The sequence below is a fragment of the Camelus dromedarius genome, chromosome 17 (assembly GCF_036321535.1).
Source record: "Camelus dromedarius isolate mCamDro1 chromosome 17, mCamDro1.pat, whole genome shotgun sequence".
NCBI lineage: Eukaryota > Metazoa > Chordata > Mammalia > Artiodactyla > Camelidae > Camelus > Camelus dromedarius.
The window spans coordinates 27,358,336-27,623,495 of record NC_087452.1 but is presented as its reverse complement, the minus strand read 5'-3'; the positions used below and the strand labels follow the sequence as shown (position 1 = coordinate 27,623,495).

The following is a 265,160-nucleotide window of genomic DNA, read 5'->3' as shown; positions in this document are numbered from 1 at the left end:
TTTGGCAAATGTCTAACTTTGAGAAACTACAGACTTTTTTTTTTTTTTTTTTTTGATGGAGGTACTGGGGATTGAACCCAGGACCTCATGCATGCTAAGCAACCATTCTACCAATTCAGCCATACCCCACCCCCAAGGAACTACAGACTATTATCCGAGGCAGTTGCACTATTTTGCATTCTCAAAAAGCAATGTATGGTGGTTCCAATTTCTCTACATCATCACCAACAGTTTATCTTTTTTATTACAGCTATCCTAGTGTGAAGTGGCATCTCACTGTGGTTTTGATCTGCATTTCCCTGATGGCTAATGATGCTGTGCATCTTTGTGCTTACTATCTGTATATCTTTGGAACCCAAATTAAGTTTAAAATTGAGTTTTCTATTGTTGAGCACCCTTTTTTTTTAAAAAAAAAACCATCATACCTCACCTCTTTAAAGCTATCCAGAAAGGCAGACCTTGCTCAGTCTGTGCTTAATACATCCCTATTAGTTGAATGACACTCAACCCAGCCTAAAAAGAGAACTCCTGCCATCAAAGTACTGGTCATTTGCTGAGAGCCAGCTCCCTGCCTGCAGATGGCAGTGTTAAGCCCCACAACACCAGGTGTGTACTTACATGCCCATTAAAGTTGAAAACATACCATGAGAACAGTGCAGAAATCCTCAACAAGGTCAAGAGACTCCACTGCCCTCTAAAACACAGGACCTTGCAGGCATCTACTACTTCATACAGCTGCCTTAATTATTCCTTACCTGAGTCCAGATGATTACTTTTGCTATTGATTTCTCATTATCTTTTTCACTAGAATATAAACCACTTAAACATTTTACATAGTTTGTGGAAATAACTGTTAAGATAAAGGGCAATTTGTCCAAAAGTAACACACAGTAAGAAACAAAAGCAGCCAAGTAACTGAACAGTAGTGGTAACTTCAAGTTAGGCACCTGAATACAGTATCACAATGTATATGCTAAAAGAAATTTATCAAGTATATGCTTGAGTTTAAATAATTCTCAGGAGTAAATTTTACAGCCAAGTCCTAATCAATTCCATGTTTATATTAATGTAGTCTTTAAAGTAAAATATTTAGATTACCTTAAAAAGATTAAGAATGTAAAGCTAGTATTTCACTCCTAACATTTTTCTTAAAATTAAACTAATATGGGGGCAGGGGTAATACCTCAGTGGAGAGCACATGCATGTTACATACACAAGGTCCTGGGTTCAATCCCCAGCACCTCCAATAAAAAAAAATTAAGCTAATATAAGCAAATGTCCTTTAGGAAGAGTTGTTGACGTACCAAAAGTATCCTAACACTAAGTCTGCATCTTTGGGAAAGGTAAACTGTTGAGAGTAAGTTATTTCTGATCACTTTCTCAGAATGCAATCTTATATACAGATAGTCAGACTCTAATAAAACTGATTAATTTTTCCCTATACCAGATCTTCAGATAATGTACTTGGGGAATATACTTAGCATTTGCTCTTTATTACTCAAATCTACATTTTCATATTAATTCTACCGAAGCTGGTAACTAATACATTACTGAAACATCCAACATGCCACCAGGAAGCATAAGCACATTTCCAGTTAAGTCAGAGGTCACTTTCATCTCCATGACCGAGAACCAGAAAATCCACATTTCAGGTTGATCCAAGACTTCTGGTTTCTGGTCCGGCATGTAAGATGCTTGGAAGTTGCCATTTTATCCTAACAAGAAGTAAAAAACGGAACAAAATGGAAAAAAAAATCAACTATTCTTATATCCTTAAAAGATGTCACAGGGCAAATTGGTGCCCTCACTGGTGAGGACAGAGAATCACAACTTACAGGAGCAGAAACCTCTGCAGAACAAGTGCCAGGGTAAGGAAACCTGAACTGTAACAGAAATTCCCAGAGAGGCTCAGTGTGGACAACTGAGTTTAAAATTCTAGGGAACCCAGTAATTAGTAGGCCCCCACACTTGTGAATTTTATCTCCTAGATATGTATCAGCTTCTCACAGTGAATAATGGAGGAAAATCCCTTCATGCTTCTGGTAGGGGGAGAGGAAAAGGAACCATTTTCAAATATGCCAGGGCATCCTGTTCTTAAAAAAAAGTTCTGCCCTTAGGAGAAACTAACCTAATTTACAGGGGCCTTACCAACCAGTGAGAAAGGAAATATCCAACTCCAGCCCACTCCAGCCATCCTGTCCCACTTTAGGCGAAGGAAAAAAAAAAAAAAAAAAAGAAGCATTTGTAAAATTCAGTCTAGAGGCACAGGCTCACTAAGACTGAGGCCTAATCAGACTATAGGATGCTTCCCATAACCCCACAACTTGTGACATTACTAAAGCCCTAGTTATACAGTTTCTTTTACCTAATACATTATGTCCAGTGATCAAGAAAAAATTACAAGACATACTAAAAATCAAAAAAGCCAGTTTGATGAGAGAGGAAGCATCAAAACAAGACTCAGATATGGCAGGGATGATAGAGATTATCAGATCAGGAATTTAAAACAACTATAATTAGTATCTTAAGGGCTCTAATGGATAAAGTAGACAATATACAAGAATAGATAAGCAATGTTGGCAGAGACGGAAATTCTACCAAAAATTCAAAAAGAAATGCTAGAGATCAAAAACACTGTAATAAACACTGCCTTCAGTGGGCTTATTAATAAACTGGACATGGCTAAGGAAAGAATCTCTAGTTTAAGGATATCTCAACAGAAACCTCTAAAACTGAAATGCAAAGAGAAAAAGACAAGGGTGGGGGTGGGCAGAAATCTAAGAACTATAAGACAACTACAAACAGAATAACACACATATAATAGGAATATCAGAAGACGTACAGGAAAAACATGTGAAACAGTAATGACTGACAATTTCTTCAAGTTAATGTCAGACACCAGGAAAAGCAGGTGACACCAAGCAGGATAAATGCCAAAAACTTACACCGAGGCATGTCATTTTCAAACTATAGAAAATCAAAGATTAAAAAATCCTGAAAGAAGTCAGAGGGAAAAAACACCTTACCTATAGAGGAACAGAGAGGTAAGAATTACATCCGACTTCCCAGAAACCATACAAGCAAGAGAGTGGAGTGAAATATTTACGATGTTGAGAGAAAGCACACCCACTGACCTAGAAGTCTATACCCTGCAAAATTATCTTTCAAAAGTGAAAGAGAAACAGACTCAAACAAAAGTTGAGGGAATTTGTTGCCAGCAGAACTGTCCTTGCAAGAAATGGTAAAACAAGTTCTTTAGAGAGAAGGAAAATGATACAAGTCAGAAACTGGGATCTACACATAGTAAGGAACAGCAAAGAAGAAAATTTTAATTGATCTAACAGACAACAGTTTGCTTAAAAGATAACAGCAACACTGTAACTATGCATGCTTCTGTATTTACATGCTTCTGAATAAGTAAAATGAATGACTGCAATGATATAAGGAACTGGAGGGAAGAATTAGTATTATTTTGTTATTATAAAGTACTCAATACTACAATGAAGGGTATATTGTCATTTGAAAGTGAACTTGGATTAGTTGTAAATGTATATCACAAACTTTAGGGCAACCACTAAAAAGTTTTTTTTTAAATTCTAACAAATGCTAAGAAAGAGAGAAAAAAAGAAAACACAATCATATATAAAGCTCAGTTAAAACCAAAAAGGCAGGAAAAAAGTGGAAGACAAAAACAGGAAGAACAGGGGCAAGCTTAATTTAAAAAATAGGAAAATAAACTAACAAAAAAAGAAAGTTTAAAAAAAAAAAAAGAACAAGGGCAACAATTACAAAAGATAGAAACATGGTAAATATAAATCCAGCTATGTCAATGATCACTTCAAACATCAACGGTCTAAATGCAACACGTGTAAGACAGATTGTCAGATGGATCATAAAACAAGACCTGTATGTTGTCTAATTTTAAGTGTAAATATAAAGACATATAGTGATTAAAAATAAATGGATAACAAGAGAATGAGAAGCCAAACCCCATACCTGAAGAAAATATTTCTAAAAGACACATCTGATAAAGGACTGTTATTCAAAATATACAAAAAACTTTCCAAACTCAACAGCAGGGGGGCGGGTATAGCTCAGTGGTAGACTGTGAGCTTAGCATGCATACGAGGCCCTGGGTTCAATCCCCAGTACCTCCATCAAAAAAATTTTTTTAAATAATAAATAAACCTGATTACCTCCCCTCTCAAAAAAGCCTTAGTAAGAAAATCCAAGTTAAAAATTGGGCCAAAGAACTAAATCTCACGAAGAAGTTATCAGGAAGGGCATTCCATAAAGATAAAGAGGTCAATTCTCCAAGAACACATAACAATTGTAAACAATAGAGCATCAAACTACATGAGGTGAGGCAAAACTGACATAATCACAGAGAAGTAAGTAATCTACTATAGTTGGAGACTTCAACTCTCCATGAGAATGGACTGATCCAACATACAGAAAATCAGTAAGGGCATAGTTGACATCAGCACCACCACCAATCAACTGGATATAATTAACATCTGTAGACTACTTCACCCAAAAGCAACAGAATACGCATTCTTTTCAAGCTCACACAGAACACTGACCAGGATGGACCATGTTCTGGGCCATAAAACACACCTTAACAAATTAAAAAAAAAAAAAAAAAAAAAAAGAACCATACAGTATCTACTCTCAGACCACAATAAAATTATACAAGAAATTAGTAATAGAAAGATAGCTGGAAAATCCCCCAATACTTAGAGATTAAACAACATACTTCTAAATAATACATGGGGCAAAGAAATCTTAGAGAAACTTTAAAACATTTCAAACTAAATGAAAATTAAAATAAAACCTATTAAAATTTGTGAAATGCAGTGAAAGAAGTGCTTGTTAAGTAAATTTAAAGCACTGAATTCATATATTATAAAAGATCTAAAATCAATCATCTTAGCTTCCACATTAGGAAACCAGAAAAATAATCAACTTGAATCCAAAGCAATCAGAAGAAAAAAATAAGAACAGAAATCAATAAAATTAAAAACAAGAAATCAAGAGAAAGTCAACTAAACCAAAACCTAGTTCTGTGAAAAGATTAATAAAATTGGTAAATCTCTAGCCAGATTAAGGATACAAATTACCAATATCAGAAATGAAAATGGGGACATCACTACAGATCCCATTGCCTTTAAGAGATGGTTTGATCCCAGTGAATGATCTGGAAGTAATTCTGCACATTTGCTAATGAAAACTAGAAGCCTTAGTGAATGAGACACTGATACCCTGGAAAGTTAAACATTTCACCTAAGTTTTATTTTCAGTAAAGAATGTAAACGGTGGGGGGAACCTAAGAAACATAAATATGTAACAAAACATCAAGATTATCACAGAAAGCCAACTGAATAAAGACAAAAGATAATGAGGAATATTATAGACAAAAAAAAAAACAACAAGCCACAAAACGCTTATTGGACAGAGAACAGATAATGGTTCTATCAACTCTGATGCTGCTAGTCAGCCTTTACGGGAACCACAATTCCTCTTCAGTTTCTGTTAACATACTTAACAATCGACAGAATACTTTTTCATCCAGGGGTATAATCAACTGTTCTGCACAACAAGGGAGGTCACAGAGACCTCTTACTGATCGATCAACACTAAGCTTAACATTTGTGTAAACGGTAAGCAATGAATCTACACTGCCAAGAATTTCAGAAAATACTGATCATGTCAGTATCTTAGGACAGTGATAGTGATAAAAGTTTGCATTGTTTGCAAAGAATGTTACAACACAGGGAACACCACTATCTCTTAATTCAGACTTTTTCTCAAAGCATTTATACTCACTTATACTTGAAAAAAAAATGTAACTTCTCAATTAAAAACAAACAAAAATAACCTACCACCACGAGGACTGAAGAAAGACTAATTTCTTGATGGAAAAAGCATGCCAAGTTGCCAATACAATTTTCCTTTAAGAAAAAAAAAGCAATCTTACAAATCTTTTAAGTCATTTTTAGTGAAAATTAGGCAATTTCAGCTTCTTAATGCAATCATTTCCAATAATGGTAGTATGAGGTGCTATATGTTGAAAATAAGATAACATGGACTCTTTATTCCTTCTTCAGAGTTCATGAAAGCATCTTTGACTTACTTGGTTTAGTTTTTTAAATTAATACAACAGTGGTAAATTTAACTATGATCCTAACACTGAACCTACTGAAGTTTTACATCCCCTAGTTGAACCCTATAAAACCACACATACTATATATCCTTAGTTTTATCCAACAAGAAATAAGACCTTTCTTATTTGAAGAATTCATCCAGTGGGCTAGAAAAGTTGCACTTACATCAATTGGCACAAGTTAAGAACACACTTTACCCCAATTACCTGTTTGACAATCACCAACCACTTATTCTAATTTCCTTTCACTTGCTCCAGTATTTTTTTTTACAATTCAAAAATGTACATTATTTTACAAGCATGTATTTGGTTTTCAAAATAAGACTGCAATCCATAAATTTATCTGAATCTATACAAACCATTAATAATCATAAAAACGCCAGGTTTATAAAATACACAAAACATTATAGATAAAAACTAAGTTATTCATAACATCACCAAATTGAGTTAATAACTTAATAGATGTAATTCATGAGGTATATACCTTTACTGCCTATAACAAAGAATTAGTTACATGCAGCATCCTGCAGAAGCTAGAAAGAAAAGTGAAGCAAAAAAGTGCTTGTGAACTTCGTTCTCTTACATAGGGGAGCTGCATCACTAACAGCCTATGTACTCTGCCATGTAAACGGTATGAATTTGTTTTTAAACTCATGTTAGCTGTGAAACAAACACCTGCATACATGCTTTGGGGGCAGTTTATTTTATTACAGCTTTTTACTCTAGGTCTGACTTTAGAAATGTACAGCATCAAAATAGTATTTTATCAAAGAAAACTAAATTTTTGAAGTGGCTCCACACTCTGTTATACATGATAGCAACCTGTATTTTATTTTATATTCAAACAATTACGAATCTCTCTGGGGTCTGTATGATTGTTCACAGTATGTAACATATGCAAATCAATTCTGCCAAATAAGAAAATCCATCTCAAACATCTTCAAGATTCAAGAAAAACACACACAATTACATTTTATCATTTTATTAGGAATAATTCCAAATGGGTTATGAAGAAAACTTATTCATTGAGTTTGATGAGTTTTCCAAAAACTCTTAATGAAGATATGTTCACCAATAAACAATAAAACATCAGCAGAACTATCATATATTGGGCAAAGAGTTAGGCTGATACCAAAAGCAACATGCAACATAAAAAAGATACAATATAAAGGAAGACAATCTGCTGGATATTAAAAATCATCTCAATATGAACTCTCTGCATCTAGCACAGAACTAACTGGCTATCAAATCCAAACCACACCAAGGTAAGCTTGACTGATGGAAGCTAGGAGTCAATAACGGGGGAAAATAAAAAGTTCCTCAGTGCAAGAGATCTGAATAGTGTTTTGGAGCATTTCCCTGGCTGGTACAAGCAGTATTAGAAAATCTTTTTGGCAAGGGAGAAAAATAAATACAAATGGAATGCTACATTTTTTAAATCAGCAGACTGTCCCAGGAATGATAAAGGTATCAGTAAAGTAGCAAGGGGATAACTTTAAAACATTATTTGTTGTGGGCTCAAAAAACATTCAGAATGGATTTATTTAAAGGTGTCAGAATAGCTATGTCCAGGCATTTAGGCTTAAGGGAAGTAAAATGAAAAGAGGATACTTTTTTCCCAAGTTAAGGAGAATTTCTTTAAAACCAAGCATATTGCTAAATAGCAACATTATACTTGGTAGATAATAATTGGCAACAAAATAAGTTTAAACGCTGTAATATTCCGCCCAAACCAGTCCCAGATACTGTTTAATAACCAAGATGCAAACTAATTTTGTTGTAACAAGCCTAGACCAATTCTATCAAACATGTCCTTGGTTAGATATCCAGTTTCATTTAACGTTTTGAAAGCTCATTTGACAGCCAATCAAGTCCCTCATACAGACCGGTTCCTTGTGTAGCACAAGTGGCTTGAACATACCACTGTAAAGAAAGGACAAGAAAACACTTGATTAACACAGGACTATGTATAACCAGTGTTTAAAATTTCTTACTCAGAAAATTATTTTCCAGGGCTATTATTTAGTCAGCAGGTACCATAAATGCATAGGGAAAAAAGGAAACCAAAAATTAAGACATAAAACCAACAAAAGTTCTACATGTGTTCAAGTATTATATCTCACAAATGATTAATTTTATATTTAATGATCTCAGTATAGACTGGAACTGTTCTCTTACCTCTTGCTTCTCACAAAACTCCTCTCACATTTAAAGCTACTGCTACCCATTCATTATATTTAATCAACCATCTACTGATTCATCTGAAAAGAACATCCATGGGAAGATTAGTAACTATTAAACTACCCACCTGATCCTTACAACCCTCTCGTTTCCCATAAAATTAAGTTCAGAGTAGAAGAGGCAAAATTTTGAAAGAACAGGGATTGTTGATATTTTAGAGGCAAGCTTTTCAGGGAATTTCACTATCTTTAGTCATATGCACCCCCAAAAGTTCCACTCTTTAAAATGTTTATGAATCTTAACTTCAGTAATTGTGTGAAATGCCATGAAAAGTTACAAGTACCGAGAAAAAGACCTAGAAAGCAATTCAATTGCCTTAAAGGGATAGTTCATTAATTTTCTTTATTGACCAGTTTTATCTTGCCTTAGAATAAAGACCTTGCTTTAATGTTGCAAGGCCACTTCAAGTATACCATGCTGCCAATTATCATTTGAATACCAAAGACCCCAGTAACCTAGAAGGCTGAGAAAATGCACGAATTCGTATCTTCACAGCATGGATAACTGGCATTATTTACAATTTATCTTATTTAAATTGGCCTGGGTCATCTTGAACAGTCTATACAGTTATTGCCATACCACATTATTTGCCTTGTTGACCAGCTAATGAAAACTACTGTAAAGCACAAACCACAATAATAGTCTGTGTTATCTCTATATATAAAACAGTACACTGTGTTTTTCCAATATTTAAATCACTGATCTAAAATGATAAGCTACTGGAGAGTTTATAATTTTAAATTCCAAACTTGTAATATCATAATTAAAGGTTCCTCCACAACCTTTTGGTGTTAAAATGCAACTAACAGTTCAAAATACTATCTAAAATATAGCTGCTAAATTATTGGAGTTTTAATAAAACCAAATTACAAAGTATTTGCTGCAGAGCTATTTAAAAGACATAAAATTTAAATTAAGAGTATCAATAATCTTTAGATATTACAATTTGCATACAGTACAGTTTTCCACATCTTTATTAATACTAACCATTTTGAGGATAAAGTTAAGAAAAGTCAAATGAAACAGATTTAAAACCTTTGGCTCCTTAGAGGATATATAATAAAAAGTTACTAAAGGGAGACGATATCAACATGATTTAAAGTAAAAGTGAACACAGTATTTAAAATGGTTTGAAATAAAGCCTAAAAGAGCTCGTTTGTATCTGTTTCAAAAGAGACAATTAGCTAATAATGTTTAAACTAAATACTAGCTTAAACATTTATCCTAATAATTTTAATAGTCAGGAAGTTAATATGAATATGAATCTCCAAATACTTACTGTTCTGTTACGGAGAGACTGAAGACCTAATTTATCTGTCATTTCACTAATGGCCATAGCATTTGGCAAATCCTGTTTGTTTGCAAAAAGCAGCAACACCGCATCTCGCAACTCATCTTCCTGAAGCTGAAAATAAAAGCTAAGACATTAACAACCACCAAACTGGAATCTAATTATTGTAACAAACTAGGTAAAACACTGTGTTTGTGTGTATAAAAAACATTTATTCAACATTAACACATCAAACATTAAACCAATTTCTCTAAGCCAAGTTCAGGTACACTTAAAACTTAAATCATATCCTAAAGTTTTGAAGTCCCAGGCAAATAATCATATGCCTTTAAGTAAAGCAAAACTGTTTTCCAAGCCAATCATCCCACATTCCATTGAAGTAAACCATTCATTCAGCCATCATGAACATCCATGGAGGGTCAGGATTGGCAAGGACAAGAAATGCATATGGGAATAAAACATTTATGGCAGGCTCTTATGGTACTCAGTAGTAAAAGTATTTAGATGATGACTCTTTTTAGACTTTTATCCTTTCCAGCCAGGTGGACTGAACAACAATGGGAAAACAATATAGTGATTAAGGCATTAGCAGTACCATGAAAAACACAAAAATAATACCAAGAGCAGGAACTGGTAGGAATAAAATACTGATACATGACACAACATGGCTGAACTTTGGAAACTTATGCTAAGTGAAAAGTGACAAAAAGTAAAAAAGGTAACAGAAGACTACAGAGTGCATGATTCCAATTAAACGAATGTACAGAACAGGCAAGTGCAGAGACAGAAAGCAGATTAGTGGCTGTCAGGACTGGGGGTGGCATGGTAGTGGAGTAAGGGGAAAGAATGGTGACTAAATGCCAATAGTTAGAGGATTTCTTTTTGGAGGTGATGAAAATGTTCTAAAATTCGATTGTGGTAACGAGTGTACAATTCTGTCTACTAAAAACCATTGACCTGTACATTTCAAATGAATGAGAAGTTATGGTATGTGAATTATATCTCAATAAGGCTGCTGACAAAAAATAAAAGGGACAAAAAATCCAATTGCATATATACTGGCACAATGGTTTTACAAACTACACTCTGTCTTAGAAGCAATGAATAAGAATATTTCACTTCAGTAAATATTTTGCAGCTACAAATCTGAAACCATAACAAGGTTCCTCTAGCAAGTTCCTCAACAACTCCACCTCCTCAGGATTTTTCACAATATAAATGTATGGTAACATTAATCCAATACATGACAATGCCAATATGCCACGATCAACCAAAATGCAACAACCCTTAGGAGTAACTTTTTATCATGGTTGCTATTACAAAACATTTTGAAGTATGTATTATAGGTACAGTATAGAGAAAACTGAATTCAATAAACTTTGGACCAAGGGATTTGAACCAGAATTCCTAGGTCACAAAATCTTCAAAACTACAGATTTTATATCTAAAAAATAAAGGACTGGGCTAAAGTAGATATCCTCAATGAGAGAGATGCATCAAAATCACCCATGGAGCATTCTACAGACAAACTGGGCCTCCCCCTCAACTTACTAAAGTAGCTACTCTACCATGAATTTTTTTAAAAAAGTTCTATAGGAGACTTTTATGTGCAGTCTTAAGAACCTATGATGACAGTTCAGGGTTCTTTCTAGCTCTAAAAATCTCATTTCTATAATCAAATTACAGCTAAAATGTACCAACCACTAATACCATCCCACTGTCACCCAGAAAAACACATCTTGGAATTGACAAATTTTAAAAACATTCTCACCATTTTCTGCAGCTCTTCTGCTCCTTCCTGAATTCTTTCACGATCATTGCTATCTACCACAAAAATAAGACCCTGGAGAAAAATTGTTTAAATAAATTTTAACAGTTAAATTTAAAGCACACACTAAATATGAAACCTAAGTATAGGCAGCAGAACCATATCAAGAATTAAAGGTTAGGAAGAAAAAGTCTTATTTAAAAAAGAAAAGAAAAAAACAATGCTCTAAAAACTAAAAATGGATTTTAGCACTATTTGTGATTTTAACTTATCAATGTATTTCAAAAGAAAAAAATCTTACTCTTAACAACTGGTCACTTTTCTCTACACAAAGAAGAATAAATTTTATCTCTTTTCCGTATCCTCACACTTACGTACAAGTAATCAGAAGTAACAAAATGGCCACAAAAGGAAAAAGAACAACCCAAAGATCACAAAGATTCATGAATTTACCAGCTGAATTAGTTTATTCAAAGGTACGCACAAAACGTAAATTAAAAGAGGAGGAAGAGGCAGTGTTTTCATATGCTTCATCAGGAAGAGGGCCTTGCTCCAGAATGTTGCCTGCCAACTGCAGAATCAGGGGAAGGAAGACTTTTGCAAAGTATACCAAGAAAAATTCAAGGTTGACTTGATCAAATAAAAAATTTTCAACCAAAAGGAAACTAAATAACCATTTTTAAAGATACTCAAATATTAGAAATCTATACTACAAAAGAAATGGAATTGGAAAGCAATTACTTGAATTAAGACTTTTCAAAAAAATTTCAGAAGGAAAAGTGTAAACTGTCAACTGGAGAGAGAGGTGAGGTTAATTTTATAGATTTGTTAAAATCTATTTTTATTATACTGAAGTGATTACTTTAATATCCTTCTCCCCACAACCCTGACCCCTAAAGTATTTTTAATCATTTGTCACTTTATCACAGACTGTCTTGAGCTACTACTTATTTAAGTAACCAGATCAAATCCACTAGGGGATTTAATCCCTCAGTATTACCATAATATTGAGCTTGCCAGGGCACATAAGAATTATTTTAAGTTGTAGTCATTAAACGACAATTTCTTTTGGTCTAGCAAATTTCAAACCCATTTCCTTTATCTCTGCTGCAATCATTTTAAACATCCTATCCTTTGAAAAACATTCTGGTGCTTTGAGAGCCAATATGGCATAGTGGATATATACCGAATTCAAATCTCAGTACTACTTAACAGTCATATAAACTACCTAATCCTTGACCATTCCTCCTCTTCTGTAAAATACCACCAACTCTATAAGCCTATTAAAGATTCAATGTAATCATAGAGGTATAAAAGAATCTAGCATTGTACTTGGCATATCACAGGTATTTAGTAAATGTCTCCTCTTTTCCCTTCTATCCAAAAAGTTACTCCTTTTTACAACTTATTTCTCTAGAAGAGGTTAACACCTCTAAAAGGGATCTAATTTTATCTGACCACTAACAATCCATTTTTATTCTGTCATAAAATGTAAATAACACTCTCAGTCCCAAAGTAACATTATTGAGAGGGAAGATTATTTCAGGAATAAATTCTAAGTTATTCACTTCCTGGGACAGCACAGAATCAAGAGTAGGAAAGCTAGGACTCTAAAGATAAGCCTGGTTTCTTTAAGAAAAGATTACTTAAAAGGCCAAATACTGATTTATTTAGAACAGGAAAATTACCTTAATTACATGAGTGAAGAGGAATTTACTACAATAAACACTGCACCCTGGATTGTTAATAAAAGTTAGAAGCATGGTTAAATGGCAATAATTAAGTTTCCTTTAAATTTTATAGCTAAAAAACTGATCAGGAATGCTGGAAAAGAGAGCTTTAAAAGCTTGGCTATGATTACATCAGGTAACAATGTTTTCTTCAGCAGCTTTAAAGTCCTACGAGAAGAACTTGGACCTTTGATTTTAAAGTAATCCAAAAAGGCCAGGAATAGGTCTAACCACAAATTAAGAACTGAAAGTAAATGACTAAACAAGTCTAATGATAAGACCAGGGTTACTCTTGGTTAAGAAGGCTTGGGATTAGCAAAGTTTTACTGCATGCCTAAATTTATTTCAAAAGCATGTTCCCTAAATGAAATGCCTACTTACTCTAAAATAATCCAAAAGGTGAAGTATATTAAAAAAAGAGTACCAATTAAACAATACTGACCATATCCTAATAACTGAAGTTGGGTAATAGATACATGGGAGTTTGTTGTGATATTCTCTCTACTTTTGCATAATTTGAAATTTTCCATAATAAACTTTTTAAAAGCATATAACTCAATCAAAACATTTTTTCTAACCACAGCTATGTTCATGCACAGAAACATTTTAATTTTTAAATTAAAAAGTATGCCATTACTTAACACAACATGCTATTTAAACCTGGTAGTTCCAGCCACTCATGTAGGGTATTCACCGCTGCCTGGTGACAATAAACTCACTTGTATACAATATTATAAGAGCACGACACCATGAATGGCATCTGCACATCTTAAACCTAAGAAGTGCTTGTAATATCATACATTACGTAAAAAAATTTTATCAATGCCAGTAATAAACAAAAACTGATGAGGAACATTTTATGTAGTACAAAACACCACAGTTTGGACCAGGTTAAATAGAAATGCAGAACAGGAACCAGCTCTCCAGTCTTAAGTAGTCATTCCAAGCTTCAGTTTCCACATATATAAGAGTCAGACTAGAGCAGTGATTCTCAAGGAGCAATTTTGTCCCCCAGAATATATTCTGCAATACATGGAGACATTTTTGGTTGTTGCAACTAGTTGGGTCGGGAGGATTGTTACTGCCAACTAATGGGTAGAGGTCAAGGCTGCTGCTAAGCATCCTGCAATGCAAAGGAAAGCCCTCCCCTCACCCAACAACAAAGATTTAACCAGCCTGAAATGTCAACACTAGAGCCTTGCTATTCAGTCAGGTCCCAAATGAGCAGCATCAGCTCCTCCACCTAAGGACTTTCTAGAAATTCAGAATCTCAGGCCTTACTCAGCCAGGACCTACTGAATTGATCCATATTTTAATACACACCCAGGTGATTCATATGCACATTAAAGTTTAAGAAACACTACTGATGGCTAGTTTTATCCCCAGAGACTCTGAATCAAGTGGTCTGGGGTTATGATCAGAGCTTTGGGATTTTTAAAGCTCCCCAGGTGATTCTAAAGTGCAGCCAAATTTAAAAATTCCTGCTCCACAGATCACTAAGGTCTCTACCATGCTAGTATTACATATACATTATATGATAATATAAAAATGCCTTACAAATCATCAGAGCAAATCTACCTTAATATATTTTTTCCTAATGTATTTAAATAAACACTTAACTGAGCTAAATGAAGGACTATTAATTGTACTACATTTATTAAAAACTACAATAGAAAGTTATACAGATCTTACTTTCTAAACTAAAAATGAAACCAACAGAACTACTGATGAGACATCTAATTCAATCTTGAAAAACACCCAATCTTCCAAAATATTACTATGATAACTATGTAACTCTTCCACCCCAGGTAATTTTGTCTATAAAGACATGAGTGAGAGAGAGTTCACTGAAGAATATGGAAGCAGTGATAAGAAGAATGCCAACTCATATAGTAAACATCAATATCCAAGTAAACAGTAGATATTAACATAAACTTTAGGGCATGAAATATGTAAGGAAAAGTTACAAAAACATATAGCATTCCTTACTTACCTGGGTGTTCTGGAAGTAATGCCTCCAGAGAGGCCTAATTTTATCTTGACCACCAACATCCCATACTGTGAAACAAATGTTCTTATATTCTACTGTTTCCACATTAAAACCTACAGAGGGAGAAGAAAAAAAAGACCATCGTGTCATTCAGAAAATAAACCTCTTTATTGTGGAATTCTCCCAGAATTGCTTTTTTAAAGCCCTAACAGTAACAAATTTAAAAACTTAAAGACGATTACAATAATGGATATATGTGATTTTATATTTGTCCAAACCCATTTAGGATATACAATACCAAGAGTGAGCCCTAAGGTATACGGACTTTAGGTGATTATGAAGTGTAAATGTAGGTTCATCAACTGAGTGATGTTGATCATGGAGGAGGCTATACATGTGTGGGGTGAAAGGGTATATCTGAAATCTCTGTAGTTTCCATTTTTCTGTGAACCAAAAACTACTCTAAAGAAATTAAGTTGTAAAGAAAAAAACATTTTAAAAATTAAACTGTATTCTATTTCACCATGTAATACATTATTATGATATAAAGTCATCGGGAAACTTTCTTACCAATAGTAGGAATGGTGGTGACTATTTCCCCTAACTTCAGTTTATACAGAATGGTCGTCTTGCCAGCAGCATCCAATCCAACTAGAAAAAGATATTACAAATTTTAAATCTAGACCAAAAGCACATACTAAGAAACAATTTTAAAAGAGGTTTTTAGTTTGAAAGCAAAAGTTGACTGGTAAAGGCACAAATGAGTTAGAAATGAAATCACCTCATTTATGATTCCCAAAGGCAACACTTTCTACTGAAAGCCTTTCCATTTTTCTTTGTAGACCTAGAGACACAGCATGGAGTATCTGGCTCACTCAGGTTCTAATCTCTAAATCTGCTCTGCCACAAAATAGCTGACTGCCTTTAGGCAAATCACTTTAGGAAACTGAGGCCAGAGAAATTAGCTATAAAATAAGGGGACCAGATCTAAGATCTCTTCCAATTCAAGTCCTTATTAATTCTATGAACTACTATCATTTCTGAAAACACAAATTAGAAGTTGAATCAGAGAAAACATATTAAGAATAAAGAATTATCTTTAAGATTCATAAACTCAATCTCCTTTTATATAACAAGTAAATTGCAGGTAATATACTTGATGTTAGGGGAAAAAAATATATAACTATGCCTTTCTCTCCTTAAATTATAATAAAGGAAGATGAGACCAATTTTACCCCTACCTAAATCCATTTCAACATCAAATGTACAGAAATGAGAATAAAAGACTGGTTAATTTAGGCTGTAAAAATGGTCCTATCATATTCATAACCAACATAAGTAATGCCTAAATTCTTAAAATAATTCCTTTGAGGCAGGCAGATATAAGTAAGGAGGTATGTGCTTGCTTCTGAAAAACATCCATACTAGAACAAGAAGGTATACCTCCTTTATTATAGTGATAGTGAAAAGCCAATTAAATTGTTTGGGCGGGGGGGGGTTAATTTATTTGTTTGTTTGTTTGATAGAGGTACTGGGGACTGAACCCAGGACCTCATGCATGCTAGGCATGCACTCTACGATTGAGCTACATTCTCCCCTCCAAATGCTTATTTTAAGTACGAATCTCTCAAAACCTATATATTCCACATTGTTTGCTAAAGCCTTCATAAATGGAAAGTCACTATCTAATTATCTACTGAATGTATTATTGTTCTAAGGATATCACATTTGGTCACCTAGATTTATGCTGTCACAGATTTTGAAATCAATTCAACTGAGTATTTAAACAAGGAGTTTTTAAAAAAAAATTTAAATCAAAGCATGACTTAGCACATGAGACCCACGCTATAAAGTTGGGGGAAAAAAAACATAAGCACCTCACTTATCTAACTTACATTTCTGAGCAAGCAAGTTTAAGTTTTATCAGTTAGTCCAAAACAGAACCAAAGTCTACAGTAGGCTATTCAGACTCCTACCCATATAACAATCCTTTCTGCTCTGTACCCTACAAAGGGTAGCTTTAAGATCTCTCTGGAGACCCAGGTATTTTATGCCTTATTCCTGAATCCTCTAATCAAACTCTACTCCTCACTTCTTCATACTGCAACTGTTTATTCTGTCCCAAATACTATGACACTTACTAGTCAGACTGAGCAGACCACTCTAAGCCCTGACTCATGGGCATAAGAAAACCCAACTGTTAAAAGGAACTGTTTTTTTAAGTATAGAACAGTATCAAAAAGATTAGAAAACATAATTCTAAAAAATACACAAAGAAACAAAAGCAGCTATCTAAGAGTTTGGTGTCTTCAATAAAAATACAGAGAATGAGGGGGAGAACAATACGATCTTTTCATTGTTTGAAATAGGTAAGTCTCTTGAGAGCCTAAGTTCTCTTCAGGTGATTTTGATCAAATTTTTGAAATTCACAAAATTCACCTTAAACTAAGTCTAAATACAATTATGCCCCAGTCAGAACTGAAACTGAAACGCTACTTAGAAAAAGCACTTGGGTTAAGTTTTGAGAACTATGGCATACACCAGTCCTCACCAGTGGTCCAACTGGACCTCACGCTGCAATTTAAAGACAATGGAAATTCAAAAATATTGATAAGGAATGGAAGAAATCCAGGAAAAATCATGATTATATAACTATCTTAAGTTATATAAAAGCATGCAGGTAATCCCACTTTAATTCAAAGTTTTAGACCTGCTTGTATGCATAATTTTCTTCTACTCTATTCTATTAGAATTTTTATACACAATAAACATGTGTTGCTGCCATTAAGAAGAAAAAATTTCCCAAGTAACATTTCCTTTATTTAAAAATGTTAGACTGGTGGAGACCCATTAAGAAGATAACTGCTTAAGAGCCTTGATATTTTAAATACTTAATTTCACTGGAGAAAAAGGAAGTATTTACAAAAATAATATAACCATAAAGTTTTTTAAGCATCCATAAGTTACTTTTAAAAATTTAAAACAACGGTTAAATGGCTTACAGCCACATACAAGTTTCTAAAGTCACAAAGGTATTTTTTAAGTTGCACCCAAAATACTGCTGTATAAATACAAATCATAAGTTTTTCTTTAAAAAAGTATTTCTATTGTGAGATTTAAGATACACAAATTAATGCATACCATCACTTAAAACTCCTTATATAGTTCTTTACTCAAAAACATGTTAGTCTAACAATTTTGTGCCACTTTAGCGATTTCTTAAGTATGTATTTCCTTAATGTTGCAATATTTGGTAATGAGATTTCTCCACAAAATGAAACTACAGCCAACTCTCAACTAGCCAAGATAAGACTCTAATCTGTACAGTCCAGTTATGTCCTCCCTCCCTTCCACCCCATAAACAAGTCACTGTTTTGAAAGATATACTGGAATTACTTGTTCTCCTTAACTGGACCTGCACTTTGACCAAAGTGTTAAAAGCAGTAAAACTTCTCCAAAAATCTTTGCCAACCCTTAAAAAGTATGCCTCCCAAATTATGGCAGCAAGAAATTCTTGTATTTTAAGTTTAAAAAGCTAGATTGCAATTATCTAAACTTGGAAAAAAACAACAAATGCAGAAAAGAAAAAGACTGACTGAAAAAAAGTATATTTTCAGGGGATAAAGTTTCAGATAGGATATTTTTCTTCATGTTTTCATTTATCTTTCAAATTTTCTACAAGGAAGCTTGAAATACAAGTTCATAATAATTTTTAAATAATTTAAAATTGAGTGCTTACTGTGTTCCACACACAATATCAGATGATTCCTTACATTTTGTAATTTAATCCTCACAATAATTCTCCATTTCTCAGATGCAAAAATCTGAGGTTCAGAAATATCCCCAGAATCACAGGAGTAGCAGAACAGGTATTAAAATCCTAGTTCTTTTAGAGAAATTAAATCCTTCATACAAAGCTGTGGGAATGTAAAATGGTATATCTGCTTTGAAAAAGTCTGTCAGTTCTTCAATGTTAAACATAGTTAACAATGAGCCAACAATGTCATTCCTAGGTTATTTATCCAAGAGAATTACATACAGCCACACAAAACCTTATTCATGAATGTTCACAGCAGCATAATGCATAAAAGTCAAAAAGTGGAAACAACCACATTTCCATCAACTGATGAATAACAAATAAAAGTGGTATATCCATACAATGGAATTACTATTCAGCCATAAAAAGGAATAAAGTACTGATACAAGCTATAAATAATATGGATGAACCTTGAAATCACTAAGTGAAAGAAGCTAGACATTAAAGGTCACATATTGCACAACTCCATCATATGAAATATCATGAATAGAAGCCCAAAGAAACAGAAAGCAGAAAAGCGGTTGCAAGATGGAGAGGTGAGAAGCAGAGTGACTGATAATGTATGTGGGGTTTCTTTCTAGGCTGACGAAAATACTCTAGAATTAAGACAGTGGTAATAACACAACTTTGTGAATATACTAAAAACGACTGAATTGTACACTTTAAAGGAATGAATCTTAAGTGAATTACATCTCAATTTTTTTTAATTTAAAAAAAAAGAACTCTAGGTCTGATACCAGAGCTCTCTAACAGTATTTATATACTGCCATCCTGCCCTTAGGTTTTTCTTGTTGGACACACAGTATCTTAATATCTAATTCCTCAGAGATTGACCATCAGAACTGAAACTGAGGCTACCAGGTATACAGAAAATTCTAATGAGCTGGGGTTTTGCTTCTATCCAGCAGATTAGCAGCAAATTATCAATCTGGTAATCATATTTTGTAATAAATAATGCAAGAGGGTGCACCTAAGGATGGCTGTATCAACATCTAGTGGCATGAAGCTAAGGATTTTTCCCTTTTCTATTGTTTCCCCAAATCACAAAACTAATTAGAAGAAACCTCCCCCCCCCAAAAAAAAAAATTAAAGGCTGGCAATTATGTTTTTAATTAACGACCAGAGAAAATGCTCATAATAAAATAAATTAAATACAACACAAAGCCATAGATCACAACTACAATTTCAGGGGAACTAAACCTCCTCTTAAAGTTTGAGAGTAAACATAACAAATACTAATAACAGTGTAATGGTGGAATTGTGATTATCACTTAATTCTTTTTCATGTTCTCTAACTTTAACAAAAATGACATTATTTTTAGATCAGAACCAAAAATTTTAAATTACATAATAAATATATTTATAAAAAATGCTCGGGAAAAGTATGAAACACCACTCACTTAAAATGTTGCTAATATTTCTCAAATTGGCAAACAAAGGATCTTTCTTCCTGAACCTCTCTGGTCCCCAAAAGCCACAGTCACATGTAAGACAACACAAAACTATACTAGCATTAGCAATCTTCCAGAAAGCAACATTTTTTCAGCTTTTCAACACAAAGATCTTGCAACGAGCAGAATTAATAATCCTTCTAGAGAACATATTAATGTTTTCAAATATAAACAAAATTTGGGGAGTCATTCACCAAATTACATCTTATAATAGATCAAAATATGGAGGTCAGACTTAAACAGGATAATGAAGGGCTACATGAGAAATCTAGGGTGGAAACTGGTTGTCTTTGAATTTAAGCTCAAAAATATCAGTCACAAGAATGATTTCTCCTTTAAAAAAAAGCTACACAATTTTCTGCCAATCTACAGTTTAAATGTTAAATTTGATACATTTTTATGACATTTAATTTTCAAATTAGTTAACCACAAGCTGTAACTTCAAACACCTTTTGAAATTACTTGAACTTTTGGGAGAGTGTGTGTAGTAATAAAATTTAAAACTTCTCTACAGTAATGTGGCAAACCAGATTCATTAGCTTATTGCTATCTTTCAATGATGCTTTAAAATGATAAAAGTCTGAAAAAGTCACTGATTCAAGAAGGCATGAATTTTATCGAAGCCATATTTTAAAAAAGGAAGAACACAGGTCTGAAAACATTAATATGGAAAAAACAATCATTAACTGGTAATTCTAATACTTGGATAGGGGCAGACACATTAAGAGTGACCTAATATGATAAATAACAAGGATCTACTGTACAGCACAGGAAACTATATTCAATATCTTGCAATAACATATAATAGAAAAGAATCTGAAACAGAGTACATGTTTTTATATATATGTATGTATAACTGAATCCCTATGCTGTACACCTGAAACACTGTAAATCAACTATACTTCAATAAAAAAATAAAAATTAAAAAGAGTAATTATGCCATCACTCATAAAGCCAGACACAAAAATCTAAGAATTATCAAACTTCCAAAATCACCTATTTCACTATCCACATACATACCATGTTTATACTTCTTTTGATGACTTACCATAAAAGTTGGCCTTGTGACTTAAGTGTTTTTAATCAAGGAAACCTAAGCATCTCAAATTAAAATGCAAAACAAGAACAGCAAATCTGAGTAATGAAACATTTAACATGAAAGAATAATTTCAAATCATGACTTCTATTCCCTGCACAAATGCACGAAGTTAAATACTTTTCTTTTTCCATTTTCTTTCAATCATTTTTGTTTAGGGAAGAGAGGAAAGAAATGCTCCCCTAATAAATAGTAAATACAGGAAAGTGCTTATAGCATAATTCTACCTTTCTTCTCCCTCTGAAACTTAGCCATCACAAAAGACCAAGGAAATGAAAAACAGCAATAAATTTACAATAAATCTTAAGTAAAATACAGCCCATTACATTTCAAATACAACACACTACATTTCCAGGAACAGAACCACGTACTAATCAATCTTTTTAAGGAACAGGCTGGATATTCTTATTACAGTCCAAAGTTCTCCCACTGACTTCAGATCCTTTTTCAGACTGTCAATTTTCAGCCACTTTTAAAGCTTAAATAATATGCCTACCCTCCTAAAATAATTTTTTCATAAATAAATCTGATAAGCTATGAAAGAGAAAACACTTTTATCTATCTTTGTGAATGAGTCATTAACAATTGTTCCATGAACAATGAAGAAGCTGGAATAAGAAAAAAGAATCAGATGTACACAACCTTAATTTTCATACACCTTGAAATATTATTGAACCTTGCTAGGGAAAACTTTCAAACAAAACCTCCCCCACCCCCTTCAATGGAAAACAAGCTAATGAACTAAGTTTCAATGTTTAAAGTTAGAGGGGCTCCTTTTAGCATTATTCGGGTCCACGGAGCTGTGATGTAGAGACTACTCACAGTACTAAGGGGGAGGGGCTGCTTACATCACTCAAGTGACAAGCTCCTTCTTCAGCAGAGCTAAAAACCGACCCTAAAAAGTAATTTTTAAAAAGCCCATTTTCCATAAGAACTTCTTTTTAAAAATACCTTTGTAATTACTATTTAACAAGGCTACCCTACAATTTAGCGTCATGCTGTTCACTTACTGAAAATCTGTTACCGGCTTAAAAAAAATTAGTTTCTAAGGTTGGTTGTTGTTGGGTTTTTTTCCCACTAAACCTTAGCCAGCTGGATAAAAATTACGTAGTTTGAAAACCAAAGAGAGTAAATCTAGTATATTCAGTCCTTAAGAGTGACCAAAAGAAACATGCATGAAAAACTCAATTTTAAGGGATATTAATAGTGAAGAGAAAAAAATACGAAGCGGCACCCAAAGCGAAGTAAGTTTAGCGAAGTGAGCGCAGAGGACTCCGGACTCCACGGAAACCTTGGGTGCTCCCTTGCCACTGTACTGGGCCTGGTCACTTCCTGCCCCGGCCGGCTCCGGGATCTCGGCGACCGCTCGTACACGTACCATTGGAGTGTGCAGTGTGTGTACACAGGGCGGAAAGGAGGAGGAGGAAGGCTGGAGTCGCTCTGCCTCGCTCCCGACCGCTGCCCACACCCGGGGAAGAGGGAAGCCGGACTGCACGCTCAGAATGGGCCTCGCCAGTGTCTTCCGGGCTTTGAGAGATCCCAGAATTCGCCACCTTCACATCTCCGCCCAATTTTGTGGGGCTTTCAATAAGCTCGTGCAGAAAAAGCCAAACCGAGGAGGAAACCTTGCCCGCGGCCCGGTTCCAGCCTCTTCGACAGATCTGGGGCGACCGCCCACCCTTCGCCCCATTGTTCCCCCTTAAGAATTCCTCCCGACCCCCAGCCTGCAGCCCCTCCCCCACCACAGCGGAATGGGGAAAAAACAGGCCCCGAGGCCGCCGCAAGCGTGGAGACCCGACCGCTCCAGCGAGGCCTGGCCTCGTCTCTCGGTCCTTCACTCACCCATCAAAATGCGCATCTGCTTCTTGCCGAACAAGCGGGAGAAGAGGGAGGAGATAGTGAGGCCCATGGCGGTAGTGGCACTTGCGATGGGCAGGAACAGAAGGGGTTTGGGGCGGTCCCGGGCCTTCTCCTTTCACGCTCCCGGCAAACTCGGCGACGGAAAAGGAGATGAAGAAGAAAGAGGGCGGTAGGGGCGGCTCGCTATCTGGAGTGTCGGACGAAGCTCCGAGACAGGAATTAGCGGGGCGAGGACCTGCTCCACGACTGGCAGGGTAGCTCCAGCTCTGGCGTTAAGTCTTCGCCTGTGCCACGTCACGCGGCAGCCGCGGCGACTCTGGCAGCGGCCCGGCCCCTCCAACGCGGACAGAATCGCGTCACCGCCGCCCCATCCCCCTGCGCTTCCGGTGCTGTCCGAACCACTGCGCCTGCGCACGAAAGGGATTGGCCACTTTAGCTGACGTGCGCCTCTGGCTAGCGTCACCCCCCAACCCCGGACGTGGCTCCTGGAGCTGGGCGAGGCCAGTTAGGCCTTGTGTACGGACACAGCCCCACAATGCCTCGCTTCGTCACCTCCAATCAGATTCAAGGAGAGACGCTTCCGCCCAAAGAAATGCATACTGGAGGTTGCAGTCCTTGCTCTCTCAAAAGCGGGCTGTGCATTATGGGTGAGGTAGTGAACCTCCGTTCGTTCCGCCCTTTGGGCGTCCTCTCCCACTCAACGCGCTTTGGGGATTTCCTGGTCCCAACAAGGTACACGTTTCACCTACAGGCCCTAATGGAGGGGTGAAGACGGGCCCTGGTTTCACAGGAGATAAGTTGTTGAAAGCCGATACGCAGACGAAGAGGCTGTTAGCAACCCATTATGAAGCTAGACCAAAACGCTTCAACCCCTTTCTGCCACCCTTCCAACGCCAGGCCATCCTGAAGATCCCTAATCTTCTGTCAAGACGAGAAAGCTCAGAGACATTTTCATCGACTATTGCAGTTTTTAAAGAGAGGCCAACGAGGAAGGCTTGCTTTTCTTTTCTCTTCAGAAGCTTGGAAGATTTAGTCCCTGTGTTGAGAAAGTGGAAAGCCTCCTCACTTCAAAAATATTTATGATATTCATGTTCCTTATTACAAAATAAGGTATACATCTTGTTTTTTAAAAATGTATAAAAAATTAAGTTCCCCACAAGCTTCCCCACCTCCCACGTATTTCCTCCATATTGTTGTAGTTTAGGATTAGAATGTAACTCCCTTGGAAAATACATTCTTGACCATCTGACAATAAATTACTCAGGCTCAAAAAGTCATAACTGGTCTTCATAGTTATAATTTCCCATGTAATATTAACTGTTTACAACCCTGTTCCCCTGTCCCACTTGTCTGAGAAAGCTAAAAGGGCCAGACTACTCCGTTTTCACATTAGTTGTATTCACTGGACTTGGCAAACCATGATACTCAAATATGGTGGAATGATAGAGGGATAGCCGAATAGCATATGGTATATGCATTCTATGGAATACTCTCAGGAGTTAGAATGATGTAGAACTATAAATTCTAATGAAAAGATACCCAATATACAGTTACTGGAAAAAGCCAAATAATGACTAAGTATTGTAAAGTAATATAAAAATGTAGATTTCCCCTGGGTAGTGTGTGTGTGTGTGTGTGTGTGTGTGTATAAAGGTGAACAAGAACTTTGAAGTACAATCTGCAGTAGTGATAGTGGTCACCTGGCTTACCTGTGTAGAGAGAGAGCACCTTCCCAGAGAGGGAGGGAACCTCTGGGGTGGTAGTCAAAAGAGAGCTTTATCTATACTTTTAAAAATCTGCTTTATTGAGATATGCATGCAATAAAATTCACCAATTTTAAGTGTACAATTTTATGAATTTTAACATGTATACTTAGTGAATACCATAACCATGATATTTATCATTTCTATTAACCCAAAAAGTTCTGTCATACTCCTTTGTAATCCTCTTCCCTCACTTTAAGATCCTGGCCAGTCATTGATGTGCTGTCACTATAGATTTGCCTTTCCAAAATTTCATGTAAATGGAATCATACAGTGTGTAGTCAGTTTTTTGTGTGTGTCCTCTTTCTCCTAGTGTAATGATTTTGAGATTCATCCATTTATAGCATGTATGAATACTTTGTTCTTTTTCATTGCTGAGTAATATTCCATTGTATGGCTATACCACAGTTTCTTTATCCATTCACCAATTGATGGCTCATTTGGGTTGTTTAAAGTTTGGGGATTTTATGAATAAAACTGTTTGAACATTTGAGTACAAGTGTTTATGGATGTATATGAATTTATGTTTATAAGATGAATTTATTCATGTACTACTTAAGTAATTTTAAAAATAATCTTAATTTGATGAATAAATTCACCACTGTTGAACACTTAATCTTCCAGATTTTCCTCTCTGAAATACTAACAACTCTATATAAATGTTAATGGGATTTCATACTGCTAAGCAACTCCTTTTTTAATTTAATAATATACTGTGGCAATTTTTAAATATCATTACTTATAGATTTAATTCATTCTTTTTTAAGGGCTGCATTTCATTGTATACATGTAAGATAACTTATTTAACTGATCTATCAAATTGTAAAACATGCATTTCTTTGATCAAAACTCCACTTTCAGTCATTTCTGGTAAAAAAATTTCCCTCAAGTTTCCTATGTTACACTTGTAACGTGTTCAGTGTTCATTACAGCATCATAATGGATAAAACTGGAAACATCAGTTTCTTAAAAAAAATATTTAAATCCCCCTTTGTGTCTTTTCCTCATGATTACTAGCCCAGATATTCCAGTTTTCGTTTTGCTTTGCTACAGTTTGGTAAATTAAGACAGTTATTAGGCCCGTTGCCAGGATAAATATTTAATCTCTTTTCCTAATAGTGTGGTCCTAGGCGGTTCTGTAGTTTTTTATTCCAGCTGGTGCATTCTGCAGGATGGAGTTGAAAAAGATAAGAAAAACCTGCAATGTTTCAGAAAGAGTAAGCTTTGTATTGCTGAAGGCCTACTGAGTAAAACTCCACTTGGTAGAACTGCTCTTCAAAAACTGATTTTCTCAGAAGTGACCCTGGGCGATCGAGGCCAAATCCTTCTTTACTCAGGTGAGTAAGGTAAAAACCACTTCATAGACTACAGTGGTTTATTCTGCCCTGTCCCCCTTTTTTTTTTAATTTCCAAATGTGCCAGTAATAATAGTTTTAAGCAAAGTGAAATCAAATGTAATTAAATATACAGCATTTGAAGAATACCGGGGAAATGCAAAGGGAAAGCAATTGGTTTTCTCCACTCAAGATTTTAAACTCTTTAAAAGCAATTTAATAGAAATGCTTATTAATTTCTGGTGTGCCACCAAATACTATTTAATTTTGTAATAACTGAAGGTCTATGCAATTACCTGAGAGATCCACACATTTTCCTAGAATTTAACTTAAATGGAATTAAAGACTGTATCTCCCTTGAGAAGAAAACTTCCTTTTCAGTAGAAATACATGTAAAGAGTTGCTTAACAGTTGAATAACTTAAAATTGCATTTTGAATGTTTGCTAGATTAAAAAAAGAAAATTCTTGTATCCTTTAAGTAACCTTTATGTCTGTTTTGAGTTTTTATATAGAATTCCTTAAAATAAGTTTCCTCTGGTTCTAAAGGTCCACCTGGTTCTGAGGGTGAATCAGATTTTAAGATTCTAAGGGTGAGTTATAAATTGACTTTCTAAATTTCCCAAGACAAATGAAATGGGTCCCCTTCCTCATAACTTCTTCCAAAACTTAATCCATATTTGCTGTTTAGTAAGCAAAACAGATCGTAGAATTCTGATCTCCATCACTAGCCTCTAAAACCTTAACCAAAAAAACAAATGAAGAGGTCACAATAGATTTTTCATATTTCCATTTAAGATATGCTACACATCAAGAAGCTAGTGGAGGTTACAAAATAGGATATTAATGACCCACTGAAATGTCTCCATTGTAAAGATAAGGATAATCAGTGTCAGAGAGGTTAAGTAACCTGCCCAAGTTATAATAAGCCGCAGAACTGGGATAAGAATACATTTTTTCTCATGTCAACACCCTGAACCATTATACAAACTGCCTTCTCATTTTTAAAAGTGAGAAAATTTAGCCCCAGAGAGAAATTTGCTGTCATTTATTGATCACTTACCACATACCAAGTCCTGTACTTCATTGAATCCTAACAACTTTGAGGAAGATATTATAAGGTTGCTCCAACTCTAAAGCTTGTGCTCCTAAACAACACACTACAGTAGGTATCGTTTTCTTCATCTTTGATTTTTTAAATGAGATCTTTATAGTCTCATATGTGTATATCTCATATAGTCTCATATGTTCCAGTACCCTAGGTTTAATAATGTAGTTATTTTGCTGATTGCTTATGTCCAGTTAGACTGCAGACTTCTTAAGTAAACCACATCACTTCCTTTGAAATTTTCAGAGTATGAATTCTATAAATAGCGCTAATATTTAATAACATCAACAAATGTTACTGAGTACTTACTATAGCCAAGCATTGTGAATAACATGCATTATCCCATTTAATCCTCTCAACAATTTAATCCGTGTCACTCTGTTCTCTTCAAGAATGACTCAGCTGTTTCTAGTCCACTTGTTAGTTGTACAGGAGTATAATTTTTGCCCTCATTTCCCCCCAACCTCTATAAAATCCATTTTTATCTCATTCTTTGTCTCTAGTTCATCACTTGTTTAAAGTTTGCATTCTCTGAACACTGTTATTTGTCTGCTATAGTGGACGAGTATCTATGTTTCTGCTAAGAATCTCATCCACCACCTACTTCCTCTTCCAGGAGGGGAATGGTATGTGACTTCCCAGAGTCTTTGGATAGTTTGGCCAAACTTGTTACCTCAGTGTCTTTTATTAAGTCTTCTTTAAAAAAATTTTTTTTTAGTTTATTCCATTTGATTTTGTGAGAGCGTCTGTATACCTGCATCTACACCCTTATCCTACTTAGGAGTCAGGGTTTTGTTTGGTTTTTAATAATTTTGGTAAACACTGCTAACTTAGAGTATTAAGTCTGCCTGCCTTTATTAAGTCAATATTCACCTACTTCTCCAATATAAAATACATCCGCTGATTTATTAGCTTCATAAAGGTGGCATAAATTGTATACGTAAGTCTTAAACTGTTACGGAAATGACAGGCCAGCCAAGAAACAAGCACCACTCGGAGGGTTAGAGTACTCAGATTTATTACACCGGCGGGCTCAGAGGGGTTTCTGCTCCGAAGCTCTGAGCACCTCCAAGACGTGCACATAAGGTTTTATAGGGTTAATTACAAGTATGGGGCTATTAGCCAATAAGGCTCAAACAACAAAAAGCAAGGAATCAGTACACTGGAGCTTATCAATTTGAAACAGATCACGTTACTGACGCTTGTTGAGCTTGGATTTACGAGTTAGCTTGTTAGCCCAGTAAACTGACATTAAACTTCAGATTTATGAGTTAGCCCAGCAGAACTTAGATCAGTAAACCGACACTTATCACACTTAGATTTGTGACTTAGCTCGTTAGCCCAGCTGGGCTTTTCCTTCACAAAACTACTTTAAAGTTTCTTGCAGGAAACTTTTTAAAAATAGAGAATGCAATTATTTGACTAGCTTCCTTCAAAGTATTTATAACAGTTACATTTCTGACTTCCAGAAGAACTAGTAGTACTATAGTTTTCTGGAAACTTTAAAGAAGAATGATTTTATGGCAGGCACATATCTTAAGACCACTAATTCCACTAAGATTTGTATTTATCACCTAACATTTATAAAAGTTTCACATGTTAAAACAAGCAGCAGGCTCAAAATGGAATTATTTGTGTATCACTCCAGGCTCCCATCCTACCACAGCAAACTAAGATTTAACTGCAGTTCCAACCCCTCCCAGAAATGTGACCTTTAAGACAGTCAATCTGAAATTTACTGATCAACAATAGTGAGGTAATCTACATGATAAAGACTCCTACCACTCCTTTTCTCCCCCAAAAGAAGACAGCCTAGCTTGAAACTATCCTTTCTTTTCTTTTGCTAATTTCTCTTGTCCCCCACTCCTTCTGCCTATAAAATCTTCCATCTTGTATAGCCCCTCAGAGAGCCCTTCTATTTACCTGTTTAGAATGCTACCAGATTCATGAATCGTTGAATAAAAGCTAGTTAGATCTTCAAATTAATTCAACTGAATTTTTGTTTTTTAATAGATTGGTAACAGGACAGGATCCAAAGCAAACTTCTGAAGACATTCAGGGACAATGAAAAACAGATGTGGTGGCCTCAAATCCTTTGAGTTCACTGTCTTTCTTGCCTTTTCCCATGGCTATCAGTGAGTTCCTCCCCACTGAGGTCTTGCTCTTTTTTGTGTTTTAGCTGGGCAGGTCAGCTTGAGCTGGTAGGGGGTTCTGCCCTGAGCCACGCTCGTAGACTTTCAGACCAAAATTCCCCATATGGAAAACCCCAGCCCTCAGCTCTGTCACTGGATTCCACGTTGGGAACTGCTGACAGTTTAGTCTGCAACTCCCCATTTGTTTGGAATCTTTCCCCGAATTTCATGTTGGGAACTTTTGGTGGCAGTGAAGTTCTCCATTTGTTGGAATCAATTTGTAGTTCCTATTCGCAGAGGTTTGCTGGTTCATTTCTTTCCCCAGTCCAAACTTCAGTGGGAACTGTTGGTGGTTATCAGCCAGAGTTGGACTGGGTCCAGTGGGAGGCCTTAGGTGTACATTAAATAAAGGCTAGTGCTAATGGGAATCTTGGAAGTACCCAGAAGCTGATTAGTTTGACTCAGGGAAACCCAAAGGATCAGCTAAAAGAAATGGGATCCGTTATATACAAAGAGTTGAGCAAATACACCTGCTCATTTTATGATTAAGAATTATGGTCCTGGAAGCAGCAGTTATTTACCAAAATGGTAAAGTCTTACTAAAATTAACCTAGAATTGCAATGACCATTATGAGGAATGTTCCAAATTCATTTAAAAAGTACACTTAAAGGCAAGAGTTCCCATATCAAACAAACAGAATGATATACCTATTTTAATTAGTATGCAGAAGCCTCTAAAAGATTTCAAAATTGCACACTAGCTTCATTGAAATATTTGTTGCAAAGGCTAATAAAAAATTAGACACTAAAGTTATCTAAAACAACACCTAGGCCTCACCCATTATACCCTCTGAGGAGTTCCTCATCAAAACATTGGCCCCCAAAACGATGTCTCAATTGTAATCAACAGGGACACTGGAGAAAACTGTCCTCAGAAGCCCTATGTAAGTTCTTCAACATCAACTTAAATGCCTCCATATGGGTCCCTCCGAGAGTTGATGAAACTCCAAGAGATTTTCTGGCAAACTGCCATGTATTTCCTTAAACAGCCAAGGGGAAACAAAAATTTAATTTGATGATGTTATTTAATACTATCAGAAATATTTACTGTTTGTCCCAGATGAAACCTGGCAAGATACTCGAAAGGATTCGATAATTTTAGTATTAGAAATGTGGCCAAATGAGAGAAGCTGATATTCAAGGCCTGCTAGGCATTTTTTAAGACCTTCTCTCCTAAGCTAAATGTACCCAAAGGGAAAGAGGCATTCTAACAACAGGTGGATGAGTGTGTCAGTCTTTTTTTGTCAATCCTAAAACCTCCCCTCTTCATCTTAAAATACTTGTAGACATTGTGACATTAGAAACAGAATTGTCCTGCAAATATGCCCGCAAGACTTCATCTTGTAGAAAACTTGGATACTTTGTGCCTTTGTGATGTAGATTTTATACTCCCATTTTCTCTAGGACCTAGAAGCCATTCTTTGAGATGTGAATGTCAAGGAGATAATTCTTATCCAAAGGGGCAAAGATCGTTAAAAAAAAAAAAAAAACAACTTATGACTTTTACAGAAATATTAGTAACTATAAGGTCTGTGTGTATCTATATTTACATATGTTGTAAATGTGTGATATTCTCTACCTCTGGGTGGTATTATCAAAATTAATTTATAAAGTGCTGTATTTGATTGGCTTAAAAACAAACAACTGCAAATATATATAAAAATATATATATAAAAAAATATATATAAAAATGAAGGATTAGGTATTCTGAAATCAGAAATACAGATACTAACCGAACTGTTTCAAGTTTGTGTGATCTAGGATAAATAAAAGCTAGTTTAAGTTTATTGGTTTAATTAAAACAGGCATTTTTCTAGAGTTATCGGCATCAAGTATAAAAATTTTTATTTTACTTGGCTTTACTGGTCACCACCTGTTCTACCTGGATTTAACACTTCTTGGGGAGTTGAAAGTCAGTTCCATACATTAAGCAATCCACTTGGCTGAAGCAGATGACTCTGAATGGGGTCTGTCTTTGTTAGGTTTGGGTCTTGGGGACCATATCTTCAAAGTGCATTCCAAACATTGGGAATTATCCTGCTTATTATAATCATAATAATTCTCCCCGTGCTTTTAAATGCATGCCACTAACCACCATACAAATGATCTCCCCAAGACTGGAACAACAGAAAAGAAGCGAAGAGAGTAATCAATTTAAGGATTATGAACCATAACCTTTGCATGCCATACCAAAAATTGACAGAGCTGCAGAGCAGTAGCTGAGAGTGGCACTAGTGCCTTAATTTCTGATCACATTTCTCAGTTAGACTGAGATTATGATCAAGAGGGTGGGAATGGTTAAAGAAGCAGGCCCAAATGGAGTCATTTGCTTCTCCTCCCCCAACTAGAGCAAACCTAGATTTTATTATGGTTTCAACTACTCCCAGAAATGTGATCTTTTGTTTAATCACAATTAAAGAAATTATTAGGTAGCTTAAAGCTAAATGTCTGCTTTATACCATAAGACCAGTATATACCATAACAACATCAGTGAAATAAGATTATTACTCAAGACCTTCTTCCCCTTATCCAAATCTCCTTCTGTCCTGGCTGTATAACTATTACAAGTGTCTCACAATTACTCACATACCGTCCATGCTACAAAACAGAAATGAATTTACTCACAAAGATTTTTCCTCCAAAAATTAGGTTTACTGACTCATGTAATTCTGTCTTCATGGTAAATAATGGTTGATAGTGAAATAATCATCTAACATTAAATTCAGATATCTCTATGGTTCTCAAATTCTAACATGCATCAGGATTCCTTGGAGGGATTCTTAAAACCAGAATGCTGGGACTCTCACTTCTAGTCAAGATCAAAACTCAACCATTAGAAATTTAAAAACTCAGTATTAAAAAAGAGCAGATTTCAACAGACACTTAACCAAAGAACATATACAGATGACTTGTAAGAATATGGAAAGATGTTCAACATCACAAGTCACGAGGGAAATGCAAATTACAATCCCAATGAGACAGCAGTATCAGCCTATTAGAATGGCTGAATTTAAAAAGGCTGAGTTTACCAAGTGTTGACTAGGATGTGTAAAAACTGGAACTCTCATACACAGTTGGTGGAAATAAATTAGTACAATCACTTGGGAAAACAGTTTGGCAACTTCTTAAAAAGTTAAACACTCACCTACCATATGATTCAACTATCCTGTGCATATCGCTCCTAGGCATTGGCCCACAAGGAAAGGATATATATGTCCATACAATGACTTGTATACGACTGTCCATAGCAGCTTTATTTATAATAAACAAAAACTAGAAATGACCCAAATATCCATCAACAGGTGAGTAGATAAGAAATTTGTGTTATAGCCATATAATGGAATACTACTGAGCAATAAAAAGAATCAACTATTGAAACATGATGTGAAATGAATCTCAAAAGCATTATGCTGAGTGAAAGAAGTCAGAATGCTCTCTGCACTGAGGGCAGTTTTCCTACCATAGCCTCTCATTCCCTTCCCTGGTCAGGAGCACCCCTGAGCTGCCAAGCCGACCAGTGTCTGCAGTAGTGATGAAACAACTAAAGATGCTGACAAGTGAGAACCTTAGCAACTTGCCAGCCTTAGCGCCCTTGACCTCACTTATCCTTAGACATAACTTCCAACCCAGTGCCATTTCAGAGACATTGATAGAGCAGCCAAGTTCACTGGGGCTGTGCCTGCCACAGTTGGGATGGCTAGCTCTGGGCTGGGTTTGGGAGCCATTATTGGCTATGCCAGAAACTCTTCTCTGAAGCAACAGCTCTTCTCCTGTGCCGTTCTGGGCTTTGCCCTCTTTGAGGCTATGGGGCTCTTTCCCCTGATAGTGGTCTTTTCTATTCTCTTTGCCATGTTAAGGAGCCCTCTCCACCTCCCATAGTTCTTTCTTCCATGCCTAATCTGCCCTGTATGTTTCTTTTCCTGTACATCCCAGGCAGCCTAGGGAAAATGGTTGGCTTAGGGTTTGACAAATGGGAGCCAAATAAATACCATATTAAGGTGTTAAAAAAAGAAAAAAAAAGGCAGATCAAAAAAAAAAAAAGTACATACTGTATATAAAACTCCAGAAAATACAAACAATTCTATAGTTACAACACAGATCAGTGGTTGTTTGGGAAGGGAAGGCAGGATGGAGTGCAAAGGAGCATAAGAAATTCTGGGGGAGAGACAGGTATGTTCCTGTCTTGAGTGTGTGATGGTTTTAGATGTGTATTCAAATGTCAGAACTTACCAAATTATACACTTTGTGTTTATTGTATGTCAATTATACTTCAATAAAACTGTTTTTTAAAAAACACAAATTACTGCATTTTATCACGAGCCTCTGGCTATAAAAATATTTACCCATTTCATTAGATCAAAATCAATCATTTCAATAGCTTCCTACTGAAGTCTAAATATCCATTCACTTAACAGCAAGTATAATAACTCTGGAATATTAAGTTACTATTTTTCAAAAGTATTTCAACATAGAAGCAATTTATACTACAAAGTATTCATCCTGGTTGATAGAGAAAAACATGAGGGACAATAAGAAAGATGAAGTATTCATGAAGTTTAGCTTTCTAATGGCTAAGCAGAAATGGTATTATGACAAAGAGAACAGGGAGGCAAAAGTAAACAGAAGAACTCAAGCCTAATGGTGACACTAGTAAAATGGAATGAGACCTATGATAATTAGACAACACTAATCTTAATTTGAAGAAAGGCATAGCATGGCATTGATGTAATAGGTAGCAGAGGAAGGCTGGTGTTCAAAAGTCCAAAAATAACACTGGAGACTAAGATGTAGCAGAATTCTACGGCCATCTTTTTTTCTCTCAACAGTTGTGCATCATGAGATAGGCAATGTTATAACTGCTAAATCAATGTCATAAACCTTTTTCATTAACTAACCATCAACTTAAAATGGGATTTTCTAAAAATTGGTTAGATGTAGGATATCATGATTCTGTATCTTGTACCAAATTGCTTTATCTATTCCAACCACCAAGGAAATACAAATAGAAAAAAATTATAGGAGCTCTATTAACAAGCACTAATTTCTATTGATATAATAATAAGTACCACAATTCAACCAAGTTCTGGATGGCATATATAGTGTTGTATCTTCAATATATGAAGGGATATCAAATTACTAGTTATAATTTAGTCATTGTTAAGAGTTAACATATTTTGTTATTTAAATGATAGTTATGCATAATTGGAGAAGCTTTCTGTCTTCTTCAACTATCAGTTTTTAAAGGATTAATATTAGAAAGTCAGTAGTTAAAATTTTTGCCCCTAGTTATGCTAAAAGGAGAAAGTTAGTAAAATTTAGGTGTACAAAAACAAGTGAATGAGGTTATGAGCAAGTGAAAACAAAAGGACAAATTTTAATGGCATCTCTTTTAAATGTAACATATAATTTATAGTCTACTTTGAAAGATACTACTCAGTAACTTCAAAAAGGAGTACTACCCAATATATTTTATTATTAACAAACAAATTAAAATTAAAAGAATGGTATCATATACTTGCTACTTTTAAAAAAGAAGAGGAAGAAATAAAAGTAATTTGAGATTTAAGGTTAAAAAAGAAAAGGTAGCAAATGAAGGTAAATCTAACAGTACCCAGATTAAGCTAAAAAATTTTCATCAGAACACTTCACAAAAATTAATATACTGGTAGGAAGGATATGAAATCACTTAATTGGTCTGTTAATAAACTGGACTATTCATCTGTTCATAATAAAGTAAATAGAAGAAGGTTTTCATTTGAATTAAAAAAATAAGTTAGGACCTAAAAGGAATCCCATAATGCAAGTTTCATTTGCTCTGCATTTTTTCAAGCATTCCAGCCTTACTCAGAAATAATACAAGATATCCAAGGGCTTTAAAATCCAAGGCCTTTAATTCAGTTTTCAGTAATGACCATAAATGCCTTCACAAAACCTCTTTCTCACTGAAAACAGAAGGCACTAGGCATTACAAAACACCCTGAAAGCAGTGATTCCTTTTGATGCTGGTGAAGATAAACATTAAATGGCAGGTTTTAGATCTTAACAATGTCTCTTAAAAAAAAAAAAAAAAAAAAAAAGACAACTCTGAAAATCACACAAAAAATTAAGTTACCAGTCCTTTTCAGGTTCCCAATGAAACTTTAAGTTATTTTTACAACTGCATAATTTGAAATTAATAGATAAACCAGGCTATGATATGGTTTTCAACATGTGTTAGATTTTAGTTAAATACAGTAAATATGAAGATACTATTGTTATGCTAACTGGCATCCTTTGCTACTCTTTAGCTGTGCAAAATAAACTTGAAATGATACATCCTGCAGTGGTATAACTGAAAAGATCCTTGATATGACACCAACAACTTTCAAACTCTGGTCACAACTGCATATAAATTGTAAGATTATTAAAATACACCTTTTTGAAAAATAATAAGATGACCATTTATACCTAAACAAAGTTTCCCAGGAAGATATGAAATACTTTAGCATATAAAAGCAGTTGCCCATTTTCCGTGGGGACAACTGTTGTTTCACAAAATAACTCATGATCCAAGGCATATGATTTACTTCAAATGCCATATTCTCTCTATGACTTTGAGGTATGCTTCAAGAGACTATATCCATAAGGAAAGGGCACATGTGGGTAGAAGACCACAGTTACAAACACCAAGGACCCTTTCTTATGTCTGGAGTGCCCTTAGGAATTATATTAACAAAGAGTAAGAGATAGCTCCTGAAGCCATTTCTTTTACAAACACATACAACTAAATTTGGTTATGTAGAGGGTAATTCAAGACACAGCTATTTACATATGTGCTATGTCATGTGTGCCTATTTAAATAGTGGCTTCTTCAGGACACTCCTATTCAAACACCAAGGAAACAACCTTATTCTACCAAACCACAATCTTCTAGTTTTGGCAAGGTAGTATAGTGTAAACAAAATAAAACAGAAACAAAAACAACAAAAATAGCTATAACAGTGATTCAGTCAAAAGTTCCCATGTCAAACAACCACAGGGAAAGTGTTCTGAGAAATATTAATTTGGGGGGAAAAACCCTACCAAACAAATAATGCTAGATGAATCAATCTTATAATCATTCAAAGGACTATCTATCACATAAAAGGTTTATGAATGCCTTTTAAATAAGGATAGTTCAGTTTAAAAAATAGCTTATGAGTTTACAATTAGAATGTCTTTGAAAAACAGCCAAGCCAATTAATGTAAACAGGCCTAATTAGTAAAAGGTAAGAGGAAATAAACTCTTCCATAATTAATACTAGATGCCCTCTTCCCTTTGGAGAAACTGATAAGATTACATCTGAAAATGGCATAGAAAAGAATGAAATGAAACCTACATGACAATTGGAAAAAAAACACCAATGCCACTAGCAGTAAACATAATGGGAAGCAAAAAAACATATGTTTAAGCAATGATTATTCAAAAGAATGCCTTATAAAAACTTACATATCATAATCACGTTAAGGAAAAGCTTTAAGACTAGCAGCTGGGCTTTGTGAAACATGTAGGACAACAGAAGGCACTACAAAAGCATTAATTACTTCTAACTACAGTCTGACAGTTCAGTCTTTTCCTTCTTCTTAAGAAGACAGCCAGTGTGAATGTTATTTTTATATCCCCCTGAGTTTCAACATGATTGGGCAAAGCAGCACCAATTTAAAAAAATATCTGCAATGCCAGCACTGCAGTTTGGAATCACTTATACTGATGGCCCCACAGGTCTCTCATAAGAGCACTTTAGAACATGATTAAAAATATAGAAATGTCTTTCGGTGTTTTAGTATTAAAGTGGAACCACCACAGATACCCATTTTTAAAAATAATGCACTAAAAGGTCTGTTTATACAGTATAGTCTTTTCCGCCTTGTAGCTAGCATTCACAGCTATTTTCCACTCTGAGAGATCTTGTGCGTCTGGTTGAAATGTCAGTATGCTTCATGGTGCACCACCATCCTTTTTGACTGGAAAATCCTGGCAAATATCATGTCGTGCCCGTTTTGAGCAGTATGCCTTGTAGATCCTCTGGCAACGCTAAGATAATTGCATCTATGTGTGTCCGTAACTTTTCCATAGTGTCAGGTTTCACGGGTAAACGCTCTCGATCAGCCTGCAACTACATAAGGAACATTTGGAAGCATTTAAATTATCCTTTGAACCTGTATTAATACATTATATTCTCTAAATAAACAGTTTTAATGGTCTAATGGTTTGGAAACTTGAGACTTAGACCAGAATTTACAAAAACTGTTAAAAAGCAAAGAACATGCCATTTTAACAATACAGTTGCTGAACTCAATAAAAGACTTCTATGTAAATTAATAGATAATACCTACATAGGCCATGTGGTATTAAATATAAGTCACAATGTTTTTTGTAGAGCTCATCAGACTCCATGTAAATAATTTAAAAACATATGCATCATTATGATCTGCTTGAATGACCAAGCATTTTCAGTCAGATCTACTATCAACTGACCAATCATTAGTCCTCTCATTTAAAGTTACTTCTATGATACATGATGGATTGTCACTCCAGATGAGAGGAAAATAACTTCACAGGTTTTGGCTGTTTTGGCTACATACCAGCTTATTTTTCAGCTTCAATACAAGGTCTACTGTTTCCACTTCTGTGTGTTTCTGGGTCCAGAGAAGTAAGTCCTGGAAGAATAAACAAATCTCAGATCAGAAAATACTCAAAATAATACCCAAACCATCCTATTTCAATAGGCAAGGCTACCAAGAAAGAAGGACAGGAAGGAAAAGGAGAACTGGGTATGTAACCCAGATACAGCATCACAGTACAAGAATAATTCTGTACACGATATTCTGACGGTGTTAATTAGATACTTCTTGACATTAGCCAGATTGACTGTCTTAATATTTGGAAGTAAAACACAATGTAAGACATTCCTTTCTGAGGTGGCCCTTTTAGATCAATCAAGAAAAACAAAATTGGAATTTAAAGTACAACATTAACCCTCACCTCACTAAATAGGGAATAATTTTTAAGGAACACCAACTAACAAATTAAGAAATTATGAACATGAATATATTATTAAACGTAAACTCTGCACCTTCAAATAAGCCCTTCCTGGGCTTCTTTGTGGTTGCCTTCATCGTATTCCTTCTCTGAAAACTACAGTCAGTGGGAGTTTATGATTAGAAATCATAAACTCAAGCTAAGTACAAATGAAATGAGACTATCCTTTATATTTTTACAAATAGCTTAACTTAAAATAGTCTGCTGACAAATTATAGAATGTGGAAAAGTCCAAATACAGGAAAAAAAGAATCATAGTAACTGGGAAAGGGGAATAAAGCATGTGGGAAAAGATCTAGAGATAAGACTGCTTGGATTTGAATCCTGACTCCATTCAGTGGTATGCTAGCAAATATTTAATAACCAGTTCTCCAGGAAAAGTCTCTGGTTTGTAGCATTTGCCAGGTTCTGCGGTGTAATCCTCCCACTGTAGCCAACTTCAAGTCACCAACCTCAGATTACTGAATGCAGAGTTGGGAAGAGATGCACACAGTCGGCTCTTGTGAGCCAGTGCAATTGGGCTCTAGCACACTACCAACTCCACTACTAAGCAGTGATGTGATATGAAGCAAATCACTTAACTTATAATCCTCAAGTGTCCCATAATGCAGAGCGTTAACACACCTACTTTAATGAACTGTGAAGATTAAAAGACATCATCCATTTAGAGCACCTACACAGTCCTTGGCACACTGCACACTACTTTATTACTATTTATAAAGTAGTGGCTATTGATATAACCTTCCAGCCTCTATGGATAACTTTATCTTTATTTTCAATAGTTGTTAATCATCACATAAACACACTGTTTTCTAACCTCTTCACAAAGAGCTTCAAGATGGAGTGCCTCCAATTTCTGGGTCATTTCCTTCCGCCGGGTCTTGAACCAACCATCAAAATTTGGAGATTTTAGAAAATGCCTGTAAAAATAAATTTTAAAAAGAAAAATCTGATTATGACTTTAATTTCTTCTCCTCAATACCTTTCCTACCTATAGCTAGGAGAACCGTGTGAAACAATGGCATTTTTTTAAAAAGAGTATGTTTAGTCCAGTTTTTTGTTTTGTTTTGTTTTTAAATAAAGCTGTGTAGATGGGTGAAATAGAAAAAGAGGACTAACCGGTAAAGTCCAATCCAATCGCCTTTTATTCTAGACGTCAGTTGAGGTCCTGTTTTCTCCAGTGTTTTCATGAATTCTTCTGGAAGGAACTGTCTTAATTGGGGTGGACTCTAGAAAACAGGACATACTGTATTTAAAAATTAAAAATGGATATATTACAGAAGTTAATTGCAGTTAGAGAACGCAAACAGGAATTTAATTTATAATTTAATATTTATACCTTCCATGGAGAAATACTTTTCTGCAAAGGCATCAAGCTTGCCACATATCTTTCCTAAGTCCAAGAAAAAAAGTTAATCAAAGTTAGGTGTTCTTACCCAGTCTTCAAAAATGTTTAAAAAGACCTACTTAAAGAAAGTGAGTTTCCAAGTTTTTCATCCATATGCTCTTTAAATGGATAATACCATCACTCCCCTCAAAAGAAATTGCTGAATTTAGATTAAATTGAGAACTGGCTTTCAATAAAAATTTAACTAAATCTTAGATAATCCAAGGAACTACATATTTTTAATAATAATTAACCTTATTGAGTAACTATGTGCCAGAAAATGTACTCACCATTTTACATGCATGATCTCTTTTAATCCTTGCAACCATCCTTTGTGGCAGGAATTACTGGGAAACCGGGGCCTCAAAAGGCTAAGTAACCTGCCCGAGTTCACATGGCCTGAACATGAATTCAGATCTACTTGACTTCAGTCCATGCTCTTAAGCACTACAGTAAAGTTCACTTACTTAAACAGATTTAAATGGAACAAAATAAACTGATAGCCATAGACCAAGAAAGTATTTCTTCCCAAAATATAGTAGCAAAGATCTATAGGTTACCCTTATGTAATATTCTAGATAGATTATATTAATAACTACACAGGTCTCTCTCTGATGCAGTCTCCAGCCTAGGACCGCATCACGGTACTGCCTTATATCATGAGGCATCTTCTAGTATTTCAATGTAATGTTTCACTGAATTTCAGAGAATAACCATATCATTTATTCCATAAACATTTATTGTGTCCTAGCTACTATATGACAGACAGAGGAAAGATAATGAACAGGACAGGTAAGTTCCCTGTCATCTAGTTTAGTTTGTAACTGCAGCCCCATATTTCAAGTCCATAACTGCTACCTTCTTACGGATATCATCAAATTATGCTCAGGAAAATAATGTCAGAAAAAGAAGCTACAGTATAAATTTTTAAGGTGCAAAATGCAGTAATTGTATAATATTTCATAACAATTATCTCATTTAAGATTCATAACAACCCTGAAAGATATTTAGGAAAAGTGTAACTAGCCACATTTTACAGATAAAGAAAGAAACTGAGGGTCAAAGAAGACGAAGTGACTTACCAAAATTATACAGTTAACACTAGAACAAAGAGTCTAGGTCTCTTGCAAAGGGCTCTATTTTAATCACTAAACACATGAGCAGGCAAAACAATTTATGGTAAGGTTTTGGAAGCTGGAAAAAAAAAATTCATATCCACTTCAACAAATCATTAAATTAAGCAAATACGTATGCTAACTTACTAATGGAATGATGAAGCTTTGGGTCAGTTCCAAAAAATAGCGGCGGAGAATAACACTTTGAGCCTCAGAAGGACGTTTCTGTTGTACACCCTTAAAACAGGAAAAAATTGAGACCCTATACTCTAGTGACAGGGAATACAAAACAATGAATGTTTATAGAAGATCAGCTGATATGTAAATACATATTTTTACTTGATATGAAAAACAACCAAGAACTTCATTTGAAGTAATTTATTGTGAAGTTCACTGTGCAATATCCCGTGAAAAAAATCCTCAGAGCAAAACATGGGACATTCATCCCATACTTTAAAATATCAGCTCACAATGAAGACTATCTTTTTTCCACACTTGCTGTATTACTACTATTTACATGTTCCAAACAAAGCTAACTATTTCAACTGTTAGATGCTAAGCTACCTCATAGTACAGTCCACGACTTTTTCACTATTAACTTTTCACTCGTAAGTTTTCAGGAAGACTGGTACTAGTTTGTAACTGCAGCCCCATATTTCAAGTCATAATTGCTGCGACATTAGTCTCCTGATTTTTTATGATGCTTTGGTTCAAAAGAGAGACCTCATCACACATTGTTATACATAAAGCTCACATTGCCTAACTGGATATTGTATACCTGAGTAAGGAAATTTAAAATTAATAATATGAGCAAGTAATTACCTTCTGTAATTGTTTTATGATCTCTTCATCTCTATTTAGATATGGCTTATAAGAAGTATAAACTCCTACAAAGTAAAGAAAATAAGGTAAACACTAAGATCCAAGTACCCATATAGTATGTATTTAAAAATTAATAAAAAGTCAATACCAGGTTTGGAATCCAGAGTCTTCAGGTTCTTCAATTTTTTCACTTTAACCTGCTTAGGAATTTCACCTGAAGGAAGTATCATACAGATTCTTATAATTACTTGAATTTCACATATCACAAAACTGGAATTTTCTAAGACTGACAGTCCACTGACTGTTATTTACTTAGTCAGGGATGTTGTAGCTAAGGTATTCTTCATCACACCAATGAATATTTAAGAGTTTATTCCTACTACTTTAAAATTGGATAAAGGGAAGACTGAATTATAACAGCACTACAGAAATAACTTGTATAAATTATATAAAATGGATATTTGACCTTTCATTAATATCTATCATTACTTTAAAATTTCCCTTTTTGTCATTCAACTTATAATTTAAAATCTTTATGCTAAATACATGAAATATGAATAAAATACCATTCTGAATACAGTGTCAAATATAATACCATTTAAGAGTAAACAGAACTGAAAGCAACTCCTAAGTTAGTATGGATATATAGTATTCCAAGGTTTTTTTCTCGTACTTCCCCAAATTCTGCTTTTGCAGTATAGAAACACTGCCACCAGGTGGTGACAGTGGAAGCCACAATCACAGATCTGAGCCACAGGTGGACTGGACTCCTAAGCAGGGGTGCTGTGTTGCACAAAGGAGTATGAAGTGAAAGAGAGAAAAGACCAGAGGATAAAATGTATGCATTGCTGAGTACTGCTCCTGAGTAGAAGAATCTGAAGGCATGTGTGGCCAGGAAAGAGAAGAAGAGGAGCTACAAAGCTCTGTGAAAGAGAGAACACAAAGGGCTTTGGGGACAGACTGAGAAAGAATAGGAAGGAGTCCAGAAACACTCAGGTTTCTGGAATGTTTTGGATTCATTAGCTCACAGTTTTTACTTTGTCAATTTATTCTATATATTCCCACATACTAATTCTTATGAGAATTATCATCTGGAATCTTGTCTTGCAGTCTTGCTTCCCAGACTACAGAGTAGCTTTTAATCAGAAGATTTGTGTAACTTTTTTTCCCGTAAAGCGCAGAAATTAATACATATTTAACAATACAGATAACTAAATTCAAGTCATTTATCTGCCTCTGACTGTGAGAACCCAAAGAATATCACATGTCAAAACCACAATGGTTTGAATAAGTCTAAATATTTCTGTGCCTATTTTCTGTTTCCTGCTGTTCCAAGTCACAAAGGACTTGCAACTCCTCCATCCACCAGTGCTGTTTATTAACATATTATTTCCTGAAACTCACTGTGCAGAAGGAACCAAACATCAGGGAGAATAATTCAGCAGTAGGTTTCACATACTCTCCACATTCAGTAAGTTCTAGGTAATAATGAAGATATGTAGTGATCCATATCTGTTTTTTCAAAAAGGCAAAGACAAGAATACAACCTGTGTAGCAATCTGCACTCACACAATTTCCCTCTGACTCAGGGGACCTCATCAGGTATAAGATGCATACTGAACTCTAACCCTAGTCACCATAATTCTTTCACCGTAGCTTGTAACAGATATAAAGAAAATTAGTCATAAAGGTATATTATCTATTGCCAAAAAAAGTTAAATGGTATTTGTCCGATGGGTCTAGGAAAAAAAAGAAATGGAATACCAGAAAATGAATTAAAATCCTACAATTACAGACATTTATTTTAATTAAAAAATACTTATTCAGTGTCTCTTATGTACAACATACACAAGAGAGGAGTTTCACATAATTAACAGTCATAGCTATTGCACCTCTGCATATCTGCATAACAATCTCTACATTTAGGCCAAATGTTTTACCCTTGATGAGATCATCAAACTCAATTTCTGGTCACAAATTATCAGTTTATAATTTGATCCAATATACACTAGTAGAATTACTTTCTCCTTGAGGAATACTTACTAAGTACCATTATCCTAGCATTACATTCTTTGTTTAATAGGATTTGGGTAAACTAAAACGAGGTACAATCCGGAAGACGTAATCTCTTTATATCAGGAGGAATGATCCCCCTGCAGGGTTAAAACTGTATGTATGTTTCTGGTACAACTATGAACTTCTGGGTCTGGGAGAGCAAAATCTCAATTCTGCTGTGCCTTCCCTACTGGTCACAAAGAGGATACTTTTTCTGTAGTTTTACTGACTCTCTCAGATAGCCCTCAATTTTCAAAGCCAGGGTCCTAAACAGGGCTGTTGTATTTTATAACTTGTGCAGCAGATGCAGTGATCTTGGTCTTGAAATCAATGGGCAGAAAAGAAAAATATCCCCAGATATATATCCAATACTCATAAATTAAAAGATAAACAGAATTTCAAGAATGTGATACCAAAAAGAGATAATAAAATACTGATAAATTAGACTTTGTGAAAATTAAAAACTTTTGTATATCAAAGGATACTATCAAATATTTTCTCCCAGTCTGTAGGCTGTCTTTTTGTTTTGTTTATGGTTTTCTTTGCTGTGCTAAAGTTTGTAAGTTTGATTAGGTCCCATTTGCTTATTTTTGCTTTTATTTCTATTGCCTTGGGAAACTGACCTGAGAAAACATTGCTACAATTTGTGGCAGAGAATGTTTTGCCTATGATTTCTTCCAGTTTTATGGTGTCATGTCTTATATTTACGTCTTTAAGCCATTTTGAGTTTATATCTGTGTAAGGTGTGAGGGAAGTGTCTGACTTCACTGATTTACATGCTGCTGTCCAGATTTCTCAACACCGCTTGTTGAAGAGACAGGACCATCTTTTCTCCACTGTATATTCTTGCCTCCACTGTATATTCTTGCCTCCTTTGTCGAAGATTAACTGACTGTAGGTGTGTGGGTTTATTTCTGGGCTCTCTATTCTGTTCCATTGATCCACGTCTGTTTTTGTGCCAATACCACACTGTTTCAATTAGTGCAGCTTTGTAGTACTGTCTGAAGTCTGGGAGGGCTATGCCTCCAGCTTCATTCTTTTTCTTCAGTATTGCCTTAGCAATCTGGATCTTTTATGGTTCCATACAAATTTTAGGATTATTTGTTCTAGTTTGAAAAAAGTCCTGGGTAATTTGATAGGGATGCATTAAATCTGTACATTGCTTTGGGTAGTACGGCAAAAATTTACAATTTTTTTCTAATCCAAGAACATGAGATATCTTCCATTTCTTTAAATCATCTTCAGTTTTCTTTATCAATGTCTTATAATTATCAGCATATAAGTCTTTCACCTCTTTGGTCAGGTTTATTCTTAAGTATTTTATTTATTTATTTTTGATGCAACTTTAGAAAAGATTGTTTTTTTACTTTCCCTTTCTGTTACTTCATTGTTAGTGTAAAGAAATGCAAGCGATTTCTGTATGTTGATTGTTGATCTTGTATATCCTGCTACCTTTCTGAACTCGTTTATCAGTTCTAGTAGTTTTTGTGTGGAGTCTTTAGGGTTTTCTATATATAGTATGTGATCTGCATATAATGACAATTTTACCTCTTCCCTTCCAATATGGATACCTTTTATTTCTTTTTCTTGTCTGATCACCGTGATTAGGACTTCCAATATACTATGTTTAATAGAAATGGTAAGAGTGGGCATCTTTGTCTTATTCCAGATTTTAGGTGAGAAGGCTTTCAGCTTTTCACAGTTGAGTATCATGGTGACCCTGGGATGAATCCAACTTGATTGTAGTATATGATCTTCTTTATGTGTTGTTGGATTTGGTTTGCTAAGTTTGCTGAGAATTTTTGCAACTACATTCATCAAAGATATGGCCTGTAATTTTCTTTCTTGGTAGTGCCTCTGTCTGGTTTTGGTATCAAGGTGATGGTGGCTTCATAGAATGACTTTGGGAGTGTTCCCTCCTCTTCAATCTTTAGGAAGAGTCTGAGAAGGACTGGTATAAGTTCTTCTTTGTATGTTTCATAGAATTCTCCAGTGAAGGCGTCTGGTCCTGGAATTTTGCTTGGAGGGAGTTTGTTGGGTTTTTTTTTTTAAGATTCTATTTGTCCTCCAGTGAAAATGAAGACAGTCCACAGACTGGGAGAAAATATTTGCAAACAATGCAATTGACAAGGGATTAATTTCCAAAATATACAAATAGCTCCTATAACTCAGTAACAAAAAAAAACAGCCCAATCAAAAAAATGAGCAGAAGATCTAAAGAGACACTTCTCCAAAGAAGACACGCAGATGGCCAATTAGCACATGAAAAGATGCTCAACACTGGTAATAATCAGGGAAATGCAAATCAAAACTAGAGTGAGGTATCACCTCACACCAGTCACAACGGCCATCATTAAAAAGTCTACAAATAATAAATGTTGGAGAGAATGTGGAGAAAAGGGAACCCTCCCACTGTTGGTGGGACTGTAAATTGGTGTGGCCACTATGGAGAACAACATGAAAGTTCCTTAAAAACTAAAAATAGAACTTCCATATGGTTCAGCAATCCCTCTCCTGGGTATGTATCTGGAGAAAACTCTAATTCGAAAAGATACATGCACCCCAACGTTCATAACAGCACCATTTACAATAGCCAAGACATAGAAGCAGTACCTTTGTGCACCAATAGTGGGAATATAAAAGGAAAGCAGTATGGCAGTTTCTCAAAAAATTAAACATAATGACTATATGGTCCAGCAATTCACTTTTAGGTATATAGTTGACCTTTGAACAACATGGGTTTGAACTGTCCAGGTCCAGTCATACACATATTTTTTTCAATAAATATATATAGTACTACAACTTCTGTGGCTGACTTAACACACAGATGTGGAACTGTGGATACAGAAGGTCCACTATGGGACTTAAGCATGTACAGATTTTGGTATCTGTGGCAGGTCCTGGAACTAAGCCTCTGTGAATACCAAGGAATGACCATATATGAAAAGAAGTGAAAGCAGGAACTGGAGATATTTGTACACCCATGTTCACAGTATTATTCACAATAGCTAAAAGGTGGAAGCAAGCCAAGTATCCATCAACAGATGAATGGATAAGCAAAATGTGGTATATACATATGATGAAATACTATTCAGCCTAAAAAGGAAGGAAATTCTGACACCTGCTACAACATGGACGAATGCTGAAGACACCCATGCTGAGTGAAACAAGCAAGTCACAAAAGGACAAGTAAAGTAGAATTCCACTTAGATAAAATACCAAGAGTAGTCAAATTTATAGAGACAGAGAACAGAACGGTAGTTGCCAAGGGCTGGGTGTGGGGAGTGAATGGGAAGCTACTGTTGAATAGATACAAAGTTTCAGTTTTACAAGATGGAAAGAGTCCTGTGAGTAGATGATGGTGATGGCAGCCCAACAACATACCACTTAATGGTACTTAATGCCACTGAATTTTACACTTAAAAAATGATTAAGATGGTAAATTTTATCTTATGTGTATTTTACCACAGATTTTTTAAAAAAGAATGTAATTTTGATAATGCTACAATGTGAACCTTGAAAACGTTATGCTAAGTGAAATAAGACAGAAACAAATGTTGTATGATTTCACATGTATAAAAGCACATAGAAGAGTCAAATTCATAGAAACAAATTAGAATAGAGGTCACTGGGGGATTCAAGGAATGAGAAGTTACTGTTTAATGGCTACAGAGCTTCTGTTTGAGATGATGAAAAGTTCTGGAAATGGATGGGGTGATGGTTGCACAACACTGTGAATGCATTTAATGCCACTGAATTGCACACTTAAAAATAGCTAAAATGGTAAAATTCTAATATATATTTAGCCATAATAAAATTTTTTTAAGGTATTAGTGGGGAAAAGTACCATACACACATTAAACTTAATGAAATCTTGCACTTCTGTTAAGACCTGTGCTCACAAAAGACCTGTCAGTCCCAGAAAGTCAGGTACTGTAGTCTTAACCAAAATTATTTAAGCAACCCTGGTGTCATTGCTCACAATGAATCACCTCTACTAACTGGCCAAGGACCAAACTGAGGACACTGACACTATCTACTATCCACTCCTTGGTGACCATTAAGGATCTATCTATAAAGCATAATGTTTCCATGCAACACAAGCACTCTTCTATAGAATAAGTGATATCTGATCATATGGTACAAATAATCTGGTGACAGAAATAATCAGAGAGAACACAGCACCTCTCCCATAAAGTAGGCGGCTTAAAACAAACTGTTGATATTCCATTTGTGCCATTATCCTCATTTTTGAAAAATAAACTCAAGAACTGTCCCCTCCTCTCCCTTGGTCCTAGGTTCTACTTCTAAATGATAACTTCACCTGCCTGAAGAGGGTTCTCAGAGCAGCAAGCATACTAACTGGCAAGACATCACAAGAAAAGAAACTGTAGACTGATATCTCTCATGGATAAAGATGTAAAAATCCTCAAGAAGTATTAGCAAACCAATAATAATAATGATAATAATAATGATGATGATGATGATAATAATAATAATAAAACTACACACCATAACCAAATGGGATTGATATAAGGAATATCCAGATAGTTTAACATAAAAAATCAATATAATATACTGTGTTAATAAAGGACAAAAACCATATAATGATCTTCACAGATACAGAAAAAGCATTTAATAAAGTTCAACACAAATTCATTATCTTTCTCAACAAACCAGGAATAGATGGGCACTTCCTCAACCTGATAAAAGATATCTATGAAAAACCTACACCTAACATTGTAATTGGACCTGCATATTGAAAACTATAAAATACTGCTGAGAAAAATTAAAGAAGATCTAAATAATGGAGAGACATTCCAAGTTCCTGGATTGGAAGACTCAAGTGTTTTTAAGATGGCAATTCTCCTCCAACTGATTACATATTTAACACAATCCCTATCAAAATCCCAGATGGATTTTTTGCTTTCCGCCCACTTGGCAGATATTGACAAAGTAATCCTAAAATTTATATGGAAATGCAAAAGGCCTAGAATATCTGAAACAATATTAAAATTAAGAACAAAGCTGGAAGAGTTATATTTTCTGATTTCAAAACTTACTGTAACATTACAGTAATCAAGATGTTATACTAGTGTAAAGATAACACATATAGATCAGTATAACAGAAACAAGAGTCCAGAAATAAACCCTTATGTTTATGGTCAACCGATTTTCCAAAAGGTATCAACGCAATTCAATGGAGTAAGGATAGTCTTTTCAACAAGTGGTGCTAAGACAACTGGGTAACCAAATGCAAAAAAAAAAAAAAAAGATTTTAGACCCTGACTCCACATTATACACAAAAATTAACTGAGTGGTTCCTAAATGTAAATGCTAACACAATAAAATTTATAGACAAAAACATAGAAGAAAATCTGTGACCCTGGGTTAGGCTTCAAGTTCTAGATAAATGTCCAAAGGCCAATCCATAAAAGAAAAAAACTGATAAACTAGGCTTCATCAAAATAAAGTACTTTTGCATTTCAAAAGACACCATTAAGAAAGCAAAAAAAGAGAAGTCAAATACTGTGAGAAAATATCTGCAAATCATGTCTGAAAACAAACTTGTGTCGAAAATAAAGACCTCTTATAACTGAATAATAAGACAAATAACCTAATTTAAAAATGGGCAAAAGTTTTAAATCAACATTTCATTAAAGAAGATACATAAATGACTAAAAAGCAGATGAAAAGAAGCTCAACATCATTAGTCACTAAGGAAAAGTAAATTAAAACCACCATTTCAAACCCACTGGGATGGCTATATTTAAAAAACAGGCAATATCAAATGTTGGCAAAGATGTGAAGAAATAGGAACCTTCATACACTGCTTGTAAGAATGTAAAATAGTGGGCCACTTTGGAAAGCAGTCTGGCAGTTTCTTAAAAAGTTAAACAGACTTATCAATTCATGCTACTTATCAATGATCTTAGCAAAAGTTCCTCTACTTACATTCCCAACAGAGAGCCTTTTCTCATTGGGAAAAGACAATAAACAGTAGCCTACTATATCATAATTAATCAAACAGTTTAGATTAATAGGACAAAACCAAGAAAGTAATTGTCAAGATTAAATTAAGATTTAAAAAAAACCCACCTTTTTGTACCTTCTCATAGTGATTTATCATTAAGACAGGATACTAATGAAATGACAGGGGACCATGACATTTAAAGAGTGCCATGAGTCAGACACTATGTTTAATCCTCCCAGTGGACAAAGAATTCAAGGCTTAAAGAGGATGTTCTGCCTAAGATTACACAGATGTGACTACCAAGCTAAGGCCTTTTGCTCTTTCCTCTATTTCATAAGACTTCTAAGGATTTCAGTGTAATATTGAGTCTAATATTTGTAAATAATATAAAATGTTATTCTCTGAATCTAATATGTCTATGTAGATTTATTCCAGAAGGGAACTCTTATAAAATAATCATATTTTAAAGTAATGTTTTAAATATAATAGCTGTGTATACCAAAATAAAAGTCTTTAAAAGTAACACATCATAAAGTTATTAAAAAATATTCTGGATAGCTCACATCTCAACTATTTCCATAGGAAATTCAGGAATGTTCTCTGAGGAAATGTCAGCGGTACAGTTAAATTGTCATCTAGATTAACAAAATCGCCAAGTTCAGAATTCATTTACTCATTTAATAAATACTGATTAAACAGCTACCATGAGCAAGGTATTATCCGTCTTTTTTTAAGGAAAGCATAACTTTTTGACCACTTCCTTAATCAATACCAGTGCCACAGAAATGCATAATACTTCTTTGAGTCCTAGCTGAGAATTTTGGGTCAAAATGAGTAATTTTAACTTTCTGTAAGGTTTTACTCAAGCAAGGGTGGAAAATTCAGTTTAACTGGGCTTATACATACACAAAAAGTAGCTCAAATTTTTGAGGTTTTATTTTGTTATAATTAATTCAGTGTTTGCAACACTGTAGGTGCATTTTTTGGTAGGAGGACATGATGGATTACACATACAAGAACCTGTGTAGTTGGAAGTTATGCTCTTCTCCAAAGGCTTTTTTATTCAAGCTGCCTCAAAGAAGATTGCCATCAACATAATTAAAAAATAACCAAGAGATGAAAACAAAGGGGAAAAAATAAACCTGCTCATACACATTACACACTAAAACCAGAACACCAAGTTTATACTTTACCTGCAGGTTTAAGGTCTCCTATTCGAATAATGTGTGGCCAGTGCTGAAGTGTTTTCGCAAAAAAAGGGTTGGTTACTCCTAATATGACTGAGGGCCTACATAAAAACAAAACAAAACAAAAGTGAGAAAAAAAAATGAATGTTTCATCAGGTTACAATTTCTTCTGAGTGGACAATAGATAAGCTTTTCCTTTACTCTGTAAACTACGTATCAACTACATGCCAGGCACCATGTTTAGCACTGGGCATATAAAGATGAAAAGACACGGTCTTCTAAAAGCACACAGGAAAAAAGGTATACATACCCAATTATGAAGCCAGAAATTAGAGGACAGTGAAGGTGGTATAAAATGTACAATAATTACAAAACCAAAACTATGTCTACCAGGGGACTAAGGATAGCCTCACCAAAGAGATGACATTTGCACAAAAACATGAAAGATGAATAGGAGCGTTCTGCCAAGTGGGTAAGGGAAGAAAAGGTGATGCAGGAGAATGAACAGTACGTGCAAAGTAATGAAGTGAGCTCACAGTCTGTTTGTAAAACTACATACAGTTCAGCATTCCTAAAGCACAAAGCAGGAAGAAGGAAGACTCAGAAATGAAAGTAGATGGGAAGATGCTGGCCAGATCATTAAGTACTAACTTAACATGCTAAGAAATTTAGATATTATCTTGTAGGCAAACAGAAACTACTAGAGAACCAAGTGGAGGAATGCCATATCAATAAAAATGTACTTAGAAAGATCACTCTGGGGGAAATTTCGAAGGTGCTCTACAAAAAGGGTAAGGCGTTTGGGGAAAAGCAACAGCAGAAATGAGAAAGAATAGAGACAGTAAGACTAGGAAGAGAGCTTTTGAAAGAAGGTAACAAATGTTATGAGAGATATTTTAGGATGTTGAATTCACAAAATTTGGTAAAAATTCATGTGGGGCATATTAAGAAGGAGAAATTTATGACAATTTAGGTTTTTGGTAACTAAGTGAAAAGAAGTACCATTGATGAAAATAGGAAGAAGCATGGAACTAGTGCAAAAAAGGGGACAAAAAGAATTCAGTTTGAACATGCTAAGTTTTGGGTGACATTAAGATGTCCAAGTGGTAATATGGTAAAATAAACAAACAAACAACAACAAAAACCTGGATATATAGGTCTAGACCTTGCACAGATCTGAGCTAGGAAGATAAATTTCAGTCATCAGTATATAGGTGTTAACAGAGGTTGGGGGTACAGATAAGATTGTACAGAAGGAACTATCAGTCTGAAATCAGAACCCAGAACACAATACTGAAAAACACCCACACTTCAAGGGTTGGCAGAGGAAGAGAAGTCTGCACGGGAGACTAAGATGCACCACCAGACAGCCAGGTAAGAGGGTATCAAGGCTTAAAATGTTTTCAAGGTCAACAGATTAAATGTTGCAAGAAAGAGAAGGCAGGAAAAATATGGAAATAATGTGCCCACTGGGTCACGCAGTGAGAAGGGTCTTGATGACTTTGGCAAGAACAACTTCAGTGGAGATGAAGAAATCAACCTGTTATAAACTGGAAAGCAACTAGAAAACCAACAAGTGGAGAAGGTAAATGGAAACTTTTGTTGTTATTCTAGAAACTTAGCTATGAAAAGAAGGTGAGTGATAGAGCAGGAGCTAAAGGGGAAAGGTAACATTTTTCCCCCTTTTTACTGACTGGGAAGAATTTTTATATGTTTATATGCTGATTCAATGAAGAGAGAAGGAAAAAGAAGTTATGCAGCAAGAAGAGATGCTGTAAGATGTCCTGAAGTAAAGAAAGAAGACAGACCAGAAAGTACAGTCAGACAGCTTTAATGACAATACAGTTTCCACTAATAAATAAAATCATCCAAAGAAAATAAGATACTGACTCTTGAAATGTTAAGTTATTACCAGCAGCTCCTCAATATTTCCTTTATAAAATCAATCTGCCAATAAGTTCAAAATTTAAACTTTTAAATTATTACCAAAAATAATTATACATAAGTTGATTATAAAGGTAATACTTGGTCAATGAATGTCATTTTGTTTACTCACGGGGCTTGAGTACGGGTGGTATATTCTTTGAATTCACTATCATGAATAGTGAAATAAGGTCGGAAGTCACTGAAGTACTTTAATGGAGAAATACAGCTGTGGAGCAAGAAGAACATGTAAAACAAAGGACAGAAATTAAAGGCTCTGCTCAATAATTACAAAATATCTATACAGAGTTTACCCCAATGGGATCATTTATCTATTTCAATACATGGTAAACTCATTTCAGGAAACCAGAAAGACAAATGGAAATACGTAATGAGGAATGGCTCACTAAAAAAACACTGGACTCGAGGCAGAAGATGGGGTGAAATTCTGGCTCTATTATTCAGTAACTATATATGCCTTTTACTAGCCACTGACCATTCACGAAACTGGTACTTATCAAGTGCCAACTTAAGTGTATGTGAATGAAAGTGCATACTGCTCAGAAAAACAAAAACACTGTTCCAGCCCTCATGGAGCCTGAACTGATTTTCTCATCAATAAATGGTGCTGTAACGATGCAAACATCACAGGTGGAAAACTGCCGCAACTGTCACCACCAGGAACCAAACACACTCACTTAACAAGTGCCAATACAGTCTCTGAGGACTCCGACGGTGACGGTGCCATGACCACGAGGGGCTCACCCAGCAGCACCAGCTCCCAAAGCATCTGACTGTGGAGAAAGACGGGGCAGAAGCACCTGAAAGTTTTACACAGTAGAAGCAGTTACTTATCCAGCCTTGTTCTTTTAAGTTCTTATGTAATCATTCTAAAAACTTCACATTGATATACATTCTTCCAGCTATGATGTATACCTTGATCTATACACAAATTCTTTTAAATTGTGGTGATACATATACATCTATTCTTATTCACATAAAAATACACAGCAATTTTACTCATTCTCATTTTTACAAAATTAAATGCAATATACTGACACAGAATGGCTAACACATAATAAAAGCATATAAGATAATTATTAAATTATTTTACCATATAGTTGATCTATTTGATAGAATATTGCTTTGCTACTTCTAAATTTCAAATGTTTCAAAGGAAATAAGAAAAATTAATTTTCCAAAGGATGTTTACTGGATGTACTTAATTTCAAAGCCAATGCTTTTTAATACTAAAGAATGATGAGAACAAATCACAAGGGGGAGTTCTAATGCCAAACAACAGAATTCTAGGCAGATCCTTTCCCTGAAGAAATGCTGCATGTTACTGTAAGTAGCTCTGCAATTAGGCAGGAGCCTATAGGACAAAACCCTGGTACATTACATAGCCTAAGTTACATTTGGTAATTTTTACTTATTTAGTAATTTTCCCCTAGTACAGTCACAATTAGAGAAAAAAAACTACTTATCTATTTATAAAAATCATAACCAATCTACCCAGTTGCAAACATACACACATAAGAAAGAGGAAGGAGGGAAGGGGAAGGGAAGGAAAAAATACAAGTAACTTTTAAGTATAAAAATATGAAACAAATTTGTGAGATGGAAATTAGAGAAAGTTAATTTTAACTGTTAAAAGGCAAGAAGACAAATGTGAGGGAAGGGCAAAAAAACAAAAACAATAAACAGTTCAAGGATAATGCAAAGGAGCTCTTCCTCCTTCCTTCCTAAACAATTCAGTCCTACAGCCCAACACAATGCAGGGTAGGCATCTCTGCCAGGAGGGAAAGATTTTGGCCCAGAGAGGGTGTCAGGGCTTGTGTGAAATAAGGTATAAATCCATATGCAGGGCGTGGCTTGTTGTTGGGGCTGTTGGAACCCAAATGTAGTGAGAAAGCTGTGTATGTGTGAAGATGATCGGATTTGGGGTGACAAGAGCCCAGGAAGCTTGAGGGGCACTGAGGGGCAGCAGGTACTGAGGGTCAGAGTCACATCGGGTTAAGGAGGTTGTCCATGGTAGGATGTGGGTATATGCATGGAGGAGTGGCCTGCAGTGAGGTGTAGGAGCACAAGTAGGGAAAGGAGGGCAGCCACATGGGGGCTGGCCAGGCATCAAGAGTCAGAGCACAACAGGGTGAAGATGGCATCCACATGGAAAGGTGGCCTAATGCGGGATATAGAAGCCTGAGTGGGATAGTAGGTAACCATGTGGGGTCAATCAGGCATGGAGCAGAGCCTGAGCAGGGTAAGGAGGGCATCCATGAAGAAGAGCATTGCCATTTTTATTTCATTTATTTCTGAAGTATATTTAAATAAAGCACAAAGCTCATGACATTTCACCTCAAAATAATTTAAAATGCATCTCTAAAACATAAGTGCACTTTCTTACATCATCACAATACCATTCTTACACCCAAACAAAAAATAATTTGTTTTTACCATGTAATATCCAATCCATATCCAAATTTCCCTAGTAGTCAAAGCAAATGACATGTAGTCAGGGATGAACCATTGATTTATAAAACATTTTTTCCCCATTTCATATAAGAACATTCATTTTCTAAAGAAATTAACAGTATCACAAAGCAAAAGAGAAAAGGCAGTTAACAAAATTTTCTATTCTTTACCTGAAAAGATCCACCTCATGAACAGTAGGTAAAATAACAGATATAAGTGTGTCTCCCTAAGAGATAAAAAAGAAAAAATAAATAGATAAAATGTCACTAGAATTTACAGAAATTGATTTCTAAAATGTACCTATCTATCTCATGATCAATAAGCCATGTTGCTCTATTTATCTTTTAAGATTCTCTTCCTCCAGGAGCAGCCACAAAGAGAATGGGTCTTACCAGTCTCCCCTAACAAAGCAGAAGGTCAAGGATAACACAGATTCCACAGATAAAGCATTAATCCAGTAGTCAGATGTTAAGAGTAATTCTCAACTGTATGAAATACCACCATAATACTATATATATGTAACAGGCAAAATTAGTTTTCCTATTGCTCTCCATTTTTATTTAGTTCAAAGAAGAAAGGGAGTGCAAATACACCAGTTAAATCATTTCAAATGAAAAATTCATCCCCACCCACGAACAACTGTAGCTTTGGGAAAATGAAAGGCAATCGTAACTACAGAATCCTTTTGACTAAGCTTCCTAAAAACAGGGATCTGCTGACCATTATTCTAAGATAAGAGGTTTTGTTAGAATTAAACCTCGCTGAAAAAGATAGTTTTCTCCTTGCCCTCATAATTACAGTATAAATTCTGAGTTCTCCAGTGCCTACTAGAGAAAGAATAAAGAAAAACAAAAGTCTGAGAAACAGAAGGACATTTATTATCAATTCATTAAAAATTATTTAATGGGATATTTCAGTAATATTCAGAAATATAAACCCAAGAAACACTGCATTTGCTAGTTTAAAATTTCTGTTAAAGACAATATATATGCTGGATTATTCTACCACAGTGCCACACTACCTGCTGAGTTAACTGCACTATTTGAGTTGTCCCAGGCTTGTCATGACATGTGGGAATCCGCACCTGAAAGAGAAGAAATTAACTCTGGCTACAAAAGAATGCCCTTTCTATAACCGGTGAGTCCTGCGACAATGAGGGATCGAGGCACTCTATCCTGACGCTAAAAGAGTTAGCAATGCCTAAAAAGCCATAAAAACAAAAATACTTATCTGAGATTAAAAACTAAAGTCATCCTTATTTATTTTATTTTTTAAATTTATATTTATTTTTAATGTAATTTTTTTTTTTTAATTTTGGAGGGAAGTAATTAGGTTTATTTATTTATTTTAATGGAAGTACCGGGGATTGAACCCAGGACATTGTGCATGCTAGGCATGCACCCTACCCCTGAGCTATACCCTCCCTGCTAAGTCATATTTATTTTTAATCACAGCACAAAGTAAATGAACCAAGATCTCCATACTCCCATACACAAAGAAATCACTAACCCACTGAGAAGCAAATGTGCTGAAAAACAGAAAAAGGACATCCGCTACATACCGCTTCTTGTTTATTATTCCAATCTTTGCTTCATTAATATACACACACCCAAACACACCCTGTTAAGCTTGCCAAACTATGGGATAAATCTCACAGGGGACCATGAGAACTCTCAACCCTGAGCTACTTCTGATAATTTCCAGGGAAAAAACAGAACACAGATCCTACAGAAATGAGCAAATCTAAAGAGAGAACATTGCCAAAAATAAGTCCAACTTGAAAATGAATTGCAAAAGCACTTAGAGCACATTCATACAAAGCCCGAGAGCAAAATGCTAATTCATTATATATTAAAAAAAAACTTAACAGAGAACAATACCCTGGGATGGACATGTTGGTCTGAAATTACACATTAAAAAGATCATTTAAGACTAAGAACCAATGGCTTTCCTAATTTCTTTTAAATTTTACTAACTCATATTCGATTCTAAGAGTGTTCTGCAATACCATCCATCTCTGGAGGGCCATACAGGTACACAATTCTAGGAGGTGGCATTCACATTCACATGTATTATATAAGAACGACACCATCATGCAAACTCTACAGGATGAAAATGGGACCAGTGACCCTTGGAGTTGTGTGACTAATGGTTCTGTACAATATGATGAATTGTGGTTTCTTTATAACTCATCACATCAGTGACAAACAGTGAAAGCAATACAGGGTTGAAGATTATTAGGAAGTTAAAAAGCAAAACTCATGGGTTGGGGAGGGTATAGCTCAGTGGTAGAATGTGTGCTTGGCATGCATAAGGTCCTAGGTTCATTCCCCAGAACTTCCATTAAAAAAAATAGATAGATAAATAAATAAATAAATAAAACTAATTACACCTCCCCATCAAAAAAATTTAAAACCAAACAAACAAACAAACTCATGTGTGAACTTCCCAGAGTTCTTTACAAAAGGAGACAAATGAAATATAAGCTATTACCTTCATTACTACCCCCATAATAGGCAGGTGTAATGTTTTCCCTGGCACTGGGGCAGGCCATCGATCAACATCATTACAAGCTGAAAAATACAGTAAAATATTTCTTTGTATAAGTGGAAATAATAAAATATTTAAAATGGAACACTAAAAATAATAATTCTGCTTTTGCTTTCTATAGAGAAGAAAAAAATACACTGGAGACACAACATTGTAAAATGATTATAAATCAATAAAAAATGTTTAAAAAAAACACATGAATAAATTTTAAAATAAAAAAAAATACACTGGAAAGGATGAAAGATAAAAAGTACAATTATTTAAAATAACATTTTACCAGATACACACACATGTTCTAGGATATAAACTGGTTAACACATTTTTTTGAAAACAACAAAATAATAGGTTTAAAGGGAGCTTTCCTATTCATTTATTATCACTGAAGTTAGCTACAAAAGCACACCACCTGGCAGAGGTCTTCTGTCTGGATCAGGTGACATAAGGATTTCTGTTTAATAGTACCCTGAGTATCAAAACTGGCAACTCAATATTTGTTTATTATTATCCTAAAAAATAGGCACCATCTATGTTGCAAAAGGAGATAATAAAAGATAGTCTTTGATGACTAATAGGTGAAGATGCCAGAAGATGTAGTAGTTCTACATCTTACACCTACCACATAGCCCTTAAAATTCTTTTTTTTTTAATGTTCTTTTTTATTTGTCATTTAAAAACAAACTTGGAAGAAGCAAAATCCAAAACTCGCTCTTTGCCTCTTGCAACGTAAGCCTTTAAAATTCTTAATTTTTTTTTTTACTCATTTCCAATAAAAATTTTAAAACTGCTTCATAAAGGTACCTGACTCACACAATGTTTAACTTACCTGCTTCCAGATAGGGTTCATTCTTTTCAAAATACTCTGGTGCTATCTGTTTGAGCACAGTGTGAAAAAAATGAATATAAGGTAGTTTGCTGATCAAAACCAAAGACTGGAGGGAAAAAAGAAATAATGTTTAAAATTTCCTTATGATTATAATTTGTTTGCCATTTCTTATATAATCAATTACTAACAAGCCAAATTCAGCAAAAAGGATGGATTTTAAAACAAAAAGGCTCTTACAGTGGATGGTTAAAAGGAACATAAAACTACCAGTGCAGAATACAAAAAAGGTTAACCTTATTACTATATTTTAAGAGCATAAACACATTATCACAGATTTGCCTGCTCTCCAGGAAAAAGAATTTCCTTTAAACAGACTAATGTCATGGATAATTTCCAAAGCCTAGCTACTATTATTGTCAGCAAAGCAATATTAGGAATTAGCCAGATGAATTCTTCCTAATAAGGAAAGTACACATTGTGATGCTTTTTCAAACTAAGATCTATGACTGTTACATTTCAGAGTTCAATGATCATAGCCACTTTCTCAGAAACTGTGACTTTACAGCTTGTGATCACTTCAGATACAGATTATGCTGTTTCTTTTAAAAATCTATTTTTCTTGAAAACTACTTTTTACCTTTCCACCAAGCATCAATTAGTGGTGAGGGCATGTCCTGGTTACAAAAGGTAACCTATTAGCTGGGATTAAACTGGAACTAACACACACACACACACACACACACACACACAAATATATTTAGAAACAGAAAGATTGTACATTTAGAGTGGGAACAGTAATGACTAAGACGTTGACCAAGTATATTTACTGGCTCTTCAAAAAAAGACACTGTAGGCTTTAAATAGTTGTGACTATATTACAATCTATTCTTTCCCTTACTCTAAAATATGAAAATTAAGCAAATTCTTCTGAGTTTTAACAGTTTCATAACAATAACTGTAACTTACTGTCAGGAATCTAGCACAGAGAAAGGAAAGGCAAAATTCAACAGGAGTTAAAAATCTAAGGGCAGATGTCTCTAATCTAAAAAAAAAAATTTTTTTATCTTTAAACATACTAGAATTTATATATCAAAGACTTTAAAGCCTGTTCATTCTAACAATTTCTATTCTTCTAACCACAATGTAAAAATATTTGTATTAGTGCATATGAAAATTACCTTCTGAAAGTAGCCTCTTTTTAGAGTTTTATCTCGAACTTGTCGGAAATACACATATCCATAAAAATAAGCAGGATCCTTCTATGAAAGAAGGGACAAATTAAAAATATATATATATATATAGCCATCCTTTATTAACAGCAGGTTCCTTTATAAACCCAAACTGAGATATGAGGAATATGTGAAGAGCTAATTATTGTTTTCCACCAATGGAAACAATATTGACAAAATTACCAGATTAAAAAACTGCCAACTTGCCCAAAGATGAAATAATCATAACTAAACTACTAAGGTCAGATTTTAGCCCCTATAACTTACTCTGTTTATGTTCTTTATTCATATCTGTGCTAGTTAATGGAATTTAGGAAACAATCAAATTCTATTTTGAGTTAGAGTCAGTCTTGAAATGAGATATCCTAATACAAAATTTCCAGAGAGAAAACAAAAGGAATTAAATGCCAAACTGAATCTTACATGGGCAGTTATATTTTTACCCAATAATAATGAAACACTGGAATGTTTATCAACATACACTTTGAAAGCTAATTACATTCCAAAAAACTTAAAAATTTTTATATCCTAGAGGAATAAGCTCTGATCCAGTTCCTTATTTCATTGTTACTCTTTAAACAAATAGTTATTGGCCACCTGCTTTAAACAAGTCATTGTGTTAGAGAAAATACAAAGATACAGTTCCTTAAGGAGATCACAACCTAAGAAGGATAAGAAAAGTACAAAAATGACTATCATGTAAAAGAAGGGCAGGTACCATGAAAAAAGCACGAAGTGTTACAAAGAGATCAAGGGGGAAGAGATTACCTCTGTCTATGGGGATCAGTAAAGAGTTCCTGGAGGCAGCTGTTTTTGAATTGGGCATTGAAGGATGGATATGATTTAAACAAAGACAAAGACATTTCAGGTTTAGAGATCCAAGAGTTTGAGCAAAATCACACAAAGAAAGAAGAATACAAGCTACCTCAAGAAAAAGTATATAGTTCAGCTTAGTTCAAATATGGCACATGTACAGAAAGGAGATTAAGCTGGAAATTAGAGAGGTGTAAAGGCTCTATTTTGGAGGGCCTAAGAAGTGAGAACAAGGAAACAGTACTATCATCAGTTCTTTATTCATTAAGCAACAGGTAATCATTTTATATTTTATTTATTGTATGTAATAGATATATACACTTTAGCTGGGAACACTGTGTAAGATATATTACCCTGAAAAAGATAGGAGATGGATGTCTTTGGGCAAATTTCTTATCCTCAATAGCCCTCAATTCCTTCATTTGCAAAAGGAACTCTCTCAGAACACTAAAAGGAGGATTAGTAAGATAATACATGCTTACTGATACAATGTATGCGTATTGCTAAGAACATAAAAAGCTCTGATAAATTGTAACTATCATTATCAACAGTTGAAAGAATATGTTAATAGTGATAGCTAAAGGCCATGGAAAGGAGGGGATGGCTAAAGAGACATTTCAAAGGTATATCTTTGCTAACTGGGAGAGGGTCCTGACATTACTGGAACCAGGAAGGTCAGCTATAAATGCTTATTTTAGGCAAGAGATGTCAAGTTCTTCTTGGATGTACTAATAGGACATTGAGATGGAAATGTTCTTCATGCTGATGGAGATGTAAGTGTGAAGTACCAAACAGAAACCTACACTCTGGAATCATCTGAATTATTAACATTGTTTTAAATAAACATAACTATAAACCAAAGCTCATTTAAAAATCAAAAAGAGACAACTATAATTCTATCATAAAGTAGGTAGGAATTACCACAGGGAATCTTCAACTCTGGATGATATTTACTCATATACTATCACCCCACCTCCACATCTAAACAAAGAGTTATTAACAAGTGAGAAAATTACCTCAACATTCTAATTTCACAATTCACATTGGTATTATAATATATTTTTAAGAAAAGCAACTTTATAAAGTCTCTTTCATTCACATACTAAATCCTTATAAATTAGACTCGGGAAATCTAGCAGTATAATACAGTAAGTAATAAGACAAAAGTACTATAATTATGAATACTACAAGAGGTAACTGAGTAACTGAGTTCTAAAGTTTCCTCTCACGTGGACATTCTCCTTTTACTACTTTTCAAACCTTTAAGTAAACTGGTAAATCTTTGTCAAATTGATCCAGGAGACAATGCAGTGACACCCTCCTCCCAGAAGACTGTCGAAATCTAAAACAAAACTGGGTATCTCCAAGACAACCTAATGAAAACAAAGATAAAAGAAATTAAGAATAGCACAGTATAACACTGATTTATCCAGTTTCATCAAATGTTAAAGCTGAAGGGGTCTTATAAATCATTTAAACCCATTGTATCACGTTTTAGAGAAGAAAAAGGAGATCCTGAGAGTTCAAGTGACTTGCTCAAAGCCATCTTTGTTGGCTGGAGGCCAAGCCATTAGTAAAACATGCATCTTAACTCCTATGTCCCTTTACTATTTTTCCTATTGCATTTTCTCTATATAATTAAAATTTTTTTGAAAACTGTATATAACGTTCATTCACAAACATAATAATGAGCAAAAGAAGCAAAATACAAAAGAACACAAATTGCTCAAATCCATTTATATTTATATATATATACACACACACACATTTTTTTTTAAAGCAGGCAAACAGTAGTGTTTAGGAATGCATGGTTGGGTGATAAACCACAAAGAAAAGCAAGAAACATTACTATAAGAATCAGGATAGTAGTTACCTTTGGTGAGACAGAGGGAAATAGTGTTTAGGAGGGGACATGAGGCAGATTTTGAGGTATTGGCAAAGTTCTATTTCTTGACCTTGTATGTGTTTTATATTTTATAATGAGAATTTTAAAACAAACAAACAAACAAACAATATAGCAAACTCTTTAAAAAAATAATCATTTTATCAAATCTCTTAAAACATTACCCAAACTTCCAGGCAATAATTACAAAAACTTCTTAATACTCTAAAAAGTAAAAGACACATGAAGTAGCTTATCACTCAAATTCTTCCCAGTTACTATATTTAGAATAAGATTACATAAAATATGAAATGTGCTCAAGATTTTATTACTTATTACTACACACAGAAGTATTTTTTTTTAGCACATGAAGTTCTCAAGAAAGGAAGCAGAAACTTGATAAAGTTTTTTAAAAAGCAACTCAGTATGTACACCTAAATGCAAATATAGAAACTAATATTTCTTTGGTGGAGAAGGGAAGAAACAAAGCAGACTGGAAAGTGAGTCAATTCAATTTCTTTACTTTTTATAGCAGATAGTTCAAAATAAGGAAAATACAAGAGACCTGAGAGAATGGAAAATACTCCTAGCTTTTAGTTCAGGAAATTTATATAGAGATGTTCAGTTTTTCTCTTTAGAAGGCATTTAAAAGGAAGGGAGAGAGGAAGGGAGGAAGGGAGGGAGGAAGGGAGGGAAGGATGAAGGAAAGAAGGAAGGAAGGAAGGAAGGAAAGAAGGAAGGAATCCACTGAAAAGTACACACTAATTTCTATGAGACACTTAGTAACAAATAGCAGAAAAATGCAAACGATTTTAAGGAAGAGATGTTTAGCCTCTGGAAAATGTAAGGAATGCTGAGCTTTGGAAAGAAAATAATGACGCTCTCACAGCCTTAAATCCCTACCCACCAGGCTCCATTCCCATAATACCAACTCCTTATCTGGGTAAACCTTTGTTCTCCATCCTGACCTCACCATTATTGGGACAGGAAAAGAGGCATTATCGATTGGCAAGCAGGTTATTCACATTAGCCTTGCAGAAGACAATACCTAGGAAGGACAAGGCAATCCTGACACCCTACAATCTCATCAAAAATAAATCTACATTGGTAGTATGACCATTCAGTTTGCCTATTTAACAAGACAGTGAATCTCTACTTAAGCAATATAATGACTACATAAGAAAGAAGGTAAAATGACTGGGACATGAGGGCAGAGTTATTTTCTGAGGAAAAAGGAGCCACACTCAATAGGATGTAGTCACAGGTCTGTCAGTAATCAGCCTCCAAGAAGTCATGTAAACTAAGGTTCTCAATTTCCTTGTCAAAAAAAGTAAGGGGTATTGTGAGATAATCTCTAAAGTCACTTCCAGCAGTCATATTCAATAATTCTAAAATAAAACTCCACAACTGACCTACCATTGTACTGAATTCCAAGTACCTTACCCAATATATTCACCAAGAAAACTAAAGATCTATAAAGATCAAAAAAGATCTGAAAGTTATGCTATATGCACTATAGCTATCTGATTGTTAACACTAACATGGGGAAAAGTTCTAATGGAAATGATTTTTTTTCTTGATATAAGTCAAAGAATAAAGATGAATTTACACAAATTTTAAGGTTAAATGACGGTTCTCCAAGGAAAATACACCTTAACATGGGTTCTTGATTAAGAGCAACATAAATGCTTCCTTTAAAAGTAGCAGTTACTAAGAAAACAGCAAGTTTGCTCAGCAAATCCCTGCAGCTTGAGGGAAAGTTCCAGTTTAATTAACCTAACATAATCTTCACTAGCCTAGAAAACAGAACTAATAATCGCACTCTTTAAACCAAGAAAATTCCTGTAACCTTCCCCCACCATCCTTTTCCAAACAACTAAGTTTTTTACAACAGAAGTCAAACAGAATCATAGGTCAAAATTATTTTCATTATTTTCTCTGCCTCAGAAGTGATTTTCCTCCCCCTTTCAATGTATGATCTGAGCACCAATTTCACTGAGTGCTTACTCTGTGGAAGGCACTGTCCTAATACTGTAGATATATTAACTCATTTGGTCTTCATGCTTCTCAGGTAGGTCTCATTATTATTCCTGTTTATGAGGAGGAAACCAAGGCACAGAAAGGTTATGTAATCATCCAAAGAAATCAATCTGCTAAGTAACAAGAACAAGAAGTTAGACCCAAGAAGTCTGCCTCTGGGGCTGGTGCTCTTAACCATTACATCATAATGGCTCTTTCAAGTCAAAATGGACTTCAAAGACACCACTTCTACTTATACGAAATATCCAGAATAGGTAAATCCACAGAGACAGAAAGTAGACAGGTGGCTGCCCAGGGATAGGGGTGCTGGCTGGGGTGAGGGTAGAGGTAAGTAGGAGAAATACAGAGTATGAAGTTTCTTTTTGGGTGATGAAAATTTTCTAAAACTGATTGAGGTGATAGTTGCACAACTGTGAATATAATAAAAAAATCACTGAATTGTACACTTTACATGGGTAAATTGTATCTCAATAAAACTTTTTTTTTTTTTTTAATGCTACTTCACTGCCAATTGGAGCAGATCAAAGCTTCTCTACTTTACTCAAAAAACAAAGGTCCTTCTGAAAAGCACCCAACTGAAGAGTTGCTGAACTCACTGGTTTCTGGGCCAATCCTGCCAGTCACAGCTCCTCCTATGTGACTGTCCTGTGGTATGCCACAAAGAGCTCTCCTCTCATTTTAAAATTATTAAGGGTACAGATGATTTTATCTTTTATATCTGCCAACCAAACCAAGACTGCAAAGCTATAGATAAACAGAAGACACCGTCCTATATCAAAAATATTACTTGAGATTTGAGGAAAAAAGCTTAAATATTTTTCCTAAAGGGAGCAGGCAACTTGAAACAGTATTTTTATATTAGCACAAAACAGCAATAGAGCAGATCAGAAAAAGACTAAGATAAAACATGAGACTTTAATAACTGGCCCCATCCCTCGGCCTTCAGCTCTATGTAGTCATCTTCTCTGTGATTAGAGTTGGAATTGATGAAAAGCAGGATTTTAAACCAGAGCTTCTCTACGTGTAGGCTATAGACTGATATGAGTCCACAAATTCCTGTTATGATCCATGATGAAATAAATACCCAAAGTGAGGATAAACATTTAGAAACTTACAGCAATCTGACACTGTCATGACAAATTTGGACTTTAATTTTTTATTTCTTTGGTATTTTTCCCTTTCATGTTTCTAATAATTCATGCATACATACTATATTTTATAAAAGCATTGTCCCACAACAGATTGGAAATTTTTAAAAAATCCAAATAACCCTTCAACACAGATAAGTATGAGAAATACTGCTTTCACCACTGGGAAGGGTAAAGTACATGATGATGTCCCAACTGTTTTCAGAGAAGAAATCTGCTGAGACAGATATTGTCTGCACATCTAATCCTTCCAGAACAAGGACTAATCTTTCCCTCAGATTCATCATTACTTAAAAGTCTCTCTATTAATGCTGAGTTTTTAATCTGGCCAAGTTTAGAATATAGAGATTACAATCCTTGGGTAACCATCACAGCCTAAGTCTCAGGAACACATATATCCAGATGATATTAATGGTAAGGAATAAGAAAAAAAAACCTGACAAATATTTATCAGAGAGAAAATATACTTTAAACTTAGTCTCCTAAAGATAAAAGCCATTCAAATGGAACAAGAAACTGAAACCTAAAAACAAACTAAATAAAACTTTTTTTTCCCCTAAAGTCATGGTATCTAAGGTGTGTGTGGGTAGAGGGTGGAGGAGGTGGAGGGCTGGCAAACCCTTTCACTGGGAATCCCAAAAGTATTCTTCTTTATCTGTATAGTTTACCATAGAGTCTAAGTGCTGTTTTAATTTTTTTAAGTGTGCACCATGGAAACAAAAGCTAGATTATGATTCTTTCCTAAAGACTGCTGTACTGTGCTTTCTATAACAATAATGCAATCTTGGGAAAAAACTAAATACATTTCAAAGTTGGCCGAGTACTAGTTCCAACTTCCATTCAATAAACACATAAGTGAGACAAACTACTTAGATAATTACAACTGAGAACAGTGATCTCAAATATATAAATAATGCATAGTCTCTTGCTGTCTAGATGAACACTCATCTGTGAGGATGGCTAGGTGTCTATTCTAAGATCATTTGTTGATTTTACTTCTAAATACCAACCATACTTCAAAATAAAATGACCCATACTTCATTTGATGTGCAGTTTATAAAAAAGGCATTACAAAACATGTGTAGGTCACTCAAATGCCTGAAATACTGAAAAAATTCTGGTTTACAAAGTTTACACTTGAGTTTAACTTTCAATAAGAAAATGACTGATACAGAGACTAACTATAAACTAGAAATAAAAAAGACTATCCAAACACCACATAATTAACTTCTTGGTCTTGATGCTCATGTAGGGAGATGAAAAAGAGAAAGAGCCATGAAAACCAGGCAAGATCTGAAAGAGAAGTGTATGCAGCATAATCCACTGGGACTCCAATCACATAAAGTCAGTTCATCCTGTAATCCACACAACTCAGCTTACCCTGAGCCACGGAAGTCCAGTCCAAGACTCAAACTACATTCAGAACTACAAGTATGGACTTTGTAAGGAAAATGTAATCTGAAGTGAGAGGAGATTCTATAAGACCTCTCTATCATTATTTAATCAACAGGCAAAACATACTACAAGAATCCAATAATTTCAGGTCAAAACAAAAGGCTTCCTGGGATCTCTCAAAGAAGTCTTTTTTTTTTTTTCAACCAAGAAATCACTTTTTTTTTTTAAAAAAAAAAAACATATTTCATGAAAGCTGAGTTCCAAATGTATAGGAAAAAACTCTGGAAGCATTTATAAGGAAAAGAGAAAATGCTTTTAAAAACTAAAATGTTAAGTCTTCCCAAATCAGAGTAACTATAGTAAATTAACAGGATATTAGAAGTAACCACAAAAGGAAAGGGAACTGGAATGCCTTGCTTCACAGGATTCTGTGTGTGGTCTAAGAAGTTGAATGTTCTGGTCACGATAAGCCTGAAAAACTATTTTGAGAGTGAAACACAAGAGGTGATCTGAAAGATTTCAATAATTAGGACCACACAAAGGGAGAGTTTAAAAGAGAACAGTCAAACCAAGCTTAATTATAGTAGCAAACATTTATAAAGTATATTCTATAGCCAAGCACTATTCCAAATACTTTATATACACTAACATAAACTACTGGAAATACTTGATGGCCATGCTTTATAACCATATTCGCCCTGTTGTGTTTTTTTTTTTCCCCCTGCTTTTACAGAGTTCTTGGCAAGCTCCCAAATCCTGAACTGAAAGAAAACTGTTTTACTATAAATCCTCAAACACACCAATGTCACTGATTTTCAATCTCTTTATGACTTCAACAGTGTATTGCTCCACGATGTTTTACCTCATTACAACGTAACATTTAAAAAGTTGAACCAACTAAAAATAAGACATTACTAGGCATCATAAAACTAAGAATCAAAATCACTGCCCTGTTAGGCTGAAATTCAGTTTGCATTCTACTATGTTATTTCAATCAATGTTCAAATATGAAGAATATAATCAGTATTCTTATTACAAAATTCAACAGAAACACCACATGAAAAATAGTTACCTGAATTTGAATCTGGAAAAGACAAATAGCAAATATTGGTTTTCTGAAAAAGAAAACAAAAACTATATATGCTGACACATACACATCAATAAAAACAAACAAATACAGCAGTAAACTATACAGAGCAGTATTTTTACTTACTTCTTTATCAGTAAGTTTGGAATGCTGAGGATAAATTACCTAGAAGAAAAAGAGTTAGATTCGGTTACACAAATATATTGAATATATATTATAAACATTCATAGGTACTTTTGAAATAGTAATTGGCTATGATCAAATCATTTAAAGAAACAGTTCACAAATTTTAATTTAATGAAATATGGGAGAAGCTGTGAGAATTGAATAGGATTTATATTATGCAAAAAAAAAATTTTTTTTGAGTCAAAGTCATCTCTGAAAATTGTGAAATCTTGAGTTATCAAGAATAATTTACCAACTGAATTGCTACTAATTCAGTTTATTGAGTCTTTTCTTTGGAAGTCTAAGTCTAAAGAATATTTGATCAGCTGGTAGCAACTTGAAGAAATAATGATTTTAAATTGATTCCAAGAAGTAATACAAATCACTAACTACTTATTAAAAGAAAGATGAAAAGCAAAAAAAAAGTTTAACTATCTACAGTTCAAGAAATCTCAAGGGCCACCTTCCCCACCACAAAGCCTATCCTAATTCCCTTCAATTCCTTCAAATAATCTCAGCATTTTCCTCGACAGGTTGGTTTAGTGCCTGCAGTGACCACAGCCACCTTCTGAGGAAAACTGCCCCATAGCACCTACAGAGGAAATAAGACTAGGCCAGCACAGCTCCTGTCAGAACCAGCACCAGCAAACACCAGAACCAAGGGCACCCACCCTACAGGCCTACTGCCTAGATGTGGCTGGGAGTGCAAATTCTGCCCCAAAGAATACCAGTGCTCAAGTGGACAAGTCTAGATTCTCTCAGGAATGTGAAGAAGAGATGAGATTAGGAGCAGGAGATTAGATAGTGGCCGATAATAAAAAGGAGAGAAAAAACGACACAAAGCAGCTAAATTACATTAATACTGGGTTGCTAACGTGGAGATCCATGACTTCCCACTTCTGAAAGAATCCATGCATTCTTCCACTCCCTAGAGCTGCCCAAGAGCCTGAAAATCTTCCATTTCCTGAAATAACATATAGTAATATCATATTATAAACTGCATTAAAGTGGTTTCATATATTTATTTCATTTATTTAGTTCTCACAATAACAGATAAGGCTAGCAGTGCTATCCCTAATTTACATATAAGAAAACTAAGGAAAGAAAAAAGATGGAGAAAACTAATATTTACTGAGCATCTTCTGGAGTTTTTAATTTTCACAACAACTCTATTGTTCTCATCTTTACAGAAGAGTGTACAAGTTCACAGTAGTTAATGCTCCCAAAATTTATTTACCTAGGAAGTGAAAGAGCTAGGACTTTGATTTAGGTCTATCTGGTTCCAAAGTATACAAGCCACCATTCCTCACTCCACCCTTACTAGCAATCATTAACCTGTAATCGCAGCCCTCTTTCCCAGGATGTGGCATATAATTCTTTTCAACTCAGGGACATGGGGAGGGTCAACAGAGTTGGTATGTTACATGAACACCACCCACCATTCCTGGAATAGAGAAAGACAATAAAGTCAATATTCTCTCCACTTACTCTGCTTTGTATCCCATGTTCAGACCAACCTGACCTAACTTCTGACTCCACAATTTATGAAGGCATAAACCTGGTCTGTTTTGTTCACCACTCTGTCTTTAGCCCAAGAACAGTTTCTGGTACATAGTAGTAAGAAAATAATTTCTTCAATCAGTGGATATACCCTCAAATTAGTTGAACAACTCAATATTTAATAATTCTTCAAGTGTATGCAATCTTCCTTGCTTCATCTTGAGACCATTTTACCTTGTTACCTTTAAAGCAGAGATGGCAAACTTATAAGCTATTTAACCATATTTTATGAAAATTCCATTACATCTAAGTTACCCTGGAGTTTGCTGGCCTAAAACACATTGGCAAGTTTAGTGGCCTATAATAGCTTAATCTTAGACTCTAAAGCCAGTTTTATGTGAATGTCCTTCAGATTTTTATTTTCTCAAGTTAAAATATCAACTCAAAAGCAAATATACAAAGTTTCATTTTCTGTTATATAAACACATCATAGTGGTTCCTTTGGACTTTGGCTTCCTAAGGTTTAAAATACTAGCATGACAATATAGGAAAAAATATCAGTATATTTTACCCATATAGATGAGTACCTTAAATATATATATAACATGTGCATGTGTATATATGGGGGTGTGCGTGTATATTTAAGGGGTTTAAATATGCTACACATGTTTAAGTAAGCTAAAAGAACTTAAAAACTATATAACCTATCAAGTCTACCTTTTAGAAACTCACTGAACTAGGCTGTCAAACATGAATAGCAGAATTTCATTTTAATGTACTGTTAGAACTGCTCAGTGTTCTATTTTGGAATAGATATGATATTCAAAAAGAAATAATGCGCATTTATATGCTACAGCTACTGAAATGGTCATACTGTACTTAAGATCAGAAAAATCAGAAAAATTCATACTTAATTTTAAAACTTCAACTAAGCTCCCTATTCAAAAAAAAAGAAGAAAGAAAAGTTAACCATTGCCAAGTATTTCAAACTGCACAAATTGCCAGTTACTAGAATTATTATCTATGTACATTCTTTACCCTGTTATAAGTTTGGGCAATCACTGTTAGTTTTGTTTGGTCAGTTAGCTCCTGATACCTATACAGGAATTAATCAACTGTGGATTGGCTCTAGTACCTGGAGACGCCTCTCGCTTGAGGTTTCCTCTCTCCATAGCTCAAGTCCAGGCATCTCTGTCCCCCAGGCCACTGGCATTCCTGGGAGGCATCAAAGGGGGACAGAGAGTATCAACTAATGTCACTCTGGTTCTGTTACCTATGTTAAGATCTCCCATATTACAAACAAATAGGGGAGAGGGGGCCAGATAATATGCCAAGAGAAAACTAAGTTTTATTTGAAATAATTATTAAGGCCTAAAAATGATGACACAGCATAAATATTTCCCATCATGATATGATGGGGAAAAAATGTGCCTCAGAAAAATACTAACATATATACTGGAAAATAGTATTACAAAATGTTTTAAATGGGGCTCTTCTCTTCAAAGGTGTGTCTCTCTGCCACTTTCTTGCCCTTGCATAACCTCACATTGTCACTTTAGTGTGAAAATAATCACAGTCCCAGGAGGAGGAAAATTAGGAATATGAACTAATTTACTGCTGGTATCACCTGAAGAAGGGGAAAATGCATGCTTGCCATGCACCCTGGCTGCGTGTGCCTACCTGGTGCCATGTAATTTGATGTCTGTCCCCACGCACGACCCTGCCTAGTGAACCAGGCTTGACAGAGACTACATTTCCTCAGAAAACACCTGCCCTGATCACCTACATAAACATTAACTCACATACAAACAACATCATATCCTTAAAGGGAGGGTGAATTCTAAACACAAAGAGAATTAAGCCTTCAGTGACTAGACAATAATGTATACTGCAAACTGAACATGGAAATTGTTTACAGGCAAAAAACAAATATACATTTTCAACCGATAATATCTCCTGTAATTTTTTTCCATTGGCTGAAAAGTATTTTAGGATATACTAAATACAATATAATATCTCTTTCAAAAGGTTTTTTAATATGAAAATTAAAACAATGACACTCCAGTAGCAATAAGTACACCTAACACCCAGATGTTGATTGCTAAACACCATTCTTCAATAAAAATAATCAGGGCTCCTTGGAGAGGTGGCTGTTTACAGGGTTGGGGTAGGAAAAATATAAGATGAGGCTGGACCATCTTGGGACACCATAAAGAAAGGAAGTGCTAAAAAAAAAAAAAAAAAGAAAAGAAAAAAGGTAAGCGCATGTCTAAAGGACACAGGAATACTCAAAACTGGAACAATGTGATCAACAAAATAAACAACAATAATGCTAGATTATAATCCAAAGAATGAAATGAGTATTTGTGAGTCCATACTGATACAGACAGATAGATAGATAGATAGATAGACAGATAGACAGATAGATAGATAGAAAGAAGAGAAGGGGCAATTTTTCTTTACATAAGAATTCCAGCTAATAAATGTAGAAGAATAAGGAAAACAAAATCACTACTAGAATACCAGAGTAATAATAAATTCTGTAGGAAAGATCCACTTTTGGATGCTGAAATTAGCAAGCAAAGTTTCAGAAACAAGATACTTCATAGTCTGAGTATCTCCAACAAAGTAAATATTTACCATTAAAAGAGAAAAAGAGTAAATTTACACAGATAAACCTGGCAGCAATCATATTAACCAAGTGATCAAAATTAAAATTGCCAATAATATTATCATGTATCAAGAAGAGCACATCTTGTCTGGAGTAGTCTTCCCAATAATGCATAAACTCAGACTAATCATAAGAACACAACAGAAAAACTCAAACTGAGAGATTATTTCAAAATATCTGACCAGTATTCTTCCGAAGTGTCATGGTCATGAAACATAAGAAAAGATTGAGGAACTTCCACAGACTGGAGAGGGCTATGGCAATATAACACCTGCCTGCACTGTAGGAATGTAAGTTAGATCCTGAAACAAAGGACATAAGTAGAAAAACTAGTGAAATTGAATAAATCCTGTTGTCTAGTAAATAGTATCATATCAATGTTATATTCTTACTTTTGATAATTGTACTATATTTGTATAAAATGTTAACTTTAGAGGAAACTGACTTACTTTTTTAACTCTATATAAGTCTAAAATTATCTCAGGATAAGGTTTTTAAAAAAGTAACACCTATACTTCATATCAAACAAAAAGAAATCCAAAGTGGATCAAAGACCCAAGTGTAAAAGCTAGAACTATAAAACTCTTGGAAGAAAACACAGGAATAAATCTTTATGACTGCAGTTTAGGCAATGGTTTCTTAGCAATTACCAAGCACAAGCAACTATAAATAAATTGAACTTCACCAAAATTTAAAACTTCTGTGCTTCAAAGAACACTACCAAGAAAGTGAAGACAAACCACAGAATAGAAAAATTTTTTTGCAAATCATATGTCTGATAAGGGTCTAGAGAACAAGATATATAAAGAACTCTTGTAATTCAACAATAAAAAGTCAATTAACCCAATTTTTAAATGAGAAAAGAACGTGATTAGACATTTCTCAAAAAAAGATACAAAAAAGACCAATAAGTACATGAAAAGACACCCAACATTAGTCATTAGAGAAATAATTAAATTGGGGAAATGCAAATAAAATCACAATAAGATACTACCTCATACCACTAGGACGGCTGTAATCAAAAAGACAGATGATGTGCTGGCAAGAATATGGAGAAATTAGAAACCTCATACATTACTGATGAAAACGTGAAAATATAGTCACACGGGAAATCCATTTAGTAGTTTCTCAAAAAATTAAACATAGAGTTTCCACATGACCCAGCAATTTCACTTTCAGGTATATATCCAAAGGTGAAAACATACATTCACACAGAAACCTATACATGAACATTCACAGAAGCATTACTCATCAAAGCCAAAAAGTGTAAACAATCCAAATTTCCATCAAATGATGAATGGATAAACACAATGTGATGTATCCACACAGTGATATAAAATTCAATCATAAAAAGGAATGAAGTACTGATACATACTACAACACAGATGAACCTTAAAAGCATTCTACTAAATGAAAAAAAGCCAAACACAGAAGGGCACATGCTGTATGATTCCATTCATGTGAGATATACAGAAAAGGATAATCCATAGAGACAAAGTAGATTAGTGGTTGCCAGGGACTGGAGGGGAAAGGGAAATGGGTCATGACTGAAAAGAGGATATAAGGGAAATTTGGGGGTAGTAATAATATTGTTTCTTGATCTCCATGGTTGTGACATGGTATATTCACTTTATGAAAATTCACCAAAAATATAGACTTAACGATTTGTGCACTTCCCTGTATGTATGTTACATTTCAATAAAAATGTTTAGATATTTTAAAAGGTGGAAAAATGACCTAAAATCCCAGTATCAGTATCCTCAAGTCCAGCCTGCTCAAGATCTAAGTTAAATTATGCTACTAGAAAACTTAATCAGTTTGAACATGGAGTGGACAGTAAACCATATCTCTCAAAAAAAAAAAAAAGAGTAAAGTTTAGACACAGTTTTCCATGTTTCACACCATTTATCATAGAAAATACAAAAACATAAAGTACTTGCGGAATGACTAACTGGACAGAAGAATGTCCCAGATTATCTCCAGATTGCAATTATATAATTTCACAACCGAATCAGAGATTAGTAACACCAAAGAAGCCTTTGTAGAATCTGGGAGCTGAAGAAGCTCAAGAGGTCACTGAGGTTTTAAATCTCAAATCACAGAACTATTTCAAACTACTATGAGGTGCTACTATCTCTCAAGGAAATTTATTAGCACCCTACAAATCCTCCTATTATAATATTCACTGTTTAATGGCCTACTTTCCATGCTAGATTGTAAACTCATTGAAGGAAGGGATGACCAAGGCTTTATCTCCAGAACATACTGTCTGGATATGGTAGTTGCCCAACAATTATTTGCTGAATAGATGCTTCAATGAGACAGTATAGCAACCTACAATTACATATAATACCTGTTTCAGTTCAAACAATCAACTTGCTGAAGATCAAACACTGAGGCCATAGGTCATGCAAAAAAGGGAAAGAAACAAAGAAAACCTGTCATAAAGTTGCCTTTTTCTTTCTTCAGAAAAAATAAACAGAAACTTTGTTAAGATAAAGAAAACTGTGGGGACTACTCCAGGCTCCACGCTGCTAGGGGATAAGGGGGAATAAATAGGCAGTGACTCAAATAAAACAAAAGTGGGAAAGAAAGGCAAGTCAGTTCTGCTAACTGCTCTTTGAAAAATGGTGCAAGAGTTTGCTTTCAACCAAGAACAGAGCTTTATCTTCAATGTGCTGAGAAGAGAAAAAAAAAATTGGGAGTGGGTGAGCAGTAATCAAATGATTATAAATTGTCCTGCTTTTTATAGATAATTTAACTGGACTGAAATTCTTTTCAGCAAAGAGGTAGAATACAAACTGTATGTACATACAAATAGACTATGTCATAGACTATCAGCGAAATGAAATCTAATAAACTTGATTTCCAGGAAATGCTTTAAATTTAAAACCTGTTTATACAGGTTTAGCTTGAATGATTCACATCTAAAGCTGTGCATTTTTAAAAATCAATTTAAGGCAAAATAATAGGAGTGAAGGAATAGCCAAAATAGTCCCACATTGATTACTGAATATGTGAGGACACTAATTATAAAAAGGGAATAACATATTGGGCATGCATCAAATGACAGACACTAAACATTTGCTTTACCTCGCTTAATACCTCAATAATACTCTCAGGGTATTATGTGCCCATTTTATAGTTGAGGAAAATGAGACTCAGAATTTAAGAAACTGGCCAAAAATCAGATAATCAGCAGATGTTCAAAACCCCAAAGCCTGTGTTCTTTTCACTAAACAGAAATTCTGTCCAGAAAGTTGTAAGGTCATAGCCTTCAAAAGGAGGAAAGCCACGAATGATTCCTCAATTCTTATAAAACTGGGGGCTACAGAGTTTCATGAGAAGACCTCAAATTATAGAAACGTCCCCTCCTATGATGTTCTAAAAGTTCTATGAGTTCACAGGTTTTAAAGGCCCTCAAAAAATCAGAACACCTCTAAGGATATGTGTACAGGTAGCAAATAACTCTGCACATTGCAGAAAAAAGAAAGGAAACTGCAAAGTATCCAAATTAAGGAAAATGAATAAATGAATCATGGTCCATTATATTCATGAAGAGTCTTTAATGATTTGGCAAATTGTTTATGAGAATGCTTATCAATAAAAGCAGACTCTTAACAGTAGACCTGTTGGGGAACTGCTGCCCAGCCTATGCTTTGGAAATGTCCCCTCCTTCCTTTGCAGGGGTGAACCTAAGTGGCCACTACTGTTATTGAAACACTGTTTCCTGATCACAGCTGACTGAACAAAAGTGAGCATCTGACCCATGTGAAACCATTCAGATACTCCAGTATTTGAATAAAGTTTATACCTGGTTCCAGAACACAAAAGCAGAGTTTGGCTGAAATCAGTACCACGGTGACCCAAAGTCAAGCAAAATGGGGGAGCAGAAACTAAGACCCTTACAGAGGAAACAAGCCTCAGCATGGAGAATGGAATAGACATGCAAAGAGAAGCAGAGACAAAAGACCACACAGCTCTACGGAGACAAAGACAAAAGCCTGGGGCTTTCCAAATCCCATGAGGTTCAACCCTGCTTCCTGCAGCTGGGTTCCAAAAGACTCCTTACAATCAGTCTCTCTTAATCTATTTGAGTGGATTTCTGTTCCTAACAAATTAATCTTTGACAGATATGAAATGATATAAAGAAAAAATTAACAAAAATGCCAAATATTAATCTCTTTAGTATAATTATGAGTGATGTTTTCTAGTGTTTCTAATTTTGTTTCTTGCCAAGTTTTCAACAATGAGCATATTATTACTCAATCAGGAAAAAAAAAAGCTTGAATAAATGAGGCAATTCGGGACTCAGGTAATTAAGTCTTTACCATATAATCAGGTAATTTCAGAGCTGGAAGTAACATAGAGTATATAACATCCAGGGGATTTCAAACCTTGTTCCAGAGGACAGTTGGTGTCACTGTCTTGATGCTAGGACACTTCAGGGGAAAAGAAAAGCTGAGCACACCTCCTGTAGTGAACATCTTTTGAGATCTCTTCCCAGCTCAAAAGACTCCCTTCCTTGTCCCCTTCTTTTAGGACAGGGTCCCCAAGGGAAATTTTATGCAACACTGACCACTCCTCCAACCACCCAGGTCTTCGGCTGACTGCAGAAGAGTAAGAATGTGCCCCACACCAGGCCTGAGTAATCTCCTCTAGTATTTGGAATGAAAGTGACATTCACTTTCTTCCTTGAAGTGGTTGAAAAGGGCAACTTCACCATAAGGATCACAAAGAGGAAATTCGTTTGAAGGGAAGTGTGAAGCATGAACAAATCCATAATACAAGAGCATAAACAAGAGGCTTCCCTGGTTCTGGGTTCCAGTCATTTTCTGAAGTCCCTCTATGTCTGTACCTTGGCTATCTTGAAATACATCTGTGGCCTTACAGCAAGTTCACCTCTTCTGTGAGCTATAGCTTAGTTTCTGTTGTCTTGCAATCAAATATATCCACACAGGTCCCGTTTCAACCAGATCAGCCACTGAGGTACCACATGTGATTTTCATTTATACAGGAAAAAAGTTCCCCTACTTAAAAAAAGTACTGATTCTAGTACTTCAACTTCGTTTTACTAGTAAGAAAACTTAGGTCCAAAGGCCTCATCTTCACAAAAGTTAGGGGTTCTCTCCACTGAAAATGAGAAAGATAATTTTAATGCTTCCCAAATACAGACTTCAATAGGTCTTAATGAGTCTCAGGCACTGTTTCAAATGCTTCATCAACATTAACTTACCTCTCACAACAATGCCATGATACAGATACTGTTATCCTGTCACAGAGGAGTGTGAGGCTCAGATGAGCTAAGTAGCAAAGATTCAAGCCAGGGCAGGCAGTCCAGCTCTGGAGTTCGAGCTCTTCATCAATATTTATTCTATCTCTTTAGTGGGGATTTAAGCTTAAATAAGTGGCATTGTTTATGCATTTGTTTAAAATTTGCAAATACTACTTTGTCATGGCAGAACAGACTTCTTTAAGTCTTTCTCAAGCCTAAGACTCAAGGATTGCCTTTCTATTAACACAGGTTGGTTGTAAGATATACTGTCCAAACTTACTTTTTACCTATTCCTTAATTAATTTCCCTTCTGAATCCCTATGGTTGTGTATTATAGGAAGTAGGTCTACAGCTACTATGTCATTTCTCCAACACAATTCTACACTCACCTTCTTGTCCCATTAAAACTCCTCCTGTCCATTTTTGGCCTAAATATGGCCATAATATAAAAGTGAAATGTATTTTCAACTATTTTGTTATATTAGTTATTAATATGCATTCCTTTTTCTTCATTTTAAAAGTGGCAAGGTCCAATATTCTACATTTCTCAGGAAAACAAAACAAAATTAAGTTGTTTGCCTTTTATTTAATGTGCTTATCTTTCTCTGGATCTTTTACTAGGAAATCTTCCCCACCCTCAACCTATACCTTCTAAAATCAGCAATTCTTAGTCTGAGGACAATGGAACAGAAGGTCCATAAATGACCCCTAGATAGTCCACAGAAGTATATTTATGAGTTTGTATTAGCATTTTCTTAATGGAGAAAGTTCATGGAGTTTATCACATTTTTAAAAGGTCCAGAATGTAAAAAAGTTAAGAACTACAGACCTAAAGAAAACTCTGTGCAGTAGCATATACTATGGTAAATGAAGTTCAAATTAAGTCCTTTGGTGATTTACACTTTTATAGCACCTTAATTAAGCTAAGCATTGTTTATTTGGTCAGAAAAATATACTCACATTATAAAGAATGCCCAAATGGTAAGAGTCCAAAAGGATCCCCCTTAGCTATTTAAAAATGCAATCAACTACAATAACCCAACCATACATATTCTGGTTAAATTGTATTTTGCTACACATGTAACTTCAGGCTAATATGTCAATGTAAACGATTGATGGCTTAAAAATCTCTTCCTCATACGTCTTTGGGAACTGCTGTTTCTACCTCAAGATAAAGTACTGTTCATGTATCCACTCATTCTATCAAGTATTTACTGAACATCACTAAGTGACAGGCACTGCATTTGGCCCTATCTGCTAGTGTGATTAATTCTTGGTTCTCCTCTAAATTGTAGTCTCAATCTACAAATATAAGATAGAGCATCTTTTTCATATCTTTATGCGCAGCAATCAGCATAATGCCTAGATCTTAATGGAAACTCAATGTGTATTATCTGTGTAATGATAAAACACAGAGAAGACAGACTGAATACACACTTAGCATTAAGAAACTCCCCCTGGCCAATTTTTGTAGTTAACCTATGCCGCAAAAGTCAGAATGAGATGGTTCATTAAAATCTATCACCACTATCAGAACAAAACAATCTTCTAAACATACATCCTTCTGATGTTTTTCTTGGACACACAAAGACAAGCAATCTCTTACGCTACAAAAGGGGCCCTAAATAATGTCAAGAATAGTTAAAGTTACAAGGCCTTTCAATAAGGCGTTATAAAATGGAAAACTTGACAGATTCACAAGCAAACGATTTTCTTTATGTTCATCTTGACATTAGCTTTCAGGCCGTTTCAGTTGCAGCATCAAGAAATAACAGAAATGAGGAACAAAAGGACAAGAAGAAAACCTCTGCTGACATAAGCATATCTGCTCAGGCTGAGTGGAATGCTCTGAGTTACTGCAAATGACCAAAACAATCTTAAAAAGTTGGTTGTGTGACGTTTGGCTATTATAGTTCACCATATGTCAGGGGCATTGTTTGCTTCTTGAAAATGTCCCAAGCACACTGCCTGCAGTCTTCTCCGCGTGCCGCTAACCATTCTAGTTATTCCCGTGACACCCAGTTAAAAAAAAAAAAGAAAGAAAGAAAAAGAAAGAAAGAAATTAAGAAAGGAAAAAAAAGAAAACACGACCATTAACAAGTATTTAGGAGGGGCCTAGAGAGAACTTTTCACCCCTAGCCACAGCCCACGATCCTCCCACAGGAACTGCCTCTGGACCGCAGCCTCGCGGCGAACGGGTGGTCGGCCACGCCCGGATGCGCAGAGGCCGGGGTCCAGGCCGGCCGGCCCGCGGGCCGCACGCTGTGCTGGGGCCGCGTTGGCGCGGGGACTGGGACGGGGCGCGGGGACAAGGTGTGGCCGGGCCTCACCTCCACGGCTTGGCCCAGCTCCAGATCGAAGCCCACCACACACACGCAGTGCAGCCAGGCTGAAAAGCCGTCCCAGCGCAGCAGGCCCCGGCCGCGGCCGTCGTCCTCTTCATCGTCCTCCGGGGTGGCTCCCGCCGCCACCACGGCCGGCGCCTCGCTCTTTTCGTCCGCTGCCACCGCCTGGTCCAACGGCCCGCGGGAGCCGGGCCCCGAGCCTGCCAGGCCCCGCAAAGCCATCCGCCTCCCCCCTGCTGTTCGCGCCGCCTCCACCGCGGACCGCGCCGCAGAGCGCGCTCGGCTCCGCGCAGGCGCAGCCGCCGCTGCCGCAGCCGCGGGAGAAGGACTCGGCCGGGGCGGGGCCGCAGCCCACGTGACCCTGGGAGCCCGGCTCAGCGCGGGGCCCGGGTACTACTGCGCAGACGTGAGGATGTCGCGAGGGCACGTGACTGGGATTGTGAAGCCGGCCCTGGCCGCCTGTCTTAAATCTCTTCAGGATTGAAACAGTGGATCCTGGAACTCTCCTTCGCAGTCCAACGACCAAGGAATGAATTATTCTTGGAATGACACTTCGTAAATATAAGGTATTATTAAATTGTTAAAACATAATGTAACAGTGGTTAATATTTATTGAACACTCACTCTGTGCCATATTATGTGCCAAGCAAGTACTTTAGAAATATTACTTCACTGACTCTTAATATCATGGCTAGTAAGACATCATTATTTATTTATTTTTAGATAAGCTGGGGTTCTGAGAAGTTACATGACGAGTCAAACAAGTATTAAAACTCTGATGTCAGCTTACAGGTCTCCCGGGCAGTCGACTGACTGAGAGATCTGTGCCTTCATTCAGTTGTTCCCTCTCCAACAAGCTCCCTCCTACCTTTCTTGGCTTCGTTGCCTGTGATTGACTCAACACTTACCCAACATATCCAGACCTTCCTGGATCACCAGTGTAGCCTCCTCAACAACCTGTGGCTCACTTCCTCTTAAAGTCTCAGGGAGCTTTCTGTTCTCGGAGATCAGCATTGGCTAGGCACCCAGGAAGCACCGGGTCTATTGAATTGTTACTGATTATTAGTCCAGCATGATACTGCTGACTAGGATTTATTCAGCAGCTACTATGCTGAATGTAAACTGCACAGTGAAAGTAAATGAGAAACACACAATAATATCCCAGTAGAAAAGTGGGTAAAAGAGCGGATAATAATTCACAGTAAATGTATTTTTTTAAACAGAATAGTATTCATGCTTTTACACATATTATCTTAGCTAATTCTCCCAACAACCCAAAAGATAGGTCCTATTATTATTCTGATTTTACAGGTAAGGACCAGAGGCTCCATAGGTGACAATGATGTCACAGCCAGTAGGTGGCAAAACAAAGATTTAACCCAGCTCTCTCTCACTGAACCCGAGCTCCTAAGCATTTTTCTGCACTGCTCAGTCAGATCTCCATTTGACAAGCATTGTTCTGTCCACAGCCATAAGATTTGTATTTGGAGTAAGTGTTAGCATCTGTTTTCAAGGGGAGGGTCAAATATTCTCAGACATCAGTAGTGATGTTTGCTAGAGACTTTTTTTTGGATATAAGATGAACTTAAGACAGTGTCAAAGTTAAAGGGTAACTCTTTGGCCAAAGCCAATCTGCCCTCCTTCTTCAGAGAATCAACTGTAGTTAAGGGAGAAAAACTATATTCTGTATTTAAGTAAGTCTAAACCGTCAGTTAGGAAAGAACAGTTACCTTTAGTATTAAAGCCACAATGAGAAAGAGCACTAGAACTAGAAGTCAGAAGTTTTGGACTCTAGCACCAGCTCCACCCATGATCATGGTAGACAAGCTGTTTCAAGTCTGTTTCTGCATTGGCAAGACCAGAATGATCATTCTTGGCCTACTTACATCACTTGTTGTCCGAAAGAGCCAAGCTGTCACAATACACGTATTTTACTAGATGCTACCTCATAACTAATGATTAATGATTTTAAACACCAGTTGTTCCACAGGGCTGCCTCTTTGGCATGTGGACAGACTGCCATTCCCTGAAATGCTCCTTTATAATTTTGGATTAAGAGTATTCTTGTCAAAATGCAGTATCCTGAAAAGTATTAAGAGGACCGTAAGTTTGATGAAGAAGAAAGCAGACCAAGGCTTTAAAGAATCTTAAAAGTGAAAAGAAAAAGATCATTCAATCTGCTTTGGAAAAAAAAACACACACACACTACTATTCAAATCTTTATACACAAAATCCACAACCACCAGGGAAAATAGAAGGTTCCTATGATTTTTTCCTTCCACCTTCATCACTTTTTTTTACTTCTTTTTAAATTTTTAAATTTTTCTCCAACTTTTTATTATTTTTAAATTATAGTCAGTTCACAGTGTTGTGCTAGTTTCTAATGTATAGCATAGTGATTCAGTTATACATATATATATTCCTTTTCATATTCCTTTTCATTATAGGTTATTACATGATATTGAATATAGTTCCCTGTGCTGTACAGTAGGACCTTGTTGTTTATCCACCCTCATAATTTGATATTTGATGTTAATGTCAATTTTCACATAGTTTCTGTGGGTAATACTTGTATGGGATCTGACAGAAAAGGTGCTAGGACTTCATTCCTTCTTAAAATTCTGTCATTTAGAGCCTTTGAATCTGAAAGGAGATCTTGGATCAGTTTGGCTTTACAAACCTTCAATCCTATTCATGAATCTTTTGATGCTCGGTTAGCCAGTCACCATTCCATCATCCCTTATTAAGGTAAAGTCACTAACTTACAAAGCTGCTATTTTCTGGGTGTTCGTAAGGGCTAGAAAATTCTTCCTTTTATGGAGACAAGAGCAGCTACTCTGTAATGTACACTCTAACTTGGACTAAGTTGTGCTTGCTGAGATTACATAGAAGAGTCCAACTCTTCTACATGATAGCCCTGTGAATGTTTGAAAGTGATTATCCCACATCCTTATGCGTCTAGTTTCCAGGGTAAACTACCCCAGTTTCTTCCAACTGTTCCTCAAAGGCTGTAGTTTCTAGGCTATTCATGATCCTGTTGCCCAACTTGGGTATACTCCAGCTTGTCAACATCACTCTTAAAATGCAGTGTGCAAGAGGAAACACCATCCTCCAGGTGTGATCTGACCACTGCAGAATGTACTCTGGGACTATTACCTTACTTGTCCCAACTCCCAGCCTTCTATTAATGCTGGTTCAGATCACATTTGCTAGTTTTGGCAGCCAGGTCACATCACTGGCTCAGGTTGCATTTACTGTCAACTAAAGCCCTGGGTCTTTTTTCATGTGAAGAGCCCTTAAGTCAGAGTAGGCTGCTATAGCCAAGAGCATGACTGGATTCATGGCTCTGCTGCTCTTCTAATATTACTGACAACACTGAAAGCAGAATTAAAAACATTCCAAACTTCCCTCTTCACCCCTAACCAAACTCCTGGCATTTTAGCAATTTTCATCGTTTAAAAAAAGAAGAAGAAGAAGGAGAATGAAAGAAAGAAAGAAAGAAAAAAAAAGGGTGAGCTTTAGATAATGGTATGAATTGCAATGCCAAGTTCTCTGAACTTAGTTTTATCAAAAGGACCTGAAGGGAATCCAAATGCCCTCAATATCCACCTACTTGGACAGCCAGAGGACTTCCATCTTGCTCCTGAGATAATGCTGCTGCCGCTGCTGTGGCATAAGTACACTTGTGGTATCAAGGAAATAGAGAAAAATGCAGAGACTCAAGTGCCAATGTGTTATCAATAGAGAGCTGGGTTTACTGCCACATGTCTCTGAGACAAAATGCTCAAATGCAGATTTTGAAGGGAGAATCCAGGCAAAGAATGCAAAATATACTGTTAGATGCTTCCTAAATAGTACTTGTGAAAGCTTAAAAAAAAATTAAAGGTGAAGAACTTTGGTTGTTAGATTTGGATTCCTAATAGCTATACAGTGCCTGGCATGTGACAGCCACTCAGTAAATATTTACTGAATGAATGGAAACACTAAAAAAAAATCTTTAATTACTCTTCTATTTTACAAAAATTTCCTTTCATGGTCAGTTGTATGAATACATGAGAAGTTAACATAAAAATGTTTCTTAAATGTAGTTCACTCTTAGCTGATGAAAAGTAAACACAGAAACACCTCACTTTATTTGAAGGTTACTTTGCCAACTGTCCGACCCAGTTAGTACCAGGAAGCAGGTTTAAAAGGCCCACTACCAATCAAAATGCAAAACAGAAAAGGTAACCAATGAAATTCATGCTCTTTAATCAGACAGACGTGACGCCTTCATTCATAAATTATTTTGTCTAAATTTATACATAATTCTAATAGGTGTGCTTGTCTGGTTTCCTAGACTAAGCAGTGAATAAGAATGAAGAAGTTGCTTGAGGCTGGGCATGAAGAGAGCAGAAAACAAAAGCCTACAGAATGGAAAAGGAAAAAAAAAAAGAAATCACAAAACAAAAAAGTTCAGAAAGATACACTATTAACAGTGGTTGCCCCATCGGGAATAGAAACGCTGGGAAGGAGAAGTGCTGGTGAACAGAAATAAGGAGCTTTGCTTTTTATTTTACACAATTCTTTAATGTTCTAGTTATTTAGAGAGGGCATGTATTGCTTTCATGACTAAACATTAAGAGATAATAAGAGTATAATAGGGTTGCTTACGATAGTGAAAAACTGGAAACTACCTGAATGTCCAACAAGAGGGGAGTGACTGAAAAATGTCATATACCCATTCAATAGACTATTATGCAGTCATTAAAAAATCAATAGAAGAATATATTATAGCAGAAAGTATGTAAGAGAAGTGTGTAAGTAGAAAAAGGTAAGTCACAAAACAAAATGTAATGAATGATCCTGCTTATATAGACTATATACAAAAAAAAAAAGACACTGGGGTTGATTAAAAACACCTTGACACAGGAGAAATTTTTTTGCTTGGAATTAAACATTTGTTTTATTTCATCTGTGTAGTATCTATGTAATAAAAAGCTTTCTTTCTTTATATATACATATACATATGTATGTATATATGAGCTAAGAAAATAGCTGAAACAGAAGGGAAAGGAATTAAATTACAATTTTTTCACTAATATCTTTGTGGCAGCAATTACTATGCCATTCTTTATTGTGGCCCACTGTATGCCATCACATTCATATATGATGGTTAATTTTGTGTATCAACTTCACTGGGCCATGTAGTGTCCAGATATTTGGTTAAATATTATTCTGAGTGTGTTTATGAGGATGATTCTAGATGAGGTTAACATTTGAATTGGTAGACTTGAGTAAAGCAGATTGCTCTCCCCAATGTAGGTGGGCCTCATCCAGTCCACTGGAGGCCTGAATAGAACAAGAAAGGCTGAAGAAAGGAGAATTCACTCCCTGCCTGACTGTCTGCCAGCTGGGACATCAGTCTTCTCTTGCCTTAGGTAGGACTCAGACACCAACTAGAACTTATACCATCACTTCTTCTCATTCTCAGGCCTTTGGACTCAGACAGAAGCTACACCTAAGCCAGAAAGAGAAAGAAAAATACCATATGAGATCGCTCATATGTGGAATCTAAAAAACAAAAACAAAAACAAACAAACAAACAAAAACAAAGCGTAAATAAAGGACAGAAATAGACTCACAGACAGAGAATACAGACTTGTGGTTACCAGGGGGGTGGAGGGTGGGAAGGGATAGACTGGGATTTCAAAATTGTAGAATAGACTACACTGTATAGCACAGGGAAATATACACAAAATGTTACGATAACTCACAGAGAAAAAAATGTGACAATGAGTGTGTATATGTCCATGAATAACTGAAAAATTGTGCTGAACACTGGAATTTGACACAACATTGTAAAATGATTATAAATCAATAAAAAATGTTAAAAAAAAAAAAAAAAGAAGCTATACCATTGGCTCTCCTGGGTCTCCAGCTTGCTGCTGCAGATTATGGGATTTCCCAGCCTACATAACCACATAAGCCAATTCCATGTAATAAGTATCTCTCTTCTCTCTCTCTTACTCTCTCTCCTTCTCCCTCTGTATATGTATCTCCATCCTATTGGTTCTTTTTCTCTGGAGGCTAATTCATACAGATTTTAGTACTGAGAGTAGGGTGCTACTGTAACAAATACCTAAAAATACTGAAGTGGCTTTGAATTGAACAGTGAGTTGAGGCTGGAAGAGTCTTGAGGTGCATACTAGAAATATGGCCATTAAGGGCAATGATTCTGGTGAGGACTCACGAAGAGAAGGGGAGAGCTGGAGGAAAAGCATCCATTTTTTTTAGAGAATATGTAAATAATCATCAAAAGAATGTTGGTAGAAATATAGGTAATTAAGTCTATTCTGGTGAGATCTCAGACAGAAATGAGGAACATGTTATTGGACAGTGGAGAAAAACTGATCCTTGTCATAAAGTAGAAAAAGAACCTGACTGAACTATATATTCTAGTGTTTTGTGAAAGGTAAAACTTGCAAGCTATGAAGCTAGAGAGTTAACTGAGGTGACTTCTGAACAAAGTGATGAAGGAGCAGTTCGGTTCCTCCTGACAGCTTACCATTAGATACAAAAGAGAGAAGTGAATCAAAGAAGGAATTGTTAAGCAAAATGAACTAGAACTTTAAAATCTGGAAAATTCTCACCCTATTCATACTGCAAAAAAATGAGAAAGATTTTTCTTAAGGGAACACTAAGGGTGTGGCCAAACAACAATTTGATTAGGAGATTAGTATGGGTGTGAACCACAGACCTAATCAGCCACCCCAGCACAAAAGGAAGGGAGGCTGTCAGACTTCTTAGACCTTACAGAACTGGATCATGGAGCTAGACAGCTGCAAATGTGTGCTATTCTTCAAGACAAAGGAAGAATGACCACAAAGGTCATTCGGAGATCATCAGGGCTGCCTCCTCATTTTCACGGGTTGGAGTGGCTGTCACTTCCAATTCAGCAGCAGTCACCTGGAACCTTGGAAGTGGGACCCCTCAGAACTTGACCCCCACCTGGCATAGCTGCAGAGGTAGGACCACCACCCCAGTGGGTCCGGAAAGTAGAGCTTCGAACCAAAGAGGATTGTTCTCAATCCTCAAGATCTAACATTGTTTACCTTATGAGGTTTTGGAATTACCTGGGATCTGATACCCTTTTCTTCCTTCCAGTCTGTCCCTTTTGTAATGGTAAAGTCTGTACTGTGCCTGTCCCACCATTGTATTCTGGAGGCACATAACTTCTATGGTTTCATAGGTTCACAGCTGGAGAGGAATTTTGCCTCAGGATGAATCATACCTTGTGTTTCACCCATATCTGATTTAGATGAAGTTTAGATGAGATTTTGAACTTTAGACTTTACAGTGGCTGCTAGAATTAGTTAAGACTTTTGTGGCCATTAGGATTCTTTTTTAATCTTGCTTTTTTTAGAATTTTATTGAATTATAGTCAGTTTACAGTGTTGTGTCAAGGGGCCATTAGGATTGAATGAATGTATTTTGCATGCAAGAGGGACATAAAATTTGGGGGTCTGGGGGTGGAATATTATGGACTGAATGTTTGTGTCCTCTCAAAATTCATATGCTGAAGCTCTGACCCCCAATGTGATGGTATTTGGAACTGCGAGATAATTAGGTTTAATGAGGTCATGAGGGTGGGGCCCCATGATATGATTAGTGTCCTTATAAGAAGAGACGAGAGCTCTGTCTCTCTCTGTCATGAAGACACAAGAAGAAGGGGGCCATCTTCAAGCCAGGAATTTGGTTCTTCTGGAACCCAATAAGCCAGCACCAAAACTAGGAAGTTTATCTATCTATTGTTTAAGCCAACCAGTCTACAGTATTTTGTTAGAGCAGGCCCAACTGACTAAGACAGCCCCCCAGTATCCATTATCCCTCTTTTCCTTAGTAATGCAGCCTGGTTTAATTTGGGGTGGCACTGAGTCCAATTAAAAGACTATGTGTTTCTCAGTCTCCATAGATGATATATGTGACCATGTGATGAATAAGATGTATGCAAAAGTGTTGATTAGAGCATCTGGTTATACTCTTTAAAAAGCACACGGAAAAAAAAAATATAGCAAGCAGTTCTTGCCCCTTTGTACTCCTCTGCTTCCTCCTACTGCCAGCCTGGACGTGAAGCCCCAAATTCCAGCAGCCATTTTGGGACCATGAGGAAAATATCACGAGGCTTCACATCCATAAGGCACCAAACCAATGCCAGCAACAACTTGCCTCTGAACTTCTTAAAAATGAACCCTTATCTGTTTAAGCCACTGTAGTTAGATCTGTCACTTGCAGCCAAATGTAATGCATAACTGACATGAGTCAGCTTTTGCATTAAAGCTTTTGCAATGTATAGAGCTACATCAGAAAGGTTTAGAAGTTAGATGCTAGAAACAAGTTTGTATTTAGAGTTGACTTCTCAGTTAATTAGTTTTATATAAAAACAGTATTAAAAATAGTTTGTTTTACAGAACTAAGATTGGTTTTTTGTTGTGAATTCCCACTGCTCTTACTTGCCCATCACCCATTGTACCTTATTCTGCTTAAGAGTCCCCAGTTTCCCAAAAGGGAGCAACTTCATATCATCCTCAGTCCATGAGGCTCAGGAGGAGGTAAATACTACCCCTGGACTCCAGTGTGGGCGCATAACCCAATCCTAGCCAATCAGTGTATTCCATATACCTAGAGCAATGATGAACACAGGCGCATCCCTCTGCCTAACTCAATCAGACAATGCAACTCAACTCTGCGAGTCATTAGAACTATTCTGAAAGAGGCACTATCCTAACACTAGGATGACTGAGAGTATATCATGTAAGCTTGGAGCTGTTAGCAGCCTTATCACTATAAATGAAGAGCTGGTCCCAGAATGGAGTCAACAGAAAAAAAATCAAGTAGTGGAAAGAAAAAGACTAAAGTCTTAATGAGATCACTTGGCTCTGGATTCACCCAAGCCTGTACTTTTCAGATGCATGAGTCAAATAAATTTCCCTTTTTGGTTGGACTAGTTTGAGCTAGATCTTCAGACATTTACAACTATGGGAGTCATGACTAACATAGTTACACATGATAAATAATCCTGATTCATTACGTTAGCCTTTTGTCACATCAGGTGCTCGTAGGAAATCTTCCCTGGGAGTTTATTTACCAAAAAAGCAGTATAATAGAATACTGACTAACATAGTGCATTGCTTCTGGGTTTTTATATTATATAATAATACACAAATTATTTTTAATTGGACAAAATAGGGGGAAATGTCATTACTATAGTATAACCATTATCACCTAGCTAAAGGATATTTATCTTAGCAAAAAATGAAACATTTGTCATTGAAAAATAATCTTCAAAACAAACAAACAAAAAAAGATGGTTCAACACATTCTCCCTTCTTTCAAATATATAACTTCTAAAAGTTACAGTGTTAAACTGTGAGGGATAGCAAACTGAATATGATATGTTTTCTAGGATCATACAATTTAGTAGAGCAGACAAAACATGAATGAATGCTAATAACAGTTATGCACCGTTTTTAAAAAATAAATTAGAGAATAATAAGAAAAATATCTAAGGGAAGTTAAAAAAAAAAAGCTATTGTGTCATATTACTAGAGCTGTTAGTTCTTAGAGATCCAGGAATTTTTTCAACACATGGTTCAGGAAATTGTAGCTGAGAGAGCCAGTGACTTAGCTCCCATAGCAAGGCAGTGGCAAAATTCTGCTGGAAGCCAGACCTCCTTAGGCACAGTCCAACATTCTTTCTTACTACCCCACCCTACCTCTGTTAGGAGGAAAGCAAAATACCAGGAAGTTTCTCAAACTATAATTTTTCTTCTGCACAACGTGAACTGGAGAGAAAACCTAAAGACCATGCTAAAATAAACTTGAAGAGGGTAGGTGTAGCTCAGTGGTAGGGTGCATGCTTAGCGGGTACAAGGTCCCAGGTTCAATCCCCAGTACCTCCATTTAAAAAAAAATCTTAATTAAACTCATAGGCTCAATTCTCTTTTATCGTTTACAGAGACAGTGCAGCAAGGCTCTGCCTCAGTCTGAGAGTTTGCCTTCGATTTTCTGTCATGATGTTTCTCATTGACTTTTCTTTTTTTAATAGTCTAACCTTGAATGTATAGCAGCCCTGCCTGACAAAATCCCAAACAGCTTGTTTTGAACATGTTTGTTCTCTTCTGTGTTCTGGGCAAGCTAATGGAGTCTGATAGCCCAAACTGAAAGAGTTACCTAAGTTAAATTTAATCCAGGAAGTCTTCTTTGGCTAATTTCCCAGCTAGGCTGTGCCAGCCTGCACAAAAGACTAGGACACTGCAAATTCCAATTCCAGTATGTGTAAAAGTTTTGTCTAAGGAAAATAAAAGAAATATAATGACTCCAAACTAAGACCACTGTTACTACATACCTTATTTTGAAGAATTTGCAAAGACCAGTTCTTATTTAAAATAATTGCTCTGAAATATGTCTTTTTGCAATGTTGCTAAGATGACAGCCACTGCAAATAATTTGAGTAAGTGAATATAAAATTTGGTTTCAAAGAAGTCAGAGGACTCACACACCCTGATTGCAAACCTTACCTCAAAGCTATAGTTGTCAAAATCATGTAATACTAGTATAAAGACAATCATATACACCAATGGAGTGGAATAGAGAGCTCAGAAATAACCCATTGTATATAGAATCAAATGATTTTCAACAAGGGTCCCAAAGCCATTCAATGGGAAAGGACAGTCTTTTCAACAAATGGTGCTGGAAAAACTGGATATCCATATGCCAAAGAATGAAGTTGGACCCTTACCTTACACCATATACAAAAATAACTCAAAATGGATCAAAGACCTAAACCTAAGAACTAAACCTATAAAGCTCTTAGAAGAAAACATAGGCAAAACTTCATGACATTGGAGTTGGCAATGATGTCTTCAATATAACAGCAAAAGCACAGGCAACAAAAGAAAAAACAGGTAAATTGGGCTTCATCAAAATTTAAAAATTTGTGTCAAAGGATACCATCAACAGAGTGAAAAAGCAGCCTATGAAATGGGAGAAAAGATTTGCAAATCATTAATCTGATAAGGGATTAATATCCAGAATATACAAAGAACTCCTACAACTTGAACAGGAAAAAACAACCCAATTAATAAATGGGCAAAGGACTTAAATAGACATTACTGCAAAGAAGATACACAGGGAGGAAGGGAGATAGCTCAGTGGTAGAGTGCATGGTCTTGGGTTCAATCCCCATACCTCCATTAAAAAAAAAAAAGAAGATATATGGATGGCCAATAAACACAATTTCACTAATCATTAAGGAAAAACAAATTCACAGTGAGAAACCACTTCACACCCATTAGTGTGGCTATTACCAAAAACAAACAAACAAAACCCAGAAAACATGGAGAAATTAGGATCCTTGTACATTGCCAGTGGAGTGTAAAATGATGCAGTCACTCACAGTGAAAACAATATAGAAATTCCTCAAGAAAATTAAACATAGAATTACCACATAACACAGTAGTTAGACTCATAGAGACAGAGAGTAGACTCGTGGTTGCCAGCAGTTGGGAGGAAAGAATAGGAAGTTATTTTTTTATGGATAGAGTCTCAATCTGAGATGATGAAAAAAATTCTAGAGATGGATAGCAGTGATGATTGAACAACAACGTGGTTGGACTTAATGATGCTGAACTGTATAAATAACATGGTTAAAAGTGGTGAATTTTATGTTATGTATGTTTTACCACAATGAAAGAAATTCTGACTTCAGGCACATACCTGCATTCCAAATAATTTTCAGGAGTCAGGGTTGCTGATTTTTAGGTTTGTTTATTGTCAAACATTAATATGTACTTTAGAATTTCATTCATTCATTTTTGAATGTGTGCTTTGAAGTTCCATCCATAAATATTCATTGATAACTTGCTGAAGTTATAAATATGAGCAAAACGGACATTGCTGTAGCCATTAGCAGAGTTTACATTTTATTGGGGGAAACAGGTAAAAAGAAAGTATACAAGCAGATAACTAAAATAATGATGAATTATGTGTGAAGAAGTAAACACTGTGATAAGCTAGAGATTAATGGGAATGGGGAAGACCTACTTTAGATGGATCTGATAGATCGTGCATTAGTCTGGTTTTTGTCCCAAGTTACTGGTATACAGCCCCTAAAATCCTTGGAATCTCTGGAGTGATAAGAGGGTCTTTTGTATGCTAATGAGATGACTAGTGGCTGGGGGCTCCTAGATGGCTTCAGGACGGGGACTGACTGCCAGAAAGACCAAGGCATAATTAGAGGCTTGGAATTTTCAACCCCCCTGGGAGGGGTGAGAGGCTGGGGACTGAGTTAATCACCAGTGGTTTAATCCGTCATGTCTACATAGTGAAACCTCCATAAAAATCCCTGAATGATGGGATTTGGAAAGCTTCTGGGTTGGTTAACGCAGGTAGGCGCTGGGAGAGACGATGGAAACTCTGCAGTCCTTCTCCCATACCTCGCCTGTGCATCTCTTCCATTTGGCTGTTCCTGAGTTGTATCTTTAAAACTAGTAGTGGTAAGTAAAGTGTTTCCCTGAGTTCTGTGAGCTGTTCTAGCAAATTATCAAATCTGAGGAGGGACTTGTGGGAATTCCTGATTGGTCAGTTGGTCACAAGTACCTGGGACTTGTGACTGGTATCTGAAGTGGGGGCAGTTTTGTGCAACTGCACCCTTTAACTTGTGGGGTCTGAGGCTAACTCCAGGTATACAGTGTTAGAATTGAATTGTTGAAAACACACTTGGTATCTGGAGAGCTGGAGGATTGGTTAGTGTGAGGAGAAAATCCACATATTCAGTGTTAGAAGTATCATGAGTAAAAACAGTTCAGAGGCTGCCATAACAAAATACCACAGACCAGGTGGCTTAAACAACAGAAATGTATTTTCTAACAGCTCTGGAGGCCAGATGTCCATGATCAAGGTGCCATCAGGGTTTGTTTCTGGTGAGACCTCTCTTCCTGGCTTGCAGATGGCTGCCTTTTTGCTGTGTCTTCACATGGCCTTACCTTAGTGTGTACAAGAAGAGAGAGAGGGATGTCTGGTGTCTCCTCCTCCTCTTATAAGTACACAAGTCCTACCAGATTAGGGCCCCACACTTATACCTCATTCAACTTCCCTAAAGGCCCTGTCTCCAAATACAGTCATATTAGAGTTAGGGCTTCAACTATGAATTTGAGGAGGGACACAATTCAGTCTATAGCCCGTGGGTGATCAGAGAAGGCCTTGCAGAGGAGGTGACATTTCCACTGAGACCTAAAGGCTATAGAGGAGCTTGTTATGGGATGAGCCAGAGGATTCTCACTATACAAAGAAAACACATGTGCAGAGGTACAGTGTACGTTAATTATACTATTTGATAATATTGAGTTATGATGCAGAAGAAAAGAAAAAACATGGGATAAATGAAACTCATAAGATGTGTTAAGCGTAGATAAGTAGTTAGTGGATAGAGCATGAGTGTGTTAAATGTAAACAGAAAGGAATTAAAGGACAAAGAGTAATTTTCGAGAGGCACTAAATATACATATGGCACTTAGGCACTAAATAAATATTCATGACAAATTAAATATACACGAGATATTTAATTTCTAGGGTACACTAAATATACATGAGCACTTAATATTTATGAGGTCTTAATCCAGCCACTCATTAGTAATAACTCTTCTGGTCCATCTGTCCTCTGCCCAAAACATGAAAACTCATAGCTGTTCAGCAGGGTAACTGGCAAGCTACAGCTATTGTCCCAATGTACTCGTCCCTGTGCCTTTCTGGTAGAGCCAGTGGGTATCATTGGCCCAGGGCACCTTCTCTCTGTGGACCCACTTGCTGGAACCTCAGCTCTGTCCATCAGTAGAGAAGGCTGATGCAGCAGACAAATGTAGGACATACGGCATTACATGAGCTAGGATTTAAGTAGTGTGACCCTTCCACCTTTCTTGCACCCTTTCCTAACAGTGTGTTAACTTGCCCTGTCCCTTTCCCCTGGCTTTGCACTGTGTGTTTTAAGTTAATTTAATAAACTATGTGATTCAAGCATTTTATTTATTTTTTTTAAACTTTTTTTATTGAGTTATAGTCATTTTACAATGTTGTGTCAAATTCCAGTGTAGAGCACAATTTTTCAGTTTTACATGAACAAACATATATTCATTGTCACATTTTTTTTTTTGCTGTGAGTTACCACAAGATCTTGTATATATTTCCCTGTGCTATACACTATAATCTTGTTTATCTATTCTACATATGCCTGTCAGTATCTACAAATTTTCAACTCTCAGTCTATTCCTTCCCACCCCCACCCCCAAGCATTTTAATTCGATCTGTAATTTCCCATACAATAAAAAGCCTTAAAATGAGAGGAGTTCAATGTGTTCTGGAGCTACACTGTCTAAAATGGCAACTCCTAGCTACATGTGGCTATTTACATTTAAATTAATTAAAACTGAATAAAATTTAAAAATTCATTTTCTCAGTTGCACTAGCCATACTTCAGGTGCTCAATAGCTGAGTTTGGTTGATGGACACCAACAGATGACTGGACAGTGCAGAAGAACATTTCCATTATCAGGGGAAGTTCTATTGGGCAGTGATATTTTAGAAACTTAGAGGAGGCCAGTGTGGCTGGAGAGTGAGGCTGAGGAGAGTGGCAAGAGATGAGTTTGGAGGGAAGGAGTTGATGATATCATACAGGGACTTATAGGGTGGAGGGTACAGCTCAGTGATAGAGCACATGCCTAGAATGCATGAGGTCCTGGGTTCAGTCCCCAGTACCTCCATTAAATAAATAAACCAATTACCTCCCCTCAACATCATGCAGGGACTTATAGACTATGGTAAAGAGTTTGGATTTTAGTCCAGGTACAATACACATAATTTAGCTTATATTTTTAAGAAGATTCCTTCTGGTTATTGACAGGAGAATGGGTTAGAAATGTGCGGAAATGAGTTAACATAGCAGCCCTGACTACTATCCTTTGAAAGTCTGGCTTACAAGATTGGTCCTTGGTGAGTGTCTGGATTTTGGACGGATTTCTACCACTCAATTGGTAAGAGTGACTCACTTTGTCTAAACTGTTTGTATAAGCAATGTGCTTTATGCTCAACACCTGCTTTCCTTTGAGGAAATTGAAATTTTGATACCTCCTAGGTAGAATATGTCTATGTGATTTGTAGCCCCCCACCGAAAAAAAAAGAAAAAAGAAAAATCCGTAGGTGCTGAGTTTTAAATAAGCTTCCACGGGTGGCAACATTTTACATGTGTTGTCACAATTTATTGCCAGGGTAATGAAGCACATTCTGTGCAACTCCAGTTGGAAAAGACACTTTGAAGCTTGGGTCTGGTTCCCCGCTGGACTTTGCCTCATGTATCTTTTCCTTTTGCTGATTTTTCTTTGAATCTTTTTTCTATAATAAATCATAGCCATGAGTATAACTATATGTATTCTGAATCCTGTTAAGTCTTACTAGCAAATCATTGAACAGGGGTCTTGGGGACTCCTGACACAGAGGAGGAGATAACAATGAAGTGGAAAAACCACTATAAGAAGCAATTTCAGTCATTCATCAAGGTGAGAGATAATAATGACTTGGACTAGAATATTGGCAATGAAGATGGAAAGAAACAGACAAATAAAAAATTTCAAAATATTATCTTCATTGCAGAAATACAGCCTTAGAAAGGGAATCCTTACCTGATGTGGTGATGGGAAATTTGGCTCTTTCTTCCCAAATCTCCTCAATTCCCCACTCCTTTTTGTGTTTAACTTTGGTTCAAGTTAGTACGTATGTGCTGCCTGTAGTGTTCAAAGGCTGAAACCAGCTATATGTAATACATCCATCTTCTTATTGTTCATATCTAACAAAACCTGTATGTATTTCCCCTAAAATAGCTTTCATTCCTTTTTTTCTTAAAATAATATTTTAATGCAAATTACCAAAACCATGTGATTTTCATATTCCTGGCATCTGGGCTGGAACATCTCTGGGGAAGCTTTTGCTATTTGTTTCTTCTGAGTAGTCGATGGTGTATATGACAGATGTTCTGGTAGCAAGTCAGCATAAGGGTTTATTTCCACTCACTTCTGGTGCCTTGATATTATTTAAAAAAACCTGTTTACTTAGCTCTTGCTGTGTTTTGTTTGTTTTACTTTTTAATTGAACTATAGTTGATTTATAATGCTGTGTTAGTTTCTGGTGTACAGCATAGTGATTCAATTAAACACACATATATTTTTTCATATTCTTTCTCATTATAGGTTATTACAATTAACTTTCATTTCTGTCTCTTCTATCTCTTCTTCACCATTGCTGGTCCCAATATTGTACCTCTTGAATTTTATATTAATGCATCAATTTAGGAAGTCAGTCTTCCTGATATCAGGTTCTTCCACCTATAACCATGCTCAACATGATCTAATCTTTCTTAATTACCAGTACCTTCCTATTCCCATTACATTAAATCCCCTTACCTCACTTTTGTGGCTCACCCATAACCTAGCCCCACCCTAGCCTCACCCTAGCCCCATCCAGATCCACCCTAACATTTGTCCTCTTCTTCCCTGGGCTCCACTCATCCAGTGTCCTCATTCTTACTCCAAGGCTTTTAGTCATGCACTTTCTCCCTTTTCTGTCTTCTTATCTTTTTCTTATATATACACATATATATACACACACATATATACATATATATTTTAATTGAAGTATAGTCAGTTTACAATGTTGTGTCAATTTCTGGTGTACAGCACAATACTTCAGTCATGTAGGAACATACATATATTCATTTTCATATTCTTTTTAACCATAAGTTACTACAAGATATTGAATGTAGTTCTCAGTGCTATACAGTATATACTTGTTGCTTATCAGATTTTTTGACAATCCTCCTGTATTTCAAAACAAGAGACCCTCTGCCAGAGTTCAGTAGGTGTTCTGTGCCATTCAGTGGGTTTGTAGATGTAATTCTTGGTGTATTTGTGGGAGAAGGTGAGCTGTGAGTCTCTATACTCCGCCATCTTGGCTCTCACCTTCTCATCTCTTTTTGACTTATTCAAGCTCCATTTTATTCATAAAGCCTTCCCTAACTGGCTCTGCCCTGACTGTACTCCTTAGTCCCTCCTAACCAAAACATAAGTACCATATAATTTAGAATGTATGTATATATCATTTAGAACTCTTTTGGTTGCAAGTGACAGAAAATTCACACAAGTGAGTTTACTACACAATAAAGCGAAATTTTGTGATTGATTAACTTAAAACGTCAGTGTATATCTTCCCTTATTGGGGCTGTATCCAAAGCCTCCAACAGTGTCACCAGGATTTGGTTGCTCTCCATTTCTGGCTTCTGCCTTCCATTCAGTTGATTTTATTCTTGAGCTCTTATCTATATGATTCTCCCCTCCTTTCCCAAAACACCTCAAATCTTCAATGTCACATCCTCCCAGGTTCAAGTCCAATGGAAAAATAGAGAGCATTTCTTCCTGGAAATTTTTAAGCAACTCTTGAAATTCACTCCTATCTTGAATTGGTCATACCCATAACTAGAACCAACACTGTGATAAGTAGAATTCTGTGTGCTGGTTGGTTAGATATGAGTCACATGCTCTACTCTCAGAACTGGGAGCAGAGCCCTGTCTGAATCTAGTGGACTCTGAATGCAGTAAGGAGAATTCCTAGAGGAAAACTGAGTTAGGGCTGATGAAGGGACATTGGGAGGCAAAAAACAACCTGTGACCCACCATAATCCATGTAACTTTATCAGCTGCTTCATAGCATTCAGGAATTTCAACCATCTTTATTTTTCTAATTCAAATTAAATTTGGCACTGGCTTCACCTGCCTGGCTAATGTTAATGACCAATTTCAGGTGCCCCTCACCCCTTGAAGCATAAATAAATCCCGGAAATTATGGAATCCAGAAAAACTGAACCGAGTGCTTGCTGTAATAGCTTGGAGAAGTTCACTGCCCTGTTTTCCATTTGAATCTGAGCAGCTCTACTCTCAGAGGACAGCTACTCTCTAGACCACGGAGATTTTTACTGTAGATCCTGAGACTAAATTTGCTTAGTGGTGAGAGCCCAGGCATCCATTCTCACCTTCTTCAGTGGTTTTGCATCTCCCAGGACAGAACTGTACGGGATCAAGTCTCCTGTTACTATTAGTCATATACTTACACACTCTTTTACAGTAATTGCTGCAGTTTTACATGGGTAAGATTTTTCTCCCAAGCTAAACTATTGGTTTTATAATTTATACTTTTGTAGGTCTTGCCTCACTTTGCTGGCCGTTAAGAATACAATAAATACTGTTGATAGGTACAAAAAGGAGAATACACAGTTTCTGCCTAAGGGAATTTACAACTGGCCAAGGACGTACCACAAATCAAGGAAGAGTAATAGGACTGGAAATGATGAAAGGAAGTACTATAGAGGCTCTAAAAGGATAAGATTAGATCTTACTGAGGGTTCAGAAGAAGGATACATAAAGATAGACTCACTAAAGAATGCCCTTGAAGTTTTGAACCCCTTTGAGAGAGAAAAAAGACTTTTGTTTTGATTTCCTAATTGTTTGAAAGAAGGATTTTAAAAGCTAAAACAGTACTGTTGGGAATGGATGCAAAAGTCTGGAATACATTGTATTCTCTCTCTTGATCCCTCTTCATTAAGATTCAGACTTTGTTTCAATTTTATTTGCCAGAGGTATCATTTTATTACTTTAACATTTAATATCTGTTAATGTGGATTCAAACTGTGTAATTTAATTTCATAATAGTTACACAACTAGTGCTGCCATTCTTTTACCCATTCTGCTCAAGTTTCAAGTCAGTGGTAAAAGCCCTTTGACGTAGGCTGGAGCAGTAAAGAAGTAGACCAGCAAGCTACAGGCACCAAGTGTCTGTTTCAGCGCTCGTCCTGGACCCCCAACTCTCAGACTATAGAGAATGGTATAATAAAGTCATGTTTAGCTATATAATATCAAAAACTGGTGAACAATGTATCTATCATTCCCCCCTTCCTCTTCCCAGATACATTTCCAATAGGATTGACAATGAAACTAGCTGTCCTGATGTAAGACATTGGTGAAAAGAAACACACTGACTTAAAAAAAGCATCAGACATAGGAAAAACATTCTCTTCTATTACATAAGAAAATACTAAGAAGCAGAGAAAGAAACATTAAAGTATTTGATAGAAACACTTATTTTTCATTTTTATATTAGCAGCTGATAAAGAATAAAAAAATGAAATTCTAGAATGCTATTTACATTGTTTTGAAAAAGAGGTACCAGAACAGCATTTGTATGAGATTCTTGCAGAAACAGGATCATAACTCAATTACTTTATTTCAAATAATCCAGTGCAGGACTAGATGAGGGAGTGGGGTCAAGGCTGGAAAGAGGATTTTAATATTAAGAAGGGGGAGCTGTTAAAGTCAGAAGCTGCCTTTGTTTCTGCAGCCAGCAGTTCTCCAAAGGTTCTTTAATTGTTAGTAGGTATCAGATGTTAATTTAAAAACTGGCTTGCAGTGCCTTTCCCCTTAAGAGTCAATTTTAGTAGATGTAAGATGGAGAATCTGCCTTTTGAACAAACTGTCTAGATGATTCAGATGCAGGTGATCTTACCAATATCGATTTTTCTCACACATTTTAGTGCAGGTCCCACCTGCATACAGGGTATATCCGACATGTAAGCGCCTGCTCCAATCAGTTCTATGCTGGAATACCCTTTTTCTAATGTATTCTTCAAAGACTACTATGAATATAATAATGATGATACAACAACAATCTATATTCACATAGTCCTCACTTTTCAGAAGGCACTACGCTATCAAAATGAATCCTCGCTCCAGCTCTGAAAGATAATGATTATTATGATTGTCCATTTATTTATTCAGCAAATATTTAGTGGGCCTCTAATGTGTGCTAGGAACTACTCCAGCACTGAAAAACTAAATAGACAGGTCCCTTCCTTTAAAAGGCTGATATTCCCATTTTAAGAGATAAATAATAAATAAGTAAACATACTATATGTCGGTGATAAATGCTGTGGAGAAAAACGAAGCTGGGTGTGTGAATACTAAGAAAGGTAATTGAGCAAATGCCTGGTTGGAGAGAACTGTTATTCTTGAGGATAGAGGCAAAGGAAATAGCTAATGCAAAAGGTGTGCTTGACATGTTTTGGCAAGAGGAGTGTGAATGAAGAAGAGGATGGTTGGAATTGAGGTCGGAGAAGTGGAGCAGATGGCACTAAATCATATAGGAAATCTTTCTTTCTAGGTTAGTCTAAGAATTTTGCTTTTTCCTCAAAGTTAGATGCAAAGCTATCATCCTTTTTAAAAGACTCATGGGCTATTGCATTGAAAATTGATCACAGGGGAACAAGGGCAGAATCAAGACTTATTAGAAGGCTGCTGCAAAGATCCAGGTGAGACATGAAGGTGGGTTGGCCCAAGGTAAAAGCAGGGGAGGTGGAGAGAAGTGGTCAGATTCTGGATCTGTTTTGCAGGTTCAGGAGGCAGAATGTGAGTGGGAGTGAGAGAATGAGAGGAGCTAAAGACAAATGTTTTCTGGTCTTTACAGCTGGCTGCATGGAGTTACTATTTGTTGTTATCTTATAGATAAAGAATTCGAAGTTTCAGGAGGTTAAGTAACTCCTCCAAAGTCAGCTGTCTAGTGATCTTTTATAGGTTTGTATGGAAAGATTGAGTGGTAGTTCCCCTTTCCCCCATCTCCTTAAGAAAATAGCCTTCACTAATATAAAGACAGCATTGAGGCTAAGGATGGGTGGTGGAATTTTAGGATTTCCAAGTATCTCCCTCTCTCAGAGATCCAGAAAAGAACAGACTCAGGTTTGGATGGCTGCAGGATGCCTGAGAGATAAGTCACTAAGCACTGAGACTCCGAAAGCAGCTGTAGAGGTGCTGGGTGGCTGCTTTCCTGCTGAGAGTAGAGAAGACCAAGACCAGGACCTCTGGAGAGGGCTGTCTGTGGCCAGACAAAGGAGGATCAACAGCATAACCCCAATCCAGTTTCCTAGGACCTCTCAAACCCTAGAGGTCTTGTTTAGTTCACTGCAGTGGGGGAAAAAATCCCAGAAATAATTCTCATCCACCTTGATGAGTTGGGGCTCTGAGCTGTGTTTTATATGAATGAATGAATACATGAATAAACAAAGACACGTGACAAGGATGTTTACCATGGCATTGCTAATTGAATGAAAGCCTTGGGAACGACCCAAATGTTCAACTATGTGGGAATAGTTGATTAAATTGTGGTATTGTATAGTGTAATACTATGTGTCTCTTTAAAATGCTGGAACAGATCTATATTGATGTGGAAGGTGTCTGCAACATGTTGCAAAATGAAAGGATCAGTTTACAGAAAGCTATGTAGATTATGATTCTGTGTAAGTCATACCATGTGCATACATACACAAATATATGTATGAGGAGATGGTTGGAACCAAGTTCGCAAAATTTTAACAATACTTATTAGTGGCTGATGAGGTTTATGTAATTTAGTTTACTTCCTGCTTTTTTGGATTAACTGTATTTTAAAAAAATGAGTCTGTCTCAATTATATAGTCAATAAAGGGAGAGGTTTTATTTTCTTTTGTTCACAAAAAGCAGGAAGGGGAAAAAAGGAGGACATAGAAGATCATGAAACTGATACAAATTTTAGAAAATAGGTGAAGTAAACAGAAGCAAAATTTAATTCAAAATAAATTAAAACAATGATATAGGAATCGGGCATAGATCATAAAATGTTATGATAAAAAGTAGTTCTAAAAAGGAAACTTTGGGGGAGAGAAATAATATTTTTTAAGACTTTTCCCGTTCCTTCAATTTCTATATCTAATTAGTCACCAGATTCTGCTGATGGTTGAATCCCCAGCAAAACTGGAAGATACTAAAAAATAGTCTTCAAGTTATCCTCACTACCTATACCAAGCTCTAACTTCGTTTCTCCAACTCTATCCCAGTTTCTTGCTGTAAATCTGATATCTAAGTGGCTTTGCTATCAGTGAAAGACAAATCTAAAACCCTAAACTGTATTTCAATTTCATTTCACCTATGGAATTACTTACATTTAAATAAGAGATGCTTGCATGAAAAAGCCTTCAGAACTTAAGTGTCCATCTTCAGCCTGACCTCGTTGCCTCTTGGGTTCCATGCCTGACCAGTGTTTCTGGTTGCCCACTGTACATGTTTACCTGGATGCCCTACACACCACTCAAACTCACCCCTTCAAAACTTGCTCCTCTTCCTGAATCCCACATCCTCCCTTTCTCTCATCCCTCACATTCTGAAAATTATACCTCCTAAAGCCCTCTGAATCCATTTCCACTTCTCTCTTCACACTGGTAAGGCCTTAATTCAGGCTCTAATCATTTCTCATTTGGACTTGCAGTTGCTTCTAAATGGTCTTTCTGCCTCCAATCCATCTTACATTAGCCATCATTCTAAAATGTACAATTGATCATGTCACTTGCCTGCTTAAAAAATCTTCAGTGGCCCCTCATTGCCTTTGCGATAAAGAAACAAATACATGAACATAGCATATAAGGTCCTTTGTGAGCTGGTTCCTGTCTACTTACTCCTCTAATCTCTCTCTATCTCATTCTTTAAACATACCGCACCCCAGTCATGCTGAACTAATTGCTGTTTTTTCAAACAAGCCATGCCTTCTTACTTTTGGCCCTAGAGTCAACCTGAAATGATTCCCCTTTCTCCACTTTATCTCCACCTAAAGCTCCTACTCATCTTTGAAGACTTAGCTCATGTCCCTTTTTTTCTGAAGACTTTGCTGACCTACTTAGGCAGAGTTTCACATAGACATTTATTCTATAGAATATTTTATATTTTATAAATGTTTTACTTATTGATGAATAACAAATTATCCCAAGACTTAGTGGCTTAACACCATAATAAACATTTATTTTCTCTTATAGTGTCTATGGGCTGGGAATATGGGAGCCACTTGCCTGGAAAGTTCTGGCTAAGGTTTTCTCCTGAGGCTCAGTCAATGTCAGCTGGGGCTGCAGTCATTTGAAAGCTTGAATGGCATTGGTAGATCCATCTTCAATGGCTTACTCACGTGGCTGGCAAGTTGGTGCTGGATGTTGGTAGAGGCCTCAGTTCCTCCCCTTGTGGGCCTCTCCACAGAGTTGCTTAAGAGCCTTCATGAGATGACTGCTGGCCTACCCCAAAGCAACCAATCCAAGAGACCAAAGCAGACATTGCAAGTCCTTTACCACCTGTCCTTGGAAGTCACCCACTATAACCTCTGCCATACACTGTTATTTACATAGACTAGCCCTGATCTGTTGTGGAGGACTACATAAAGACACGAATACAGAAAAGCAAGGATCATTGGGAACCATCTTGGACACTGGCTATGGCATACAGAGTAACAAATATAGTACATCACATCTCACCAGGCAGTGACTACAAATAAGATCATACTTACTTTTAGTGTTCAAATTATGATGGCATTAGCCCTCATAGCCTATTTCCTGGAAAAAGCAACCTCCTCCTCTTTCATATTTCTTATGTAGCTCTTGTGTTCTCAGAAACAGTTCCTCCTGTACTTCTGCCCCAACTTTCTGGACCTGCTGTGGCCTTACTGTCTCTCACCCTTATGAGACCACTGGGTACACTGTCTTGCACAGATGGCTGTCACCATTGTTTCTACCAACAACATTGCGAAGTTCTTGATATTTTTCCAAGAAAGTAGAACAAGCTCAAGAGCACAACTGAGGTCAGGCTGGGACGGTTAACAGGTCTTTTCAGAATGCTTGGGAATATTAGAAAAGAAGTGTAATGGAGAGGGTAACTGACACTGCTATTAGCAGCGACTACTCTGAGAGGTCCACAGTCTAAGCTAATCCTCAGAATGGCACAAACCTAGCTCCTCTGGAAACTCTACCACCACCAGATGTTGTTCTCTTGCCCTGTGTCCTACAAAAGACAGAGTACAACACAAATATGTCATCAGTTCAGTTCCTAAGGTCTGGGATTTTCAGTCTTTTTTTTTTTAATTTTAATTTTTAATTTTTTGTGGGGGAGATAATTAGGTTTATTTATTCTTCTTATTTTTTTAAGTGGAGATACCTGGGATTGAATCCAGGACCTCGTGCATACTAAGCACTGCACTCTACCACTGAGCTATGCCCTTCCCTCTGGGATTTTCCATCTTTAAATAACACCACAGGTGGAACTCAACAATCCACACCATGACCAAGCACTCTCCATTTCTTGTTCACAGCCTCTCCTCTTGCACTGGCTGAAGAGAATAAGCCTGTGCATTCTCATTCCTTTCCATCCCATTTCTATGACCCTCAGAAACAAAGAATAATCCGAAGATTAACGCTCTCAACTCTGCAAAGATACACAGTAATGTGTAAGCATAGGGAAGTCTAAATCCACACTTAAGGAAGAACATTTCCTGGTAGGAATAATAATCTATAGAAGCATAAAACTACTAAGAGACATCTTGTTAACAGCCTGAAGCATCTACATTTGCTTTACCTTAATTATTTCAGGCCTTCCCCAACTAGACATGGGTGGATTGCTTTATATTCACATAGCCCAAGAGACTACTTCGGGATGTTTCCCAGCCCTAAGGAAGAGCTGGTTCCAAAGGGAAATTGGATCCTTTACTTTTAGAAGGTAGTATTTCCAACTGCTTTTACTCATCAAGGTTGAAAAATAAAATCCTGACTTCAGCCAGCCTGGTTATATCACCTGCCATAATTACTTCTTGGAAAGCAAGTCCTCTTCATTAGGGAGCTCAGAGGTCAGACAGCAAAAATAGGAGCTGAAAGGAATCAGTGGTGCCTGGAGATAGAAAATAATGTCAAGCTGATTGTCATGTGGAAGCAGTAGGCTGCTGTAAAATGACAAGAGATTTTGGAGTTAGTCAAATGTAGGTCCACGTTATGGTGGATGCTTCCCTTATGTTGGGGTAACTCAGACATAACCTCTCTGAGCGTAAATGAAGTAAAATGATGGTAACAATCTCTACCGCATAGGGTTGAGGATTAAATGAAAAAATGTATAATCAAGCCTTGGCAGGCAGGCTTCACTCCAGGTACAACACTGGATGCTGGGAATAGAGTGGTAAACAGATGAAAATGAGTCACTGTCTAGGGGAAGGGTAATATCTCAGTGGCAGAGTGCATACTTAGCATGCACAAGGTCCTGGATTCTATCCCCAGTACCTCTATTTAAAAAAAAAAAAAGTGAATCAATGTCTTCGCTGAGATTCCAGTCCAGAAGGGAAGACAGGCATTAAACAAACAACTACCTAATTACAACCGTGATGACTGCTATAATGAAGAAGCATAAGGTATCCTAAGAGGAGACTTGACCTAATTTAGGCTGGCAGGGAACGTGGCCTTGATGTTGTGATGCGAAAGGTGAGGAGTCTGGGTTGTAGAGAACATGTCAGGTTTCAATCAGAGCTTTCTGGGCTACTAGAAGGTGCTTGGTAAATGGGAGCTGATATAATAATAATAATAATACTAATAACAACAACAATAACAATAACAGTAATAATGATAAGCATTCCTCATCTTAAGACAGGGTGAGGGGAGGACATTTAAAAAATAATAACTATTATTATTACTAATTCAATACATGTTTGTGTACTGTGCTACTATGCATACTGAGGGTATGCTAAATGTGTGAACTTGAGCAAATAACTTCTTTGAGCCTTATTATGTTCATCTGTAAAATGGAGCTATTAATAGTACCTACCTCTTTATTCTTTCTTTGAGGATTCAGTGAAATAATGTACGTGGAATTATTAACATAGGGCCTGGCAAAAGGAGAAGATAATGTATGTTAGTAATATTATTATCGATCATTGGTCAGGGCCAGCTACATAATTTGCAGGGCCCAGTGTAAAATGAAAATGTAGCACCCTTGTTTAAAAAGTAAGAAGAATTTCAAGACCACAGCATTAGGGCATCAAGCCAAGCGTGAGGCCCTGTGTGACTGCATAGCTAACACGGTCATTAAGACAGTCCTGTCACTAATTATCTCACATATAAGTTTACCTATCCAAGAAGATTGAATTTAGGTGGGGAGTAACTTCCTAAAGTCAATCTGTTGAATTTAGTTTATAAGGATAAAATATATGCATATTCAACATATAAATATATCAATTGATAATTTATACTTACATTTTTCTCAACATTTTATTATGACAAATGTTAAAGTGCAAAATTAGAAGAATTTTATAACGAGCATATGTATACTTATCACCTAGATTCTACAATAACATTTTATTGTATTTGCTTTGTTGTATATCTATCCATCTGTCCATTCCTCAAACCATCCATTAATATATCTTGGTTTTGATGTGTTTCAGAGTAAATTCCAGGCAGGAGGCTGGTATAGCTTAGTGGTAGAGTGCAGGCTTAGCATGCATGAGGTCCTGGGTTCAATCCCTAGTATCTCCGTTAAAAAATTAATTAATTAAATAAACCTAATTACCAACTTTCCTGAAAAACAAAAAATAAAATAGTTGCTTAAATAAAGCTATAAATGAACAAAGTAAATTCCAGACATCAATATCACTAAAATCCAATTTGTATTTTTTTCCTTTTGATGTAAAATTGACACATAGAAGAACGCACAAATCTTAAGAGTAAATTTGTTGAATTTTGACAAATGCATATACCTCTGTAACCCAAAGCTTTAGAACATTACCCATCGCCCTTAAAATTTTCTTCATACCCCTTCCCATCTAATTTCCATCCTTACCTTCCCCTAGAGACAACTACTGTTCTGATTTTTTTTTCCTGGGGCTTAAATTTTTCAGACGTACTTGACATAAGTACTTAGCTTCAGTACTTTGTATTTCAAAGCATAGAAAATTCTGCAGACTGTAAAACAGGAAAGATAACTATAGGATATTGTGGTGCAATCAACAAGTATTTGTTGAGTCAAAGAGTAAAACTAGTGAATCACTTGAATGCTTTTTCTTTGTAATAGTTTCATTTTTTTGGAAAAAGTGATAATAACTATATACCAGGAAAAGAAAAGGAAATAATATGAAAAAAAGGGAGAGGAAATTAAAAATCACCCATCATGGAGGAGAAACATTTGAAGTATTTTGATGAAATTTCTCCCAAATATGTATGTATATATACATACAGTGATCTATGGATGAAATTTGATAAAAATAGGATCATACACATATATGATCTATCACTTAACAAAATGCTGGGTTACAACCTGAGTATGTTGTACATGGTGATTTATGATACCAAAATTCCCTCTGAAAAGGAGGCACCAATTTACCTCCACTGACTGGCTAAGTTTTAAATTCTTAAGAATAGAGAATAAACGTTTGTTTTATATTTTTTCCTTTAGGATAGAACAGAGGGAAACACATGAAGGGCTAATAAGTGCCCCTAAGAGGAAAGCAAATCAATCCAGTTGAACTCAGTTCAGTAAACAATTATTAAGCATATACTGTATGCAAAGATAAGACTAGCTGCTGGGAACAGAAAGTTGAGAAGTCATGAACCCAATATTCAGAATACTCATACTCTAACAGGACAATTTCCTTGACTACTGTGATTTGTCCTCACTTGAGGCTACGTGATGAGAAAGAATCCTAAGGATCTACTCCTGAAGGGGCATTAAGTCCTACATTAAATTTGGTACAAAATTCAAAAGTTGTAAGTGAAAATCAAGTCTCTCTCCCATACTTCTTCCTGAGATTCTTCTCCATTTTTCCCCGCTCCAGAGTTGACCACTGTTACTGATTTCCTGTACCTCTTCCCAGAAAATGCTCTGTGTATATGTATACAGGCATATGCTAAGTAGGCAAAAACATTAATTGTCCACTCATCGCTTACTCATTCAAGCAATTTTGAAATACAATAGTGTGATACTTACACATAATTTTGCACATTGCTCTTAAAATTATATCTTGGAGATTGTTCCGTATTTATGCATATAGAGTTGCTTCATTTATGTTTAACTTGGATATCATTACATACAGTCTTAAGGTGCTCCTTCGTTCTTTTTTATCATCTGCACACTATTCCATTATGTGAATATATTGATTTAACCAGTACTCCAACTCTAAGGTTGATCCCAGTACTTTGCTTGTATGATCCTGCAATGAATACCCTTCTAGATACTGAAATTAATTTGCAATAAGAAGTGATTGTGTGAAGGTAGTAATGTTTGGCTTCAAATCAAGTTAGTAAGTACTTGATAGAGACATTAGAGACATTTATTGGATTATAGATGAATATTTAAAAGAACAAAGCATTAAATATATATGCTGTGTCTGAAGTATATTCCCCCAAACAACTGTTAAAAGAAAAGCATAAAAGCCAACAGGAAATCTCCACCCATTTAGTCATATTTCTCAGGAGCAGTAAATAGATAGGCCTTACCCAGTGTCTTTCAGGTTCACAGTGGAGCTTTGTCACACTAATAGTAAGGACTCATTCTTAGAGTCCATGCCTTGGCACTAAGAATTTACCCTGGAGAGCTTGAATCTAGCAATGTAGACATACAAATATTCATTTGTCACACAAATAATTCATCAAAAGGCCTTTGGACACGCACGCAGAGAAACAGATTTCCTTTTGCCCTTCCCGTTGACTTTTTTTTTTCCACTTCATTTTGAAATAATAACACTTAGATAAATGTTTCAAGAATAGCACAAAGAACTCCCACACACTTTTTATTCAAATTCACTATTTTTTAACATTTGGCCACATTCTCCTTTCTTTATACATATAAATTTATGTATCATATATATGTATCTGTATGAGTCTTTTTTCCTAAAGTATCTGAGAGTAGGTTGTATACTTAATGGCCTTTTATCCCTTAATGCTTCAATATATATTTCCAAAAACAGGGATATTCTATTGATTTTGAGGGGAAAGACTGACATGGCTACTTCCACCTATCCTTTTACAAAATCATGGGCTTTAAGAACTAGAAGTAACCTTAAGGAGTCTAGTTCACCCCTTTACACACAGGGAAGCCCAGAATTGGCAAATGAGTCAGCCAACATCTCCCAGTATCTGGGAGAATATCCTCTTTTCTGGCTCTTTCTACTTTACAAGCCACTTGGGATCATCTGGTCCAAACCATTCAATAGATTTTATAAATGAGGAAACTATGGCCCAGAGAGGGTTTATGATTTGTCTAATGTCACATAGGAAGTTACTTGCCTGGATTCCATAGGTAGCTATACCTCTTTGCTGTGGGGCTCAAGGAGAATTCTAATTTTCCTGAATGCACACTCAGTCAATAAGCTGTTAAATGGGCATCTTAATGCTTTTGCCTTCCTATTCCTCCTGGCAACAGCTTTGTGAAATCATCCTTCTTCCACTGAATACAGAATTACTGGGAATTCAAAGCTCCCCGCCTTTCCGGTCATGAAATGGGCAAGTAATCCAACCTAGGTCAGTCAGCTTCTCTGGGGCATGTGAATCTTGAGGAGAGAGACTCAAGGACTGAAAAAGGGTGAGCTGATTCCTGGTACCCTGATGAGGCTGCTTATTGGCTTTTGTTGCTCATCAGCTCTGCTTCCCATCCTTCCTGAGACTTGCTTCTTCAGCATTTATTGCCATTCTCTGAGCTATGCCATGTCTTTCCAATACTTTCCATCGGCTTAGATTGGCCAGGGGTAGTTTCTGTTATTTGCAAACATAGGACCTTAACCAATAACAGCTGACTTGAAAACAATTTTTGCTTTCAGAAACATGTGCCAAAACAGAGCCGTGACATAAGTTGCATAGGAAAAAGTTGGACCTCGGTACACCCTTCCTCAAAGCTTAGTGTGAAAGTGCTTTTTGGGCTCGTTGTGCTGCTGTTCAGTCTAACTAATGACATTTCACTTTCACACTCCCAGAAGTGACTGTTCCTGGAAAAACAGAGCAACCTTTCTGTTAGTTGTAGCTCTTAGAAATGTCTCCAGCAAAGGGGCAGCACTTAGTCAGTGGTTAACTCCATTGCCCCCAAACTGTCCATCTGTGTGGTTAGAGTGTTGAAATTCAATCTGACGTGAGCACAATAGCCCAGGGTGGGCTCCCTGCCTGATTGACTCTGGGGCTTGCTGCCAGCAGGAAGTGAAGACACCGCACATTGTCTTCCCTGACAATCTGTTCCTGACCTCCTGAGAGGACCTTTGGGAGGCACTCACACATACGCAAGAGCACATTGGTATCTCCAGAATGACATTTAGGCAGTGTAGTATGAATCTGCATCCAGGAAAAAAGAATCTCTATAAAAGCATAATCATCATCCAAGAGGTTCCCAAGCTCATGGTGAAAATTGCGTTTTTCTCTTTAATTTTTTTAATCTTAATATTCTTTAAAATAATAGAATTATATATTATATATAATTTAGTATTATTACTATTAATATTATTACACTGGGCAGCCTAGCTTCTCAATAGCGACTCAAGAGCCAGATCTTTGCATCGCCAAAGATCCAATCATTTAACAAATATTTTTGTGTCAGCTTTGTGCTAGGCACATAGCAAATACAAACTGGCAGTGTCCTTACTCTTAACAATGCTTACAGTCCAAAGAGACAACAGACATTAATCAAGATGTTATAGTCATACCTCATTACAAAGTGTTATATGAAAGACAAGTACAAAGATCTGTGAGAGAGATTGAGAGTAAACTGCTTTCCTCAAAACAGTTCCCATAATTCCAGGTGAACCTCTTAAAAAGACTAGAGGGTAGAGGGGAGGGTATAGCTCGAGTGGTAGAGCTCATGCTGAGCATGCACGAGGTCCTGGGTTCAATCCCCAGTACCTCCTCCAAATATAAATAAATAAATAAACCCAATTATCTCCCCCTCATAAAACAAAACAAAGCAAAAACAAACAAATAAAAAGACTAGAGGGCTATTCCTCCCCCTACTCCATGAGTCTGTAAATGTACCAGCCTAGCCTTGGTCAAAAAAACATAGACCTAGTCCCCCTTTTAGAGCAAAAACTAGGAGTTCTGCCTTTATTTTCTCATCACATTAATCATTATTGTTTTCAAGGCCAAATAGAAGAGGAAAATCATTTAGACAAAATGTCCCCCAAAATAAAAGACTACCTTTCTAAAAGCAAATACAAACAGGGAGATGTATTCATTTTTCACTGCTGCTGTTACAAATTACTGTAAATTTAGTGGCTTAAAAATAACATAAGTTTATTATCTTAAAATTCTATTGGTCAGAAGTCCAACTGGGTCTCACTAGGTTAAAATCAAGGAATTGGCAGAACTGAGTTCCTTTCTGAAGGCTGCAGGGGAGTTATCAGCTTCCTTGCCTTTTTCCAGCTTCTAGAGGCTTCCTTCATTCCTTAGTTGGTGTCCACCTTTCCTCCATCTTCAAAGTCAGCAACAGGTTGAGTCTTCATGTCACACTTTTCTGATCTACTTGTGGACTCATGTGCTTAAGCGTAGATCCACCCAGATAATCCAGGATAATCTCCCCAGCTCAAATTCTGCACCATTAACTGTACCTGCAATGTAACATACTCATTTTTCCCTGTAATGTAACATACTCATAGGTTCTGGGGGTAGGACATGGACACCTTTGAGGGGCCATTATTCTGCCTGCCACAGAAGACATAGAAAATGTCCTTGTTAAGGGTGGAAAAAAGTAGAGATGCTTCATTCTGTGTGGACAAAGCAATAGGTGCAAGATGATGCCAGTTTTCTACTTGTGGTCCTTGTCTCTGGGCAGTGGAAGGATGGCTAATATTTCTTTATGCTTCTCTGTGTTCTAAGTTTTCTTTTTAAAAAATTATTTATTTGTTTTTTTGGTGGGGGTAGAGGTCATTAGGTTTATTTATTTAATGGAGGTACTGGGGATTGAACCTAGGACCTTGTGTATGTTAGGCACCGGCTCTGCCACTGAGCTATACTCTCCCCCTGCTGTTTTCCACATTTTCTACATTAAAAATCAAATACTTTAAAAACCATTATATTGAAATTATTTAGGAGAATGTCTGTATTGTTAAAAAGTGCATGTTGAACTATTTTGGAGCAAAGTATTATGCCGTCAGCAATTTACTGTGAAAGAGTTCAGGAAACACACACAGAGACATAGATAAGGCAACAACGACCAAATAGTAACAACTTTGACTCACAGAGGGGTATATATTTGTATTCATCATGATTTTATTTTAATTTTCCTGTACATTTGAAATTTTTTATAATAAAAAGCAAAACTAATGGACAGAGATTCTATATTGATTCTATATTATTCTAATTATCATTTTCAAGAATAACTTCAGAGTCTAAGAGTGAAAAAATAAGTCACAAAATCAAGGCAAGTTTACTTCAGCAACCATCTTTACCACTGATGCCAAGTTTTATCATTAGATCCCAAGAAATAGGGAAACGGACCTATCTGGTTTCACTTGAAAAGGTCTCATTTCTATAAGAAGCCTTTATTCACTGTCAGTAGCTCACTAATTTCTCTTATAGCATTTCGTGTGTTGTGCTTGTACAGAGGAGATGGGTTCTCAAAGGGCAGGACCAGGTCTATAATCTGACGAGCCCAGTACAAAGTAAAAATGAGGGACCTTTTGTTAAAGAATTATTAAGAATTTCAAGACAGCAGAGTCCTTCCAAGTGCAGGCCTTATGTAAGGTCACACATCCATGAAATTGGCCCTATGCCAAGCCCAGCCGATTCCACAAATGGTCTTCTCCCACCAAGCCTTATATGCTGGACTTGCCTGGTGGGAATCGGAGTGGAGGAAGAGCAGGCACTTCAGACTCATTTTACTGCATAGTCTTTTCGCTGTATTTCAACTAAAGGTCTTAAGGGATACTTAAGACCAGATACCCCTGAAAAATTATCAATTCTCCAAAGTATAACCTTTCAGTGAGATGCTGCTGACCGTTATAGATGACAGTGTTGTACAGTGGCAGCAACAATGCATCTACCTGAAACAAAAGCTCTAATGGAGCTAATTAAAAGGAAATACAAATAATTATATACAAAAACCATGATTTAAAATTTTATGGTCTTCCAAGAATATCCTAAAAATATTTTTTTGAAAAAGCACTAGGTGAACAAAACTGCCACATATAAACATCTCTGATATTTTAATTGGTAACTAAGTTATTTATAAACAAACCCAGATATACCAATAAAGATTCAGAAAGAAAATGCCTCATGTGGTTTTATGACCCATCCCTTTTGTTCTTAAGCATTTGCTGCATTCCAAGTTACATTCTTAAATTAATTATAAAAAGCAAAAGAATACTTCCAGTAATCAAAAGGGGACTTACACAAGAGTGACAAAAAAATAAATATAATTTCATCCCTTCTCCTTCCTTCTCCCCCAATCCAGGCTTTTTACTATTGATATAAAGTATTTATCACTTCTAGGAATAAGGTTCCTAGTGTTGATTTTCTCATTACTAATAAATAACATGGTATTTTTTAAAGGGCATGCCTCATATGGCTGGCTTAGAAAGACATCTGGAAAGATATAGCTAATAAACTGTTAACAGTCGCTAATCCTAGACTGAGGATTTGTGATGAAGATAGAGGGGAATCTTAGACTTTCCTTACTTTTGCTCATATGAATATATGCAATTAATATGTATTAGTTTTATCAGTCCAAAATAATCAGTATAGATACATTAAAAAAAAAAACCCAAACAACCTGGCATGTACTTTAGATCTAGCATGCTGATTTAGAATCAGTCACTTAATCTCTTTGAGATTCAGTTTCCCTACTTATAAAATGGGGTTATACCACACAGAGGTGTCATGAGGAAAATGCCTTACCATGTAGTAAATACACATTCAATAAATAAATTTAATAAATTCCTTCTCTGAGCCTCAGATTCCTTGCCTGCAAAATGAGGGAGCTAGGTTAGTTGTCCATGATCCTTTTGAGAGTTAATCATCTGACTCCTTTTTATATTCACAAAAAAAGATTGCTAAATGAAAAATAAGTGTCTTTACTTGTCTTCAGGTAATTGTTTTTCTTTTATTTCCTGAAGAACCAGGAAATAAAAACCGATGAGCAGTACCTCTGGAATGTCTGGGCAACTCCACCCTGGACACCTGGGAAATGACACAGTTTTTCCACTTATTAGAAACTCCCCTGATGAGAGGAGCCTTTCTTATTGGGAAGAAGATTAAATTTAAGTTTCAGTAAGCCAGTATGTGTCATTAAAAATGTTATATACTCTTAGTTTTCATCTTTGACTATTCCAAGTCTCCTCTTTAGTTAGTTTGCTTACTTACATGTATTTGCAATCCAAATACTCTGTTTAAGCAGTTATGCAAGTGTTCCATAATTCATTATATCATATGTCATTGGTTAATGTCCAATTAGATCATTATCACTTGGGGAAGTTTGCATATTAAGTGTGTTTACAGAATAAACTCTATAAGTAAGTAGAGTTGTCTCTTACACATTTGAAATGCTAGTAATTGTTTATCTTTCATGGTACCACGGTAATAATTTTACAATTCTTTCTTTGCTTTTGTAAGATTGAAAAGTAGCATGGATCATAGTAGAGGTAATAATTATCAGTCTATTAAAAAAGTAAAAATAAAAAAGGAAGAGAAAGCTACCACATTGGAAAATATTATGATACCAAATTTCTCAAAACATAATGTGCTTTTTATTTAATTAAAATATTGTATGGATACAAAATCATAGCAAGGAACACCCACATGGCTTAGAATTCAAAATATCTCATGTATGAGCTGTCTTAATTTAAGCCTTTTCTGTGCCTACCGAACACCAGTGGGTGAAGAACGCCTTCAGTGTCATTTTAGCATTTCCAGCACCCTGCATAGCTTGGTAAGATTCTTTACCCTTCCAGGTTATTAGCAGTTCCAGCTTTTCTTTGGGAAAAAAAAAAAGCATATTCTGTTTGCTAACATTAATTTTAAGAGATTGTAATAGAACTGAACATAAAGAGACAATTTTTGTTTCCACATTTATGAACAAGTTTCTCTACATACAAATCAGAGATAATACAACATGCTCCTTACTATATGTGGAAGGCTGGAAGAATTCTTACTATTTTTTTTAACATTTTTTATTGATTTATAATCATTTTACAATGTTGTGTCAAATTCCAATGTTCAGCACAATTTTTCAGTTATTCATGGACATATACACACTCATTGTCACATTTTTTTCTCTGTGAGTTATCATAACATTTTGTGTATATTTCCCTGTGCTATACAGTGTAGTCTATTCTACAATTTTGAAATCCCAGTCTATCCCTTCCTACCCTCCACCCCCCAAGAATTCTTACCATTAGTAACGATAACAGAAACTAACATTCTCTGAGTATCTACTATTTTCCAGGCATCATGGTAGGCACTTTGTCTTACGTTATCTTATTTAATCCTAACAAGACTCTGTGGAGTACTATCTACTTTTTTCAGATAAGGAAACAAACTTAGAGGAGTTAAATAATTTATAATTTACAGTGCTGTTAAATGGTGATGCAGTGTCTGATTCTGAAACCTTCATTTTCATCACTCTACTTTCCACCTTCTAGGAGAAAGATGGAAATATTTTGAAGACCATTGCATGCCTGCAAGTCCTTCAGCAATTGAAACCACTTTTCTGTGTCCTTTCTTTTTGCCCACCCCTCTTTATGTTCCAGTAATAAATTAATTACTACTTGTAATTCCCTTAAAGTCCTTTACTTCCAAGACTCTGGGTCTTTGTTTATAATGTTTTCCTGGCCTAAAATTTCATTATCCCACTACTACCAGACTAGCTGGCCTACTCCTACTCATTTTTCATCTCAATTTAAACTACTCCACCATGCTCCCATTACTCTTAATAAACTGATTACACCGAGAATCATATTGTGTCATCACCTAAATTGTGAGCAACTCAAGGGAGTCTCTTTTCTTTTTCATTGTTGTATATTCTACACTAGCTGTTCCCCACATTTAATTAAATATTTGTAGAATGAATGAATGAAAGAATGTATAAGTGACTTAATAAATTCATGCACGGAACTCATTAGGGATTGTGGAGGGACCTATGTTACTTTATTTCACATAAGCCTAAAAGTTACGACAAATGAAAAATTTTCATCCTCTTATATTAAAACTTCTCAACATATCCTTATTCTTCTCCAGAATAATGTACCTGGAACATGGTAGTAATTCACTACATACTTGCTGAAACAGTGAAGAGTGTTAGAAAAGTATACAAGGTTCTTATAAGCTAACACATTTTCTCTCTAGACTCACTTTCTTCCACTCCTACTTTATCGTGTAATAATGAATAACAGTATGTAATTTTTAATCATGTATCAAATATTATTGTCACTATTATGTTCCAGGCACATTGGTCCACTGTTTCAAATAGACTTATTCTTTTTCTTGCTAAACCCTCTTCCTGGAAATTAATGAAACCATTCAGCAAATAACCATATTTATTGTGGCTTTCCTACCATCCTTCTTTCAGTTAGTTACCTCCTCTAGAAGGCCATCCCTGACCCCTTTAGTACCCAGTATTTGCTCCCATCTTAGCCCTGATTGCATCAAAGTGAAGTTATCTCTATCTGTTTGTCACCCGCCTCTCTCCATCCCTATCTCACAATACCCAGGTGTACTATCAGAGGGCAAGGATTGAGATTTTGTTCACCTGTGTGTCCCCAGGGCCCAGCACAGAGCTCAGGACAGGGCCAACACCAAAATACAAGAATTGAAATGAATAGTAGTTACTCTTGTATGAGCAAATGTATTGCTACCTTGAATTCTCACAACAGGTAGATTAAGTATTTTCTCCATGTTATATATGACAAAACAAGGTTGAAGAGGTTTAGAAACTTGCCCAGGGTCACACAGTGGTGGAGCCTGTTATCAAAGGAATCTTAAGAATGAAGCCACCATTGCCTCTAAATGGATAAAACTTGTTCCCACTATCTTTTCTTGAAATTTTCGTTTAGATTTTGCAAAGTCTTTCCTTCTTGAGACTAATGACTCCTCATCTACCTTAATGCTATAAGTGGGAGCAATACCCCGTCCTTCATAATAGAAATTACTTGATCTCTCTCTGGAAGTAACGTGATTTTAAACTTTCTCAAGTCACCCTGATTCTGGGGTAGAATCTGTGTTGGGAGCCCTAGGTGACATGACAGTTCCAATGAGAAGAAATGTCCTTTGAAATGGAATGCAGGGACCAAGAAAGAGTTTTTCTCCGGGCACAATACATAGAGAAGATTTTAAGAAGAGGAGGATGGATCTTCTTACAGATGCACAAATCCTAAGACTTGTGGGAATTTAGTTGCTCACACCTAAGGCGACTGTAGGGGGTACTGAGTTGCCCACAGCTAAGATGGATGCTAATAACATCTCCTTCTGATGTGTCTGTTTTCATTTTTCGTTGGTATTTTCAACGACGACTATAGTGAATAAAATTTGGTAAGAATTGCCGCCTTCTTACCAAGATGGTAAAGTAGGAAGTTGGCACGTTGTATTTAGAAAACCTTCAACAGGTCAAATTTTTTCTTGCCCTTAACCAAAATGGTGGTAAAGGTTGTCCCATGATTTTGAAGCGTCCAACCCTTAACTAAGATGGCGCCCGGAGGCTTGTTAAAAATGAGCTTGCCCTCTCTCCTGCCCTTGACCATCATGGCTTCCTAGGCGTCGACCACGTGACTCCCCGACTACGGCGCGGCAGAGGGGTAGGAGGGCCCTTGAAGGGTGCGCGTTCCCGTGGCGGTGCACCGGGTAGGTTCAGTCAGAGTCACTATGGCGGCCGGCGCTGGCAAGGTAAGCTGAGGCGGCGGCGGCGGCGGCGAGGGAAGCTGGACCCGTCGTGGCCTCTGGGCTCCCGATCCACGCAGCCCGTCTGCGGAGAGGTCGGCCCAGGTCGTGACCAGTCGCGGGGGCTGGCTGGGGCGGGCTGAGAGGGGCGCGGGCTGAGGCGGGCGGGCACCGGCGCCTGACGGCCGTTTGTTTTGATGTTTTTCACACCAGGTCGGAAAGTTTCCTGCCTCGTCGGGCACAGCCTGAGCGTGTCCCGCCGGCCGCGAGTGGTGGAGGCTGCGGCGGACCCAGCCCGGGGCCTCCAGGCCTCTCCCCCAACCTCCGGGCCAGCCTCCCTCCCCCACCTCCTTGTCCGTCGGGAGCTTCGGCTGCAGTCCCTGAGATGCGACCCTCGCGGAGGAGACCCTGAGAGGAGGCGGCCGGTGTGCTGAGCAGAAGACAGGAGCCCAGGAGTCCAGGCGTCCAGGGAGCAACTTCCTACGGGCCGAGACCCCGCAGCCTCCCCAGGGTCGCGCCTCGCTCGGTGCGCACCGGCCTGCGGAGCCGGATCCCCGCCCTGGTCGCGGGGACGCCCGCCAGGTGCCCCGGAGTCCCGCCTTGGCCGCTGCCCGCGCCCCCGCCGGTCCCCGCTTCTCGTGCCAAGAACCCCAGCCATCTCCGCCTCGGCTCGTGCTGGGGACCCCGTGCCACCTCCCGGGCGGCCTCCGCACAGGAGGGGCAATGCAGACTGTCCCGCTGGCAGTTTAGACCCCCTCGCCGCCCCCATCGCCTCTCGTCCCTCCACTCCCGAGGCCCTCAGAGGTGCTCAGCTACACCTTTCTTCCGCCCGAAAGGACCTTTCTGGCCGCACCGAACCGACCCTTCCTTCATGCTGCAGTGCTGCAACATTTCCGCCACCGAGGGGGAAGAGCGGCCGCGATCCCAAACAAAACACAAGAATTGGTGTGTGACTCATCTGCTTGGATACCTCCAGTCCCCAAACTGTCTTCCAGGAGTTTTCTTGGCCGAAGCTGTCCGATGTTTGAGCCTTTTCTTCCCAAGGAGGAAGATGGACTGAAAGCTGCCAGTTGGGGACTTTTTGTGATCAAGGAGCTGCTGGGTTTTAAAGGAGGTGATGGGGCTTGCGCTGGCTTGTCTTCCCACTCAAGTGAAGAGTTGCTGATGTTCACTGGTTATGCTTAGACAATGTGCAGTTTGCTTTAATTTAAAATTTTGGGGGGGATAGGGGTATAGGCTTGTGAAGGACAGTCCGGATCCGGTGGAACTCCTCTTTGTCCCTCGTAGGAGAGACACCCCCAAGTCTGTCCTCGATGCCGTCAGCCTTGGCCATCTTCACTTGCCGCCCGAACTCGCACCCGTTTCAGGAGCGTCATGTCTATCTGGACGAGCCCATTAAAATCGGCCGCTCTGTGGCCCGCTGTCGACCAGCTCAGAATAATGCTACCTTTGATTGCAAAGTGCTGTCAAGGAACCATGCTCTCGTCTGGTTTGATCACAAGACGGGCAAGGTAATGTCACTCCGTTGTCTAACAGTCTTTACTTTTCGTTTCTCTTTGCTCTTTCTGCATAATGTATGCAGGATGCCAGGGTCTGCACCCAGAGGAGACTTAGCAAGGCCAGAAACCAAGTTTTTGTGTGCCTGGTTCTAGTGGAAATTTGACTGAGGTGGTTGAATGGAAAACAGAGAAGGTATTGTAATTAAATGCCTCGAGAGGGCGATGGCATCTTGATAACGTGGTCATTCCCAGTGAAATCCCAAACCCTAAATCGTTTTAGAAAACTAGATAGTGAAACTTGGCTTTTTGCTTTCAGTCTTTTTAGAAAGGTGAATTTGCAGTTCCGTGCTTGACGAAGCAAGCAGCAGTTCCTAAAGCAATGCAGGGAATCCTTCTCCAGTATTACACTGGGGCTGAAGTGTCTCAGTGGTGAGATGTAGTTAACACAGTAGTTTTTAGTTGAGTTCAGGTCAGGGCCTTTCTAGCAGAGACAATGTTTGTGTAAATTTACGCTTTTGAAAGATTTGATGTATGTTTATGAAGGAATAATTTGCAATTATCAAAGCCAATTTAATTAAGCAAGAACAATTGTAACTTTACATTTTCAGTTTTGTTTACAAGTTGAGTGAACATATACCAGTTGTTTTCGAAAATCACTTTTTGCTGTTCCCTGTAGCACTGATTGAGAATACTTAATGTGTACTTAACAGAGGTTATATTTAAAAATCAGTGTTAAAAATTAATTTTCTAAAATTGTATCCAATTCTGTCAGCTATTGCATTACCTAGATGTGATAGGATGAATTTAGTGCTCTTCATTTTAAGCGTTACCATTTTGGCATTTTTACATTGCCATCCTGATTAACTATACATGTGGGTGCTTATATTTTAAGAATACAAGAAAAAAATTGAGTAAGACCCTTTAATTTTTAAAACTCTGTGTGTGGAGAATGTCCTAAAGAGCTCATTTTTGTGCTTAAACCTCAACTTTTAGTTAAGCTACCGAATCAGTTCCAACTTAGAGTAAGTTATGTAAGACTAATAAGAATATCTCGGGTTTCACCTCCTGACTTTTTGCTCACTCTTTCTGAATTAAATGATTAAGTCTTTTTAAAAAAAAGAATTTAAGTCTTCTTTTAGAAGTGTTTTGAAATGAAAGAAAACTGAGCCTCAAAAGGAAGAGTACTTCTGTTCCTACTGTATTAAGGAATTATTATATAAATCATTTTTAAAAGAAAAGAGAAAAAGATTGCCCAAGTGCTGTGTGTTTGCATAATACCTATATCCTACTCTGTGTGTAGGATGAGAACTGAAAAGTGTGTTAATTTTTCTGTATAACATCAGATGCTCATTTACCTGTGGAACAGACCCTTTTTGTCCTCCCTGGAAACTAACGTTTGGGTGCCTGAAAGACCTCATAGATTACCCATAGTAATTTAAAGAACCATTCTTTACAGCAGTCAAATTCAAGCATCTGTTAACTGCTAGTGCCTTAACAAGCTTTTACATTTTTGTCTTTTTTATGTCCCTTGGCAACAGTTAGGGTCCAACTTCATCAGATAATAGGTTTGCTTAAAGTACATATTCTGTAAATGTACGTTCTTTACTTTGATTCTGTACTCTAAGGAGGCCCAGATTTTTTCTTTTACTTATTTGAAAAATAGTGATTACATGAACAGTGTTTCTCATGCTTATGCTAAAACCCCCACAGGAGGTTATTTTGAGCTGACCAAGAATAGATCAATAGTGTTTGTTGTATAAATTGAGATAATATGTTAAAATTTTGAATGGAATTTGTTATTAGAAAACCTTTAAAAAATACACAGCATATTTCTACCATTTGAAGTCCACCCTTGCTTTATTAAGCTAAAACACACTCAGTATATGAAGCCTTTACTTTAGGTATAAATATAATTATTGATTATTATACCATATAATCTATTTAAAACAGGTAACCTGTCAGATCCTGCCAGGTAATCAAATTGTTTTGGAAGGTAACTATTTAAAATTTAGGTTTGGTGGGGAGGGTATAGCTCAGTGGTAGAGTGTGTTAGCTTAACATGTACGAGGTCCTGGGTTCAATCCCCAGTACCTCCACTAAATAAATAAATAAAATTTATGTTTGAGCAAACAGTAGGCTTTTACCGAGCATCTGTTATATGCCAGGTATCATGAAGTACACAGTTACACAGTTACAAAGAAAACCCACAGTTTGACCAGATACCATTTATTGTTTTCTCTGTGTGAAGTTTCCAATATGAGGATTTCTGCTATAATTGTATCATAACAAAAGTCCTTGGGGCCTAGTATATAATCCCAGCAAATTTCTTTGTACAACTCTCAATCCTTTCTGTCTGTAGGCATTGCCTCAGGCAAGGTCCTCCCCACCCCAACCTCTCTAAACCTCAGTTTTCTCTTCTGGGAATAATAGTAGGTTCTATTGTTAGGATTGAGATAATCATGCAAATCACTTATCACCCTATTCCTGGCAACCCCCCCTTCCCCCCTTTTTCCTGGCCCTTATTAAGGGCTCAGTACTTAGGGAGGAGGGTGTAGCAAGGGAAAGGGAACCATATAGGCAGCTCTTTGCAATTTGCTCTAGTGCTGTGGAATCTTAGGAAGGTAATGAGATGCTTTCTTTCATGTGATGGCATATATAGAAGTTTTTTAAAAACTGAAACATACAAAGTTGAAAACTTTGTCCAAGAACTTTGGCATTTTACCTGGGAGGTGGAAAACTGGGATAAATGCCTTTTGGTTGACTTTCAACTTGTGATTCTTTCATTCTGCATTGGCCATTATTGGAGGACCATGAAAAGCTGGGAGAAGTAATAAACACTTCAAACTTACTGATTATTCAGGTAATACATGTACATTGTAGCAACTTTGCAAAATATAGGCAGATGGAAATCTGGGCGACACTTTTTATTGTTAAGTACATGGAATGTGTTATGGTATTTGAAAGCTGCCTGCTGAAGAGTGACAGGTTTGCCACAAAGTGGAATTTAATAAGCTTCCTTAAATCACCTCTTCAGGGATGTAGCAGTTGGATATTGCCCTGTTTGGATTCTGGCCCTGTGTATCATCCTTCACTTCTTTTTAGAGGTCAAGTTCTTTAATTAGATGGCAGGTAATAGAATGGTTATTAATCCTTCTGTTGACTCAAGGTACCACTGAACAAGCAAATCTACCCATAGGGTGGTTACAAAGAAGCAGTAGTAAGTAGACTGGCTCCTTCTGATTTGGTTGGCCCTATTTGATTTGAGGCTTTGTGGACAGGTGATAGTCTAGTAGTTGACACAGTAGTCTATTTGCAGTCTCTCTAGTTCACTCAGTAGTAAGTAGTAGTAGTAGTAGTTGTCTACTTCCAGTTTCACTTTTTTACTTGAATTCAGTGCATATTTTTGAGCACCTGTTCCATCATGATCTGTTTCAGTGGAGGGCATAGTGGTGGGTGGGGGCAGGGGAGAAAAAGACAAAAATTGGTAAGAAATTGTTACTCCTTTCTAGAGGCTTATCTTTTGGATAGAGAGAATGATTATACACCTTGAGAACAGTTGATTGAGATAAGATGATATTATATAAGTTTAAATGACAGGAGAGTGATGGTGTTTGAATTAGACTTTAAAATAGGGGTAGACAGGTACAAGTTAAGAAAAGGTGCTTTTTTGGGTTCTGTTTGTGTATGAGGCAGTGAAGGTAGACTAAAAGAGACAAAAGCAGATAATTTCGAATGAGTTTGGCATCTTCCAAACACTGAGGAAACATTTTGTTGGATTAGAGGGTCTTTTTGGAGAGTAGCTATGGATGAACATTCATTGTATGTGATAGTTTCATGTTTGTGCCTTGCTTTTGTACTTAGTTGTCAGACCCTGAGGAGAGGATCTCTGCCTTATGTGCCTATTCCTTGTTATTTCATATAAAGTAGTTGTTAATTAACTGAGTAGATGGTGTGACACCAGGTTGTGGAGTGTCTTTATTACCAAGCTAAGGACTTGGACCTATGGGCTGTGGAAGGCCTGGGAGAGGTCTGTGCAGAACATTGACATACCAAAGCCATTATTTAAGAGTGATAAAACAACAGTATACAGAGAGACCTAGTGCAAAGAAAAATGAGTAACTGTTAGTGTAACTAAACTTACTGTGTACTAGGTGCCATGCCCTGTTCTAAATGCTTTACATGTTAACTTATTTCACCTTAAGTATCTGTTTAAGATAGGGATAGATGCTTACTTTTTCCACATTAACATATAAGAAAATTAAGACATAGATTAGACATTAAGTTAACTTGCTCAAGTACATATAGCTAGTAAATGGTAGAGCTGGGATTTGAACTGAGGTATTCTGACTCTTGAATTCAAACTCTTAACCACTTTGCTATTTTAAGGCTTTGTAACACTTTAGATATGATATCGTTTTGTAAGGGCATGGGCCGGGTTCACAGTAGGAATAAAAATGATTAAATGCCAGAAAATTTAAAGAACAACAGCAAAAAACAAGTGTATTAATTTGTCTATAAGGATTCAACGAAGAGAGAGTTTCCTGTGTGGACCGGAGATTTTAGTGAAGGTTTCATGGTTGAGATGGTTTCATGGATGAGATGCAGTTTGATCTAGACCTTAGGACTTTTTACTAGGGCAGAATCTAGATAGAGCCAGACAGGAAGGGAGCTTTGTGTGGGAAAAATTGCTCAAGTAAAGGTTTAGACGTCGGAATGGTGTGGCACGTTCCAAGGACATTGCAAGAAAGTCATTGCAAAGGAGGAATCTCAGAATTTGACACCCAGGATTGTTTCTTCTTCCTCCCATGTGACTGCAGAGATTCTGGCCTCAGCTTTTGAGAGAGTGGCAGATCATACATTCATTGGTTTTGTTTATTTATATGTTGTTTCAACATACCCAATTTTTGTGTTGACTAGAAGTTAAAAAGGTCATTAAGAGCTGTTTTTTTCTGAGAAAGACATGTATTTGACACATTATGTTTAATACACATTAACGTAAACATGTGCAGAATGCCAGGTTGTATATCCAAAGCAGATAATCATTTCCTCCTACGTTACTTTTCACAGTGATGGAAAGTTCATGAAATATTTTATCTATTATTTCAAGTTGTTAAAAATACAGATGGTATATACATTTAAAATATTTTTGTTCTACTTAGTTATTAGACTTTAATTCTTAGATTAAATTTACCTTCTCAGGCTCTTGTTTGGTTTTCTCAAGTGGTATTTATGTTAGAGCTTAGTATATATTCTCTTTTATAAATGAGAAGGGTGTCTGTCATTTGGAGCTGTAAGTGAAAAGATTGTGAGATTGGCTTAAAATTTTTTTTCTTTGCTTTTTATTTTATTTTTTGTTTTTTTTATTTTTGGGAGCGGGAGGCAGTTAGGTTTACTTACGTATATATATATTTTTAATGGGGGTACTGGGGATTGAACCCAGGACCTCATGCATGCTAAGCACACAGTCCACCACTGAGCTGTATCCTCCCTCCCAACCCCTGTAAGATTGGTTCTTAATGTATGTCAGTAACTTGAATCAAGAAAAATGGTGGCATTTGTTAGCTGCAGAAATGTTCTAAATGTTCTAAAGACTCTTTCCTGCCCATGCTTCTCTCACTACCGATTAATGAACAGTTTATACTCCTGCTCAAAATCTAGGTTGTTGCCCCATTAATTTCTAGCATGATATTCAAATCCTTCAAAATCTGTATCTCATTTCCTTTTTTTCCAGCTCCATTTTCTATTACGCTTTTTTTCCTTTGCCCCAAACTCTATGCAGTAGCTCCGCGACAGTGCTCACTGTTCCTAGAACAAGTGCCTTTTTTGCTGTTTTGTCTTCCAGAATGACCTTTCCCCTTCATCCCTTGAGGCCCAGTTCCAATGTGAAATCTTCCCTGACTCCCACTAACTGAAGAATTAATTGCTTCTTCCTCTATACTCCCATAGAACTTTATATATAATTTCATTATGAGACACAGACAGCAAAATAACTATGATGCAAATGTACTATTGCTCTGCCAGATGTGAGCTCTTGAGAGAACAAGGGAGTAGGCACTACATAAATGTTTGAATGGGTGAAATGTGAACAGTGGAGCAGTCTGTATTTCTGCAAGCCCTGAGGACGGTCAAAGGACAGAAGGTCATTTGAGTTAGTTCTTAATTTGAGATCATAGACTTAATTTCCAATAGGTAGTCTTTGTGTAAATCATTACTTATTGAGAATGTGCAAGGTGCATTGTTAAGTGTTTTAGAATCATAGATAATCTTGTGGTTGGTGATACTAGTTTTGAACTATACATATATATCCATTCTTATGCAAAATAATACTTTTATTTTAAGGGTTTAATAATATTCAGAGTGCTTTCTTATTTCACTTGTTTTAGATAACCCAGGAGGTCAGTAGAGCAACTACAGACTGGATCCCTTTTATGAAAAAAGAGTTTGCTGTTTAGAGGTTATTTTCACAAGGTCGTCTGTTAGTAACTATGGTAGTTGGAACCAGAATCTAGATTGTTTTCCTCTGAAGTAAAAGCCAGTTGCTATACATTTATTCTGAACTATCTTATTATGGAATGAACAATTATTGTAATGAAAATCTGTCTTTGCTCTCTTGAAAGGTAATCTAAGCTATTATTTTCTGGTATACAACTAAAAAGCTTTTCGTATGACAGACTTTCAAAGACTGAGAGAATCCGAGTTAATTATTTCTCTGAGTCAACTAGTATTCTTTAAACACACCTCTACTACTCCTAGCAATAAATATATTTTTTCTAGGTTTGGGTTCAGGCAGCTGATTTGGATTTGAGTGTTTATGCAAGTGAATGAAACAGCCTTGGAAAAACTTGTTTGCCATGTAAATTTTTTATCCTTTAAAGAGAATAGCTGACAGATGTAAAGGAGAAAAAGTAGTTTATATAGGCACTTGAGAACATGGAAGCTTTTGGTAATTATACTGTATCCTTTGTCAAATATACCATTTGGGTTAGATTTTAAAGACATAAGAAACTGTGTTTTTCTTATTTATTTGTAGGAAGATTTTATCCATACCTTCAGGCTTATAGTTTTATCTACATTTTATAGCTACTGACATGTTCTAGTTGATTCAAGTAGAAATGAATATCCAATATGGACTTTCAAGCTATTCTTATTTTTTCATTTACACAAATGTGAATATAGTCTTATAAAAACTGAAGCAATAGGGAAGTATATGGAGAATATATATGTTCTCCTTTATATATCCTCTTCCCTTTCTCCAGAGTAACTTATTAATAGTTTGGTGTGTAATTGTCAGAACTTATCCTGTGCATTTGTCTACTTGGGTATGCAGATAAATAAACTTTTTTGTTATTGTTACTTTTTTTCATAAGCTATTGGATCATAATTTTAAATGTACTTTTTAAAGTGAATTGTGTTAAGCTTACCTGAAATGTGTTAATATGCTCTGAGTTACTACCAGCATCCAGACTACTGTAAAATATTAATATTGTTTTATCGAGCACTTACCAGGTGTATGCTGAGTTTTATGTACATTATCTGTAGGTAGTATTATTATCCTCAGGATGAGAGAGCTGAGGTTCAGAGAGGTGAAGGAATTTGTTCAGGGTTACACAGGTAGTAGGGAAGTCAGAATTCAGGTCCTTGTCATCTGATTGCAAACCGCATGCTCTTGATCACTATATTGCTTGCTACCTGAGCACCTCCACACTCTTAATCATCGTTATTCTCCTCACCAAGCTGTTAGTGAACAATAGGTCAAAACAAAAAAAAACACTGAAAATAAAAACTTTATTGTCTATTAACTCTTAGATATTTTGGTAGCAAATTACTGTAGAGTTTTAATTGATCAGTTTCTCAAACTATTTATTCATCATTTAAAATTTTACAATTTGAATAAAAGCTCTATATGTAAAGATATTGGAATATCACTGTTCAGCTACTATAATATACTAAAAAGATACCCTTTATTGGGCAATTGTTTAAATCTTTTTAAAAAATTATTTTTGATTTTTTTTTTTTGGTTGGGGAGAGGTAATTAGGCGTGTTTGTTTGTTTGTTTATTAGTGAACCCAGGAATGAATCCAGGACCTTGTATATGCTAGGCATGCGCTCTACCACTGAGCTACACCCTCCCCTCTTATTGGACAATTTTTAAACACTATTTTTATTTATTGAAATATTGTTGACTTATAATATATTTTTCAGGTGTACAACATAGTGGTTCACAATTTTTAAAGATTATACTCCATTTAAAGTTATTATAAAATATTGACTATATTCCTTGTGCTATGCAATATATCCTTGTAGCTTATTCTTTTAATACATAATAGTTTGTACCTCTTAATCCCTTACCCCTATCTTTTCCATCTCCCCACTGGTAACCACTAGTTTGTTCTCTATATCTGTGAGTCTGTTTCTTTTTTGTTATATTCACTACTCTGTTGTATTTTTTTTTTAAGATTCTACATATTAGCGATAACATACAGTATTTATCTTTTTCTCTGTCTGACTTATTTCACTAAGCATAATACCCTCTAGGTCCAGCCATGATGTTGCAAATGGCAACATTTCATTCTTTTTTATGGCTAAGTAGTATTCCATTGTATGTATATACAGCACATCTTTGTGCATTCATTGTTGATGGACACTTAAGTTGCTTCCATATCTTGTCTATTGTAAATAATGCTGTTATGAACATTGAGGTGCATGTATCCTTTAGAATTAGTGTTTTCATTTTCTTCGGCCGTATAGCCAGGAGTGGAATTGCTAGATCGTATGGTAATTCTATTTTTAGTTTTTTGAGGATCCTTCATACTGTTTTACACAGTGGCTACACCAATTTACAGTCCCACTAACAGTGTACAAGGGATCCCTTTTCTCCACATCCTTTGTTGGTTAATTTCTAAGTTTAGTATGTTTGGAGGTTGTATTTTAAATTATCTATCTATACTGACCCCCATAAGTAAATCTAATTTAGAAAAATGAATATATTTTGTTTTTTAGTTGTTTAAATATAGAAATATTAACCATATTATTAGATTTTAGTTATAAGTTTCCTTCCACATAAAAAATTCAGGGATGGGGGAAGAATATAGCCTAGGCACTAGAGCACATGCTTAGCATACACAAGGTCTTGGGTTCAATCCCCAGTACCTCCTCTAAAAATAAATAAATAAACCTAATTACCTCCCTCCCCCTGAAAAAAAGAAATTCAGGGATAGAAATAAGATCATAGTTATGTTACCAGTATAGCTATGATAGCTATGTTGTAGAATAAAATTTGTAGTTTTGAATTTTTTGGGAAAAGTTTGTGTAGCAAAAAGGAATGTTATAGTTACTATATAACTCAGCAATTCTACTCCTAGGTATACACCCAAGAGAAATCAAAACATACATCCACACAAAAACTTGTATAGATGTTCATAGTCAAAAAAAGTAGAAATAACCCAATGTTCATCAACTGATGAATGGATAAATAAAATGTGGTATACTATATAAAGGATTATTATTTGGCAATAAAAAGGAATGAAGTATTGATACACCTACAACATGATGAACCTTGAAAACACTCTGCTAAGTGAAGAAGCCAGACACAAAAGGCTATATATTGTTTAATTCTGTTTATATGAAGTGTGTAAGATAGGCACATCCATAGAGAGAGAGTAGATTAGTGGTTGCCAGAAGCAGGAAGCAATAGGGAGTGTGATGGTTAATTTTATATGTCAACTTGGCCAGGCTGTGGTGTCTAGTTTTAGGTCAAATACCAGTCTGGATGTTGTTGCGAAGGTATTTTAAAAATGTGATTAACACTTAAAGCAGTAGGCTTTGAATAAAGCAGATTATCCTCCAGAATGTGAGTGAGCCTTATCTAGTTAGTTGAAGGCCTTAGGAGAAAAGACTGAGATTCTCCCAAAGAAGGAATTCTCAGAGAGCCATCATCCTCAAGACAGCAACAGCAGTTCTTCCTTTCTCTAGCCTGCAGGCCTCCCCTGCAGATTTCAGACTTGACAGCCCCATTATGTCATGTGAGCCAATTCCTTAAAATAAATCTCTCTTTGTGTATATACACATCCTGTTGGCTCTGTTTCTCTGGAGGACCCCAACTAATACATGGAGTGCCTGCTAAACGGGTATGGGTTTCTTTTGGGGGATGATCAAAATGTTACAAAATTGATGGTGATGATAGTTGCACAGCTCTGAATTGTACACTTTCAATCAGTGAATTGTATGGTATGTGAAATATAACTCAAAAAAGCTCTTATAAAAGGAACATTAAATGGAGTAATAGTTTAGTGACAGCAGGTTAGCGTGTAGGAAGTAGAACTATGTAAAGCTAGTTAGTGTTCAGTGTGGGTAGGATTAGCAGAGCAGCTTTTCAAGTACCATGTGACTTAATTTTTGTCACTACTTCCTTAGCATGAATATCTTACTCTTGTTTTGTTTTAATAAATTTAGTAGATGGAGAGTGCATTTCCAAATTTAACTAAATTTGTTGAAACAGGTCTAACCAAGAGTAAGACATTCACACTAAGGAAGTAGTGACAAAATTTTGTATTATTGAGAAAATGTAGTGCCAAAGTCTTAATGTGGAAGTTGAGAGATGGTTGGAAATATACAGTTTAAAAGTCCCATCTGAACCTGGAAAGCTTAAGGTATTTTACTCACCAGTGAATCTTTTGGGTATGCATACCCAGAGAGTGCAGTAAAATATTGTTAGAATGAATGATGTCGTCTTGACTTGAGGGAAGTATTTCATTTAAATTATAGTTGAATGTATACTGGGACCATTCCTAGTCTTTAACAAGTATCTGAGTGTTTCATGCATGCAGTGCAGTGTAGTGCCCATAGGTAGTACTGAAGAACATAATTACAATACAAATAAGGCCAACAGTAGAAGCATCTATGAATCATTGTTTCCAAGGAGCTAAGGGAATGATGTATTCCTTCCCCTAGGACTGGGGGCAGAAAGTATGGAAGGAATGAAGAGGGCTTCCCAGAGAAAGTTGTTTTTAAGCTACTGTTTGAAGAGTGAGGGCTTTACTCTCTGGATAAAAAAGAACAGGGCATTCCAGCCCTATGTGTTAAAGACAGAAAAACCTGAAAGAATGATGTATTCTGGGAAATGCAAACCCAGAAATTAACAGAATTGAGAAGGGGAAAATAGAGCTGCTATCAAATCTTGGGGGTAATTGAGCACCACTGGTAGACGTCCCAGGGGAGGCAGTGTGTCTAAAGGCTAAAGGTTCTAGAGTTGGACTAGTTGAGTTGGAATCCTGGCTCCACTACTTGCCAGATGTGTGACCTTGGGGAGTCTCTGCCTCAGTTTTCCTCATCTATAAAAGGATGCTAATAGGGGGATTCACCTCATAGGACTGTTGTAGAGATCATGAAAATTCATGTAAAGCAGTTAGCAGAGTGTTTGGCATAGAGTATGTACAAACAGTCCCTGACTTATAATAGTTTGACTTAAGATTTTTCAACTTCATGATGGTATGGAAGTGATATGCATTCAGTAGAAACAGTACTTCAGATTTTGAATTTTGATCTTTTCCTGCAATATGTAGTACAGTACTTCCTTGTGATGCTGGGTGGTGACAGCAAGCTGTGGCTCCTGGTCAACTATGCAATCACAAGGGTAAACAACCAATACACTTACAACCATCTGTACCCATACAACCATTGTTTTTTAGTTTCAGCATAACATTCAATACATTATATGAGAGATTCGACGCTTTATTATAAAATAAGCTTTGTGTTAGATGATTTTTCCCAACTGTAGGCTAATATATATGTCCTGAGTACATTTAACATAGGCTAGACTAAGCTATGGTGTTTGGTAGGTTAGGTGTATGAAACGCATTTTCAACTTATAAGGGGTCTGTCTATTGGGATGTAACCCCATTGTAAGTCTAGGAAGATCTGTACTCAGTAACTTGTGACTACTTTAATTTTTCTTTACTGTTTTAGTTAGTGTGTTTGCATAGTAAGACCTATGTGCTTATTTCCCATTAGTGTGCTTTTTCATTGTTAAAAAGATTCATTGGTGAGTAAAGTTAATATCTTAAGCTTCCCATGTTCAGATGGAACTTTTAAACTGTTTCTTTCCAACCATTTCTCAACTCCCACATTAAGACTTTGGCACTACAGCTTCTCAATAATATCAACATTTTGTCACTACTTTCTTAGTGTGAATGTCTTACTCTTGCTTAGACTTTTTTTTCTTAAGTATATATATATATATATATATATATTTTATTGAAGTATGGTCAGTTCACAGTGTGTCCATTTCTGGTGTACAGCATAATGCTTCAGTCATACATGAACATACATATATTTGTTTTCATATTCTTTTTCACTGTAAGTTACTGCAAGATATTGAAAATAGTTCCCTGTGCTATACAGTATAAATTTGTTGTTGGTTAGACTTTTGTCTCAACAAATTTAGTTACTTCAGCCTTTGAGAAGCTTATTTAGAGTTTAATTGGGAAGCTAAACTAACCCCCAAAAGAACTAGGAAAGAATTAAGTTCTAAATGGGATTAAGAGCCCTATGTGATGAAGGTGGGAAAGACTTGAATTGGATCTTGAAGATTTAGGGTAGAAAATAACAACTGTCCTTGGTATATAAAGATCTGCATAAAAGGCTTAAGGCTAGACGAATGGTCCGAAGGCAGGTGTATGTTACGGAACCCTGCTACTGGATTGACCGGGTAGTTTAGGTTAAATGACAGATGTGAACTTGAGGTAGCTTCCCCTTCAGGAAGGATGTGGAGGCACAAAGGTTGATTGGGCAATAGGGCAGAAACCTTCAGGGAATCAAGGCCCAATCCCTGGGATTAAGAATCTTGGATTTGTAATTCTGGAGAAAGCCAGGCCTCCCCTTAATCCAGCCAAATAGCCCCAGTAACTAAACTGGTACGTTCTATAGTGGGATATAAAACGCCCATCTGCTTTAGTATACTGACTTCATAATATAGTGATTGGAAAGTGGTGAGGATTAGATTCATAGTGAGTGGACAAAATTTAAAGTTTCCAAAGTATGATTTCTTGTTTTAAAGATTTCTCTCTCTTGGCATATTAAGATATTGCACTTATGTGCCTCATTTTAAGGTGTATTTTTTGTCAGTCATTTTAAATTCTGAATACACTCATTTAAATACCATTTCTGATATTGCCAGAAGTATAGATTTACTATTTTGAATGAAAATGAAATGAAAGTTACAACTTAGAGGGGAAGGGTATATAGCTCACTGGTAGAGTGCATACTTAGCATGCATGAGGTCCTGGGTTTAATACCCCGTACCTCCATCAAAAAATAAAAATAAATGAATAAAATAAATTAGAAGCTTAGATCACTGATTAAAAAACTTCTCTTCTAATAAAAGCATGTAATACTATAACATAACTGTTTTGATAAACAACTTAACATTGTAATAATGCGAAACTTGTGTATACCTGGTGACCCAGCAGCTCTTCACCTGGATATGTACTCTAGAAAAACTTTTTTTATAAATCTGTATCAGGAGACTTGTTCACGCATGTTCGTAGTAGCATTTTTCCATAATAGCAAAAACTGGAAATAATCCAGATGTCCATTGACAGAAATCTTTAAAATTTACACCATGGAATACTGTACAGGAATGAACAACAGCTGTGTATATCAGTGTAGATGAATCTGAGAAATTTTGAATGAAAAAAGCAAGTTGCAGAACAATACTGAAATTATGATGCTAGTTAGTATAAAATTTAAAAATCACAGTACTCATTCATACATCTATTTTGCTACATATATAGTAGTAGAATAGTAAATGTATTTCCTTGTGAGGGAGGCAGCGAGTAAATACAAAAATAGCTAAATTTTACATAATATATGCTGGAAAGTGTTTCAGATACTTTACAAATATATACTTATTTAATTCTCATAATTAAATGAGTACCTGTTGTGAAGCAGGCACTATTATTCTTCTCATTTGTAAATAAAGTAACTTATAAATAAGAGTGCGTAAAACCTTAACTTCCCCAAATCACATTGCTAATAAGTAGTAAACCTTGTAATCAAACCCAGGCAATCTGGCTCCAGAGCCTGCACTCTTAACCCTTAAGCATATTGCTTGTCCCATGGGAGGGGCAGAGAGGGGATTCTCAAGGTAGTTATGTACATGGATATTTCTCTTATTATTCTTTAGTTCTTATTCATATGTTTATGTTTATTTTTATATGTATTAGCTATTCAATTAAAATAAAAAAAATTAAAATGTCAAGCCATGTGAAATGCGATATAAGAAACACACCCCTAAACTGTACCCCAAATGAAAGGTTAGGAAGTCAACACTTAATTTTCTCTAGCATGTTTCTAGATACTAATAAATGATGAAATATTAAAAAAATACAGATGATGTGTTATTAATGTTTTTTATCCTGACGTGGGTGATAGTTAAAAGAATATGTTGGCTTAGTGGTGAATTATCAAGCTGTACACTTCTGATTTGTTCACTTCTTTGTTGGTATTCCATACTTTAATAACTTCTTTATAATAAAAATGTCAAGATTTTTAAAATTCTGAAGATTTCTTATTGCAGCTACATAATGTATATTTTTCTTAAGATGATCACAAGGGGATTATAAGATGAGTTATAAAGAAAAGGGGCTGACTTTTTGAGATTCTGCTTCAATGTAAAGTCTTAGATAAAGAATGAGGAAGCTGTCTATATACTGATAGGGAAAATTCTCCAATCTATGTATTGTCAAACAAAATGCATAACAAAACAACATAACAAACAAGGCACAGGACAATGTATATAATAATCTACCTGTTGTACAAAGGAGGGAAAGTAAGAATCTGTATTTGTCATTTATTTGTTTATGCATAAAGAGATCTGGAAGGATACATCGGGAATTAGTAACTATGATTACCTGTGAGTGGGGACTGGAATAAGGAGATAAGGAGGCAGGGAGACTTTTCAGTGTATGTACCTTTTTAGTTCTCTTGGAACCATGCAACTACACTACCTACTCTAAATAAATCAACAGCAATTTATTAATTTAAAAAGAAAGTATGTTTAGGTTGGCTCTTTTAGGTAGATTCAGATTTATGTCCTTGTATTTTGAGACACATTGATTTATTTGTTGGCTATAGGATGTTCATTTCAAGGAGATTTGGTTTTATAATATCTTGAAATAGAGAAAATTTGAGAATACTATACAGTTGATTAATAAGGGCTTATGTTCAAAGAGGACTTTTTCAGTTAAATTTTAGTCTTTCCAGAGTCTCTCCTTTTCCAGTGTTATTTCAGTTCTTTTTTGATTACCTTCTGCGTCTTTTAGATATTGTATACATATACTAGAACTTTCCTGTTAATAAGGAGGCTTTTAAAAATAATATATTATGTTTAAACAGTTGTATAAGTTAAAAACTGCTTTGGTACTATGACTTTCTAAGGTTGCTTAACTTAAACACTATCTTTTCCTATTTTTTATTTTAGGTGGCCAGAGTGTTCCTTTTTTTCTTTTTAAAATTTGTTCTTTTAAGACACATTTTATATGCATGATAAAAAAAATACTCTTCAAATGAAAATCTCCAGAAATTGAAATGGAGATTAATAACATAAATCTGTACTATTTTAAGGAAGTTTTTAAAGCCGCTTGCTTAAAAACTGGTCCAAAATTAAATTGAAATAAAGAGTTGTTATTCTTTTGTAGAGATAGTGAAAGAAATATAATATGCAACCTCAGCTGCATATTAGAGTCATCTGGAGCCTTTAAAACAACACATTGATGCCTAGTCTCAATCCCCCAGAGTTTATGATTTAATACTTATAAATTATTCATATTTTAAAAATCTGTACATTGTTAATATCTATGAAGATGGTGTTGGCAGCATGACTATACTAATTTGAGGGAATACTGAGAAGTGAAAATACATTAACATAGCCGTACATCTCTGTAGTAAGTGGACTAAGGTGACAGTTTTTGTCCTAGGCATTTATTTTCCTATTTAGATTCCTGATATTAGCTAAAAAAAACCAAAAAAACAAAAACCCTACTTAAAAGAAAAAACAATACCCATATGATCCAGCAATCCCATTCCTGGGCATATGTATTTGGAGAAAACTCTTAATTTTAAAAGATACACTCACCCTGAAGTGTTCATAGCAGCACTATTTACAGTAACCAAAACATCGACAGATGATTGGATAAAGAAGTTGTGGTATGTATATGTGTGTGTGTGTGTGTGTGTGTGTGTGTGTAATACTACTCAGCTATAAAAAGGAATGAAATAATGCCATTTGCAACAACATCGATGGATCTAGAGATTATATTAAGTGAATAAAGTCAAGACAGAGAAAGACAAATATCATATAATATCTTTTATATGTAGAATCTAAAAAAGTGACACAAATGAACTTATTACAAAACAGAAACAGACTCACAGACATACAAAACAAACTTACGATTACCAAAGGGGAAAGCATGGGGGAGGGATAAATTAGGAGTTTGTGACTAGCAAATACACACTAATATATACAAAACAGATAAACAAGGTCCTACTGTACAGCACAGAGAACTATATTTCAATAGCTTGTAATAACCTATAATGAAAAAGAATATATATGTATAAGTAACTGAATTACTATGCTGTATACCAGAAACTAACACAACATTGTAAGGCAACTATACTTCAATTAAAAAAAAAAGCTGGAAAAAAACCATTAAATTAAAAAATTTAAAAATACAGAAAAACCCACACATGCAGAATATCCTGTGTGATTTTTTTGGGCTAGTGATGTTTGTAAACTACCCATACAGATATTATAGTGAAGTGTACTTGTAAAGTGAGTATGTAACTCATTTTGAAGTGCTGTTATAGTTTTAGGTGCTTTGGAATAAAAATAGTATCACTGTTTAGGAAAATCTGAAAGACTGAGACTGTTGGTAGTATTAACTTAATGTTAAAATTTCTGTTCCTGTCACCTGTGTGGTTTTTAGTGCAGGTATTCCAGCGTGGAATAACATGCTGGCAAGATTTAGCAATCATAAGCATTTACTTGATTTCAGAGGTTTTGAAGTACATCTCTTAATCTGTATAGATTTGGGATTACACCAGTTGTATTTATGCCATAGTTTCCTGACACCCCAAGGGAATGAGTCGTTTTAGAAAATGAGATTTTCTGATGAGTTGAAAATTTTTGGATGGAAATTTTTCTAAAGTGATTAAACATTCCCTTGTTATCTTGAATGGCATAAAGGACATAACCTTTTCTTAGTGACTTAGTTGTATTTACTAATATTTAGAGGCATTAGAGGTTATAAGTTTTTTATCCCAGTGCTAAGTGATGTTAGAGTAGCAGTTTAAAAATTACTGAATTGTGCATTTTTATGTGTTGGTTCTCCTGGGTTATTTGTGTTTTCTGTGTCAGCCATTCCTATAGAAACTGTTTAGAAACAAAATCACTAAACATGTGTAAATATGAACCTTTGAGGAAGCATGTGAATTTTCAGTGCGTTGACTTGGACATCTGCCCCCACACTTCTCTTTCCTTTCTGGTTATCAAGTTAATATGTGGCAAGTAAAGTGATATTATTGGAATCTTTGATAAATATATTGTGAAACCTTTTAGAAAAATGTTAAGATATTTTACCTAAGATCAGGTATACAAATGGCCATAGGATCACTTTAGCTTTTCTTTACAGTATGTTATTTTGATTTCTTCAACTTTTAAAAAATTTAACAGTATAATTTGTTTCTATATTACATTTTCAAAAATTTTAGTAACTGTGTAGCTTCATTTATTGGAAAATACATGATGGGTACCTTTATTGTTCTCTCAGCAAACATTTATCAGTCTTCGACTGCTGTGTGCTAGAGATGAAAAAATAAGTATCTATCTTCTTAAAGTCATACGTCTATTTGAATAAGACAATAAAAAACCTTTAGTGACATGCCTGGGTATTATGATATTATAGAGGAGAAGTAACTAATTCAGTATGTTGATTAGCTTATGCTGCTTATACTGTGGTGATAACCCCAAGCCTTTAGTGTCTTGTAACAACAAAGATATATTTCTTTCTTATGTTAAATGTTTAGGTAGATGGGAGCTCCATCCACAGTTGTTCTCCTTTCTGGGATTTAGGTTGAAGGAGCAGCTCCTATCTGGGACATGCATGTTCTGGTAGTAGAAGAGCTATGCAGAGCCATGGAATTGCAGTTAAAGTTTCTGCTCAGAAATAGTACATATCACTTCCACTCACATTTCATTGGCCGAAGCAGGTCACTTGGTCAAGCATGACACAATTGGGTAGGGAAGTATAATTAATATTCATTTAGGAAAAAAATCAGTGGAATAACTGAGTATAGTCATACAATCTACTACACTCAGCTTGCTTCCCAACTCAAAGTGAAAATTATGTAGCCTTGGAAATGGTCAAAGAAGAGTACATTTTTAGCAAAAATAAAGTTTTACAGTCCCTTATGAGTATTCTAATATCCATAAGATAAATGGTTTATATCTCTCAGAGAAGAAAAAATTAAGGCAAAAAGAAATTATTATTTGAAGTATTGTTCTTTTTATGAGAGATAGAACACTATACCATTAATACACTAGTTAGTGTCTTCCCCTCCTCCCCCCAATATTTAGTATCTTTTGTGATTAACTCTGACATTGAGTAATGGGGCTTAGTCATAAGTGATTTTTTTCCCCAAACATCTATTCAAACTACTTTATCTTGCCTATTCATTTGCCTTGTCATGGTCTGAATCTATATCAAATCACATTTTTAAATAAAACATTGGGATAGATTAGTTCATAGGGTCAAACATTAAAGTATGTATGTATGTATTTATTACTGAAATATAGTCGATTTACAGTATTAGTTTCAGGTGTAAGACATAGTGATTCAAAATTTTTATAGTTTATACTCCATTTAAAGTTATCAGAAGATATTGGCTCCATTCCCTGTGCTGTACAGCATATCCTTGTAGCTTATTTATTTTATACATAGTAGCTTGTACCTCTTAAACCCCTACTCCACTTTCTCCCACCTTCCCTTTCCTTGTTGGTAACAACTAGTTCTCTGTATCTGTGAGTCTGTTTATGTTTGTTATATTCATTCGTTTTATTTTTAGATTCCACATATAAGTGATAACATACAGTATTTGTGTTTCTCTCTCTAACTTATTTCACTAAGTGAAATACCCTTTAGGTCTGTCCATGTTGTTGGAAATGGCAACATTTCATTCCTTTTTTTTATGGCTGAGTGGTATTACGTTGTGTATATATACCACATCTTTATCCATTCATCTGTTGATGGACACTTAAGTTTTTTCCATATCTTGATTGTTGTAAATAATGCTGTTATGAACATTGGAATACATGTATCTTTTTGAATTCGTGTTTTCATTTTCTTTGGCTATATACCTTGGAGTGGAATTGCTGGATCATATGGTAGTTCTATTTTTAATTTTTTGAGGAACCTCCATACTGTTTTACATGGTGAATGCACCCATTTACATTCCCACCAGCAGTGTACAAGGGTTCCGTTTTCTCAACATCTATGCCAACATTCATTATTTGTGGACTTTTTGAAGATAGCCATTTTGACAGGTGTGAACTGATGTCTCATTGTGGTTTTGGTTTGCATTTCTCTTATGATTAGTGATACTGAGCATCTTTTCATGTGTCTGTTGGCCACCTGTAAAACATTAGAGTATCTAAAATAGAGAGTGACATAAATTACATAGCATTTGCTTATTGGGCATCTCTTTATTAAGCATCTCCTATGTGGCATGTTTGCTAGCCCCAAGAGATACAGGAATGAAAGGATATGACCCTTGCTTTTAGAGATTCTGCATAAGTGAACACGTCTACAGATAATTACAATACAATGAAATAATTGCTAAGAGAGGTCCTATTCAAGTGAACTGCAGTAGAAATGTTGAGGATGGAATGACCAATTAAGAAGGCAATGAAGAAGGGAATAGAAAGGCTTCTCTGGAGGTGACATCTGTAACAAGTCTTAAAAGAAGAGCAGGTTTTAGCTGCTATTTATTAATGCTGACTAAAATGTACTTCCCCCTCATTTCCATGCAGGTTTTAGCATGGAAATGAGGGGGAAGTACATTTTAGGCAGCACTAATAAATAGCATGGGTGATAGATTTATTAGTACTGATAGGAATTATTTTGTGTGATTGTGTGTGATATCATTAGGGGAGGAACAGAGTATCAGGCAGAAAAGGTAGTTTAGGACTAAATTATGAAGGATTTTAGTGTCAGCTGCTTTTTCCTTTAGGGCAAGTGGTGAGGAGTTCCAAAAAAATTTTAAGTAATAGTATCACATGGTTAGATCTTTGTTTTTAGAGCAGCAGTCTTGATGATAATGTGGAAGACCCTGGAATTGTGCTTAGAGGCAAGGAGACCCAGTAGAATGATATAGTAGAAAGGACAGTTAGAGATAAATTCCTGGAGTGCAACCAAGTTATCTGAGTTGAGTGAGACAGACTTGGGAGTCATCAACCAATGCAGTGAAGGCTGTAGGAAATACTCCTAGGGAAATTTGTACATCTCTAGAAAAGTAGAAGCTAGGAAAGAACCCTGGAGATGATCAACATTTGAACTGCTGTCAGGGAAAAAGAAAACAGTTGGAAGAACAACCAGAGAGGTAGGAGGACCAGGGAAGATTAGATTTGTGAAATACAAGGCAGGGGAGAATTTTTGAGAAGATACTCCAATGTCACCTTATAAGAGATGAAGGTAGTCCGTGAATTTGGTGGGTACGCGTCTCATCAGTGATTTGAGGGCTGTTCAGAGTGGTGGGTATGGAAGCTCACTGGCAATTTAAAAACAGCTCTGAAAGTGCTTGGCTGAGTGGGTGCACAGGCTAATTAAGGGCATTTCCATATGAAAGATATGTGTGTGTATATTTAAATGGTGATAATTTTTTCCGTCCAGTTTTGATTTTTGCTACTTCCAGGGAGACTGGTGGTTTCTTACATGCTTTAGGGGAAAATGTGAAATGAGAAAAGCCATATAGGTCAAGCACTCCCTATCTATATTAATTTTTTGATAGACTTAAATCTAAGTTGAAATTTTATTGAGTGCAATATAATTTGTACAAATGTGACATGTCAAAAATATATAGAAATGGTAAAACTTTGTAATTCCACCCAAATAAGAAATTACTTAATAGCCATAGATGATATTCTATACTACTTTTTTGATGTTCTGAGTTTTTAAAGCTAGAAATTAAAAAAAAAAGCTAGAAATTTATCTTTGTATTCCTGTTGGTAGAAAAAAAGTACTTTTATGCAGAGTTTGTGTATATATGTGTGTAAATGTGTTTGTGTGTGTATAGCTGGATGTATGAATACATATCTAGCTCTTACTATGTCCAAAGAACCTGAATGAGAGACTCTCTCAGGACTGCTTTAAAATGGGGATGATTGAGAGTTATTTAACATTTAGCCAAAATTAAATGTTTTGTATAAATTTTATAATACTGAGCAGAAGGTTAAATGTTTTAGTAGCCATCCTGACAAACATATACCTTTTAAAGAATGGTTATAGGAATTTATAGACTAAGGTTTAAAAAAAAAAAAGTGAAATACCATGGTAAAATTTGAATATTTTTGTTTTAGAGATAAGTTTTGTGAATGATCAAATTCTGTTACTTTTTATATTACTTTGATAACATTTTCTATTTATATAATTTTATAATAGTTTAGTATTCTTGTTTTTCTGGTAGGTGCTGAATATTTGACTATTTATTAAAATGTACTTTCAACATTGAGTAAAAATGAAGATACCAAGCAATTATTATTTAAACATGTATGACTAATAAGTCTCTGAATTTATATTATGTAAAATGAAGTTATGTATGTGGAACTGTTTTATAAACGAAATGGTTAGAAACTAGTTAATTTTAAATATAGGAGAAATACTTAAAACTCACTCTAAATTTAAAGGAAAAACATAGTAAGTTACTTTGGAGCAAAGAGGTCAAATAAAATATTTTCAGTTTCAGAGAGTTATATCCATGAATAACAAGATAATAAAGATATACTGAAATATATATTTTAAATACACTTTATGAGTTCTAGGATGGAAAAACTTACTTTGAGCAAGGGGGAGGGGAAGAAGGAGATTTTGAAGGAATGATTTTTTTAGGTGTTTGGCCCAGTATAAGTATATAAGCAGCAGTCTTACTTTATAAAAAAATGTACCATTTTATTTAGCATGTGTTGCAGTTCTGAACCTTAGTAGTTTTTGACTTGCACAATGTTTTCTATTGTAAAGCATGTATGTCAAAACCCAGAATTTGCACTGTCACTTCCTTAGTGTAAATCCGGCTCGGCTAAGATAGTATGCCTGAAACAGAGTGTAAATATCTTAGGGTCTTAAAAAACAATTTGAGAACGAAAAAAAGTGAAGGTATGGTTAATTTTCTAATTCATGACTATTTAAAAGTTCATTTCAGTATTTTCAGTATAATTTTCAAAAAACTATCAAATGAACTCCTGTATCAACAGAAAATGCCAAAAATTGCTTAAGTTTTGTTTTGTTTTGTTTTGTTTTTTGGCATAGCATTAAGTTTGTTCAGGTTAAATATTCAAAAATTATGTTTTAATGAGTAATAGAAATCTCTCATCCTTGAACCAATTTATGTTCTTTACTAGATTTTAGGGTTGAAACTGAACCATGTAAAGACATACATGTTTACTAATGGAAAGCAAAGCAACATTTCATCTCAAAATTTGCTTGATATTTTAGATTCAAATAAAGTTCTTAGAGGTAAGTCTAAAACAGTATTGAGAGATGAGAACAGTAATGTGAGAGGTATAACAGGATGTGTTAGTGGGCTATCTCTTCAGTGTGTTCAAAAGGAATTGTTTACACTTGAACTACAGCTTTAATTGAATGTCTATTGCCTGCAAGTATCTTTTAAAAAGAAATGTGAGGTGAAATGATTAACTAGTGACATTTGTCATTATTCTAACAATAGAGTACTTTGATTTAAAGAATAACATTCTGTAATAATTGTGTTGATAAAATATTTAAATGCAACCTTCTTAGTGACATTTTTATATAAAACACCTTTTGTTTTGTTGGTATTGATTTTACTATTTATGTGACAGATATAGAAACATTTCATACATGTATGCTTTAAAATAAGATGTCTTTTTTTTTTTAATTGAGGTGATTTAGTTTTTAACATTGTGTATTTCATGTGTATAACATTATATTTTTATTTCTGTATACACTACAGTGTGCTAACCACCAAAAATTTAGTTTCTATCTGTTACCATATAATTGACCCCCATTACCCATTCTGCCCTCCCTCTCCTTCCCCTCTGATAACAATTACTGTGTTCTGTGTATCTATGTGTTTGTGTTTGTTTGGTTTGGTTTGTTCATTTATTTTGTTTGTTTTTTGTGTTCCACATATGAGTAAAATAATATGATATTTGGGTGGAATAATATGATATGGAATTGCTGATATTTTTTATTTCCATCTGAAGATGTGTATTTTTTTGATTCTCCATGTAAATTTGTAAGTAAGGTAGCTGGATAAGGCATTGTTAGAAGCTGTCCTTATTGTTACGATCTTTATCACTGTATAGTAGTTTTTTCTTTTCTGTTATCCTGAATTGAACTCCTTAAAGCTCAGGGATTTTGTCTTCTGTGTTCATTGTCCTAAGTTTAGTTAGTTTTGAATAGGTTTTAACAATTAGGTTTTATATTTTCTCCTTAAGTCTCTTTTATATTGGTTTTGTCTGTTGCATTTTACTTAAATCTTTGTCTTTAGGGGATTTTATCTTCTGTGTTGTGCGTCCCTGTAACTTGACCATGTTGGATTCTAAGTGTATATAGTTATTTTTACCATTTAAATAGTTAACTCTTTAGAAGTATATGGACTCATATTTTTCATTTTACTGGCAATGTAAAAAATAAAGGATATTTATGATTATGTTTAAGCATTTAATAACCCAGGTAAGTTACCTAAGCTTCTTGTCTGCTTTATTTTAAGGGAAATTCTTTTCTTCCCTGAAACTCTAATTTTAGAGCTCAGTTATCTCTGGCTCTTCATTAAAATTCCATTTCTAGATGTGTGGAATTCTCTCATCTAGATATGAACTCATAAAACTTACACACAATATTCTATAGACTGCAAAATTGTATTGGATTCATTTAGCCAGTATTATTGAGCACTTCCTATGTGCTAATAAGCACTGTTCAAGTTAAACAAAATAAAGTCCCTGCCCCCATGGAGCTGACATTCTAGCGTGCAGTGTGCCATAATCTATCTTTCATCATCACCTCAGCCTATTTAGGACAAATGGAAGTGCTTCTGATTTATTGACATGCAATCCAACATAGTTCAGTTTATCTTAACCTATAAATTTGCTATGTAAAAGAAATACTATCAATATGTATCTGAAATATCCTGGTTAAATTTCAGTTTTGTCCTCAATGACTAGTGCTCTACATTTGGTGAAATCTGTTCATATCTCCTCTAATGTTATAAATTTAGATCATGTATTTTTTTTCTTGTTTTTTATTGACTAACAGGTAAACCTTCACTTCGATTACCTTTTAAAGTCATCAGAGAATCTCTTTAGATGAGTCCTTGTATGATTTTGTTTTGGTGGTAATTTTTGTTTTCTCTCTACTCTGAAACTTACTTTTCCATCTTCCTCAGTATGAATTTTTAATAGAACGTTTCAGACTTTTGTTTGCGTGACACTATACTTTCCTAATTCTTTATTTTTTTTTGACAGTTTTGACATTTCTACCTTTGTTTGCATAGCTTATGGTTTCCAATAAGACTTTATCCTTTAGATCCCCCATTCTCTCTAAAAATTTGCTTACTTAACAGTCTGAAATTACCACTTCTAAGTTCTTTATTTCAAAACTTATATCCTTATCATTAATTTCTTATATTTTTAGTTTATTTTTAGTTTTTTGAAGTGTATAGTTATTTTTAGTATATTTACAAAATTGTGCAGTCATTACCACTGTTTAATTTTGGAACATTTTCATTGCCCCCCAAAAGAAATTCTATACCCTTTAGCAGTCACTCCTCATTTCCTCTTCTCCCAGCTCCTGGTGATCACTAATCTGTTCTCTGTCTCTATAGATTTGCCTATCTGGAAATTTCATGTAAATAGAATCATAATAATATGTGGCCTTTTGTGCCTGGCTTCTTTCATTCAGCATAAGTTTTTAAGATTCATCCATGTTGTAGCATGTATTGGTGCCTTTTATTGCCAAGTAATGTTCCTTTGTAGAGATATATACCACATTCCATTTATCCATTAATCAGTTGATGGACATTTGGGTTGTTTCTACTTTTTGGCTATTATGAAAAAATGCCACTACGAACATATATGTACAAGTTTTTGTGTAGACATATGTTTTCAGTTCTCTTGGTTGTATCCCTAGGAGTAGAATTGCTGGGTTGTTTGGTAACTCCATATTTAATATTTTGAGGAACTGCCAAACTGTTTTCCAAAGTAGCTGTACTATTTTACATTCCCGCCAGCAATATATGAAGATTCAGTGTCTCTATTTCCTGGTCAATGCTTGTTATTATCTGTCTTTTTTATTGTAGCCATTTAGTGAGTATGAAGTATCTCACACTGTTCTTGATTTGTATTTCCCCAATAACTAATAATATTGAGCATCTTTTCATGTATTTATTGGCCATTTGTGTATTTTTCTGGAGAAACATCTGTTCATATCTTTTTCCTGTTTACAAAATTATTTATCTTTTTCTTCTTGAGTTGTATACTCTGGATATAATTCCTTTATCAGATGAATGTTTGCAAATATTTTCCCCCATTTTGTAGACTGTCTTAATATTGCCTTTAAAAAATTGTTGTAAAATATATATAACATAAAATTTACTATTTTTACCATTTTAAGTATACAAGTTGGTGATATTAAGTACATCTATGGTGTTGTGCAACCATCACCTTCATCCATTTCCAGAATTTTTCCGTCATCCCAGATAGAAACTCTGTACCCATTAAATGGTTACTCCCCTCTTCTTCCCCAGCCTCTGGTAACTGCTACTTCTACTTTGTAGCTCTATGAACTTGCCCATTCTAGGTGCTTCATGTAAGTGGAATCATACCATATTTGTTGTTATGGTGTCTTTCATAGCATGAAAGTTCAAAAATTTTGAAGCTCAACTTATCCTTTATTTAAAAAGTAATTTTTAATGATTCTAAAATTTTTAATTTATGTTGCTTGTGCTTTTAGTATCATATCTAAGAAGCCATTGCCTAATCCCATGTCATGATTTATTTTAACCATTTAAAAAATTATTTTAATATATTTTTATTGACGTATAGTCAGTTAACAATGTTGTGTCAGTTTCTGGTGTACAGCACAATGCTTCACTCATATAGGAACAGACATATACTCGTTTTCATATTCTTTTATTTTAACCGTTTTTGAGTGTTCTGTTATTTGACCCTCCCATCTGTATTTAAAACATCAACCAATGTAACCATCAATGATTTTATGAAAATAATTTATTAAATGTTGTGTTATTTAAAAATTTTTAGATCAGGATAGTGTGTTTCAAACTTTAGAATCTCCAGAAATGTTTACTGAAACATAGATTCCTTACATGATTTTTGCACATTTGTAGTAAACTTATAGGAGACTTGGCATCATGTGGTTGAAGAAGTATGGAATTAAAACAGTCCAGCATAATGATTAAGAGGCATGGATCCTGTGTGTGAATCCTGGCTGTGCCACTTTCTCACTGCATGATCTTGGACCAGTCACTCGTTCTCTCTGGGCATTCATTTCCTCTTGCATAGAGTTGTCACAAGGATTAAACGAGCTAATATCTGTGAAGCACTTAAAATAGTTTGGCAACAGTGAGCACCACATATGTATCAGATATTATCATACCCTTTAACTCAGTAATGTCATTTCTAGGGACTTAATCTAAGAACATTATCAGATATGTTGCATAAAGATATGTGTATAACAGTTTCACCACAGAGATTAATTGCAGGAAATCTTCCATATATAGTTGGTGGACCTATGGTTAAATAAATTAATGAAATTTATGAAATGTCACATAGCCATTTAGTCATATTCAAAAAATATTTAATGCCTTGGGAAAATAATAATATAACTGAAAAAGTCAAATAAATATACAACTGTATATAAAATAGGTCTCTAAACGTCTTTAAAAATATGGGAGAGAGAAGGGGAGTGTTGGTTTTGCAATGCGTGTGAAGAAATATGTTAAACTGCTGGCAGTGGTTAGGTTATCCTTGGAAACTGGAAGGAGTAATTTTAATTTTCTTCTATACTTTATTGTACTTTCCTGACTTCAAGGATAAGCATACTTAGAAAAACAAATTATTTTTGAAAAAGGCCAGAGGGGGGCAAGAGTCCAATGTGAAATAGGAAAATGAGGAAAATGGGAAAAGCCCAATCGGAAACAGGAAAACATAATGTGAATAGGAAACCTGCGTCCTAGTACTAGTACTGTTATTAAATGATTTTGAAGTTTGAATGAATTTTATTTCTTCCTCAGGGACACAGAGGGAGATATAAAATTCCTTATCTGCAAAATGAGGAGTTTATTAAAGTTTAAGGCAGTACAGTAGAGTGGTTAAGAGCTGGGAGGCCAGAAGTGGGGATTCAGGGACTACAGCTAGGGAGATTATTGCCTGGGTTCACAGCCTAGTTCTTCTTTGTTTGGTGACTGCAAGTAATTTTACCTCTCTGTGCCTCAGTTTTCTTGTTTGTAAAGCGAGGATACTAATAATACCTCACAGGGGCGTTGTGAGAATTAAATGAATTAAATATACGTAAAGAACTTAATATACAGTCTGGCACACAATAAGAATTCAATAAATGTTGACTATTTTTACTGATACATAGCTCTTTTCTAATGTGGTTATTTATTGCCAATAATAATTTTAGTCAAGTGAGTGATTCTTAAATTTGTCTGTCATTTGAAAGTTTAGCCTTTTTTCTATTTAGGTATTTTCAAGATTGTGGAGGGTATATTCTATTTTTTGGAGTCCCAGGCCCCTACTCCCAGCTTGACTTACTTGTTTCATGTTCTTGTGTAGGCAGCTTATTTGGTGTCCTGAGTTATCTCATCTATGAGGGTATTTTATAGATCTTTTCAGCAGTTAAAAAATCTCATATTTGATTCTTTCTCTTTGTTCTGAAGCTAATATGTGCAGCTTAATGTATCTGTAATTAAGTTGCATAGGCTGTTAGGTTGTACCTGTTTTTCCTTCAACTGATGTTTCAATTTTAAACTTAGGAAATGGCATAAACCCCAAGGGAATGGTATAGCTCAGTTCGCTAACCTATTCTAAGAGAAGCTAACATTATACTGTAAACTCAGCTACAAGTTGGCAGAGCATTACCTCTAGTGTAACTTGATTGAAACATAGATGTTGTTCAATTTAATCCCAGAAAAATAATGTATCCAAATGTTTTAAGAGATAAATCTAAGTTTGTGAAAATCACTTTTAGAGTTAGCAACCATACTGAAATTTATTTTTGGAATCCAGAACAAAGACTACAAAAATAGATGACTTTTATAATATTAAATCATTTTCCTTCACTGACTATGTGAGATACTTAATTAAGTCTTCAGTGAATAGTGACTCAGCTATTCTGTTGCTTTGGAAATTTTTGCCTGTGAGCAAGTAACTCTGTGATACCTCAATTTATAATGGCAGTCAAAATGAAGATGAAATTTGTATTTTAATACATTTATTCTTAGATTTTCAGAAGCTCTCTCCTTTTCTGCGTACAGTAACTGCAGTAGGCAGCCCACTATGGGGGTCATTTTTTCTGTTATAGGATAAATTAGTAGAGTAACATTGCCAGGAAGCAAAAGACAGGAATTTGACTCCTACAGTTAAATGACACAGTTACTTATAACAAATATTAGGTATTTTGCTCTAGTTGCAATAACTTATTAAACATACCTAGCTAACCCTCATAACAAGAGAGTGTGCATCTTTTGGCTTGATGGGTAAAATCAGTCTGAGATAGCTTTGTGACCCACTGACAGAAGAAGGAGAGATCTTTGCTTGCTTTAGGGATTGGGTTTTAATTTAGGATGAGTTTTGCTTCTGTAAGTATAGATGTGGGAGAGTTCCTATCCTGCATGTCGAGTATCTTACTCTGTCTTCCCATAGATTTAACTCAATGCCTCCAAATTCTCCACCTATAATTTTTGTATCTTCTGCTACTTGGTTCATATTAATTACAAGGTGTTTCTGTTTCTCCCTCCATACTTTTCTTTCTGAATGTAAGAATTTATGAGCTTTTCCTTTAAACTTTAAATTTTGAGCTGTCTTTTGTGTTTGTTGGTTTGTTTCAGTTTTTAAAAATTCCACTTTTTATTATAGAAGAGACTGGTAACATGTTTGCTTCTGTGGAAGGACGTTGGGAAACTGTGGGACATTGGGAAGAAGATGTACTTTTTACTGTACCACTGGACCTATGGAACCCATTATGTTTTTTCCCCCATCTTTTTAAACTTAATTTAATAGCATAGCATAAACACGTTTACAAACTGTTTGTTTTATGAGCTTTATTCCTTTTAAAGTTGAGAACAGAGTTTCTTAAAGTTGACCATAAATGTTCTGTTGAAGGCATAGTAATAGATTTACAGTCTACCTTTAAATTTACTTGATCCATGAATTTCAGAATGTGGTGGCTCATTACAGTAGAGATGGTGGCCTAACTCTTCTAAAGGTGGTTTGGGATCAACTGTAGCAAACTAGACTGTACTCTCAATTTCTTTTCTCACTTCAACATCAGTTTCTTTCAGTTCTTTAACACTAGCAGTATTGATTGCTGCGTGCTGTTCTATCTTGGAGAAGCTTAATAGTGTCACTCTTCTTACTTGAGTTTCTTCTTGTGTACAGTAACTGACTCCAAGATCACTCGTACTGTGTCCTTCATAATGGTGAGTCTGCCGCTCATATGATCCCCTGTACAGATCTGCACTCTTTGTTGCCTCCTGGACACATAAAACATCCATTCCATCTGACATTAGCCCAGGAGTAAAATTGACTTTCTTTTAGTAATCAGTGCTGGCTGTTGCTCTCTCAACAGATGCTCCCATCCCATAGTGGTTGTTCTTACAGACGAGAATAAACAGTGCTTTCCACAAAGTTGCCGTATTGTAAGCTTCAAATATAAAATCAAACAGACCTCGTTTTTTCCATTATACAATTGGCCCTCCCTATCCATGGGTTATGCATCTATGGATTCAACCAACCCACAGATTGAAAATATTTGAAGAAAAGAATTCCAGAAAGTTCCTAAAAGCGAAACTTGAATTTGCCATGCACCAGCAACTATTCACATAACATTTACATCATATTAGGTATTATGAGTAATCTAGAGATCATTTAAAGTATACGGGGAGGATATGTGTAGGGTTGTATGCAGATATTATACTGTTTTATATAAGGGACTTGAGCATCTGAGAATTTTGGTATCCATGGGTGTCCTGAAACCAATCCCCCTTGGATACTGAGGATTGACTGTACTTAAAGGCCAGACCACTACCAGCTCCCAAAAGGACCCAAGCTCTGACAGGCCCTGGCCCCCATAGAAGTTCTTCGTGTACATGTTTATTAATCCTACTTTTCCCTTAGCACAACCTTCTCCTTGACCTATAAACTGCAAATTTCTGGGACAGGAAGTCTATAAGTAAAACTAAAGCCATGAACCTAGTAGGTATGTATTTATCCTAACCATAATTCCCCCACAAGCTTCTTGACATTACAAAAGTGGTAGAAACCATGAATAAGTTTCTGTTTAATTACATTGGCAAACAGTATGTATCACCCTGTAGTGTTTGAGTTTCTCTTCACTACCGAGCGCTGTTGTGACAGGAGGGCTCTCTTCTTACCCATGAAGGTCATATTTCTTAATTTCAAATGTATCATCATTTGCAAAGTTACAGGATGCCACCAGCTTTCTGCTAGCCAAGACCTGCAGAAAATGGTATCTTCTTCCTGAGTGTAGACTCTAGTGGTGGCAGCGATACTGTAAAGCTCTAACACTGGGCCATAGGCACACAGGCATTTTTTAAGAGTGCGTAGTATTTATGGATGGGCTGTAATTTTCTTAACTGTTCTTCCATTGTTGAATATTTACATAGTTTCCATCTTTTAAAACTATTATAGATTTGGCTTTGCTGAATATCTTTATACCTAGATCTTTAGTTAAATTTTTTATTACGTCTTTAGGCTGGATTCTCATAAGTGAATCAAAGAGGGCATTTTTGAAAGCTCCCTTGGTATACTTTGCCACACTGCTTTCTAGACAGGTTGTGCTGGTTTCTATACTTCCATGATCAGCTGGTGAAAATGTTTCTCTTACGTCACTCTTGGAAGCACTGAATACTTATTATTTAAAATACTTTCTGCTACTTTTATCAGTAATGAATTGAATCCCTTAAATTTTTATATTTCAAAGTTATTTAATATATATGTATGTATTTATTCTATTCATCCTTCCTCTGTTGATTGGCTGTTTTAAAAAGCTTTATTAAAGTATAATTTAAATTTCATAAAATTTACCCTTTGTAAAAATGAGCTGCATTTACTTGAAGTTAATGGTTTTTAGTAAATTTATAGTTTTGTAATCATCACCATAATCCAGTTGTAAAAGATTTCATCACCCCAGAAAGTTCTTTTGTGTTCATTTGCATCCAGTCCTCAGTTCCATAGGCAGCCTTATGCAACTCCTGATCTGCTTTCTGTCTCTATAGATTTGCATATTCGAGAAATTTCAGATAACAAAATCATACAATATGTAAACATTTGTGTCTAGCTTCTTTCACTTAGCACTATGTTTCTGAAGTTCGTCAATTTTGTAGAATGTATCAATAGTTCATTCATTTTATTGCTGATAAATCTTATTTATTCAGTATGTTGATGGAGGTTTGCATTGCTTCCAATTTTGGTTATGAACAATGCTGCTAGGAACATTTGCATACAGTTCTTTGTGTCTTTTATTTCTGTTGGCTAGATACCTAGGTATAGAGTTGCTTGGAACCCATTACATTTTATATCATTACTTAGCCACAAAAGATTTTTTTTTTAAAGAATGAATGATAGCTCTATACTTGAGAAAAAACACAATTAAATCATATAAAAGAGTTAAACTGGAATGATTGAAGCAGGGAAGTGAAAAGTTCTAAAACATGCAGTATGTATAATAATGGAAACCACTGCAGGATTTATTGGTAAATAAGTAACTACTAGAGCCTAAAAGCAGCTGAAAGCCAAAAAAAAAAAAAAGCAAAGAACGAATATCTAAATAAACATTGAAAACTTTTGTTCTGTGAAAAATGGAGATGGTGTATCATTTGCATTCAGTAAGACAAAGAATGAATATATATAACATACAGACTGCCCTTTCCAATAAAGTCAACAAGATTATTGTAGATAAATAGGGTCAACCATGCAGTCATTTTGTTCAGGATGAATATATAGTAAACATTCATACTTGCTAGTAACCGCAGAAATAATATCTTATAAATTGGTTATTACATTAAATTAGCAAAATCAAAATATCTAGTGCTAGAAAGGTTGTGATAGTGATGTTAGATTTGCGTGTTGGTCTAGTCCAACACAAATGCATGTGCAAAGCAACATGGCAAAGCCTTTCCACATCTTTGGAGTATTAAGATTCTGAGGTAACTTTCGTTTTAGCTTCTTTAAATATATATTAAAATGTTTTAACAGTAAATTAATAAGGAAGGAAATAAACCAAAAGATAACAGCTGCTGATTTTCCCCATGTGCTGAAGTCCAGTCTGGTCATGCTTTCTCTACTCTGTCTCTGTGACTCACCCAAACTCTGGAGGCACTAACCCAACTCAGCTTTTTTTCTTTCTGGCCTAGAGAGCTGCATATGATCTGAATCCTGCTTTTCCAGCTTTGGCTAAATCCTGGATCCAGTTGTTCTTTAATCCTATGACTCACACCTTGGGAGTTGCCCCCACCCCACTCCCAAGAAAATGCTTTTAACTTTCTCATTGTGAGTAAATAATTCTGTTACATCTTTTCTGTGCTTTACTGATTTTGCGTGAGTGCTCATCTGAAAATATGCTTCCGGCTGATTTTTTTTTTTTTTAAGTTCTTTGCAGAGTTCTTCTGTATGGGTGGGACCAAACACTTATGAGTCACTCTTAGTACAGTACAGTACAGCCAGCCAAGAGTAAGTGAATTTTCAGTTTGACAAATTATCTGCCAAAAAGTGATAAAGTGGATAAAGTAGAGCTAAAATCAAGAAACACAAATTGATCTTTGCTCTGTTTATTTCTCCCTGTATCTTTCAAGTTATCTTTTTTCTTCTGATGTCAAAAATTCTTTCCACTTGTTTTTATTGTATTGGTAATATTTTTCTGACAAATTTTTATTGTATTGGTAATATTTTTCCCTAAGTATTAGCATTACAGGTTTCTATATCATCCATACTTAAATACTTTTCCTTGTTAGATAAGGCTGTTAGATTTTTATATTGTTAGTTGAGTTTATGTAAAGCCGTAGGTGAAGTATGATATAACAATCAAGAAATCAGGAATGATAAAAAGTAAAAAAATTTGCCTGTTCATTTCATTATACTTGACAATAATTTTTCATTTATTGAATACATTACTAATTTTCTTTGTATAGAGCAACCATAAATACTCTTCTACTAAAACTGTAAGTAATCTACTATAGGTAGTGGTACAAGTATCTTTAGTTCCTTGAGTCTTTTCCATTCAGATTGGCTTGACTACTTAGGGACCTCAAGAAGAGACAACCTGTAGGTTCTACAAATTTTTGAAAAATTAATACAAAAGAATTGGAAAGTCCAGACTTTCTTTTCCGGTGATTTGAGTTTTCTTAATCTTCTCTGATAATCCGCAAATGTATTCAGGTCACTACAGCATCTCTTTTTATACTGGTTACAGGTATTAGTCCTTGGCTATTTCCGTGTCCTCTTGGTTATTTTTTTTCCTGATTTTTTTTTTAATACCTTTCTGACTGTTCTGTCTGAAATTCCTTCAAGCATTTTGTCCACACATTTCTCCATAAAATTTTTGTACTTCTAAAATTTCAATCATTATTTTCCTTGTAAATGTTATTTTTGGATCATCTCATATATTACAGTAATTTTAATTACCACTCAAATTCTGATGCCTCTCAGATATCTTGAGCCCTAGGGTCTGAGTTTTCTACCTCCTGCCTGCTTGCATTTATTCATTTGGATGTCCTATAGAGACTTCAAAAACAATATATCCCAGACTGAAATGAATCATTCACTGCCCCCTCCTCAGTATTTCCAAATATAGATAATAGCATCCTTATCTGGCCAGTAGCTCAAACTAGAAACTGCTGCTTTCTACACTGAGTACATAGGATCTGTCACTAAGCCCCTTTCAACTACTTCTATCACTGTCCAGTTTAGGGCCTTATTATGTATTTCAATAGTCTCATAACTAGTTTCCTTGCCTTCAGTCTAGTACCCCTCAAGCCATTCCCTCCCTGACTAAAATGTCAGTTTGATCTTAGTATTTCCCTGCCTAAACCCCATAGTGTGGCAGGTCCCCTATCATCTGTATGATAAAGGTTGTACTGCATAATGTGTCTTAGAATGCTTGATGACTGCTTACATCTTCAGCCTGATTTCTTGTGCTTCATGTGCCCCTCCCCGCACTCCGTTGTTTGTCACTTGTATTTGCTCATGCTGTTTCAGTCCCCTCCCCTCTCATCCTGACTCACTTTTACTCAGCCTTTATGACTCAGTGTGGAGCAGTTCTTTCAGGAAGCCTTTTCTAAATCCTCAGGATTGGACCAAGTGCCCTTTCTCTCTACTGGCTTATTCTTGTTATTATATGAAACGATGTGATTTTTTTTCTCTTATTATAAAAATTATCTTGACCCCACTTTTCCTTCTAGTTACTGCTTGTTTCTTTGCTTCTCTTTAGAGCAAAATTCCTTGAAAGATCTGTTTATATGTGTGCTTTCTCATTTGTCTCCATCCATTTTCTCTCAAATAACTCTGGTCAGGCTTTCATCCTCCACTCCATCCACAGGTTTCTTGTGCAGGTCATCAGTGGCTTCCAGGTTGCTATTTTCATTGGTCATTTCTTGTTCTTAACCTTCCTTGATCTTTCAGCGTCATTTGACAAAGTTGATCTCTCCCACATTCTTGGAAAACATCATTCACAGTGGCTTCTAAGAACATACCACTTCCCTTGGTTCTCCTCATACTTCACTGGCCATCTTTTAAATTTGCTTTGCTTGGTCTTCATCTCCATGACCTTTAAACTTTGAACTGCTCCAAGGCTCTGTCCTTGATCCCCTTGTCTATCTGTACTTGCTTTCTTGATGATGTCATCCTGACTCTTGACTTTAAATTCTTTGTGTATGCTGAGGACAGCCAAATTTTTATATCAAACTTAGGCTTTTTTCCTGGACCCTAGACCATATCCAGCTGCCTTTTTGACATTTCCACCTGATATCTAACATACACCTCAAATTTAGTATGTCCAAAGCTGAACTCCTGAGACCTCCCCAAACTCAATAAAAAAAATTCCTTACCTTCAGCCCTCCCCGTTCCCGTAGAGGGAACTATGGTTGACCCTTCTATAGTATAAGTTTGAACTGTGCAGGTCCATTTGTGTGCAGATTTTTTTCATAGTGAATACTACAGTACTGCATGATCTGCGGTTGTTTGACTCCCTGGGTATGTAACTGCGTATACAAAGGAACTGGGTATCCAGAGGGCCAACTGTAAGTTAAACGTTATACTCAGATTTTCGACTGCATGGAGGGGTTGGTGCCTTTCAACCCAGCGTTGTTCAAGGGTTAGCTGTACAACCTTCTAAGTTGCTGGGGTCAAAATCTTTGGTATTCTTCTTGACTCCTTTTTTTCATATTTTTACATCATCTGCAGAAAATCTTGTGCTGTGGAATTATCATTGTGTATATGTGTGTGTGTGTTGTGTTGTATAAAAGGTTAATGTCATGCTTGTCCAGTTTTATAGCATTGTTTTATTTTAGGGCAGAGATTCTAAAGACCATAGTTATACCAGATCCCTTGATTTGAATCCCGCCCTCCTCCTTCCCATAAAGAACGCTGGTGGGTTGCTGAAGCTCTTCTATTCAGAACTGAGTCCTGTGGTCTGAAAGAGCAAGGAGCAAAGTGAGTTGTTAACGCTCTTTTAAGTACATTTCAAAAATCAGTGATTTTACTTCTGAAGTCTGTTCTTCTACATAGGCAAGGTGAAGACTAGTTTATTAATAACCCTTTCAATTTTATTGAACTGCTTTTCTCTTTGATTTCTCTTGATGTTTACCTCTCTTTGTTCTGGCAGATTCTGTTTTGGAGTGTTTTTCTCTCATTGTGTACATTTGTCTCTGGTTTTTGTTTGTTTGTTTGTTTGTTTCTTCTTTTCATCTTCCACTTTCTTCCACTAAATGACGATAATGTGGAATTGAAGATTTGTTAGGTTTATTGAATAAAGTTTTATATCTTTCTTAATTTTAAACTTTAACTCTTTAAGATTTCTTCTTTGTGAAGATAAGCACTGTGAACAGTTTGTATATGTTCTTTCTGATTTTTGTTTTCTAATGGTGTATTAGCATATCGTTCTTTTTATAAAAAGGGATCGTTGTATATCTTGATATATTTTAATATCAGTACCCATACCACTACTTCATTATTTTTGATGATTGTGATGTCTGATATTTAATCAGATAATACAGTATGGCTGGACATTAGTAGTTACCAGTTTTTAACTTCTACTAACTTTGCTTCAGTGAACATGCTTATGGATTTGCCATTATATATGTGTGTATTTCAGTGTTTTTATAGGTTAGATTCCTGGGTGTAGACTTACTCACTCAAAGAATATGAACATTTAAAACTTCAATAAGGACTGCTGAATTATTTTTCAAAAATATAGCAGTTTACACTCTCATGCCCAGTATATGAGAGTGCTCTTTCTCCCCATTTTTTCCTAGTGCCAGGTATCACTATTCTTAATCTTTGCCAAACTGATATTGACCACTTTGATAATTGCCCATCTTCCTGAGCTTTTAGGTCTATTGTGAGTTTTGGAGTTAGATGCTTATTTGCCCCTTCTCATACATTTTTGTCTGTCTTTCTCTTTTTTTAAAAAACAGAAAGTTCAAATATTATAGGAGGGTGTGATGGGAAAACCTCTGCCTCTGCCTAGTACTTTCTAGGGTGTCCTAAGGACATTTTGAGTTTTGAACGGAGTGAGTTACAGTCTTCCGTGAGCATTATTCCATGACTTGACTGGATTTCTAACTCTGTCACTCAGGGCCAGGGGTATAGTAGGGCTCTGGTTTAGAAATGGAACTGTGACATCTTTAAATATCAGTTGGCTTAATATACTCAGAAGTTAGGTCACACTGTTGAGTGAGCTGTAGATTGCTAATCTATGTAATATATTCTAAGTGTATTTACATATACCTGAGAGTAGTAATTCCGTTTTGATATAACTTTGATTAGGGAATCCCCTGATCCATATTGTTATATGTGTTTCATATTTTCAAAAATGGTTTTCAGTCTATGCTGTGAGTCAGAGCTTAGCTGCTTTCCTTCTGTGCACAGGTTGTGGTTATTTATGGTAATATTCACGTGTAATGGGGCAATGGCATGCTATTTTTAACACCTGTATGTGTTAGAGTTCAGCTGTTACTTATCTATTTATATCTCTATCAGCTGTTTACTGTTTAAGTAATTAATTGGCAAATTATTTTTTAAGTACCTTAATTTAAGAAAGGTTATGAAGAAAAAGGCATAAAGGAAAGTCTTGCAGCAGTTCCCTGACTGAAGGAAGTCAGATTATATGTTTATGCATATTCTATGAATTTAGCAATAATAGCTGCCATTTGTTTAGCAGTTACTATATACAAATACTGTGCTAAATACCTTACATGCTTAGCATCATTTAACCTTTACAACACTCTGAGGTTCGTTCTGATATTATCCTCAATTTATAAATAGGGATTTATAAATAACCCTTTATAACTAAAGGGATGCTCAGAGAGGTTAAATAATACATTCAAGGTGACACAGTAAGTTACAAGGTGATGGAACTGGAATTCAAACCTTTAATGTATGTTCTATTCCATATAGCATATTGTTATTTGGATGTAATACAGTTTGGCCTAAACTATGTTAAGTCAAAGCTTTATAGCTTCCATTCTAGAGTATGAATTATTTCATTTATTCATACTGCATTTAAAAAAAAATCATTTGTTTCTTGTGCCTGTTGGAACTTTCTAACTGGGAATGAATGTTATAGATTAGAAAAGATGGAATTATAGTGCTATTCAAAGTGTGATTTGGACATAGAGGTTTGGGCTTAACTTGGAATAAAGCCCTGAGTCTCTGATTTAGGTGTTTATTTATTGAGAAATATTATCTGAGAAAGAAATCTTATTTGTTAAGATGTTTAAACTGGCTTCAGAAAGAAAAATAGGCTCTTAGCAAGTAAAGAGTGTGGGTGGGTGGAAGCAAGAGCTTTTCAGGTTTATGAACAGCATAAACAGACATCAGGCCTGGAGCTTGTGTAGGGAATTGCTAGTAGTTAAGCAGGGATAGAAAGGATGGTGCTTTTAGGAAGAGTGGAAAATCAGGTATGTTAGGGTGATTGGGGTCATTTTGAAAGATTTGAAAGTTATCACAGTTCTTAGACTTAATTTTGAAGGCAGTGGAGGGTGAACAGCCATTTTATAAAGAGAAACAAAGTGATCGGGTTTATATTTTAGGAAATAAATGTAGCATCAGTGTGGAGGGTGAAGACTGGAATTACAGCCATCACCTTTGCAATGGTTGTAAGCCTGGGTTAGAGGAACAGTAATGGGGGGGGGGGGGAAGCAATGTGGAATTGAGAGATTATTCTGAATCAGAATTTGTAGGAATTGGTGATATATTTGATGTCCTATGGGGATATTGACATTATTTCTACTGATAGTATTTGTTATTATTAAGTTTTGCGTTTGCTCTAAGTGGCTTTGAAAAGTCACCTTTTCATTCTATTTGTAGTAGCAGATGGCTGAATTCCTGCCCGGAGGTGTTCAGGAAATGGTGGGTAAATGATGGAAGGAGTCTGGGCTGTAAATATCTCACTCATGAAATATTTATTTAAAACGCCTATTTGATGCCTATTCAGCAGGCATTTTGCTGAGGGCTAGGGATATCACTGAGATAAAGGGGTATCACTTATCCTGATCATCAAGGGATTCGCTATAATTGTGAGGTGTCTAATAGGCCTTGTTTGCCATTTTTACTTTCTATGTAATCTTTGGGTGTGTGATTTAACCCCTTACCCTGTCTGTTCATGTGGGATACTGCTTATCTGATAGTATTCTGAGGTTCAGATAAGGTCTTGTGTGTAAAATGCCTAGCACAGTCCCTGGCATAAGCAAATGCTTGTTCCCTTTTAGTAATCTGCCACAGACATGGAAGATGGAAAACTCAAATGTATCAGGATTGTGTGTCAAGTAGGTGGTAGAAGGTAGTGAATGCATTTTTAAAAGAAATTTTAAAAGGTTACCTTTCCTGATGATTTGGCGTCAGAAGACTTGATTGCTGTTATTTTATTGTGACTATAGATAGGTTACTTGGCTTGTGTGTCAGCCTCAATTTGCTGATCTATAAAATGAACAGAATCTTTCCTCTTTCACATGATGATTGGTAGAAACATTAGAAATAGTGGGATGAAATGACCAGACAAATATAAATAGCATAGAAAAATGGTTAAGATTAAAAAGTTTATTAATTCTAGCTTGGGAGGCCCTTATGCAGGTTATTTAACCTCTTTTAGTTCTTATTTCTTTATCTATGGTATAGGGATAATAACATCTACCTCACAGGACTGTTTTAAAAAAAATAAGTGGAAAAAAAAAAGCATGGAAAGTGGTTTATCCAAGCATACAGTAAGCACTTGAAAACTTGTGATTATTGTAAATTATATGGTATCCTTTTGACACTGTTGAACAATTAACTCTTCTTTGTTTGGATTTGCTCTATGGTTAAAATTTCTGCTGAATTCTGGATATAAGTGATTTTGCTTTTCAAAGTAGTGAAAGAAATCAACGATCCTTTTAAAAGAAAACTTCACAATGGCTTCAACTTGGCCCTTAAAGTTTCCCTCCGAAAAATGTTTAAGCCATAAATAGAGGTGGAATTTGAATGTGGTGCTTTCTGTTGTTAAATTTCAGTTCAAAATTTAAAAAAGAATTAGTGACTCCTAATTGGAGGCATTATCTCCTCATCCTGAGAAGCAGTGGATGTCATAAGGAATATTGGGAATAGACTATGTTTGAACATCTGAATCATGTAGGGGCAGGAAAATGGGAGCCTCATCACTATACTCAACCCTGTAAGGGATTTATTTTCTTTTGTCTCAATAATCATTTCCCATCTCAGTCAAAATGATTGTTTCATAAATTACGTCATTATTATTTCTATATATTTACTTATAATTCTCAGTGGCTTTGTGGCTTTTCTCTTTGAAAGTACAATTATTATTATAATTTTTAAAGAACTCACCTGTGGATGTGTGAATTGTCAAAACCTTGAGGAGAGAAGTCTCTTGAAGAATTAACTATCATTAAAAATGAGGAGACATGAGTAAAGACCAAGGTGTTTTAAACATTAAAATTATATGCCAACCTGAGTTGTTGTGCTTAAAGAATGGAAAAGGCCATCATAATTATTTTCATTGCTTTATTAATAGCATTTTGAAAGATGAATGTTCTTTTGAGGGGCAGATGTACTCTTTGCATTTTTTAACATATCCATTGAATTTGCTTGCCAGATAAATTGTTTTATGTGTGGGCAGGTTTTTTTTTTTTTTTTCTTCCCTAAATAAGATCTAGATTCCTGTTTTGTGAATTTTGCCTATCTTTAATGGAAAAAAGTTTGTTTAGTTTCTCCCTCTCCCCTACTTCTTAGTGACTGTATAAATCAGTGTCGACTATCCTTAGATCAAGCACATTGTATCCATTTTAAACAATATATAGGGCTACATTCTTTAAAGATAGTTACCTTGTTCTATATTACCCACAAATGTGATCACAATGATTTCCTTTTGTGGCGAACAAGACAATTATTCTATGGGTAAGTGTTTTTAACTATCAGAGATAAAAAGTGGTGGTGCAATTATTTTGTTATTGTTTCTGCTGATCTCAGGATGGTTTAAGCTAACGTTTTATAAGGAAAATAATGACCTATAAAGGATAGTCAGAGTATTGTGTATTAAAAATATCACAGTATCCCTTTTTTGTACCTTGAATATGGTAAAATATATGGCATTTTAATAAATATGTATTTATTTTAAATATTGAAATTAAAATCTCCGGATCTAAAAGTCTTGTTTGGAATCACTAATCTGTTCTTTAATTACCTAAGTAGGCACTTCAGAGACAAAGTTGAGTGCATCTTGCTGTGATTAACAGATCATGAGAGGAGAAAATTACCAAGATTTGCTTGTCAAACTGTCAGTTTTGGGATGTAGGAAGTAAATTAATCTCCTCCAAATTAGAATTTGGGTTAGGCTTTTGGTAGCCTCACATCTCAGAACTGTAATGTTCTGATGATATGTTTGTTTGGTATCTTGCTGAGATTCAGAAATCTAATTTACTTTGTCTTGAATTCTCAGTGAAGGATCGTCATAATTTGTTTGCATATTTAAGAAGGGTGTAATCATTCTAGCTGTGCTTTGTATGTTTTGTAATGTTCCCATTAAATTAAAAAAAAATCCTCCTTCCCACCTTCTCTACTTCTGTTCTTCATAATCTTATCTCTGTTCATGTGTAGAGAGATAGAAATAATTTTGCTTTCTCTTGTGAATTGGCTCCATAAGAAATAATTACAATGAATGTGTCTGAAATGTCACTTGGAGATGGAAAAAATCCTGGAAATTTCATAACACTTGTAAGACCTTTAGGCAGTATATCAATAAGTTCATTCTAGTTTACAAGTGAAATTTTATTTTGGTGAGAACATTTTCATTTTCTATGTGTTTTCCTACAGCATATGAATAAAACTTTATACTTCCCTCTTTAGTACACAACTTAAAAATTCCAGCCTCTGAAACATGTGGTGCTTTGCTAGTCGGGAAGCCAGGAAAGTTATATAAACAAATAAATTCATATTGAACATGCATATAAACTGAGTTTATGTACTCTAAGAAAAACTAAATTGTTGGTGGCAAAAACGTACAAATTGTGGATCTCCCTATTTCTAGTGACTCCCACTGCAGTTCATCCTACACACAGCTGCTAGATTATCAAAGTTGTTGGCATAGTCTCTCTAAAACAATATTTTCATCAAATCCTTCAGCAGTGGTTTCTCTCTTAAGAAATCTCAACTCCTTAGTGCAGTGTGCAAGGCCCTCTCTTTATAGCTTCACTCTATTTTACATTTCCCCTTGTCTTTCTCTGTTTTTTGTTACCCTCTATGGCTGAGCCTTAACTATATATGAATGTACCTGTTCCTTCTCCATCTCCTCCTCCCTGCCTTTCATTCAGATCACCACCTTCACTCTTCAGTGCCTCCTTAGCAACTGACGATGCCTAACTATATTTCTCACCAGCCTCTCAGGGTTTTGGTACTTAATTCATATTCTCTTAATTTATTCTCAGTGTAGAGTTGCTCTGCATTTGATTTTCCAGATGTGCAATATCTCCAGACAGGTGCCAAGTAAGTGTTATAGTTGAAATGATTTGCCTTAATTGTGGAGTTAGTTAAAATTAGCTCTTCCTATTCTAGTTGCTTCAAAAACTTCATAAACAAAGTAGGATTTCAAAAGTTTGGAGAGGAGGAAGGCAGTGTGGAAATTTTGAAGGAATAACAGTGTCAAATCCGCAACAGCTGTGAGACTAGGGCTATCTATTTAGTATACCTGAGCCTCAGTTTCTTAATCTATAAAATGGAGATGGTAATATCTACTTGGTAGAATTATTGTGGGGATCACAAGGGCCTACACGTAGCACGCAGTCAGTAAATGGTAGCTATTATTATAGATTAGGGACTTCTTTGGTTTGGCCCAAGGAAAGGTTTATAGGTTGAAATATGGCTAGTGAGAGTGACATAAAAATGACAGAGAAAGATCCAAAAATTGGTTCCTTCACCAAGATAACTATTAAGCTAGCATGAATGTCTGAAGCAAATATTTTGGAATTCTGGAGTCTAGTCAGACACTTGCAACATCCAAAGGAGTGCTTAATGAAGAGGCTAGTAAATTTCCATGAATTTCAATGTTTTGCATAGTGGCTACCGTCTTCCATCCCCTAACCCTGTGGCAGATAGTGGTGGATATGGTGGGGGTCCATTGTTCGTGGTGTGACTTTCTTGTCCTTCAAAAATTGGGATTGTGTATTTTTATGGCTGCTTTTGATTACTGAGGCTCTGGCACAGAGACTGACCATTTCAAACCCCACAGGCTAAAGTGGCTGCTCTGGCATCTGCCAAGAGGATTTAAAGAGACACCCCCCCACACACCCTTCCTTTTCTTATTAGATCCTGACATTTAAGGAAATCTCTGTCAGCTCACTGGCTAACCATAGAGGTAACAGATCAGAGACTTCAGTGATAACGCGCAGGGAATATAGTCTTTGCCAAAAATTGTTTGCAAAAGCCGCTAAACAAACAAATGACTGCAGCTTTCATCAAGTAACACCAACAATCCCTAGGGAGAGGAGAGCACTTGATTTCTATAGTTATCATATGCAATATTAAAAATGTTCAGTTCTCAACAAAAAATTGCAAAGTGTGGAAAGAAGCAGGAAATTATGGCCCATTTGCAGGAAAAAAAATTAACAGAAGCCATCCCTGAGGAAGCCTTGACATTGGACTTATTAGACAAAGACCTTAACTGTTCTTAATATGCTCAAAATGCTGAAGGGAACCATGGACAAAGAATGAAAGGAAATCAGGAGGTCAGTGGAACAAGTGGGGAAAATCAGTAGAGAGACAGAAATTGTAAAAAGTATAATAGCTGAAATAAAAATTCGTTGAAAGATTTCATTGACAGATTTGAGCAAGTGGAAGAAGGAATAAAAAACACTTGAAGATAGGGCAATTGAAATTACACTGTCTGAGGACCAGAAAGAAAAGATGAATTAAAATGAACAGTACCTAAGGGATCTGTGGGACACCATTAAATGTACCAACATATGCATTATGGAAATCCTAGAAGAAAAGAGTGAGAAAGGGGCAAAAAATTATTTGAAGAAATAATGGCTGAGAGGAACTTTACAGCTTTGACTTTTATATTTAGGCTTTGATTCATTTTGTATTAATTTTTGTATATAGGGTGAGGTAGGGGACCAACTTCATTCCTTTCCAAGTGGTCATCCAGTTGTCCCAGCACCATTTGTTGAAGAAACTGTAATTTTCCTATTGGATGGATTTGGCACCTTTGTCAAAACTCAGTTTGCTGTGAATGTATGGGTTTATTTCTGAACTCTTAATTCTATTCCACTTATGTCTATCTTTATGCCAGTACCACATTGTTTTGATTACTGTAGTTTTGTAGTAAGTTTTGAACTTAGGAAATATGCATCCTCCAACCCTGTTTTTCTCTTTCAAGATTGTTTTGTTTATTCAGGGTCCCTTGCATTTGATGAATTTGCAGATTGATTTTTCATTTCTGCAAAAAAAAAAAAAAGCTATTGGAATTTTGATAGGGATTGCATTGCATCTATAGATCACTTTGATTAATATTGACATCTTAACACTATTAAGTCTTCCAGCCCATGAGCATAGGATATCTTTCTGTTTACAGGCATACCTTGGAGATATTGTGGGTTCAGTTCTAGACTGCTATAGTAAAGCAAATACCATAATAAAGCAAGTCATATGAATTTTTTGTTTCCCAGTACACATAAAAGTTGCGTTTACACTTTTACTGTATGTAGGCTATTAAGTGTGCAATAGCATTATGTCTTAAAAAACAACATATACATCTTAATTAAAAAACATGTTGTTGGGAAAATAGTGCCAATAGACTTGTTCCACCCAGGGTTGCTGCAAACCTTCAATTTGTAAAAACACCAAGTATCTGTGAAGCACAGTAAAGCTAAGTGCATTAAAATGAAGTATACCTGTATTTAAGTCTTCTTTAATTTCTTTCAGCAATATTTTGTAGTTTTCAGTGTACAAGTTTTTCACCTCTTTGGTTAAATTTATTCCTAGGTATTTTATTTAGATGCTATTGTAAATTGAATTGCTTTCTTAATTTCTTTTTTGAATTGTTCATTACTGATGTATGCACACCACTGAATTTTTTTTAGAGTTAACTCAACTTTTTTTTAAATTGAAGTCTAGTTGATTAATAATGTTGTGTTAGTTTCTGGTATACAGCATTATATCAGTTTTATATATATATATATTTCATTATAGGTTGTTACAAGATACTGAATATAGTTTCCTGTGCTAGGACCTTGTTTATCTGTTTTGTATATAGTAGTGTGTATCTGCTAATCCCAAACTCCTAATTTATCCCTCTTTCCCCTTTGGTAACCATAAGTTTGTTTTCTATGTCTGCGAACCTATTTCTGTTTTGTAAATAAGTTCGTTTGTGTCATTTTCTTTAGATTCCACATATAAGTGATATCATATGATATTTGTCTTTCTCTGACTTCCTTCACTTAGTATGATAATCTCTAGGTTCATCCATATTGCTGCAAATGGCATTATTTCATTCTTTTTTATGGCTGAGTAATATGTGTGTGTGTGTGTGTGTGTGTGTGTATACCACAACTTATTTATCCATTCATCTGTTGATGAACACTTTACACCACTGATTTTTGTGTGTTTATCTTGTAAACTGCAACTTTGGTGAATTCATTTATTAGCTCTAGTAGTTTTCTTGTGGGTTTTATGGGATTTTCTATATGTAGAGTCTTGTCATTTGTGAATAGATATAGTTTACTTCTTCCTTCCCAATTTGTTGCCTTTTATTTCTTTTTCTTGTGTCCCAGCTAGAACTTCAGTACAGTATTGTGTAGCAGTGGTGAAAAGCAGGCTCTCTTGTCATGTTCCTGATCTTAGGAAGAAAGCTTTCAGTTTTTCGCCATTGAGTATTATGTTAGTTGTGGGTTTTTCATAAATGTCCTTTATCATGCTGAGGAATTTCCCTTCTAATCCTAGCTTTCTGAGTATTTTTTCTTTCTTTCTTTTTTTAATCATGAAAGGGTGTTGTATTTTGTCAGATACCTTTTCTGCATTAACTGAGATGATCATGTGGTATATTACATTGTTTAACTTTCTTATGTTGAGCTACTTTGGATAAATCTTTTCCAGCTTGGATGAGCTCTGAGTTAGGCTAAACAGAGATGAGAGCCTTGTGTCAGCCGTTCAGGGGGCCCATAGACAGGTTGGAACAGATAGACACAATAATTTGCAGTTTAGGTCTGTTCTGCTCTTGCTGGAACCAGGGTAGCAAGGTCTCCCACTCGGAATGCAGGCTGATGAAACAAAGATTTCCTACCATTTTTAAGTTGCCTTTTTCTTGATTCAGTGTTCATGTGGTTGCTATAAAACTTTGTTTTCCAGAGTTCTAACAAAGTTGGTTCTGACAATTTCTGCTTCTCTTTCAGTGTTTGTATGGGGATGGGAATTTGGAGCTGTCTACTCCGCCATTTTGCTAATTTCACTTTCTTCATTTCTTTTTGATTAAAAAGAAATTTCTTCCTTTTTATTTCTTATTTTCCTTACGGCATTATTTGTCGTATTTAGTTTCTTGTGTCCTTCTAATTTTGTATTCATTTCTAAATGATTTCCCTTTTATTTCTATTTTCTCTCTGAGTTTTTTCACCTTTTCTAAAATTTTATAATTGTGATTTATATTTCTCTTTTGTGTCTTGGATTATTTTCCTAATATCTTTTATATTCTTTTGAAATGGTATGATTTCGATCTGTTCCCCAGGTCTGTCTGTCATTATCTGGAAGGATGTTATTTTGCTCTTTATTTTCTTTTTTCTTAAAATAACTGTATGGGATGAGACCTTCTTATTTTTCTGTGGCTCATTTTTATGTGAAATTTGTTTTCCTGAATTTATAGAAGGGGTTATGATTCAGGATAACTTTTCTAATGTCACAGAGCTCCCTCTTCTGTTGTATTTGTAAAATGTTTTAAAAAAAATATGATGGAGGTGGGGAGGATCTAGCTCAAGTGTTAGAGCACATGCTTAACATGCATGAGTTCCTGGGTTCAATCTCCAGTACCTCCTCTAAAAATAAATAAATAAATAAACCTAATTACCTCCCCCCGCCCTCCAAATATGATGACTTCCTTTCCCCTTTTCTACTTTTATCTGAGTCTTTTCTTTCTTTGTCTCTGTTGTACCTGCCTTGCTCAGTTTTGGTTCCACACCCAGCAGCTTTCCCTCAGTGTGGAGCTCTATCCTGGAAGGCAGCTTTGGTTGGTAAGTTAGTTTTAAGAATTTATATGACTCAGACTGCTCCAGCCTTTTTCAGAAATTACCTCACACTCACTTGTTATTAGATTGGGCTAAACTTTTCCCATTTCTCTTTTCAAACTGGCTATCATATTGTCCAGTTAATACCTAGGGACTATTCTGATGTTCTCAACAAGTTCCTCAAATTCCCCACTGATTCCATATGCTTTCTCCTGCACAAATGCTGACTTCATGCAGGTCTTGTGACTGTTGATGGTTTTCCCCACTGGTATTTTGAGGTTCATATGGATATTTTATCACCCTTTTTTTTTTTTCAAATGTCCATGGGCTTTTGGTTTTGCTGTCTTAGCCATTCTTTTTGACTTTAGGTGATGATTTAAGTATATTAAATATCTATGATATTGTATCTGCCTTCTAGAATCCAGAATCCATTCTACATTCACATTTTAAAAACTCCCCTGTATAGACTTAGAATTTCTGGCCTCTGACCTCTGGCATGTCTACTATGTTTGTGCTTTGTTCTAAAGCTTTAGTTGAAATGTTATTAATCTATTGGTGATTGGATATTGCAAAACCTGTCAACCTAGAAAACCTCGAAAGAAGCAGTTTATCATTATAGTGTAAATGAAAGCATTTACAGACTGTAGCAAAGTTGAAAGTGATGTAAAATGTGCTTGTTTATGGAATGAACAGCAGAAACTTTCTGAAGGCCAAAGAGTAAAGTATGCAACCTATAAAGTGTTGTGCCTGTGTCATTGAAGGTAATTGTAATCAGCAAGAAACAAGGAAGTGACTGATGGGGCAAGGACAACCTTTCAGTTTAAGGATCATCGTCAGTGCCTGATTTTGGGGAGCTTAACATTCATTCAGGGGGAAAGAGGGAGTTAATTGAAGATAAAACCTGAAAACAGTGAAAGTTGAACTTTGGCCACAAGTTACAGAGGGTTTTATAAATGCAGGGTTTTTTACACACCTGTTCAGCACCAAAGTCAATGCCCGGTGGCTATTACAAACACTGCAGATGCTTGGGGATTCCTTAGACTACTAGGAAATAAAGATAGTTAAAGCTTCAACAGGATTTTTTTTTTAAGTAGTCAAAAATGATCTCTTTTAAGGAAAATAAAAAGGGCTGGTTGGAAAAAGATTTATCAGCATAGGAGAGAAAGCTATTTCTGGGTTGAAAGTGACAAAGAACCAACTAACATACATACTATGGGTAACACATCCAGGGACTGCAAGCACAGTCACTTTCCACTTCCTTGGAAACAAGGTGACTTTATACCTACCTAACCTGATAGTAAATAGAATAGCTTCTGCGCAATGTAGACTGAATAGTGGCAGATTGTTTCATAGGAAGTGAAGAAACATTATTTTTAATGTCTCTTTCAAAACACCAAAGGCAGGTTAAATCAATGAAAATATTTCTGCAGGGAAGTAGTAATGTGGTCTAGCTGTATGCAAGTGCATAGACTTAGGGGCATGAGTGGAGTGGAGAGTAGTGTGGCTGAGGGGGATGAAGGAGGGAAATAGTGGGAGTTAATGAGTTTGGAGTGGGAACCAGGAGCCAGATCATCTGGGGCTTTATAGGCTGTAATGGTAAAAACTTTGAACTTTATTCCAAGGTATTTGGAAGCCATTAGCAGGGTGAGAGCAGAGGAACAATGAGCAACTAATGTAAATGGTATGTTCAAGCTCAATGAAGACCAAAAGTACTATGGTGTGCTTTGGATAGTAATACAGACATGTTCAAATAAGAAGAAGATGGGTTAATATTGATCTCAATTTTTTTTAATTTGAGTAAGAGCTACAAACATGAGGTGTTGAGATAGACACACACACACACACACACACACACACACGGTTTTGTTTTTGAAACAAAAACTGCTAAACAGTACTGAATCTCATTTCATACATTCTTATTTCTCTTCTGTTCTCTTTAATGTTTAAAAAAAAGAAACTCTAGTCACAGCCTGCTAAATTGACTTAGTAACGCACTAATGGATCAGAATTTGAAGTTTGAAAACCACTGTAAATCTAATATAATTCCCTTATTTGGCTTGCCAAGGCACATATAACTGAAAATGACCAAACCAGAATTCATATGTTGCCACATTTCAATGGAATATATTTATTAAAAAATAAAAAATAAATTCCTTGACACAGTGTAACATTAGGTTCCAGTGTAGAAAAATTTTGAGAATAAGTGTTCCTACTTGGCCATATCACCTGTGCTTATCTCCCTGGTGTAAAATGTTAAGGCCTGTAAAATTTCAGATGGACTTGTAAAATATCAACACAGTTTTCTTTATTAATGGTCTGTAATTAAATATACAACCTGCTAGCCGAAGTACCAATTGGTCTCTTTTGAATTATAGATGGAGAATAAGTCATTTATAGACAGCCTGGTGACCTTTAAATTGTCACCTAGGAATTAATGAAAACAAATGTCATTTTCATATTTTCTGCAAATTGCTTATTCTTTTGCTGTGTTTCATTTTGAAAGAGAGCTTGTGGGAGGAGTGAAGGATAAATATAACGTAAAGGTCAGTGTGAGGTAATGTGAAAAAAGATGTCTCTTTTAATTCTATTATACAAGTCCTAACTTCTGTATTCCACATCTCTATGACCTTTGGAAAGATACTTGCCGATGCCCCACTTTTCTCATTTATAAATGGAAATAATACCTGTATCTAGTTTTAATGTTAGGGTTAAATGAAGACCTGGTGCCGTAACATGTATTTTAATAAATATTAGATTTTCTTCTTTCCTTTCTTCCTTAGAAAGAAATTCAGTGAAAATGTGTTGTTAGAATAAGCAGGGCTAGAAAGTATAGAAAAATGCAAAAAGAAAGGTAAATCTTTTTTTTTTGTTTTGTTTTGTTTTTCTCTTCCAGTAAGTCTACTGTGTGTGATCCCAGATGTTCCTAATTTCTTTTAGGAGAGGCAGGTAATACATAGGGAGATTTCCTGTGCCTCCTGCTGTACCTTCCCTTTTTAAAGAGGGAAGATTATGTAACTGATGAAAGGCAAGTTTAGAAGGCCAGGATGTGATACTTTCTTAGTTGATTCCAGTATTTTAGTTTCTAGTGTCTCCAGTCCATTTATCACAAAGAATTTACTGAAGATATGCTTGTCCTGATACCAAGTATGTTAGGTAACTGGTAGCTATTAATTATAGGTGTTACCTGAAACCAACTGTCCTTGCCTGTGGAATAAACAGCATTGATTTAACCCAGGCATCCTAGGAACAGAATTACAAAGTCAGAGTGACATGAAAAGATAAAATTAGAATTTTGTATAGCTGGCTTTTTTTTTTTAATAGCAACTTTATTGAGATATAATTCATGTACCATAAAATTTGCTCTTTTGCAATGAACAATTCAGTGGTTTTTAGTATATTCACAGACTTATGCAACCATCACCACTGTCTAATTTTAGAAACTTTTAATCACCCTGAAAAGAAACCTTATACCTATCAGCAATTGTTCTCCACTCTACCCCACCCACCCTCTCTGCCCTGTCACCTCAGCCCCTCGCAGCCACCAAAGTGCTTTTTGTCTTTATGGATTTGCTTATTCTGGATATTTCACATGAATGGAATTATATAATGTATGTCTTTTGTGACTGACTTCTTATACTTAACATAATGTTTTAAAAATTCATCCGTGTTGTAGCATGAGTCAGTATTCATTTCTTTTTATTGCCAAATAGTATAAATCTTATGGATATACTACATTTGTTTCCTTATTCATCAGTTGATGAGCATTTGGGTTGTTTTCACATTTGAGCTATAATGAATAATGTTGCTATGAACATTTGTGTACAAGTTTTTGTGAGGACACATGTTTTCAGTTCTCTTTAGTGTACACATCAGAGTAGAATTGCAGGGTCATACGCTAACTTTATATTTAACATTTTGAGGACCTTATAAACTGTTTCCTGAAGGGATTGTAACATTTTATCTAGCTGGATTTTTAAATCACTTGGTTTTAGGGTTATAATTTCATATGTAATGAAGGAGAACCTTAGCTGAAATAAGCGATTTGAAGATTTGAACTGATGGGGGAAAAAACCTACCTGCAGTGGTTTGCTAAGTTGTAAGTACTTTTTTTAAAAAGTAGATTTGGAATTATGGCTATTAATCTTTGGCTTTTTTTTTTTTTTTTTTTTTTTGCAGTTTTATCTCCAAGACACTAAAAGTAGTAATGGTACCTTTATAAATAGCCAGAGATTGAGTCGAGGCTCTGAAGAAAGTCCACCATGTGAAATTCTTTCTGGTGACATAATCCAGTTTGGGGTAGATGTGACGGAGAATACACGGAAAGGTACGGGTATGGATCGATTTTTCCTATTATTTGTCTTTTTAAGTTTGTCTAATTTTTTATTCTATTGTTTGATGTTACAAAAAAATTTCATGCTTGTAAAAACAATTACATACAGCATTTTATACAGCAAAAAGTTGTCTCTTACTTTTCCTGTTGTTTTTCTGAAATTTTAAATTCTGAAGTGTAAAATAATTTACACTCTTTATCACAGTATGAAAATGTAGGGCACCACTGTGTCAGTTAGGAAGCAGTTGGCTGCAGTGATACTACAGCCAACCAGTAGGAGCTTAAACTAAGAGTATTTATTGTTAACTTATAGGCAGGAGGCAGGTGGGTCCAGACTTTGTTCATTTGGCTCAGTGATGGTATCAGGAATCCAAGGTCTTACTGTTCTCCCATTTTATTATCCTTTACATGTTGGTTTCTTAAGCTTTTGCTGGTTGCCTCAGGGGCAAAGGGTGATGGCTGCTGCCCCAGACATTATTTTCCTCATACTGGTGTCCTTGGCTAAAAAAGATGAAATGAGGACAAAATGCCTTCTTGTGTGGCATTTTGTCTCTTTTTATGTTTGAAAGAACAATCTTTCATAGACTCCTTCCAGCAGATTCCTTCTTTTGTCTCACTGGCTACATGGGTAGGTCACAAAACATAGCTTTAATTGTTGCTACAAAGGAGCCTGGGAAGGAAGTTACCTGGCAAAGGGGAGCAGGAGATCCATGATTGGCATAAATCAGCTATGATTTATTTCTTTTGGTTATGCATTATTGTTGCCCCAAACAAAATCAGACTTCTTAGGCAGCTAATAGTACCTAACACCAATATAAAATTTCATGTCTCAGTCTTTGAAACTAGATATTCTCTAGCTAAATAAATGTAGATTATCCTTATTTTTATAATTCTGAGGCTTCCTGGTTCTACCTAGTTCACTGTTTACTTTATGATGATGAAATTACATGGCATAATCATAAAATTAAGTAAATAGGAACCAGAAGTATGCAGCCCACTCTCTTAAGTTCAATGTGGACAATGGAACCAGTTGGCAAGTTTCTCATTTTGTTTCTCTGAGCATACTCTGATCTGGTGATACTCTAAGTCATTAGTCTTTGACATTTTGCACAGGGGGTGGTGATGATCATGGTGTGTGTGTGTGTATATGTGCATATATGTTTGCACACTGCAACTGCAATGTTATTTTTACTGGGTTTTGTTGGCCTTCTCAGGGTGTTAGGTTTTGGTATTTGAATTTGTGTGGGTCCAGTATCTTAGGAAAAAAGAAAGTTTGTATTTTGATGCAAAATATTGAGTACTCCTTACTAAAAGAGCTCAACTTATGTATGACCATACTGAGAACAACTGCAGTGGACACTCTAACACCTGCTGTTGCCATATCACACCTCCTCTGCTAACAAGTAATTCAGCAAACATTTACTGATCCCTAGCTGTGAGTAACCCACAGAGAAGACAGAATTTGATTACAGTGTCTTTTTCTCCAAGGAATGTCTATTTTCTTGACTTGCATTTCCCAAAGAGAATTAATAAGGGTTAAGTGATAGAAGAATGAAGTAACCAAATACATTTAGGACATGCTTAGTTAACCAAAGGTAGACAGGACTTCTCAGAGCTTTTAATATGCTAACAGTTTTCCAAGGCAGTGACCATCCTAGAATGCAGGTAGCTCTTTCCAAACTCCTTCCCACTCTTCTTCTCTGTCTAGCTGTGGGGGACATTCTTTAGAAAATGCTGTAGAAAGCTAGGAGGACAACTCTGAGATTCAGGGTTACTATTAATACAGTATTATTCTGGCAACAGATTATTGTAGGCATTTTTGAAAATTTAGCTATCTTTTATGTTAACTTTAAGGAAATTAAGTAAAGAAAAATTTCTTCATCATTAAAATATTGTTTCCCTTTGGTATTTATTGGCTTCAAGAAGTTGATTTATATTATGCATGGGCTCTTGGGATACAGATGTGTCATGAATTGAGTATTACCTGTTTAAGCCTATGCTACAGAAAACTTTGTCCTAAAAAGCTTATTGAAATTATACACTACTAGAAAACCCCTGGGTCAAAGAAGAAAACAAAAGGAGAATTTTAAACTATGTGGAAAGGAAAAGAAACTTTCATACCAAAATAAAGTAAATCCTTTATTCAGATAAAAATTTATAATCTTAAATTCCTTCAGTTTTGAAAAAGGCAAATAACGAAAGAACTTGGCACTTAAATTAGAAAAAGAACAACAATAAAAAGAAGTTAGGAAGAAGAAATAAAGAGCAGAAATTAATGAAATAAACAAAAATCTCTAGAAGGGATAAACAAGCCCAAATGCTGGTTCTTAAAAAAAGAAAACAAAACAATAAAATAAAATAGGTAATTCATAAGCCTTGCTTCCTTTATTAGTTAAAAAATACTAGTAAAAACATGTAAGACAATGAGAAAGGAGACATAAACACAGATTTGGGATATACTAAAAGAATCCTCAGAGACTATTACATGCCAGCCTATGGCAAAGAAAAAAAAAAAACTGAAGTAAATTAATGTTTTTCTAGCAAAACTATCCCAAGAGTAGGAAACTTTCAAATTGATTTCCTTAAAAGAGGTTTAAAAAGTTATTAAAGACTGACCAAAAACAGGTATTCACAGCTAAATTTGATCATATTCTTAAAAGACAGGTAAGTCCAATGTTGTTTAACTAATCTAATAAAGGTAAAGGTGGAGCACTCTCAAAATCCTCCAAAGAAGCCCACAGCCTGTCATTAATGCCAAATTCTGATACAGATAAAGCACAAAGAAAAAAACTAACTGATTTCATTTGTGAGAATAGATGAAGATTTCTGGCTAAGGTATTAATAAATTAAATTCAGAAATGAAGCAAGAATAAATAGCAAAGTAGGATTTACCCCAGGAATGCAAAGGTGACTCAGTTTGGAGGAAATCTGTCAACATCGTCCACAAACTTAAGCTAAAAAATGTGTACCTGTGTATAACCAGTAGATGTTGAAAAGGCATTTGATCAAGTTCAGGAGTTATTCTTAATAAATATTCTAAATAAATAGGATGAAAAGAAAGACTAAGTAAAACAAAAATTATAATTAAGGCAGAATAAAAATTAACAAATACTACACAGCTGTAAAAATGTGTGAACTAAATTTGCATATGTCAATAAGGATAAATCTCAAACATCTCAAGCAAATCACAGAAGGATGTATGTGGTGTAATACCATTTATATAAAGCATGAATTCATATGAAACAATGCTCTGTGATGCTTTTGAAAGCATTTATGATAAGGATATAAAATTAGACACTTGAGATGATCAAAACTAGTTTGTGGGGATCTGTGAAAGGATTTTTTTGTATCAGTGTGCACAGTACAAAAAACAATGGAAGAATGATTTTTAAATTGCCCTTCATGCAGCTCTTAAAAAGAATACATTAGGATTATATGAACTGCAGGGATTTCCATAAGATGCATTGTTGAGCTAGGAAAGAATTACTTTTAATAATTTGATTATTTTAAAAAAGTCTCATCAACCCCTATAAATGTACATATATGTATGTGTTGTAGATGATTATATGAACATGGGGGAAAACATAGAAGAATGCATGCATACTAGTCATTAATGTGAGTCACGCTGTTGAATGATTAGAGAGGAGGAGTAGAAGAGAAGTGGGAGCCAAATTAAAAAGGGAGAACCTAACAAAACTGCAATAAAACCCCTCCAGAATATATGACATTTATGTATTTGTATAAAATAATGTCTGGGTAAAAGGAAATTTCAAAAAAGAATATATAACATATAAAAATGTTTTTTATGTGTGTGTGTGTGTATGTATATACATATATATGGTTTTATGTATATATGTATATATATGTATATACATACACACATAAAATCAGGATTTTTGTTAAAAATGTGTATGAGCCTTATGTCATTGAACATATCAGTTCATATTAGTGTCTCTTCTATTCCAAGCTCTCCAAAATAAGCTGATTTTGATGTTTGGCTTTCCACATAGTATGGCTCCTGGGAAAAGACTCACTGGTCAGCACTGTACTAATAACCTGCTGTATAGATATAAAATGTTATTGCAAACAAATAGGGTGACATTCTAATAGATTTCTTTAAAAAAAAAGGAAGGTTTGGAGGGAGAAAGAGAGGAAGCTAACTGCTGGCTACTCCTCTGTTCCCAAATTCACAAACTGCTCAAACATCATGAGTTTTCTGGGTCACACATTGTATTAACCCTCTGAGGCAAAGCTTGGGACCATTTAGTTCTATAAACTTCGTATATAACTCCAATTAGCTCATCAGTCCAGGTCCACTTCACCAATATATATTCCTCAGTTAAGTCCCTATGAACATAGAGCCTGTTATGAGTAAGGTCAGTGGTATCTTCTTTTTTTGTCTTATGCTACAACTGCTCTGAATTACTCTTACTCCCCTCAATAGATCTTGCCTTTTCTGGCCTTTAAGCCCTCACACATAATTTTTTCTTCACCTAAAAACCTTTCTAGGCTGGAAAAGATTCCCTTCCATGTCCCTGTTACACACTGTACTTATCCCCTTTATGTGTTTGCCTCCCTCACTAGCCTGTAAGCTGTGCAAGAGCAGCAATATGTCTGTCTTCATTGTAGAATTCCTACTCTTAACCTGGCACATGTCGGTTGAATAAATTTTAAAATCTTTCATGAATCTTTATCCACCACTCTACAAAAATTCTTTCTACCATCTTATCGACTAAGATTTTGACAACCTTCCTTCTAATCTAGAGGCTTATGTGAGGATTGGGAATCGGCAACCTTGTTATCGACTTCGCTTTTTATTCTGCTGTGACTTAATTACCTCCCCTTAACCTTTCTCAGCTTTAATGTCCTCATCGTATAAAATGGGACTTATGATACCACTAATTACCTCAAGGTTTGTGGTACAATATTCATTGTTCATACTGTGACATGATGTTCAATGTGAACATTGAAAGAGTGACTATAAAGTGCTTAGCTCAGGGTCAGGTGCTTTAATTATTACTGAAACACTTGCCAGTCAGTTGAACCATCTTATTTTGACATCATGTTTGCTGCTCTTTCTGATTACCTTCAGCCCCAGTCTTCTTTACCCATCTGTCCTTTGGAACCCATCACTGGCCATTTCAAAGGTACTATCACCAACTCTTAGACTACTCCTTGACTTTTGGCTATGCTCTTTTGCTTGTTTCTAGCTCTTGGAAACTTTCACCGTAAGCTTTACATACTTCCACTTTCCAGCTACTAGGGAAAATCACAAAGCTGATTCAGTACAGACTGTGCCAAATTTGCCAGATTGACTAAGAGAATCTTCCTGATGATGACTGTGTTCTTTCTTTTGTTCCTTTTAAAAATAGATTCTCAACCCAGGATGTGCAGCAGAATTACCTGCAGCTTTGTAAAACTATAGATGTGTGGATCCCACTCTTCAGCCCTAAGAAGGAGACTTCTTAGGTGTGGGCCCTGGACATACCTATTTTTTAAAAACCTTGGATTGTTCTTTTGGACAATTTGGTTTAAGAACTCTGGCCTATTAAGTTTCTGGCAACTGTTTTATGTGTTTTTCCTTATCCTCAAGTCCCGGGTTTCCCTTCACACATTGTCTGCTCTGAATCCTTACTTGCTGGCTCTACACCTGTGTTTCCAGCTGCTTGCTTGGATGTTTCCTCTTGAATGTCCTACTGTTGCCTTTCTCTGTACAAAGCTTAATTTCCCCCTTCAAACTAGAGCATTCTGCTGACTTCCCATTTTTTTAAATTAATCCATCATTCTCTAAAAATTCTAGCTCAGAATATTGGTATCTTTTCTGAATCCTGTCTCTTTCTTACCCTAACAGTTGTGTCATTGTAGACCACTTGCTTCCTTTCCCTGCTACTACTTGATTTTCCAGATGCCAACATGTTACAGTAGCGTTCCACTTCTGGCCTCCATATTCTGTCAACCCACTGCCTCCAGAACACTCTTCTGTTACAGCTTTGTTTATGTCATTCTCCTGCTTTTAGAAGGCTTAAGTGGCTGTGCCATACTGCAGAATAAAGTCTGAAATGCTTAATTGCACATTTGAGGCCCTCAAAATGTGGACACAATTCATTCAACCTTTTGATTTTATTTCCCATTATTTCCCTCAATATATATTAAGCTGTTAAACAATACTATTTAGAGGTAAGATAGAGAAAAAATTTGTTTTGAATCCTAGCGCTACCACTTGCCAAAGGTGTGATCTCAAGGCAGTTACTTTAGCTTCTTTGACCTTAGTTGCCACATCTGTAAAATAGGACATAAAAATAACTATTTACATGGCTTGTCATAAGTAGTTAACATGTATAGTGTGTTTGGCATGGGGTCTGACACCTAAAGGGCCTTGAAGTGTATTCTTTACCTCCTCTTTCCAGTCTTCTGCAGTGCCCTCCTTAGATGTACAGCTCTCTCACATCCTTCTCATTTTCTGTTTCTTTGCTTATGCCATTTTCTCTGCCTTTCCTTCCATGTCAGATTTTGAAATCCTATTCCTTTTTTTACCCCCTCTTCAGAAATCCTTCCCCTGCCCTTGTTCATTCCAAGTTCCCATAGTGTTTTATAGCATTTGTGAATTTTTTTTTCCCCATTTGTTTGTATGTTAGATACTTCTAGTTTGTTCTCTCTGCAGACTAAATTGAAATCTCCTCAAGGACAAGGACCTGGTCATAGTCCTCTTGGTTTTCCCATCACTCCCAGCATACTGCTTTGTAGCTAGCAGGTTCTCAGTGAATACTGAGCCAACCAGTAAAGGCAGAGAACAACTTAGTCAAACAATAAAGCCAGCAAGCAATATCACTCCAAGTATGCTAGAGAACTAAAGTAGCAAATTAATCCACATACCTAGAGAAAAGATTCTTCTCATCAAATAAATAGGTTGAAACAGGATTTCTGGGAGAAATAGCTAACTATGAGTCCAAGGCAGGAAATGTACAAGTTGAATTCGTAAGATTTTGTCGTACCAGAAAGCAGTAAAGCTAAGACTGCTGAAGTTCTGTTAGAAGGACTCAGGAATTAATGTGGAGTTGTGACTGATCAATAAGACAATTTGAGCATCAAACAATAATAACAGCAGTGGATTGAAATATATCAAATATGTTTAAATCTATAAACTTACGGTACTAAAAAAGAAAAGAAAAGGTTTAGTCACCTTTGGAAGAACTTAGGAAACCCATTTCTCATTCTGAAAAAAGATAAAGAGAATAAAGCATTTATGCTACCTTTCTTGTAGAAATCATATGTGAAATAGACAATAGTTGAAGAAAATGTTTTTTAATCACTGAACTCCAGCTCACAAATGAAGGCAGGATGATAGAGTATGTATTCAGAAAAATTTTTTTTTTTAGAATTTAAAGAGTACTTGTCTATCCAGCTAACTTTCGCTGCCTTTTTTCTAACCTTAAAAAAAAAAAAAGAAAAAGAAAGTCTTTGAATTAGAAACATTATGAAGCAAAAAATACCAGAATGAAAGTTTGGTAACTTTTTCATCTTTGTTTGCAGTCCAAAGACAAATAAATGAATAATTTCCCAGCCTGGAAATGTTAACATCTTTATTTAGATCTTGGGTTTTTTTTTTTTTTTTAATGTTTCTTGAGCTTTTACTTCCTATTATTGCCAATCATTTCAGGAAATCCTTCAAACTACTCAAGTATAGTATTGACCTTCCTACTCAATGCAGGAAAGGAGAACCATACCCCAGTAGTTTCAGTCCCCTAGTCCAGGGTCTTAAACAGTTTTTAAACTTATCAAAGTGAACATTGGTTCTTCAAGTGATGTTTGTGTGAAGAGGCAATAGAAAAGGCTGACTGCATATCATAAATAAATATATTAACTCAAAAGCAAAATAACAAATCTGTATAATAGAGAAAAACCCCATGCAAATGGCAGTCAGCTTTTGTAGTCTTAATTCTAGTTTTTAGTAAAGTATCATAACTACAGCACAGCAGGTAATTGCAGGTTTTTCTCTGCAGATACCTTGTTCCCTCGACATACCTATTTTTTGTGTTTTAACATTTCTGGAATTTGCATTTAGCTTACAATGCATGTGTTCATTTAATGCAGCAGTGTTCCTGCCAGCCTCCTTACCCCACTCAAAAAACTTTTAAATTGTGTTTTGCAATCAATTTTGTCTTTGAATTTTGGCAATATGATAATGTTTCTGGATGAATTTTGAGAGCAAAATTGTTTTAAAAGTACTTCATAGAATACTTTAGACCAGTATTTTCCAAAGTATTTTCTTCATAATACCCTATATACCATATATGTAATACCATAGTTCCAGTTCCAGAGTTCCTAAAAAGGGGGGCAGGGATGCTCAATGATTAAATGAATTTGGAAAATACATCTTACCACTAGAGCCTCACTATAGACAAAAAGCCCATTAAGCTCTGAGAAATCCTGTGGTTTAAAAAAATAATAATAAAAACTCTTTCAATCTCTTTTAACTAAATGTTATCCAAACTCTTCTGTCCCCCAAATCCTTTTTTGTTAACACCTGCTAGCATTCCATTTTAGGAAATGCTGCTGTGTAGAGTTCATTAATATAAATAATAGAACAAAATATTTTTGTCAGGTTGCTTTAAATATTTGGCTATTGCAAATTAAAAAGATAACTAACATTTCTAGGCATCTGTGTATCTAGTTGTCATAAGAACCTTTCCAAAGGCAGGCTTGGCTGGACTGTATCATCAGCTTAGTCGGACATAATCTTTAATTGCCTTCAATAGTGCAGCAACCATACTGCCCGGTTAGTGTTAGCCCTTGCTTCTTCTCACAGACTTAGACATTGGCCCAGTTGCTGGGCTTCAGGGTGATATTTCTTAGCAAAAGAAATCCTTATGTAACGTGTCACATGTTGCCAGCTCTGGCACTACAGTTTTATTCTGTAACTCACTGCACCCTTTTTAAAAAAACAATTTTTTTTCAATTTAAATGTATCAGTAAAGTAAGTATTGCTGGATCTTCTTGTATTGTGCTCCTGTATATATTGTAGCCTGTTTATGGTAAATCTCTGGAAGAGCCATAGAGCTGGGATAAATCCATCCCTTCCCTATCTTCTGCCAGGGAAAGGAGGCAGTTAGGTGGTTCTTGCCATCAAAGTAAGCTACATTGTCTCTCTTGAGTAATGGAAACAATAAAATATTAACCAGACATGTTCTTTGGCATAATTCAGTAAGCATTTATTAAATGCCTTCTTTGTACCAGAGAGCTATACTAAGTACCAGGTTTTAAAAGTGAGAAGCAGTAATCCTTACTGTCCTCAAAGAGTTGACTCTAATTGGTGAGACAATGGTTGTGTAAGTGATAAATATTTACAGTGCAGTAGGAGGCTCTGGGGACACCTAACTTATTGGTGAAGGACGTGGAAAGTCTGACCCTGGAGGATAAGTAGCTTCTGATTATGCAAGTAAAGGGATAAATGACATCACTGACAGAGAGGACAATTTGTGTAAAAGGTGTATGGGGTTGTGAAAAGTGAGAAACTTGAAAGTGCTGGTAGCTTTGTTTTGTTTAGAGTATCTATGGTAACAAGATGGGAGAATAAAGCCTGAAAGGAAGGTCAGTGGTTCCTGGCTGTAGGTGCTATGTTTGGCAGAGAGTTTAGAAGACTGCCCCATATGTGATTCTTGACCTTTACTAGCATTTTTTATAAATAAATTAATGAAAATTAATATTGACTAAACTGTGCTAAATTTCTTAAGTTTAATGTGTATTTCCAGGTGACAGAGTAGTCATATTACTTCATGTTAATAATACCATCTTGATGACTTATGATCCTGCTCACTTAAGTTACCCTCATATAAAGGCATTAGCTCTATTCTTTAAAATCAGTTTTATTGAGATATAATTTACTAACAACACCAATTTTACATGTATAATTCACTGAGATTTGACAAATGTACACAGTTACATAACCACCACTCCTCTAATCATAATATAGTATTTTTTCATCACCCTGCATTTGCTTTTATTTACAGTTTGGTAAACTAAATAGATTAACTCTTTGAACCCTGAAGGACATAATATCTGAAGAACAGAGAACTAAAGAACCATTAACCTTTAAACTAGGGAAAAAAATTTTTTTTCTTAAAAAGAAAAAAGAGAAGCTCTATAAAAGTACTGCTTTTGGAAGATTTTGTCTCTTGAAATCTTTAAAAGAAAAAGGAGGAAATAAAAAGCAATGGTAAGAAATTGTCTGCAAAGTGACTGGTATAATATTCTATAAAGATGTTTGGAGGTGGAGGAAGAAACAACTGCCAAGAAAACAAAACCAAAAATTTTAAATACTGAACTGGAAATTTTAGACTTGAGTTCTAGCAAACAGCTCTGATATTTAATAGCAGAGAGGTACAGAAGCATTTTCACTTGTCTGAGGTCTTGGTTTTCTCATAAAGTGGGCCATTGGATGGCATATTCCAAGCTATATTACACAGAACTTTAGAGTTTTATGAGGTGTGGACAAGAGTTACAGATTGGGGAGAAGAAAATTAAAACTAAGGGCTAAATTTTAAACTGGGAAATAGTTGTACTTAGGTTTTGATTCTGGCAGGTGGGAAGAAAGTGCATCCCCCCAACCTTGTATTTCCATATACTCAGCCGACCTTTTATTGATTGTTGCTGTAGCATTGGAGGTTAGGACACTTTGTGAAATAATTTTATCTGTAATTCTACTTTGCACTTGTGATTCATTGTGGAAGAAGATGAGTTTCTCCGGGGAAATGAATATTGCCATTAAACTACAAAAATTATTTTCTTTCCCTGAAGTTATTACATTTAAGAATAAAATAGATGTTTCTATATGAGAAGTACACAGGTTTATGTTTTTAAATAACTATTTTATCCATCTTATTTGTTTGTTTTAACCAGTTACCCATGGGTGTATTGTTTCCACAATAAAACTTTTTCTACCAGATGGTATGGAAGCCCGGCTCCGCTCAGAGTGAGTATAATTTAATGCTGTGAAGTTTTTGTATTAATTGCCTTAGTTAATAATATTCTAGTTTACTTCAGGATTATTCTAATAATGTTAGAAAATTGATGTAGTACTTTTGGAATATAATATACTTCAGTTTAATTGCTTTTCACATGGGTTACAATTCTAGAAAATAATAATGTGTAAGGAGGCGCAGTGATTTTGTTTCCAGAATTAACTTTACAACTTATATTTTGATGGATAATTAATTTTTCAAAATAGTTGGAGTATATAACTTACTGATGAGTGATAACTGTTCATTTTGATCTGCATTTCCTATCAGACTTTATGATTGCCTTACAGGACCTTGAGGGTGTTGATACAGTTAGTAGTCTATTTTGGTGGGAGTTTCTGGAGGGATTTTCCAGTGCTTTAGTTTAGTTTTGTTTTGTTTTCTAATGAAGCAGTATGGAAAGATCACTTTGAGGAGGACAAATGAGAGGGAAAAATTATTCATACAATGTTAATGTTAAAATGTAAACATAAGTACATTTTGCTCTTGTACTTTTCACAGATTATTATTATGAAGTGTTGGGGGAGCTAAACAATCTTTAAACTTCAGGATTTTTTATTTTGAGTGAAAACCTTGAATATGCTAGAAGCTTGTTTCTGTACCCAACATAACATTTTCTGTCCTATAAAAACAGACAGATATCTGAGAGTGGGAGGTTGAGAACAGCGGTAAGTTGAAGGTGCAGCAGAGTAGTGAGTAGGAAAAAGCAAGCAGAGAGAAGTCCTGCTATTACTGTGATAATTAGTGCTTTCATTAGAATTATTATATATTATGCTTTAGTTAGAGGCTGCCAGTTGTTTTTTTTTTCCAGCTTTAAGGATATCTGAAGAAAGCAGATATTTTAAAACATTCTAAATTTAAAACGTTGATCTGTTTCCTATTCATATTATAGTTTAATTATTAAAAACACAGTTAACTTTGGGAGCATTAGTGTGACTTAGCTTTTAATGTGACTTAGTCAAGAGCTTTTAGTATGACTTACTCAAGAGTTAAGAGTCAAAAATAAGAGTAACTATTGATAAACCAATGACAAGTGGCTTTTTAAAGACTTTGATGTTTGTATTTGATAATGAGATTTTTCTTTCATGGAGTCAGAAACTTTGAGCATCTGCATAAAGGGTCATCTCTGTTCTCAGGTTCTATCTAGTAGGGCATGTGAGTTTTTTCAAAGTCTGTCAGTAAATTGTGTTCCTATCCCTCTTGTCTCCCCAATGCTTTTCATCTTTGTCCCTGTTTCTTCTCATTTTGTTTTTTTTATGTGGTTAAATATTAGCATCATTTAAAATTTTGTTGCCAGTTTCATTGTACATAATCTGGTTGACTTTCTGGAGTTGGTGAATTTTGAACAGACAGTTCTTTAGAGCTGGAAGAGTATCAGAATGACCTTTAGAGGTTGCTAGTCTGGTTCAAAGCCTGACTCCACCTGTTCTGTGACTGGATCAGGCCTCCCTTTTCTCATTTGAAAAATGAAGGTAATAATTTTACTTATTAAGCAAGAATTTTATGAGGAAGATTAAGCAAGACTGTACACTTAAAAGAGGTTAGTGTAGTACCCGGCGTATAATAAGTACACAGTGAATATTAGTTGTTTCTGTTACTGTAATCTAATATTTTTTAGCAGTCAAGATACTTTTAAATATGCCAGAATGTTTAGAGTTTAAGGTACATTGTATACATAGCATTTAATATTTTTAAGATCTTCAGTAGGTATACCATTCTCTAAAAAGCTAATTCTGTTTTCTTCCTTGAATTTTATTATATTGCACAAATAATTTTCAAATGATAAGAAACAAATTGCCTATAATTCCATAACCCTAACACTAAATAAGTTTTCCTTTTCTGCAATTCCTTGTTGCATATGAACCATTTCTGTAATTCAAACAAAATACACCTATACCCAAGATAGTTTTTGTAAAATATAAATGTATATCACTTATGGAATGTTTTGCTGGATTTTTAGCCTTTTGTTTATTGACCAGATTTTCATGGAATATTTTGTGCTTAGGTCACTAAGAAAACTGGATTTAAAAACTTCATTAATACCACTTGCTTCTATTTAGACTCTCTTAAGTTCATTTCCCTGTATATGCATATCTACAGAGTAAAGGATAAATACCCAAGATGATTATCTCTGGGTGCTGACATTGAGGAATTTTTATTTATTTCCTCATGCTTTACTTCACACATTTTCCATAATATGTATTACTTGTGTAATCAAGAAAAAGAAACTTAAGGCAAATGTCTATTCCATTTTTATGGGGTAAAGAAGAAAAACTAAATTTGTATGTCAGTTTTTAAACCTTCATTAGGCATCCAGCTTTGTTAGGGCCTTGTGATAGATTCTGTGGATGCAGAAATGAATTGTTCACAGTGTCTGAGAACAGACATGAAATCAAAGGAGTAGAGCAGAGGGTTGTATGGTCTCAGTGGGAGTCTGTGCAGGATATCATGGGTGCTCAGAAGGGAGGTTCCCCTGGTACTTAATATTCTATTTTAGTCAGTATTTTAGTGTATTTGTGACTAATTGAATTGAAGTATTTTGAGGGTGTTTGCAGTTACTACAGTGGGATCAGAATTGTCATTCCTGTTTTTAACTTCTACAAGATCAGTTTCTCAGCAGCTTACACATGGTTAACCAATTGAATCTAGAACTTTACCCAATCAGACATGAAGCTGACCATCACCAGAGTAGCCTCTAGGATATGGCTTGATGATCAACTGGTAGGGAACATGGGTTGCAGCCTTGCTCTGTGTTCCCTCTGCTTACCCCCAACCAGCATACAGTATCTCCGACGGCATTTTGTAGAACAGAGACCCTGGCTTCCTTAACTGCTCACTTCTCATGGGAGTGGTAGTAGTGGTCAAGTGCTGCTGTGTCCTTGATACTGTTTTAAGTTCTTTGTTTATATTAACACATTTAATACTCACAGTAACCCTATGTGGTTAGTTTTATGCTTATCCCCACTTTATGGATGAGGAAGTTGAGACCTATAGTGGTTAGGTAACTTGCCCAAGATTATGCAGCTGGTACATAGAGCCAAAATTTGGACCCAGTCAGTATAGCTTGTGAGCCTGCATGCCTAATTGCTACACTGCACTGTCTCTTACATACTTTATAAGGCCAAAAAGGCAGTTAGTACCAACTAATACTGCGTTTGTGGTTTAGTTTTAAAGTGATATACTGAACAAGATTATACTGTATAGCACAGGGAAATATATACAAGATCTTGTGGTAGCTCACAGCAAAAAAAATGTGACAATGAATATATGTATGTTCATGTATAACTGAAAAATTGTGCTCTACACTGGAATTTGACACAACATTGTAAAATGACTATAACTCAATAAAAAATGTTTTAAAAAAAAGTGATATACTGAGTTCAGTTTCATACCTACACCTGAGCTTTCAGTTGTTAGTGTGTGAGGTGGCTGGGTAGAGAAGAATAGTACTACAGTTTTGATTAGCTAGAACTCTACTAGAACATGTTTCCAAATTATAGCCTTCTTTACAGTAGAACTTTGCTTTTTAAAGACTTTCTACAAAGGAATATTTAGTTTTCAGAAGAACTTAATTTATACATACCAAAATTCAAAATGGATAGTTTGAGTTCTTTTTTTCTGTTTAGAAGTTCTTATAACCAAGAAATTCACCATAGCCCTTAGTAATAGTGGATCCAGAAAAGGCATTTAATATGTCTTGAATTTTGAATTTGTGTTTAGAAATATATTAACGTGCAAAAGGTAGGTTTGTGTATTTATTCCCTTGTTTTCTAACAATTCTATACATTTATGAAGGATTGAAAAATAATATACTTTCTTTTAATTATATGAAAGCAAGTATATTAACTTTGGGGTTTAAGATATTCTGGTACTGTCATACTGTTTCCTCTGTTGTCAGGAAACTAGATAAAAATTCTAAATTTTACTTTTCAGTGTCATCCATGCTCCATTACCAAGTCCTGTTGAAAAAGTAAGTTTTACTAATGATGATTTTTTCCCAATTCCCTCTGCTATAGTGCTTTGGAAAATGTTTCTGTTTGTTTTATTTGCTTTACCTAGAAACTTATTTCTTTTTTGTAACAAAATATAGGAATGCATATAGCTATATAGTTATTCTAGTCTTCTGATCTTCAATAACTGGAGAATTTAGGATGGATGCTTCTTGGGAAAAAGCCTTTGTTATCTCAAGTAAATGACTGACCCTTAGTACTTGTTTTGTGCCTAGCCTTAGGTAAGAAGTGGTAGTTACTACCTTTTATTTTAGAATATAGTTCTGTCTAGAAATATTTATTAAAGCCTTGTGCCCAGATAGTTCACTCAACATACACCTTCACATGGAAATAACACAGAAATATGGGCTTACAGAAATTTTTCTTTTATTGTCCTTGAAGATCAGTTTTAACCTAATCTGGACAGAAACTTTGCATAATTACTTGTTAGAAAATATTTTTTTCTTTTGTTCAGAAATAAAGGTGTATCAAACTATAGATAGCATTGCTAAATAGCAAAAAACCCCACATCATTTTGTATCTTTTCACATTAAAGTGAATGTTGAGTTTTCTTAGTAAAGTAACTAAACTATTGGGAAAGACATTTTTTCTTCCTTTTGAATAAAGAATGAAAACCTGCTTGAAACTGAAGATCTTTGTTAGATTCCTTTTTAAGAAACAAGAGTGGTTAATTGTGATCTGCAGGAATACCAAGAATCATTTCAGAAGTAAATAATAGACTTGGTGATTTAGGACTACTTTTTAAAAATAAGGCCACCTCTCTATCTTCTAGTTAGCATATTAATAAAAAAAAAACAGACCTTCTGAGCTTAATAAGGAATGATGCTGTTATCATCCTTAATAAGTTAACATGTAACTTGGGTGGTATTGAGAATGTGGGTGAATGTTAACAGCAACCTGATACTGCCTTTAAAAAAAAAAAGAAAGTTTTTCCACACCTGGTAGAAACCCTTCATAGAAGGTATTTCTTCCGTACTCTTGAGTTCTAAGCATTTTGACTGTGACTTAAATGTTTAAACATCATTATTTCACATCTTTTTCTTCTTCAAACCTGCCTATAGTTTAAAGGGATTGGGAGTAATCCTATTTTCATTGCCTCTAGCTATTGGACAAAGTGTATTTCATGTCCTGCTTCTTCCCACACCCCCACATACAAATACTATTTTGAAGATAGCTACTTCTAAATGAATTGTGACTTGTTGACATTTTGGAGAATTATTGAACAATGAATTTTAAAGGGGAAAAATATAGTTCTCTTGATTTAGGAGATATTATTTCTGGATAAAGAAAAGGCTGAATTGTCTTTGTGCTATAAGTTGGTGATTTGGTTTATCAAGGAATGTTTTCATGAGTAGCACTTGTTCCACCACCCTGCTTGTAAATCTCAAACTGGTCAGCATAATACAATATCATTTATAAATTCTAGGCATGAAGCAGAAATTTTGGAAAACTAAAAGAAATGGTTAATTTGAAGAATAATTTTTATCTTACATATTTCAGTAAACAGGCATTTCAGGGACTTGGTTTAGCTTTAATGTCTTCGGTAAATATTTTGCGTGACTGTTGATGCTCTGTCATTTTGTTTCTAGGTTGCTGCTAACACTCCAAGTATGTACTCTCAGGAACTATTCCAGCTTTCTCAGTATCTTCAGGTAAAAGTAATCTTGAGAATTCTCAATCTTTAAAAGGAGAACTTAGATGTGATTTTGTTAGTTCACAAATATGGGCTAAAAAAGTGTTGGCTGGATACAAGTACGAAAGAAATATCTTTTCAAAGTAAAAAAAGAATTAAAAATAAGTCTTATGAAAATGGATTTTAAAAAATCAGGATTGTTAAGTCTAGAGAAGGTAAGGTTCTATACAAGAGGTTTTTTTTTTAACAAATATGAGGAAGTTCTAAAATTGTTCTTTATCCAAAGGTGGATTTTAAATAAAATTAATCCTGGAGAAATTTTGGTTGCTATAAATAGCTATAATAGCAAATAACACGAACTATTAAAATATTAACTATTAATAGCAAATAATTATATAGCACTTACTATATGCCACACTCTAGCACTTTAACTATATTAATTTACTTAATCACAAAAATCCTACAAGGTATATTTTTTATTCCTATTTTTACAGATAGGGTAACTGAGGGACAGGAAGGTTAAATAATTTGCACAATATCACACACCTAGTATGTGGTTGAGCTGGAATTTAAACCCAGACAAGTCAGACCTCAGAGCCCCTGCTCTTTACTAGTCTGTGCTGCTGGATCTATAAAATAACTTAGTGATGGGGGAGATGCTTGCAATGGGCTCCTGAAGAAGTTAATATCATATTTAAAGAACCATACAAATCTCTAAAAAGGAAACAAGTGGTTGGTTTGGTTTTTTTTCTTTTCTTTTTTTTTCCTTTCTGATTTTGATAAATTTGGGCAGGATTATGGGTCTTATTCTGGTGAGGGAGCATGATTAAGGGAAACTCTGTATCAGGAGTTTGGAGATTGAGTAGTAGAGCCCATATAAAAACTTCAGTGAGTTCTGTGGCCTTGGATGAGTCATTTTACACATGCAGGTTTTCAGTTGCCTTATGTTTAAAATGATAGGACCAAATCAGTGATCCTGGGTCCCTACATTCTTTTATAGAAATCAGTCACTGAGAAGAGTCCTACCTCAGTTAAGAATGTACACATCTGTGAAAATATCCGTATGTTAATTAGGTCACTGGGCATAGTGTAATAGTGGATGCAAAAGCTGTTTTACGTGCTTGCAGTTTAGTAAGTATTTATAAGCATAGAGTCTAGCCAGAATTCCCTGGATTTGATCTGTGGCTTTAACTTTTGACATGTTGGGAAGGTTGTTTAACTCTTTTGTGCCTCATTTTCCTCATCTATGATATGTGTATAATAAAGCACTTGCCTCACAGAATTGTAAAGAATAAATGAATTAATACATGTAAAGGACTTAGAACAGTGTCTGGCACATAGAATATATGCCATCAATGTTAGTAGTTGTTTATCATTCAGTAAGAAGTCAAATTAATTGACCTAGATCTCTCTTATTTTTAGAGATAGAAGACAACTTTGAGATTAATGTGGTCTAGCTTTCATTTCTCATATGAGAAATATGGGGCCCATATAGGTAAAATGATTTTCCAGGGCTATAGACTATAGTTACTAGTCACTGTGGATGGTGAATCTAATGACCTGACTCACTCCAGTACGTTTTCCAACTTTCCTGTCAGTCCTTTGAATATTCATAGTAGCATAATCTTTCACTGTGTTTTTCTAATTCTTTGAGAGAAAATTATACTGCACTGTCTTTTCTGCATACATCTTGAATTGTTAAAGTTCTAATGTAAATTGTAAATGTTTTGAATAAAAACTGAAATAGATACATTTTATGCCTTAGAACTAAAAGCCCATTTCTGGAAGTACTAGATTTCTGTTAGGATGTGATTCATGGAGTTATGAAACTCTAAATGGAATTGAGTAAAAAAAGGTGAAATTACACCATCTAGTGGAAGTAGTGGTTATTTGGTGGTTTTGTTTTTAAGTAAAACTTTTTACAGCGTTAGTGTAATTTCCTGGATATTAGGAATGTCTAAGAAGCTTAAAATAAACTTGGCACCTAGTTCCTTCTTAGTGTGAGCTGTGTTTTAATGTGGGTTATGAGTTGGTATGACTTTTACTAGATTCCTTAATCTATACTTTTAGAGTTATATTAAAAAGCAGTACTTCTAACTCTAATTAGACCAAATTATCCCTAATCATTATTTATCAAGGATGTGGAGAGCAATAAATGCATGCTTTAAGCCTCAAGTATTGTATTTGAAGTATACACTTCTCAGTTGAGGTGTCTCAGAAGTATTAGGGTAATAAATGTTCTTCTTTAGATAATGACAGGAATAGAAGAAGATGAAATTTAAAGATGTGCCAAAACCACAGCTGAAAGCTGTGGAGCGTTTTCACCTTGACTTTCAGTGAAGGAGACCCTCTTAAACAGCTATCAAATGTTAACAAGTGACCTAGAGATAAGGCTTTGCTTGACAATGTCTTTCGCTGTAAAAATATTCCTTTGGAGCTGCCAAATGGTTATATAACTTCTCAACCCCTTAATTACATTGAACCAGCACTTTGTGGGCTCTTACTCATTTTTGGCATATTTGATTATAGCTAAGTGTTAATACAGTTACAGAATCAGAACACCTGAAAATTCAATACACTGTGAGAAGAAAGCAGCTTTTTAAAAAATATATACATATATTTGTATTTATATATAACATTTTAAAAAAGAAAAATTAAAAGATATTTCTATTTCAGATGTCGCAGTCATGTGGCTAAGCCATTACAAAGTGTCTGCTGCTGACCAGATTATTTAGGTTTAGTTTGGGATGATTTTGTTCTGAGCTTCTACATTGTCTCTCTCTCTCTCCCTCCCTCTCTCTCTCTTTCTTTCCCTCTTTCTCTCTCTCTATGTGTGTGTGTGTGTGTGTGTGTGTGTGTGTATGTATAAATGTATATGCATAAAATGCATGGTTAAAACATTTGTTGGATTCTTCTACTCTAGGTTTTTTTTTTTTTAACTGACTTATGAATTATGAGTGAAAAAAAAAAAGGTGACTTGTTTTCTGTTATAGGGGAAGTTGCAGCTAGAGCACTCCTAACAGGAGTACTTACAGCTCAACAAATGAGGCTAAAATGATGTTGCCTATATATATTTTACAAAGTAGATTTATCAGATTTGAAAGTAAAAATATACAGTGTGATGTAATATGAGAATATTTACAGAATGTGCTAAAAATTGATTACTCTTCAAAGCAATCATATTGAGTTTATTAGAATGTCTTTTGTGATTTATAATATTAGGAGGCCTTACATCGGGAACAGATGTTGGAACAGAAGTTAGCCACGCTTCAGCGGCTACTAGCCATCACCCAAGAGGCCTCAGATACCAGTTGGCAGGTATTCCAGTTGTCTTTATATTCAAGAAGCATTTAAGCATAGTTTAATATCCCTTAGATATTGATTAAACCAAAACTACAATTTTGTAACAAGCAAAGGCAAAGTTATTTCTTAATGAACAAATATTGAAAATTTAGCATTTTACAGTAGATGTTGACCAATTTTTACAATTTTATATCTTTTTTTGACAGTAGCAACTTTTTTGACATGTTATTTTTTTAATTACCCTGAGATTTTATTTATATTTACTTTTTCTTCAACAGGCTTTAATAGATGAAGATAGACTCTTATCACGGTTAGAAGTTATGGGAAATCAACTACAGGCATGCTCCAAAGTAAGTATTAATCTCAAGAACATAAAGAAAAATGCATAGTTTTTTTTATTGTAGCTTCATTTCTTTGACTGTTATTTTAATACATGTAGAAACATTTTTATATTTTCACCATTCTTTTAAATCTTTTATGATCGGGGTAATGTAACTACATACACATGTAAGTAGGAAGGATTATATAGTGAATACCTATGTATAATATAACACTCTTTCTTTTTTCCATCATAGTTAATATTTGTTGGAGTAAATGGGTCATTTGTCCTCTGTAATTTCCCTCAATATGGATTTTTTTTTTCAATATGGATTTTTATTTAAACATTCTTCTAGCTCCCCCTCCCATACCACAAATTCTAGAGATTTGATCTGACTTAGGTTCAGCTTTTTTTTCGGTCAACAACACTTCATATATAGTATTGAATGCTTTCATCAGGAGGCACCGTCATGTTTAGTTGTCTTTCTTTTTGAGATATTAGCAACCTTTGATGATCTTTTTCTGGGTCCATCTTTTTATTAAGGGCTGCAAAAGTGGTGATGCTATATAGTTCTGTCTTTCCTTTATTTACTAGCTGAACTCTATATAGAGAAACTTCCCTCTCATAAACCATTTTGTGATCCTGAGGTACATTTTCTTAGGAAAGCAGGATAGGTGATTTTCTCCCTTTACTTACTAGATTTCAAAATAATGATTTAGTTCCATCTCATCCACCAAAGAATGACCATAAGGTATTTTCCAGCTTAGATTTAAATATACTTCATGTGTTTAAACCTGTTCCATTTGGTTTTTCTTAATGATTCTCAAATTATCCTATCTTTGGTCGGGGGAACTTCTTCCCTTGGCACCTGAGTCCTTTCGGTAGAATTCTAGCAGACTTTGGTAGCTTTCTGCTGTCATATCAGGCAAGATGTTCCAGACTCATCTTGTGCATTTCCTACCTTGAAATCAGCCTTTTCCCCAGGGTATTCTTATTCCTTTTGGTTTAATTATTGTTTTAAAATGCTTGACCTTTTTAGAGGCAAAAGATTATTTTTGCCCATAAATGTAAATATTGTGGCTTCCAGATAATATGACAGGTAGAGGGGTTAATTCATTTTGGTATATTTGAGGGAAATTCTCAATTTACTTTGACTTCTTTTTTCTATTGGAAGTGTGAATTAATGTATTTGGGAAAATGTTATTTACTAATGCAACTTTTAAATACAGCTTCAATTAGTTTGTGTCTGGAGGTACCTTAATATAAATAGCTTAAAGAGCATTGCAATGTGTGTTTTTTTTTCAAATGGTAAATACTGAAAAAAAAAAAACAACTTGGTTATAATTATAAATATCTTGTAATCCCAGAATCAAACAGAAGATAGTTTACGGAAGGAACTCATAGCATTACAGGAGGATAAACACAACTATGAGACGACAGCCAAAGAGTCCCTGAGGCGGGTTCTTCAGGAGAAAATTGAAGTGGTTAGAAAACTTTCAGAAGTTGAGGTATTTCAATTTAACAAATACTAAATAGTAGTGTGATTTTAAAATTTTAACTTAAAATTGGTAACATTTCAGACTTGGGTATTCTTATATAGGTAGGAAATTTTTCCTGTGTATCTGGTTGGAAGGAGCTGTATGCTGTTTTCATTGTCCAGAGTTCTCAGCATGACCTTGTGAGTTCTGGTGTTCCCTAGTCAGTGACTCAGGAAGTAAAAACCTAACTAGGGAATTTCACTGTTTGCATTCAAGTTAGGATTCAGCCTTCACACAATGGACTATGATATGTGCTAGAGAATTGATCTCCTTTCACATAATTTTGTTTTCCTTCCAGTTGAGGATAACCAGTGTAATGCAGAGAGCTACACCACTAGTCTTACTTTATTCATCCTCCAGAAAGGAAAACTGTGCCTCTTTGGAGGTTCACAGGGAAATTATCTGTAAGGTCCTTTCTAGGTCTCTTTAGAATAATCAAAATGTGATTCTCATTGCTTTAAAACAACCTAATTGATAATATGAGTTATTCCTTTGAACCACTGCAGAATTACCACAGAAGTTATCTTTTACTGGAGTTAGTTAAAATGTCCATTGGGAAATAAGTAATAAACATACTTTAGTATAAGGATAGTTTCTGTAATAGCCCCATCCCAAAGTGACTCATTCACTATCATGTCATTAATATGACATGCAAGGAAAGAAAATTATTACTAATTGTCTTCTAATTTTATTAAGTTGATTGCATATTATTAAACTTGCTTTTAAGAATTGATAGGTTTAAAATATTTTCAAGGCTAGAACTCATAACCAGTGGCCTTTTAAAAGTGTAATTGTGTAAAGTAGCATCCTCTCCTCCCCCTGCCCTATTTTGTTTTGTTTCCTAATTCCTTGTATTTTCTGTTTTAGCAGTGTAGCTGCAGTAAATTGAAATTTTTATGTTATTTAACTCAGCCTTATATAAAATCCAAGACAGGTGTTGATTTAGAACAGCCTATAGAGTTATATTTTTTATGCATTGAATTTAGAATATACATTTATTCTAAATCAACTGCCTGTAAACTTAAATTACAGCGAAGTCTGAGTAATACTGAAGATGAATGTACCCACCTGAAAGAAATGAATGAACGGACTCAGGAAGAATTAAGAGAATTAGCCAATAAATATAATGGAGCAGTTAATGAGATTAAAGATTTATCCGATAAATTAAAGGTATGTATTTTCTTAACCTGAAAGTATGTAAATTAATCATCTGTAACACACTGGATAGTTTAAGAGTTTAGGTTGAATTGCTTGCTGAATAGTTGTTGATGTAAACTTTGGTAATAGTTTATTTATAGTAAAAATTAGGTGCCATTTTGCCCAAACCCCATCACCACAGATAATTGAAAGTCTGTAAAAGCTGACTTATTTTCTTTGGATGGAAATAAGTACTTCCCAATAGGCATTTTTAAATATATAGGAGAAAGTAGATGAGAACCAGCAAGATATTCAGCATTTTAAAAACCTGGAATCTGCTTATCTGTAGTGTGTCCCAAAGGCAAGTGCAGCTATGTTAGTGCTGGAACAAGCCCAGAGGGAACCTCAGAGTGATCTGCTTGACCCCTTGTAGCCTCCAGGGATGCCATTGGCTCTGCTTCAGCTGCTGCTCCCTGTAGCTATAGGACATTTAGGATAAGGAGAGACCAGACCGTAGGTAACGCCAAATTCTAAGTGAGTTTGTGAAGACCCATCTTTATATAATTCAAACGGATTGAGTGGCTAGAAGATACACATTTGTTAGAAAAGACCAGAGCATATCTCCCCTTTAAGTGATTAACAAATAATAATAATAATAATAACCTATGATAGCTTTAAATATTGGGCTTGTTAAAAGGAGGTCGTTTTAAAAAGTGCTTCTAAATCATCATTTCTTTAGCTAAAAATAATCTTGTTTAAAATTTCAGAGTAAGTTACATTTTAGAGTGTACAGACTAATTAAAACAACAGTAATTTCAAGGGAAACTGTATTTCCCCCTTGAAAATGTTTTTCATTTTGACCCCTTTAACGTATTGAGTCTGCTTGCTTGCTTGCTGCGAGTTTTTCTCTCTTTACGTGATATGGAGGAATGACCCAGTGCACATCAGTTTTGACATCATTTTGACGTTTACAGATATGTACTATATTATTGACTACTCTCCTTAGAAGTCTATGTGAATAAAAGCCGTCCTGCTTTAGACCTCTTAAAACAAGGTCAGATTTTATTAAATTACTGAATTTTCTTTTTCTTTCTTAATAGGTAGCAGAGGGAAAACAAGAGGAAATCCAACAGAAGGGACAAGCTGAGAAAAAAGAATTACAACATAAAATAGATGAAATGGAAGAAAAAGAACAGGAGCTCCAAGCAAAAATAGAAGCTTTGCAAGCTGATAATGACTTCACCAATGAAAGGCTAACAGCTTTACAGGGTAAGTTAGCTAAATCAGACATTTATCTGATTTGATTTTTTCTTTCTTTTTATCTGTGAAATATCTTTTTCTTGGACTTTTGTTTACAGTACGGTTAGAACATCTTCAAGAGAAAACTCTTAAAGAATGCAGCAGCTTAGGTAGGTGTCACCAAATTTCTTATTTAAAGCTGAATTTTCTCATTAAACTTCTCATATTTACTATCTCACATTGGGTGCTATTTTAAGAGGGATGTTTTACATATTAGGTGTAATATATCTACAGTCTTCCAGAAAATTTCCTTTAAAAATATGCTTGATTGCCACCAGTGGGCACCATTGTTTAGTCTTTGAAATGAATGAAATTTCTGCAGCTGAGATGGTTTGCTTGGAGATATTTAAATAAGAAAAACACATGAACAGCAGATTCATTTTCTTCTGAGGTTCATTGGAAGATTACTAAGCAGTTGTAGCTTTTTTCTCTGAGTTGATAGAAAATGGCAAGTTGAACCCTTTTCGTATAAATAAATTTAAAGTGTTCTGTCATTCTTAATGTGAGTAGGAATACAAAATGCCATGGTTACATTTGAGACCAGTTTTAAAGTAATACTTTCTTTGATCAGGCAAATGATACACTGTCTTAATCCTAGGGATACAAGTTGATGACTTCTTACCTAAAATAAATGGGAGCACAGAAAAAGGTAGTGTAAAAAACTTAAGTATTTTTCTTTCATGATATCCTTTTACTATTTAAGCAGGATAGAGAGGTCAGGGCTTAAAGTGTTTGGTATGAAAAGCATGCTGTTTATAGACCATTAAATCCTGTCTTAAAAATCAAACTTCCCCTTATTTTGTAATTCTAGTGCCATGGCCTATGGTTAGATATCCCTTATTATATGGAAATTTCAATTATTCAAATAATAAAAAAAGATAATGTTCAACTTTATTGCTGACTTATATAACGTAGTATAGCTTTTTTCCCCACTTTATTTTCAGAGACTAAACTCCCATTTTCTTCCATCAAGCACTGTTTCCTGGGGATAATTGGCCCCTATTTTTAATGTTTGTGCCCTACTCCCTCCCTGGCCAGGAGTTTACTTAACAGCTCATTGAGCTCTTGAATATGATGTAGAAACTGCTTTCTTTATCCATCTGTTCCATCAGTCAGAGAAAACAGGTCACTCATTTCTGATATCTGAAAAATTCTTTACTTGTTATTGATACATGACCCTTCTTTCTAGATAACTTGGGTTATCTCTTGCCAAAACTGTATAGCCACTCTTGGTTTTCCCACTGCAGCATGGGGTACTTTTTACTCAATGACTTCTGTATTCTTTAAGTCTTAAAGACCTTTCTTCCCTTCCTCATTCATCCAACGTTAATCGAGCACCAGTTAAGTACCAGAGCCTTCATTAGATGCTTAGAGTACAGAAGGAATAAAACTGTTTTCTGTGTTTATGAATCTGTATGCCTCTTATCTCAGTCTTTATACAGAAGTTAGCAGAAGATTTCAAGGTTGATACACAGAACTTCTTAGCAAATATTTTTTCCATGTATCAGGGGATATCTTTATAGTTCTTGGGCAGCAACCACACTCTAATAAAGTTAGGAGGTTTTTTTTTTTTTCTTTGGTTTGTTTTGGTTTTGTTTGTTTGATTTGTTTTTAATCAAGAACTGGCAGAATAGGCTCAGGTAATCTTGTATCTGTGAACTGCAAAAGTCAAGAGCTAATATTACATATATAATGAATCTTGAAACTCTTAAATTTTAAAAGTCTCATTAATCATTGTTATTTGACTATATTATATATGTTTTGTGAAATACATTGACATTCTAGATTTCAGTTTGATTGAGTTTCATTTTGAGAATTTTAAAGGTGTAGTTTATATTCATTGTAGTGGTATTACTAATTTCTCTTTATTAAGTAAATTTAGCAAACATATGTAAGATGATTTAATCCTTACCTTCTAAAAGCTTCTCATCCATAAATGAATTTATATTTTCTGCTATTATTTTGCCTTTTTTTTCTCTTTCTGACATGTATACTTCTATTCAAATCCATTACCCTTTTGACTTAAGCATGTATTTATTGATAGATAATGTTAGTATTAACTCAAGTTGGGAACATTCTATTCCTTCAGTTAAGAGAATCCTTTCATATACACTGAACCATCTTTATACTAACAAGAGTTGTCAAATTACTGCTTAAAACTTTTTGCCAATTCCAGTTGATTTAGATGAGAATAATTGTGGACAATTCCTTGATTTAAAACTGAAAAAGATATTTTGGAAACTTTAAGGTACTCCTGCCTATAATTATTTTTCCCTTGCTGGTATTTGTTTTTCCAGTAGTGGTAAAATGAGTTGTGTGAAAGTGACTGTATCTTTCAAGATATCTTTCAAGAAACTGAGTAGTAAATATCTGGATATACACAAAAGCTTAATATACCAGAATTAGTTACTGAGTGGATTTTGGTGGTCTGTTCTAGGTCATTTATGATATAGTAACAAACTAATTATCAGGTATTCTAATATTACCCAAGTCTATAGTCATAATGTGCTATTAGATATGGCTTTAACTAAAATTACTCTTTAAATAGTAAAGAGAGAACCAAAAATAGTCGTAAGAGAATATTTTAAAAATACCTAGAGAAGTTAAGATTATTAATTAATAAGTTAATAATAAGTAATAAATAATAATTAGTTAATAATAAGTATTATATTTCTTCAGTAAACCCCATTTTTGAAATTACTTAAATTTAAAATAGCAGCTGTAAATAGAGTTTTATACTATAATTTTTTAATCTAATAAGCATAATTTGACTATATCTTAGAGGGTATAGGAAAGTACTATCTAATAGAAATATTATGAGAATCACATATATAATTTAAAAATTTCTGGTAGCCATATTAAAAATATAAAAAGAAATAGGTAAATTTTTAGTGATGTATTTTAATTATGTATTTACTATAATCTACTGTATCCAAAATATTATTTCAACATGTAATCAGTATTAAGATATTATAAATGAAATATTTCACATTCTTTTTTCCTTAGTAAGTCTTTGAAATCACTGTATATTCATTTTATACTGACAACACATCTCAATTCAAACTAGCTACTTTTTTTTTTTCAAACTAGCTACCTTAAGGGCTCAGTAGAAACATGAAAATCCACTCATGTACAAATAAAACACATTTTAAGTATCGTGACTATTATGTTTCTGTATCTGTCTTTTTCTTTATACTCCTATAACCCTATTTTAGTATCACAGTACCCCTACCCCCTTAAGTATCTGATTCTTAATTCTTGGTTTGGATTCAGTGACATCTTTGAATTCAAGTAATGGAGTATTAAAAGTGTCATGATCCAAATCCTTTACATATTCTACCTAAAAGACTTTAGTCTCGTGTGTCTTAAGAGATACCTTTGTGGGAGATATATATATATTTTTTTTTTTTAATCTTTTTAGATTAATCTTGCATCTTATCTAAAATAGTATAGTAGATATTTTAATGTAGAGTCCAGATGGTAAAATCAGAATAGATAAAAGGTTTGATTTTTGTCCTGGTGACTGATAATGGAATGTCCTTCTTTTATAAATGTCATCTGAAGGCCTGTGATGCCAACCTGAAATTTGGTTTCATATATGATTCATAAAGTCCTCTAGTTAGGCTAAAATTTGGCTTTACTGAGTTTTCATATTTAACCAGTGATGTTGTATAGTTTGAGTTCTGATATTGTTGTTATAGCTTAGATAGGATTTATGTGAAACCACCTTTTTACTTTAGTAATTACTATTCAGCTGAGGGCTCCTGTTTTGGATTTCTTGGCTTCAGTTGGCAAATACTATTTATTAGGTTTTTTTTTAATTTTGAATTTCTATTGCAGTTAGCCTTTTTTCTTCTTTTTGGAGAGATATTATATCTATATATAATGTAACTATATGTAACTATACAGTTATATAACTGTATATGTATATATATATAGAAGTATATCTGCACATTGTGTAAGAGGCTTTAGTATGAAGGTAAAAAAGAAGGCTGTCAGTAAAGATGTCAAGAGAGGTTGACAAGCCATCAGAGTAGAAGATGCCTGCCTCTCAAGCAAAGCTGAGATGATGAGGGGTGAGGCGGATTGAGGTGGAGGCGGCAAGAAAGAGGCTTTTACAGTCAGAGTGGTACTAACTCATATTCTTTGACAGGTTTTTGTGCTTGTACACCTTCTAGATAGTCATCATGTTGGAATATATTTTTAACACTTTAAGTTCCAAAGTCTTCTTGGTAGTTTTGAAAGATAACATATATATAATTGAAGGATATTACCCAGATTCAGAAGTTAGTTCCTGACTCAGAGGAAGAGATTATTTTAAGAAAAGGGCTGAAACTTTTATTAAACTACTATGTTAGGTTTGATTCTCTTCACTTATTAAAAAAGAAAAATCTGTTTGACCTGAGCAAAAAAACCATTTACCAAGCTCTTACTTTAAAATATGTGGGCATTGATTTTAATCATTTAGGCAGAGATACGCAATACAATGTTTTGATAGTATATGAAGTACAGATTAAGTGACTGAAGGAGATAGACTATTTGTGAAACGAAAGTGTAAAAATTAAAATACTGTATCAGTTTCTTAAATTTTAAGGCATTATTTTGTTATTCTTAAAATATTTACTTTTTGCCTCTTAACTAAGATGAATAGCTTTGAAGAGGAACTGTCAGAGAACAGTCATTTGAAAATTAATTCAATAAGAACAAATAAAAATGTTTTAAATTACTTAAAAGTATTTGTTAGGCTCTCAAGGAGAAAGATGTATTTTAAAAGTGGGAGAAGCTTTTTAAAGCAATACATTTTTGTGGTTTTCTTGAGCTATTTGGATAGAAACTGCACCTTTAAAAACTAACCATTCAGGGTACGAATTAATGATTCTATAACTACAATTTTCAGTCATTTAACTTTATTTAACTCCAAAATATGTCTGCTGTTAGTAGTAAAATGTATTAAACTTTTATTAATCTTATTTAGAGTTTCCCATGTTAATACACTTCAGTTTTCCTACCTTTGCTGTTGGTTTTCAAAGACAGCAAAAATTATATCCTTAAAGGTGTTTCTTTCTTTATTAGAGCACTTGCTTTCAAAGAGTGGCGGGGACTGCACTTTTATTCATCAATTCATAGAATGCCAGAGTGAGTACAGAGTATTTTTCACATTGATTTTAATGAAGTCAGGGGTAACATTGAAAAGTGAGAAGAAAAATGAAGATCACAATGTGTTTGTTACATAGAAATGCACAAAGGCCATCTTCAGACAGTAGTGATTCTTTTCAGAGTTTCTGTTTCTCTCTTTTGAGAAAAATATTTGTTGTATTATCTTCATAGATGGAGATGAGGATTTCATATAGCTTACAGAAAAGAAGTTTCAAGCTTTTTAATTAAAAATTATTACTGAGTAGGGAATAAAATAGAATGTCAAGCACCTAAACCTTCTCTTTGGATACTTAAGAGAATAATAACGTTAACTTGATTTACTTAAATTTTAGTTTTGTCACAGATTTAGATTTTGAGGTTCTTAGATAAGTTTCTTAAAAAATTAAATTAAACCACAAAAATAATGATTTTGTTTGGACACATATCTGAAGATAGCCCTTAGTGTTGCAGGAGCTTTCTAGAGAAGAAGTAGAGTAGTAGGCTGTCCCAGAGTGTGACATCAACTGCCTACCCTTGGGAAGTTGTACAAGACTGTTTTTAATATTTTAAAGATAGATGGGTTGGCTTTTGAGGTGACTTAGATGTCTGCTGAATTCTGAACAAAAGAATCATGAATTCCCTCTTGAAAATTACATGACTACTTAAATCCGTAACAATAAAGATTGTGTTATTCTTTTGGTTTTCTTAGTAACAATTAAAGGTCACTGTGTGTAGTAAAGATTTATTGGTGATATCTGTACTTTTTCCTATCAGACGTACACGTTGTCAGGCATTTTTCTCTCTCTGTTGGCTCTCTTTTTGGAAATGAATGGTTTTACAGATCTTTATGCTCATGAATTCATTTTGTGAATGTGCACACATGTATGGTTCCCTCCCACCCACTGCTCCCACACCCTTCAATCTCAAGAAGACTCGAAGGTTGTAAGGGTCACCCCTGGTAATTATAGCAGGCACAAACTCAATAGATCAAATGTTACACTCCTAGAGATGCTTTAAGGTAACCTGAAATTTCACTTAATAGTTTTAGAAGAGCTTCTGTTTTTGTCCATTTTAGAGACATTTTGTTGAATGTAAGTTTACTATTACTTTGAGGCAAATTGTTGAGTAAATATGGTACATTTCTTTGTTCTTTAACAATTTTTTTCATGAAGAAAAGATTAGTGCATCTTTTTGTTACCTTCTGATTACTAAATCTCTCTTTTACAAAAAATTGGCACAGGGATTGGGGCAAAATCATTGGTGCCCACTGAAACCAACTAAAGGTAGAATATATAATCTAAAATATAAATCTTCAGGAAAAGGATTATATATCTAGTTTTATTACATATGACCATTTTAAAATAAGTTATTTTTATTTTGAACTTTTGGGACTTATATTTTGAGCCTAAAGAATTAAGAATAGAGACTATCAAAAGAATGTCTTACTAAATTATAATTTGCAAAAATTATTTAAAATATTATTATAAAATATGTAAAATATTTAGCTGTAGTTTTTACAGAGAGCAATGTTTATTTTGAACAAAGAAAAAGATTTGAGGAGGGATTTTTATTGTATCATAGTTATGGGGGGAAAATGGACCAAATGAACATTCAGAGATTGAGTAAGAAGTTATATAAATTACAGCCAAGTCCCCTCAATGGGGATATTAGCCAATAAAGTGATGTTTACAAGAACTATGTAATAGCATGGGAAAATGCTAAATGTGCATAGAGAGAAAAAAATGAGAACATAAAATTCTGTTTTTCTGGACAAAGAGTTAACCGAAGAACAAGAAAATAAAATACAAGTATTCTTAGACATCTGAATCCACTGGGTCCCTAAATATAAAGAGTGGAAGTTTGGACTGTAAGTTCAGGTTCGCAAGGGATATAGCCTGTTATCTGAATCTGTTTCGTTTCTGAGTTTTGTTGGCAAGTAGCGAGAGTTTGGTTAATGAGAATACCAGTTGTATCTCGAATTTTCAAAATCTGTTTGGTTCCTTAAATCTGGATAGCCAGAACTGGCATAGTAAGGGTTACCTCTGGTTTGAGTTGTTGTCATTTCATTATTTTATGCCATTATTTTTATTTGATCACAAAGAACCATTAAAGAAGTTGTTGTGCTTATTAAGTATTATGGCAAGCAAGGCAAATTCAGCAAAAATCTTACTCAAGTGAACTTTTGAAACATTTTTGGATTATTTTTTGGTAAGTGCACATAAACTTTTTTGCCATTATTTTCAGTGATAGTCATCTTGAACTGATTTATGATCTTAAACATGGAAGTGTATATTCTGAGCAGTGATAACTTCATAATCTTGTTCCCAGTGTTTTAAAAAGCAAGTGTTAAGTACCTAGCTTTCATTATTTACTATGCTTGTACAGTATAAGCTCACTTTGTGTTTTAAAAGTTAGAAAGCAAATAGTGCACTTCGTACAATTCATCATGTATAGTTTTAATATATTGACAGATTTTTTTCAATGTATGTGTCTGAATCCATAAGAGAACAATTTGGTTGTTGGCTCTCTCCATTTATAAGGTGATTTTGAGGAAATTAAATGAGTCAGAACACATTTCAATTTGTTTTCCTTTTATGGTAAAACAGACTGTGTTTCTTTTAATTCTCTTTTAGGAGAAAAGCTTTTAATCCTAGGCTAAGAGGTTGGATTTTGAACAGATTTAAATAAAACCTTTGCATCATTCGAGAACTGTGAAGTAAATTTTCTGTATAAAAATACATCACATAAAATGTAGAATTAACAAGTAAGTTCAGTAGATCTTGCTGAAAAGGTCTAACAAATTTTCTTCAGGAATTCAGGCATGAAGTTTGGCTTAAGCAGAACACATTCCATGTTTCCTGCAGATTTTAGTCACTCAAGGTTTACCACCATATAAACTTTAATGAGTACATTGAGACTTTTGTGTGCTGCTGAAGATGCTTTCTGAGTTAAAAGCTGTACATCTCTAAATCTGTTTCATATATGTTCTGCAAACTCAGCCACTTGATTAATTTGTATGCTGAGTGAAAGGATGAAGGGTGAAAAGTAAGGATGTGGAGACCTGCCATCATTTGGTGGGCATGGAGTGAAAAACAGCCTTCTCTGGACTTTTGCCTGCCCCTTCCATTTCTCTTGCTGAGTTTGTCCTGGTGAGGGCAGAAATGTCACTGCTGGGTGCCAGAGAAACTTTCCTCTGAGATGTGCTTTGGGGAGACAAACTACTCTCTCCCCCAGGGGCATTTCCCTTTCTATGATGGGGTTAAAAGTGCCAGCCATGAAATTATTTCATGTCTTTGTGTTCTTAATCCATGCTTACTGTGATACTTAATGGTTTTTATTATTACTAAGCAAAAGTCTAATTCTCTTACTATTTCATGTCCTATTGTTTTTGTTTTTGTTTTGTTTTTTTCTTATTAAAAACAAAATTCTCTCCCTGACTCCCACCCCTAGTTTGAAATTATAGTCATTATCTGTGTATGCTTCTCTCATTCGTCCTCCTTTCTCTTAGGGCTTTGCTCTCACATAGAAATTGCCTTATTTGGAGTAATACATTGAATCACTGTTGCTCGTGTGACTGTTTACTTTTCATTACCCTATGAGATCAGCCTGTCTGAACAATCTCAGGTTTACTCTGATTACATACTGTACTTGAAACGGATTCTTAAATTTTCATCTTTTAAACTTGTATTTCTCTAAGGCAAAGCAATGGATTTATGACAAAGAATAAAGAACATTTGGTGTTGGTTCCCTGCTCATATTAGTTAGTGTCAGTTAATTACAGGAAAACTCTTTTGAGTTTAAACTGGTTGTTGCTAATTGTTTATTTCTTTGTTCTTAAACACTGTCTAAGGGTTTTTGTTTGTTATTTGTACCAGTCTTTTCCCCAGTCAGCTAGCTTTCCAATATTTCTTCTTGATTTTCTCCCAGTATAACTGCACAGAAGATAGTCTTAAATTCATGCCAACAGTGTTTTGGCATATAGACTGTTCCTTAAAAAAAAAAATCTGTTTCTGTATTCTTGAAATTGGTTCATTTAATTTAGTTTTAAATCTCTCCTTGAATTCTAATTTTTTTTTTCTCTTTTGTTCTTATTCTTGGATTTTAAGACAAATAGGTTCTGGAACTGTTTTTAATGGAAAGGCAGACAATCTTCTATAACATGAATTGCTTAACAATTAAATTAAAATAAGATTATTTTGCTGCAGAAGCAAATAACTTGTGAAAGTCTGTATTATTAAAATTAGCAGCCTCACAGAGTCTGGATGCACAGCTCTGTTTCTACTTTGTGAACTGCAACTCTCTGAAGGGTAATAAATTGTTAGCTTGATGTGAAATGCTGATTGTAATTTTTTACTTTAATTGTATCTTGATGTTAATTCTAGTCTCAGATTCTTATCTGTATTTCCGTTTAATGACCTTCTAGGCGACTTAAGCCCATTTTCACTTATGATGTCTAGAATTGGATAAGAGTAACCTTGATGTGAATTCTGATTCGATCCCTTACTGGCAATATGACTCTGGGTAGTATGACCTCTATAAACGTGAGCTTTCTCATTTATAAAATGGGATGACAGTACGTACTTCATAAGGTTATTATGAAAATTAAATGAGATCATGTTTACTAAGTGCTCTAAATAGTAGTTGGCACACAGAAATACATGTTAATTAGAGGGTAGAAAACCTTTTTAGGCAGGGGGAGGCAGAGTTTGGAGAGGATGTTTTAGTGGGAAATTTCTTGTTGAGGTAACTTGTTTTCCTCCTTTTCCCATTCCCATTCCCAAGACAGTGAAGGCTAATTGATCCAGCTTTATTGTTCCTGATAAAGGAATATGTTTCTGACAATCTAGAGATTGCCTAACTTTTAATTACCAATATGCATGCAATTAAAAAAATTTGGTCTCAAGCACATTATTTTGATGCCCTAATCATAGCATTTTTTTTAAATGAAACCTAAGTTTAAGATTTAGAAATAATTCTTCAGGTTGGCATTTACAATAGCGGCCTGTGTGGTTCTTTTTTATTCTTCTACTCTTCAGTCAGTTTAAGATCCTCAGGAAACTGACATCAATATCTAATAGTGCCATTTATCTTCTGTTTTCAATTGGTTGTAGCCTTCATGTGAAGAAAGTGGCTCTTTTAGAACTTATTCCCCCAACACAGAACTATGAAATTTTGTATTCTGTTTTCCCCCAATACAGACAATGCTGCATTGGTAGTCTTAATATAAGTAGTCTCTTTCTTTCCAGTGTGATATGCAGAAGAGGGGCTGTGAGATCAAAGGGCATGTGCTTTCAACATTTGGATAGTTTCTGCCAGGTTACTCTCTAAAAGAAAGATACCAATTTACACTTCCACCAAAGGGACACACGATTACTCGTTTACCCACACCCCTACTACTGAATGTTTGCCAACCTGACGGGTGAATAATGCCATGGCATTGTGTTAGTGGGTAGACCATGTTTACTGGATATATGCATTTCTGGGTCTGTGAATTCTTTGCCCCTTTTTCTGTTATGTTGTTAGACTTTTTCTTACTCATTTTTGGAAGTCTTCATATCTTTGTTTGCCTTCTCCATAGTCTCTTTCCTCATTCCCTGTTTTATTTTTCTCCATAACTGCCATCTGACATACTGTTTGTTTATTTCTTTATTGCTTGTCCCTCTCCGCATCATTAGAATTTAAGAACCAGGAGGGTAGGGATTTTGTCATTTGTTCATTCTAATACTTCCAGCACCTGTCTGGCACATAGTAGGCACATCTTAGTTAATTTTTCATTGAGTGAATGGAGTGAATAACAACCTTTTATCTGTTATTTGTTTTTCAGATATTTTTTCCATGTTTGTCACTTGCACTTTACCTTTGTTAATGATGAATTTGATCATATGGAAAATTTTAATTTATATGAAGTCAAATCTGTCAGTTCTTTCACACATGGCTTTTGTTTCCTACATTGTACCCAGCTTCCCCTCCCCTCCGCCACCTTTATACCCTTCATTCACGTCTCCCACTCCTCACCACCCCCCACCTCTGGCAACCAGCAGTCTGTTCTGTCAATGAGCTTTTTTTGTTTGTTTTTTCAAGATTCCACATATGAGAGATCATATAGTATTTGTCTTTCTCTGACTCATTTCATTTAGCTCAGTGTTCTTGAAGTCTATCCATGTTGTCAAAAATGGCAAGGTTTTATTCAATTTTTAATGCCTGAATAACATTCCATCGCATATATGTACCACAACTTCTTTATCCAGTTATCCATTGTTGAACACTTAGGTTATTTCCTTATCTTGGCTGTTGTAAACAGTGCTACAGTGAACATGGGGGTGCATATATCTTTCCAGGTTAATGTTTTTGTTTTCTTCAGATAAATACCCAGAAGTGGAATTTGCTGAATCATATAGTTATTCTATTTTTAATTTTTTGAGGAACCTCCATACTGTTTTCCATAGTGGCTGCATCAATTTACATTCCCACCAGCCATGCAAAAGGGTTCCCTTTTCTCCACATCCTTGCCAACACTAATTTCTTGTCTTTTTGATAATAGCCACTCTAACAGGTGTGAAGTGATATCTCATTGTGGTTTTGGTTTGCATTTCCTTAATGTTTAGTGATGTTGCGCATCTTCTCATGTGCCTATTGCCCATCTGTATGTTTTCTTTGGAAAAATATCTATTCAGGTCTTCTGCCCATTTTTTTTATCGGATTATTTTGTTTTGTCTTGTTTTTGCTATTGAGTTGTACACAATTATTTAGATCATAATCAGAAGAAAGAAAAGACAGTGATAGGCTGAGAAGGAAGGAATGTGCAAGCACATAAATGAAATAGAAATGAGAGGTATCTTAGAAGTCAAAGGAAACGAGTTTTAAAGGAGAAACAGTAAATTTTTGATTAAATATGGTGAATGGACCCATTCATGGTAAAAGATTATAAAAGACATTAAAACTACAAGGACAAAGAGAATGAGAGTGGAGGCTATGCAGGTAGTAGATGTTAAAAAGACAAAATTGAAACTATAAAACAGACAGTTGAGTAGTAAGAGATTTTGGAGGATGGGAAGTAAATTCTTAATAAGTATGAGATCTTCTTTTGGGATGATGAAAATGTTTTAGAACTAGATGGAGCTGGTGGTTGCATAATATTGTGAATGTACTAAATGCCACTGAGTTGTTCACTCTAAAATTAATGCAATATGTGACTCTAACCTCAATTAAAAAAAAATCTTACACTGAGGTGTATGAAATTTAAGAACACCAGGGATAAAGAAAAGATTCTGAAAATTTCCAGAGAGAAACAAAGGATCACATACTGTATTAATTATAATAAATTATAATATAGTGGTAAATAAGCACTGAAATCTTAATGGTTTAATTCAACAAACATTTGTTTTTCATTTATGCTGCATGTCCATGGCCGGGGAGAACACTCTACTCTATATTGTTACTGAGGAATCTAGGCTAATCTGAACATGTGGTTTCTAGAGTGAGGGAGGAAAGAAGTGTAGAAAAATCCTACTCTCTCTGAAAGGCTTTGGCCCTGGCTAGAACCAGTCATACAGACCTTCGTCACTGCTAGGAACTTGGAATGTGCAATCTTCTCTGGTGCCCAGAAAGGAAGGGCAAACAAGGCAGTGCTGACACAAGACATCTCTACCGTGCACACTGAACAACAGGAGTTAGGCTGACGTTAGGCTCACCTTCCAGTTTGAAGCTAGAAGACAGTGGAACAATGTTTTTAAAATTCTGAAGGAAAGTTATTTCCTGTAGAATTTATATCTGTCAAACCATCAGCCAAATGTGAGGGTGAAACATTAATATTTTCAGAGGAACAAAGTCACAAAGCATTGACCTTCTATCCACCCATTATCAGGAAATTATTAGAGAATGTGTTACACCAAAACGAGGGAATAAGATAGGAAGAAGAAGATTTGGAATCTGGGGGCAGGGGTTTTTGCACAGGATACGGCTCAGACTGCAGCAGGAAGATTAAAGGACTCGGGGAAGGGAGAGCAGGGATATACAGTGTGATAGATTACTCATGTTTGATGGTATTGAGGGTTTTGTGGTTCTCTAAGAAGTTGAGCTGTGTTTGAGACAGATATATTTTAAAAATTAGCAAAACAAAAGAGGACATTATGGGTTCCAAAAATGTTACATGTTGCACAAGAAGAGATATAACACATTATATGATGCAGATATAAGTTATAGGCATAATATAAATACTGATTACTGATGGACAAAGTCTAACTTTTATGAGGATGATAGTAAGATATGAGAGCTTAATCTTCTATAAGAGATTGTCAGTAAATAATGCCTAAAATGGAAAAATTAAGAAATAGCAACATATTATTTAGAAATGTAAATACCAGAAGAAATGACTAAAAGTTAAAAGTTGTTTCTAGGAAGTGATTTTCAGGAATGGAGTGGAGTAGGACAGGGGATGGGAAGGACAGCTTACATTATATATCTTGTGAGATTAATGCCTTTTAAAATTATCTAAATCTCTTTGACTTTTTTTTTTTTCCTCCCAAGGAAGCAGTGGCAAACAGTGCCACATACTGCAGAGAGCCTATATGAAATGACCAAGTTGCAGTGGGTTGAAGGGTGAAAGAATAGAGAAATTATTTCACATACTGCAAAAGTATAAATTGAAGGAGGTTAGCTCATTTACAGGATCAAATAAGGGGATATATAGAATAGATATCTTCCTCAGTGAAATGTAGAATATGAAAATCTAACTTTTAATAAATTATAAAGAAGCTACAATTATTCATTTACAGAGAATCTACCATAAACCAAAGCAAATTTTTTTTCAATTTCTTTCAATGATTAGCTCTTCTAAAATGATTCATTTTACTGAAACTTGTCATAGAGGCATGTCTGCTAAATTGTATCAATAGGGAAAAGTATACTATTGTATACTATAACTTGTATTATTTCTTTATCTAAATAAAATATCTTCTCAGAATTCCTTTATTTCAACTTAATATCCTTAATTTAAAGAGGGTTGCTTTGTTTGTTCTGAGCCCTGATTTTCAGAAAGTTGTAGGCTTTTAAAATAAAGTGAAAATTACTGAAAACTGAGGACAAATTGTTCCTTTACCCTCAGATTTCTGCATTAATCTGATTGCTCTATTATAGTTCAAGTTCTCTTAGTTCCCCTTCCAGGTTCAAGTTTTTGTTCAAGCCTAGTCATGGGAGTAATGTTATCATCTTTAAATTTGGTCATGGAATGTGTTACACTGCTCCGCTCAGGGAAACGCTGCTCGGTTTGGGCTTGGATAGTAACGTTTATTTTCTTTGGCAGAGAAGCTGATCGTCGAGGGGCATCTAACCAAAGTGGTTGAAGAAACAAAGCTTTCAAAAGGTTCGTTTTCTGTGGGTTTTCTGTGGGATTTTTCTGTGGGTTTTGACAACTCTTCTTGATAATGAAGGTTACTGTACATTTCTAAGGTCATAGTACTTTAACCATCTGTTTATTTCTTAAGGATAACAAAATGACAATGTAATAACAGTATCAGATAATAATATAAAGTAGTTAGAGTTCTGTTTTAAGAATGAAACATTCATTGGAAAGTTTCTTTTTAGATGGATATATATGGGTGTGTATGTTTTTAATGCTTGGAATAGGTTTCTTTCAGTATTAAAGATTTGTTGCAATCTCTCTGTTTTACTTCCAGCATTATTTTCAGCTTTTATCTCAAAATTTTAATCAAACACAACATAAATCTTTTTGAAACAGGTGAAAAATGCTTGCAGTTATTTTGTGATATTTATCATACCTTTAATATTCCTTATGATAGTTAATACTTTCTTAATTTTTGACATCTCAATTTGATTTAAACAAGTATTATGTAGGACCTTCTTATATTTTGTAATGGATAGTCCTATAATTGCCTGAAGTAGTTTATTCTGTTAATTCTTTTCTGTTACAATTGTCAGACTTAGAAAAGCAAAGTGAGTTTTAAAGCATCATATTGTCAAGTCACTTTTATGTATAGGGAAATCGGGCAAATAAATTTAGTGAGATATGCTCATTATCAGTCTAAGACTTCCATCAGAAGAACATACCAGTATAAAGTTTAAAACTAATTCACAATCATTTTGGTCAAATAAAATAATGAGTGATAAAAGTTTATGACACATTGTTTTATGAAAGTAACTGGATCCATTTGGCTTTTAAAAATATTTGAGAGGATAGTGTTATTTCAGATATCTGGTGGCTTCCATTCTGAATTATGTGCACGGCAGATGCCATATTTGGGGAAAGAATGCATAAACTATGCATCACTAATATTGTTCTGGCAAACTGGCATTGAGTTTCAGAACAGTGGACTATTTTTAGTGGGTATGGCAATTTACTTCATCTTATTAAAGTGAGATGAGAACAGGTTTTAAAATAGCTTTGTACTTCACCACCTAAATACCTATTCAGATTAGTTGGTTGAATAGCCAACACTTTGAAGTGGGGAAAAAAACCAGTGCTTCTTTTAATTACAGAAAAGTATCTGCTATCATGTGCTTCTGTTTAATGCATTCTGAATTAGAATATATTCCCTTGAGATTATGTGATGTCATTGTTGAAAAAGAAAATCTGGTTTCCTTTTGAAATCTGGCCATAAAACATGTATTGAAAGCATTAAAGAACATGCTTTTTTACCTAACAATTCCACTTTTGAATTTTTATCTTAAGGAACAAATTGGACAAATGTGCAAGGGTGTTTGTTTCAGTGTTTCTTTAAAAGCAAAAAGAGGAAAACTTAAGTGTCTAATAATAAGGGCATTTATTAAATAAATTATAGCAAGTCAGTCCATGCAGGTGAATAGAATATATCCTTTAAGAATGACAATACATATAAAAGTTTTATATACCAGAGACTCTTCTGTGAGCAGTAAACATTTTACTAGCAGCTCTCACAGTTAGCACGCAGAGGTACGCTCATCCTTGTAAGAGACTAGATGGCTGAAATGAGTTACATTTTAAATGCTTTATATCTGGCTATAAAGTGTTTTCTTTTGGGTTTGGCTGGATTGTCTTTTTTTTTTTTTTTAATGCTTTCATTGGTAAAGTTTTTAATGGAATTTTCTTTTCTGCATTGAAAATATGAGTTGCTTGAAATTGCCAGTTACCAGCTGTTACAATCTTGGTGGTATTTCCTTCAGATAATCGTAGGTTGCATATACTTTCTAAGCCCTAACTCAGTTTGCAGTCAATATATGTTTACAGTAGCTTTAGGAAATGGTAGAAGTAGAAAGAATACAGAGTAGGTCCAACAGCAACTTTCAGCTCCCGGTTCTACCATAGCTAGCTTTGTGCCCTCAAGCAACTTCCTTTAGCTCTTTAAAACCTCAGTTTCCTCCTTGCAAAATGGGATTGACAATAACTTACAGGGTTTTGTGGGAATTTAATGAAATACTGCTTTTAATGCAAGAAGCGCCATTCTGTTGTCCAACAGATGTTAGTTCCCCTTTATTTTTCTTGATCCTTAACCTTGTTTTCTTTACAAGTAGTGGTTCCAGTGATGTAGGAAATGGTCTCTGGCCAGTATGTTTGTTTTGCCCATCTATTGTTATGTCTGCTTGAAGATACAATGAAAACAGTCATGTTATTGTAAAGTTCCCAGTTTGGGAACACTTTAGGTATTGATGTCGGTAGCTATTCTTCCATCTCTGTGTACTTTTGGTATGCATTTTAATAATTAAATATTGCAGAGAAAATCAACTAGCAATGACTTTTTTAATACTGGAAAGTTGAGTGCTGCTTCATAGCTAAAGAGTAGATGTTTTGAAAAGTTGAGACTCTGCCACTCATTTGTTGTGTCCTGTATTTCATTCTTGAATAGATTCAGCTTGCCTCTATGTAATAACTGTGTGTGTGTGTGTGTGTGTGTGTGTGTGTAATATATATATATATAAAAACACAACAATGATGGACCATGACTTGACTTACTAAAAACTTGCCTTCTTATTCTGAGTAGAATTGTGTCTTCAATTGTCTCCTTTTTGGAGAACCTGCTGTATACTGTGCACTCTTCTATGCAACGAACATGTAGCAGTTAACAAAACAGACAAAGATCTCTCCCTTATGGAGCTTATGTTCTAGTTAGATCTTAATGGAAGATTTGATTCCACCTCTAAGGCAATTTTACCTTCCTGGCTACTACTCTAAATATTAAACAAAAGTTCCTTCGAAGCCAGAATAATCCTTTTGAAAATACATTCCTCTTGGTTTACCTTAATATCTTCATCATAAAATTGCCAAGAATATTAAAATTAGAAAAGAGTCATTTTTGTCATTTCCTTTTTGTTCCCCAGAGAGGTTTCTTTTCTATCTATATATAGATAAGATGTATTAGCCTGCCTTTTTTGAGACTGTAACTTTGTGATCAAAACTAGTACATTCAGAAATGTTTGATTATAGTACACTGTGAATGCACCAGAGGTCACAGATTAGATTCCCATGGGCCTCCATGGTTAGTGACTTCACTTCTAATCTAAGCTCCCTGTCGCTCAGCAGTTGGCCTTTGACTAGAAATGGCAGTGAGAAAAGAAGCAAAAAGCTTCTTGTAATTCATCACCCATTTCACAAGTTAGCCACAAATTCTAGGGTATTCTTATATGAAACATCCATAATAAGTTATATTTTAACATTATATTAACTATTTTGACAGTAATGGTTTTAGATATGTTTCCGATTACTTTCAAAATGGAAAATATATCTTGAACATTTTCCATTCCATAATGAACAATGCTGCAATAAACATCTTTATGTATATATACTGTATGTTCCCTATTATTTCCTTAGGAAAAGTACTAGAAGTGGATATGCACATTTAAATTTTTGATGCAGATTACTACCAACAGTATAGTCAAGTACATAACATTATAAGAAGTAATCATACTTCAGTAAAAATAAATTAAAAAATAATCATTTGCTTAGTGAATTTAAAATCTCACTAAGGAAATAAGGTAAATGTACACACAGAGAATGATAAAAAATAGAACATGATTAATTGCAAAAAAAAAACATGTCCCACAGAAGATACAATAAAAAGGAGCGGCATGCTGGAGAAATGAAGACTCCCTTAGAGGTAATGGAGCTTAAGCTGTACCTTACAGAATGACTAGGCCAAGTAGAAAGAGTGGTCCTTGAATTCAGGGAAATATCAACTCAAGCAAAGAATTGCAGGCCATGATGAACTGGCTTGCCTCAGCTCTGTAAAGGGGCCGGCCTTACCGAAACAAAGCTCATGTGAGAGTTAATTCAGGGACCAGAGTATGGCTAAATTCTGAAATATAAAGCTTGGCTAAGGCCTTGTGATGGCCAAGGCTTTGTGGAGAATGGGGAGATGCTCTAGGGTAATGGTCAGAGAAATGACCATCTCTGTAAGTGCTGTCCTAATGCATGTTATAGTGTACACAGATGGGCCACTACAGATGAGGATCTAGGGCCTAACTAATTACCAGTCATCTTTAATAAATTGTGAGGATTATAATTAGGACTTTTTGTGAACAGTTCATTGAAAACTAGGCTTGGGATGTCTTCCTTGCCTCAGGCAGCACACCACTTGTAAACAACTTCAAAACTTTTTATTTTGAGTTTTTCTTAGTGTGGTTTGTACAGTCATATTTTATTTTGATGTAAAAAGCTGCTGATTTTCTTCTTTTAAATGTTTCTTTTGTAATAAATAATTGTGATTTTTTAAAAAGAGTTTTTATTATGAGTGTAAATATTACTGAGGCAACCTAACTAGTGTTTTTATATAATAGAGCCATTTGCTTTCATCATCTTCATACAGTGTCCACATTGTCCTGGGAATTTTGCTATATTTGTTACAGTTCTCTGAATACTTTAGCAAAGCTTGCTTCATTTTTGTTTCCAGTTGGCCAGTGGACAGCCTTGAACAAAAGCCCCAGCCCTCTGCACAGCAGTCATGATCCACATTATAATATAATATGAGCTACGTGTACTAACCAGCTTTCCATTTGGGACTAGAGTGGTGAAGAAGTAAGAGATTCAGTGACCTCAGTTAATTTTAAAAGTATTTTGTACATTAGTAGATTTAGAGCAAGCATAGCCTGAAGCAGTTTTATTGATAAAAGATATTATAATGAGATTCTACTTTTATTTTGTTTTTCTTGATAGAAAACCAGGCAAGAGCAAAGGAATCTGATTTATCAGATACTCTGAGTCCAAGCAAGGAGAAAAGTAGTGACGACACTACAGGTGAGTTTTAACTTAATGTTTATGAATCTGCAGATGTTATTGTTCCCTACCAAGCAGTTTAAGTATGTAGGTTAGTGTGGGTGGAGAAGTCAAAGTTTGTGTTTTGGGGAGAAAGCAGTGCTTCCATTTGTCAAGTCACTCCCTTGAATACTTGGATAAATTTTAAAATTACTTTCAGCGATCCGAATATAATAGCTATATAAATTTCAGTTATTTATTTTGATAATGATAGCTTGTCAATAGAGCTTACTGTTTATAATTATCTTTTTCTCCCCCTGTAGACGCCCAAATGGATGAGCAAGACTTAAATGAACCCCTTGCTAAAGTGTCCCTATTAAAAGGTACTTTAACATGTTTTTATGACATTTTAAACGAGGGCATCAGATTCACCCTTTGCCACAAAATCAGTTTCATATATTAGTGAAGTTTTAAGTTTACTTAGAAGATTAAGATAGGTTCTCTAAAGCAGTGAGAACTAAAATTTAAAATGTTGATGTTGGTACCAGTGCTTTAAAGAAAAACATTTAAATTGTAAAATAATTTGTAGCAATCAAAATTGTATGAAGGGCAAAGCAGGAAGTGGTAGAATATGAAATGCAGCTGTGGTTTTTCTGTTTACCTTGATGTCTTGATAGAAACTCATTACCATGTTTAATGTGAATTAGAGATATTTTTATAATATTTAATAATTTAAATTAAAAAAATTTAATTGGTATTTAATATTTTTATTAACCCTCTTGAAAGAACCACCTGTTTGCTCTGTAATCGTATGATAGCAGTTACAAACTTCCCCATTTTCTGGTCCTCCTCATCATCCAGTAAATACCCTCAGGTTTTTAGGACTCTTCTAGAAATGTTGGGTGGGGCTAAAATGAGCAGTGCATATAATACATTCTTTGATTTGTCTCATTTCTAAATGAGAAGTACATTTATTTCTTGATATTTACTTGTTTAGAATGAAATGGGTAGGAATTAAATCAGCATTTATAAAAGTGTTTTTAAGATAGAGTGCCTTGGGGTGGCTTATTGATAAATCTACAATTGTCAGCATTTAGTCTCTTTTATAATTGCCTTATTATACACAAGAAATTTTGACATGTGAGTTCAGCCCAGTGGGTTAAGCATGTTAGTAGCAGTGGACCAACACTAGGCAGCTCTCTGAAATAAGCAGCAAAAGCAGCCTGTGGAATTTCCTCTGTGTAGAAGTGCCTTTACTTCTGCCTGGGCTATTAAGGGATCCTCTAGTCCAGACCCTAAGTTTTGGATTATATAAGGAAGCGTTAGTTTCACTCTGCATAACCCTGCTCTGGCCTCGCTGTATAATGGTTGAGATTGGGGGTGGTTAACAAAGAGATTACCTAGATTCTCTTACACTTCCTTAGTCTGGGCATCATGGCCTTCTCTCCTCTTCCCCATGGATACTAAAGCTCACATGGCTCTCTGAAGCCACCTTTGATTGAATTCCCATACCAAGGAAAGCCCTGAGGATTACTGGCCCAGGCAACCAGTTGCCAACCTGTTGTTAAGAATGATCATGGTTTCCAGTACCCTGACTGATCTACAGTATTCTCAGGTGGCTTTTGGTGTTGATGAGACATGCTTTTTCCCTAGTGTCATAATAATAAATCTAAGTTAATGTTTATACAGTATAGAAATCTCATCTTGGAGCGTTTCTGATTCTTCTCAGAAATGTAATGCTATTAATATATAAAATGTTACTGATACTGAAAAAATTTCAGGACCTTGGGTGTTTGTGGGAGCGTAGACAAACAAGAGAGGAGGTAAATGAGTAATGAACACCTGTCATACAAAAGTAGCTATTCTTATGGTCTTTTTTACTATAAAAATCTCCCAGAAATCTTTTCAGCAGCCCAATTCAGATCGTATTAAGTAGCATTTATGATTGTGTTGATTATATTCAACAGTTATTAACACTTTTGTGGTTATATATGTCAGTCTGCTTTGGATTTTATTCTTATCCTTTTTGCCTACTACAATGCCAGATGTTCAGTAAAACTCAGATTTGTTGAATGAATTAATGGTAGACTTCTTACATCAAAGTTTATAAAACCATGAGAACATTAGGAAAGTGACACACTCTAGCCAAGAAGCTAAGAGCCAAAGAGCTCTGGGTTCAATCTCAGCCATTTATTTGTAATATATCCTTGAGCAAACTGTTAACCCCTCTGTGCTTCAGTTTTTTTCATTTGTAGGATTGGGGAAGATCGACTTCATAGGATTATTGTGAGGATTAAGTGAAACAATGCAAGTAGATCACTTACCATGGTGTTGGGAACATAACATGTTAAGCCCCAGGATGAAGATACTGTTAATAGTAATGATGGTGGTGACTGATAAAAGCAGATCTATAGGTTAAAGAGTAACTTCTTGTTAGTTATTAAGATTTGAAATTAAAAGAAAGTATTTCCTATTTTGTCTTTTAGGGAAAAGCAGTTGTTGGTGCTGGATCTTTTCCAGTTAATAATATATTTTTTATTTGTTTATTTTGCCAAAAGTCAGGGGAAAAATTTTTTTTAAATCTTGAATAACACTGGGAGGCTAAATTGTATCTATAAAAGTGCTCATGAGATAGGCTGGGGAATCAGAGTCAAGATAGAGGGTATAAAAGGGGAAGTCGTGGGAGAGAAAGAGATGGAAAACACAAGGTCCATGTGAAAGGAGAGTGGGTGCACGAGTGCTGCTAGTAACTGTTTAGGGTGCCATTGGTGAAAATGGGTTAGTTTCCCTAACCTTGCTTTCAGTTAAGGGGACAAAAACAGAACCCCAAAACTTTTCTTACATTTCTATATGATTATGAAATTTGTTGATGAGGTAGTACCTTTATCAACACCTCTTGAAAGATTTTACAGGTTGATTTTAAGAATAAACTGGTAAGTCAGTGAAAAACTAGATATAAAGAAAAATCACCCATGAGAAGCAGGCAGATTTTAGAAGAATGTCCAATAAACAGTCATCCTAGTCATAAATAGTTGTTTAATCCATTGTTTTTCTTTGTAAGAGTTGTATAAATTCTTAAAAGTAATGTTTCACTGGCACTTATTAGACACATTTAGGTTGTGCTTGAGTATATGTGGTTATGTTTTGTTATCTGTATGATTAGGTTCAGTAGGCTGACAGAATTTTTCTCCTATAACGGAGAGTGTTACCCTTGAGAGCTGTAGAAAGTTGCCCTTTTATTTTACTCATTGCAGTCCTATGCCTGACTTCCTGAACCGTTGTCTTCAAATTTTGGCTTTTAAAAATAGCCAATCTTTATTTAGAATTTAGAATAATGTGCTAATCTTCATGTTAGTCATCTAGGATTAAGAAAATAATCTCAAGTAGATTAAACATTCATCATGAGATGTGAATGAGATGGTGATAGCAGTAGTAATTTTTCCTGAAATACTGATTATTTTCAACCAATTTATACCACTTTTGAAAGAGAAATAAAGCTGTGGCTTCATCCATAGGTTTTTGTATGCTCGAAATCATTTCCCAAGAAGAGATAAAAAGAAAACTGATATTTAGTCCAAGTAGTATTTAGTGCAGATATGCTCTATTTAGGGAACTATGCCAGAGACTCCAATGGTTTCAAAGTCTGATAAGACTTCCTTGAGGTTTGAGACGTTTCTAGTCAAATTGATAATGAGGTATAGGTGATAAGCTGCTTCCTGGTGGTTGTTGCTATTAGGAGTCAAAGAAAGGAGGAGGAATGTCCAGATTTTACATTTGTTTCTTTTTGTTTATCATAGAAGATGGGGAAGAAAGCAATTCATGGAAGAATTATTACTTGAGATGACCCTGAAAGTGTGTCATACCACATAAGACGTATTCAGTGACAAAAAAACTGAACCTGAGTCTGGTCAAGATTCTAGATCCAACTGCCAACTTGCAGGACATAGAAGCAACTAGGGACATAGTCTAAATGACATGGTGGGAATACAGTGTGATGTTTTTAGTTCGGCACATGTTGAACAGGAAGAAAGATCACAGATTCTGGTTTACCTGAAACCCATTATCTCAGCATAATTATTAAAAGTGCTTCCTTTCACATCCAAAGGTTTCCCAGTTTTGTATAGTCACCCATGGGACCAGAAATGCAGCTGTAAGTGCAAGACAGAAACTGGGACTAGAAAGTCATTTTCATTTATTTCTGAGACATTTATTGACCCAGGAGATACAGAGATGAGACATATGAGGAGGCTGCAGTCTGATGGAGGAAGGAGATATGTTGATAGTGTAATAAGTGTTTCAATAGGTATGGTGGAAACTTTGGAGAGTACAGCTAATTTCCTGGCTAGGGGCAAGGATGGGGTGGAGCAGTGGTCAGGATGGGCTTCTCAAATGAGTAGGTTAAAGATAAGCGAGAATATACCAAGAGGGAAAAGGGAGTCATGCATTGTTTAAAACAGTACTGACATTTACAAATAGGATAATGTTTAAAGTAGAAGTAACATCTATTGGTAGAGAAGTGTGGTGCATATAGGCTACGTGGGGCATATGTGGAGAGAGGTCAGGCTTGGTCAGAAAGAAGGCAGTAACCATGTTTGGGAATTCTCAGCATAGGGGTGGACTGTGATAGCAGGGAGTATTTATAGATAAAGAGAAGAACAATGGGAAGGATAAAGGAGCCAACAAAAGATCCAGTTGTCAAGAAGGAACCCAGCTGGTCAGACGGAATGGCAAAGGGGTGAGAATCAATAGTAATAGGCTGCTGCCAAAGTTAAATTCATAGGCTGCCACCTAGCACTGCCTCAGGTGGCCTCACACACCTACGACAGGAAAGTGGTCTTCCTCCATTGTAAAGGTTGTTCTCATCAGCCAAGCCGGCAACTAAATTATCAGATTTTCCTAAGGGAGGAGTGATGGTAGTAAAAGAGGATGGTGCCCACCTGCCCTGCTGTCTCAGCCAGATCACTTCTGTCAGTTGATGAGGTAACATGTTGTGGCTACATTACAAATATGCACATACAAAATAGAACTGGGGAAGAAATGTTTTGATTTGGCCCTTTACCAAGTGCTTCAGATTACCTCACCCACATTTAGAGTCAAGGTCAGAATTTAAGTTAAATCGCCACTCCTCTGAAGAAACAGTGACACCAGATTTAATTTAGAATATGATGTATTCTGTGTTCCAGGGCTGGTTCTTTAATGGGTTCTTGTGTGGTGTAGATCTCTTTACAGGATTTAACCGTAGTCTGAGAAGAGCTGGTCCCTGGCCCAGATTATACACCAAGCACTTCTAAAGATAACACCATTTGTGTTAAGGGGAAAACAGATTCTGTTTCTGGTAATCTTTTCACCTCATCATAGTTCCCAAAAAAACATTTGTTTCCATTTGACTTGCACATCTAAATAAAATGAATTTTTATTTAGCTCAGGAAGACTTTGATTTATCTTCATCTAAACACTTTCTACCAGTATTCATCATGAGACTTTCCCCAAGACTGTGAAGTAGATTGATACCAAAGTCCATTTCCATGACAAAAGTGAGACACCATGAAAGTACACCCAAGCCAGAATAAACTAAAAATGCATTTTCCTACACAACTGTATGAACCATACGAAGTACAGCTCTCAATCAGCCTTAGGACAAAAAGATTTGCTCATTCATCTTTGTTTAAAAAAAAAAAAAGGCATTTGGTTTTCTGAAAAGAGGATCTGTACACTACTTTATTAGTTTAAGCATAGCAATTTGTGTTTATTATTAATTTGTAAGGATTTTTGGTCAGTATCTCTACTTCTTTGATCAAACACTGTGTTGAGTTTATACGTTTACATTATTTGATACGTGGTATCTTATTCTAATTAAAATGCTGATCCTTTTCATTATGTAGTACAAAGAACTAATTTGCAAATACTGGATCCCTGTGCTAGCACAGCTGATTATTGCCTAGATCATATTCTGTCTCCTGAAACATAATTGCTTAACATAAAATCTGCTCCATTATTTTTAGTTTGAAAAGTATTAATTTTGTTTCACAGCCATCACTGATCAAGGGAATTGTTCTGCCACAGACAGGAATTGTCTGCTTTGATAGACCTTCGAGATGGATTACTTATGATTCTTCATTTATGAAAGGATCCCCTTCCTCAAATTAAAATAGTCCTTTCGTTGTATTAATTCATTTAACTATTATTATATTTATTTTGAAAACTATACATTTTAGATGCAGATCTTTAATTGTCTTGTATGGTAATCAGATAACATGCTTGCTGTATGTCTAGCATTGTATTAGATAGAATATAGAATGTATGTTCCATATAGTATGGAATGGAAGTGTGAAATGTATATGCAATTAACATCTGTTACTAGAAAGAAAACAATGATAGGAATCCTCTTATTTTGGAAGAAGAAATAAGGGTTGGTTGTTAGGAAAGCATGCCACTTAATGCTGTAACTGAGAAAGCACCATGATTTATGGGAAAGATAGTTGAGCTAGAGTGAGAATTCTAGTTCTTTCTCCACCACATTCCAGATGTGTAAGCCATTTCAGATCACTAGACCTTTATTTCCTCATCTGTCAAATGAAAGAAGTAGGTTACTTGATCTTAAAGCTCTCTTCTGAATTCTTATGTATCTATATGGATTCATGCTCTTTTTAAAAATGAAACTAATGCTACTGAGCAATTAGTGAACTAGAAAGAGCTTCTTGGTTTGCTTGAGTTTTACTGTCAAGCTTTAGAAATTAGGCAAAAGAGACTACTATGTGCTGGGAGTTAGAGGCACAGAGTTGGGGTTAGGTACAGAGGCTTAAGCCGGGGGAGGAAAATAGTCATGAGCCAGAGCTACTGAGGAGACTAGTAGGAAATGAATATATTAGTGAGTAATGGAGAATAAGTAATGACTGGATTATTGAGAAGTTTTAAAGTCAGATAAAGATGTCTGGACTTGATACAGTAGGGAGTCAGTATAGGTTCTTGATTTCAGTAAGAGAATTGCCCTAATATCATAATACAGGAGAGACTGAGAAGGGCAAAATAGGTTAAGGACACAAATTTAGGGAGAAATGATTGTTCTTAGGGAGAAATGATTGTTCTAAGATTGTAGCATTAGGATTGGTAATTTCAAGAGAACTTTTTTATTTATAAAAAATTTCAAACATGTTTTGAAAAGTTGAAAAATGCCAAAAACAGCCATATATGTCCATCACCTATATTCAACAGTTTAGTATTTTGCCATATTTTCTTTGTTTATATATATATGTAGAAAGTATTCTTTTGACTTGTAATTTTGATATAATTTCAGACTTACAGAAAAGTTGCAAGAATAGAACAAAGAATTCTATATATTCTTCATCTAGATTCTCCAAATAGTAATGTTTCACCCCATTTTCTGTTAACATTTTACCAATTTTGATTTATCCATCTCCCTCTACCTCCTCATCCTTTTCTCTCTCTGAACCATTGAGAGTAAATTGCAAACATGATAGCCTTAGTCCTAAATATTCATGTTTTCTGTTTCTCTTATATAAGCATTGTGTAATTCTTAAAATTAGGAAATTAACATGGATAATTACTATTATTAAATACACAGACTTTACTTATGTTTTGTCAGTTGTCTCAACAGTATCCTTTATGACAAAAGAAAATCCTGAGTCATTCATTGTATTCATCTGTCATATCTCTTTATTTAATCTCCTTTAATCTGGAATAGTTTCTCAGTCTGTCTTTGTGTTTCATGACATTGATATTTTCGAAGAACAGTTATTTTGTAAAATGTCTCTCAGTTTGGATGTATGTAATGTTTCCTCATGATTAGATTTAAGCTATGAATTTTGGCAAGAATATAACAAATAATATTGGGCATCATATCAGGAGGCACCTGATGTTGCATTGTTATCACTGGTGATGTTAACTTTACATAAATATCTTGTTACTCTTCAGACTTTTATCTGCTTAGCTTAGCATCTACTTATGATTCTTGCCTGAATCAATTATTACTATAACAGTTGCCAGATAGTGATTTTGTAATTCTGTCGTCCATCTATGTTTATTACCTAGCTTTTTACTACAAGGAAGAGTTTTCTCTTCCCTTCCCTTTCTTCTCTTTATATCAGTGTGGATTCATGGATTCGTGTTTTATTCAGTGGATTATAGTCTATCACTATCCTTATTGTTTTGATGCTCAAATTGTCCCATATTTGGCCAGTGGGAGCCCCTTATGTCTTTTTGACATGATCCTGTTATTCTTTGAGCCCATTTTAAATTTCTGACACAAAAAAGTACTCTGTATTTATCTTGTACTTTCCTGGTCTTAGCCCTGAAATCAACTATTTCTCCCCAGAGTCTTAGTTTTTTTAAATGGAGAATGGTACTTAAAAGTCAAGACCTGAATATATATGGTATGCTCATTGCTTCTATGCCCACCTGGTGGACAGAGTTAAGAAATAGATGTATGTATATACATAGTCTCACATATCTATATGTATTTCTAATCTGTATTTTTCTATACATTCACATATATTGGAGTTCATACTCTAATTCATCCCTATATCACAGGATTAATTCTGCCACTGGAAAAATCTCTCTCTCTACATGCCTCCATCCTTACCAAGAGACTGAAGGAAGAATTGATAGATTGACTAGAATAGAAGAACTTAGATTCAGATTTTTTTTTTTTTTTAAGATACAGAATTCTTGGCAGGGAAAAGATAGGAGGATAAAAATACGTGTATGTAACATCTAAGACCTGCTGTGATTTCATTGTGAAATTTTATTCTTAGCTCTTTTTTGATGGATTGAGGTGGTTATGCCTGAGCTATTTGTAAACCACAGTAGTAGTCAAATAGAATGCACTAGAAGAATAAGGCCTACCTGGTGGTGTATTTATTTCAGACGGTGTTCAGTAGCAGAAAGTTTTAACACAATGAAAGATGAGCAGAGTAACTAGATAGATAAGAGATTAGGGGAGGGGGCATATTTGAGATGTAATGCTGCATCTAATTTATTTTGATAAAGCCATTTAGGTTACAACATTTAATAGTTAAGCAAATATTTATTTATTGTATCTAATGTTGAGGGAACAGTGATGACAAAGTGAGCACAGTGGAGCTTTCGGCTTAGTTTTTATTTTGTATTCCACAACTGTGGAAATCATGCTAAAACCTTTTCTTAAAGAAAGATTTTTTTCTGTTTTTCTATTTCCAGTTAAGTTCCAAGTGAAATTTTTGGCTTGTTATTAAGAAAGATCAAAATTGATAAAGAAGAATAGCATTATGTCCTTATTACTGAATGTCAAGCCTTACGTGAGCTCTGCATAAGCCTTATAGAAGTGAAATATATAATTTATATATGTTAATATATATTTCATAGTGCCATTGCCATGAATTACTAATATATATTTAATTGTATTTGTGTTCTTTCTCCGGGGTAAAATGACTAAAATGCTTAATATGATTTGCTTCTAAGTGTTATTAAACTTAGTTGTGCTATGTTAACTATGCATGTCTAAACATGAAAGAGATTGCTAATCTTTGTTTGTAGAGATTATGGTGTGATACTAACTCTTGCTTTTAAAACAAACATATTTTTGTCAGATGACTTGCAGGGTGCACAGTCAGAAATTGAGACAAAACAAGAAATTCAGCATCTTCGCAAGGAATTGATTGAAGCCCAGGAGCTAGCTAGAGCAAGTAAACAAAAATGCTTTGAACTTCAAGGTGAGATCAAGATTACTCTGATTCTGTAGGGGATGTGGAGGCAACATAGTGTCACTGAATTGCCCCAAACTTGGAGTCCAGAGGCATGGTGTCTTGTTCCCAGAGCCACAACTTTGTTAGATATGTGATCTTGGAACATTATGTAACCTTTCTGAGCTACATTTCTGGTCAGTAAAATGGGGTGAGTTACAGTTGCTCTGCTTCCTGACAAAAGATCAAGAAAATCCTGTAGCAGTGAGGAGGATACAGCTCAAGTAATGGAGTGCGTGCCTAGCATGCACAAGGTCCTGAGTTCAATCCCCAGTACCTCCTCTAAAAATAAATAAATAAACCTAATGACACCCCCCCCAAAAAAAAGGCCTGTAGCAATGAAGGAACTTAATAGTTAATTATATATTATGTATAACAAAATGAAAAAACATAATGTATATAAATTTCTAAGTTTTAGTTATACTTAATATTAGCTACTCAATATAAGATAAGGGAAATTTATATTCTCTGTGATTTTATAGTGTATTTTCAGTAAATGGGAGGAACCAGGCAAGGTTAAGTTACAGAATCTTCTAATGTCCCAACCACTTTCTTTTCCAGTAGCTCACTTACCTGTAGTGTCATAGGCCAGATGGAGTCTGTGCTGTTCCCTAGAGCTTACATTTGTGTATAATTCAACTAGTTGCAGTCAATTAGTGCCTTAGAAAATCCTTAAGTGAGGCGAGAGTAAATGGTCCATGGAGTCCTCCTGGTCTCTAAAACGGCCTTCCTGACCAAGAGGAAGAGTCACATCCCAGGGGGATCTGTGAACTTCCTGTCAGTAAGTAATTACTATGTGCTTGGCAGTGAACATGAGGATTTTAAATCTGTTTTTCAAATTTAAGTTCAAAATGCTGATTAACAACTATCAAGAATGCTTTTCAAGTAAAGAATAGCACATATTATCTTGGCAATACAAGGTCTAGAAAACTCTGCTACTCAGTTGAATACATTTATTATTACTGTTTTGTGCTCTTAAAAGCTTTAAATTATCTAACTGCTAATACTGATAACACTTACTGCCTAACCTTTGATCACCTCAGTGAGCTTTAGGAGGGAATTTCTGAGAATCTTCCAGCTGCTCAATTCTGAATACTTTCATTAAATCACAAAATTAGATACACTGTGCTTTGCTTTTAGCTCTTTTGGAAGAAGAAAGAAAAGCCTATCGAAATCAAGTTGAAGAATCCAGTAAACAAATACAGGTTCTTCAAGGTATGTAATACCCTGAAACTATTTGGGATTGTTTGTTTGTAATGATTCAAAAGGATTCAAAAGTAAGAATGCAGCGGGTTCCTATTTTTCATGGCTTTGGTTCTTCCCTAGAATCTGAAACTATCATTTGGTTCTTGGGTGGGTTTTTGTTTTTGTTTTTGTTTTTGTTTTAAGATACAAGGGAAGATCCCCTAGTACTCCAGTAACAGACACTTGAAGTAGGAAGAGCAGGGTTGAAGATACAGATTTGGTAAGACTGTCACTTTTCCGGCGATGTAGTGGCTTATTACCTAGGGGGCCTTCATCAGAAAGGGAATCAGTTTGAGTAGCTCTGTACACCAGCTCTTTTAGCTTGTTATTTATCTAATGCTTATAATACACTTGCATTGCAACAAAATTTATATACCATATGGAATCGAATAATGGCCCCTGCACTGCAGTCATTGGTAAAGACTGCCGTTCCTACCCATCTTTTTACTGTCTTTTTATGTGGGCTATCGCAGGATTACAGACATGACCTGAAAGACTGAAGGATTTTCTTCCAACCTGAGCTTCTAATACTGGGAGGCTGTAATTGTGAAATACTCCAAAAGAGGTCTTTCCCATGCCATTGTAAAGTTCCTAAAGCAAATTTAATTTGCCTTACCATCAAAGAAGGGAACTATGTTATTTTAAAATTTTAGCATTTGAGAGGAAGGGTAAGAAGAAACTAAATAGACAAGTTCAGAAAAAATGAAGTCGTTGTGTGAGGCCTATGATGTTACCCTAAAATGTCCCAGAGAAAAACCAGCCTTTTGGTTTTTCTTTTCTTATTTTTGAGTGAGACATTTTAGTTACTTAAAATTTGTAATTGTGTATGGTCAGACAAGAATTTCTGGGGCAGGTTGTGTTTCTTTTAAAATTGAAAGCTCTTTACACTCTTATAGTTTAATGCCGTTGTCCATTGGTTTGTGTGAATCTGATTTGAACCTGTATTTCCATCTTGTACTGTATGTGGCAGTTTCCCCTAAAGGTTCTGTGACATAGTGCTGCCTTTTGTCTTAAAGCTGTCTTACACAGGCATCATTGAGTGCCCTCTAGTGCCAGCATGTCTGTTTCAGGATTTTATCCACAAGTTCATGGTCGTGTTATCTCTAGCCATTTTGTCTTTTCAGATTTTGAACCTGTTACCTCTCAATGCTTCCTACAAACTTAAAAGGTCTAATATTTTCTTTAATGTTTATTTATGAGGCAATCTCTTCCTTTCCTAGCCTTAAGTCCTCTTAATTATTTTGATTATTCTTTTATCCTACCTAAGGAACTTTTTCTACCAATAATTTTTTTGTGTTATAGTAGCCTAGACTACTATTCTAGTTCTGAACCACATATGATTTTATACACATTGTTTTCAATTCAAGTCATGACAGCACAAGAGCAGATCTTATAAAAATATACCTCTTTGATTAGGCAGTATTCATTAACTTTATCAATTCATTAATTCAACCAATAATTCTTGATTGTTTACTAGTATTGGGGATAGTATGCATGAGATGTACAGTCTAGTGGAATAATAAACAATAAGCAAATAAATATAAAATACAGTGTCCAATAAGGGCAGAGTAAAGGGCTAGAGAATGACAGAAGGCTATTTTCAGATAAGCCGTCAGAAGTTTATTTAAGGAATTGACATTTGAACAGAAAATTGAATCAGGAGCATCAAAGACTTTACTAATGCTTACCATCTGACCAAGCAATTCTATGCCTAGGAATTCACCCTAAGAAAAAAATCAGGATTGCATTATAAGGAGTATTGTCTATAGTAATTAAAAACTGAACAGCCTAAAATGCCTAAAATAAAGAATTAGTCAAAAAAGTTAAGAGTATAACTGTTCTTTGTTATTAAAAGTTGTTCATCACCAGCAGAATAGAGAACACATTATATATATTATGATCCTTCCCTATTTTTGTTTTTATATGTGTATAAATGCATAGAAAAAAAATCCAGGAGAATAAGTACCAAATGTTAGAAGCAGTTTTCTCTGTGTGGGAGAAATAAAGACCACTTTGGGGTGTTTTTCTCTTTGTGTTTCGGTATTTTGACATTTTTTGCATTAAACATGGATTGCTTGTACAGTTTAATCAAAAGCAAAAAACAGCTCTGACAGCCTGGGCTGTGCAGTAACTGCAGTCCCATATGGGCTGTTCTTTTATTCCAAATTACTATGGACAAAGAAAATGATGGGTAAATATACTTTTGTAGCCCAGTTGCAGAGGTTACACGTCAATATTGAGAATCTCCGGGAGGAGAAAGACAGTGAAATCACAAGCACTCGAGATAAATTGCTTAGTGCCCGAGATGAAATATTACTCCTTCATCAAGCAGCAGAAAAGGCTGCCTCTGAGCGGGACACTGACATTGCTTGTTTACAAGAAGAGCTTAAGAAGGTGCGAGCTGAGCTGGAGCGGTGGCGGAAAGCAGCATCTGACTATGAGAAAGAAATCACAAGTCTACAAAATAGTTTTCAGCTTCGATGTCAACAGTGTGAGGATCAGCAGAGAGAAGAAACAACAAGGCTACAAGGTGAGGAAATGTATTTTACATAAAGCTCTTAACTCTTGACAATGGTAACTGTTTAACTTGTACAGAATAACCATTCAGGCTGTCTTTCTCTTTGATAACAATTGGTTGTAGAAAGCAATATTTTTTATTGGGGGTCTGCAAGTTCTACAATAAATTGAAAATTTTTACTATTTTATATTTTATTTAAATACTGTTAAAAAGTATTTGTCTCATAAAATCGAAGTGAGAAAAAAATATTACTGAAGTTCAAGGTGATGGGAACTTTCCTGAGGTATAGCTGCAAAAGTAACTGGAATCAAAGAATGGCTGTGTAAAATCTCCGTTTTTAAAGGGGAAAATAATTGTTATATTCCTCTATTAACGAATATGTTCTGGGACTATTTTAGGTGAACTAGAGAAGTTGAGAAAGGAATGGAATGTATTGGAAACCGAATGCCGTTCTCTAAAAAAGGAAAATGTTTTGCTATCATCAGAACTGCAGCGTCAAGAAAAAGAATTGCACAAGTATGCAAGAGCTCTTTTTTAGCTTCAAAATATTTATCTCGAATTTTCATCCGAACTTAATTTTGATGCTTAGATACCTTTTTGGAGCAAAATATTGGAGCCAGACTCTTTTGGCTCTTTGGCAAGTTAACCATGCTAGATGAATACTTCAGCATTTTTATATAAATTTAGCTTTTGAATTTCAAACAGGGTTATGTAAAGAGTAATATATAAGCTCAAGAATTCTCTAAAACCAGTTAAATCTTTCTAATATCCAATACCTTACAGGCAAACCAATGAATGCAGTAGATTTATTCCAGCAAATTTGTGGAGTCCTGTTTTCTCACCAACATTTGTTGCCTAGTTTAAAATGTCTCTTCATTAAAAGTTTGATCCATGCCATGTTTTTTATTTAAACAATGTTTACATTCTAATTCAGAATATGAAAGCAGTAGGTTTATTGTTGAAGCCATTCTAAATTAATCCATCTCCCTCCCCACAGTACACCAAAAATGAGAGTCATTGCACTCTTGTTAGCCTTGTGTTGATGCTCCTAAAGAGCATTAAGGCTAGCAAAAACTCAGTGGTCAAGGTCAATTCCCAAAGAAAACAAGCGTTAGGGAAAAATGATAAAAAAAAAAAAAAAAAAAAAAAGGACTAGATAATCTGCAAATAGTAAGCCTCATTATCTTTTATAGAAACAAAAATAATTGTAATATTGGTTATTCATTTTAAAAAATCAAGAACTAGTTGAAGGAATAAGATGTGCTGATTTATTCTCTAAAACTTCTTGCAATACTATGTGTGCTCAGTATCAGTATCTTTAAAGTGCTTTTTTCTTCTCCAGTGTCATATCTTTCCATAGTCTTTTCATACATTTATGTATATTACTTTTTGAATGTTTAGAGATAATTAACAGTAAAGAATAAAACAAATGTTTGTTATAATGTAAAAGTTTGTCAAAGCACTGTCAAAATATGAATAGGACAAAATAAAGACCCAATAAACAAATAAACAAACAAATAAATAAGAAAGCAAGCGCACACACACACGTGTGTTTGTTCCAGCTGATCATCTATGTGACAGCATATGTGGACAAATTGATATAAAGTGTATGTAAGATGATGCAGACACTCAAGTTCTTCATATTTGGAGTACATCTGGATCTTAGTGAATCCATTTAGTTTGGTATTCTAGCAAGTAAGAGATACTGATATTTGATTACCAGTGTTATCTTGTTATTCTTGTTTTAGAATTTTTGGTATTTTAAAGTTTTAGACTTAATCCCTAATTTTTGAGAGATGATTAATTGGAATCTGGCACAAATGTTAAATGCTATTTTTTTTAATTACTTCAAATTTTGTTTAAGTGTTAAAAGCAATTCTGCAAATTCCTTATGAGTTAGAAGCATTTGGTTTAAAAATATTAGGCCCCAGAAGGGTGGAATATATTAAATCATTGGTCAAGTTGTCTACCTAAACTCACATACACTATTTTAAACAAATTAGTTGCTTTTTTGAACTCTTCTGGTTTAATAGTTCTGTAAATTTATTTGTTAAGCCTCCCCAGTATTGAAGTAGTTTTTAGAAGCTAGTCTTCCTTTACAAGGTCTTACGTGCCATTTAGTTCCTAGCTGTATTGGCCTGACCACAGCATGCTCACACCTTAGGATCTGCCTAGTGTACACTTGGCGTGGGATTTATACTCTAAAAAGTACCTCAGTTACAATATTGAGTCTAAGTCTTATAATCCATCCTGAGAGGCATGTAACTGTCATCTTGAAAACCTTAACCTCCTTTAGCTACATCTGTTGTAGATGGGAGCCAGATTCTTTAACACAGCTACACCATACAGGTCTTTTGTTCTTTGTTGTCTGTGGTGTAGAAGGAATTGAACAAAGAATTTCTGTTCATGCCTATCAAGCTGTTTCCTAGAGTGTAAATCGGATTTTTTTAACATCAAGTTGTAAAAGTAATCATAGAATTTAAGCTGGAAAACAAACTCAGAAATTTTTGAGTTCAGTCTTCTCATTTGGCAGTGGAGGGCACTGAAACTCTCCTTGTGTTATTTGTGTCTGTGCAACATGGTGCCTGGCACAGCTAAGAGCTCAGGAAATGCTTACTCAGAGAATGAGATTGCACCAGTTAAATGATTTGCTCAGCATCCCTCAGCTAAATAGCCGCAGAGCTGGGGGCTGGAACCCAGCCTCCTGGTTCTTTGTCCCACACTTTCCCCCTAGTTTGGTGTCTTCTCATTTGAGTAAGTTTATCTTTATTTAAGTTGGAAGTGGCTTCTAAGCTTTAAGTTTCTGTCCACCATCCTATTTGTCAAGTACCTAAAGAAAATAATTGGAATAGGTGCTTTCTTTTCCTGTAGAAGACCTACACTGAATCTTTTTGTGATACAGTTAATATAATGGGATATAACAAAATATACAATTAGTCACCTCCTACTTCCATTTTTACAGTTTCAACCTTTGTGTATATTTGATTGTCTGAAAATAGGACACAGCTTTACACTTGTATTGTTTTAGCGTTTTAATGCTCTTTACTTACTGAAAATATCTGACTCTCTTTTACACTTTTCTTTCCTCCTCTGAAATCCATTCTACCTCTCCTAGTGAAATTTGTAAGAAATTAGATTTCCTGCTGTGTCTGGTTTCTACAGTAATAACTCTCAACATTTATGTTGCAGTTCTCAGAAGCAGAGTTTAGAACTTACAAGTGATCTCAGCATCCTGCAGATGACTAGGAAAGAGCTTGAGAATCAAGTGGGATCCTTGAAAGAGCAGCATCTTCGGGATTCAGCTGATTTAAAAACTCTTCTCAGTAAGGCTGAAAACCAAGCAAAGGATGTACAGAAAGAGGTAAAGCGGAAAGACATTATGGTTGGACTTAAAGCCAAAAGCAAGTCAGATATTCATGCTAGTTAGGAATAAAGGGAAGCAGAAGTCACATTACCTGTCACAAAGCTGATACTTGGAGCGTCTCTGCCTGGTGATATCTAGCTGAGTATCATGGTCCGTATATAGAGAATTCATTAGTAGGGTTTGGTCTCAATAATATAAATATACAAAAATACATTAAACTTTTTTCTCTACCAGTCAGTTGACCTATATGAAAAGTCCTTTGTATCAGATCACTCAATTCATTGTTTATCTTTCAAAGATAGTATCATGTTTAATTTAGAGTAATTTTGGAAAGCAAACTGGGGCCACACCATAATGCTATGGTGCATAAACCTCTCAGGTGAAACTCGCTTGAAAAGTTGCTTATGAGAAAATTCACCTCTTGCCCAGCCAGCTAAACACATGTTCTGTGACCTTTACTTTCTTCCCCCCGTCCCTTTTTCCCCTTTTTCACAAATATGCATGCTTACTTTTCATGTCATTTTGCTTAAAACCTTGACTTCTGTGACTTAAAAAAAAAGAAAGATCATGTTAAAAATGGTGAGGGTTGACTTTGGAACAGAGATCCCACCCAGCCTTCTTCTAAGCAAAGTCTTAAAGTTGGCAGTCGGGCTGTAAGAGCTGCGTTGAGTCCTCCTGGCCTTATACTACTCCCTGCATTGACTCCTGGCCGGCTTGAGGGATGGAGAAGGCAGATGCATTTTGATCTACCTTGCAGGGCTCACCCGGGTTGTAGACTCTCTTAAATGAAGGATTCGTTATAAACAAAAGGAAGTTGAAGACAACTCTTTCTCTTTAATAACAAATTTTCCCCAAATTGTTTTTAGATGATCTGGTTAATCAATACAGTTTTCCCTTGCAATTTTCTTTCCTTGTAGTATCCTGAACTTGGAAATGATTATTGTTCTTCTGTCTTCATGTTTGTTCCTAAAGAAAAAAACTGTAACAGTTTTTATTTACATGTGGCCACATTGATTTTGTAATATGTTCATTTCTATCTTCTTGCTAAGGATATGTGTTCTGGGAGAAATCTCATTTTATTTGGTTGGAACACAAATCTTGTGCCAAAGTAAATATCCTAGTATTTAATTCTGTAAGCACTTTGTGTCCTTCCAGTCCACAAACCATGATTCTTTCAAAAGCTGGGAAGAATGCTGTGGTTGGAAGATAATTCTGTTGTATGTTACTCTGGATGCATTAGCCGTTTTGTTGCGTTATTTGTTTGCCTGCTTTTGGTCACTGAGCAATCAGTGCGAAATGCTTTAACTGTTGCCACAAATGGCAGTGGCATGTTGTCACAGCATCTAAATTGTTGATAGCCTTTGGATTGCATTAAATGCATCACATTTAAAAATATGTCTGATCTTGTCAATATGTTTCTTTTCTACTTCCTTGTTCAGTGTTTTCCATTGTGAATGATGTTTAGTCATCATGCTCCTTTGTAATGTAAAATTGCTTCTCTTTAAGTTTGTCTTAATGTTAACTACTGGATACTAGTCTGTAACTAAAAATGTTCTTTAATGAGATTCTTATATCTGTGTGATCCACTGCAAATGAATTGCTATCTTTTATTAATGCACACATATTCCCTTTCAATATTTCCCCTTTGTTCTCCTTTCTTCATAAAATCATACTTAATGTGCGCAGTATAATGATTATGTATCTTCAGCACTGTCACAGGCTAAAATATTACAAACAAAGCAAGCCCAGATATGATTATTTTTATGAAGAAGATCCAAAGATTTTAGTAATATTGTGTGATATTTCTGTTGTAATCAGAACTGAGCTCATTTCTCATGTCTGAGTTCGAAAGCAAGATGGAGCAAAATGATATCCAAGGGAGATGTGAAACTAAGGCTGCAGAACGTGACCTTTGTTCCAACAATTAAATTTTATATATGTGGCAGCTTTTATTAGGACATTTAACAAAGAAAAAGTACACAAGAAAAGTAGAATTTAATCCTCAGTGTTAAGAGAAAAATAATGGTATACTATCTTTATATTTGACTGAAGAAAGCATCTATATATTTTGAGTTAGTAGGAATATCTGTAATTTAAGAATTCATAGAACATTGAGCAGACAAGTCCACTCTGCAGAGACTGACTCAGGAAAGTTGTTTGGATTCACCATCTTGCCCTGTGGCTGGAGTCCTTCCCACCCCACTCACAAGCTGAAAGTAAACGTCAGGATCTTCCTGACTGAGCTGCCTTCCTGTCCTTCCGCTCCACAGCTCCTGGACCGGAGAAGTAATTAAGTTCTTTGGTGTAAAGGGCAGGCTGGATGTAAGAACGGTGGGAAAGGAAAGTAAGGGAAAATTTTGGTCAGAAAAGCACTTTTCACCTATTCTTTATTAGTCACTGTTAAGAATCAGATCATTGAGAATTGATTGTGTTCTAAGAGACTTAATGCAGAGACTAGTCTAGGTACATGGAATTTGCTTTGGCAGCCTGCCGGTAACTTTCTGCCTTCTGGAAGGAAGTCCACAGACCCCACAAAAAAAGCTGTCAGTGAAGTCCATGAATCTCACTCCTTAGTTCATTCTCCGGCATACTACTCGGACTTGTTCTGGGAACGTTGTTAGGTAACAGGGAGTTCCTTTCATATTTTACCTCCCTCTCTATACCCTTGCCTTTCTTCCCGCTTTCTGATGAACTCACTGCTGAGCCTAACCCCCTGCCCCCACCACTTCTAACTAACGTTTTTACTACATCGGCATCCTTAATATTTGTCTGTGGAGTGCACAGTGATGAGTTCCTAATTAATCACTCCAAGGTGTTTGCATTATTCAGAAGCAACATATAAATGTGTCCTTTATTGAGAAATTCCTAGGATATAGGCAGAAAGGAACTGGAGACTTCCCAGCTTCGTGGGCTGTATTTACAGAAGAGGAGAAATCTTTCATGCCAGGCCCATGGTATATTTATTTTATACTCAGCCCTTGTCTTTCTTTTTCCCTTCTAAAACCTTCATAGATGATAGAATTGGACAACAGAGGCCAAGACAAAGACACAGCCAGCAGTAACAGTCTTTGCTCTTTGACTGAGAGTCCAGCTTACATGTAAGATGCAATATCTAAAAGTGGAACCAGTCTAGAATTCCTGCCTCCTGGGGCATTTAGAGTAGGGACAAACCATACTACGTTTCACATTGATCTCACCTGTGTTCGAGCAGTAGATCGTCTCTCTGGAAGTCAAATTGTAGACGATGAACTGTTTTCCAAAACAGGAAGTAGTGTTCACTATACAAAAACGTCTATCAGAAACAGATTTTTAAAAATAATTTTTAATTGATGCTTATGAGTTTTAAGTAGAGAGACAGAAATGTCCCAGTTATAGTAGTTGGTACCTTAGTTACATTTCTTTGCTTTATTTACCTAGAAATTACTTATCCAGAACACTTTAATACCCAATGATGCTGGTTAAAGGGAGGCCTAATTAGAGTTAATACTTTTTACTTCAAGATTCAAATAGCTTGGCTGACATTACTACCAGGATATAAACTCAGACTTCCTAACCTTGCCATTTAATTAAGTTATGGGGTTTTTCTTCACTTGCTTTTCTTTTGCTCGGTTTAGAATTTTACTTTTTTCTTCTAACTCACTTAGTGGAAAAAGTGACCCCTTATATTAGAAACAGATGACCTGATGGTGACTTTTAATTTTTTCTAACTCCAGGGCCAGAAGATTCTTACATAGAATCAAGTTAACATTAAAGGCTTTTTATTAGTGCCAATGATTCTTATCCTCCTTACAGTAAAAAGGCTTGAATTTGGTGTTGCAGGTGACTAAACAGGGTCTGGTATATAAGCCTGACTAGAAGCATAACTTCATACCCATTTTAAGTTGAGTCTGCACACTCTTTTTTCTTTGCCTTTAGTATGAAAAGACACAGACTGTACTCTCAGAACTGAAGTTGAAGTTTGAAATGACTGAGCAGGAAAAGCAGTCAATCACAGATGAGCTCAAACAATGTAAAGACAACCTGAAGCTGCTCCGAGAGAAAGGAAATAATGTAAGTCTTTGCAAACTTGGCTTAGCTTTGATTGAGAGGGAGATGAGAGCCCTGAAATTGATTTTTCAGAGGACTTTATTACTGATTTGAGAAACTAAGACCTGTAGTATACATGAACTAAGCATTTCATTATGAAATTCCATGATGGAATCATTGTGCTGTCAAATTTTTGAGTAAAGAATTTGCCACTTTAACCTGTATCCCTAGAAGAGCCTAAGGAGTACCCGGAAGAAGAGCCTTGTTTGCAAAAAATAAAAAACTTACCTAAGAATTGTCAGCTTTTCCCAGATGAATCTGAAGTTCTGTCACTAAGCCGTCATCTGGCTCTTGTTTTTCCCCTGCTGGGAGATAAAGCAGTGTACCACCAGGGACCCACTTAAGAAAAAGTAATGCTCATTGACTCTTTAGCATTTGGCTGTATCAGAAAAATGGAGACTTAATCACAGTTTTCATTTTATACTAATAATGTTCTCATTAAGGCATATTCCTTAAAAACGTAGTGTTCTGGGCCTTCTATAAATATTAGGAAACATTTGGTGAGTTTCTGTAGAGCTGTGTGTGTGTGTGTGAGAGAGAGAGATTGGAACATTTTGGTATAAAGTGAGTTCAGTGATGTTCATTTGTATTTCATTTGCTAGAAAGGCAGATGGTCTTTTAAAAAATGTTATACTAAAATAAATGTTGTGTTATACGTTTTGGAGATCATTGCCTTTGTGGGCCCTAACTGAATGGATGTTCAGTGTGGTTGGTTGTGCTCTGACTTATTTCAACCCCTGCCATGGCTTGGACACCTGCAGTGGGCGTGAGCCACACACTTCCTGTGGAGGAAGGCACTCTGCTTAACTTGCAGCACCAGGACAAAAGAGTGATGTTGCATGGCCGTCCGATTACACGTCACACTCAGAATGCTCTTGAGTTGTGTCCAGCTGTCCTTTGCTAAAGAAAGTCTTAGTTTACAAAAAAAAAAAAAAAAAATTAAGGCTTGTTGTTTAGGTGAAAGCCTTTTAGAAATTGATGAAATGGATATGGAGGCTTTATGATAAGCAAAATGGATTGCCTTTATTTTGAAAATATCAATTACAGAACTCTTCTGAAATCAGATCATAATGGTTTGGTTACTTCTCTCTTTTGTGTTAATTTATATCTCTTAATATGGAATTTCAGTCCACCTTCTACTAAATTAACCAATGAAGGCATCTAGAATAATCAGAATGGATCCCCAACATGATTTAGAACCTTTTCACAAGTAACCTTGCTATTATTACTTACAGTTATACAAATAATTTTCTGTAAGAGTGAATTTCCTATTTTTATGATATTGGACTTAAAGTTATAAAACATTACTCTGTAAAAGCACTCATTGTAGTAATTCCCTTCCAGTTCTGAGAATTACTTACATTCTGGTCACATAACTGAAAGCCCTGAGACTCGGCTGCCTGTCTTTATACACTAAGTTGATCATGCATTGTGTTGGATCTTTTGCTTAAGTCAGGAAGCATGCATCACAGGACTCTTTTCTAATTTAAATAGGGCATTTATTTTTAGGCTTGAAAGTAATACTATTTCAAGCAAAAGAATTTTTTTTAGGTTTTGATAGAGGGATAAAATAAACCTTAGCCGTTTCCAGGGCTACAGTGTCAAATAATGGATTCCAAGTATGGAACAAAAATAATGTACTGTCAAGCAGAGCATCAGTTGGTGAGGTTTTGTCATGGCTCTGTCTTAACTTGCTACATTTCATTAGGGAGTTAGGGACACCCACATTGCCTCCAGCTGTTTCTTTTAAACTGGTAGTTTGCCACCTTATATACCGTAGTCCGTCATTCTGGATTGTATTAGATGTCTTTAAAATGTCTCTGTACTCCCCCTCCCACCCCCCGGGGTCTAAATCATCTTATCTGATATTTTTTAATAGCATAAAATGATTTTAATATCCCTTCCCTTCTTTAGCCTTCCATATTACAACCCGTCCCAGCCGTATTCATCGGCCTATTCCTGGCTTTCCTGTTTTGGTGTTTCGGTCCATTGTGGTAGAGAAAGGTACAAGCACTACTGTTGAGTCCTTGTCTGTTTGTCCCCGTCACCTGTTTGTGCCATATTTGTACTGTAGTGCATGGCAAAACCACACAGGTATTTTGTTACCTGAAGCAAACCCTTCATTTAGTGTGCCATGTATTGTGTCATACGAATGAACTGAACGATCAACTAATCACATAACGTTTTGTCTTGTTTCCTTTGTAGTAATGCTAACCATGAATTAATTCCAACCTAACCAGATGTTAATATGCTGCCGTTAACTGAGTCTTTGTCTCTAGCAAACTGGAGTAAATGTGAATTGCTGCAATTTAGTACCCCTTCCCCAATTATACATTTAATCAGATTTGAATGAGAAATGAAGAGTTTGCCTCTTTGAAGTTTTCAGCAAACTTTCTTCCCCCTTCTCCCTTCTCTCTTCTTTTCCATATTGTAGAGTTTTGTGGTTTCAACCCTTTGCCTGTATTTACACTGTGGCTATGAAGATGGAAAAGGATGAGAGTAGACTGATGGACCGTTGGCTCACAGTCTCAACCCCAATATGTATTTATTTGTGAGAGTATAAACCTATCCCATATCTTTCTGAGCTCTGATCTGCAACATCACAATATTTCTTCAAAAGCCAGCTGTCTAAGTAAGACTCAGAACACTAGTGAAAATAAAGCTATCAAACAAAGCAAATTGCTATTATAAAGCCCTCTGACAGTTGTCAGAGAACAGCCCATCCATGCTCACCTTCAGCGGGCATTTATATTAGCAGAGCATGTGAGACAGTCACGTGGAGTTACCCCACTGGACGTGGTCTCTACCAAAAGTATCAGAGAGGCAGGATCCCTAATAGCACTTTCCCATCTTGACCCCTTCTCATTTTCACTTCTGTGGTTTCAGATTAGAGAATCAAAGCTTAGACCATTTTCTTTCTATCATCTTACCCACCAGCCCCTTGTATAAAACTATGCCAACATGTGAGTCTGGTTTTTATCAAGAAATAAACATTTTAGGCAGAAATATACTGTAGGCATCAGTTAACTATAATATATGGATACCGAAGTAAATAAAACAGACTGAGCCCAGAGGGTTTCTCAGAGAAGTCACTACTAGGTTTCATCTGCAGCAAATTTGAAGACTACCCAAGACTTGTCTGAAATGTGTTAGGCTTCCACACAGTGGTCCTCCAAAGCTCCTACTGTTACGGCTCTCCTCACACCTGCACTCCCTCGCCTTTTTTCCTTTTCTTTTTAGAACTTATTCTTATGCAATGATAAGGTTTTTCTCATATTCTGTTAAGTATTCAGGACCTCTGGAACCAAGGGGTAAATAGGTATGAGAAAAGAGGGGAGAATGTGATATTGACTCTTGGTTTCTTTCCACACAGAAACCCTGGCCCTGGATGCCCATGTTGGCTGCCCTGGTTGCGGTGACAGCCATCGTGCTGTACGTGCCAGGTCTGGCCAGAGCTTCTCCATGAGAGCGTTTCTTGAGTCCGTACACCGTCCTCCCTCTAGAAGCTGGCACCACACTCATGCTGGGGACAAACAGAACCATTTTCTTCCTTTTTTACCTCTTATAACAGCAGAAGTGCAAGAATACAGCTGTAGGGTCATTGCTTTAAATTATATAAAATGTATCTGTCTATAAAGAGGATATAAAATTGTGACTTTATTCTACTGTAAGCAATAATTTGCTTGCAATTTTTCATGTAATTTTTAAATTAGTATGTTGAGATTCTGAATATTATGGTGGCCTAAAGTAGGCTTCTTGGTACACCAGATTATTTATAATATTAAATTTATGGGTATTTTACTCTGAATTCTAATGGCCAGATAATTCATTTTTCTGATTCGATAACTACCCAAACCAAACAACTGATACATACATGGGAAGAGAGGCCCTGTGTGCTCAGTGCCTATCAGTTTGAAATATATACACATATATATATTTTTTTTACATATTTACGCCATTTTTACTTGTTATAAAACCACTGAGCTATTGGGAACAAGACTTAGAGACAACTATCTGCGTGGATTTTTTTTTTTTTTAAGGAGAAATACACTTGGAAAATATTCTGTTCTAGTGATAATTTGGGGAATATGTGCACGCTTGTTCAGCCTTAATGTGACTTGACGATGTGGAGGACATCAACTTCGAAAAACTTTCCATGAGAGTGTGTATTTTCTTGAGCAAACTGAAATATTTCTGGGAGCAAAAACATATTAATTATACAATTTCAGTGCAGTAAACCAAACTGTTGAGTCAATTGGAATGTAATTTATTAAACCTCATGTATTTAAAGACATATTTTCTTTAAAACCCAAGTTACTTTCTCATATACAGCATTTTAGGAAGCATGATTTTTTTTTCTATCATCTCTTCCTCCAAGCATGTTTAATTGAAGAAAGAATTAATCTCTCTTTAGATAAGCTTTTACTGACTTAATTTGGTTATGATATTTCAAAGCTAATTCATGTTCGAGATGAGCTGTTATTACCTACCAACAGATTTCCTGGTTGGGTATGCAAATGATTATTTTCTTTTTATTGTTGTTAATTGGGACATTCTGTTAATAAGAAGCAATATTCCCAGGATTAATAGTGTTCCACGCACAGTGAAGCACCTAAACACTGCTTGATGTTATAAATTTGAAACACGGAAGTGAAAGTTTAGCTATGGTTTTGTGCGGCACCGCAGGTATGTCAATAAAGTTTATTTAGGTCATAGAATATCCTAAAGTATCACATAGTTAAATTTTTCAGTCAGTGAAGACTGAGAGGAAATGTCAGTGAACTGGCTTGAATGTTCTGTGGCAATCCACAGGCCTAGCCAAATATTGAAATAGAAGTTTAGGATATAATTTGCCTTGTGATGTTTGGCAGTCATTGTTTATACTTTAAAGGTTATATTTTAAGCTATTTGGGATTTGCTGTTGGGAGGATCACTAGATTTATGGAGGAATTAGTCACAAATGACCTGTAGAAAATACTGTCATATAGTTCATTTCATCGTTTTCTGTTGCAGGAAGCCACTCCACCACAGAATGCTAATATGCCAGTGGTACCCAGTACCTCTTGTATATAGGTTATTGCAAATATTGTTCTGAAATGCTTAACTTCAGAATTACATTTTTTAAAGTAAATAATTGTTTTAAATCTATTTTGTAAAGATATAAAGTACAATAGAATTTCTGGAGTACAGATTAAACTATTTGCACTAACACACGTGATGTGCATGATTTAATAAAATAACTTTACTCTCCCTATGCATTTTTGAGTTGGATATCATTGAAATTCTTCCTGCTGACTCTACTATTGTATTGTTAATAGTCTTTTCTTGAAATGACTCTTTATGCAACATAATATATGTTTAGTGTTCTTTAGGGGTTAGAAAAAAACCCTTAGCTGTTTTCCTCCAGGTTTTATTAGCCTTTTATTTAACTTACTGCTCTAACTTTTTTTCCTTTTACTATGGTTATTGTTAAACGTGACTCACTTGCCAGACAAGTCTCTTTAAATGTAAAGTCTAGTATCAATATTTACTTTATTCAAATTGAATAAATGGGTTTTTGTAGTTACTGCCAGTTTTTCTTAAAAAATATAAATGAGCCTATTCATAAGCAATGCCTCCAGTTTTGTCCAGTTTACTTTCAGGTTAAATAAAGAGTAGGACTGTTCACTGGTAGTGATAGAATCATTAAGAAATTTTAATCCTAGCAGTTAAGAATTGAACAACTCTGTACTATATTTAAGAATTAATCTAAGGTGCTACATGGCTGGGTTCGAAAATGAAAAGAACTTGGCGTTTAAAGCTGAACAGATCCACACTGGCATCCTGGTTCTGCCATTTATCAGCTGCGTTACCTTGGGCGAATTATTTGTCTTCTCTGAGTCTCCATTTCCTCATTTATAAAATGGAGAGAATAATATCTATATTTTTAGTGGTAGTATGAAAATTAAAAAGATAATGTATGTGAAGTGTCACTTGAGTGGTAAATAAGTTTATGAGAATGTCATACTGGAAAAAAGTACTGCAGATGTTTCAGTGTTAGGCGAACCAGTGCAACTATTTTAAATGGATTGATTGATTCAACTGTTGAAACTTTGTGTGTGTGTAAATGAGATATACCTGCAGTGTAAGGAGTCCTAAGAAAGCATCTAGCTCTGTTCCTCCCCTTCATAGTTGTGTCTTTGGGAAGTAATATGCTTAGTTTAATAATGAGCCAATTGCCTACAACAGTTTGGAATTCCTGTTGTAACTGCCTTCAGAGCAATTTTGAGTCACATATGAAAACCAGTCACATTGCTGAATAGTCAGAGGCTTTCAACCCAAAACAGTATTGCCTAGCTTAATCTCTAACTTTTAGTCACCAGACCGGACTCCCAATGACTTTTGGCTGCTTCCAGTAATTGTATCTACTATCAAAAGGATGGAAATCTACTACCGAAGAGAAAACACTGCATATAAATCAACTGTGTTAAAAATGCACAGCCTCACTCCAAAAAAATTTATGTCTGGAAATTTATTCTGAGAGCATAATTGTGTGTTCAAAATTTTAACTACCAGAACATTTAGTATAGCATTTTCTTGTAATAATGGTGGGTCAACAACCTGAATATGGAGGTGTGGGTCATTGGTTAAATAAATTAATATTGCCATCTACAGATTACTGTGCTTGCAGAGTTGTGGAAAGATATTCAAACTATATTAAGTAAAAGAAAGAGGTTCCCAGTGTAGAATAACCCTGGTTTTAGAAAGAAAAAGTGTAGACATACAGGATATATTTATAGCAGGAGGACTCAGAAAGATTTATATCCAGGCCACACTAGTGCTTCTGTCTGTATGGTTGGGGGTCAGTTCTTCCTCCTCCTTATGAATTTTTATTTATTTTTAGTAGTAAATATATGTTGCTTTTGTAAATTTTTTTAAAAAGCTATTTGGTTTTTCTTAAAATTAGAAACAAAAAAGAATTCCACAGAATTCCAAATTGCTTTCTGTAATTGAATGAGTAGCTTGTCAAAGTACCTACTTTTAAAGGGGCTAATGTTTAGGAATTCTGGTGGGGTCATTTAAAAACCAGCCTTGTAATTTTAACCATGCTTTGTACATATGTACATAGAATTAGAATGCTGGAAGAGGTCTTAGCAATCCATTCTCACCTTTTTGCTTAACAGGGAGAAAATCTAGAGAATTTTCAACTCAAAGTTAGAATTGCAGTCAATTATAAAGTTGAAAATGAAGATAATTATTTCTTTTTTTTTGCTACTCCACATTGTGTCTCCAGGCTTTGATGGTTTTACATCCATACATTTGGCGAACACTTTTTGAGTGTCTGTGTGAGGCATTGTGCCAGGGTCAGTTCCTGTTGTCACAGAGCTTTTGGTGTAGAGGGGAAGTAGAGGCAAGGAAGCTGGCGGTTGCCATACAGCATGCTAGAGGAAGACATAGGAGCCTGTGGAACCATGGGAGAGGGGTGCACTTCCTCTCACCTTGAACCACTGAGCCATCCAAACCAGACACATCTGGCTGCAGAGCCAAAGGTGAGTCTTCCTTCTAAGTAGTCAGGGGAACAGGACTGGTTTTTCATGAAGTACCTGGATTTACAAACAGGATCTGAGATTGATCTTCCTAGAATTGGAAAGCATCTAAAACTTTATGTACTATCCTGAAGTTTTACCCTGTTAAATGGTTTGAACTGTACCTTGCAAGTAAAGGTAACTAGTGAACGATTTCTATCTATCTATCTAGTGTACATCACTATAATTCAGTATCTGTACATGCTACAAAGTGATCACTACCACAAGTCAAGTTACCATCCATCACTATACAGTTGACCCCCTTCACCCATTTCACCTGTCCCCCAACCTCCTTCCCCACTGGTAATAACTGATATATTTCCTGTATCTGTGAGTTTGTTTTATTTTATTTGTTCATTTGTTTTATATTTTTAGACTCTACATATGAGTGGAATCATACTTTCTCTGTCTGACTTATTTCACTTAGCTTAAGTGAACTTTCAGGGTTCATCCATGTTGTTGCAAATGCTACTCCACATTGTAGCATTCTTGGTTACGGCTGAGTAGTATTCCATTGCCTATATATACCACATCTTTATCCATTCATCTCTCAATGGACACTTGGGTTGTTTCCATATCTTGGCTATTATAAACAATGCTGCAGTGAACATACGGGTACACATAGCTTTTTGAATTAGTTTCCGTTTTCCTCGGATGAGTATGCAGAAGAGAAATAGCTAGGTCACATGGTAGTTCTGTTCATAATTTTTTTGAAGGCCCTCCATACTGTTTTTAATAGTGGCTGCACCAGTTTACAGTACCACCAGCAGTGTACAGGGGGTCCCTTTTACTTACATCCTCTCCAGCATTTGTTATTCCTTCTGTTCGACAGTAGCCATTCTAACAGGTCTGAGGTAAGATACCTCGTGGTGGTTTTGATTTGCATTTCTCTAATAATTAGTAATGTTGAGCATCTTTTCATGGTCCTGTTGGCCATCTATATGTCTTCTTTGGAAAAGTGTCTTCAGATTGTCAGCCCATTTTTTAATCAGGTTGTTTGGTTTTTTGTTGTTGCTGTGAAGGATTTTTTTTGAGACAGGGAGAAGTGTCTCAGCCAGACTGGCTCTTTGAAAGGAATCTTGCATTGGTGGGCTGGGGCATGGGTTGGAAGGAGCCAGTAACTCCTTGCGTATGGAGGCAAGTGCTCACAATACCTTGTTGCATGTATTTGCAGTGCTGCTAATTCAGCAGATTAAATAGCTACATATTTCTTTGTAAATATTATGGCCCAGATCTTATATGACATGTTACCTCGTCTTGTAAGGACACTGAGATAAAGCCTATGAAAATGGCAATAACATTGAGAATAGGAGAAAAAGGGACTAGGGGTGGGGGGTGGAGGAGTAAAGGAACTTTTCTGGTTATGTATGCTCTCACTGTCCACTGTTGCTGTCCACTTCATCTTTTCATTGTGACCTCTTGAACTGGCCAGAGTACATCTAGGTAGGCAGACTTCATTTATTAGAGATTCAAACTTCTATGAAATTACATACTAGAGGTTTTTTTTTTTAATCCTAATTTTTTATGTATTTATTTGTCCCATCATCTTGTTCCACAAAGAATTTGAAGCAGGCATGTCTGCTTGGACAGCATTCCTTTCTCTCTGAAATAGCAGGGATCCATTCCTGCTGGGCTGAGAACTCTTCCTCATGGTGGTCTCTTTAAGCAAATAAGGAAGGAGCACCAAAGACACTTTAAAAACCTAGACCATTTCCACTTCTTGAATCACAGATTTCCACTATAAATTACTTCACTGTTCATAAAATCTTTGCGTAGTCATGCCATTCTGGTTTTGGTTGAAAACTTGCTCTGAGATCATTAGCCTAAGCTTATTTAACCTCCCTCATACCCACCCACCCCCATACTCCATAACCAACTTTCAAAGAGTTAATGTGTTTTAGATATTTTTAACCAAATTTTTGTTTTCCTCGGTGTATATAGAGCTGATCACATTTTCTTCTACAAACTAAAAAATTGGTGTAGTTTTAAAGTTGGACATTCTAATTTAGTACTTTATGTGGCTAATAAAATCACACACACACACAAATCCATGAAAAGAGTTTATTTAGTCATGTAACTTTAGCAAAAAAAAGAAAGTAAAGCTTTGTGTTTAAACTACTTTAGCTAAAAAGTTAGGTGGTGGGTTATATACCCCTTTTTAGCAGTTAAGATGGGTAAGTACCGTGATAGTACCTGGAGTAAATAGAACTTCGACCTGCTCAAGTCATTTGTCTTTGAATACTTAAAAGTATATTTATTTTTCCTGGTCTCATTATATAACTGAGTCCTCAAAACTTGTTTTAGTTATCTGTTTATATAACAAACTACCTCCAAATTGATCAGCTCAAAATAGCAAACATTTATTATCTCACACAGTTTCTGAGGATCCACGAGCATCTTAGCTGGGTGGTTCTGCACCAGAGCCTCTCCTGAAGTTTCAGTCGAGCTATTGGCTGGGGCTGGAAGATACATTTCGAAGCTCATTCAGGTGACTTAGCCTAAGGCTTCGTTCAGTTCCTCGCCACTGCGGGCTTCTCCGTAGGGCTGCTCTGATAGCAGCTGGCTTCTCCCAGAGCAAGTTATTCAAGAGAGAGAAGAGCACAAAGGACAAAAGTCTTTGAATCTCTGAAGTGAGGTACCATCACTCTCCTGCATTCTGTTGGTCACACAGATTAACCCAGGTACAGTTTGGGAGGATTAACCAGGGGTGTGCATACCAAGAGGCTGCAGGGATTGTTGGGAGTTAGTTTGGAGACTGGTTTCTCACGTAACTTCCCATTATGAGTCTTCTAAATTGTTGGCAGACTTAATTTTATGAAATGTATCACAATGAACAAACTAAAGAGACTTCTGCATTACGTTCTTCCCTTGTATTATGCATCTTACTGATTACAAACAAGTGGTAGAAAGTCCAAAACTTTCCTAAGAGAGTTCTTAGGAAACGTGTTTCTTTGAATGACAAATTATTAAGATAACTGTCATACCTACAATTTAAATTTAGAAGTTTTTATCAAGAGTTCTCAAAGTAGATAGTTCTCTTAAGGTGAGTTTGAATCACTGCCTTCTGGTTGTTAGTGGCAGCCACTGGTAGATAGTATAATGATGCCCCCGCTGGTCTGGAATAAAACCAGTGAGTGGCAGTGAACATTTCTGTTACCATGAATGTAAATTTGACTGTAGAGGACTTTGTTCTGTGGGGTTTTTCTTCTTTTCTTTTCTTTTCTTTTCTTTCTTTTTTTTTTTTTTTTACAGACTTTAAGCCTTATTTAAAGTATACACTTAGCACAATGAGAAGAGCAACACCTAGTTTTTACCGGTTACCAAGGAGCAAGGTACTGAATAAGCGTTTATTTATGCCCTGCCTTATTTCAATAGGTTTTATAGTCATCTCCACAGATACCTAAAGTATGGGATAGTGTGGTTAAAATGAGCAGGGGAGAGAGAAAGAAAATAGTAAAACAAGAGTGAGGATATAAAATTGAGCGAAGACTGAGAGGGAAAAAAAAATTACCCCATGTCACCCTGCACATATGGCTTTAAGCTTTCTAATAACCAAACCAAAAATCCTGGTCAGTGTCCGTAAGATTAATAGTAAATTATTGAGAAGTATGAAGACTAAATAGGAATTCCTCTCAGGGCTTTTTAAAGAAACGCATGCTATGTTCCACTTGTTTTTTCTGTGAACCTAAAATTGCTCTAAAAATAAAGTTGGGGTTTTTTTTTTAATGCATGTTATATGATATAGGGAGTCCTGATGATCTTTGCAAAAGTGTTCTAGGTAGATTGAAAAGATTAACATTTATCAAAACTGGGAAAGGTAAATGGAAATTTATGTCAAGGATTGGACATAATACCCATTCTCGCCCCAGAGCATCAACATTCTACTAGCTAATGCTAATGACACAGGAAATGAATATAGAGGTTGGGAAAGGCAAACACAATTTATCATTTTCAGATTTTGTAGTGATCTGTAGAAAACCCAAGAACATCTATGAACTATCAGGACTCATAAGAGGTGAATAAAAGTTTCTCAGAGTAAGATCAACATACAAACGTCAACAGTATTTCTAAATACCAGTAACAACTAATTTTAAAGTGTAATAGAAAAAAGACCCAATGTATGATAGCAACAGAAACTGTAAAGTACCCGGAATAGAGCTTTGAATTAATAGAGAAATACACTGTGTTCACGAACAGGATGGTTCCGTTTCATAAAGATGTCAGTTCTTCCAAAGTAAAGCTATAAATTTAATTCCAGTCAAAACTGCAATGGGACTTTTCTTTGTATGAATTTGAAGTCTCAGGAATTGCCAAGAGCTTTTGCAAAAGAAAAAGGACAGACTTGCTCCATCAAATTTCAAGTCTTCTAATAAAGCTATAATATTAAATGATTTAGAATATAGTATTAGGGTGGAGCTAGACACATCAATGGAACAAAAGAGCTCAGAAATCAATCCAAGCACCTGTGGAATCTTGAGTCACCTTACATTATAAATCACAGAGAAATAATTCAATAAACAGTTTAAGGACAGTTGGGTTTACGTATGGAAAAAATTAAAGCCAATCTCTATACCTTGCACAAAAATAAATGCCAGGTGAATTAAAGATGTTAAACTGTTAGGGAAAAAGGGAGGGACAAATAACCTTACGACCTTGGTTTTGGGTCAAAATAATGAAGGTAAAAATAAATTCAACTATATTAAGATAAAAACTTTGTACAATGACAAGTGTTTAATAAGTTAGAAGAGAAACTGGGAGATGATATGTGTAACATACATAACAAAGGATAGTATCCCAAATGTATAGGGGACTATAATCAGAAAAATCCAAAAGAAAAATGGTCAAAAGATATGAACTAGCAAATCTCAGGAAAAAAAATCCAGAGGGCCAATAAAATATAAAAAGATTATTCAGGGAAATGCAAACTAAAACACCAATAAGATATCATAAAAATCACCATCTTTATTTTGCTTTTTATGGTGTCTTTTTTTTTTAAGATGTTTTAAATGCATCTTCATAGTGAAAAAAAATTGAAGTCTGACAGTGCTGTTTTAGCAAAAGCGTAGAAAAGCAGGACTTATCATCCATTGCGGACGCAGCTGTAACTTGGGAGAACAATTGAACAATATTTAGGAAAGTTGAAAATGTGTAAGACTTTTGACCAACAATCCCTTTTCTAACGATAAGTAGCAGAGAAACCCAGAAGTGTGTGCACAGGAGATGTGTATGGGAATCCTTGTTCATGGACACATTCTATGCAATAGGAAAAACAGACAACCTAAATGTCCATCAATAAGGATAGAGACGAATTGTGGTGACTGTGATGGAACATTATACGACAGTTAAAATTATTAAGTTGGGCTTATATGTATCAATTCTGCTAGAGCTCAAACAATGTTGCATGAAAACTAAAAACCATTCTGTTGCCTATGTAGGAAAAATGAAGCTAGTGACAGTAGAAATAGCTAACTCTGTATTTGCTTCTGAGATGGTGGCTGGGAGGGAAATGAGATTTAGAGAAATAAAGGAGAAACAGAGAAGGGAGACCAGCTTTAACTGAAATGAATGCTTTATTTAAGAAAAAAAAAAGATACATGTGGCAGAATTTAACACTTGTTCATTTGGGATGACAGATACATGAGTGTTTCCTATATTCTTTCATCTTTGCATTTGAAGGAAGAGTACTGTTTCCCTTAGACAAGCCGTCTCTGTAATACTAGCACATTTCACCTACACAGGCCCCACTATGACGGTCATGTTAGCTCTCGTTGGACAGGTGTTGGTTGAGTAACCAAAAATCACTGTCTATTTTGATTTGTATTGTGCCTTTTTTTAAAAAAAGATGTTTTAAATTCATTAATATCATCTTTTGAATTTTCTTCCTCAGAATGCTGTCATCCTTGTGAACAAAGAACTGTGTTACACACAGACTTTCAGCAGCTGGGCCTCAGCAGGCTGACAATATTCCTGATAATTGCAGCTTTGGCAGGAGTTGCTGTGAAAGTGAGAAGGAATTCCTAATCAAGCAAGTTCTTTTGTGTCATCAGCTAAGGAGCTCACAGTGTCAGGCCTCCTCGCCTTTCAGAACCCTGTGCTCCAGGCCTTCCCTAGAGCAGCAGCCTCCTAGTTTGGTGGCGGCATTGCCTGGGGCAGTTCCTGTATGGAGCTGGCCCCCAGCAGTCTCAACACAGGGAAAGCAGTCTTTCTTCTGGTCTGTCTGTCCAGTGGCAGTGAAGCAGACTAGGTGTTCCAGTCTGCAGAGAGGAGTTGACTGGAAAGCAGAGGAGGCTGCCTGCCTCTTGGCTCCAGCTGATTGTATGCTGTGCAGGACTGTTGTCACCATCTTCTGAATTTTCAAGGGCAACTGGAAACTGGACTTTATGTTCACTTTCCAGATTAAAGGGGAAAGGAGAATGCACTGTGTGGAGCAAAACAAAGCATGTCTGCAGGTTCAGTTTGGCCTGGAGGATACTAGCTGGCAACCTCTGTTCTAATCAAGCCTGTATGTGTGTAAAGCACCAGAAGTGCCTTATGCCAGGGCTGGACTTAGAACAATAAAATGTTCCAGAAACTTTGGAACTAGACATAGGGTTGCCAACTTTTTATTTTGCCAAGCAATAACGTCTTTAATTTTTATTAAAAACAAAGCAAACCACAGCTACTAGTTACTTTCACCCTAAAAAATAGGGCGCCCCTGATAGTGGTCCACAATTCCTTATGAAACCCTGGAAGTCAGATTTGTTTTGGAATTGAACATTTTTTACATTTTGAAAGGTAATGTAGTGCATGTAATATTCGATAATAACATGTAAAATTTCTGCCGTGAACCACATGAATATCCAACTAAGTGGAATAAGTGAAAGCTATAAATAGCCATGTGTCAGTTCAAGACAGGATTTTCTGCCAAATGAGTTTTGGTGCCCAACCAAAATCCTGCTTTTCAGAGCTTTTTGGATGGTGGAACTGTTTCAAAAAAGGAACAGTCCTGTAGATGGACTAGCTTTATGAAGCCCTCAGCATGCTGTCCTTATTTGTCTCGGGTCACCCTGGACCACTAGAACCTGCCCTGCAGCTTGGGCATTTGGGAGCTTCTCATGTGGGCCAAGACAAATCTCTATATGCTTCCCCACTTGGAACACGGAGTACACGAGCATACGTGGCAGAATTTCATAATAGAAAGTGTTCCTTGTGTCGGAGTCCTAAGTCCTTGCATCTCCTAACTGCACTGGTCCTAGTTCTGATCTCTCTGCCACCCAGAACTCAGTGCCTCCTTTCATGACTCAGGTACTGGACTGCACCTGCCCAGGCTGGCCTAAGGCCCAGTGAGCTGGCTCCCTCAGCTGTCCCTGTCATGTGACAAGGCTGCCCTCCACACCGAGTGCCTTCTGGAGCAGCAGTGCTTTGTTGGGCTTTTCAAGAATAGCTCCCAGGAGGATCTGAACTGCAAAGAGTGTGGTGGGACTGGCCAGTTCAAAATAGCTTCCTGTCCATGCACCTGAGGAAGCAGTAAATGTTTATCCACTATGTCACACTGATGCCTCTCATTTCAGAAGCAAATGACTTCTCCAGGGAGCAGGTTGAGAAGTTGATAGGGAGCAAGACTGCAGACAGGCCTTGAAGGGCAGGAGGGATTTGAGCTTATTCGGGATGTAACAGGAAGGCATTGCAAGGGGAAGGTAGGAAAGTGTCAGGTGTGTGAGTGGTTTCATGCAGACTGGAGCTAGGCCCGGAGGAGGAGCTGGGTTTGGGAGGACACTGGGAGGAGGGGATCTCAGGTAGAAGAAATGGTTGAGACAGGGGGAGCTGGGTGTGCAAATGCTGCCCCCCTTGCAGGGGAGGATTCACACTTTTGGTTGTGCAGAGCCAGCAGGCTGCCTTCAGCAGAAAGGGAATTTATCATGAGGCCACATAATAACGTCTCTCTGTGTCTCCCAGTCTTCAGAAAGTCCCCCAAGCAGCCTCCCTGCCCTCAGCCCCCGGAGGACTTTTTCTGTGACCCTCTTCTGCCCCCCAGCACTTTCCACCCCGGAGGTCACTGGTGTGTAGCTTCAACTCCCTATTAAACTGTGAGCTCCTGATGGCAGGGCTGTGCCTCACTCGCTTTTGCCACCCTCCAGCGCCCCCACACTCTGCTCTGTGAGTTTTCAGATTTTCTCCTTGTTGACCCTGACTTGGCCTCCCCATGGGGAGGTACCAAGTTTCCCCTTCCATCTCCTACAGTTCCTCCCGAAGATTCCGATCTCAGGCTCCGGGCATTTATTGCATTTTTATGATCAAAGGTCTTGTTCAAGCAGGATGTTTTCCATACCAGGAAGCTTACGAGGGTCCAGAGTGACCGACCAAAAGAGGAATGAGATGATTACAGTTTCTCCAGATCCTGGGTGAGTTTAGCACAAGAAAAGGGATTTAGACCCTTAGTTTTGTTTCTCTGAACCTGAGCACCATAGCTAATTCAGCACACACACACTTCCTATTCTTTGTGACTTTTTATTTTGTTGTGATTTCAAACTCACAGAAACATTGTAAGAATAGCACAAAGTAGTCACATTTACTGTTCATCCAGATTCACCAGTTGTTTACACTTTACGTCATTTGCTTAATCTCTCTGTTTGTGTACACACATACAGGCCCACATTTTTTTTTTTCCTGAACTATTGGAGAATGAGAGCTCTCTCATTGTGTTCCTTTGCTTTAGTGTGTTTCCTAAGAACAAGGACATTCTCTTGGTTTTTCACTTTTTACTGAGAGTGCTGGTTTCAGGGCCTTGCTGTGGGGCTGACTGACAGTCCAAGGGCAGGGAGGGAGGGTCTCATGGATCTGAGGGATTTAGTCACAGAGTTGTCCCAGTGTTGTCCCGGCATTCCTTTCCTCCTGACTAAACCCTACAGGGACAGAAACCCACACCAAGGTGTGGGCTGGGTCATCTTAGAAGAGCTGACCTGTTGTTCCTGGATGAAAATACAAGCCTTGTCACAGCTTCAAAGCCAAGCCCAATTTGGGGAAGGTGACATCAGTTAAGCAGTTATCAGACCTTGAAGCATTTTTACTGTCCTTGTGGTGCCAGAATCCAAAAGGAAAAGCAGTGCACTTGGAGAGGAAGTTTTCTCTTTTATCCTAGCCCTTGCTGCTGCTGCTAATAGTGCAGTCCTCACAGCCAGCCTGAAAGTTGTCTTCCTGCCACCGTCATCTGTGCAGGCGTCCTCAGATCCCTTCTGTTCTTATCTGGGTTCCCAGAGACTCTGGAATTCAGAGTCTCCCAGAAGAGCCATGGGGCAACCTTCCTTTTTAGGGTCCCCACTGTTTTGGTCATGCCTGGTGGGTAAATGGACAAGCAGATCAACCTTTTTCTTTTTCTGATTGTAACATTAATACCTGCTTACAGGGGGAAAAAATCATACATTTAGAAAAATATGAAGAAAGGATACAGGTCATGTGTAAGCCTGCTGTAGTTCTGGTATTTATCTTTTCAGACTCTTGGTGCATCAGTAATTAGTCCTGTGTAGCTAGGAACCCACACTCTGGGGTCATCAGAACTAGACAAAGTTCTGGCTCTGCCATGACTGCCTGAGTAAGGGAACCAACCTTTGTGATCCAGTTTCCTCATCTATAACATGGTGAGATAAGCTAATGCATGTCTAGGGCTTAGTCCAATGCCTGGCATGAAGTGATTGTCAAACAAATGTTCTGGGCAACCCAAAAGGACTCAAGCCATACCTTGTATGGCAGCCTGCTGTTTTTCTCTTAACAGTGGCTTATTCATTTCAGCAAATAACTTTTTGAGCACCCATTGCATGCTAGGCATAGCTAAGCACTAGCAAGTTAACCAAACAAAATCCTTATCTCCATGGAACTTAGATTCTAGTGGGGAGATAACAAACTTGTATGTATGATAAAATATTTCATGGTCTGATAAGTGACCTGCGAGAGAATTCAGCAAGATACAGCAGGCAGGGAGATCATCGGCAGGTGGCTATTCAAAGTGGTCAGAGAAGACCTCTTTGTAAAGGTGGCATTTGAGAAGCCTGAAGGAAATGAGGAAGCTGTGTGAACATCTGGGGGAAAGAACATAATCTGGCAGTGGGAACAGCATGTGCAAGAGCCCTTAGGCAAGAGCATGCTTGTCCCGTTTGAGGGCGATCGACAAGGCCAGTGTGGCCCAGGCAAAGGGAGTGAGGAAGAGAGCAGTCAGAGGGGAGGTTGGAGAGGTAGTGGGGACTCAACTGTGTCGAGCCCTAGAGGCCTCTAAAAGGACTGAAGTGAGATGAGGACCCAGGGGAGGGGTTGAGGAAGAGGGCTGATGTGATGTGGCCCTCTTTAGATCTCAGTAGTTGTGTGTTATCTTTTTTTTTTTACCCTTCACTTTAGTAAAAAGCTGCACAGCTTCTTGGACTCTGTCAATCCACTCTCCCCCAAACCCTGTGGACTCTTTCCAGCCTGGAATGTCACTCAGTCTACAGCCTGCCTCACATGATGCTCCTCCACCGGACCCCCCCACATCTAGGCAGGATTTACATCCTGGAGACCTACCCAGATACTTCCAGGCTAGGACTTACCCCCAGCCTTACTGTTAGCTCCTCACCAGTAATAACCACCAGTGACCGGTGTCGACTGAGATCTTGCCATAAGCCAGGCTCCTTACTCAGGAGCCTGTTCAGTCCTCTCAGCCATCCTTCCAGGCAGCCACTCTCATTCACCCGTAAACAGCTGGCACCATGACCCATTAACTTGCACAAGGTCCTGAGGCCTGCAGGTGCAGAAGCCGGGAACCCAGCCCAGCCTGTCCAACTCCCAAGGATGGCAGTGATGGGCGAAGCACTGTCCCTGCAGTGCCCAGCACACCGTGGCCACCCAGACAGCAAGAGGGAAGGCTGAAGGAATCGATGCTCTTTGTCCCTCCCCAAGCTTTTGCTCTGTTGAGAAAAGGTCTGAGAAAGCATTTTGCAAGTTTATGTAAAGCATTACACAAACATGAGAGTAGTTATGAAGATAGAGTCTGAAATCCCAGGTTCTGGTTTGGCTCCTGATTTTTCTGATAGCTGCCTCCTCCCAGACATTGGTATGTCAACCCCCAACACCTGAACTCCCTCAAATCTCAGCATATTCCCCAGCTTCTCCTTTGCTTTGCTTGAAACAAAGCAGTTCTTTTATAAAGCAAGGAGGGGGTGTGTGTGGTGGCCTTGCTTTGGGGAACACGCTTTCACCTCCTTCCAGTTCATTGTTTTCATACAAAATTCCAGACGCACAGGGCAGGCAAACAGAAGTCTCATTCATAGCCAGTGGGCCCCCAGGCTAGTATGTTTCCCCGCCTCCTTCCCCTTGTCTCTCATTTCAGTCTTCTGTTGAAGTTGCGATCCCATGTTCACAGCTGTGTTCATAGCTGATGGGGGTGGAGGGCATCCCCTCAGAGGCCATGTGGCATGGAGGACAGAGCCCCAGGTTCGCTTGCCGTTGGACTAGACTGGATTCCAGGCGGATTCTGCTGATCACTAGTGAAATGAACTTGGACAAGTCACTTTCCCTTTCTCCTTTGAAAAATGTGATTCCTGACAATGGCTACGTGTTTATCAGGGTTGACACGTGCTTACTAAGAAACTGTGTGCCTCCTTCTTCCCCGTTTGCTTGAGTTGACACAGAGCTGAGCATGAGGGCTCTTGGTGGTTTTGTGAAATCATATCATGGGTTTAAAGGCTTGTTCTTGAGTATGACACATATTTCTGATTTCCTACCACTTTCTTTCTTTCCAGACGAGGCCCCACACCTCCCTGATTTTGTCGCTAGCAAGTAGTAAAACTACAAACTGCACTGTACATATGTTTTTTAAAAGGCTTGAGTCATTGACTCCCTCAGCCCCACACCTTCTGGTCGGCACAGGGCACTGCGCTCCAGACAGGGCCCGGCAGCAGGGGAGGCGCCAGCCCCGTTTTGGGGGGTAGGGGTGGGGTCCTGATCACAAAATCCAAATATGTAATGTGTTGCCCTCTTTAGGTGAGCATTAATTTGGCTCTGGTGCCCTGGAGGAGGTGTAAGTGACTGGTCTGCGGAGATTTTCTGGGCAATTAAAGAGAATGAAAACAGAAAACATACACTTTCACAGAATGTGGGCTGTCTTCAGGGTGGTGGTGTTCTCTGGAGAATGGACTTTGGAGAGCCTGTGTTACGTATACTTCTGTGTGTTTAAACTTAATACAATAAGCATAGATCAATTTTTTACCACATTTCATAAGTCTAAGATGTCATTGCTTGAAAGACACCATTATTTTATATACCACGATTGAGAAAAACTGCTACCAATTAAACTACATGTCACCAATTTGTAAGACTTATCTGGGTTTTTGAGATGTTAAAATGTAGGAAAAAATGCATCTTAGATTTCATGGAATGCAGTAATTTTTTTAAAATTAAAAGACATTTTCTATTTTTGGGGGAAGAATTACTTAAGTTGTTTCACTTCTCCCCCTGCTACTCAGAGTGATTTTCCTCAAAGAAACCAAAGGAGTTGCATTTGAGGATGACTTAATGTTAACTTTTTTTAAGCATTTATGTGCCAGTTTTAAGCCAGGCCCTGTGCTAGGTGCTTTCTCAGCCCTGAGTCCATCGAGGCTTCTTGGGAACTAGTGGGTGGTCATTTTCCAAATAAGGAATCTGATGGTCAGATTCTTGTTCCCAATCACACAGGGTGTTAAAGGAGGAGATGACATTCAAACCCAGCCCGCAGCCCCACTCGCATCTCATCACCTGCCTCGGCTCAGAAGATGTCCTGAGAAAGCAGCCTGCCCTTGGGAAGCCCCAGGATGAAGGGCAAAGCGCCTGCTCCAGGCCCACCCTGGGCACCCTGTGTGTTTCTGGTTCAGGAGGAGCGGACTTCCTCCTTGCACACTCTTCTCTGCCAGTTTCAGTGAGTCAGCCTCCAAATGGCCTCACTTGTCCCCCAGTGGGCTGTTTGGCCGCCTGCTTCGTGTCACAGAGCCCTGGCCCGCAGCACCTCCGGCTCGTGGTGCCAAGCATTTCCTCTGCCCGCTCCTCACATGTGGCTGGGATCGGAAAGGTCACCCCTCCCCAGCCCCACACCTCTCAACTTTCTGCTGCCAACCTGGCTCTGACCCCCTGAGCTGCTAAAAAAACCAAGGCTGACAGGGCAGTTTTCTTGCTGCCCCCATCCGGGTGGACTGCCATCCTTGGGGAGCTGGGGGCTCAGCCTGGACCGTCCCAGTGCCAAGGATAGAGGTTAGGCAGTGGGGACACATTGCTTAGCAGACCGTGTGCAGAGTAAGCTGAAGTAAGCCGCTCTGGGTCTATGCTATGGTGAAGTACAATTTTCAAAAGAGTTTTCATGCACGTGTGTAGTGACCACATGTCAAAGATTTAACTCATTAAGGAGGGAACCAGCAAAATGACATGACTGAAGAGATTCGAGAAAGTGACTATATTAGTTTTCTGGGGCTGCCATAACAAACTAGATAACTTAAAACAACAGAAAGTTATTCTCTCATAGCTCACAGGCCAAAAGTCTGAAATCAGGGTGTAAGGAGGGTTGGTTTCTTCTGGAGGCTCTGAGAGAGGACCAGTTCCCTGCCTCTATCCAGCTGCTGGTAGTCGCTGGCAATCTTTGGTGTTCCTTGGCTTGCAGACATATCACTCCAGTCTCCACCTCTGTAATCACGTGGCCTCTTCCTTGTATGTGTGTATATCTGTTGTTTCCAAATCTCCCTCTCCTTTTAAGGACACCAGTCATTGGATTTAGAGCCATCCTAATCCAGTATGACCTCATTTTAACTTGATTACACCCACAAAGAACCTATTTCCAAATAAGGTCACGTTCATAGGTACTAGGGATTAGGACTTGAACATCTCCTTCTGGGGGGACACAGTTCAACTTGTAACAACTATCTGACCTGACTCATTTCTCAGCATCACAGAACCCTGGCTTCCTAGGGGAAGTTTGAGGTGCTGGAAAGTCAGAGCGTGGGCAACTTTGGAGTCAGCTTTGATGGGTCTCTGGGCTTCTAGGATTGAGTGTAGGTCTATTAACAAGGCTCAGAAGAAGACAAGGCATCTCCATGGCAGAAGTCAGTACTGCGCGGGGCATAAATGGTAGTAACTTCCAGACTTTGAGTCCCAGCTCCACTCCCTACTGTGTGTTGCTCTGAACATTCTTCACCTCTCCAGGTCTCAGTTTTCTCATCTGTGAAATAGGGGTAATAATCGTCCATGCCCCATAAGATAGTACTTAGAACAGCACATATGAGACTCTGAATAAATGTTCACCACTGTTATTATTATTCTAGTCACTCCCCTCACAGACTCATGACTTTGCTCCTTTTAGGGTCAGAAAGGCTATCCTGCTGAATACACTGGAAAGTTCCCCTTCCCTCCTAGAAGAAAGAAATTTCTATTCCCCCTCCAGTCTCCAGAAAACATGGCAAATTCCTAATTAGGATGAGGGAGGCCAGTCTGATTTTCACCTGCCTAGATGATTGGCAGGCAAAGGCCAACCCAGCCCCTAGCCTTGCTTCCAAACTTGCCCAGCTTTTGTGAATGAGCTTTATTTTGGCTGCTTGCTCTGGGCCCCGTCTGGAAGGTGATCTCCCCAGTCACTTATATGTTGGTTCAGCTGGCAATTCCCTTTTCAGACCCTGGTAACCCACGGTGAGTTTGGCAGGGCAGTGTGGGGCCCAGAGGCAAAGGTTGGAAACAAGAGCCTTTCTGGCTAGAACTAGAAAGGGCTGGGCCTGAGAGAGCAGGTTAGAGGCCTCAGCAAAACCTGGCCTGGCCTTTGTTCTCGGAGCTGGGTGGGGCAGGACCCATCTGCACTCGGCACCTCACACACTGGTCCTTAGGAAGCGAGGGATTGCTGCCCTCTGCATCCAGACCCATCCTCCTTCCTCGGGTGGTCACCAGGGGCAGGCAGCACAGGGCCCCGCCAGGCCCTGAGTAGTAGCCGTTGCTGCTGCCTCTTTGATTACTGTCTGTGAAATGAAGGCTCTTCCCCATGCAGGCCTCTCTGCCTCTAGTCCATCAGGCAGTTCTCTGAGCTTAACCAGGAGGGGTCAGACCCCCTCACAGACATACCTTTTTGCCCTCAAAGTCTTCCCCTCTTCAGGCCTGGGAAAGAGCAGGGTTGTTCCTGGGTTTTTTAACCTTTTCTTTCTTCCTTTCTTCCTTTCTTCCTTTCTTTCCCTTCCCTTCCCTTCCCTTCCCTTCCCTTCCCTTCCCTTCCCTTCCCTTCCCTTCCCTTCCCTTCCTTTCCCTTTCCCTTCCTTCCCTTTCCTTCCCTTCCCTTTCCTTTCCTTTCCTTTCCTTTCCTTTCCTTTCCTTTCCTTTCCTTTCCTTTCCTTTCTTTCTTTCTTTCTTTCTTTCTTTCTTTCTTTCTTTCTTTCTTTCTTTCTTTCTTTCTTTCTTTCTTTCTTTCTTTCTTTCTTTCTTTCTTCCTTCCTTCCTTCCTTCCTTCCTTCCTTCCTTCCTTCCTTCCTTCCTTCCTTTCTTCCTTTCTTCCTTTCTTCCTTTCCTTTCCTTTCTTTCTAGAGGGTGCGGATTTCTAGAAAAGACAAAATTATAGAGACAGAAAGCAGACCAGTGGTTGCCTGGGCTGGGAGTAGCAGTGACTGCACACAAGCAAATGGGGTAATGGAAGTGTTTGAAACTGGTTCATGTTGGTGGTTGAACTGCTGTTTAAATTCACTCATCAAACAGTATACTCCCTGTGGGTGAAATGTACGGCACATAAATTACTCTTTGATAAAGCTGTTTAAAATGTGCCTATGTATACAAAGTGAATTCTTTTAGGATCACAGTTGGTGGGGGATTTCCACCTTCTAGGAAACTCTATAAAATGCCCTCAGTCCATGGCTGTGAACTTACAAAAGTGGAGGGGGAGCAAAACTGGAAACCATGGCCTTTATGTGACCTAGGAGAGGTCCACACTCTGTCTGAGCCTCAGTCTCCCACTCTGTGACATCCTGAGTTGACGTGCTTAGAGCGGGTGAGAGGTGCCAGAGTGGCAGAGTGTCTGCTGGGATTCTCTCGCCCGGCTATCTCGGTGCTGCAGAGGTTGTACCAGGTACCGCTGAGTTTTACCTTTGCCACAGAGCACCTCTGCCTTCCTGTCTTTGTGGAGAGAATTTCCTCCCACCAGCCCTGAGAAGCAAACACATGGCCAGGAACAATAGGAAAATCTGGGTTGGCCTGGCCCTATTTCCCCCCAAGCCTGGCCCTCTCCCTTGACTTGGACCACAGACTGCTCCGGAGAAAAACTCCACACAGAGCAGATGGCGTAAGCACCTACTGGGCATTTATATACTTTGCAGGCTTTCCTCTCTCCTGGCAGCCCTGACAGGTGGCTTTACAGGAGATCAGAGGTACAGAGACACTTACCCAAGTTCACACAGCTGCCAAGTGTTGAGCTTCCTGCCCTTTCCTCTAGAAGCCACCTCCTGGAAAGAGGCCAGGCTCCTTGCTCAGGTGGAAGGTGAGTGAACTGGAGTCATCAGTTTGTTTGGTTATTACCTGCCTCCCTCTCCTCTGCCTCCGTCATTCTTGTCCAAATGCCAGGACAACTCACATGGCACCTCTTCCAGGAAGCCTTCCCTCAAACCTCCAACCACTCACCCAGAAAGTTATGATACCCGCCTCCCCTGGGTGTCTGCAGCAAAGACCCAGAAGCTGGAGAGGTTCCTTTCCAGGAACTGTAAGTAGCTCCATCTGGAGCATGGCAAGAATGAAGCCTTGCAAGTCAAAGAAAACCTGGCCTCTCCCCAAAGGGCAGTGGGGAGCTACAGCAGGGCTCTGAGCAGGGGTGGGACAAGATGTAGCTTAAAAGAGGGTTGTTCTGATGCAGGAAAACAGATGTGGGGCATGAGAAGGGATGTGTCCCAGGTCTCAGTTGATCCCCTGGGACGTGCCCTGCCAAATGTGGGTCCTTGGCTTCGTGCAGTAAAGAATTCAAGTGCGAGCCGCCGTTGAGTAAAGGTACATTTATTTAGAGAGATACGTACCGCATAGAGTGTAAGGCAAGAGAAAGGCAAGGAAAGAGGTGTGGGAACTGGGTGCTCAGATTTAAGTAAAATTAGGTACACACTCCATAGACAGAGTCCGGGCCGTCTCCAATGGGAGAGAGAGTGCAAAGGGCCACTAGGCATGGTGCTGTCACTTTTTATGGTCTCAGTAGCTTCACAGGCCCACAAGTGGGATCAATCCAAATGCCCTGGGGAAGGGGCTGGGGTTCCCAGGGATTGGGCCACCGCCCATTCTTTGGCCTTTTGTGGTTAGCCTTGGGGCTGTCACGGCACCTGCGGGCATGTTATTTGATCACACTGTTATGATGAGCATATAATGAAGCTCAAGGTCTGTTAGAAGTTAAACCTCTTAATCCTCAAGGCCAACTAGGAGGTGAATCTTCCACCATTTTGGTTGCTGTCATTCCTTGAGTGGCTGTGCCCTGCCCCCTTCCCTCCTGTCTCAGTTCTAGCTCCAGGGTGGGTAGTTGGACCCGAGTGGGGCTGGGTGGGAGGCCCAGGGGCCATAGAGGAGGCTGCACGCGGAGCGCTCAGAGGGAGAGTGTGGCCCTGCCCCTCCCTTCACCTTTTTTCTCCTTCTTCACCCAATTCATGTCTCCTGTCCTACTCCCTGGGCTCCAGGAGAGCCTGCTTATCTGAAAACCCCACTGTGTGGCCTGCTGCTCCTACCCAAGAGTTTTCAGCTGGTTCCTTCTGGAAATGATGCTGGGAGAGCTGAACGGCGGGCCCACAGGGCAGCTTGACTGTGGGTAAGAGAGGGAAGCGGAGGGGCTCTGAGCCCCCAGGTTGGGCTGGGAGCAGGACGGAGGCCAAGGGAGAGTCATGAAATAGTTACCCCTGGCTGACTCAGACCCTCCTGCCCTTCTTATCAGGCCTGAGGAGCGATAGGGGCCAGTTCCTGGACTGCGGGTTCTAGGCCTTTGTTTGGGGCCGCCAGGAAGTGACTCGTGGGTTTTGCTGTGCCTTAAGGAGTGAGGCTGACTCACAGGGGTGGGGGGCTGGGTGTGTCGGGCCTGGGGGTGGGGGGTTGCAAACGCCAGGCCCTGCACCACCAACCACCAACTGGCCAGGGGAGGGAGGTCCCCGGTGGGAGTGTGTTGGGCCTCCACACCCACCTCCTGACAGCTGGCCACAGACTAGAGGATTCCTTGCCCTGCTAGCTTAGGATGGGAGGGGTGGCCCAGGGCGTCTCCTCTTTATTTTTCAAACAGATAATATTTCCAGAATATTATTATTCTCCCAAAGTGTTGACTGTTTGCTAAGTGCCAGACACTAGACTGAAGGCTTTGCCTATGCTTTCTCCTTTCATCTCCTTTCAACCCCTGCAGGGTTGGTGCTATTCTCCATTTTGCAGATGAAGAAAGTGAGGCTGAGAAAGAGGAAGTGAATTGCTCAGATTTACACAGCCAGGAAGCAGTAGATTCAGGATCTAACCCTAGTCCAAAATTCATAGACCATTCTCTTGAAAAACCAAAATAGGCAGGACGGGAGTTTCGTGAACCCCTGGGGGGCCGTCCATAACATATATCAGGTCCTCAAAGGAGCCACCAAAGACCACTGCCCCAGGGGATCCTACCGAGGTGGACAGGCTTCTTTCCCAGCCACAGCCCCTTCATCTGTGCGATGTGATGAGAGACTGGCTCAGGTGTTCTCCACAGGCCAGGAGGTGAGCAACCCCAGGTCGCGTAAAGAGCAGCTGGGTGACTCTGCTGTGGGTCGGCTCCTCTTCCAGGCTCTTAGAAGGGGGAGGAGGCGGGGTGCTTGGAGATAAAAGAACAGGAAATTCCCAACCCAGTGGGAGAGACAAGGCCCTATTAGTCAAGAGAGAAAAGCAATTCCAAAAAAGGGAAGGTTCTGAGTCATGTCACTGAACCTTCTATTTGTCAGCAGGCCTCTGCCCTCTGAGCATCTCTCAGTCAGGTCTGACAGCAATCTCTGACAGTGCCCATTGGATGCCTCCTCAGGCAAATATCCTACCAGCTCACTGGCCCTATTTGAAAGAGGGTCTCTGGCAGAAAAGTCCCAGAGAAAATTCTGACTGGCTTATCTTAAGTCACATGCCCCCCCCCAACCCCTGAACCAATCACCATGGTCTGAGGAGGGGGTTTTCTGACTGGTCAAGCCCTGTCTCACATGCCCATCCTTGCACTAGATCTTGTGGTAGGGCCAGAACAGCAGCAGAACCACGCGGAGTGGGTGGGAGGTAGAAGGGGAAGAGGTGGAGGCAGGCGAAAGCCACGGGACCCCAGGGACTAGGTCCTCTGCCATCGAGCCTTTCCACACCTGGGCTCTGCTGGGCCATGCCTGTCAGGGCAAGGATACTAGAGGGTCAGCAGGAAGGGGCCACTCAGTGTCTTAGTTTAGTCAGAGATTTTCAACCTCAGCACTATTGACATCTGGGGCCACATCATTCTTTGTTGTTGGGGATTGCTCTGTGCGTTGTAGGATGTTTAGTAACATCTCTGGCCTCTACCTACTAGCAGCATCTTTCCCCTCTGCCACTGTGACTACCAAAAATATCTCCAAGCTTTGCTGAATGTCCTTGGTGGCAAAATCGCCTCTGGTTGAGAACCACTGGTTTAGATGATCCTGGAAGGGGATCTTGAGGTGAGGATTTCGGGAAGCATAAGTAGCGGAGCGGGGGGTGGTCAGGGAGGAGAAGATGCTGACCCCAGGTGTGTAAATGAGCAAGTTATCACTATGGGCAACGGGGGCTTGGTCCTGAAACCGAGTTCCCTCAGAACAGAGTTCCCTGCCGAGCTTATGATTAACTTCTCTATCCCAAACTTAATTCTCTTGTCCTGCCCCCATTCCCTTCAAAATTGAGGCTTATCAAAGAAGAAAAGGGGAGACTGAAACCGGTAGGAACCTGTGGGGCCCTCCTGGGTACCAACCCCCCTCCAACAGCCCTCGTTTCTAGTTTATAGAAAAAAGCTTTAGTCTCCAGGCCTGAGTTCCAAACAGCGGGCACAAGATGTTAATAATTAGAGAAGAGAGGGAAGGCAGAAACAAAGGAAAAACAGTCAATCAAGAAAAGTAACCATAGCTTAAACAATCGTTGAGCAATAAAACAGAGTCCTAGTTCCTCCTTAACAATCTCACCCTTATCTGAGTTGTTCTGCAGAAGCTAAGACTCGCCCCCCACCCTGGTGGAGGATGGTAACTAAATGCTGATGACAAGCACTAGAGCCCAGACTGGTTGGAACCAGAATTTTGATGATTAAGATTCCGGAAACATCTCCCTGTTACCTCACCACCAATCAATCAGAAGAAAGCCCACAAACTGATCACACACCCTACACCTCTCACTCCTAGTGCTGACTTTAAAGCTCTTCCCTGAAAGCCATCGGGGAGCTCGGATCTTTGGAGCATGAGCTGCCCGTTCTTGCTTGGCCCTGCAATAAACACTATACTTTCCTTCACCACAGCCCAGTGTCAGTAGATTGGCTTTGTATTTACACACCCAGGATCAGCATCTTCTCCTTCCCGTCCACTCCCGCTCCCCTACTTATGCTTCCTGAGATCCTCACCTCAAGATCTCCTTCCAGGATCATCTAAACTAGTAGTTCTTGACCAGTGTCTGGCGAGCAGACCCAAGTTCATTTGGTAACAGTCCCACAGGGGGACCCTGGGAAACAATATGAAACAGGCGGACTCAGGAACCAGGGAGTTGGAGTACTTATGCGCCATCTCCTGTCAGGCCCCTTGAGGGCACTAGGATGGAAGGGTGTTAATTACAGGGCACGTCAGGCCTGCCTTGTGGCACAGGGTGGGCCCTAGCAACTCAGTGCAAGCAGGTGCTGGCAGTTGGAAGCTGGGCAGTGGTAAAGGACGAGCAGATATGGGAGTACACTCAGTATCCCCGAACAGAGATTCCTGCTCCTCCTTCCCTTGTTTTTCCCCTTCCAGCCTATGTAACCATGACATGATCTGATTCTCAGGAGTCTGTGGACCCACCATGCCTTCAGACCCTGTCTGAGGACTTCTTTACTCCCAGGTCTCCATGTTTAGTATCATCTTTCTTACCACTCCAGCCATAGGACAGTTAGAATCCTGATTCTGCTATGTCCAAGCTGTGTGACCTCAGGCAGATTTCTTAACCTCTCTGGACTTGAATTTCTCCTATAGAAAATGGGGCTAATGACACCTGATACATACTTTTAGGGTTATGAGGTTTCAAAGAAATAATGTGTTAGACTCAAAATTAGCTTCACTGTCCCTCATCCCTTTAGGAATCTGGGAACAACCTTCCCCCT

At 36.2% G+C, this 265,160-nt stretch overlaps 3 protein-coding genes, 1 long non-coding RNA gene and 2 pseudogenes across 40 annotated transcripts; 3 read left to right on the top strand and 3 right to left on the bottom strand.

Moving 5' to 3' along the window:
* Positions 1-7,129: 7,129 nt before the first annotated feature.
* On the bottom strand, positions 7,130-23,792 carry ARF4 (ADP ribosylation factor 4). Its single transcript, XM_010980915.2, has 6 exons — positions 23,390-23,792; positions 15,754-15,834; positions 15,187-15,296; positions 11,467-11,538; positions 9,684-9,809; positions 7,130-8,086 (listed from the first exon to the last, which is right to left on the bottom strand). The coding sequence occupies exons 1-6, from the start codon at positions 23,454-23,456 to the stop codon at positions 8,000-8,002; spliced, it is 543 nt and encodes a 180-aa protein (XP_010979217.1). The 5' UTR covers positions 23,457-23,792; the 3' UTR covers positions 7,130-7,999.
* A 150-nt stretch (positions 23,793-23,942) lies between these two features.
* On the top strand, positions 23,943-33,717 carry LOC116158352 (ATP synthase F(0) complex subunit C2, mitochondrial-like; annotated as a pseudogene).
* A 1,957-nt stretch (positions 33,718-35,674) lies between these two features.
* On the bottom strand, positions 35,675-81,005 carry DENND6A (DENN domain containing 6A). Of its 3 annotated transcripts, none has more exons than XM_031470588.2 (20): positions 80,710-81,005; positions 68,895-68,933; positions 68,754-68,796; positions 62,477-62,589; positions 60,353-60,433; positions 59,175-59,280; positions 58,295-58,374; positions 56,823-56,885; positions 55,972-56,027; positions 54,025-54,147; positions 53,460-53,555; positions 51,410-51,504; positions 42,336-42,401; positions 42,188-42,252; positions 41,513-41,602; positions 40,203-40,256; positions 39,983-40,092; positions 39,681-39,783; positions 38,407-38,481; positions 35,675-37,937 (listed from the first exon to the last, which is right to left on the bottom strand). In XM_031470588.2, the coding sequence occupies exons 1-20, from the start codon at positions 80,944-80,946 to the stop codon at positions 37,806-37,808; spliced, it is 1,827 nt and encodes a 608-aa protein (XP_031326448.1). In that variant the 5' UTR covers positions 80,947-81,005; the 3' UTR covers positions 35,675-37,805. The 3 variants fall into 3 exon arrangements, with proteins under 3 accessions (XP_031326448.1, XP_031326449.1, XP_031326451.1); XM_031470589.2 differs by having other exon boundaries at positions 60,353-60,430; XM_031470591.2 differs by lacking the exons at positions 62,477-62,589; positions 68,754-68,796; positions 68,895-68,933; positions 80,710-81,005 and adding an exon at positions 61,570-62,471.
* A 73-nt stretch (positions 81,006-81,078) lies between these two features.
* Positions 81,079-116,585, top strand: LOC116158251 (uncharacterized). The gene is made up of 4 exons (XR_004142486.2): positions 81,079-81,290; positions 86,029-86,144; positions 95,660-95,789; positions 116,275-116,585. It is a non-coding gene; the product is annotated as an uncharacterized LOC116158251 (long non-coding RNA).
* A 3,232-nt stretch (positions 116,586-119,817) lies between these two features.
* SLMAP (sarcolemma associated protein) lies at positions 119,818-241,581 on the top strand. Of its 35 annotated transcripts, none has more exons than XM_064496385.1 (24): positions 119,818-120,015; positions 171,655-171,802; positions 182,705-182,777; positions 186,757-186,793; positions 188,423-188,485; positions 191,689-191,784; positions 192,048-192,119; positions 193,456-193,596; positions 194,659-194,796; positions 195,864-196,032; positions 196,122-196,172; positions 196,661-196,711; positions 201,136-201,198; positions 210,500-210,559; positions 215,339-215,419; positions 215,701-215,760; positions 224,962-225,084; positions 226,255-226,329; positions 228,569-228,889; positions 229,276-229,393; positions 232,067-232,238; positions 236,157-236,291; positions 238,242-238,331; positions 239,701-241,581. In XM_064496385.1, exons 1-23 carry the CDS (start codon positions 119,818-119,820, stop codon positions 238,323-238,325), a joined length of 2,529 nt encoding a protein of 842 aa, XP_064352455.1. In that variant the 3' UTR covers positions 238,326-238,331; positions 239,701-241,581. The 35 variants fall into 35 exon arrangements, with proteins under 35 accessions (XP_064352455.1, XP_031326454.1, XP_064352456.1 ...); XM_031470594.2 differs by having other exon boundaries at positions 171,655-171,808; XM_064496386.1 differs by lacking the exon at positions 196,122-196,172.
* Positions 149,512-150,228, bottom strand: LOC135323345 (pyruvate dehydrogenase E1 component subunit alpha, somatic form, mitochondrial-like; annotated as a pseudogene).
* Positions 241,582-265,160: the final 23,579 nt, after the last annotated feature.

Coding starts and splice junctions, on each gene's coding strand:
- ARF4 (XM_010980915.2), bottom strand. CDS start 23,456: ATGGGCCTCACTATCTCCTCCCTCTTCTCCCGCTTGTTCGGCAAGAAG. Junction 15,835..23,389: donor GCAGATGCGCATTTTGATGG/GTGAGTGAAGGA, acceptor ATCTTTTTCTAG/TTGGATTGGATGCTGCTGGC. Junction 15,297..15,753: donor CACCACCATTCCTACTATTG/GTAAGAAAGTTT, acceptor CTCCCTCTGTAG/GTTTTAATGTGGAAACAGTA.
- DENND6A (XM_031470588.2), bottom strand. CDS start 80,946: ATGGCTTTGCGGGGCCTGGCAGGCTCGGGGCCCGGCTCCCGCGGGCCG. Junction 42,253..42,335: donor GACTCTGGATTCCAAACCTG/GTATTGACTTTT, acceptor TTTACTTTGTAG/GAGTTTATACTTCTTATAAG. Junction 37,938..38,406: donor TGAAGCTGAAAAATAAGCTG/GTATGTAGCCAA, acceptor TTCCTTATGTAG/TTGCAGGCTGATCGAGAGCG.
- SLMAP (XM_031470592.2), top strand. CDS start 119,818: ATGCCGTCAGCCTTGGCCATCTTCACTTGCCGCCCGAACTCGCACCCG. Junction 191,785..192,047: donor CCTCAGATACCAGTTGGCAG/GTATTCCAGTTG, acceptor TTTCTTCAACAG/GCTTTAATAGATGAAGATAG. Junction 236,292..239,700: donor TCCGAGAGAAAGGAAATAAT/GTAAGTCTTTGC, acceptor CTTTCCACACAG/AAACCCTGGCCCTGGATGCC.